Source organism: Lepisosteus oculatus, chromosome 1, assembly GCF_040954835.1.
Source record: "Lepisosteus oculatus isolate fLepOcu1 chromosome 1, fLepOcu1.hap2, whole genome shotgun sequence".
NCBI lineage: Eukaryota > Metazoa > Chordata > Actinopteri > Semionotiformes > Lepisosteidae > Lepisosteus > Lepisosteus oculatus.
The window spans coordinates 1,459,161-1,747,518 of NC_090696.1; the positions used below are offsets into that span (position 1 = coordinate 1,459,161).

At 39.8% G+C, this 288,358-nt stretch overlaps 1 protein-coding gene across 1 annotated transcript; it reads right to left on the reverse strand.

Moving 5' to 3' along the window:
• Nucleotides 1-7,112: 7,112 nt before the first annotated feature.
• gfra4a (GDNF family receptor alpha 4a) lies at nucleotides 7,113-139,663 on the reverse strand. Its single transcript, XM_015343811.2, has 8 exons — nucleotides 138,968-139,663; nucleotides 27,957-28,235; nucleotides 26,321-26,401; nucleotides 24,928-25,273; nucleotides 17,135-17,244; nucleotides 16,085-16,219; nucleotides 10,731-10,891; nucleotides 7,113-8,380 (listed from the first exon to the last, which is right to left on the reverse strand). The coding sequence occupies exons 1-8, from the start codon at nucleotides 139,008-139,010 to the stop codon at nucleotides 8,246-8,248; spliced, it is 1,290 nt and encodes a 429-aa protein (XP_015199297.1). The 5' UTR covers nucleotides 139,011-139,663; the 3' UTR covers nucleotides 7,113-8,245.
• Between the last annotated feature and the right edge of the window lie 148,695 nt (nucleotides 139,664-288,358).

Sequence of the window (288,358 nt, forward strand, 5' to 3'; positions counted from 1 at the left end):
CAACTGAACGGGTCATTAGAAATAAGTACATTCAAAAGTCAGGACCTGGGTCTTCTGAAGGACAGCCCCTCGTGCATCACAGTCTCCCCAGTCACCACACGGGGGCATTATATCAGAGATTCTGATCCAGTATTTAGTTGGCCACACTCCCTAACAAAAGCCAGAACACCTTATGTGTTTTCTAGTTCAGGGGACACGATGTCAAAATCAGCTTGCAGAAGGCTGACAGCAATATTACAAAGGCTACACTGCAAGGTGCAACCTCTCATACACACCAAGAACAGGAAAACCACCTTGAAATTGGTCTGGAAGTGGCAAATATGAGCCAGGTGAGTTTTGGAATTAAATTTTATGGACAGATGAGACTAAGATAAACCTTTACCGACATACAGGAAAGGTTAAAGTGTGGTGACGAAGAGGAACTCTGGGAAAGGTGAGGTCATGGCCGTCTCTGCAACGGGCTTACATTAATTCTCTTTATTGGTGATGTGACAGAGTGGAGTGGGAGGTGCTGCAGCGATCACTGGTAAAATGTCAACGCCTCGGGCGAGGGGACAGAAGCACCAGTGTGAGGTTAGCAGGGACCAGAAATAATACAAGAAGAGTGAAAAGCTAACAAAGAGGAAAAAAGAAAGAGTACCCCCATGCTGCGTTACCTCCAGGCTGGGCTTAACCTACCTCCAGGGTTCACCTAAGATCGGACCCTTGCCACTGCCGCCTCAGGTCAGCCCCCACGGCTGGGGACTCGAACCCGGGCCTCCGGCGTCACTCAACAGAGACCGAGCCTCTTGAGCCAAGGGGAAATCTCCCGTCAGCCCAGCGGCCGTGGTCCCTGCTCTCCACAGGGAAGGGCGGTGACGTCACCTCACTGGTAAGCCGGCTCGCACAACCTGTAATGTCGACCATGTGCGTTACAATATTTAACAGGCACCATCGTGGGGAAAAAAAGCCGCTACCACAGCGGTGACCAGACTGGACTGACCCTGTTCAATAGCGTCCAGTCTGGAATAACACAACAAGAACTGAATGCGTGTGTGTGCCTGCCCCAGTGAAAGTGTGTGATGGGACAGGCGAAAAGAAAAATGAACAGAAAAAGAAAACCTTACAATTGCAATCCCCTCCGGGACTGTCGCTATCAAACTCCCCCCCTTCCAGGGGGGCCCTACTCGTCCCATCGGGGCGTGTGCAGTGTGCCCTTATAGGACCCGCCCAGCTGGGGCTCATCAGCTGGAAGCCCAAACAGCTGGATGACAAAGGCGAGGCTCCACCCTTCTACCAGGGTTCCGCCTCCACGTGATGTGACAATGATTAATAGTGGCTGCTGCGGGATGAAAACTGAGGTTTCAGGGTTTTTAGTCTTGGGGAATGAAAAGCCCAGATAATACTGCTAATCAGTCACACTTGTCTGTGGCCTGAAGGATGGGAAGAAAACTGCTTAAACTGAAATATACTGTAGAATATTTAAAAGAAGAGTGCCGACAGTTGCCTGAAGCACTCCTAATTATTTGCCGTTTTGAGACAGCACCCTTAACTTTGTACCCATGGACTGGCTGTGAAGTTTGCCCTGTGTTTATTGTCATTTTCTCTCTACTGTCTGAACAACTGATGGGGGAAAAAAATCAGAATGGTAATAAACTGGTCCAATACCGTTACGGCGAATTGCCGAATGGACCCTATGCGGCGATCTCAGAGCGTTAGACAAGCAATCCAAATCGCTAGACAAAGACGTAGTCGGTAAACAGCAAAACAGGCAAACATCCAAAAGACCAAGGGGGTTAAGAATAGGAAGTCAGCCAGAACAACAGGGTAAACAGACACTCCAAGAGAGAAACCATTACAGAGCGCTGCCTGATACTGAATGAGGGTTTAAAAGGAGTGGGGCGAGTTTAGTGAAGGACAGCTGAGACTGACCAACACGTGCGGCGGTGCTTTGTGGATTTAGCCGGCACTGGGGACGGGTAAGAGCGTTTTCTGGTAACAGGTTTCTGATTGCTGGTCGTAGCAAATACATGTGCTCTGGACAGCTATGCACCTTCTGAGATTACACTCAGCGTCTGTTGTATGTCTGCAGAACTTCAGGCAGGGGAGCTGAGCTACGATTGCACAGTTCATTTGAAAACGGATGGAAGGTACAAAAAGTACTTTTCTGTTATTTAAAAAAATCAGCTTCACAGCCCTTAAGATTGCAGGCATTCTACAGAAAATACAGATTTTCACCATCTTTTTCTAAGTGCTTATCTCCAAGAATAGGTTGAGTGCTTCTTTCATTTCTCTTCTGAGAGTGTCAAATTGCTGCATGTTGCATTTACAGTGCCATTACAGTGCACCATGTGTTCACCTGTCTTTATTTCCCTAATGCTTTGCACCTCTCGGATCACAAGAATCTACATCAGCAGCCTATCTTCACCCAATATTACAATTACCCTCCTCTTGGAGGGTCTCAGTTTGCTACAGAGTCAACTAATGCCATGTTTAGATTTCAGCTGATTTCATTGTGATATTAACAGAGTCATGTTCCTTTTGCTTCTCAAGATTTCCATTAAAGTGGCTGTTATACCTTTAAATAGCCCACAGTTGCCCTGTTTGCTCTTAAAAAAGGGGCTGCAAGGAGAAATTCATTTCTTCAGTGCCTTCTGCAGTAAGGATTTCCATTTTTTCTCCTGAACACTTAAAGATTTAGATTTTGGAAAATTGAAAGCAGCTAATTTAAAGCAGAATTGTGAGACAAATATACAATATTTTGGAAGATTAATATTATTTTGAAAACCTGTAAAGGAGATTTGTCTGATTGTTAATAAAGTTTGATTTATGTCAGTTATCATTTTCTATCAGTTATCATATCTCTGTCACATTTACCTGGGTGATGTACTGGAATTGTATGATCTAATTCTGATACATAATGATAACAACTAATTTGCCTAAGAGAACTGCACCTTGGGGACAGATCATTGGGTGTACAGCACTCCACACTGGAAGTCTTGACCCTCCTATTTCATCCAATTTAAAGACAGTAACTTTAGTTGATTATTCTGTAATCTGCCAACTTTGGTTACAGTACTCAATTTGGTAAACCAGCTGGACATTGGCATTAGTGCTTTTGTGATCTGCATGAGAAGATTTAATCTTCTTGTGAATTCTGACATTTTAAAGTTTCTGCTTTGCTGTGGTTTGTACCTTCAAGCAAAATGTCTTTAGAAGTTCCATATTCAGTTCAATTGAAAAGAATAAATACAGTTTCATTCACTAATGGTTTATGAGTTCACTCATGTCACACTCCTCAGCAGCTCATCTATGTTTCTGTATCCTGTACTGTTTAACATAAAGAACACTGGAAGAGCAATCAGCCTTAGCAGCTTTCGCTCTGTACTGCTCATTAATAATTCAGTAAACAATCCATCCTGAAAAATAAATGGAAGCAATTATTGCATGAACTAATTTGTGGTTATGGAGTTGATATTACAGAGCTTTTCAAGACCTTTGTGTGTCTGCACACTGAAACTAATTCAAATTCATACACTACACTCAACTTCCAGATGTTGTGGTAATTGGAGACTCTATCCTCCAGACCACTGTAACTGAACTTTTCATCAGGTATCAGACAACAACACCTTCCTGTCTTCCTGTAGATGAAGAGGTTGATATTTTCCGCAGAATATTCAGGCTATCAGCTAAGGCAGGTGAAAACAGTTGTTGTCCATACAGGCACAAACAACATTGGTCTAAACAGCACACTTTCCATCTATTACAAATTCAAACACGTTTTAAATGAACTAAAGAACTGCACCAAAGCAGTGGTCTTCTCAGCAATCCTACCAGCACCAGGCAAAGGAAAACAATGTCTCGAGTTAAACAGTCAATACAGCACACAGCTGAAGACAAGATGTGCAGAAGAAGACTTCAGCTTTCTGGGCTGCTGGGCCTTATCATGGCAAAGAACAGCTGTCCAATCTGTATGGATTACATCCGAATGAGGTGGACAACAGGGTCCATAAAAATATTCAGAAACATTTAAGTATAAAGGACGGGGAGCGAAAACTGAAGACATCCAAATGGAATATGCATGAGGAGCAAAGTCAGGAGAAGAAGCAAAGAGGAACCAGGTTAGAGGTCACAGCTGAATGATAGAAGTACTGGATCACCAGCTCCAGGAAGTGCAGGCTGGCCCACACTGAGGCAATTTTCTGACCCTGCTTTGTGATTCTGACAGATCTATAATTTGTTTCAAGTTAACCACTGACCTCATGTAGCTGGATATAGCACTAGTGGAGTCAGTAAATGTGTCTTATTATAAGCAATCAACAGCCATGTTCTGACATGTGGGTGGCCTGTCCTCAACCAAGGTATTATAGCAGTGTCTGCAGCAGGAACTCAAACCCACAGATCACCAGTTAGGGAAATTCACATGTGCAGTAGACAGCTGGCCTAGTACTGGTATTGGAAGAAGGTACTGGCCATAGGTTGCCATGGTATTTATGCAGACTGGAATGCACACAGGATGAGCCAGTTTAATTGAATGTTCCTACCCACCTTGAAATAGCATAAAGATGGTACAAATATTTGTTGGAAAACATTTAATTTAAAAACCTCAGAAGTATGTTCTTCTTTTTTTCTGTTTGTAACGCTTTGCAGAGCAAGCTTCACCTACACTCTTATGTGCAGTTTGTTTATAAAAATGGGAAGCAAGGTTTTGTTACTCAGGCTGCACCTGGAAGTCTCAGCCTGCAGGCTGTCATAAACATTTTGTCCCTTTCCCCAGATCTACAGAAATACTCAAGCACTTTTACAAATAAGCATTCAGGAAATTAGTCTTAATCTGCGTAGGCAGCAGTCATTCATGCTGTCAGCTCTGAGAAAGCATTACTGTCAGAAAGCAGTATATGCATGAATAAGCCTTGTACACTTTGATGTCTTTCAGAGATGAGGTTTTGGAGCAGGATTATGCATTTGAGGTAAACTCCTTGGTTTTTTGTGCCTGCATTTAAGTGCAACGCTCGAACACTGTGGAAATTCAGCTTCTTAGAGTGGCCCAGAAGTATGAAGAACAACACTCATATCTTAGAACATCTTTAGAGGGCATGTTTTTACCTTACTGATTCTTACTGAATTTCCATCTATTTCTCGTTCTCCAGCGATGCACTCCATTACCTTTCCTCAATCCTCAGAGCAGTCCAGAGCCCACACTGAAGACCATTCCTCTCATCCTCTTCCAGGACTCCAGGAGAGTCCATACATCCTCATGAATGTGCTGAGGCTGTCAAACATGAATCGGGTACAGTAACTCATTTTCAAGTGTACAGTACATCTCTACACCTTACTGTGACTTTGGAGACACTTCCCTGGTTTAGAAGTTTCAGCCCTGCTGTGAGTCTCAGCTCCAGCTGTCCAGGACTCCTGGAGAGCACCATGCTCTTTAATAACAGCAGTCCCTCTCAAACTGTGATGGTTATTTTTTATTTTTTAAAGATGCTTGTTAACAAAATAAAATGTTTAAGGAAAAAAGTAGGTCAGTTTAATAAGGCCATGGTTACTCACCACAAGCAATAAAACGAGAAAAAAAACATTTGAAAAGAATTTGATCTTATTTATGGTCACAAGTCATAAAAGAGGACATGGGGAGTGTATTTTTTCCTTCAAAAAGCAATGTCAATTTTAATGGATTCAAAAAAGTGTTTTAAATAAAGGAGGTGATCTGCTTTATTTGCCACGAAAGTGCAGCTCCACCTGTAATGACAGCAGCAATGACAAATAGTAACCCCACAGCAGATTTGTAAGAAATTGTTTCACCACTGGAGAGTGAGCTTTAGCGTGGCCAGAGTTTACATACCTAGAGTGAATATAGGTACAGGACCTTGGGTTAATGTCTCATTGAAAGGACAGAAAGAAGGAGACAAAGGCTGATTTCACATGAAGTCATGAATTTTCTTTTCTGTGCTTGGTTTTTTAATTGTCCTAACCTTACATACTTTTTTATCACATTTTTCATAATCTTTAGAAATATCACAAACATGATTCCCACACAGCAGATGCTGGTGGCAGAAGAAGACTGTGCAGTGAAGCTGTTTACTGTATACACACTGCTGTCACTTTATTTGACCTTTTCTGTATGTCCTGATTAGCACTGAATGGCATTCTGCTTTGAACATGCTGCGACCCATAAACATTATTGAGAAAACCACACCGCAGCACAGTTAAAATTGGAGGGCAATCATGCATTTGACTGACTTTTTGTTGCTTTGGCAATTCTAGATGAGTTGCTCCTGATTACAATACTTGACTACACACAACCACACTACTACATCATTAATGGCAACATTACAAACTCTTCAACATTAACATATCAGTTTAGAGTATACTATACCAAGGTGCAATTGTACTGGAATTATCAAGTCCTGGTTAAGAATTAATGAGTTATATGGTTATATATTTTGTATAGGGATTTTAACATATTATTATCTTGGTGAAATTCTCACATCAGTGTAGATGCCCATCAGGCTGGAGAATGTCTCAGTTTCTGCAGTGATAGCTGACAGAGAGTATGTGACTACCCCACCTCTTGGGAGACTAATCCTTTGCGAGCTTGTGATCACAATGAAAATCTATTACAATGAAAGTCTATTACAATGAAAATTTTGTATTTAAAAAAGCTGTGCATTTTGTCTGAGATGAAAGAGCCCAGGGATGGCTATGTGCGCCCAGTAGTGATGTTAACTGGAACTGAACTGCAAATGAAGACCAAGGTGAATAATGACCCAGAGAATTAGGAAAATTAAGAAAAAATAGTATAAGAACCTATCTGGATGTGATAGGTTTTCCATCTTTTTCACGTCAGTGAGAATCACACAATCTAAGCAGTGGCAGTCATACAGACAGACCTGAATGTTTTATACATATTGTAAGACTTCTACAGGGAAAACTAGTCACACCATCACTTGCTATGACCTGAGGCATCTGGAGTTCCTAAGGACCAGAGCTCACCATCCTGGCTGGATGGGATAGCCAATATAAAGCACGTAAGAGGTGTGAAAGATGGATGGCCCTGCAGATTGTTTCCTTAATAATTCATTGGTTTCATTTGACATGCAAAGCAAAAATGAAGAACACCACAAATTGAATCATCTGGTAGCTTTTATTTGCAGCAATGACATGTATCTTGATAAAACGAAACCCACAAGCATGTGTTTCTTGTGACTGAGCTCTCCTGTTGAAGCAAAGACAGCACCCCCGCCAGGCTGCTGCTCCTCATGGGGCAGCGTGGGCAGTCACACGCTGCCTGCTCTCTGCCAAGGCGCTGGTCCAGACACTATGCTATCCTTTGCTTTGCTCAAAACAGAAGTGGGAAAAAGTCTTTCCTGGCTGCTCCGGGAGCAGGTGAGCCCAGCTGTCCCAGAACAGGGAAAAGTCTTAAGGAGGCCAGAAACTCATGACTGCTAAGACTGAGTAGGTGACAGAAAGGAAAAAAGGGTACAGGCATCAGACTCAGAGCCCTGCCTTGCCACACTAGTGAAGGCTGTGTACTGTACATACTGTCCATAGCATCTATGATGGTCAAGCATGGAGCCTCTGTAAGTCCCCTCTGATGCACATGGCCATAAATTCTGCAGTAAACAGCTCACCCACTGCACAGTCCTTGTTTCTTCATTGGCATCTCACAACTTCATTTCCGTTGAGACACAATAAATATAATAAACATGTAAGGTATCGATTTTATTTTGTAATTTAAAAAAGTATCCAGGCAGTTAATTACTGTTGAGGTTTCATGACTCAATAAAATATCTTTCCCAGAATGACTAAAAATAGGATTATCATTGTAAATCCATGTTTGATACGGTCTTTTTTCAGTGTCTCTTTCAAAAGTAGTTGCTTGCTTTACTGAAGGAGTGATCTTGGTACAAAGTCAGTCCTCCCAGGAGTAACAAACAAGATGTCAGAGCACCGCAGCTCCGGCTGCCTTCCTACAGCCCCCCTCCCCCCGTTTACACACTGCACAACAGCAAAGAAGACATCTGGAGACAGGCAGCTTGGTGTCCTCGGTGCACCAACAGCAGGCGCCTTCGGGTACACATGGATCAGCTATAAACAGCCTACTCTTTCCCTGCCAAGGACTCCCAGGGGCAATTTACCCTCTGAGACAAAAGATAACAAAAAGAGTTAACTGTAATCTGGGAGCAATAAGAATAGTTGCCCCCCCCACCCCAATCCCAGCCCCCCAGTTCCATAGTAGAGTCCCACGCAGCCAGATTGTGCTCTAATGGTGCCAATACAGGAGGAGTGCAAGCAGTGGGCCCATCCAGACACTGTGGCAAGCAGAAACTGGGGCCTGGCTGGAGAGGCCTGGGGAGGGGCCTGTCGACTCGCTCCACAGCTTCCCCTTCTCTGTGGCCTGGGAGAAAGACACCATGGATTAACAACTGCCCGCCTGCAGCCTCACAACGTCCTCTCCTGCACTGTCCACACAACCTACCCCACCAGCACAAAGTCAGAAGGGTGGACGTAGCCCAATTAAATAAATAACCGCAGCAAAAAAGCAAGAGGCGGCTGCAATCTTCCAGGAATGCATTTTGATACTCCCTTTGTAATGCAGCCAGGGCCAGCAGCTCTCTGTCAATTTGTTCTCCTCGCTGTGGGCTGCAGGACTGAGGACTTGCTCCGCTCAGCAGGCAGATGTTTCTCCTGCCGTTCCCCAATTCAGTGAGCCTAGCAAGCTTTATTCCAAACTTGTGTTTCAGCAGCACTTCACTGAGGAACGATATTTCATAAGTTGCCATATTTCCTGCAAGGCCTGATATTTGCTGTCATAACTCTTTATTACAACATCAACAATCCACCTGGATTATTTTGTCGGAGCACTAAGTTCCTTACATACTATCAAGGCATTTTTACATCATCCGCTTGTCCCCTCAGGACATAGAGAAGTTTTCTACAAGTTTTACAGAATTATAATGTCATCTGGAGGAAGACAAAACAGAAACGTGTGATAGACACATAGCATGAGCTGTACAAACAATCCTATGCTATAGTACTTGTCAGGAGCCTTGAAAAATTAATTTGTCTGGCACTTTCCTTCATTATTTCAGTCTGTGACACGCTGGGGGTAAACATGACAACAATGTTGTGGCACTTTGTGATTTCACACTCCTACATGCAGTTTGAAACCTTTTCATTTTCAACATTGTCACATTTTTTTCTAATTGATGGTTTTGAATTCCTGTTGAGTTAGAATGCATCACACTTCCCTAATTATATCATCATTTTTATAAATATAATAAAGTAATTACTATAGCTGTTAAATGTTAGTTTATAGAGATGTACTCTTACGGTATGTTTGCCTACACATCTGGGGTTTTTGTGTCACAATTTTGTGCAGTCTTGTGCACTGCAAATGCATTGCTTTCGATCAATAATGATCATTTTTCAATGGAAACTTTGGGGAATGCATCTAGTTCTGTTTGGCCCTAGATGCATGTTTAGACTGAAGTGTGTTTAGATATGAACCTAAGACAGCACACATGCTATACTGTATTTGTGAAGAGATGTGAGTTTCCATGCAGAGCTCATCTAAATCAACTAAGATCTTATAGTCTGCAGACTTACAGTACAAATGAAACAACGTTAAAGCAAATCAGTACTATTGGTGCAGATTCTTTAAAGTAACAGCATCCTTTGACTTAAATCATACAACAAAGTTCTTTGCCCGGGGTAGTAAATGATTTGTAAACACTACCTTCAGCTGCACAGGACCCTTTGGAAGGTTCTGTATTAGAAGTTTCTTTCTGACTGCTCAATAAGAATCGAGGCTCTCAGGACAAAATCTTTTCTCCTGTCTTGCCCTAATACCATAATAATACACAGACTATGACTATGACAATGAGCTCCACTCACTGCTATAGCACCTGCCCCAGTGCACTTTCCTCTGAAATTTGAACATGAATGATTCATTCACTGCGAGCTCACAGACATCTGACAGAACCAGGGGTTGGAAACCTCGATCAACTAAATTCCACTTATCTTTAATAGCCTGCAATGCACATCCATTTGACAAGAGCCCAGGTTCAAGATGCTGTGCTACTATGTTCCTTGCCAACTATGATGCTATTTTCTTCACCAGCTGTGATGCTATGGTCCTAGCCGACTGTGATGCTATGGTCCTAGCCGACTGTGATGCTATGTTTTTCCTTGACAGTGATGCTATGGTCCGAGCTGCCTTTAACACTGCTTTCCTTGCTGGCAGTAATGCTATGTTTTTCACCTACTGTGTTGCTATGTTCCTAGTCGACTGCGATACCATCGTCCTCCACAACTGTGATGCTATGGTTCTAGCTAATTGTGATGCTCCTGTATGTTCTTTGTGGACAGTGATGCTACTTTCCTCGCCAACTATGAAGCTATGTTCCAAGGCAACCTGTGCTAAATCTGTGCAAAAATGTTCTGTGCAACATTAACTTCATTGTCTGAGACATTTAGATACCTGTATTTCAGTAACAGAATGATTTATGATCATGCATACTACAGATCACTAAAATCCATATATTCCAGTAAACAGTGTCTTAGACAAAACATGCTATAACCCGAATCTGCCTAAATATGCTTTATTATAATTATATTATTTTTAATTATCCAATTTCTAAACTCTGACCTGCTGGATGGCTAAGGAAACGCCTGAACGGTTCAATACACTAAGTGGCAGGACCCTGTGCAGAGAGCTTTCCCCTCATTATATCACTACCACTTACCTGGGTAGGAATCAGCTGGTTCAGGAGGTTCTCTTCTGTTTCTGTGGGAACGGAGGGCGTGATGGCAGCACCTCCCTTGTCTCCTGCAGGGCTGGGCTGTGCTGATTGATTAGGTGATGCATTCAGGTCCGTCCCATTGACGAAAGCTAAAATGGCATTTCCTGTTCCAATAAAGACACAAAAGTGTTTTTTTCACTGTCTTTGTATTTTGGACATTGAAAGCAGATTATTTGTTGGTTTATTGTTGGTCCAATAAAAATGTATCTAAATTTTTCTCTTTCATTTCTGAATGCTCATGTTGATAAGCAGAAATTTCAGGTTTCGGGGCTCATGTTTGAGATCCTCATTGCTGCCTACAGAGATATAATTTTAACATTGTCACACTATTTCTGCTTCTTAAGCAAATCAACGGTACCTGCTAACTTGAAGTTTACACCTTCTTAATTAATAGCTCAAACAAAGCTTTACTGTCAGTGTAAAATGGGCTTTTCTATCTGAGATTTAACACTCTTGTTACATGTCATTTAAATATAAAGATCAAGGCAATTAACAACGGAGAAACTGATAATTGTGACCTGCCATAAAAGGGCACAATTTAAAGACAAACAGGTGATACAAAGAAATAGTCTTAGAAGTCTGTAAATCATGTATACTGTATGTAAAGGCACCCAGTTAATTCCCTAAGAAAACAAACTGGCATTTAAGATATCGAATGGAATCCAAGTAATGAGTCAAAATCAGGAAAGTTCTGTATCAGCAAAGTCATAGAAAACAATTTTGTGGTACATCCAGCTCCTATTGTTTCTGCTTATATGGTAGCTCCCCAGTCTGCCCCTGGGCCCATGGCCCTTGAGAGATGGGTTTTAGAGGGACCCCGCTGTCCGGAGGAGCCTTTGGCCTGTATACTTGTGTGCAGTGGCAGTGGCACAACAAAGAATGTCCTCTTTAAAGCAGGAACCTGCAGAATAGCTGGTGAGGATTAGTGGAATACTTCCTCTCAAGGGTTGAACCTCTAGCATTTCCTAAAGTTCCCATTTAACTCATCTGATGAGTCAAGTTTTCACTTCTCTACCTGCTCTGCCGTGCAGAATGGCTGCTGTGTGACACCCTTGTGGGGCTGCACTTCAGTAGTGAGTGAAGTGGGTCCACTGCTACATGTGAAGTGATTGGAGATCATTTGGGATGAATTTCTCTTTTTAATAATGCAACACGTTGGGCTGTGACATTGTGACTGTTAGTGGGCACCAGCTACTGGCATGGCGGATCTACTTTGATAGGTTAGGCTTCCCATATTAAACTAGCCTAACCAAGTGGAAATTTGGTTTACATATGGAAACCTCCAACAGAAGATTGAGAAGGTAATGAATAATTTTAGAAAGAGTTGTTTTTTTGTTTTATAATCACACATTCCAACAATCAGAGTGACGTGCTTCAACCCCTATTTTAAGGGGTCGACAGGAGTTAGTCCACAAGGAACAATGAGATCTCCAGCGTTCAGCTTATTTCAAGAAATTACATGCCGCATCTGAGCATTAGAGCTGACTTCCACTGATGTTGTCTAATGATCTGTTAAAAGCCAGAAGTGTTTTTCTTTAATGTTGGGTCAAGGCCAAGATGAATATGAAAAGATAGTGCAGAAGTTAATAATAACAGCTGCTATTTTAGATTTCCAAGCACTGTATACATTACTACAGTACACCCAGTAATTTATTTGATTGATGTTTCTATGTAAGGCACTTTATGTCTGGAACAATTTATACAGATTGGAATTTTACTGGAGCAATTTGGTTAAAGTACCTTATTAAATGGCACAATAGCAGTACAATATAACCTGGGATTTGTAACCGCAATTTTCCAGTTACACATCCAGAACCCTAACCAATACTCCAGTGTGCTGTTCTTCTGTAATGCATGGAACAGTAAGTATGATTAATTTCAGCAACGTATACAAATTCACCCCACTCTCGGTTCTGTTTTGCCTGCTTACTTGTCAAAGAAGCTTCACAGATGTTTATATAATGAGTATGCAAATTAGCAGAAAAAAGGTGCTTTTTGTCCATCAAACTGCAACCTTTGGGGGGTTATTTTGATCTGGAGTGAGACCCATTTTAATCAAATGGATGATGTCAAAGCAGAGATGAGCTACAGTGGTGTCTATTTAACTACACTAGAGACGCATGTTTGTTATACTGTGAATGTCCTGACAAACACAGATCAGAAGCCTGTTCCTATTCCCTGGGAACCTGGGATAGCGACAAAAGCCTGAGGAGAGCACAGCATTGCTTTGTTTCAGCCCTTACCATCACTGTGAAGTGCCTTCAACAGCCTCTCTGAGGAATGCTCACTGACAGGTATGAGTGAATGTCTGAGCAATTCACTTTGTCAAATATACTATACAGTATATGCTATTTTCCTGCAGCTTCCCCCATTCGAAACAGGGGATGAAATGAATAAAACTGTTATTTCAGTCCAAGACAGTGCCAGACACATTTATTTTAAGCAGGAATCACAAGGGTGATTGGAAGGCATATTCCTGTGTAGTAGCGCAAAGATCAATCAGTCTGTGATGCGTGACATGGAGGAAAATTGTATGTATGTCGAGATTTGTGCGGGGAGCTGCGTCAGCATGCAAGCTGCAGAGAAACAAGCAGAAGCTATTATCAGGGTGAAAAGTGAAAAGAAAGAAGAATAAACAGTGTTTTGGCTGTGGAGCCTCTTCAGGCATTGGGGGAGATGAAGGAAAGAAGAAATACAATTAGAGAATGAGGAGGGGTGGTGAGAATTTGTCCCCTCTGGTTGAAATGTGTTTTTTATTCTTTTATTTTTTTAATTTAATTTATTTACAGGTAGGGTACTTATTTTCAAGTAAAAAAAAACAAAACACCTTACTTCTGCTTTTTAAGCAGCCTCTTTGTCTTGATTAGAAGAAAAGGATGCAACCCCACCTTGATACTTTTGCAAATCAATAAACACTTAAATGACTGCAATTTTATGTTTCAGGAAGCATGATCATACAGAGATATTTAGTGTATAACTAGAAAAACAGCCAAGACAACAGAGAGATAAACTATTCATGCAAATTATTGGCTAAGAATTAGACCTTTGAGTGTATTCAAAAATGAGAAGCTGTATTATCTGTTTTTTTACAGTATGCAATGGCTTTACACTGTGTCAAGTCAGAATATGTCTAATCTCTTTCTTATTTTGAATATTACAGTATATTGATGATGTTTGTGTTGTCACTGTTTGAACCTCAGCTGCAATTTTTTTGTCTGAATTTCATTCCCTTTACTCCGCTAAGGTTTGTCTTTTCCCACTGCAATGTCTCAGCTCCGTTAACTGATATGGAAAATTAAATTATCCTCAATTATAAAGCCATTGAAGAACATTTGAATTCCCGTATCAGCAAATGGGGCAGAGATATATGCTGTCACTGAGAAAGGCTTAGCTTAGTGATATGAACAGGAGGCAGTTTAAATCTTAGCTGAATCCCAGCAATGCCAATGAATGCCAGGGTGATGAGGCATGAATGTATTTTTTTTTCATTTCTACATTCTTATCTTAATTCACAGAAAACACGGAGTTATCAGGAGTTTAGGGCCATATATTTCTCTTTATTTGCTTCCTCATTTGCTGAATGTGTGTTTATTGGAGTTTCCTGCAAAAGACCAGGAAGGCAAAATAATGTGAGATAGAAGCCCATTAGTACCATGAAAGGTCAAGACAATCTGATTGTGTTGCTTTTCTTAAGGGAATTTACACACCAGCCAAAATGTGTGTGGTATATCAGATTTTATGGTACATTATTCACTCACTCTGAGCTCGTAAAGAGAGTTTTGTCGGAGAACACAACCATTGTCACATGTATAATCCTAATGCTGTTCTCTGTTTATTTATTGTAGCAAAACCATTCTCATTACCTTTGATTTCCCACAATGATGCCATAATTCATGCAACCAGTAAGTACTTCTTAAACTGTTTTTTACATTTTCAACACATTACCAAACCCTATATTTTCTGTTTGCAGGTCTGTTAGTTGGGCTACTGTGCAGCCATTGGAATTTTTTTCTGGAAAAATATTTTTCTCCTTGGAGGAAAGTCAGGAGACTTTAAAGGCCATTCCTGACAGACCTGGAAGAAGAAGGTTTACAGAGTATTGTACATTGCCTTGCCACCGTTTTTCTCTTATACCTTGGTGTTACGTCCCAGTGTGTGTTCTGTGTGTGTTTTTTCTATGTTCCACACTGCTGACCCTTGATTGTTCTCTCTTCCCCATTGGCCCACCATCACTCCACTGTTTCAGTATGATGTCATCATTAATTAGCTCTCAGCCAATCAGAACACATCTTATTCACTATTTAACATGGAGGCTTTCAGGAAGAGGAGGCCTTTCGTTTGACTTCGGTCCTGTTTGGTTTTGGTTATCGCTTCACTTCTGGTTATTGCTTCGGCTTAGTTTGTTGGTTTGTTTTGCTTTGTGTGTGTGTATTTTCGTATAGCTTCGGCTTTGTTGTTTTGTTGGTTTTCTGTTAGTTTCTTTGTACTTTCGTTTGTTTGTGTGTTTATCCTTGTTTTGTAATTACCTTGCCCCAGTGTTACATGTTCAACTTTTGTGTTCTTTTGTACACTGCTCCTGTTGATTACTCTTGTTTTCCCTTATTTGTTTTCCTGGTTCATTTGTGTTTTTGTGTGAACTTTTGTATATAAGGTTAGTTTAGGTTGTTGGGTACACTTTACACACTTACAGTAGTTGACTTTGTATTAGTACACTAGTTTAGTACGGGTGAGTGCCATTTGTCTTGTATGGTTTTGGGTAGTCAGTGCAGGTTAGCTAGGGTGTTGAAGACGCTGAAGATCGTGTGTTTCGGGTTTTCATTTGTAGTCAGATTAGCTTTCCCTCACTGTCCTAGCCAGCTCCATTTTGTTTGTTATTTTCTTTCCTTTGGCACCACTCTAGTTCCTTACCCTTTTTATCACGCTTCCTAGTCCCCCACCAAACCCCCCCTGCTTCCAAAAGAATTATCCTAAATGTTACACCCCTTTACCCCTAGACACTTGGGGTCGTAACACTTGGTCTTCCACATTCCCGTCTACATCAGGTTATCTTGCTCCCTTCCTGTTGTGTTTTGAATGGCTTTGGCCTTACTTGCCCACTGTTCTAGCACTAGCGGGTGAAAATATGTGTCGCTGTTCAGCTCAGTGTCCCACTTATTTTCCCACTTTTAATTTTTTTCAGACACTGGGCAGACACAGAGTGCCTAAACTTTTGCCAAGCAGAAATTGCAACAGAAGCTTGAGCAGAGAGGAGGGGATGATGAGACAGCCCAGCCACAGTGAGGGCTTAGCTCACTCACGGAGGCAGCTGTTGTCAGTGAAGGAGCTGAGGAACTCGTTGCACTGCTCTCGCTGGTTGCCGCTGGTGGAGCAGGTGCAGAAGGGAGCCACATTGGAAGTGAAGTTGTCCACGTAGTTGGGAGTAATGGTGCTGCCTGGAAGACAGAAACATGTTACGATATCATGCACACAGAACTGTAGTATTATTGCCAACTGGTGTACCATCAAGTACACCAGTATTAATGATAAACCAGGGGTTAAGGATAGAATGAAGACATTCCTGGAAGCAGTATTAGGGAACGTTGTGACTTTACTCTAGTAAAGACTCCTTTCGTTGCCGGCTCCCAATTTAAATATCATTGTAAACCCCCTAGAAACTCCTCAGGTACTAACTTGTTTTTCTATGGTAAGTGTGGGCTGGGATATCTGATCGAGATCACACCTTCTGCAGGTAAGATCAAGTAGATGTACAAGCTTAGATATTAGCTCACACCCGAATAAGGCTTCACAGCTGGAACGTTATGTTTTTTTCTTCTCCTTTCAGCATGGAATAAACCCTTTACTTGTTCCTTTGCAAACTAAGATTTACCATTAGTACAAAACCCATAACCTGATATTTTTTAGTCATTGGAAAATCAGTATATCAGTCAGTTCAGTGTTTGCAGGTCTACATATAATAGGTATGGACTTATGCATGCAGAATCTGGTAATAATATTGTAATTACAAATATTTTGGGGGTCTGTTAAAATGTTGTTTAAATCTTCCTAGAAGTAAAGGAACTTTAATCTGCTGCACTGCTGTGCGAACATGGCTGAGGTCAAACCACTTTTTGTTAAAGAAAGTACACCAAATACATATTTCACACAAGCCTAGGCGATGGCATTTTGTGAAGAGAAATTGGGATCCCACACTCCACTGACTTTGTGATATTTGGTGTTGCGGTCACAATTGTGCCCTTTCCTCCCATTGATTTTCCAGAATCTAAAGTTTAAAACAATGCAATGCCAAAATAACAAAGGTTTTGAAAGTGCACTTAAAGGTGAAGTTTGTGCTGTGGGCTGAGTCTTACCTATAAGGCCTGTGTAAGACAGAAGACAGGCCCCGTAGCTCTCCTGCTTGCAGCCCTTGGTAGATTGTGGGGACGGCTGGCAGTCGTACTGGAACTGTGCCCACCTGGACCTGTGGGAGCAGTAACACATTATCTGTCATTAACAACACTTGGCCACAGGCCTCACCATCACAGTCAATGGTCATGAATGAACCTGCACAGTGACTCCCATTCAGGCAGGTTCTGCCATGTGCAGCCCACTCATGGCTGCAGCTCTGTGAGGAAGCTGTCACTTCCAAACAAATGCGTGATTGAAGGAACACACAGGGAGCAGCCCTGGTCTGTTGAAAATATCATCACCCCACTGTAATAACAAGTCATAATAACTTGCAGCTTGTGAACATTGGTCTATTTATTTTATTTTTGGTGTTGTGTTGTTCACAAAACACCCCCCGGACCATCAACCCGAGCAGGAACTCCCGCCGTAACAACCGGATTCCTTTGGTGCTTCCTTACCACCCTAACACACTTCCTATTCCCAGGAACATTAACCACAACTTTTCCATCCTACAGGATGATCCCTCCATTGGGGCCCTCTTTTCTGATTGCCCTACCATCTCATATCGCCGACCACCTAATCTGCGTAACCTCCTTGTTCACAGCTCCCTTGACCGCCGTCAACAACCATCCACACCAGGCACTTTCCCTTGCAACAGAGCTCGCTTGATCACCTGCAAGTACACAGCCACCACCACACTCATTCAAGGCCCCTCAGGACAATTCCGGATCACCCAGACAGCATCTTGTACCTCCAGCAACCTTATTTACTGTATCTCTTGCAGTAAATGCCCAGCCATCTACATTGGAGAAACAGAAAGGAGACTCGGAGACCGCTTCAGAGAACACGTCAGGGCTGTGAAGATTAAAGATCTCTCCAAGCCCATTGTTTCCCATTTCACCTCTGACGGCCACGACCACTCTAATCTCTCCGTCTGTGTTCTCAAAGATGGTTTTCCGAACTCATACATCAGAAAGACCACCGAAACTAAAATTATTCTGCAGCTAGGATCACACATTCTCCCTTCCCTTAACAACAGACTACTGTTCTTTTAAATTTTATCCATTCATTGGAAGTTTCATTTCACACCTCTCTGCACCCATTCTGACTTCACACCTCTTGATTGGCCTCTCTTTCCCCTGCTCCAGCCTCTCACTCCTCCTCCCTCCCAACCTTTGTTCTCCCGTTACTTTACCTTTGCCTACTGCCATGTCTCTCTCACACCTGAAGAAGGCTCCACAGCCGAAACGTTGTGTTCTCTTTCTTCTTTTTTTCAGCATGGAATAAACCTATAACTTGTTCCTATTTATTTTATGTCAGTGTCTTCTCTGCCTTTTCATTGGATGCCCAAAACGATAAAAGTATAGTAAATGTACATCTTATGTTGTTTTCATCTTTTCTAGTGGAGCAGTGTGGATGATTGTCTTTTAGATTAGATCACTTTATTGGCGATATACAATTTCTTGTATTAGGAATTTGTCTTTTCACATACCCCAACTTGCTCTCTCTGAGACACACAGACAGGGCGAGAAGCTTGTGGTCAGAGCACAGGGTCAGCCATTGTACAGCACCTCTGGAGCAGCTGGGGTTAAGGGCCTTGCTCAGGGGCTCAACAGAGTAGGATTCCTCTGCTGGCTGTGGGATTTGAACCAGCAACCTTCCAGCCACATTAGCTTCCTGCAGATCATTAGCCACAGAGCCACCGCTCAGCCTCTTTTTTAAAATAAAGCCATGGTGTGCAGGTCCGTAGTATTGTTAACACCAAGATGAAGACTTTTGGATCAATAGCTGTGACAAACAGAGGTGGTCATCCTTCTAACATTTTTGAGAATCTGATTCAAGTGCTGGTGCACGGGCCTGTGAGTACAGAAGTACAGGAGCATAATGCTCAGACCAGGGCAGGAGACTTCAGAAATAAGAATAACCCTCGTTATTTCTTTAGTTTTAAAAATGTTTTAATTCGTTTTGAAACACACACCACAGGGCGCAAGTGGAAACCATGTGAAAGTGCATTTAAAAACTGAGAAGCGGAGACAGTTCTTCACCCTAAGTGCTGTGGGAGTCTGGGACAAGCAACCCAGCCTTGTTGTTGAAACCCATTTTCAAGAAACAGCTGAATAAGGTCCCTAGATCAATTAGCTGCTAACTCCCAAAAGGTATAGTTGGGCTGAAAGGCTTGCTCTCATTTGTGACCTTTGTGAGCAGAACATGGACCTTGAGGCAGCAGGAAGTTTCTTGGTCTTGCGCTTGTTTTTCATATGGACATGGTCAATCCCAGGGCACAAGGTCAGAGGTTCCTGCAGACCTTTAACAATGGCAGTGCTGGTCAAGTTGGTCTCTTTCTAAGAAGCCAGGAAAACAGGACTGACCCACTAACAGGTACAGGCATGTTCACTACAGATCCAGTAATCCATGGAGGGCCTGTAGCATTCATTCTATCCTGCATTTCCACATGTCTAAGCAAATATCCCTTTAGCCTCTGTACATTACCATCATCACTGCTATTATTATTAATTATTATTGTGAGGTCAGCAGCTTGTGAGAGTCATTAAATCATTGTGACCTAATGCTGATTCAGTCCTGTAGCATAGCATGGGAGTGATGGTGAAGCAGCTTGTTTCTCTGGTGTACTGGAGTAAATTACAGTGCATAGAACTCTAGACAAGTCACTGTTCTGCACTTGCGGCACCATGATTTTCATGGTGTTGTCATAACTTCTTCATGGCAGCTGCACAACACATCCAAACCTTCTGTAACCTTCTCTCCTGCACCTGCTGGCCTGAGCCCTGATGTGTCTTTTAGTTTGTTCAGTAAAGGAATGAGAATGTAACTCAACATATTGTCTGCAAATCAATGCACTATATAAGACTAAACGAGGAGTGTTGACAAGGTCCAGTTCCAAAAGCAATCGAATTTAACACATCCTAATTCTGTATGCCTGTTAAAACCAATCCTCTGTGTTATGGGTTATTGTACAGACATCACACAAATTAATTTAATTTGTCTACTCTAACTAACTTGTAAAGGGATAGGGGAATGAAGGTAATCATATGCAGTCTAAAGTGCCTCTGTAGTTCGAAATTAGTTTTATAATTAAAGGACCTACAGTACATTCATTTAAAAAGACTAATCCTCACCCATCAGTCTTTCAAGAGATCATGCTGGAGTTTTGAGGAAAATGTGAAACATTTTCAATCTCTGTTTCTGGTAGATTTGGAACCCTTTTAGAAAGGTGACTCCATTAATTTTTGGACATTGACATTGACATCTTTTTGTTTTACATTTTTGAAGAAAATGTTTTAATTCTGAAGGCTGACCAGTCAGTAACTTAACAGGTATACAAAGTTTCATCAGCTGATAAGGTGATTGTGAATGTACAAAAGCACATACTAGGTTCAGCCAGGATGCAGGGGGTTACCTAGCAACAAAGTCATCTGTTGCGGCCCAAATGTAGAAACACTAAGACAGAAGTTTAATACTACAAAGAAAGTGAAAAAAGAAGTTAAAGAAAAACAGGTTCCACAGGGAATTGGAAGTGTGTCACATTGTTTCTAAAATAACCCTCCTCACAGACTTCCTCGGGGCTGTCAGAGGAAAAACATGCATGAAAGTTCAGAAACATTTGTTGTGTTTTCAATAGAAATTTCTTTGCCTCCCCTATTCACAATGACTGGCAACAGCACATTACTGCAGAGAATAATAGGTGTCTCCGCAGGGAAAAGGCGCTGCCTGCCAGCCTCTGTGATTAACCTTACTTCTTACACCTGCACTGACACTCAGGTCTGAACATGGATCCACCTCTCCACTTGCATTCCTTTCTCACAGCCTCCCCCACCAGTTTCCCCAGTGAGCTGAGATAGACAGGTACCTAGAGACTTAGATCATCACAAGTTCTGTCCCAGTGCTTGTATCATAGAGTTTTGCGACAACAATTTTACAGTTGCTAACATTTGCAATAGCAGAGTTTTTAAAATCATGTTTAATTATATCAATTTCCATCTTCAGAAGTGTTTTATTCTTCAATATGCAAGCTTCACAAGAAACATTTAGCTTTGTTCTACTTACATATCTTATCTGCCTTCAAAATGTTCCCTGCTTTGCACTCTTTTTTTGAGGGCTGTGGGGTATTTCATGTCAGTGGGCTAGGACTTGCTTTGCTTTGTCATTGCTTTTAATGAACACAATTTACATATGAATCCTATACTTATTGCATATTATGCAGGATTCCATAACTCTGGAGATACTTCTTTTGCATTGTGGGAGATTCTGTTCTACTGTATGTGTCAATGGGTTCGATCAACTGGAAGTTTTACTCCCTCAGGAAGTGATGAAGCTCCAGGAAAGTACCAAAACTCATTTCAGAATACCGATGAGCAGCCTGACAGCCTAGTTCCTCAAATGTTTCTGCTTTTAAATTGCTTAGTCTTAAACATCCGAGAGACATGTGCTCCTTTTTCACAGTTCCTCAGGCTATGTCAACTCTGCAGTGACGACATGGATTTCCAGAACCAAGCACTCAAAATGTACTCTTTATTCATCAACAGAGGAAACCCCACCCATGTTATTGATAGGGCCCACACCCGGGCCAAAAACAGCCCTCAGATCATCAACTCGATCAGGAACTCCCGGTCTCACAACTGCATTCCCTTGGTGCTTCCCTACCACCCTAACACACAGTTTCTACCCCCAGGACCACTATTAACAACTACTCCATTTTACATCTGTACCCTTTTTTCCCACCACCCAATAACATCTTACCGCCTACCACCCAATCAACGTAAACTTCTGGTTCACAGCTACCTTGACCGCACTCGACAATCTTCCCCACCAGGCACCTTCCCCTGCAACAGAACTCACTGCATCACCTGCAAATACATATCTAACAACACGCTCATTCAGGTCCCCTAAGTCAATTCTGGATCACCCAGACAACATCCTGTACCTCCAGCAACCTCATTTACTATATCTCCAGCAAAAAATGCCCAGCCATCTACGTTGGGGAAACCGGAAGGAGACTAGGAGACCGCTTCAGCGAACACGTTAGGGCTGTGAAGATTAAAGATTTCTCCAAGCCCATAGTTTCTCATTTCACCTCAGACGGCCATGATCACACTAATCTCTCTGAGCAGGGTTTCTCAACCCTTATAGCAGAAGCCTACAGAAACGAAACTCATCCTGAAACTGGGTTCATACCTCCCCCCTTCTCTCAATGACAGATTTATTTTCATGTAATCTTCTCTATTCTCATGCAGGCTTTGACTTCACACCTTTCTCCACCCCTCTCCACTTTGCACTTCCTGAGAGGCTTCTCTGCCTCTCCCCTCTCCCTCCTCTTCCACTTTTCCTGCTTTTGTTCTTCTGTGTTATTTGCTGTCTGCCCTGTCTTTCTCACACCTGTAGAAGGCTGCACAGCCCCATTTTTTCCTTTCTTTTCTTTTCAGCATTGAATAAACCTGTTACCTGTTCCTGTGCTCAAGAATGAAGTGCATTAATACAATTTAAAAAAGTTTTATTTTCGTAAGTTCTCACCTTCAATTGATTGTAGATCTCCATGCTTCAGACTGCTCAGTTGTATGTAACCTGGTTGTACCAGAGCTTTCCAGAAGGCAACCAGCTACTGAATGGATGGATGTTTGTAAGTAGCTATAATGCCAGCTCTCAAACATGGTTTTACTAGCTGAACAAAACATAAACCTGTTTTTATCCATGCTATCATACACTGATATTTAGCTAGAAATTAATTGAAAGCCGTTGCTGCATTCAACAATGTGTGTTTGCATAAATTACTACCTGTGTCACACCTTTCAAGTCAGTCTGCTTGCTCCTTTTCACGCCCCTGCTTGGTAAAGTGTACCTGAGCACGTGCCGGAATTAATCCAGGAACTTTGAGAACAAAGAGCACCACATTGCACCAAAGGTAACTCAAATGTGTCAAAGCCAGAGCTAGAAACATTGTCCTCTGCTTTCTACAATATGTCTGGGCAGATAACAACAGTGAACAGGAACAGTCTCTGGCCCTAGGAAACCAATACAGTCAGTAAAAAATTTCCAGATCTATAAAACAGCCTTCTCACCTCGTGACCTCCAGTTCAACACCCACATATTGGCATAGAAAACTAAGGTTAATGGTTGTGTTTATGTTCTCTATGTGTCTCTGACATCTGTCACCTGCATCACAGCACATTTATTTTCTGCTGCACTCTAGGCCCGAGGCTCCCTGGTCCTGTGTTTTTGTGTTCAAGGATAATCTTGGCTTCAGCCGAGTGACATATCCTCTGGTGGTGAGTTTTATATACCTGTCTATTTGTTTGTCTGCTTGGCAAAGTGGAGCCACGGCCTTTTTAAGTGGTCCAGTGGGTGTATCTGTCATGAGATCTGACAATTCAAGCTTAACTTATCACCTCCTCTGCCTGCTTCTACTTTAATGTTTAGGTACGATTCCAGCAGCTTCTCTCTGTGTGTTTAAAAACCCTGAACTATCTGAATATAATGAAGCCTATCTGTTACTGTTTGCATGAACAAGCAAAAGTTGGGATAGTTAAGGTTGGTATCTGCATCAGCATGCGCAGGCTGCGTCTGCGTCATCTAATCTGCGTAACCTCCTTGTTCACAGCTCCCTTGACCGCCCTCAGCAACCATCCACACCAGACACTTTCCCTTGCAACAGAGCTTGCTGTATCGCCTGCAAGTACACATCTAACACCACACTCATTCAAGGCCCCTCAGGACAATTCCGAATCACCCAGAGGGCATCTTGTACCTCCAGCAACCATATTTACTGTATCTCTTGCAGTAAATGCCCAGCCATCTACATTGGAGAAACAGGAAGGGGACTCGGAGACCGCTTCAGAGAACGTTAGGGCTGTGAAGATTAAAGATCTCTCCAAGCCCATTGTCTCTCATTTCACCTCTGAAGGCCACGACCACTCTAATCTCTCCATCTGTGTTCTCAAAGACGGTTTTCTGAACCCATACATTATAGAAAAACTACAGAAACCAAAATTATTCTGCAGCTAGGATCACACCTTCCCCCTTCTCTTAACGACAGACTACTCTTCTTCTAAATTTTCTCCATTCATTGGAAGTTTCATTTTACACCTCTCGACACCTATTCTGACTTCACACCTCTTCATTGGCCTCTCTTTCTGTCCCCTGCTCCCGCCTCTCGCTCCTCCTCTCTCCCAGCCTTTGTTCTCCCGCTACATTTACCTTTGCAAGCAGAAGTTGGTGTTGGTACCTATCTAATGCCATAAAAATGCCAAGAATATTATGGAATGTGTGCCTCAGCTCTTACATTACTAATTTGCACTATTCTCATCTAGGAGATGCCTCTCTGCCCTCAGGTGTAAAGGTAACAGACCCAGAAGATCTTTCATCCCCTCTGCAATTGCACTCTCAAAGAATGTAAAATACCCTCTTAATCCTCTTATCTCCTGCAACACTGTTATGCTGTAATCTCTGTTGGTGATGTTTGTCTGTTTTTGTTGTATTGTTGTGTTGGACCCTGCTGTAAAACAAATTTCCAGTAGGAGGTGATAAAGTTTGAATTAAATGCGTCATTTAGTACTCGTAGGTGGGAGATGGAAGCTGCCTACTGTCCTCCCTCTGTTGCTCTGTCAGTACTGAGAGGGAGAAAGCTGTCTGCTCTGGCAGAGAAGCTCTAGTTTAGAGGTTGCAGGGGCGCCACTGAGGGGCCCCGAGGTGAAGGAGGAATTAGTTGGAATTCCTAACGGAGAAAGATGGCAGGAATACTGACCTGCATACATAATCTGCCTTGCAGCTGCGCAGCTGGGTGAGACAGTTGGGCTTCTCTTTCCCCTCGTAGGAGCAGTCTGGCACGATGGTTTGGCGTCGGCGCTGGGCGCAGGCAGTGTCCGTGCAGGGGCAGAAGAGCAGCTCGTGTGTGTACTCTGGTGGCACGCGGTCAAAGAACTTCCTCAGGGCCTTGTTGCACTTGGGTCTGTTGCACGGCCCGGACTTGGCAGACGGCTTGATGCAGGCCGACACATACTCAGTGCGCAGCTTCTGGCATGTCTCGTCCACGTTGCACGCCTTGGCCGCATCCAGGCAACGGTTCACAGTTGTCATGCCAACTTCAGAACCTACCAGGTGGGTGAGAGAAAGGGGCTTGTGGGTATTTTAACCCATAAGGTGAGGAAAAACTTACTGCAGAAGTCATTGTCCCACTTTCAAAGTTCTTTTCCTTAAACATAATTAGTCATACAGTGCTTAAAAGAGGGAGGTACCTGTTCTTCAAGACTTGTTCAGAATAAAATGGCACATTCTATCACCTGCTTCACTTTCAATTCATGTGCTGCTACTGGGACCAGTCTTTTATAATTGGAAAAGCAATTTCTGACTATTTGATTCATAAGCATATTAAAAGAAACACTGACAATGCTTTCCTCAGGTACATGTGACGAGTAACTGCACTCATTTGGTGCCACTGTATGACCTGAATGTCCGTCGTTGTGCTACAATATATAAGAAATGTGTCATTCCGCAGTCGCATGTGTGATAAATTGCCTCTAGTAGACAATCTGCAAAGAAACTAACCTATAAAAATGTGCTATGATGCAGGTGACAGTTTACGTGCACTATTTGAAGACTTCTGATTAGCTTTGAAACAATGCTCAGAGTTAAAATGAAGGTGATAAGAGAATTGCAGCTTTTGATGAACGTGTTTTTAATGGATTTCTTATTGTTTTAACTGTCTTCAAGTATTTGAAGGTGAAAATAATGTTCTTTTAAAACAAAACTGTTGGAAGTAGAATTTCAGAATAACAATGAGTGTATAGAGAGTTTTGGTATTGTAACCCCATTGATATTTTGATGCTGTAATGAAAAAATGGTGACACAGAAATCCTACGCCCTCTGCACCTTAGTACAGGGTGGGATCTGGGAAGAGGATGTGGGATTGCTCCACTGGAGTCTCACTGATATCTCTTGATACATGGGCTATGGTAAACGTATATTACAGCATGTGTTTCTCATGCTTTACCATGGCATTCTGTATTCTGCTAGGCTCTTAGCATGGTATGTTATAGCAAATCTTTAACAGGGAATTCAAGTACATGACTCCAACTTACGAGTTGCAGTTTTGAAACGTGTCTCTGTGCCAAAGAAATTCCAAGATGCCTGGTACTCACCAGCAGCGATGGAGGCAAGGCGGACGTAGTCAAAGGCCTTCTCCACTGTCTCATAGGGAAAGCTTTCCACCAGGTTGAGTCCTGAAATAAATCAGAGAGGGTAAAACAAATCAAGGCATCTCCTGTTACAGATTGTCCTTCAGTCAGTCCCTAAATCCTCCTCTGCATTCTAAGGTTTCACTAAAACTGCTGAGGTTTTTTTAGCACAAGCTTTAATTTGCAGCTTCTGCACATATGTTGAGCAGGACCGTCCATATTGCAGAACCCTAAAGTGAGAAAAAACATATTCACAAATGTTTTTGAGCTAACGTGCAACTGTCTTAAGTTCCTAGACGGTGTGTCATTCAGACATTGGGAGTCCAATCATACATACAGGGTTTAAAACTAGGGGCTTTTTATAATACATAATTTTTTCCTGGCAAGCTTTAAGGTGACTAGGGAGTAGTGAGATGTGATGTAACAGGCTCATCATTATAGAACAGCCGCTGGAATGCGACCTCTCAGAAGACTTACTTACAACAAGACTTTTAAATGTGCCCTTTTAAAAAACACCTGCCAAGTGCGATTTGACTGTTAGTCTAATATGATAGATAATTATTTCATTCAGTAATATATATACAGTATGTACAGTATATGTGCTTTATATGTTTGTTTGCATGGGATGTTCAACAAAAATCTGAAAATACATTTGAAAAACAAATTAATTTTTAAATATTCTTATCTTTAAATCTACCAAGAAAACTTCCTTGAATGATAGCTGTGCTTTCTGACAGCAGCTTCTCCTCTGATTTCCTTTGCAGAAGACACAGCATGTAAGAAGCTATGATTCTTCTTTGCATCAAAGCTGTGTTGAAGACTTGCTGCATCTCTTTATTGTCTCGTTTAGTGCTTACTGGTCTACAGAGAGAGACTGCTGTCACAGTATGTTCCATTATTAAGCTCACTGGGATCAATTTGTGAGATCTAGTTACATAAAAGCTCATTGTATTACATTGTGTCAATCCTCTGCTCTCCACTGCTACAGGAAAGCAACCCCTACATGTGTGTTCTGGTAACTAATCAAGGCTTTCAGTTTTATCTACAGAGGGTGGCCTTAAAGCCTTAAGGTGGGCTTCCTTAAAGTTAACATTGTATTATAATATTGTGGCTAGTTTATAATGTCCACTTTATGTGCAAAGCCTGAGTTCAGCTTTCTACCCATCTCCAGAATTTCCAGTATAAACCTACCTGTTTGAACAGGCTTGAAGGCAGGCAAATTTCATCACATCTTTTTAGTGGAGGTTTCTGATCCACCGAAAGCAGCTTACAGGCTGTTTTACGGTAAGGTACGTCCTTTCTACTCTCTGCCTGCTGCTTGTGTTTCCCCAACCTCCCCTGTCCTCTCTCGCTAACTCCGGTTCGCAGTGGCTCTGGGCACACAGAGCGAGGCAGAGGTTCACCTGGCTGAATGGGATTTGCCGAGACACAGATGAGCCATTAATTGTCCACACCCAGAGGGCCTTTCCCCTGCACTCATGCGAAATGCAATCAATAGGCTCAGTCTGTATGTGAGAGGCGAGCACAGCCGGGCTCTCAGGGAGCATGTGGAGAGAGCTCGGTGCAGTGCACGTGGTGCAGTCTGTCTGGCGCGTCTCACCGTGCAGGAAGGACTGGTGCAGGCTCCAGTAGATGCTCAGGCAGTTCTTCTCCCTCTTCATGCCCCTCTTGCACTTGCAGCCGTGCAGGGGGCTGGAGAGCAGCGCCGTCACCGCGCTCTCACACTGGTTGCGGGCGCCGGGGCCCAGCTTCAGGCTGCCGTTGCCGGCGACGCACTGGCGCAAGGTGCGGAGACGGGGGCTGCAGGAGTCGTCGCTGGAGCAGGTGTCCCCCGCCCGCAGGCAGTCCTTCCCTGAGAGCAGGACCACGCGCACGCCCCCTGCGGAGGACAGCGGAAGAGCTTCAGTACAGCTGAAGGCACACAGGTCTGTCTGGGAGGAACGCATGTCAGCTCCGCCTCAGGGGGCAGAGCTCAGTCTCATTCGCACATCGCGCTAACTGGTGGGAGGGAAAGGAAGAGCCTAGTAGCAGAAGTACATTAGGTCCAGGTCATAGCTTTTCTTGTGCAATTGAATCAGTGACTTCTGTGTCACTATAAATAATAATTATTCAGACTTAGCTACTATAGTGCATCTTCCTTAATTGTCCCAAAGCAACTAACACATAGGAGGAGACCCCTAGAATATTCCAGTGAAGAGCAAACTGTAGGAATAATGTGAGCTTTCAGAACAATGATCTTCCGAAACTGCCTGCCAGCCCTTCACAGAGGGTCCACATCTGGGCCAACAGTGGGACTAGAAGAAATTGGATAGTAGGCTTCCTTCAAGAAGGGGCACTTAGGAGCTCCTGTTCTGAACGAACAGAAAGCTATCTAATATTTATTTGCACAAGTATGGCACAGCCACATAATGAGCACGTCCTCTTCAGGAGCTTTCACAAATCAGACTAAACTCTACAATTTTTGGGGGGTTGTGTCGCAATAGTTCAGAATCGGTTAGGGTTTAGGGTTTAGGGTTTTGAAACTACAGGTTAAGTTTACGTTGAGATAGCATGCTTCATTTCTGTTCCTCCATGCCCGACTCAGATATTTACCTCCTCACGCACACACATATATCAGCTTAAAGTGCCACACTAAGGATACAGGTTCTGGATGAAAGGACAAACTTTTTATGACCTTTAAAAAAGGCAGGATTAAAAGATCAGAACGCAGGCACAGATCACCAGTCAGTGAAAAATACTCTTGCTTGCCATATTCATGATGAAAAACTTCTGTACATGCTGAAGAGCAAACAAAAAAGATAGTTTAGGTTAAGGCTGTTGTCATGATTAAGGATAAGTGAACCTTTCTGCCTTCCTTGAATAAATTAATCATATTTACAAAATCAGTCAATCAAACAAGTACAGCACTGGCCCAGAACTTAACATATGTTAACATATGATCTTAGAGTTGTTAGTTTTTCAAGACAGAGGTCTTTTTCTAGAGGAAAAGAACTGTGAGAAATCAGAGCAATTTTCTGTTGCTGAGCTTGAAATCAGCTGGCGTGAGCAGGTGAAATTAGATACTGTTGCCATTATGAAAAGCATCAGTCCAGATAACACTGAGCTTTAATCTTTAATCAGTGCTTTCTAGTAGAATCTGAATGAACAGATCCTATTAGACTTTATACTGTCAGTCATTAATGCTTTTGGAAATCAAATTCAAAGCTGATTTAACCAGGTATTTCAATGTTAGGTGGTCAACATTGTTTCATACTTCAACATTTTAGCAACTTAACACCTGACAATTAGCACCTGAAGGAGGGTCAACAGCCAAAACCCAATTTAAATAAAAAGAACCAAAATTTTGGCATGTCACAGTCCTTGACGTTTTTAAAGAATCTACATGAAAAAATTAATTAAACATTTAAATTAACGGTCACCTCTAGTTAACTTAAGTTAGCCAGCTGTAAAGTCAAGGAGTTTGTTGCCATATGTACATCTACATTGACAACACAGTGCACTGGACAACACAGTACAGCGGACAACATGCAATTTAGACAGCACATCACAAAACGGTGCATAATAAATAGTGATAGTATGTAGAACAGTACGTGATAGTGAACAAAAACACATGGTAGTTCAAGTCAGAAGTGCTTAGGGCAGAGGTGCATTGAGTTCTGAGGCATTGCACATTTAGCCATTTATAACTGTAGTTTGTAACTGATCAATGCAGGAAGTGCTGTAACACGTCTCCTCATTTTCATCTGCTTTGCTTTTACAGAAAGTATAATGTTAATATATTCAGTTATCCTCAGTTTGCCTGAGGCAAACCCATTTACTGTAAATGAATGTGAAATAAGCATTACTTAACAATAAAGGGCGTAAAAATGGGAAAACTGTAATAATACTTTCATCATATTACGTAATATCACAGTGACAATCCCAGCATCCCAAATGAAGAGGTAGCCTTGGACAGGAGCAACTAGTGACCCGACCCAATCCTGAAGCTGCGACGTCTAGATCATGCAGCCCTCCTGCTCTCAGAACCGGCGCCTGTCCTGGGTGGCCCAATCATGAGCCCACGAGTCTGGATTGAGTTAATAAGAACCACCAGCCATAGAAGCCCGTCTCAGGGTTTTCACTGAAGTCCCAAAAATCAAGAATTATAACTTTTTTGGAATTCATTTAAAGTAACAATGAAAGTGATCACACATCAATGATTGCAATATGAATCAGAGTATTAGTATTGTTTAGAATTTAGAATTATTTTAAATGAAATAGTAATTTTAGTTCTAATATACTTCCTGGGTAGACTCTGGGCTGCCACAAGCCTCACCAGGCTTTTCAGAAAACAAGAATCTGCCCCATCCCACTGTGAAGACTGGTGTAGGAGAGGGGTAGTGTCAACTCATGTGCATTCACTCAGTTAAAACTGTGCTCTTCAGTGTCATCGTCTCCTTTCTCTAACATTTTCCCAGTGCAACTCCAGCTTTGAAGCACAAAGAGCTGACTCTACACACAATTGTCTTCATCATAATTGGTAAGGCAAAATGAGACTGACAAAAACTATACTGTGGTCAAATATAAAGGTGGACTATAGGTGTGGGCTACAGGCTGAGAAACGCAGAAAGTTGGATCAGCTCTGGGGCGAGAAATCAGGTAAAAGAAAAACAAGCTAAATACCTACCCATCTGTAACAGCAATCCTCTGTCTCTGCCTCCCGAGCCTCTGTGCCTCATTAGAGACTGCAAGGTGGTGTCCTGTGACAGTAGCTTGTGAGTACCGACTGCGGCATTAAAATTCTTCTGCACACTATCATAAAAGAACAGCTGAAGAAACACGGGGTGATAACAAGCAAAGGAAAATCTTCAGAAGTGTAGGACTTCTTTAACAAGGCTCTATCCCTGGGAGGCTTACAGGAGTGAGGCAATAAATAGTGACAATCACCTGTGAGGCTCCTGTGACTATAATCTAGACAGCATTGTCAGAGCTTTTATCACAGTTCAAACACAGTGCACTTTCCTTGGATGTCTCTACAAACCTCAGAGCTCAGATGGCCTCAGATCCTTAACAGCTACAGCACTACCTCTGACAGGCCCTGGAGTCAGCCCTGATGTGGGCACAGACACCACTTGAGGTGGCGAGCGACGTGTCTCACTGAGTCTTTTACCATGTCTCACCATGTCTCACACCATGTCTTTCATCATGTCTCACCATGTCTCCCACCATGTCTCTCACCATGTCTCACACCATGTCTTCCACCATGTCTCACCATGTCTCCCACCATGTCACCACCTCATGCAGAGGTCAGTCCCTTTTGCTGACATTTAGCCGACTTACACAAACCATTAAGTAAGGAGACGTATGAATTGATTAGCAATGGCAGAAAGAAAATAAGTGAACAAGCACTGGTGAAAGCTTTCTTTTCTCTTAAAAATAAAGAAAACAGGAGCAACAGGCCATGAAATTAAAAAATAAACCTGCAAGATACGTCACATGCACATACATTCCTCTAATAATCGCTGGCAGCAAAAATGTTGGAAGACAGTTCTAATTATTTATTTAGGAAGCATTTATTCAAGAACATCTTTTTCACAAAGGAAGACTGTTTTGGCCTTAGGCATTAATATATAAACGAAAGCACATATTTCTTTTTTAATTTAACTAATGTACAACCAAAGCCACCAGGATTGCATACCAAATTGAAAATTCAATGTACATAACTCTGAAGCTTCAGAGCCTACTTTTATAACTCACATTCCATTTCAACATCCAATAGGAGCAATGCAGGGTTTGATCAAGCAAATGTGTCATGTTCTTTTTTGCTGTCTCCCTTGCTTCCTTGATTACTTTCATCCCAGTAATTGGGAATAATTAATCCCATTTACAAATTTGTTTGCTTCTCCTCATCATTTCACTTTATTACAGTGATTACATAAATCTTTTTGCCCCGGTGTCTTCTGAATTGATGTTCCCTTATGAACTAAAAACTGCCAGACATGAACCTATAAAACAAAATGTAGCAAGAGAGCTGCAATTCCATTCTGGGGCCTTGATCCCGTTTCTTCACACAGCCAGAACTTATCTTTTCATTCATTGTTTTGATGGTTTTGTTGACCACATACTGTGTCTGCAGATGGACCTTTCTTTTTTAAACCAAGAAACATGTATTTTATTATGCTGTTGCTGAAAATGATAATAAATGTTACCTTTATTATCAGAAGCATATGACATCTAGATAAATTCCTCTTAAAGTTGTTTGATGGGCATATGTCCCTGTGATCAGACAATAGTCATTACGATAGAGGCTACTACAGTTAAGGCACCAATTGGCAGAAGTGGGACATGTGCAGCTCTCCCTGCCTCTATACCACTCGTCACGCATTCGTGGCTCCAGTCCCTGTACACTGAGAACTCTGCCAAGCCCTGGGGCCTCTGTTGGGGGCTAACTTCCACACTCTATCATTTTAGAAATATGTACACTTAATGAGTGTCCACTTGGTTTGTATAATGCTGTATCTCTCCCTTGTGACATCTGATCTAGTTGGGAAATTAATGCAAATGTTCTCAGCTTTTTCATTTGGCTAAGTGATGGAAGAATGGATTGATTAAAACAATTGGGAAGGTAAGTAAATTAAACCCATGTCTGCACTCAGCTCTTCCCCACGCTGATCCAAGTGAGCCATTGACCACCTGCAAATTAGCGTGACAAAGATGAAGGAGTTGATGATAGACTTCAGGAGGAATAAGGTCCAACCTACTCCTGTCTGCATCCATGGGAGTGGCGTGGAGATAGTTGACTCATACAAGTACCTGGGTGTTCACATTGATGATAGACTGGAATGGACTCAGAACACCGAGGCCATCTACAAGAAGGGCCAGAGCTGACTTTACTTCTTGAGGGGGCTCAGGTCCGTCAATGTGTGTACTAAGATGCTCCATATATTCTATCAGTTGGTTGTAGCGAGTGCCATTTTCTACGTGGTGGTGTGCTGGGGTTCTAGGATTAGAGCAGGGGATGCTAACAGGTTGAACAAGCTCATCAAAGGAGAAAGTTCTGTCATTGGGTCTGATCTGATAGAGGAATCCTAGAGGAAGTGGCTGAGAGGAGAATGGTGTCCAAATTAATGGCCATCATGGATAACGTCTCCCATCCCCTCTATGACATGGTTGTGAGAATGAAGAGCTTGCTCAGCAATAGGCTGATCAAACCATGGTGCGACATTGAGTGCTACAGAAGGTCAGTCTTGCCCTCTGCCGTAGGACTTAACAACTCCTCCACTGTGTGTCTGGGCAGGGGCAACATTGACCTGTTTTTGGACTAAACATGAATTCTCTGTTTACAGCTGTTTTTTTCTGCGTACAACTGATGTGCAATATATGCTGGGGATCTGTGCAATATATTTATAATGTGCAATATCTTCTGTACTGTGTGCAATTCTGTATACTCAATTTTTTTACTTTTTTACTGCACTTCCTACTGACTGTACTTACTGTATTGAATTGTTGTACTATTGTATCAGTTCTTAAGATGTGCTGTGTTGACTGTGCCAGGTTGTTGTTGCACTGCAATTTCCCCTCATGGAATTAATAAAGTATCTATCTATCCATACATCCATCCATACATCCATCTGTCTGTCTGAGGTACATCGTCATCTCTCACCATTTTCTTTTCCAAAATGTCTGCTTTTGCTTGTAGGAAAACACATTATACTACAGCAGAGAAGTCATGCTTGGAGAACCCGGATTAAGGAAAATCTGAAATTGTTCTTAACTAAACCATATTATAGTACTCTAATCCTACAAAAAAAAAAGATGATGATCCTGCACTGTTCTGTTTATCTAAATTGTTGCAAAGGAGCTTAAATGCCATAATCAAGTGTAATTGTTATTTTTTAAATACAAGTGCACAACCCTGACTGAACACGTTGTTGTCTCTCAATAGAGAGGTTTTATTTTCACCAGAGTTATTAATATGTATAGCAAATGCAAACACCTCTCCTGAATCAAAGCCCAATTTGCATGTACCAGTATATTGAGCAAATTAGCAGTACAATATATCAATTCCAGTACCTCTTCTACTCCTTAATTAACACCTCAATTAACCAACCATATAAATCACTCATGGATTTCCTGATCAGCTATCCAGGTACACCGTCATAATTGCCCCATCTAGTTTAGGAGAAAGAGTTAAACCAAGGTTGTCTGCCAGCCTTCTGGGGACAGAAACATGAAGTGGGCTCTGGGGTGGAATGCCATGACAGGTCCTATCATGTCTTCCGCAGCTGTGAAACACAAAATCAGCCATCTGGAAAATGGCAGGAAGCATACTAATATCTAATTTGAATAATTTGCTTTTTGATATCTCCCATTAGGGTTTGTGTGTTTACCAGACTAAATTAAAACTTTGACCATCCAGAAATTGCTGATTTCCTCACCCAGTGGAAATGGTGGCTTTTTGTTGGCAGGTACAAGACTCCTCTGGAAAGCAGAGGACTTGGAGAGGGCAGGTGCACTGAAGACTTTAGGGTAGCACCATGGCTAGCATTGTTGCCTCACAACCTGGGGCCCTTGGTTCAATTCCCAGGGTGCTATCTGTAAATTTGTATGAGACGTTTCTGTTCTCCATTTGTTCACGTGGGTTTTGTCTGGGTGCTCCGGTTTCCTTCCACATTCCAAAACATACTGGTGGGTTAATTGGCTTCTAAAAAAACTGGCCCTGGTGTGAGTGTGTGCTTGTGTCTGTGTGCGCCCTGCTATGGACTGGTGCCCTGTCCAGGGTGTATCCTGCTTTGTGCTTGTTGATTGCCAGGATAGGCTCCAGCTCCTTCGAAATTGTCATTGACCTTTGTTGCTCTACTTATTAAAGATTATTTGCAGTTAACAGAGTATCTTGGCATGTCTGAGAGTTGCTTGCTCTTTGGAAAAGTCAAGGTCTGAAACAGAAGACTGGCCCCTAATGGGATATCAACGGTATACAACAGTATACAACCACTTGATGCTTCTTTCTGAGCTATGACATATTAAAACTTGAGTTGTCTCAGGCCTGGATTAAGTAAAGGCTTTGATCAACCAGCAACTAACTCTATCTAGTTAGCTGCCCTGTATAGTGTTGATTTGTGACTGGTGAGTGAAGAGAAGTTCTGATATAATCCAAGTCACAGCTTCTTATCTCACTGGTTGAGGTAAAGGGACTAAGCAAATTCCACAGATACATAAAAACACGCACAGGATTGTTTCCCATTGTCAGAAATCACTTGCAAAGTTCACACATTTTCTTTATTCACTTGTTTTAGTAACTGATTGTGCATTTGTAGTCTTTCAAAGATAATTTTGCCAGCTGTCATAGAGACAAATGATCAAGGCCTTGACACCACAGCCTCTGGATTCCAGACACAGAGCAAAATCAAAATGGGATCTTGTGAGTAGCTATTCCTTGGGTAAAAGCATGACAACATAACACAGCTTTCCTTTTAAATGTGAGAGGCCATTTAAACTAATTTGGTTATTTGGGTCATAGGGTTATTGATCTTGTTTTAATAAATTAACTATAACAATTTGTCTGAGTTGTTTTTCCAGACAGCCGTGACATTTCAGAGTACTCTGACACACAACCGGTAGATTAGTTTAGAATATTCTGGAAAGTCTCTTCCTATGCATTTTAGAAGATTGATGTGCAATAGGATCACAGTTTTGAGTGGCCAGTAGCACCACTGTTTTGACTGACCAAGCAGTGCAGTTAACTTTTTTTTAATCTACACTTTAATTCTTATTTCTCTCTTTCCAATGGGTCATTTTTAAACTGTTTTCTTCATTTCTCATAAACGTGTGTATCAGATGACTACTAAACTGAGGAAATTGAAATCTTCCTAGCTTGAGATCTGCTTTTTCAGAGACATAATAAAAGCAACCATACACAATTACAGTACATCAAAAAATAATTTGAATTACAAAACTGATATGAAATAAAAGGTTCTGCAAAAATCATGCATTTCCATTTTCTGCTTTGTTAAAACAATCAACGATTCCTTATTCCTCTAAAGATTTAGCGCACAGTTCCACAGTTCTATTGGCTCACAGATGCCAGGATCCTTATTTACAGACATACACATAACAGTGTTTTATTAGTCAGGAAACGAGATTTCTCACTTCTCAGACTCATAATTATCACTTTCAATAATGCTTCCTTTCCTAGCAGATTTAATTAACAGAATACGTGTTGTCTATCTTGCCATTCTAACTGCTCTGAATAATTCCAAATTCATAAGCAGCTTTTGAAATATGGAATTGACAGAGATGTTAACCTACCCCTCATACTCTCCAGCTCGCAATAGTCATTTTTTCCTCAACTCAAACACACCTTTGCACTTCTGCAAGAAGAGATAGAGAGATGTATCTCCTCTGCACATTGCACGCTGATAAGACAGTGTACTCTGGGTTCCTGAAATCACATTCAGTCCAGCACTGTACTTTCAGCTTTTCTTTTCTCTGTTCCCACAGTTTTCCTCTACATTTACAGTGCTCCAATGATTATTTTTCCTCTCTCCAATGACTTTTCTATGATTATATTTCTGGTGATAATTTTTAATAAGGAGTGAATTAATAAGTGGCGGTGATTGGTGGAGTACTACAGGGATCTGTATTGGGACCACTGCTCTTCCTAATTTATATCAATGATATAGCTTCTGGTTAATACAGCTGTCAAGTTCACAGATGATAGCAGAAATTTGCAGATGGTAGCAAAATAGGAGGATAACTAGAAGCAGAAGAGCAATACAGAAGCAGCAAATGAAATTCAAAAACATTTAGATAAAATTCAAGACTGAGTAAAACACCGGGCAGATGATATGTAATTCAAACAAGTAGAGCACATGTAGACAGCTATAACTAGTGTTAAGGAGCTGGTGCTAAACATCAATGTTTAACTATGTTTGCAGTTCACATCTTGATTGTACTACTTAAGGCCTTACTTGGAAAGTCTAAAACAAAGGGTATTGTTTGAAGTTTTAATCTAACTGCAGGTGTAAACACAGATAATCAAAGAGGGTTTATGTTGTGTTTCCCTGGTTACTTAATTTCATAGTAAATCGTTTAAACCATAATAAAAGACAAACATTTAGCAGCCATAGAGTACAGCACATAGAAGAGAAGACAGAAGAGAGAGAAACACAGGAGAAGGCACAGACAGAAGAAGGAACTTCACCCTATTTTTCCTTAAAGCCTGTGCCATGAGACGGGACAGTCTGATTTTGTCTTGAAGGACAGTCTTGGAGACCAGATTCTGGCTAAGTACAGTACTCTGAACATTTAGTATAGATACTTTCCTGTACTTGTGGAATCTTCAGATTTAAAGCATTCTCTCCTAATCTGGTAACATATATTTGTAACGGGGAGTCTTTGGATATCCTATGTTGTAGGAGGGGAGTAGTATCCATTTATTAGATTATTAGATTAGGGGCATTTATATTTGTGGCCAGTTTTGATGTTACATAAAGCAAAAGAAAACACACAAACACAGGGATAGAATTATGGTTTGTTCATAATCTTGTACACACTATTGTTTTGTGTTGTGTAGCTGTGTTAATTATTGTGAATTAATATTTCTCTTGTCACATCTAAGACTAGTTATTTACTCAGTTTCCAGAGCTGTGCCAGAGAATTAAAATAACTCATGTGATTATTTTGCCTAATGTAATGTAATGTAACAGCATAATGGGAAACAATGAGATAGAAGTGACTACTTATGAAAAAGACATAGGTCTTATATTTATACATTTACATCTTCCAGGCAATGTGGGGGACCAATAAAAATGCAAACAAAATGTTAGGATATATAGTTAAAAGCACTGAATTCAAATTAAGGGATGTTATGATAAAATTGTATTAAGCATGATTTAGGAGTCATTCAGAATGTCGTGTACAGTGTTTGGCACCAAATTATTGAAAATATATTGCTGCTCTGGAATCTGTCCAGAGAAAAGCTACCAACTACATTCTGGCATTTAAGGGAAAGAACTGAACAGACAGACGGAAGGAACTGAACCATTTTAGTCTTGAACAGAGAAGATTATGGGGCAACAAAGTCAATATGAAGTGTTGGGGGAGCATGATACAAGCTGTCCAGCTATATCACTGAATCCGATACCTTGCCTTCTTCCAAGAAATGGCTGGATGAGATCCTGGGACTAATTAGCTACTAACTACCTAATGTGCCACATGGATTCGGAAGGGATAATGACAGACAAAGCCAATTTCACCCAGCTGTTTTAATCACAAGCTTTCCCCATTTCACTACGTATATCATTTGCACACACCTCTTCTTGCAATTTGCTACATGCATTAATTCATCAATGCTTGGACCAGCTCCAAATAACTACAACAACAACAAAAAAGCCAGACAGAAAAGGAAATATACAGTAATCTAGTTGTCTTACTTTTCACCTCACGTGTTATTCGGCTATACAGTACATGGACAATGGTCCAAGCTACAAAAACAAAGAAATACACATATATTACAAGTCTTCCATATTTTCTCATGTATAATTCAACATATGGAGCTTACAAATGAATAAAACAAAATGCTTAAAATAAACAACCAAAAGAAAGAAGTAGAAGGAAACTTTAAAACCTGTCTCTACAAAACTTTTCCAAAAAACTCAACAACCAAAGACAGAAGGAAACAAACTCAGTTGTGTCCTTTTTAAAAATATTCCTCTTCTATGGATCTCCACATCTGCTTGAAAAACTTTTGGACTCAAGCAAGTATCGCCGGCTTCTCATAATCAGTCTGCCGCTGTGTTTTCCTCTGGTCTTGTATTGTTCCCCCTGCATTTTTAACAGCCGCAATCTCTGACATCAAAGACTAGACTCTAGTTAGGTTACAAAGGGCTCTCTACCATCACAACATTCCCTTTAAAAAGGAATGCACCAAATGTTTTTACCTCTTTCGCTACATCATTAACTACTCTATATCACTCTACTACTCTAGGTCTATAACAAGCGAGTTCTGTCATCCAGCATACTTCCTCCTCCTTAGATGATGCCACCCAGCATTCAGCTAGACACCAACGATCAAAAGGACCCCTCTCCTCCTACTCCCACCCTCCGGACCATCCATTCAGCCTTGTCTTCCTGTTTCTATTTCCTTAACATTTCTTCTTCACAGTCTGTCTCGTTTTTCCTATCTGTCTACTATCCCAGCTTTTCCTGCTCCACTTTGTTTTCCTCATCCTGCTAATAAGTGATTTTGGTTTTCTAGTTGGAATTCCACAAGGTAAGGCATAGAATTGCATTAGTGCATCCATGATATCCCATAGGTGAGAACTGCAAACTGAAACTCCATTTCTTTAGAGTTGGTGCTGCAGATTCTGTGCCTAATTGATGCTGCCTTTCCACACGTAGTGCTGACAAGTCTCATCTACATAATACATGAGCATGTTGCTTCCTCATTGAGGACAATTTCGGTGATACCAAGGGGAGGAGAGGGGTACATCTCTCCCAGGAAAGTGAAAAAAACATTATGCCCACCCACTCACACACACACAAAAATCACACAAGCTGACATAAACTTGTAAAACACTACATCCATTGTTCACCCTCTCCTCACTGGTGGAGGTCTCATGACACACAGCCCTGGAAAGAAAGAGGTTCTTTACACTCGACAGGGCTCTGGATATTGACAGTGTGCTTGGCTTTTTTGCTGCAGCACAGCTCTAATAATGGGCTGAGAGATGGAAGGGGCAGTTGGAAAGCCTGTGTGTGACCCAGGGGCAATAGTGAGGCCGGAATGTCAAAATGGGGACAAACACAGCTGACAGTCTTCTACTTTGAGATTCTCTGCTGTTGAAGTGATGAAACAAGGCTCTCTAGTGCCGTTTAATAACTGCATTTTCAAATAATTATTTCAAGAAGAATGACATCATCCACTGTTGTAGCATGCAGCTTCAAAAGCTGCTAAAGCGCTTTTACTTTTGTTGTTATAGACCACTTTACACTGTATAATCATCGTTTACGCTAGAGCTCAGCAAACTCATCACACTTAACAGCTATGATTTTCACAAATCTGAGCATACCTTCAGTGTGCTTCAGCATCAGAAACAAGAATAATTTGATGCAAATGCATTCCCATAATTAAACATTGAAACATACACCCTTCAGAAGGAGGACCTTGCAATCAGAAACATTTAAGCATGAATGCATATGTTCAGTTTCTAGTTCAGCAAAGGTTTCAATATTACTTTTGAGGGGAGTTTAAATATTTTCAACTTCATCAGCATTGCAAAACATGCACTGATGTGTACTTATATTTCTAGGACACCAAACAAATTCTGTTGAGGTTTTAGCCAAAGGGACAGAACGGATTAGGCTTTGAGCCCTGAACTGAGCATTCATCTGAAATGATACAGCAAGACTTCATTCCTCAGAACCAATTCTTTCTCTCTCTTGTCTTCAACAAAGCCAAACATTATTATATTGTATTTTGTATGAAAAGCCATTCTTCCTGTCAAGGCTGCAGGATATTTGTAGTCCAAGAAAACAAATGTGACAAATGGTATTAGAGCAAAATTGATTTTTGTTGGGAGAGAAACCACTGAGAATCTCTTCAGCACAAAGGAAGTGCAGCAAGGATTACCACGAGGGCAAATTACCTGTAGCAAATAAAACAATTCCACATTTCCCTACTGACAAGCAGTGAAATAACTGTGTAGTTATTTGAAATCAAATCCATATTACACATGGAACTGAACACATGGTGCTGCATGTGTTAACTGATATGTATAGCTGACATGAACAGGCAGGCAGAAAGTATAAAATGTCCTGAGATTCCTGTGTGGAGTGTCTGGACAGGGCACAGTGCTCTTTTCTGGACTGGTATAAATGTTTGATAGACATCTGTAAAATTATTATTTACCTCATTTGGCTGTGATATTCTTATTAATTAATATTAATATCAGGCATGTCCAAACATTAAGGAATTGCAACATGCAAGTCAGATTCAAGTAGAACACATGATAATTATTAGTTTACACTGATGAATGGTATCACAATGAAATGAATACGTTTATCAGCTGTTTAGAGATATCACACAATTTTAACTGCAACTGAAAGGGTTTACACTCCTTGGCCTTAGGCTTTAGATGAATTGAATGGGTAGGAAAATCCAGTTTAACTAATCAACAGAATTACCTGTAACAGGACTCAGTGTTACAGCTGAAGCTACAGAAGATGTAATCATCATTTTGAAATCTAGAAATGTAGAGGGCTACATGCGCATGGTACAAACCCATATTGGCAAGCTGCCCGGTTTAGCAAAGATACACAGACAGATGGCACAAATTTATAGTCATCCATTTGAGTTTGGAACTTTATTCTTCCCCACACAGTACACAGTAGGGCTGTGTTTGATTGGATCAATATTAAGTTGATAAATTGTATTGTTTAGCTTTCCTAAGGTTGCTCCTTAATCCAGTTGGTGTAGCAGTTTCTCCTTCTTCACCCTGATCAGCTGTGCTGTGGGGCTGCAAGTGCAGAATGGCTGCTGTGCAGTACCTGTGGGTGGGCTTGCATGGTGGATGGTGGATGAACTGCCTCCTCATATGTGAACCAGCCTGGGATACCATAGTGAGCAGTGCTACATAAACACAAGGAATTACATGACAGTAACAATTAATGGAAGTTCTTAACCAAAGCTCAGGAGGAATAATGACAGACAGACCACTCTCATTGCACATTGCGGTTATAACTATCTATATATAACTCGTTCATACAGCTCTTCTCACATTTTTTCTCATTAATTCTGTGGACTGTGGTTCCTGCGGCAGGTAGGATAGAGAAAACTGGACCGAATGACAGGAATAGGACAATGCACTTAATGTATCGCATGTTCCTTTTTCACATTCACTACAGGAACCTTTACACAATCGGCAGACAGTTCGAGAGAGAGAGAAAAACAAGACATGTTCACCTCGCTTCTTTTCACATTCCTTCTATCATGGCCCGTCAAACAATATGCCACTTGTTCATTTTTGCCAAACTTTTAACATTTTTTAATTTACTACATGGTCCGCTCTTCAGACGACAGGGAGGAGGGTCAAAATGAAAGGGAAGCAACTACTCGCTTCTTGTTTCACATTCACTTAGTTTTTTATTGCCTTAATTCTATTTATGGACTGTGCTCCGGACATGCTAGACGGCTGAGCCAAAAAAAAAATCCCGTTTCCCTCGTTTTTCACACTCAGCATATGGCCTGCACATTGCTCCTTGCTTATGTTCCCCAGTCCCAGAACCCAAATCAGCCCCTGCTTTCGCCATTTTTGGCCCCTGCTGCTCCTGACGACATCTCCTCGGCCCCAGGTCTGCCTGTTGTCCTACCTCCATCTCAGACAGTAGGGGTCCTTTGGTTTGCGCTGTCCCTGGAATCAAGTTAGGCCTTGTGTCCTCTTCTCTTGATCCCGGCCACAGACACAAATGTGGCATTTCATGTTTGCATTCTCCTTTAACGTTATGTCCATGTTTCCACGTTCCTCCTCTCTGTTTCCGCGCTGGTGGTTTGTCATTCTCTTGTTTCCTTTAGGATTCAAGCATTCCTTCCTCTTCTCCTGCTGCTCCTGCTGTCATCTCCTTGGCGCCATGTCTGTCCGGCGTCCTATCTGTGGCTCAATCAGTAGGTGCCTAACAGCTTTGATGTCTGCCTTCTCTTTACAATAATGTCACATTTCCATACTGTGCTTATAAGTTCCTTTCATTCTTTTGTCTGCATTTGGGGTTTATATGTTTCTTCTGAGGATGAGCCTCCTCATCCTGTGGCCAGGAAGCTACCACTTAACTAAATGGATTCAGCTAAAACATATTCTAGCAGCTATATAACCCTGCAAATCACAACTAGCAGCCCACTAAGGCTCAGCAAGTATGAGCCTGGCTGGTACCCAGATGGGAGACCTCCTGGGAAAGCTAAGGTTGCTGCTGGAAGAGGTCTTAGAGGGCCCAGTAGGGGGTGCTCACCCTGCTGTCTGTCCTAATGCCCGAATATAGTGACATGGACACTATACTGTAAAAAAAGGCTTGTCCTTTAGATGAAACATGAAACTGAGGTTGCAAAGTATCTGATTCTTGGATGGTGTTATTCTCATGAACTACTTATAAGGAAGTAAAGATATGGAAATAAATAAAGGAAAACCATTATAGAGTAAAATATTTCACAATTAACAGGGCAAGCCATATACTGCTTCCCAGAATCTTCCATTGCTGTCATGGCCTCCACTAATCAAACACAAGCCCCTGCTTCTTCCTACAGATGCACATTCTGACACATTCTAATTATCCAACCACATCCCTAGTCCTGCACCACACCTTCGGACCACCCACTACTTAAGGGCTCCTCACCTGCACCTCCTCGCTCAGTATTAAGTTCGTACTTATAGAGCTCCCCTTCATTATAAACTCCTCCGCTTCTAGACCTACGCCTCCTCCTGACCACAACTTTTGGGAACATGACTCGGCTAAGTACACCTGGCATGATACCAGATACCATGATACCAGAAACATCACCAGAGAAGATTAGTCTGGTATGATTAATCTTTGGATTAATCTGTTCTATTATGCTTTTCCATTATTGATGGCCAGGAACACTGAAGTTAAAGTGGTTTATTCTGTCAGGCCAATCAGAACTCCACTGCATTTATCTGAGAAACTAATCTAAAATCAAACCTCTCTTCTTTTCAAATAATACGTTCGGTTACTATAGGATAGGTTTGAATTATTTTAGTTTCTTTTGTGACTATGTCATGAATATCCCGTGTATTTTCTAAGGACAAAATTATAGGGAAACTTAAACTTAAACTTTTATAAATGCTGGAAAATCACTAGAGGCTTGTTTTAGTCATACACTCTTTCTAAAGAAATATGCAATTGTATTTTATTCTACCTGAAAAACTTCACATCAGCTGAATAAAATGGCAATGAAAGCATATATATTTTATATATGTGTGTGTGTTAATATATAGGTCATTAAGGTTTGTTTCAAATATATGCACATGTGGCAGCAGTGTGGAGTAACATTTAGGACTCTGGACTCACATGTCATGGGTTCTGACGGCAAATTGGGCACTGTTATTATCCTTATTATTATTTAATCATATAATGAAATTTAATTTATAACAGTTAGCGAGTTATATCAGTCAAATTGTTCCAATAAATGCAGAAAATATAGAAAATAAACTTTCTATATCATCGGTGCAAATGAGTATTTGCTCTTCATCATCTCATCCATTTAAAAAAGCATTAATCTCATAGAAAACAAGAATCAAGCAGAATAAGCATCTTAAAGCCAGTAGCCATATCACCCTGCAACTCACAACTGGCAACCCACTGAAGCTCAGCAGGTGTGAGCCTGGTCAGTCCCTGGATGGGAGACCTCCTAGGAAAAACTAAGGTGCTCACCCTGCGGTCCATGTGGGTCCTAATGCCCCAGAATAGTGACGGGGACACTATACTGTAAACAGGTGCTGTCCTTCGGATGAGATGTAAAACTGAGGTCCTGACTCTCTGTGGTCATTAAAAATCCCAGGGTTCTTCTTGAAAAGAGTAGGGGTGTAACCCTGGCATTCTGGCCAAATTTCCCATTGGCCCTTACCAATCATGGCAACCTAATAATCCCTCTCTATGAATTAGCTACATTACTCTGCTCTCCTCCCCACTGATAGCTGATATGTGGGGAGCGTTCTGGTGCACTATGGCTGCCGTTGCATCATCCAGGTGGATGCTGCACATTGGTGGTGGTGGAGGGGAGTCCCCATTACCTATAAAGCGCTTTCAGTGGAGTGTCCAGAAAAGTGCTATATAAGTGTAAGCAATTATTATTATGTTTTATCACATAGTAAATTTTATATTTTGATTTAACAACTTTTAACTGATATGCCCTGATTAATTTACATACTGACTGGTTCATCACCAAATTAAACTGCCTAAAAAGTGCAGCATCTACTGTAAATGCTGGGCTGCTGCTACTGATAATAATACTCATAATTAAATGCATTCATGCATTATTTCTTTTCAATCAATGTAAACTCCAGGAGGTTGAAAAAATCATCAAGTACAGCTATTGCAAAATAAATTTTGAGTTATAAAAAGTAGCTGTGCATTTGAGTAACAATGGAGATTCTGCTTTGTTAAAGAACTCAGCAAGGTAACAATTATAACCAAGTAGAGAATATCAGATGTGCAATTGTATTCAACTCCTTCCCCAGCTCATTCTGAGAGCGGCACATACTGTGAGTCCGCAGGTACTATATTCAGTTGAGGTTATGTCTATCAAGGAGCTGTGACCATCATTGTAAACCAAACTGACTGTGTTGTAAAGCATGGTCCTGCTGCATTAACTTCATGCAGTAAAAGTCTGGAAGACAGTAAAGAAGATTCAGAGATACAGAGCCATATTTAACTCTAACTGAAATGTAAATAATTACAATAAAAAGTAAAGTTTTACTTTAATTGGGACTCTAGAGGATGGGTGAAGCATTGGGAATAGAAATAGAAGCAAAATGAAACCAGACCTGGGGTGAGTTTCCCGAAAACGATGAATCTTAGAGATTAACAAGCAATTTTACAGTGTATGTACTGTACATAACGTATGTGCTACTTCTTCATGCATTTCCCAAAACCCCTCTTAATCGGTCATTTTTACGAGTGAGTATAAAGTACTTCTTTGTCAACCCTGCCCCTGAAGTCGCTTAGCAAAAAGCATCACAAGTCGATTGAAAAACATTTTATTACCAGCAACTACTGCTGTACGCTGTGTTATTGTGCATTTGATAAATAAACTTTGATTTTGAAAAACAATCGACTGACAATACTTTCATTATATGGTGTCAGTTTTGGTCCTTCAGTGGGATGAAATTAAGTTGAAATCAGACACCTATTATTTCTAAGAGAAAATAAAATAAATTACTCACATGCCGTAAAACAAAACCAAGATTGACTGCGTGGACAGTAGTCCAATATTAAGATAAGATAAAATCACTTTATTGGCCATATACAATTTCTTCCATTAGCAATTTATCTTTTTGCATACCCCAGCTTGCTCTCCATGAGACACAGGCACACAGAGAGGGAGAGAGAAGCTTGAGGTCAGAACGCAGGGCCAGCCATTTATACGGCACCCCTGGAGTAGGTGGGGTTAAGGGCCTTGCTCAGGGGTCCAATGGAGTAAAATTCCTCTGCCCACCACAGGATGTGAACCAGCAACCTTCCAACCACAGGTGTGGATCCTTAGCCACAGTGCCACCACTCTGCCCCAATTAGGTTAAATCATTGGACCATTAGGTAACTTAAATAATGCATTACTGCATTTCATCATGAAAATCATATAATCTTTATGATCACCCAGACAGCATCTTGTACCTCCAGCAACCTTATTTACTGTATCTCTTGCAGTAAATGCCCAGCCATCTACATTGGAGAAACAGGAAGGAGACTCGGAGACCGCTTCAGAGAACACGTCAGATTAAAGATCTCTCCAAGCCCATTGTTTCTCATTTCACCTCTGATGGCCACGACCACTCTAACCTCCCCCTCTGTGTTCTCAAAGACGGTTTTCCGAACTCATACATCAGAAAGACCACCGAAACCAAAATTATTCTGCAGCTAGGATCATACATTCTCCCTTCTCTTAACGACAGACTACTGTTCTTTTAAATTTTCTCCATTCATTGGAAGTTTCATTTCACACCTCATTTCTGCACCCATTCTGACTTCACACCTCTTGATTGGCCTCTCTTTCTGTCCCCTGCTCCTGCCTCTCACTCCTCCTCCCTCTCAACCTTTGTTCTCCAGCTACTTTACCTTTGCCTACTGCCCTGTCTCTCTCACACCTGAAGAAGGCTCCACGGCCGAAACGTTGTGTTCTCTTTCTTCTTTTTTTTCAGCATGGAATAAACCTATTACTTGTTCCTTTGCAGCCTACGCATGCTGACACAACTACCCACCTGATCATATAATCTAGTCAAGTATAAATTTTAGCATTATAATTTTTTTAAATTAAATGTATTGTAAAGGATGGGGGTTCTCAGGGCATGTACCCTCGCTTCTCCGACCCCAGTTTGTCCTGCTTCAGCATAGGATTGAACCCCAGTCTCTAGTGTCACGCAACAGGGAACTTGCCAGCTGAGTTAGGGAGCTTGGCCACCTGGGCCAATCTAGATCTCCTTTGTTATGCGCAGGGGCATATTCTTTACACTGTAACAAATTAACAAATAGGGAGAAAATGCAGATAAAAGAAGTTAAACATAAACAGAACAAAAAAAAACTGCCAACGGTAATGAGGTAAATATTTATGTAACCAAGTTATATTTTTACATATATCAAATGTTTTCCTTGCTTTAGCATTTTTCACATTCTTTATAGAATTTAAATACAATTTCAACTCAAAAGTACTAAAAGAGGGAGTATTATTGGACCATTTGACTTATGAATATGAAATTTTCCCAGGATGACTAATTAATTCATTATTGTATAAATAAATGTTCTTTTTCCAAATTTCTCTTACATAGTACAACAAAATATCAAAATCCTTAATATAAAATTTTAGTAATCTAAATCTCCAGAGAATTGTCATGACGTGAATTGAATGTGCTCTGTCTGGCGATCTCTGTCGCTAAGGTTGGCCAAGAGGTAGCCAGTTTAAGAAGCACTTAGTGATTAACGAGTGGGCCAGGGAGCACATAGATTACAAAGAATTTAATGTGCAACTTTGGTTATGATGAGTTTTGGGAAACACTCGTAAATTAATGGTAGGTCTTAAGAATGAGTTCACGATGTTCTTAGCGCTACGATGCTTTCGGGAAACTCGCTCCTGGTTAGTTTTAAACTGAAGTGTTCAAGTAGATGTTCAACAAGCGGTCAGACCCTAATCTTACCCACTTTCTCCACTTGAGTATTAACATCACACATCTCTGCCGCACCCCCTGCAGCAGATCCCCGGATCATCCTTGACTAAAGGTAGTGGTTGACAGCCCCCTCCTTACAGACGAGTGTTGCTCTCCTTGGCCAGGTGAGATACCCCAGTAAAGCTCACCTCTTCAGACTCTTCTCTGTCTTAATTACAGTTTGATCAAACTACTGAAATGTCATGTGTGAATATACTACAGGAAAAATATAACTTGGAACAAAGAAGGCTTTAGGCAAAATTGATCAAGGAAAGATGAACAAAATCACCTCAGACTCAGTCCAATCTTCAAACCGTTTTGCTGGTTTGGTACTTGTTTATATAGTATCTTTCATTTAACTTTATCCTTTCCTATTGTCTCCTTTCAATAACTGGAGCCTCTAGTCTTTAAACTCTGCTCAGTGCTGGATTATGGTCTTAAAATCAGACACACTACTGTACTTTCTAAATGAACTAATATGTTTATATTCATATTGACACACTATTGCATCTGAAATTTTAGTAGATTTTGGAAATGTTTGGCTTCTCCTAGCTATTCAGTGCTCCAGACACTCATACTGTATACTGTACTAGATTTAATTCTTAGCACGTTGTCTACTTTTCTGTTTTATGCCCTGCAGTATAGTGCTGTATATCTCTCTGATCACACAGATGTTCAGTTCAATCTACTTTCCCGCCCTTTTATGCATTCTCTCAAACTATTAACTTCCTTTCTTTATAGGTAAAATGACTATGCAGGGTTGATTGAATAACAGCATCTCTCTCTGCTGCCCCTTATGGCTGCTGAAGGTGTCTCCTTTCAGATCTATATAATGAGTTTTTTTACTGGTAAATCCAATGAAATCAGATATCAATTTCAAGTTTACTTGTTCCCCTTTGGTCAATTTTTCTCACTTCGTAGTTTAATGAAAAGGTTTAAAAATTAATCTCTCTATTTTTTAAGACACATTTTGACTTTCCTGCTTTGTTCCTGTTTTGCGACTCTCTGATCAGTGGGGACAAAATAATCAATGAGTCACTGAGTGCTGGAGTTATTCCCTCTGAATTTAAAACTGCTGCAGTCACACCAGTACAAGTAAAAAGAAATCAAGCTGCTGATAATTAAGGCAATTAATGGCCTATTTCAAGCCTCTTGTGGTTGTGTTCTCTATATGTTTGGAACACTGAAATAATCTCCTCTAAATAAGCTTGTATTTATGTACCGCAACGTAACACTTTGATCTGGCTATAGACTGTTAAACAGCCTGTGTCGAAGCCATTAACGATCTTCTAGAGCTCTTTCTGTCCCAGTTCTACTGTACCTCAGCGTTGCTTTCAAGTCAGCGGACAGCAACAGTCCGCTGGAGCTGGAGTGTGTCCTTGGCTGTTTCAGTACTGTGGGTTTATTTCTCATCTCTCTGAGGGAAAATAGTTTGTCTCTAAAGGTGGATTCAGGTCCCCTACTGAGTTGGGATCTTTTGACATCCCGCGGATTTCCATACTGGGACCTTTTCTGACCAGTAGACACTGTTTGTGCTTCCACGTGGTCAACAAGCAAATTTTTACCTACACTCCAACTGAGCCTGATATTGGAGTCGCTGTTTTTTTTCTATACTTACAAATCACAAAAGGCAGATGTTACAATTTTTTATGAAAGAATTGTTGATAAGACTAAGACCATGTTGCTGAGATTCTGTGTATCAGCTGTGAAAAACAGATGCTGGTGTTCCACAGTTTGTTCGCGCTAAATTGAAGATAATGGGACCACTTTGGACCCTGTTAGATGATTAGGTCTAAGATGCCTTTCTTAGATGCCATCTTAGGAACATGGTTCAGGTTTGTTCTGTTTTGATGTTTCTTGCTGTGATATCCAATAACATTCAGCACGTTCAGATCTGAGCTGTTAACAGGTATTTTCTAGTGAACAGTGTTTTGAAATCCTAGCTGTCATGTTGTCTTTGCAATACTGGTTTGATTAAAATAACTTTACTAAATAAAATGTTCAGGTTCATGACACCTGAAGAAGGCTCCACGGCCTAAACGTTGTGTTCACTTTCTTCTTTTTTTCAGCATGGAATAAACCTATTACTTGTTCCTAAATAAAATGTTTACTAAGTAAATGTTGTAGAGGACAAACCCAGCATGGCTTAATAGTACAGCCTGTAGAATTACCTTTAAAACTGCCACGGAACACCCCGAGATAAAAAGAAACAAGAAAACATGCAAGAAGAAAACACTCCTCACCATCAGTCTGACCATGAGTCTCGTGGGTTCCTTCTCTTTAACCTACCCTCATCAGACTGAGCCACCTCTCCACCACCTCTGCCACTCTTTTCAGTTTTGTAGGATTAAATCCTCAAATCCCACTATATAATGTGATAATAATAATAATAAAAATAATAATGTTGTTTTATTAGCCCTATACAATTTCTTGCATTAGGAATTTGTCTTTTCACATACCCCAGCTTGCTCTCCATGAGACACACAGACAGGGAGAGAAGTTTGTGGTCAGAGCAAAGGGTCAGCCATTGTACAGCACCTCTGGAGCAGTTGGGGTGAAGGGCCTTGCTCAGGGGCCCAAGGGAGTAGGATTCCTCTGCCAGCTGTGGGATTTGAACTGGCAACTTTTCGGTGACAGGCAAAGAACCTTAGCTACACAGCCACCGCTCTTCCCCGTATATGCCTTCTAAAAACAGATGAATTACCCTGTAGCCTTACACAGCCTGCACAGTGACATCTTCACACTCAAGCCTTCACAGCTCCTACAGCAGGTGACAGTGATGGTGGAAATACTAATAGACACTTCATTTCAAATTGATATTGTACCCAATTTAAACCCCATTAGACTTCTTTAGAAAGACTGAAATGTGAAGGCCCTTCTTGTTCAGAATCACTTTGCAGCCATGGTATCAGAGCAAATGTGTGATATTGAGCCTGAATTTAAATGACCCCATCATGCTGGTAATTAACTTTAATATTCCAGGCAATTTTCTTTTTCGTGTCCTAAATAGCTTGTTTTTTATGTTACCTCAATAAAGGACTGAAAATGGAACATAATGAGACATATTTGCTTTTTCCAGTTCCTTTAATCCATTATACCAGTGCCTAAAATATTAACATCATTTCACAGCCCACCTGCACAGTCTTCTCAAACCTGCAATGCATTAAGACAGGTGCAAATACACAGCTGCACATAAACTCATTTTGCCGATTTCTTCTTGTGCACAATAACCCTCTGGCACCAAGCACCCCTGCTGTGGATTGATTGGCTTTTAGACAGTGAAGGGTGTCACATGTTTTAGGTGGGAAGAGTAAAACATTTATCATGCCATAGAAAAAGCACCACAGGCCTTTTCTTTCCTGGAACATGTGCAAAGGCAAGATTTTCTTTAGAAATAAACCGATTGTAATGGTGTACAAAAACAGCTTAGAAGCAATTCACTTGATGGTTTAGGAGTTTATTACCAGTGAGGTGGATTTATTCCACCAGAAAACTTGCAGTTTAATATATGTATATATGTGTGTGGAATTAATCTATGTAAAGAAATTAAAAAAAAAAACTTTTCACAAAAAACAAGACTTGCAAATAGATTCTACACATTTGTCTGTATTTTGAGTTCCAGAGTTTGAATCTACAAAAAGCCTGATAAGGAGAATGACACTGAAAACAATCGGTATTGTTTTCTGAGAAGACAGGTGTCATATGTTGCTCCTGACCTGACAGGGGCTGTTGCTTTCTGTAGTCAACGCAGAGCTGAAGCACTGTTACGTGTCTGCCAATACATCACAGTGAGGGAGGTAGGATGTTGTACCAAGGGAGCAGAGTGCAATAGATATGTCCTTTGTATGACAGCTGTCTAAGGCATCCCGCTCCTTGACCCCAGACCCCTGCTGTTCAGACCCCTCCTCCATCCAGATCACGTCACCTGTCTTTTCATCCTCTTGTCTTCACAATACTGCCTGATCCTCCCTTGATTGCTCTACCATTAAAATACTAATAATGAATTTCATAGAAAATGCCCTGGTGTCAGCTCACATTTCTGGCTCAGAAAATGAAGTATTGCCTGTTGCTGATGGAGCCCAGAACTCTGCCTGCCTGAGTGCTGAAAGAACAAGCTGCTGTCGAATTGACAAAAAGGAAATAAAATCGCCCCCAGGTTCACTTCCTGCCATCAGGTCACTCCTTCCTGACTCACCATCTATTTTTTTGCTTTCAGACACAGTTTTCATTCTGTAGTTTCGTCTTAGACTAGTGCTAAGAAAGTGAATTGTTGTGTTATTTTTTTTGAATGTAAGGTAGAATTTCTCCTTCTTCGATTTCAGCATTTATTGATTATTATCAGAACAATAATTAATCACTGCATAATTCAAAAGAACTATGAATTCTGGTTATTGTAGTTGCAAAGGTTTGATGAATCTAGCCAAACGTCTCTAGAATTAAAGCTTCAAAGTGTTTAATTAAATGAGAGCTGAAGTTTGTGAGATGACCACTGATTCTGAGAAGTTCATTTTACCATAGAAATCTGTTCAAGAATGGAGACTGCTGCAAGGGAGAAGATGGAGAGGAGGGAGGAGTGCTAAAAAGAAGCCCAGAGGGCTTCTTGCAGAAGATATATTTATACAGTAGAAAGTGGTTGAGGTTATGAATTTGACCTCTTCCCGAAATTCTGTTGAAAAACAGCAGGTCATGTCTGGAACCCATCTGCATGCATAGGACTTTGAGGTTGAAGACCTGCTTGTTTCGAGGAGAGGGGAGAAAGTGAATTGCATCTTGGCTTGGAGGAGTGAAACATGATAAATAAAGTATTTTCACATATACTGTAGTAGGAGCACGGAAGTGAGGGATTATAATTTTACCTAACTTCTTCCAAGCAGTGCCATTTGTGGGGTTACCTGTAGCTTTAAAAATGCAAGCTGGTGTACATTGCCCTTGGTTTATCCCTAAGCTGTCAACTTCAATTATGCAATGAAATCTAGCGTAGTGATCGATAAAGAACTGATTGCTGAAGTCCCAAAATAATCTATTACAGCTATCACATGAATGTTTAAAAATGAGAAACATCCGTCTGACTCATTTGGCTTTTAGTCAGCCAATTGGGTGTGTAATCCAAGGGTGTGAACTTCAACAATGGCTGGATTGCTTGTTCCTGATTCCAACAAAAATGTACCCACTCCTCTTGGGTTTAAATGTCTTTAAGTGTCTTTTGGTTTGTGGTTTATTGTTTATTCTGAAGAGGTCCACTAGATTGAACCAGATCCCATTTAAACCTATTCTGTTGAAGAGAATAGGAAGAAATTCTGTCATATTATCTAGTCAGGGTAGCGCCTTCCTCTGATCCTGGGAGCAGTTTTTCTCTAGAGTGATTCAAGAGCAGCAATATGTTTTCTATATTCTGGTGACTACAATTGTACACAATATTCTAAATGATGTTTTATCAGAGTATTTCACTATATAACACAACCTCAATTGCTTTACATTCCTGGTTCCTGCTGGCAAGGTGTTGGTAAATATTTTTAATTCAATTTGCTGCTCATGTGCTACAGTATCTACTATATGGATATTGATTTAATTTGGAAAATTCTTATTGTAAGATAAGGACTGGACCAGACTCATCTAACAGTTTAATCTATTGAAGCCTCAACAAATCTTATATTAAACATTCCCTGTGGTATATACCTGTTTAGACTGTCCATCTTGGACTGTGGTGATGATGTTTACAAAATGGCCTCAACAGATATTATTCTACAACTTCATGTCCTGTAGCATTACAGAATGTCATAAGGTTAAATATTGGTGCCTCCTAATGTGACCCTTAATCCTTGATTGGTTGTCCCTCTCTGGATACTAGATGAATACTTCACTGGTTTGTTCATTTACAGACATTTAATTGAGATTTGAACTTTCTGTCTTTATCATCTGAAGTTCTGTGTGACATTCTACAATTTAAGACGTAGTTTTTTTTAAAAATGTCACAAGAGCAACTACCAGCTCTCATTTCAGATGTGACTGGAACTAGAGGTACCGGGAGCTGGAACTGTCCGTCTGTGTATCTGATTCTTGTGCTTATTAACACAGCCCTGTCCTGGTATGTTCTGCTCAGCTCTGTTATTAAAATTGTGTTCATTCTTCTTTTCTTTCTTTTGCTTCTTCTGCGCTGAAATAGTGTAAAACATCTCGGCCAGGTCATTTGTAAGTGTAATATTGTTCTGAACAGTTCAAATACCCTGACAGAAAGCTGTTTTAAGCGGGTGAAGAGAAATTAATTTTTGATTCATTGTCATGGCAAATTGAGGACGATCCTAGGCAGTTGGATTACTGATACAACAAAAAAAAGTGAAAAACTGTTCACAGACTCCCGAGTAAAAGCTTCAGTTCTGAGTATAATGATCATAGTGCGTTTTGTATATTTTTGTAATACAGTGTCCCGCAATTAAAATTGTGGAGCGGCTTTACACAATAAGACAATAAGAAAGTTTACAGATGAGAGGAGACCATTTGACCCATATATCGTGTTCAGTAAGAAGTGAATTGATCAAAGGATCTCAACCAGCTGTTTCATGAAGGAAGCCAAGGTACTGTATAGGCTTTAACATCAGGGCTGGTTGGCTTGTTCCATATTCCCACCCCCCTTTGTTATTGACATTTTTACTGGGTGTGCCACCTGTTCTCAGCTTTAAATGCAGTTCCATATGTTTTTCGCTTGAGTCCTGGTTTATGTGTCAGTGCTCCATACATTTCTCTCAGACGTGTTTCTCCCAACGTGTTTGAGAATTCTTGCCGTTAATGCACTACAGTGAATACAAGCATTTTTAATTTAGATTGAGGGAAACAGCAATTCACTTCAATAATAAAACTCCTTTTTATAATACAGCAAAAGTACCTCACACTCAAACAGCCTTAAACTCCTTACTTCTGAAACTATGCTTTGTGTAGATTGCAAAAGAAAAAACAATGCCAAGTCATGAATAAGAAAATATATTTTATTGATTTTCCCCAGTACACGCACACTAGCAAGAAAATAAACCAAAAGATAGCTTTTCTGACACAGGTTTTAAAAAAGCCTTGCAGCATATTTTGGATTTTGTATTGTATACAAAATATTGTCAGAATGAAATAGTCATTCTGACAATATGTTGCTTTTTAAAATTTAAAATGGTTGCTTTTTAAAATTAAGAAGCAAGTGTCTTAGAAGTGCTAGTTACAATATAATTCTTCATTATATCCCCAAATTAGAAGCAAGCAGCTGCTACTTCGATATGGCCTGAGAGAGAATGAATCTGCTTTAATTTCAAGAAAACAGTGCTGGAACAAAGACAGAAAGCCCTGTTGATGGCTCTCAGGAAGCCCTGGTTTTATTTCTGTCCCCAAAGTCATTTGGGGACAGAAATAAAACCATGAAAAGCACACATGCTTGGCCTGAACACGAAAAGCCAGCTTTCTAACAGCTTTTTTTTTTAACATCTTACTTTCTCGTCTCGAGACTGTGTTTGGAGTCTCTGACACTGCCCTCAAATGGTTTAAATCTTACCTCACTGATCGCTGTCACTTTGTCTCTCTCAATGGGTACAGGTCTGAAATTGGTGTTGTCAAGTCTGGTGTCCCCCAGGGCTCAATGCTGGGCCCCTTGCTCTTCAGCATTTACATGTTCCCACTTGGTCAGCTTTTAAGATCACATGGCCTCAGCTTTCATTTTTACGCTGACGATACTCAAATATACATCCATACCAAACCTGACACTGATGTGGCTGTCTCTATTCTATCTAATTGCATCTCTGACATAAAAATTTGGATGACTCAAAACTTCCTTCATCTTAACTGTGACAAGACTGAAGTCATGCTTATTGGTACCCCCCATCAACTTCGTAAAGCCAGTCCTGTAACCCTATCTGTAGATGGCTCTGTACTTGAGCTTCAATCAAAATTGAAAATCCTTGGGGTTATGTTCAATTCTGCCTTAATATTCGACCCACATGTACAGCATACTGTCAAAACATATTTTTTTCACCTTAGAAATATCGCAAGACTACGCCCTATGCTATCATTAACTGTGGCTGAAAAGCTGATCAACATATTTGTATTCTCTCGAATTGACTACTGCAATGCCCTACTCGCTGGGGTATCTAAATCTACTCTGAACAAACTGCAGTATGTCCAAAATTCAGCAGCCAGAATCCTGACCAGGTCTAGTGCAAGTGTTCACATTACTCCTATCCTGGAGTCCTTGCACTGGCTTCCGGTCAAATTCCGCGTAGATTTCAAAATCCTCATGCTCACCTATAAGACTTTACATGGCTTGGCACCTCAATACCTGTCTGAACTATTATCGCCCTACTCCCCACCTCGCAACCTCCGCTCTTCAAATTCTGCCCTACTTACTGTTCCCCAAGCCCGTCTACATTGTATGGGCGACAGGGCCCTCTCCTACTATGCCCCCAAGCTCTGGAACTCTTGGCTCAAGGATATCAGAGAGTCACCTTCTCTAAACTCTTCAAATCCAGACTCAAAACCTTCTTCTTCTTCTATTGTTATTGTTGTATTGTTGTAATTGTAATTGTGTCTTATCTTGTGAAATCTTCTTATTTATTGTTGTAGTCTTCTTATTTATTGTTATTGTCATCCTGTAAAGCGCTTTGAGAAGCCACCTTTAAAGGCGCTATATAAAATAAAGTTTTTATTATTATTATTATTATTATTATTATTATTATTCTGCAATTTAAAGCACGAGAGCAGGGAGGGTCAACATCACCGTTTTGACCTAGGCTCTCTCAGTGGGGCCTCAAGTGAGGACTAAGATTTAACTGGACTCATTGCCTTTAACCAACTGAAATGTCATCTTCAACAAAAACACAAAAGGCAAAAAGGTCACACTGTTTTTTCTTCAGAAGTGCAAAAACCCCAGGCATGATATATTTCACAACTATAAATAACAGGCAGGTAAAATGAGCAAAAACTAGCAAGGACAAAAACCAAAACATCAGATCATGTTCTCAACAGTTGGAGCCCCTGTTTACCTTACCTGTCTCAGTCCTACTCTGCCCAGTACCACACAGGCCCATTCTCCCAACACAAAACACTCTCATACAGACAAATACACACTTGAAAATGCACCACTCATTAAAATTATTAATGAAAAAAGCTCTTTGGCATGCCCTAGTAAGACACAGGAAATTACTCTCAAACCCCTGTCAGCGGCAGAGCATTTGGTAGTGGTTCTCCCTCACAGTGACCATTGAATCCTCAAAATGTTCAAAATATTCAGGAATAATACAGAAATCCCGGAGTATTCCTTTGCTAACAGCTTGGATCCAGCAATGTGCTAAAATGGTCTTGCAGACTAAAGGGTGAATAACTGTGTGGGGCAGCGCCTGTCTCTGTGCCACAGACTCCCAGTGATAAGGTGCATTCTTAGGTGTAGACTGTCCAATTGGAGCTCCTAACCTCTGGGTTTTGATACTTGCCTATTGAGAAAATAAGATGTCTTTAAAATCTTTTTTCCGATTTGTTATATTAAGACAGAATTTGAAAGCCATGTAACATAAACACATACAAAACAAACAAAGAAATAAATAATAAATGTCTGCTGCTGACAAATGTGGAGTTTTAAACACTGTGAATTCATAACATGGTACCTGACACAACTTAATCTGTCATTAACCAGCCAAACTGGAATACTGCCCTCATTCCAGGCCACTGTCCCTTTGTCAGCCCTGTCACGGTTTCACACATGATTGATTAAAGACAGGCTACAGGGTTTCTTTAATTTCACCCCAGATGTCCCGCCAATTGATTGCTTCTGAGCTGGCTGATATTTTTAAACATGTTTAGAACAAACTATTTAGAACTGTTCAATTGGAATCAAAGCCTACATGCAGTGTTGTCATCCCTTTGAAGGATAATAACAGTACAATAGAAAAGATAGGGATGCTTAGGGAAACCAAAGAACTGCCTTCTGATTTCAGTCAAGTAATCACTTAAAGTATACTGTATGTAAGAGAAAATAATGAGAAAAATCATAAAAACTTTCTTTTTCTCCTTGTGTTATCCAAGTTCTGCTAAATATACAGTCTGTTTAGTTCTTTAATCTGCATATCTCAATCTGATATACTTCTGTCCCTCTCAGAGGCATTGTCTGAAGGTGACAACCTCACTTTATTCATTGGTTTAAAAATGTGAAACATGTTGTGTGGTTTTTTTTAACTAAGCTAATAAAATGCAATAACACCTCTCATTAGAAACAGCTGTGACAACCGTTACAGCAACATCTAATTATGAAAACAAGCATCATTTGACAACTGTGTTATTTAATACAAAAGCCTTTTAATTGTGCAGTAAAGTTTGATTTAATTTGCTTAGAATGGAGCAGTAAAATCCAGCAGAGACCCTCTGTTTGAAGTGTGAATGTCTGCACATTGAACCAGATTGAACAACCCTGAATGGCAGTTTCAATTGCCTGCTCCCAGAAATAGACACAACAAACAAAAGAAAGTCATGCACGGCAGGGTACGTTTTGCCATGGACCATAAATTTTTATCTTCGTGATCTGCAGTTTCCTGTTTCCTTCCAAGGTCCGGAGACCTGGGGTATAGAGACACAGAGAGAAATTAAACCCTTCCCTGAGTGTCTGTCTGTCAATCACAGAGACTTCATCTCTGGTTTTTAAAGATGTAGTATTTCAGCATGCTTGCATGTTACCTCATGTCTTTTAACCATTCAGACAGCATTCGTCGTGTGACCTTATAACCTAGGCTTGAGCCTAACAGACAACATCCCACATAAAGCACATGACACCAAACCACCTGGATGGGAGACCTTCTGGGAAAAACTAAGGTTGCTGCTGGAAGAGGTGTTAGTGGGGCCAGCAGGGGGCGCTCACCCTGTGGCTCATGTGGGTCCTAATGCCCCAGTGTAGTGACGGGGACACTATACTGTAAACAGGCGCCGTCTTCAGATGAGACGTCAAACCGAGGTCCTGACTCTCTGTGGTCATTAAAAATCCCAGGGTGTTTCTCGAAAAGAGTAGGGGTGTAACCCCGGCGTCCTGGCCGAATTTCCCATCGGCCTTTACCAATCATGGCCTCCTAATAATCCCCATCTCTGAACTGGCTTCATTACTCTGCTCTCCTCCCCACCGATAGCTGATGTGTGGTGAGCGTTCTGGCGCACTATGGCTGCCGTCGCATCATCCAGGTGGATGCTGCACATTGGTGGTGGCGAAGGGGAGTCCCCATTACCTGTAAAGCGCTTTGAGTGGAGTGTCCAGAAAAGCGCTATATAAGTGTAAGCAATTATTATTATTATTATTATTATTATTATTACGTCCACTCAGCACCGCACTGCACTGCCCCACAGCAGTAAGCCTGACCCCTGCCAGTTAGAGGCTGTAATTAACTTCTCTCTCACTTTTCTCTCTGTGCCTCAAGAACGTGCTGAATATGCAGAATGCACTTCAAGGTTTGATTCCCACTCCCTGAGGTGAAAGAAGCTAAATATCATCCCTGTGGTTCCTTACACAACTATAACACAGTGTGTAAAACCGGGTGAAATAGGAAGATAGATATACAGTATTTTCCCAAAACTGTTAAAGAGTTTTTAAGTTGCATTAATCCTAGGAATAATTTCACAATTTTAGTTCCTTCCATTTTTCAAAATGCAAATCAGATGCACAGTATCAGAGACTTTAATACATGTGTGCATTAGAAAAATCAGCTTGTGCTGCAATCAATACAGTGTTTTACATATCACTTAGTATTTAAGTTCAGCACAGAAGATCAATTGCAAGATTAAAGAAGGTTAGAAAAGACATTCCTTCTTTCCTCTCATTAATAGAGAACTAATTAATGAACTCCAAGAGCTCTCTGAAATGAAGTCTACAACCCCAACTTTCCAAAAGTGCTGAGTAAATTTTGAGTAATAAGAGTCTTGTCAGAAGGTCAAAAACGAACCACAAAGCAATTCTGAAATGACACCTGAAAAGGACAGTTGAGCCTTTGCTGCACTGAAGAATTTAAAAACATGTCACTCACACACACCATCGTAGCCCCTTGGGCCTGCAAAAATAGAGTAAAAAACTTCCTGTATGTTTTCTACAGAGAGGCAGATTTCTCAGGGGTTTATCAGACCACCTGGACACAGCAAAATCAAACTCAAGTCTGTAATAGCTAATGCATAACAACTAATGGTTACTGAAATAGTTTATAAATAATCTGAACTTTTTTTTCTTGTGATTTAAAATCTACCGTTTTCAGCCAGCTTGGTTTGCTGCCTCTACCTTTCATTCCAAAATAGAAAGGGACAAGGACTTCGTGAGCCTTCTTCCAAAATCTGTGACATGACAAACTATCATGTTCTCCCACTGAGAGCCCCAGAGCAGCACAGTTAGTGTTGACTGGGGCCTCACTGGAGCTCTCACTGACAACACTGGCCAACACAGGCCCCAACGGACCCCAGAACCCAGCGAACTCTGAGTCATACAGCACTCTGGCCACATTTGTATCTAGTTATATAGAGTACTGTGCTGGTTTATTTTCCCAGCAACATTCTTAGTGTGGTGAACACTTTAGCATTGTATCTAATGATTCACTCTTCTCCCATACAGTTTTCTGCCTTTCATTGCAACTGAGCTCTTAACCACCAGAGTAATGACACCAATGGGACCAGTTTCAGATTTTAGTCAAGCCCCCAGCGTGCAAATCAATTAAAGAGAAGTTAAATTAATAAAGCCTTCTGGAGAGAGACACTCCTGGACAAATGGTGGGCTCTAATTTCAGTTCATCACAATTACCAATGTTGATCTGACAGCGTGATTTTTAAAGGATGCTCTTCAGTGTCAAATTTACTCCCTACTTACTAAGGGCAACTTCATATATCCTACTGCAAATATAGAAATGCATAATACAGTAAAGAAAACAAAGAATATTAACTAGAAGTGGCAATAAATATTTAATTCAACATAATTAAAAAAAACTGGCACATAGTGTGTACGAAAGAGAAAAAGAAAGTTGAGCATGCTTGAATATGACAGGCTTTGAGGTAACAGAATGATTAATGTATTTAACCCTTTTAGGTTTGTGTTGAAAGAATTATGATGTAGCATATGCACATTCCTTCATTTCTCTGAAGTGTCAGCACCTGCAGTCTGTAGCTGTTTGCTTCCATATGTGTCTCCATCCATGAGTGACATTGGAAAGAATTAATCCACTAATAGATTATGAATAGAATTCACACATATTAACTGAATACAAAGGACCTTGATTATTTATAATTTGTAGCTAAAGTATCCTGTAGTGTTATTAGCATATTTTAATCAAGCACCTGCAATTCAACATCAAAAGTGTTGCACAAAAAAGTCTCAGTTTTGGTTTTTGGCTTTTTAATACCACCATTAGAATATTTTTGTGTATGATTTTAGTTTATTCTATTTAAATCAAGGTAGTAGTAGTAGTAGTAGTAGTAGTAGTAGTAGTAGTAGTAGTACTACTACTACTACTACTACTACTACTACTACTACTACTACTACTACTACTACTAGTAATAACCAGAAACAAAAAATTAATTTGAAGAACAAAAATTGCAGTAAAAAGCAGACACCTTGCTCTTGAACTTTCTTCCAATCGTCTGTTTTCTAACTGCCTTATCCAGGACCGAGTCATGGGGGAGCTGAAGCCTATCCCAGTCAGCAGTGGGCGCAGGGCAGGGATACACCCTGGATGAAAGCCAGTCCTTCGCAGGGCAGACAGACACACTCACTTCAGGGCAAATTTTCCCAGAAACCAGTTAACCTTGTATGTCTGGACTGTGGGAGGAAACTGGAGCCCCTGGAGGAAACCCCTGTGTACAGGGAGAGCATACAAACTCCACACAGACAGCACTCCAGGAACTGAACCTACGGCCCCAGGTGTACAAGACAGCACTGCACCACCATGTCACACTGATAGAGCACATATGTCAGTGTGACAAATACTGTATATACAATATATATTTTAAAAAGTTGAGTACTGATTTTACTCAAAACAGAACAACATAAGCTTTTTAGGTGGTGCCTTGACAACAATCTGGCCCTGAATGTCAACAGGACAGAAGAACTCATTCTGGACTTCAGGAGACCCAGAGGGAGTCACGCCCCAATCAGCATCGAGGGCATAGCAGTGGAAACTGTCAGCTGTTTCAGGTTCCTCGGCCTGCAGATCTCCACCAGCTGGGCTTGGTCTCACAGCAAGGAAGCAGTTAGAGGAAGCAGCTCCTCATGAACTTTTACCGCAGCAACATAGACAGTGTCCTCACTGTTGGCTTCACTGTGTGGTACAGCAATACCGCCGTACATGACAAAGACGCAGCACAACAGCACAGAGGATTATAGGATGTGATTTACCATCAGTCGGTGAGATTCACACCATCCGCTGTCACATTAAAGCCCCATTCCATCATTCAGGATCCCAACCATCCCAGCCACAAACTGTTCTCCCCCCTGCGCTCTGGCAAGCAGTTCCACACTGTTAAAACACAGAGCACTAGACTCAGGAACAGCTTCTATCCCACTGTAGCACACATCCTCAACAGCTAACTGCATGGCCTCAAGACTTAATGCACATCTACACTGCAGTTTTTGCAAGGTCTACCATATTTTTTTCCACTATTACAGATTTGTTTTTCTCAACAAATATTGTTCTGTTGTTAATATTTATTTATTATGTTTGGAATGCACTGTCTACATTGTGTGGTATTGTCTGTTGTACTGTATATGTCCCCGAGAGATATAGTATGGATAGTATGCATGGCAATAAACTTGCTTCTTAGTCGCGAATGGTTCTAAGGATTTCAGGATCCCAATTTCAAGAACATGCATAGGTTGTTTGTTTCAAAGTCCTACCATTTTTTGTGTAAAGCCATTCTTCCTTCTCTTGGTTTTAAATGTACTTCCCTGAGTTAAATGTACTTCTGTCCTCAGGATAGTACTTCAAAGTTAATTCTGCAGAAGTCAGCTGCGTTGACTTTGTTGACGTCTATTCTTCAGGTCTTTCAGCCTGTCAGTGTAAGACATTCTTCTAAGGCCAGTAATGTATTTAGAATATACTCAAGAAAGCAAGCCTTTGGTTTTGTTTTGACAATACATATGCCTACAGTCATTACATTCAGATGGATGGAAAAAGGCCTAATTCTCCCCCATCGCAGACAGATTCCTGTGGATGAAATAGTCTGATTTTTATAACTCATTTAACTGACAGTAACAAATAGAGACAACTATTGCACAGGAAATCTCATTATATTTGTCACCCAATGCCATTTGGAAAGGATGGCTGTGAATATGTTTCAGGTAATTTATTTTTAGTAGCATGCACTTCATTTTCTATCTTGGATGATTTCAAAGTTTCTTTTTTTTTAATTGGTATTTTTTACTTACTTGAACAATCTCTCTCTATTATTCTGTGATTGAGACTGACCATGGAAAAAACAGGTCCCTCTGTACCTGAAGATCAATTCAGATCCTGAGGTGAATCTCAGACATTAATCTTGTGTCACTGGTATACACACACAGCTGTGCACGCCCGTCACTGCTGGTCTGTCAGCTGTGTCCTCTGTTATGGCATCTCTGAGGACAATGAATCAAGAATTGCTTTAGAATTTGATAAGTAAATTGACTTTAGGATTTATTTTTCTCTTCTCTAAGGATAAAGAAAGCACAAACTTGCTTGAATTAATGCAACCTGTTTTACAAATCCCACAAGAATATAAATCCTTGGTCAATAACCTTGTCAGGCTTGTCTTGAATTGTATCATATTTCATGAATATGTATCATCTTCTGAACCTATTGGAATTCACACTTCTGGGCAAGCAGTGCTGCTAAACATTAACAGTGGTTCACAAAGAAAGCTACAGCAGTTACTGACCTGATTCAAAAACAGGGTTAGTGTTCATTTCAGAAACCTTAGATACCTGACCACAGTCAGTTATGCTGCTGTGTGTATTTTAACATGTACATGGAAAACTGTTCCGTAAAGGTCTCTGTAAGTAAAATCTATTATTTTTAATTAAAGTCAGACTAGAAACATAGGCATTCCTTTTAAGCAATACGTAGTACACTTCCTCTGCTTTCAAATATCTGCTGCAGAACTAGGTCTCAGTCATGTTAATTAAACTAATACACACTTTTGGGTTAGTAAACAGGAAGAAAAGTGAATTATGAGAGCCCTTGAAAAAGGCCCCAAAAAACATCCTGTCTCTGCATTTTTGTTTCATTTGTTTTACCTGTTTTTGAAATTCAGAATATTTTTCTCTAGATGAATCCTTTGTAATCAATTTTTAAAATTGCATTCTTTCACCTTGTACTTTTAATTGATTTTTTTTCAAATCCATTCTGTGCTAGAAGCAGAATCTCTTTAAATTGTTCCCATTCATTCTCCACAGTTTTCATATTTATCTACTATCCTATTTCCATTCTCTAAAGCTTCCATATGCTTCTCCTCTTCCATCTTTCCTGTCTCTCCAGGACAGTACCCACTGATCTTGTATTTGTTATCATCATTCTTTGTTTCAGAGATCTCATTTACATCATAATCATATACTAATGCAGAGATTCCTAGTTTTTAGATGCTGTTCATAATATTCCAGGTTTTGAGGTATAAATAGGTAATAAATAAGCACTTAATTACCTGTCCTTTTTATTTTTTATTTTTCCCTGTCTTCCTCTTTTTATCTCTGCTTCCTTGAAAATTTCATTTGGAGTCTCCCTTCCTTCCATTACAGTTTGAATGAGTTTGAATTTCTCTATGGATTATTGTCCCTAAAACAACTGCTGCCAGTCTGCTTCACATGTAATTCCTGGTATAAAACAGCCTTAGCCAATGAAAGGTTTCCAATGTACAGCAACCAATGAAACACAAAAGCAAATCACCACAAAACAACAATTAGGAGATTAAACATAAAGAATGACTTTTTTCTTCTGAAGAATGCGGGTCATTTGCAATTAATACATATGCCATAAACCTCCCTTTTATTAATGGCAGGCTGCATCAAGGAGCAGCACTAAAGCCCTGGAAATATTCTGACAACTAAAGAAGAAGAATGAGCAGCTTTGACCTGAAGACAAAATGGAACAAGCTGTAAACCAAGGAAATTCTTTTTGTGTATACTATCCTGCTTTTCCCTTACTAATGTTTTAATCTCAGTGCCTTAATAATTCAAGGACTCACACTTAATAAAAATAATACTATACTCCAGTCGGAAGCTTCACAACAGGTAAGGAAACACTTATTGAAGTGAAACGTGAAGAGGGCTATTGAGATTTTAAAAACAAATCAGAAAAAAAACTAATAAAATAAAATAAACTTTATGAAAAAAGATTTTCTGTGAAAAAATATAAAAATAAGACACTTGCTTTATGTTTAATAGGGGTCCTTCAATGAGCCATTCATACAGTACATTCATTCTCAGGTTCTAACTACTATCCATTTCAGGGCTGCTTGGGAGCCGGAGTCTATCCCAGCAAGCAATGGGTGCATGGCAGGATATACCCTGGATGAGAAGACAGTCCACCACAGACTTTGTAACATGTTTAAATACTGCACATTTTTTAACTTACAATATTCTGTTGCTGTTATTCACTTGTTAAATGATATAAAAGGTGCAGGGCAACTCAGCCTGCTACCCTTCCTATGTACTGTATCATAGAATTTGGCTTCAAGCAGCCTATTAATTATTTAATTGGTAATCAGCAGGATAATAATTAAGGAAGTGGTTGAATCAGAGTACTGAAGTGGAGTGGATTGAAGATGAATTATTTGTGTGAGTGCTTGAAATTGGAGATCCATTTCAGAATTCTCTTCAAGCCAAGGAACTTGTCTGTCTACCACTCAGCCTGCTTTTCTGAGCCATATCCCAGAATACTTTCTGAAGGAATAGCAAAATACAATTTATATTTTATAAAAGTATTGTGGCAACAGAAAAAGCAACAATGTGCAAAAGGACATTAAATCTTTAACCATAGCATCTGCATAAGTAATCGTTTGGTAAATCATACAGTATATTTGCCCGAGAGCTGTTTTCTTTCTATTTATTTCTGTTGCAAGAAAATTAGAAAATGTACTTGTCTGACTTTGCAAGAGATATAATCTCTTACTTGCCTTGCATCACTGTGTGCACTGCTTAGTTTTGTCATTGGTGACATGTAGTGCTGTAGAAAGGCCTACACTGTTTTCTGGACTTTAGTCATTAGCTCAAGAGTCTCAGAGCTCATATGTCTCAAATTCAGGTTACAGGTACTTTATCTCATCGGGACACTTCATGAGGATTATCAACTTTTTCTGCAAAGTTTTTTTATCAGCTCTTAAATGAGGCCTTTTCATATTACTACTCCTATTATTAAATTATTTGGCTCACACTAGGATTCGAGCCCTCAACCTTGTACTGTAGACATGAGGCCAGAACCTTCACTGTTACTTCACAGTGCTGCACTGCAACCAAACTGACTGCTGAAGATTAACTTGAGCCTAATATTGACACCACTATCATCTACCTGTTATTAAAATTTGAGCAGAATGGATTTTAATACTTTATGTTTCACCAGGCACTACTTCATGCAGGGGGCTGTGGGAGTGTGGAACCCTGGTTTCTCTCAAGAAGCAGACAGAGGAGATCCTAATTACCAAATGGGCAAGATGGGCTGAATGGCCTCTTCCTGTTTGTAACCTTTCTTACAATACAGTATGTTCATCTCCATTTTCTGAAAGCAACTGTGAAATTCTGAAAGATTAAGTTGAGCAATAGACAATGAAATAGGGGCACAAGAAAAAGATTTATTTTAAAAAAAGTGGAACCAGCTTTTGCACAAGACCATAAATCTTTGCAAGTTGTTCTGTTCAGTGCATTGATCAGATAATGCACACTGCATTTATAATATATACTGATGAACAAAAGAAACAAAACATAAGAATATAAGAATGATTACACACAAGAGAAAGACATTTGAGTCATAGTTCATTTTTTCAGTAGATTATTGATCCATTTCAGTTTCCTGAAATCAGCCATGGTGCCAGTTTCAATAAACATGGGTAGCTTATTTCATACTCTCACAGCTCTTTATACAAAGCAATGTCTCCTGTTGTAAATGCATTTCCCCATTGTTTACACTTCTGCCCCTGGTTCGTGTTCTGAAGAGGTCAGGTGTCTTGCTTTTGTCAGTAACTTTTTTTGAATACGGAAGATTTTGAATACATGGATAATGTCCCATCATAGTTTCTCTGGTCATTACTTGAAAGCAAAATTTGATTTTGTCAGTAGGACATTCCTTTATGCCCAGGAACATATCTGGTTGCTCTTCTTTGGACTGATTTCAGACAACAAATATATACAAATCTCTGAATGAGATTTAATTATTAGTGCATCACACAATTTTAACATTATCTTGATTTAAATTCTATATTTTTTTATCACAAGTTCTAAGTTTCTGTTTATTTCTTCCCTGGGAGATGTCTTGAATTTATTGCCTTGCAAATGAAAATGATGTGTCTATATAAACACTTAAATCTTTTTCATAAGTAGCCTCTTCAAGGTCCCTACTTTGTATTCATATGCTATCGACATACAAACACCTGCATTTGTCTATGTTAAACATCATCTTACAGGTGTTTGCCAAGTCATGTAGAGTGTAATTTTTAATTTCGTTTCCATCTTCTACAATGTTTGATAATCATTTCAGTTCAGTATAATCTGTGGCCTGTTTGACTAGATTATGGAAATAATTTGGGAAGAGCAGTGGTTCTAATACACCTCCCTGATTTGAGCATTCACCTCTTTTCTGTACTGTGTCCTTCCCATTAACCAATATACTTATTCCAAATGCATACACGGCAATCATGATAAGATTTCAGTCTGATATTTCACAGCTGCATGTGAAAGGAATATTGCGATGAAGAGATATAAAACAAACTTCAGATAAAATTATTTTTCAGTATACAACAGCTGAAGCACAGGAAGGTATGAAGTAAATCGTATAAGGTACAACAGTGGAGAACACTAAGATGATGACAGTGAAATGTCCAATGTAATGATATTTTACTACAATCCTGGCCACCTGACTGTCCTCACTGGCCTCAGGTCAGACTGCTGTGTCCTGCCCAGGTGTGTTTTTTTCATTGCCCATCAGGAAAATAACAGACCATGACAAGATCTCAACTTTTCAGCATTTTTCCATTGTAATCTCAGTAGTGTGTGATCTGACACTATCTTGCTGGAAAACTGACATTTCTGGGTAGATTTGTACTGTAGGAATGTATCTAAATTTCTCTCCACTAGTTGGCTGATTGTAGAAGCAACTCATTCTAACATCTCTCAAGGAATGAACATCTCTACCAGGTAAGTAGGTGACTTTTTTTACTCGTGAGGGTGTGTGGATCTTTGGGTATTCTTGTGTTACTTAAAATCTACAGTAATGACAGGTAATGTACTAAAATATTATAGTTTCAACTCCCTATATACAATGCATTATTGTAGATTGTATTGTACACCCTCTGTTGAAGTGGCCACTGTCATTAGTGCACGAAGATGGTGATGTTTCAACATTTTTATCGTGGGAAAGTCTGCCTCCCTTGGGGCACAGGGGCATCACTGTGAGCAACAGTCCTTCAACATCACCTCTCTGCTACAGGATACAGGGTACAACCGAATTTTCTGAGATTCGGTTGTATTGGGTCTGCTGGCTCTGTGCATCGGCTATATCATATTTCCTTGTTTTTCCTCTCATTCAAATGACAGCTTTGTGCTGGCTTCCTGTCAAGATCCATATTGATTTAAAGATTTGTTTTTTGTGGTCTGTTAAATCTTTGAATGGTCTGTAATAGGGACACTAATGTCAATCTTTTAGATGGGATCTCACAGTCCGCTCTGTTTACCTTAGTATCCAATCAATGTGTTGTAAGAGGTGAATTAGCAAGGACAGACCTGATGTCAGTTTACATAGTGCCTCAATATGTTTTGTTAATGTGAATGCATAAAACAGCAAGAGCACAGCTCACTTGAGAAATGTGATACAAAAATTAAAAGGAATAAGAGAAACAAAGCAATCCTTTTGTCAACACAAATGTCTTGCTTTGTTCCATTTTCTTTGCTCTAGCCATATGGTGATATTCATGTCGGTGGACTTTCTCCAAGCACTATGGAAACACACGTGTCACTCATTGTCTGCTGCTCCAACTGCTGATGAGTAGAAATTGGAAAAGCAGCTAATGCAGTCACATGGTAACAATGAGTTATTCAAAAAGAATAATTCCGTTGTAGTAATAATTAGAACAATTAAATTGCATATACTGATGCACAATGAAAATGCAATGGTCTGGGTTTTAGATGGGTACAGTAGGTCCTCATTGGAATTAATGGTTTTACTAATAATATAGTGGGGAAACAGATTTGTTCATTATTTAAGAATTCATTAGCTTTGTCACTTTGTGACTGAAATACTAGGTGAGATACTGTATGCTTGACTCAGGGCAGGCTCCAAGCTCGAACCCCATTCAGGCTAAGTGAACCCAGGTGCAGCTGCAAGGTGGAGACAGGGCAGAGGAGGGAGGCTGGAGACGAATGCAAAGGGAGGTGTTTGAGTTTGGTATATAGAGCTGATTTCATAATGATGGGGATTAGGTACAGCTGTGAGATATGTCGTTGTTATGTTAATAACTTCTGTGTTGACTGAAGAAAATGCTGATCTCAAGTCATGTGTTTGAATAAAGATGTTAGGTGTTCAGGACTTGGTATTTGAGTGGATTTAAAATTTTGAGCTTGAACTGAGTTACATTTTCCAGTGTGAACTGATTTAGAATTTGTATAAACAGCCATTCACAATTACTTTTTAATTTTAATAAGATGACAGTAGATGTCTCTCTTCTTCAGGGAACAAAACAAATGTGCACTCTAGCCAGGGGTTGAACAACCAGGAAAAAATATTAAACCAAATGCTAAAGGTAAAAAATCGTTTGTTTCCTTTTATGCCCCTATGATATTAGAATGAGATTTTGAACCGACCTAGCCTAGTGAATATTATCATGAATCATAACAAAACAAAACAAAACGTTTGGGAGGAATGCCAACAACCAAGCTCAATCAGACTGCTGTCAGTAATTAGCAATCGCTCCTGACAATCCAGTTCTCTCCCAAACGCTATACATATCTACGAGATCCCTCTCTCTCTCTCTGTTGCGTGTCTGTTGCTGTCTCACGTGCGTCCTTGCATAGACAGTACTACTGTACGACCCTGCTTACACCATTCAATCAATTTTCCCGTTTGCTGCTCTGATGCACAGTTGATGTAAGCCAGGAACCGCATACTTCCTCGTTCTCCGCGTACCAGCTGGCCATTGACCTGACTCTTCGTCGCTTTTCAACATCTGCCAGCTTCATCTGCAGGTCATGCCTTTAGACCGAGACCCTCCGTCGTCCACCCGTCCTGTCCAAACCCCTAGCGCTCCACTATGCACTTACTTCTCCTGTTTTTTTAATGGGCTGCTCTCGCCAAACTCACATTCGCAAGTCTCCCATTCGAAACCTTTCCTCCCGTTATCAGCTGGACAGTAGCACAACGTCAATAAACAACGTTTAAACAGCTTTCGTTCAGGGCGTACATTTAGGAATATTACTCATTTTCCTATCAAAGATATACTTAACGTATCCTGCGTTCCCAGTAAACTTCCGCATCTCCCGACGACGTCATCAGCAACGCTAAACTCCAGTCCGGCGCAAACCCCCGAGCTGCCATTGCAGACCTGTGCTCTGGTTTAAAAAAAAAATGCTGCTTTTTCCATTCCCCACCCGCACCGCTAACATTAGTCGCATTCATTCTCTATGCGTGGACCACGCTGCCAGCCACGAACAGGGAAGAGAAAAGTGCAACAAACATGCATTTCCCATAGCTTCCCACAAACCTGTTTAACCGTAGAGCTTTGAACTTCGGAGACAGTTATAAATAACCATGGGTCTTCAGCACGCTTCTGCCCAGCTCATAGCAGGACGGAACCTCTGAGCCCCCCTCACTGCAATCCTACAACCAGCCATTCTGCAATCTCCCTGCGTTTCTTCATTCAGTGGTCTGTATTTGTTTTTCTTATCACATCAAAACTCTCCCTTCTGAATCTCAAGCCCTCCCATTTCTCCAGCGCATTTAACTGCATCTTGTGTCAGTATCGCCGGCGTTGAGTGGTCAACAGCGCTTTCAGTTCTGTTCCAGAATCCAAGTTAACTCTGCTTTGGATACCAAGAGGTTACAGGTTAACAGGATTACACGCCTCAGCATTACACACGCTGTCTGCCCAGGAGACTCTTATCAAATTCAATGGTTTTTGAAGGCCAAGACGTTGCTGTTTACCTCTGTCCCTCATTCTATTCACAGTATGAATACAGCGAACGAGTCTCCAATTTCCATTGCTGCTTTTGGTGGAAAATCGGGCCCATGTCCATTCAGATAAAGCCGCCATTTTTAGTCAATTTAATAATACCAGTGAATTCATTTCCCGAAAAGTTCTTGCAAATCCCAAACTATTGCGGATGTTTCTTCCAACTCAAGGCTGCCTCCTTGCTGCTCATGTGTATTTCTCCACTGGGGTGGAGCGGTGGCTCTGTGGCTAATGATTTGCACCTGTGGCTGGAAGGTTGCCAGTTCGTATCCCACGGTCGGCAAAAGAATCTTACTCTGTTGGGCCCCTGAGCAAGGCCCTTAACCCCAACTGCTCCAGGGGCACTGTACAATGGCTGATCCTGTGCCCTGACCCCAGGCTTCTCTCCCTGTCTGTGTGTCTCATGGACAGCAAACTGGGGTATGTGAAAAGACAAATTCCTAATGCAAGAAATTGTATATGGCCAATAAAGTGATCTTATTTCAATAAACAGCTCGCCCAGATCTTCGGAAGCCTTCCTTCCTTACATACAGTAACCCTAAACAAACACTCCTCCAGCTCCTATCCAACCTCTGTGATGACAAACAGTTCACACCGTGAATTCCTCTTCTCACCTCCTCCATGCTTCATAATTCTGCATTACTGGTTTGGGGTTCTGCTTGGTTCTTTTAGGGATCCTGGTCTCCTTATGCTATAACCGGGAGGCCAGCCCTCAGCTGGTGGGTTAAGCCACAGTTTTGCTCCATGAAACTTTAATCTTGGGTGTTGTCATTCCACGTGAAAGATCAAAGTTGAAATGTAACAGACCAGTGAAAGAAAGTCATGTCTATTGTGTGGTATCTACAGCACTGACAAAGTGTACTCCCGATCTGGGTGTGATAGATGTATTGTGTACTTTATTCAGCTAGGCATAAACAGTACTGCAGAATGGACTAGATTATTGCCTCCTAAATTCTTTTTGTGTTACATAATGCTGAGTTACTGCCCATATCGCTATCTGTACAGCATGCCAAAGTACCATAAGCAGACTTTTATAAAAACTCACTGTCACACTAGAAGTTTTGTACCACGGTATTATAGAAAGAAACACTTCAGAACTGTAGTTTCCAGCATCTTGGAACTGTGACCCCAAGAACCTTGTCACAGATAATTCTATTGTATTTGCCTTGGAACTGAATAAATCTTGAATCTCATATTAGCAAAATTATCATATTTAATTCTAAGATGTCTCTTCTAGAAAGTGCTCATATAGATTTATTAAAATCCTCCTTCTTATTAAATAACCAAATCTGCTGTTAGACATCATATTGAATTTCTTATACATAATCTCGATTATGCAGAATTTTGACTTGAATGGCATTAACTGATTAGCTTTCTAGCTCTACAGTAATGAACCCAACCTGCCATTACATTGGCAGTATCAGATACACTCAGATTCCACGTACACCGGACTTTAACTTGATCAGATATAGTGCACAGAGTTTCTCTTATCCCTTCACTGGCCTAGTCTGTCTCCTGCAGCTGCAAAGTCAAGGGGAGCAGTTAGATTTATGACAAAGCATAAATCACCTAGCATATCTCCCCAACGTTATCATGTTTTATCAGACTTTTTCACAACAATTAATTCTCCTTCTACTTAAGAAAATAAGAAAGGTTACAAAGAAAATCCCATCTAGCCTCTTTGAAAGTTAGAAATTAATTGATCCAAGGATCTCATTCAGCCTTTCCTGACAGAAACTAGCTTATCAGCTTCAACCTCATGCATAAAGACCTTGTTCCATACTCTAACAACACTTTATGTAAATATGTACCTCCTGTTTTCATTTTAAATTCACTTCCATGTACTGTAGTTTCCACTGGTGTCCTTTGGTATATGTTTTACTGTTCATTCTGAAGAATTCCTCTCTGATGACTTTATCAATGTCTTTGAGTATTTTGCATATTTACTGAACTGATATCAGTTTATGAAGCAATTCTCAATCCAAAAACACATTTCTCTGAATGGCGACAGCCTGTAATTTGAAAATGAATCTCTTCATTCAGGATTCTCAAAAATCCTTCTCGAAATCTAATTACAATATATCACACACCCTGAATGTGCAACAGCTGATTTTCTTCCCAGCATCCACTGCTTTGCCATCCTTCTCTTCCCTGGTCTTCATCGCCACAGTTCCCTTAGTGTGCTTTATCTGGGAAGAGGTTCTGACCCATGCTCTTGGACAGACTTTTGCTCCGCAAGTCAAAAAAACTGAATCCAAAGATGCCAATGAACTTGTACACTTACCAATAAATCTATAAAATACTGTACATTATGAAGTATTATTTGAATCCTACAAACTGCAATCATGGGGTGGCACAGTGAGCAGTGTGTAAGGTGTGAGTGTGTCTATGCGTGCACTGCGATGGACTAGCCATGGACTGGCACCCCATTCAGGGTGGGTTCTGCCTTGTGGCCGTTGCTCCCTGGGATGGACTCCAAGCCACCATGACCCTGACCTGGATAAAGTGGTTATTGAAGGTAATATAATGACCTACAACTATTTGCCCAATTTGGTACTTTGCAGTCAGCTGTTTGATTTGTTGCTGGTTGACTGTGACACATTGTTACCAGTAAAGTAATCAGTGCTGCAGTTGATAACGTAAGATCACAGTTATTGGGTTGACGCAATCTCACCACACAACAGAAGGTACTGTATACTGACAGCCTTAGCCATGTGGTTGTAGATGAAGAGTTCATGCTGCCACAACATTATGAACGGAAGTGGGCTGTGGTTTCAAGATTCATACAGCAAACAAATCCCTGAAGCTGAGCGAACAGTGACTGTTTATCCAAAGCTTCAGACTCCAGGCTAAAGCAAATATTGAACAAAATGGCCAGGTTAGCAGATGTTAATAATGCGTCATTCTCCCAGACTTGAGAAAAAAAGGTTAATCAACCTGTTATGTGTGATAAACTGTATCAGATGATATCCAGGACTTAAAAGATCTTATCCCCGCATGAGAAGAGCAGGCAGGTTGCTGTTCATTGACTTAGATAAAGTGCAGTTTAGTTCCTGTCTGACCCCAGCTCAAACAAGGGAGTTTTGTTTACTGGATAATACAGCTCCTCAAAGAGAGAGAGAGGGCAGGGGTATATAAATAAATAGAGAGAGAAACTGATAGAATTGTAGCAATAAATTTCCTGTTCCTGATGCATGTATGCTTATACTGTATGCTTGTATGATTACATGGTACTATATTACAGTATATATTATATAATATAGTTATACATTATACTATATCTATATAAACATATTGAGAGTGAATATACACAAAACACAGAGGCTACAGTGTATTTTTACTGTGCTATATTGAAATCAATTTTTTATAGATAAGAAGACACATGAAGAGCCTGTCTTTATAAAGCTGGGCATATACTGTAGTTACCTCACCAGTCCACATCTGTCTGTCTTTTAGCCCCTGAGCAGTCACGGGTGTTGACCTCTAACCTGGCTGAGTCTAAAGGGAATGAACATTTCACGCACAGACATGAGCAATATTTTATATGCAGGTAGGTGGAGGATCACAATTTTCTATTTTTACTTTATTGATTTAGCCACTGCCTGTTATTATTCTCAGGAGACAGGGCTCCTGTAATCGATGCTGCTTCATTCCAAGGTTTATAGAGCACAGAGCAGAAAACTATTACACCAGCAGCTCTGTGGGTCTTCCCATGCTGGCAGCAAGATGCAGGGCCAGAGGAGATTGTCTGCACAGAAACTGAAACATGGTTTGTCCACCCAGAAAAGCAAGGATTTCTGAACACCATGTAAATTACACTGAAATCAGGAGAGAGATACATCAGTGTCCTCTGAAGACTCTGATACAGCACCTCTGAAGACGCAGAACCATCCTCATAATTACAATTAGGTGTGTTTAGTGTGAACAGTGTGTTTCCAAGGAAGAGTCAGGGATTGATGTAATTTCGAACTTTGCTTTATGTTTTTCTGAATCCACTTCAGGAAATATCTTGTTTCAGATTGGAATTTTTCAGTTTTGTAGTGCATAATCGAATATGAGATAAAATAGATACAAAGTAAATAATGGTGTGTAACTGGTTGTCTGCTGATTACTATCTTTGTGAAATGAAGATTAAGCATCATGCTATAGCAGTACTATCTTGAAGCACTCCATGGTCTGGAAAACCTCACTGCAAAGACAGTAACAGCTTTCCTCATAAAAGATAGACACATCATTAAATGTTAGCAATTGAAAAACGTGTACTGGCAGAGCAGTGTTCTGACACTAAATCTGAGCTAGAGGCTGTGAGTGTGCTGCAAAAAAGAGGAGCTTCTAATGAGTGTTACACATGAGCCTGCTTTGCATGAGCAGCCTTTCTCCTATGTCTGCACTCTAACTGGTTCGTTAGAGGGCACTGCTACTGGGAAATGGCTCCTCTCTGTGGGGAAGAGCAGGTGCTGTTTCAGGAGTGCATTTTTTTCTTCTTCCTACATATTTTGTGAAGCTTTTAAAATGTGTGAGTTGGAGTTCAGTGCTTCATTCCTCATGACTGCAGGTGCCCTTCTGCAATGGTATTGAGACAAGAGGTGTGAATGCTGCCCTGTGCTCAGTGCTCAGTGCATCTGTTCATACTGTAGTTGACTTGAGAGGAGATATAAGGATAAATTGCAAAAAAACTTTCTATTTCGATCTAGAGACCTGAGCCCATACAGTATTTAATCTGTAAAGCATTTTTTACATAAAAGCTATGGCAGTCAACTTTTCAGAACATTGTCTATCAAGGTTTTCAGAATTGTGCTTCTCAGAAACCATAATGTTTTGGTTCTTGTTCCATCTGAGCTCTCATTTAATCGAGATGTTAAATGAATAACAATTAGCTTAAACAGACCCAATAATTGTTTTCAGCTCTGGTTCAGAGTTGTAGGGATGTATGAAGACTTCTAAGAAATGTAGAGTTTCAGAGTCAAAAGCAAGTATGAAAGTCAATAACTGATTATTTGTTTAATTAAGTGTGAATTTAAAGGAATCAAAGATCAAGATGGAGTAAAAAACAAAAACTGGAGCCTCTGAGACCATGATAAGAAAGGCTGCTGTAAGTCAGTAGTTTGTTTTACCATATAATGTGTAGTAAAATGTAAAAATGGTCTTTGATTTGTATCAAGTCCTATTTAATAACTCAATATATTGCATTACTACACTATATTGAGACTCATATTATATTTATGACGTTCTGTGTATAGGCTGTTCATCCCTGAGTTTCAACTTAAATAAGTGAAAAGGGGAACGAATCCCAGGACTCTGTAAAATCATAATGGTTATTTTTACTCTCAGAAAGAATACATTTGCTGACATCCAAAACTTCACCTTGTGAAGTAAATGTTTTAAAACTAATTTTAAGTAACTTTCAAACTACTTTGTTGTAATATTTGAAGTGTGCTTTCCATCCTATAATTCTAAAATGGCCTTTATTGTCTCATATAGATCCTACAAGACCTACAGTATATAGGTCAACACTGCCAGGTCACTACAGATAAATTTCTGTTAACGTGCATTGTATTGCAATATGGTGTCATATCCAACCTGGATAATTAAACAACTTTGACAAAGCTACTGAATCAAATATTTTCCGTAAAAGATGGGTTGTTTTGTTTCCCTGTGAAATTTGTGAAGGTTTTAAATAAAAAGAGCAAAGGTACCCATTTGACAGCAAAGAGAAACCTGTGTTGATTTGGTGCTATCTGTCTGTGAAAGGCTGGTGTGGCATTCGATAGACAAAATCCTTGATAATGTGGCGGAAGCTAGTGAAGACTTGAAGTTGAAATGATTGCCAGGTTATCCTTGAAAACACTACACTTATCCTACTGCGCACTTGAGCTAGCTAGCCTTTTCAACTGGGTGGCTAAATTGTGCTTGGAGATTGACTGAAAAAACAGACTTTATCCTGCTCTCCACGGTCTGCACAGCTCTTCTGTACTGTGAGAAAGTGCTCTTTGGATGAATTGTGGTGTCAGTGTGAAAGCTGTAATTATAATACCACACAGAAACCTTTCCATTATACACTAGAGAGACATAGACCTGCCTGAGCTTTTCAGTTTGTCAGTCAGCCAGTGTCAGGTGTCAAATCCTATCTGCTGCTATGATTATTGCTGAGGAAAATGCAATTTGGGAGTGTGATGATCCCCCTGATGTGCAAAGCCTGCTTAAAACATTTAAACCAAACCGATTGGTACTGCAACTAATCTGCGGTACGCTGCATTTTGAGCAATTACTTTTTACATTAGAAAAAGAGTGAGAAAATAGGTTAACATCTGCACTATGTGTGACTATGTGTCACTATTAAACTAAACTATTAAAAGTCGAGCTCCAAAATGTTGTCACTGGGCTAAAAAGCTCTATCAGACTGAGAACAGATATTGTCAGAAATGACAAAGTGGAAGCTGAATTCTTACCGTCAATGTGGATTTTGTCAGTGACTCAGAAATATTAAATTTCCTTCTCTACCTTACACTGTTCCATGTTGCACCTAATGGCCTTTCTGCACAGAAAGGCAGCTCAGCTTGCTAATGTTGGTGGGGGCTAACATGGGCAGAGAGTGTCAGACCCTGCAGGCCTGTAATTGTCACTTCATGCTCTATTCATGTTCTCAGTCAATTTATTGGTTTCCTTTTGGGTTTCAAAACACATGTTCCAAACTACAGAAAGCTGGCAAAAAAAGGCAGACCATAGCAAGGTGCCCAATGATGAGATAAGGTAATAAAATGAAATGAAAACAGGGCATTCACCTCATTATACATATATAGAGCAAATACAGTATACTTCATACATCTAGCATATACAGTAGCTAGATATGTAGCTAATGTGCTTGATAGGGGTCTAGTTGATCTTGTCCAGCCAGAATGCCAGAAGCCAGGGAATCAGCCAGTACTGTGCAGCTTATACCAGATTCCCACAGTCTTTTTGTAATGCTTCCTGTTTTTTATGTTGAAGTGTACTTACAGTTAGTATACAGAAGGTGAAATTGAAGTAAACGTCACCAAAAAACAAAATATAAAACAAGGAAAATCTTAACTTAAAAAAAAACACTTAATCATATATCCATTAAAATAAATACTTCCCATTATATTTGTTGTGTTTGGGGTAGGAATCTATATAATTTTAAATATTAAAATAACTTGAACTTATGCATCATACGTTTTGGAATATAAATGACCTGGAATCTCTTTTGAAAATCTTAATTTTTTCCAGTTACTGTATCCAAAAACAACAGCAAACAGTTCTAAAAAAATAAATAGAACTTCCTGGCAAGTGTTTAGAGGTCTATGAGACATGTGGCAACTTTGTGGATCCCAGAGGATTTTAATTTAGTTTGCTTTGTTTTTTATTTCAGATTTCGATTTATTTTTACAGTTTTGAAGTGGGTGATAATTATTGTTCTGATGCACTGCAGCGATTTTTCGAATACATTTTTTGGCTGTCTTGAAATCACAAAATAATTATATCTTGTCAGGTATTACCAACTTGAAGCAAGGGTTGCAGCAATCACAGATGTTTAGTCATTAGCACTCTCATTAATGAAACAATGGAAGTTTAAAATATTACAAGCTTACAAATATTTATTTCAGCTCCTTTCGTTATTTTTTTGAATTACTGGCTGCAACTTAGTGCATTGATTCTGATTCCATTGATCTCTAATGTAATGTCTTCTGTAGGTTTTTCTGTGAATTAAGCACTGAAGATGCAGTACGTTCACTGTGGTGTACCATGACAGCAAAGCAGTAAAGTGTAATAAAGCACAGTGAAACCATGGCAAAGGATGGAGACATAAACAACACCATACACCATGGGCAGGGTACTGTATACATTTTGGTACAGTAATTTGGGCAAATGCTAATTAATAAAGAACAAATAGTATTAAAAATGTATTTGGTGTGAGTCACGTGGCTGAATGGCTGCCTGCTTGTGAGAATGAGGCTGACAGGATCCGCAAAAGGTTATTAATTTAGCCCAATAACACTAAGGCCAATAACATTTCTTCAATGATGGAACTTGAAGTTCGATGCATGCAAGGATTTGAAAGAACACTGATCTGGGGTTTTATTAAAGGGCTGCCCTGACCTGGAAAAAGTAAATTCATTGAGGGTGACTTGCTAACTTTATGCAAAAGTGGTGTAGAAAGAGAATGGAGTAGTAAGAATCAAAGAATAATACAGCAATTGGGCCTAAAATACTGAATTATGTACCTTAGCCTGTCTGGTTTACAACTGAATGAATGAGAATTGACTCCAGCCAGAACTCCAATAAAATGGGAGCCGAAGAGATGGTTCGTGAGGGCAAGAAATGGTTCAGGAAGCTTGAGAGAGTCTCTACTGCAGTGTTGGGGCTGATACTGTACTGATGGGACACCAGCAGGACAGGGGGTGGGGTAGGTGACCACTCACCCATCATTTACCTGCTCCAAGTCAGGACAGCATCCCTAACAGGCAGCTCTTTGACATCAACTGCTTCAGTGAAAAAACTGACTCCCTATTTATAGCCATTATGCCTGATCTTTCTTCCAGTTCCCCTAATGTCAGAACTCTGGAACAACCACGGCTGCTTCCTCTTTTCCTTTTTTCTCTCCTGTAGCCTCTGCTGTCTCGTATCCCAAAATTCTGTTTCCATAATCTCTGCTTGGTCCATACCCCTCTTCTGTCCTTTTTTGGTTGAGTGTCCAGGCCACTGTTCCAACAGCCCCAACCTATGTATGTTGCTTTGTTTTTTCTTTATCTCCTTAGGATCTTCCCCTTGTCACTGGCACTTGTTCCACTCCCCTATCCCCATTCCCACAGCTGGTGTCCAAGCTTTACAGTGTCAGCCCTTGACTAATTTGCTTCCAACACTCCCAGAAGATGAATCTGCCTGTACATCTAACTCCAGTTTGAACTCCTCATATCAGAAAATAAGCTCACACATGTCTTCACCCCATATGCCACCTCTTCTAGAGTCACAACCCACTGTGAACATGCCTCATTCCCCTCTGTCTCTTCTTGCTTCAGGATTATCCCTCAATAGTCCATAGTCAATGTTCCTCCTCCCAATCAGTCATTGTTCTCTCTATACCCACTTCAAACAGCAAGGTGAAATGCTTAGTTCATGACAATAGTCATTGCTACATCACATCTGCCCTTAAATCTTATTGTCTCCAGACATCAGGCCATCTTGATTTTCCATCAGAAGTTTCATCGGCCATCGTTTTCAAGTGCTGAACCAACCTAAAGCTTTTCAATACAAGCGGAACCTCTTTGCTTTATCTTACATTACTGACAAAGTGGTTCTGTATAGGGTATCTCAATCTCTGCATTCATAAATTCAAGACCTGAATTGGGCATCTAGACCTCTTGGTTCTCTTTGGTGACCAAGTTGCTCTCCATCCAGAACAGGGGAACCATTTTGTCAATTGTGGGGCACTCGATTCTGAGCTCTACTGCAGCCTGTTTGTGCTCTATCTCAAACGTCACCCGGGGCTCTCCTGAATCTCCAGCTCTGAATTATACCAGTGGTTGAGGGTTTCAACTTTGTTGCTTCATTTGCCGCTTCCATCACATCAGCAGCTTTTGCAGGGATGGTTGTGCTTGCTCTGTCTGCCTCCAGCGACCTTCTTTCACTTTAGCCCATTCACATCACTCAAAGTCATTGCAACGTTTCCTCTCTCCACACACAAAGCATTCCCACACTGGATTTAGAGCTTCCTTCACACCCTAATCCCCCCTTCATTGATTTTCTCTGGGAATCACCTTCTTCCCCTCTTCTTCAACCTACAATCAGCACTGTGATTGGAGAGTCCCATGGCTGTGGAAGAAGTTTCACAATCTGTCCATTCTCTGTTCTCTCTTTGCCCAAAACTGAATCAGCCCTTTTAGAATTGCTCTCCGAAAATATTTTAAAAGGCTAATTCTTCACTCCTTGCCTCAACAGTGTTTCAAATTTCTCCTTGTACTTCGCAAACATAGATCATGCTGTCCATTTGATCAAAGCAACTGAAAGAAACACTGGCCCACAAAAGCCAATATTTCTAATGCTGAAAGTTGTTCATCGATCTGAATTTCTGGCACCTCTTTGTAATGTGTTGGAGATACTGTATAAAAATTTGAGTAAATTAAACTTTAACTCTGTCCATCTCACTTTCAGGCTCTGCAGCAACCCAAAAACCATTTGCTATTCTGTCAGAGGCTCTTTGCTGGATTCTTTTAGAAATCTATAAACTGTCCACAGTTATTCATCATTTGGATAATTTTCTTCTTACTGATTTTCCCTCTACTTTGCTGCTGGGCCTCTACCACTTTATTTATTTGTAATTGATAAAAAGTGTTAGCACCCTGTATGTCGGTGGAGTTTTAGGATACCTATTTCTCTATTCAAATTGTTTCTAAACTTTCTTCAGGTGTGAAGACATTCATTTCAACAACCAGAAAGTTGTATTTCTCCTTTCTACTTTTCAGTGTGGCATTAACCTAAACCGATTCCAAATCCATTGAACTCTTTCAGACAAACCACAGAAAAACTAGCTAGTAAATTTCTTAGACACTGCAGTTAGAATTTCTACAAAATAGAGGTGGCAGAGAAGTAAATTGGTTTTGAAATGATTGCTGTTCCTGCAGTCACTGAAACGCAGAGAGTACAAACTGTTTTTTCAAGACTATGCTGGTTAACATACTGTAAAAGGAGCTTTGTAGGAGGTATTATCTACAAGGTAGTTATTTATGTACTGTAGCAAAACACAATACATGAAGCCAATTTTTAAAATCTATCAGTTCAGTTCACTGCTTTTGTGGTGTAGTATTTATCTAGTATACTTCACAATGAATTGTCACAGAATGCTTTCACATTTGTTAATCAGTACCTACAATACAGTACTGTATACAGTATGCTTTTATATTTAATAAAGACCTGTTGTCTGACCACTGCACGTAGACTTTAACAAGTATATCTACAAAAACTATTTTTTTCTGTGCTCTGGAAAGCAACTTTGCTAGTTAACAGATAAGCACGAATTGCTCACTTTTAGAAAAGTTATTTTAATAATAAAAACAAAAAGTGTTATTTAACAGACATTAATTGTAATTCTTAGTCTTGTATTTCTGCTCTCCAGTGTGTAAATACTCCCTTGTTGCCCACATCTCTGTGCCCAACTTTCCTACACCCCTCCCTACACCCTAACTTTACCCTTGGAGCGGCTCCCTGGTTTGTTCCTTGTAAGTGAGAGGGGTTTTGTCTTGTTAATATTCTTTTGTTATTTCCTCAGCTACTGTAGGTGAGTTAACACCCATGTATTAAGATACTATTCCTTTAATTTCATTGGCTTATTTTGACTTTGTTATAATTTGACTGAACTACTTAAAGGGTTATTGCTATACACTCATCAATAATTACCATCCACACTTAAAAACCAGGCTGTGTTCCAAGGGACCAAAAAGATAAGTTATACAGTATTAAGACTGAAGTTATATCATAAATATTAAGCTTTTCTATAGTTGGAAAGATCGGCTTGACTGTTCTAACTCATGTAGTCTGAAACCTTTATGCAGTGCAAAATGTTATTTTTTTCATGAAATCCAACATCAGGTAGTCATGTAAGGTTAAATTCTTGCACTGCAAAAACATTCAGCTTCTTTCATTGTAAAATACTGCCTTTTCACAAGGCATGACAACACCCAGGAATCAGATGTGTTTTTAAGGGTGTTTATTGAACATGTAGGTATTAACATTTGGCTTGACCCACTTGGTAAGTGCAGCCCTCTAGCTGTAGGATGAGGACGCTGGGACCCCTGCAGAGTGAGGAGTGAGCAGGGGGCAGCTGCACAGGTGGGTATAAGGAGGAGGAGGGATGTGTGAGACTAAATCTACAGTAAATACTAAATCTATAGTAGCTTTGAGAAATTGCCTCAAGTCTGGGATGGTACAGGAGCACACAATTGTTAGCATGGCTACCTTACAGCTCTGTGGTGGGTGGTGCAGTGGTTCTGTGGCTAAGGATCTGCACTTCTGGCTGGAAGACTGCTGGTTCCTCTGCAGCCGGCAGAGGAATCTTACTTCACTGGGCCCCTGAGGCCCTTAACCCCAACTGCTCCAGAGGCGCTGTATAAATGACTGACCCAGCATTCTGACCCCAATCTTCTCTCCCTGTTTGTGTGTCTCATAGAGAGCAAGTTGGGGTATGTGAAAAGACACATTCCTAATACAAGAAATTGTATATGGTCAATAAAGTGATCTTATCTTACATTGCTGGAGTTCTGGGTTCAGTTCCTGGGGTGCTATCTGCATGGAGTTTGCATGTTCTCCCCATGTTTGTGTGGGTTTCTTCCAGGTGTTATGGTTTCTTCCCACAGCCCAGAGACCTACTGGTAGGTTAATTGGCTTTGGTAAAACAATTGGCCCTGACGTGAGTGTGTGTGCCCTGTGATGGACTGGCTTTTTCTAAAGAGTGTATTCTGCCTTCTTCCAGGTCCCCCGCAACCCTGTATTGAATAAAGTGGTCAGATAATTGATGATTCTGATTTTGATCATAATCTGAGATGAAAGTGGCTTGGTTGGTTCATTTAGACAGCAGCCATATCACCCTGTAGCTCACAACTGGCAACCCACTGAAGCTCAGCAGGTGTGAGCCTGGTCAGTACCTGGATGGGAGACCTCCTGAGAAAAACTAAGATTGCTGCTGGAAGAAGGGTTAGTGGGGCCAGCAGGGGGTGCTCACCCTGTGGTCTATGTTGGTCCTAATGCCCCAGTGTAGTGATGGGGACCCTGTAATGTAAACAGGCGCTGTCCTTCGGATGAGACGTAAAACCGAGGTCCTGACTCTCTCTGGTCATAAAAAATCCCAGGGCGTTTCTCGAAAAGAGTAGGGGTGTAACCCCGGTGTCCTGGCCAAATTCCCCATTGACCCTTACCAATCATGGCCTCCTAATAATCCCCATCTATGAATTGGCTTCATTACTCTGCTCTCCTCAGCTATCACTCAGTTATCATGATAGCTGATGTGTGGGGAGCATTCTGGTGCACTCGGGCTGCCGTTGCATCATCCAGGTGGATGCTGCACATTGGTGGTGGTGGAGGGGAGTCCCCATTACCTGTAAAGCACTTTGAGTGGAGTGTCCAGAAAAGTGCCGTATAAGTGTAAGAAATTATTAATTATTATTTAAGAACCTCTATCTAAAGGGAAGACAATACTGGGAAGTTTGTAATCTGTCCTTTTTGCTCTCAGCCTTTTTTTAACAGCCCTGTGGATGAGGATTTTCTAAATATATCTTTTTATTTTGCCAGACAGGATTTTTTTTATGCCAACGTGTTATGCAAACAGCTCCTTATGAATGTGATCCAGAGAGTGGGAACATACTGCCCTCAGCCATTCTGTGAAGGGCAAAGAAGACTAAGAGAAGCAATGTAAAAAAAGATTTGGAGTCCCTACAGTACAGTAATACAATAACAATAAATTTCACAAAGACATTTTGTGTCTGTGAGCATTACATCCTGCAGCAAATGTTTCAGGAAAATGGCATGAAGGACCAGTGCAGCAGATTGCTTGCTCCATCAACCCAGACTCACATCTTAACGTTGACAGCCCTGCTGCTCAAATTAATCTTTAACCCTCTATGCCAAAAGACTAGGCCCTCTGGAGAGAGATGAGTGAGATGTATACTTAAGTGTACAGCCAGCTTAAGTACACTTACAAAAGTTAACTAGGAAATACATACTGTGTAAATGATAAAGTTAAAAGTTAAACAAGCCTTTCCTCCAAACGGAGGAGATGTATACATTAAAGAGATCTCAATCACAGTGTTGCACTAGAAGTAGGCCCACCTTCTACACAATACCCCAATGAAGTGTTTCATGTTCTGTCACAGCTGAATCCTTGAGTAAGGAGAATTACCCCTCAGCTGGGAGAAATGGAACACCATTTCACACATAAGACGTCTTGTACTGTTAGTCTGCTGAATAAAACACAAGTTCTGACCCAAATTAGACATGAATTAGCCTTTTGTCAATAAATAAAAATCAGTTGTCAATTCCAAATACATGCAATTTAAGTTATTCATCATGAATTAATCATTAATTACTGTTAATGGATAGGTATTTACTGTACAAAACCTTTGTACGGTTACTAGCATATATGTCATTGAGTGGTGGCTCTGTGGCTCAGGATCTACGCCTGTGACTGGAAGGTTGCCGGTTCAAATCCTGCAGCCGGCAGCCTACTCTGTTGGGCCCCTGAGCAAGGCCCTTAACCCCAACTGCTCCAGGGGTGCTGTATAAATGGCTGACCCTGCACTCTGACCCCAAACCTCTGTCTGTGTGTCTGTGTCTCATGGAGAGCAAGCTGGGATATGTGAAAAGACAAATTCCTAATGCAAGAAATTGTATAGGGCTAATAAAGCAACATTATCATTAATAACTATCAGACATATTTAAGCACCATGGGGCACCCTTGTTGTGAAAGGTATAATATAAAAATAAACTACATTGAATTGAATATTTCAAGAGAAATAAATACTTCTTTTTGCTAATTTAAGATTAAAGTCAAAATGGGAATCACACTATTTTAGGTAAAAGGTAAAACAATTGCTCAAATAATTGAATAGCACATGTGATATAAAGGGTTAATTTGTGTCCATACTGACATCTAGTGAGTTCAGGTATGTAGTGCAGTTTAAATTAATACTGAAGATACTCTTGTACTCATGTTTATAAAGTTAGTGAATCTTTAAACACATACTGTATGTGTTTTCCACACAGCTAGCAAGTGCAGCTCACTGGGGAACAAATGCAAAGCATTTTTTCTGGAACACAGAATAATTTTGCAGATACACACTAATCAGGTCTCACAAACAGGTCAAGCCGTTATTCTGGGTTGTCGAAGAGAATATCACCACTCATTACACTTAGAGCAAAAGTCAAATCCAGTGGTCACTGACAGTGCTGCACACCTAAATCCCACCTGATCCACAGATCCTCAGGTTTCATGAGCATTTTTGAAGTGTTTAAATATTTCAGACAAATTTTACTTTTGAGAAACTATTGCAGAGTGAAATGAATGGGTGTGGAGGCACCACGTGTCAAGAGTTGTACTGTATGTGATGTTAAGTTCCATTGATGGGCCAATTTCGCCTTAGTTTTGTTATGCGTGTGTTATTCTCTGAACTTCCCACCCAGATCAAAGGCCCTCTTATCCTCATTCAGAAGAGACATGTGGGGTTACAAAACAGATTGGACTGTGCCTGTGATCAAGGACGATGCAATAAACAATATAAGAACAATACATTGTTACACATGGCTTTCTGTGTACAGGCAGTTAGCCCTGCACACACCCAAAACACGAGCCATGAGCCCTTGTTAAGAAGGCATCAAAAAGCCATAGTCAGCAGAGAGCTCTGGTCTGTGGAGAAGGAAGGATTGGGAGAGAGATTGCAGCAGTTGGACCCATGAGAGGACTCGACTCGGAGACCAAAGAGTGGGAGAAGCACAGGAAAATCCCAGCATGGCCCTCCCCCCACCTTTATCCAAACACGCCTCTGAGACAAACCGGGTAGAGGTGGGACTCATGGTTCAGTACACCAGAGACTGAGGAGAATGCCTGGATGTGGTCTAAGGAGAAATGCCGGGCTGCCGACCGGAGCCAGAGCTGGCTTTGGAAACGGCGATTCCGGACATTGTGTGCTGCTAGCTGGGGTCCTGGGACTGCTCTGGAGACTGGATGTGTTCTGTTCACTGGGCAAGTGCTCAGCAATACTGTATTACAGGGATACATTTAGTGAATGGAAGAGTGATTACTGTGAATAGATTAGATATTATATAGTCTCGTGTCTGGTCTGTGAATGCACTGATAGCTCTAAGAGATTAAAAGACCAAGTGGTAGCAGAAAATGGGCCCTAGCCCCCTCCACAATTGCTAAGTGGCATAGCCATACACAAAGTAAAGTAAAGTAGTTCCTGCACTTAAGGGTCACCCCTAACAGTGGCACAATGTTTAAACAAGTGAGAGCTCAGGAGTAATTCTGAACATGAACTATCAACCAAAGTGGGTATATTTTCTGGCTTCTGGCACATTATGATAGACACATTTAAAATAACTGAATTATCCAATGTTTCCCACATTACTGTACCTCTCATTAACTCATTAACTCTGGAGGAAGTACAGGTCTCCATAATGAGTATTTCCTTCAGACCCTGCTGCTATAGAAAAAGAGTTGCATCAAAAGTGCAATCTCACTGATCTCTGAGCCTGCTCCTTTTATTTTGATAGGCCTGTGAACATTCTGGAATCTTCTTTCTTCTGGATGCATAAAGGTTTTTTTTCTTATATACACAGAATTGTGGATCGCATTTTAAAATCTTTGCTGATTCAGTATATATACATAGAAAATCAATATCACCTCCAATATCAGAAACCTAAAACTGACATAATATCTGCATTTAGAAAAACATAGTTTTATTCTTGAAGGTATTTTTTTCCAGTTAAAATAATAGTGTTAAATTATAAAAGGTATTGACTTTCAATAAGTAAATTTTTGATACATTGTATCAGATCGGAGATTAGCAGGCTTGACTCGGTCATGTGTCCTTTGACACTATAGTGAGAAACCCCAAATTTACTGCTGTGACTTTTTTCAGGTTTTTTTTATTCTGAACTATAGTAAGACAATGTGAATGTCTGATCCACTAGTGAAGAAATACTTGCCTCTAATTGTTGGAATTAGTTCAGTTATCCTCTCTGTACCTGCTCTATAAGCACATTGCTGGATTAAAACTGAACTTTAAATTTTAAACAAAGACACTGCGTGTTTTCTTAAACTAGTTGTTTGACTATGAAGAACGGTTAAGTTAATCTGTAACTGAGTCTGAAGAACACTTAATGGTAGGTATAAAAAGTACAGCCCAGTCAGAAAAATAAACGTTTATGATCCATAGCTATTTTATTAAAAATAAAACGAGGAAAAAATGAGGAAAAAATAAAATGAGGAACCGTCCTATACAACAAAATGCATAGTGTGAAGAATAGCAGATGCAAAAAAAACTATATACCATACATATACTGTATGTGCCTTCGACAACAAGTCTTAAAAACACACACACACATGTAGTACAGCTTCTGTGGTATAAAGCCCTTCTAGAGACAAATGAGATCAACAAAAAGGGTCAGCTGCCAAGAAGTTGCCTATAACATGAAGCTCAGTATGGCAAAGGCTTAGACTACAATCTGCCCATAGTGTAGAAACCAAGAGATTCGAGCCTGAAGTGTCTGTCCGTCAAGCCAAGCTGTATTGTATGCATACAAGCAACAACACATTTCAGGCTGTTGTATTGCTGCTTCTATGCATACAATCAAGGTGGGGAGCTGCGTCAGCATGCATAGGCTGCAAAGGAACAAGTTATAGGTTTATTCCATGCAGAAAAAAAGAAGAAAGAAATTGTATGTGGAGAATACAATAAAGCCTGGCTTGACGAACGGACACTTCAGTCTCGAATCTCTTGGTTTCTACAATAGCACTGCCTGATCTTCAACAAAACTCTTCTGGCTGACATGTACTAAGTTAAGTAATTAATCATTAAGTAAAATGATTTTGTACAATTTAATTCAACATACTACAAGCAGAGACATATACAGTACATAATAAACTTCAAATGAACAAGATTACAATACAATCTACTACAGTATGTACAGAAACATAACTAAAACTTTCAATTTCCTATTTACAAACTCAAGCATGGTACAAGGCACCCCTGCAACAAACTGATTTACAGCTAGAAGCCCCAAATCAAATTTGTTCATGCAAAATTAACCTTTTTTATTATGTACTATGTACATAATTGTATTATTTGCACCACTCGATTTCATTAGACCCATTCCTCCTTATTCAGAACATGTGGGTAAACGGTAAACTCGCACACAGTTTTTTTTCTTTTATTATTTTCCTGTATACAGGACATTAAACAACAGCAGTTTTGCGATATTAAGGATTTTGTGTACGTGAGGTTCGGTGATTTTTAAATATGTAACTGTGGTGATGTGGAAAGTGAAACCCACATCGTCACAGTCCAATTAACATTACTGTGAATTTCAGCACACGGTAAATGAAAAACTTTTGTGGCAAATAACAGAGGAACTGGCTCATACAGAGAATATCAGTATGCACTGGACAGGGCTGTCCTACTGTCTTTGCCTTGCTACCTTTACAGGTGTGAGATACAGTGCTAGACTGACAATTGTATTCAGCTTTGTTGTCTTAATTAAGAACAAGGCATGGCCCCTGTTTCTCCCCATTAACAGTTATCTACTCTTTAGGAGTGCTTGACCCTTCTGGATTGCGTTTAGAAAGTAATTTCTTTTACCGATTTCACACTAATTGGCCCCACTGTGTTTGAATGCCACAGGGACCTGGGAGCTGAATCAATCCTGTGTTTATGAAGGTGAAATTGGAAAAGGTATTGCCTTGCTGGCCTTAAGAGACTGCTTTATCCAAAGGGGGTAATCCATTAAAGCAATGCCTGTTAGGAACAATCTTTTTATTTTTGTAGTCTTGAAATATAAGTGTGAAGCTCACCAATTTTTTAATCATAGAATTCCAGAGCACTGGGGAACAGACAGAGAAGTCCTGTCACCCATTGAGTGTAAATGAGCTTGGGTGACAAACAGGAGACCAGAGTCAGACAAATGAAGGTTTTGAAGTGAGGAGCAGAAATGTAGTAAATTAGATAGGTACTTATGTGCAAAACCATGTAGAGCCTTGTAGGTTAGCATGAGGATTTTGAAGTCAACATGAAACCTGATAGGAAGCCAGTGCAAGGACTCCAGGATAGGAGTGATGTGGTCACTTGCACATGACCTGTGCAAGATTTCAGCTACAGGTTGAGACAACATAGGACGTAATCTGGAAATATTTCTGAGATGGAAGAATGATGTTTTTACAATATTTTGCACTAGTGGGTCAAACAAAAAGCTTAGATCAAATATCACCCCTAAGGTGAGTCAGTGGGAGGTGGTGAGAAGACTTCAGTCTTGTCGCAGTTCAAATGAAGGACATTTTTATGTCAGAGATGCAATTAGAAAGTGCAGAGACAGGCAATTCAGTGTCAGGTTTCAGATGGATGTAGCTTTGAGTATCATCAGCATAGAAATGATAATTCAGACTTTATAGCTGGGCAAGTGGGAACATGTAAATGCTGAATAGCAGGGGGCCCAGTATGGAGCCCTGAGGAACACCAGACTTAACAAACCCAGCTTCAGAACTGAAAGTAGGAAGAAGTTGTTTGAGTTGTCCATAGCCATGTTTTTGTTTTTCATGCATTTCTTTTTCAGCCTGTCTCATATGGAGACATATGAGAACATAAAAATGTAGAACAGTTACAACAGAGAGGAGGCCATTAGGCCCATCTAGCCCATCTAGTAATTAGCAGCTAATTGATCCCAGAATCTCATCCAGCTGTTCCTTCAAAGAAGCCAAGGTATTGGCTTCAACATCTGGCTGAGTAGCTTGGTCTATACTCCACTATACCACATCTGTTTGCTATGTAATGCTGTTACACTCAACAAATGTTTCATGTTGTAGAATAAAAAGAGAATAAGGAAGTACCAAATTTAAAAACTAAGCATTTTCAAAAGGTTCCTAATCTAAAACACATTTAGAAACATAAATGACAACTATGTATTGATATTCCACTTAAACTATTAATTGATTGAATGGTTTACTTATTTATAATGGTTTTCATCCCAAAAAATCCCAACTGACGACACACAGCAACCATTCTGCACCAGCAGCCCTACCTGGGAGACATACAGGAGCCCCATGGCACAGCAGGACTGGAGCAGTGATCTCAGGTGCAAAACTACTTCACTAATTGTACAAGTCCAGTGTGGAACTTCACCAGGTCAGCAAACTAACAGCCATACTCTTGAACACTATTATAGGAAGATTCTGAGACTGCCAACCACAGAACCATACTGAGTTGGATGGAAAATCATCTAGAGATCACTGGTACTTTTGTTGGTTTGTGTTCTTTGGCTATTAAGATTTTTTTTAAACTGATGCTGTCTCACATTCACAAAGTGTTCTACAGGCTTATGTGGGTGAAAATTAGCTATTTAACATTTACATTTTGTATCTTGGTCATATTATTCACCATCATAAATTTGGTGTTTTACTGCAATACTGATGGCACTCTGATTTAGCCTGCAGAACGAACCCAATATAATCTATGCATTCTGCCTTAGATAATACAGAATTATTTGGTAACACACTGCTGTATATTTAAGGGCTGTACAGATAGGTCACATCGTGTAAGTGCATAACAAACACAGTTGTTAACAGTAAATTTGGCATTGCTAAAATAGCAATAATGGACAAAACATATACAGGAACAGGTAATGAGTTTATTCCATACTGAAAAGAGAAGAAAGAAAACACAACTATTTTGGTTGTGGAGCCTTCTTTGGGTACCCACCTGAACTAAAACATATAGAGTACTGTGTCATTATCCACACCTGACACCCGTACAGAGTAATGTGATCTCCAGGTACATCTGCTTACCACCTCGTGGCAGAAGAGTGCCTTTCACTTGTATAGGAGTTTACTGGAACTGTTCAGCATCCCTTAAACATGGTTAGACTGCAAAATACTGTACCTATAGTCAAACACTAAGGACTCTGTTCTTGGGTTAACAAGCTTAGTGTTTAAAATTAACACAAACACTCCAGGCTTCTTCTCATGTGAATATGCTGCTAAGAATTCTTGTCAGTTTCCAAAACGATGATTAGGATGTATTTCTTCATGTCAAGTAAGTATGCTGACAGCTGAAGTTACCTTATAGTAAATGGTTAAACCTTGTATTTGATTTTCTGAACAGGTCATTATGATTATATTGTTTTAGAAAATTAGTTAATAATAATTAAGAACACTGTCTAAGGTTTGGCCACTATATTATAAAAAAAAGATATTGCTGGTTTGGAAGCAGTCCAGGGAAGAGCAACCAGATCCATTATTCAGCTAAAGGGAATGTCCTCCTCTGACAGGCTAAGAGAGTTGAAACATTTTAATCTTGAGCAAAGAGGATCACAAGAGAAGCTGACACAAGCATTCAAACTTCTGAAAGACACTGACAATGTCAGCTCACTGGACATCTTCAGTATCAACATGTACAAGAGTTAAAGTACATTGAAAAATGAGAACAGGAGACATGTCTTTATCCACAACTAAAAAGGGTAGGAGCTCACGTCACAGACTGTCACCCCAGCCTTGCAGGGTCAGGGCCTTCAGACAAGGATCTAGAGTGATGCTCAGCTGTTCTCAGACGAAGGGAAGGAGAGCTTGGTGCAGGCGCATTAACAGCAAAGGAATTTCCAAGTTCATGTTACAACAGTAGATTGGCAGTGGTATTTCTTCCTTGTCAAATATGAAAATAAAAATCCATATTTCTATCTTAATTCTTCCACTGACATACTGTATGCTGGTTGTTACCCAGAGGGATTTCTTTGTATTGTCTTAGAAGAGAAAGGATCCATATACGAAGAAGAAAAGAGTATCTTCACAGCTCTGTGCGGTTCTGCACTCCCCAATTTCAATTTCAAAGGCTCTGAAAGGCCAAGGCAATGCTCAGACTGAAATAAATATCAAAGCAAGTTCAGTTACATCAGATGCCAGAGTCTAGAAGTTTCCTTTTTTCGTGTTTGTTTTAGTTTGTGGTGAGTCCCTTGCCTTTGAGTTGTTTGAAATGGCTTTAATTCTTAAAAATAGAAAGTGTGCAGATGAATAATGAAAGGAGAAAATATGAATGATATTTAGAGCAAATTAAATAATTTTAGACAAATATTCTGACACATTGAAAGCATCATTAAAGAAAATTAAAATCAAACAGAACATCACCAAATTAAACGTATAGACAATGCATGTACAGTACAGTATCTTCTATATCTTCATTGGTATTTTGAGATAATCAGACAGTAGATAGATAATACTTTATTAATCCCGTAGGGAAATCGATGTCATAATTATGTGTAAATATTTAATGCATTTCTCAATTTCTAACTGCTGACTCCTGGTGAGGGTTGCGGTGGTAACAGGCTGCACAAGGCCGACCAGACTCTTCCTTTCACAGCAACAGTCTGCGGTTCCTCGTGGGGGACTCCCAGGTGCTGCCAGGCCAGCGGAGACAGTCCGGACCTCAGTTTAACACCTCATCCATAGGATGGAACCTTTACAGCATAGTGACAGTGTCCTTGGTTTGGAAATGAAGGTCCAGAATCAAGAGACCTACCTACTGTTCCACCAGCATCACTTAACAAATATACAGTACAAGATGCAAAACTTAACAGGCATAGGCTGGATGGATCTAGACAGATGGATCTAATTCATTTCTCATTGTCTGCAGATAGTGTCCAAGTCTGCTTAGAAGTGAGTTTTCATCATTCTGCATATACTGTATTCCAGATGTTTGCAGACATACATTTGCACTCATTTCTCACTCAAGTTTTCACTAATTTAATTCATGGAATGAATAAAGTTTGATAAAGCAGGGACTTCTCTTTACTTATTAAAGAGCCAGTCATCCTAACAATACACTCAAAGCGCTTTACAGGTAATGGGATCTCTCCTCCAACACCACCAATGTGCAGCATCCACCTGGATGATGCAACGGCAGCCATAGTGTGCCAGAACGCTCACCACACATCAGCTATTAGTGGGGAGGAGAGCAGAGAGTAATGAAGCCAATTCATAGATGGGGATTATTAGGAGGCCATGATTGGAAAGGGCCAATGGGAAATTTGGCCAGGACGCCAGGGTTACACCCCTACTCTTTTCGAGAAACGCCCTGGGATTTTTTATGACCACAGAGAGTCAGGCCCTTGGTTTTACATCTCATCCGAAGGACGGCACCTGTTTACAGTATAGTGTCCCCGTCACTATACTGGGGCATTAGGACCCACATAGACCACAGGGTGCACGCCCCCTGCTGGCCCCACTAACCCTTCTTCCAGCAGCAGCCTTAGTTTTTCCCAAGAGGTCTCCCTTGCAGGTACTGACCAGGCTCACACCTGCTTAGCTTCAGTGGGTTGCCAGTTGTGAGTTGCAGGGTGATATGGCTGCTGATGTTTAAGGTATTTTTTATATACTTATACTTGTATCTGCATTTTCATAATGTATGTCTCTGTACATGTTGTTTACAGGAATATGATTTAATTTAAGTGCCACTTACATTAGTTATATTCATCAAATATGATAGAAACATGAAAATGTTTCTAATCGGAGAAGCAAATAATATTGACTGAGTATGATGTAGTTGTTAAATGGTGCTGCAAGGGCAGCTTGACCTCAGTCATGTAATTTTTTTTATATTAACCTTGTCTTCAGACTTTTCCCCTTCACATAGTGTAGGTCCTGTCAGTGTTGCTATGATAGATTCTTAACCAGCTATTAATGAGCAACACTCACACGAGAAAAACAACGATCAATTCTGAAGGCATTTTCTCCTGCTTTTACATTCCCTGGTCATAAGGTACACCTTTCCATTCATGATAATTCTAAAAACAAAGCTACCATTGTAGTTTTTCTTCTGTCTCTATAAAACCTATAGATACACAAACAAGAGAACATACATCTTTAAGACCGTGCACATTTAACTAGGAATTCTGGTCAAGCAAAAAGTCAGCCCTAGAAAGAAGCTGTTCAAATACCAGTTAGTTCTGGTGTTAACAGACCAGTAGTGTCTTTCTGAAGTGTTTTTATGCAACAGGTGGTAAACTGGGTAGGAGGTGTATGAGCAATCTTCCCTTCCCTTTATTGCTCTGGAATTGTATAAATTGTCAAAGTAGGGCAGATGACAGCCAGCGACCCTTTCCTCAGGGCGAGCAGCACACTCTTTTGGACACATTGTGGAACCAAACAGCTATAGAGGCAGTCAGAATGCTCTCAGTAATGGTTCTGTGAAACTGTACCAGAAATGCTTGATAAACAAAAAAGTTTTTCAGTTGGCACAAAAAATATATTCTCTACTGTGTTGTCTTTGTCATACTGGTGATATTCATGTCTCATATAAGGTATTAGAGGTAATAATTCCCAAAAACCTAAAGGACTCTACCACACTAACAGCCACATCACTGATTACCACTGATTACCAGGGAGAGGTTTTGGAGAAAGTTTCGGGAAATCATCCACCATTTCTATTGTTTTCAGGGCATTAAGCTCCACGTGGTTATTAGCTCACTTTGGTGACAAAGCTCAGGGGATTAGGTCTGTGCAACTCTGTCTGCAACTGGCTGCTGGACTTTCTTATTGAGAGACCACAGGTGGTGCGGATAGGCAATAAAACATCAACACCACTCACCCTGAGCACTGGAACCCCACAAGGCTGCTGTCTGAGTCCAAGGTTGTACTCCCTATTTACTCACGACTGCACAGCAAGACACAGCAACAACCGCATCATTAAGTTTGCCGATGACACCACTATAATAGGACTGATCAGTGATGATGACGAGTCCACTTACAGGGATGAAGTTGTACAGCTGCTTAGGTGGTGTCATAGCAATAACCTGGACATGAACATAAAGAAAACGAAAGAGCTAATAGTGGACTTTCGGAGACACAGGCCACACACTCACAGCCCACTCAGTATTGATGGAACGGAAGTGGAAACAGTCACCAGCTTTAGGTTTTTGTGAATTCACATCTCTAAAGATCTAACCTAGACTGTGAACACTGACTCTATCATGAAGAAGGCTCAGCAGCGCCTTTATTTCTTGAGGTGCCTCAAGAGATGGGGGATGCCAATACATGTGTTGGTGAACTTCTACCGCTGCACCATCGAGAGCATCCTCACCAACGGGATCACCGTGTGGTATGGCAACACCTCTTCGCGAGAAAGAAAGGCACTGGAGAGAATGGTCAATATGGCCCAGAAGATCATCGGTTGCGGTCTCACCAAGATTAAACAGCTCTATGAGGACCACTGCCGTGGTAGAATTCTGGCCATCACAGAGGACAGTCACCACCCCAGGCATGAGCTCTTCACCCCACTGCCCTCAGGCAAGAGATATAAGAGCATACGGTCACTTACCACTAGATTCTTCAATAGCTTCTATCCACAAGCAGTGAGACTGGCGAACGCATCTAGCCATCCCCCTCGGACCACACCTACACCATCACCATCTACCTCATTGTAATTTATTTATTGTACGTCTCCAGTCATTGTTTACACGTCTGTATTGTTTACATTCAAACTGTCTGCATGTTTACTTGCACATTGTCTATTGTTTGTTTGTACATTGTCTTGATGCACTGTTTGCACTTTGTTTTGTTTTTTACACTTGTTTTACAAACGAGAGACTTTCTGTAAGTAAGAATTCCATTGTACCAGTACTGGTTACATATGGCAATAAAGTTCAAGTTCAAGTTCAAGTTCAAGTTCACATAATGAAGTACCTTGTGAACAGCTGAAAAAACTGTGGCCACCAAACCAACCAGAACTAAAACACAAAGAACACAGTCTTCCTTGAAAGTCTAAAGGAACAGACAAGCTAATTCTACACTGAGAAGGAAAAGGGAAGACAGAAAGAACAAGCTTCTGATATGGAGACTTCCTCAGATGGGTTGCCTCCCCTCACTTGTACCATTGCAATGTTGCTTAATTCCAGAGCTGTTCAAATATGTCGCTTGTCAGTCACACATTTAAAGACTTCGGGAATTCCCATGGAGAGGTTAACTGGGATAAACGTGCTGGGTTTCTCCTGATTTCAGGCGGATTTTTCTATTTCAGTACCACACACTGCCTTCTCATGATTTCCTGCAGATTCTGTGTTTTACCCAACTGTTTTAAAATAATTTCACTACAGTTTATCACACTGAGCTCTTACGATACACATTAGTAAATTTTTGTAAGGGTCCTACTATAGAAATGCTTGTTTTTAAATAAAAAAAATAATTAGTAATAGTGTTCTCCTGTTGGGATCAGTTTTAATTGCACATTAAAGTGGAACTATTACTGAGTTTCTCACCCCCCCTCTCTGTATCCTCTCTCTCTCCTTATCCTCCCACAACAAGCAGAAACATGCGTAAGGACATAAAATGGGACTAATGAGGAGCGATTCGTCTCTGGAGGCAATGCAAACACAATCGGAGACCATTCTTAACGGCTCCTCACAACGGCTTGTCAAATGCTTAGTGACATTCTCCCTATGCGCGGCTCCATCAGTTTAATATAGGGCTGACAAGCTGTCACAGGCAGTGCTGGGGAAAGGTGCTGAGGCAGACACAACACATTTAGTGGGCAAACAGTAGACAATTGCAGCAACAAGTTTAACAAGTAAGGAACAGATTTTGTTCAGTTTATATACCAATACCATATTTTAAATCTTTATTCTGCTCCAAACTAATAAAATGGACAGTGAACTTTTAATTTATTTTCACTGATTGCATTTATATAGTCCTTTCATCCCAATGAATACCTAAGTGCTTTATGTGATTAAGACAGGATCCAGTTAATCCACCACTGAAGAGTAGCTTATCTGCACCCAACTACCCAGTAGATCAGAGGGAGAAGTACGAAATAATTTCACCAGTGGAATTAAGGTGTACTTTGGGGAGGCCAGAGTGAATTCTATCCAAGGTCGAGAACCCTGCTCTTGTGATCTTTAATGACCAAATAGTCTGGACGCCAGTTTAACACCTCAGCCAAGAATGGAGCACAGTGACAATGCCCTCTATCGCCAGACTGGGATATTGGTTTGGAAAAAAGATACAGAAACAGGAGCCCCACCTAATGGTCCACCAACATCACCTAACAAACACACAGTTACACAAGGCAAAACATAAGGTAGCAGTGGTCCACATAAACCTCTCTCACTGGAAAGCCATGGATATAAAGACTAGATGTTGACTATGAACATTTACTAAAAATAGCATTTCCATGTACACTTAAAGGACATGTACTGTATAAATACATCAATATTTTTTTTTACAGCAGAAATCAGATGAACTGATTTGGTGGGACAATCTCAGCTCATGGGTGTTCAGTTTCCTATCCCAACTATAAATAATCAAATGACAGCTATAAATAACAGCATTTGAGTGAGGAAGGATGTTTAAGTACAGTTTCACCTTTCCTTATCACAGCTGAAGAAAGCTTGTTAAGCATTGATGTCACTTGAACTCTTACAAGCGTGTGGTACATAACTACCTAGTGGTGTCTTCGATTGCAACCTGAAGACTGTTTGAAGGTTGGTAAACTTTGCTGTTTTGCTATTGCTAAGCAGGCTGACTCTGCTCTTTTTGAGAGCTAGAGCGATGTTTTTGCACTAAGAGTTGTGAATGTGTGGAACAAACTACTCAGCCATGTTTTTGACGTTTATATAATGGATTATTTCAGGAACTGGCTGCATGAGATCCTGTGCTGAAGTAACCATGGCCTGAAAGGTCCCTGCTTATGTTCGAATGCTCCCATATAGGAAGTGTAAAGCACTCTAAATTCTAATCCCATCTCCACAGAAACTCTCTCCCCACCACACTGCTGGCCTGCTGGTCTGATGTCTTCTCCGTGTTCCTATATACAGTAGGTACTCTTCACATTCTTAAAAACTGTAAAATCTCTGCATGCTTTTGTTTACACTGCTGCTGAGAATCATCTGTTGTACTACCTAAGCAGTGCAATGAAACCAGGAACAGACAACGTCCAGAAAGACATAACATTTGTGAAGGCAATAAGAATCAATAAACACAGCCAACGACCCGGAAATTCCTTCTGTGAACTGTCACTCTGGAGATCATACAGTTTTTGTATAGAGAGCAAAATCAGTGACAATCTTCTTAATGAAGAAGATGAATCATCTCCTTCTTTTTATCCTTCTTGTTATGATATTGCTATTAGTAATATTAACAATATGGCACTTTTTAAATTTCCTTCCCTTTCACCATATCAAGTTACTAGTTGCTTTGTTTTAAACTGAGTTCTTAATGAGTTTATGATGATAATACTTTCAAGAAAAACATTATATCAGTAAAAATGTCTCTGTAGTATATTTGAGGACACTTTCTAGAAAAAAACACTACTCAGTTCTTCAGGGTAACTGGGGGCTTTGTAAGTCTGCTAAAAACATGTCTTTAAAACAAGTGAATGAAACTGCAATTTAATGATGTCTTCTCATTCTCAGTTTCTTCCAGAATTACCATCCCCCCTCTCTATTACTGAGTGTTAAATAAAATGCTCTTGAGAAATTGCTTCAACAAACATGTCTATCTGCAGTGTGAGCTACAGAATTTACTGAGCCACAGCAAGGTCATGCCTCCAGGGTTACAGTACTCCAGGGACAGAAAGAATATTATTCTGTGTGCAAAAACTTCACTCACTGACCTCAGTGAAAGTCTGACAAGCTCACCTTTAACCCAATACAGTATTTTGTTTCTCAATATTTGAGGTTCATTTTTAAAAGGTCAATGAAAACAACATTTGAGGAAAGTTTTGTATTTGGAGTGAGTTGATTGTACCTAATTACAGCACAATTTCAGAACAATGCAATTAAAACTACAATTTGATAACAGCAATTCATGTCCAAAGAGGATGCAACAGCAGAGGTTTGAATTCAAAGGTATGTTTTTAATAGAAAGATGCAAGTTTTAGTCCATGTTCCATGTCTTTAGTTATTCAAAGAAGATTTACACCCTAAATGCATAAAGCCTGATCGGAGATGCTTCATATTTTGTATATTTAATATTTTTCATTTAATGTTTTTATTTCTTATAAAAAATAGAGCATTATAATTGTTAACATTGCTTTTATAGATTGCTTGTGATGTAGATTATTCTTCTCTCTGTCTCTCCCTCTTAATCTTTGTTTCCTCCTTTGTGTTTGTATCTCAAAGCTGCCCCTTGGCGGAACTGGACATGGTTGCACTGATACTGTACCTGAGCAAGAACCTGAGTTTATTGTCTCGGAGAGCTCCTTGATTTCCCAACCACAACTTGATTGTACAGTATCTCAGACACCATGGGCCCTTTACAAACCAGATATCTGCTCAGATAAAAAGACAACTTGGCCCGCTGTTTTTGGTAGTAGGCATTGTGCAATAATTGCAGTTAAACCTTAACTCCTAATGGAGTTTTAAATAGATATTCAGGAGAGGGTCAAGCTCTAATCTTGCCCTCTTCTGCCCACCTATGAAGAGACATGTTTCTTTGCTGACTCACTTATTTTGTTCTTGCAACCCTCCATCAATCCCCTTCATCCTTCATAGTTGTACCAGCTTCCTACCTTATATCTTATTAAAGATGGAGTTCTAATAACCTCAGACAGCTGAGTTACCCCTATAAAGCCCATTAATTTGAATTTCCCTCTTTTCTCTTCTTGAAAGAACTACTGATTTAAAGTTGATGTACTTCATTTTTTGTTACACATTATTTATAACAGCCTACTTTTCCTTTCTCAATGCAATAAATGATGCTGCTAAAACATATATATATAAAATTTATATATAAATTATATATAAATATAATTTATTAAAATGAGATCAATGTAAATTATGACTTAAGTGAAAATATATTTATAGAAACTTTTGTAGGGGCTCAACAGATGGTTTCTGTACTTTGAAAATCAAGGAAATACAACATTAATTAAATTCAAGACACTGTAAAAAATTTTCAGAGCAATGTGTGGATTGGTAACCCTTTGCTTATTGGTACAAAAGGACAGGCTGTTGCTCTCTTGAGGTGTGAGCTCACGTATTACCTATTAGAGATATTAGAGGTGGACTTTCATCCACAGATGTGATGTGTGCCTATATTCTGCACTCACCTCAGTGGCAGAAAATTGGTGTATCTTGGCAATTTTAGGACTGCAGAGTCGCTGTTGAAACATAAATAATTTCAAAGGCACAGGGTAACTGAGAGCTCAATGCCATAATAATAATAATAATAATTGCTTACACTTATATAGTGCTTTTCTGGACACTCCACTCACAGCGCTTTACAGGTAATGGGGACTCCCCTCCACCACCACCAACGTGCAGCCCCACCTGGACGATGCGACGGCAGCCATAGTGCGCCAGAACGCCACACACCAGCTCTCAGTGGGGAGGAGAGCAGAGTAATGTAGCCAATTCATAGAGGGGGATTATTAGGAGGCCATGATTGATAAAGGCCGATGGGAAATTTGGCCAGGACGCCAGGGTTACACCCCTACTCTTTTCGAGAAACGCCCTGGGATTTTTAATGCCCACAGAGAGTCAGGACCTCGATTTTAAGTCTCATCCGAAGGACGGCGCCTGTTTACAGTATAGTGTCCCCATCACTATACTGGGGCATTAGGACCCACATGAGCTGCAGGGTGAGCGCCCCCTGCTGGCCCCACAAACACCTCTTCCAGCAGCAACCTTAGTTTTTCCCGGGAGGTCTCCCATCCAGGTACTGACCAGGCTCACACCTGCTGAGCTTCAGTGGGTTGCCAGGTGTGAGTTGCAGGGTGATATGGCTGCTGGCAATACATAGCCAGGTCAGGTTTGAGCCCACAATCTCAAGAAATCTGTAATCTGGGTGATATGTTTAAGTTGAGTTTACAACAAAAGTTCAGGAGGGATGACAGCAGAAAGCTCATTTCTCCTAGACTGCCCTAAATCGTAACCCTGTGCAGCAGTCTCTTGGTCACTCCTGACTCTGTGGGTGGGTCCCAGCCTCCTTGTTCTGTGACCAGGGGGCTGCCTCAGCCAGGTGAGTTTGCTATGACTGAATACTCAATACATTATTCAACACTTTTCATTCATGAGTGTTGTTATTCCTTGTGAAATACATGACACCCTGTGATCATGCCACAGTCACTCTCTTAAAGAGATCAGTATACTGTCATCCAGGGCTCTGAAGCATTCACCTGACAAAGCACATGCTGCTGGAGTGACAGATTCATTCAGGCTGAGCTGGAGCTGTCTCATCCCCCCTTGCCTCTGGGAAGTCAGGCCGTGCTGCATTGTCTTTAGGCCCCCGCCAAGGTCATCGAAGTGTTTTAACTTTTAACGCATCCCCATGTCTGTCATGAGAGCCTCATTTGATTAATAATGACTTTTCAGCAGCAGAATAGAAAGGAAGAAAGAGCATAGGAAGGGAAGCATTTGAAGTTGCTTAGGAGCATTGGAAGGTTTTTAGATTGTGGCTGATGCACTCATTCCTGCAGACTCACTGCTTTGAATTCTTGATGTGTAATGCAAAAACGGCACAAAGCAAGACTATACTCCGGACTGCGGTCCAGAAGACACACACTAACACAAGAACAATTTACAGACATCAATTACACCGCTTGTACTGTGGGAGGAACATGGAACATCTAGAGGAAACCCGCACAGGACACACAGGACACTAGGAGGACATGTAATCTCCATGCAGGAAGTGCCCTGGTCCAGAAATGAGTCTAGGACCCAAGAGCTGTGATGCACCAGTGCCAACAACCATCCAATTCTGCTTGATCACAGAGTTAATACAAAACAAAGGAGAGGAATTTTGTCCCAAGTGGAAATTAAATTTAGCATTTTTATCTTAGAGTATGATGTAATTTAAAACTCCTGAGCATGATCACTCATTCTGTCTGACTTGTGCAATTGATTGTTTAAGATATTGAATTAAATTAACAGTTATGAGCATGAACTGGGGGAAAATCAGACCTGTATGGTGGAATGTACTGTATAAATCTTGTTCAGGGGAAATACCTCATCTGTTCTAACTGTCAGAAAGTAATGCTATAACCTCAATAAAACCAGACAGCTGCGTCCATCACTGCTTTGCTCAAGGCAGCCTCTTAGTTAATGATCTGGCATTTATTTCTCCATAATGTGGCTTTAGTTTTCAGGCAGTGTTTTAGATTGAACAATTGTCTCTCCTCCTCTTGTAGGAGAACATCTCAGCCAATTTAATGTGATATTAAGCATCCGACCTTAAAGGGCATAGGATTAGTTTCTTTACTAGGCCTTACTTAGGAGCAGAGACAAACCACAGCTCAGCAAGGGTCTGGGTCACTAGTGCGGCTCAGGAATGCAATCAAAGCTCTGTGTTCTTTGTTGGAGAATCACGATGTCAACGGTTTAAGTTATCAGCTCCAATAACATCTGCTAGTCTTATGGTGATGAAGACTACACGCGAAGAGAAAAGAGGCAGTGCTCTCATACAGTAGCTCTTTGAAGAAACCACCACGGTCAGCATTTTCTAGGCTAGAGTTATTGGAATTGTCTTTTACCTTCACAGTTACGTACTGTAGGCCTGAGATGAATGTATGATAATGCAACAGAGCTGGTGCAGGGCTTTTTACAATTAAAGGTAAAAAGTTTTTGAATTGGTACAAACAATCTGTAAGGTAGAGGAATTGAGAAAGAAAAGTGCCAACATGTGGAGCTCTAGGATAAGCAGCCTCCATATTTCTGTAGTCCAGCAGAATTTAATGGGCAATTTAATGTACAAAATGCAAGGAAGGCATTGTCTTGGAGAGCAATGGGGCTTGTAATTCCATCTGCAAAGTTTATGTCACCTGCAATAATGCTCAACAAGAACTTGTGTTATATGTGAAATATTTAGGAGGCTGATCAGTGGAAACACAGGTCTGAACACTGTTGCCACAGTGACTTTACAGGGGTCCTTTAAATAACCAGAACAGATAAAGACTTGGGAAAAGGGTTAAACTGGTCCCATTGATGAAGTAATTGGGATCGTTAAGAGGTGGTCAGGAGAGGTCTTCTCTGTGCTGGACACTGGGGTAAAGTTGGCCAGGGAAGCACTGGGATTTTCTGAATGTGCACGGATATTTTTCAATTATATGGTTTTGTTCTTTGATCTCAGTAAGGTTAATAGTTTTGTAGTTTTGTTCTAAGTGTGAAATTTTGATTCTATTTCCCCATATTGCAAAGAGACATGTGAGGTGCAACTTTTGCATGAGGAAATTAAGAAATTAGCTGCAAATAATTATAAAAGCTATATGGAAGAGCAGGGGGTTCGATTAGATCCTCACGATTTGGTTGGAGAGTGAGTCACGTAGGTCTCTGGGTGAGACTTTGCAGATATCGTAAAAGTAAGAAAACAGGTTAAAAATAATTAACAGCTTGAGTGTTTAGTAAAAGCCTTGGATGTAGCCATGTCAACCGCTGGTAAAATAATAATAATAATAATAATAATAATAATAATAATAATAATAATAATAATAATAAACGTTATTTTATATAGCACCTTTAAAGGTGGCTTCTCAAAGAGCTATACAGGATGACAATAACAATAAATAAGAAGAGTATAACAATAAATAAGGAGAATACACAAGATAAGACACAATTACAATATATAGAGGAGTCAGTGGATGGTGGTACTAAGAAGAGCAGAGGGGTGAAGAATGGAACCAGTTAAGTAAAGGCTTTGCTGAAGAAGGTTTTGAGTCTGGATTTGAAGGAGTTTAGAGGAGGTGACTCTCGGATATCCTTGGGCAAAGTGTTTCAGAGCTTGGGGGCATAGCAGGAGAAGGCCCTGTCGTCCATACAATGTAGACGGGCTTGGGGGACTGTAAGGAGGGCAGAATTAGAAGAGGGGAGGTTGCAAGGTGGGGAGTAGGGCGATAATAGTTCAGACAGGTACTGAGGTGCCAAGCCATGCAGAGCCTCATACTGTAGGTGAGCATGAGGATTTTAAAGTCTACACGTAATGACCAGAAGCCAGTGCAAGGACTCCAGGACAGGAGTAATGTGAACACTTGCACTAGACCTGGTCAGGATTCTGGCTGCTGAATTTTGGACATACTGCAGTTTGAGTAGATTTTGATACCCCTGCGAGTAGAGCATTACAGTAGTCAATTCGAGAGAATACAAATGTGTTGATCAGCTTTTCAGCCACAGTTAATGATAGCATAGGGTGTAGTCTTGCGATATTTCTAAGGTGAAAAAAGATGTTTTGACAGTATGCTGCACATGTGGGTCGAATGTTAAGCCAGAATCAAATATAAGCCCAAGGTTTTTCAATTTTGATTGAAGCTCAAGTACAGAGCCATCTACAGAAAGGGTTACAGGACTGGCTTTACGAAGTTGATGGGGGTTACCAATAAGCATGACTTTAGTCTTGTCGCAGTTGAGATGAAGGAAGTTTTGAGTCATCCAAATTTTTATGTCAGAGATGCAATTAGATAGAATAGAGACAGCCACGTCAGTGTCAGGTTTGTTATGGATGTATATTTGAGTATCGTCAGTGTCACGATTATAGTCCCCCCTCCTTAAGGGTGCTCCAGCCCTTTCACTTGAGACTTTATTCTGTGCACATGCTCCCTATTCCCAGCCCACCTTAAAAGCCAGGCGCTGACGCTCATCCGGCCTCTGCATCTGATTTCCGTATCGTGCGAGTCCGGGACCTGGAAGCACCTGGTCCTGTTAAGGTTTTAACCTCTGTTCCCGTTCCTGTTCCCTGTCCGCCGGTTCTGACCCGGCCTTCGTGGTTTTAACTTCGTGTTTTGATGGATCTCCTGGTTTTGGACTTTCTCGTGTGTTTTTGGATACTCTAAGGATTACTCTTTGGGATTGTTCGCCTCGGCCACACCTCCCCCGTGCACCAGCGCACCTTGGACACGCCCCCCTGTCTTCAGCCCCGTATTCCTGCATGACGTTTCCCCAGTGTTTCCCCACTTCGTCAGATTGTGTCGTCTGCATAGGGTCTGGAAAGAACTGTTCGTTACAGTCAGTGTAAAAATGAAAGCTGAGGCCATGTGATCTTAAAAGCTGACCAAGAGGGAACATGTAAATGCTGAAGAGCAAGGGGCCCAGTATTGAGCCCTGAGGGACACCAGACTTAACAAGACCAATTTCAGACCTGTACCCATTAAGAGAGTCAAAGTGACAGCGATCAGTGAGGTAAGATTTGAACCATTTGAGGGCAGTGTTAGAAACTCCAAACACAGTCTCAAGACGGGAGAGTAAGATGTTATGGTCAACAGTGTCAAAAGCAGCACTGAGATCAAAAAGGATGAGTGTAGAAAGAGAACCAGAATCAGAAGCTATTAGAAGATCGTTTGTGACTTTGACAAGGACCGTTTCTGTGCTGTGAAGTCGATGGAAGCCAGACAGGTTGTTTGTCATGAGGTGGTTATGTAACTGAAGTGTGACAGTACGTTCCAGAATTTTAGAAAGAAAGGGTAAGTTGGAGATAGGGCGAAAATTGTTAAGATTGCCGAGAGCCATGTTAGGCTTTTTTGGCACGGGGGTAATGGCAGCAGTTTTGAGGACTGTTGGTACAACGCCAGTGCTCATGGATTCATGTAAAATATTGAGGACTATAGGACAGAGAGAAGAGAAACAGGACTAGAATTAAGTGGTGGGAATGGGATCTAAGATAGATGTGGTGGGTTTCATGCATGTAACTAGTTTGTTGAGGGATGCTGAGTCAAGAAGAGAGAAGCTGGAGAGAAGGGAACCAGAGGATTTGGATGAGGAGGGAGGAGGTATGGAAATGATATACGCAGTGGAGAGAATGTGATGCCGGATGTTGTCAATCTTAGAACTATGTGTTGCAAAGTTGTGATGAGGCAGGTAATTTGGTAGGGCAGTTTGGCTTGAGCAGTCTGTTGATGGTGGAGAAAAGATGCCTGGGGTTGTTTTGGTGATTTTCAATGATGTGAGAGAAGTAGAAGTAGAAGAAGATCTAAAAGAAGGCGGTTCTTGACGGTCTGGCCAAACGGGTTTGACAGGCTGTGGATTCTCCACCTGGGCGGGCCACATATATAACATAATATAACAATCTGCATATACACAATGCAACTCTGATTATGTCCTAATTCAGTAGTGTGGTTAAATCCTAATGAGTGCGATACATGAAATAGGCAGAGAATATCTGACGTGATTCTCCTGGCTGGGGGAATGGCAGTCCTGCTGTGAGGATGAGGCTGTCCAAACCCCCCTCAGCCATGCAAGGATTGAGTCAGGGAGCTGCAGCAAGGGTGTAGATGGGGAGGTGGGAGGGGACAGAGATGCATGATGGGAAGTCCTGGGTATGAGTCTTCTATAGGTAAGTGAGAGCACATGTGCAAGATTAGGATCTAACCTTTCTCCCAGACATCTGTTACAAACTCCATTAACTTGCAAATATCCCAATCAGGTGCAGCACAGTTGGCTGTAAATGGAGCTGGGAACAAGCGCAGAGGAGAGTGATGTCTGAGAGTGCTGCTGTTGGCAGTGGGGCCATGCTGTGTCTCTCCGAATCCCCTCTGCCTGTCCCCTGCGTCCCCACATGCATTTAAAACAGTGTTTATGTTTAATTAGAACTAGTTCAATCCTGGCCCTGTGTCTGCTCTTGCAATTTGTCACTCATCCCGTTAAGGTCAGTGAATTTGATGGCTCTAACCTGTCAGCCTCTTATTATTTGACAGTCCATGTAAGAAAAAGAAATAGTTGAAGTGCATTTTAATATCGAAAGATGAGATTGAATTGAAATTGAACATATTCTACTGTGATAGAAACATAATAAATGTTGAACGTATGTACTCATTATAAACATTCTTTACGCATTTGATTATTTTTTTGATGATCTTTCTGCCCTTGATGTTTGGTATACACTGTATATAATACTAATCACATTAATCTAACTGTCCATTTACAGTTTGTCTATCACAGTTAGGGTTGCAAAAAATAATATATGTAAAACATATGCAATTGCCTATTCATATGCTAATAATACATAAAGGGAGATATTAGACATTAGATATTATGGTTCCTCTTAAAGAGAACAGCTTGAAATAGTCATTAAAATCTGCAAATGAATAAAGAAAAACATACTGTACGTCTGATTTTATAATTCTGAACCAAGAGGCAATGAAATGGCTAATTAAGTTATGATTTTAAAACTGATCTGTCCTTACATATGTAATGGTTTATATGGTAAGTTAAGGTAAGAACTATGTTAGTGTCACTGACTGGACAACTAACAGGAGTTTGCTGTTATATAGAGTACCATGTCAAGGAATTTACTAGCTGCTATCTTTTCCTATAGTCACTCTTCTGTTTCTATAGTCACTCTTCTGTTCCCTATAGTCACTCTTCTGTTTCTATTGTCACTCTTCTGTTCCCTATAGTCACTCTTCTGTTTCCTACAGTCACTCTTCTGTTTCCTATAGTCACTCTTCTGTTTCCTATAATCACTCTTCTGTTCCCTATAGTCACTCTTCTGTTTCCTACAGTCACTCTTCTGTTTCCTATATCACTCTTCTGTTTCCCATAGTGACTCTTCTGTTTCCCATAGTCACTCTTCTGTTTCCTACAGTCACTCTTCTGTTTCCTACTGTCACTCTTCTGTTCCCTACAGTCACTCTTCTGTTTCCTATAGTCACTCTTCTGTTCCCTATAGTCACTCTTCCGTTTCCTATAGTCACTCTTCTGTTTCCTATAGTCATTCTTCTGTTCCCTATAGTCACTCTTCTGTTCCCTATAGTCACTCTTCTGTTCCCTACTGTCACTCTTCTGTTCCCTATAGTCACTCTTCTGTTTCCTACAGTCACTCTTCTGTTTCCTATAGTCATTCTTCTGTTCCCTATAGTCACTCTTCTGTTTCCTATAGTCACTCTTCTGTCTCCTATAGTCACTCTTCTGTCTCCTATAGTCACTCTTCTGTTTCCTATAGTCACTCTTCTGTTTCTTATAGTCACTCTTCTGTTTTCAGCCCTGGACCATAAGGGCCCAAATTAACTTCCATCTGTCCATTTTCAAACTGCTTTATCTAGTATATCAGGGTCATGGAAGAGCTTGAGCCTATCTTGGCGAGCAGTGGGTGCATAGCAGGAAACATCCTGGATAGGACCATACTATTGCAGCCAGATTAATATGTGTTATTTATTCAAAGCAATCTCTAAGAGCAGTACTGTCACCTAGTGCACTTATAGCAGGCTTTCTGTATACAGAATTAGACATGTAAGACACTGATCCTCTATCCTGATCAGAAAACCACTGATCTCTACCACTTCCTGGAGAAAAGAAGAACAGAACGTTTTGATGTCTCTGTCCTTCATATGGTGACAGAGTGCATGAACCCATACCAAAAGCATGAGAGGAATCATACAGTATCTGGACTTTCCTGTACCTCGATCAGGAATGTCTGTGCTTCACTTTATTTCAAGAATGATCTGAGGCTTCACAAAGCAAGACCCGAGGGACAAGAGAACAACAAGGCATATTTTTATGGTATTTTATGGTAGTATTTAGTAGTACAAATCAAAAGAAAACAGCAAAATTATTATAGCAAGTAAAAGATTTTATGGCTCTGGACTTTATCCTGTCTTCCCGAAGCAAAGCTCAATATAATGACACCCCAAAGGCATGGTCTTTAAAACAGTAGTCATAACTCAGTACTGTTAGGAAAACGTCTAAGCTCTTAAATGTCTTGAAAATGAAACAGCTGTGGTGCAAGCAGTGTGCCCTCCTCCAGACTGGCCTTCTCTGTGGGTCCTCCTGCTGAGCACACTGCGGTTGTAAACAGATAATATGTAGCCATTAGGTGCAGCAGTGATCTGACGTGACTTAATTTGCACAGTGTCAGCTGCAGATTCACAGCATGGCAACTGAGAAACAGCAGTTGTGCCTTCATCTATGCTTGAAGCAGAAACATGTGAAGAAGCTGCCATTCTCAGAAGAGAGTGGACTGATTGTGATTGTTAGATACTTTTGGGCCTCAAGTTAATATTAGCTGTGGGAAATGTCGTTTGATTTGAAAGAAAGGTCAGAGATCTTTTTTTTTTTTCCAGAGAGAAAAACAGCTCTTATTTTGCCCTGCCATCGGTGCTTTGTTCCTGTTAACAAAACCACATCTGAGAAACCTGGTTGTGTCTGAGGTATATTTTCATTATTTTAGGATTGCATATTTTCTTAATTTTGCAGTTGTACTTATTTTTTATCAACCCCACATCACTTTTGGATGCCAAATGCCAATCATTCTCACCTACTGACTCTCATTCCCAGCACAAGAGGGAAAATAACTGCACACATCTTACTCACATCTTACTCACCTGTGAGAAGGAGAGCTGAACCAAGAATTCAAACACAGAGTGAAACATGAGCCAGAGGAAACTTGAGCCAAGTGTTTTTAAAACTCAGAAGATGAAGCAGTTCTTTACTCAAAGAGTTGTGGGCATCTCAAACAGTCTACCCAGCCATGGTGCTGAGGCTTCTTTCCGGAAAAAGCAGGATGAGATCCTCAGATCTCCACTAATTCCCTAATAAGCAGCCTGTTTATCTCACATTTAGCACATCTGATATACTGTATATGTGTATGTGGGTATATGCCCCATACCCAGAAGGCAATGAAGGATGCTAGTTTCCTTTTTGCTGAGATAAATACGACAAAACTCACTGGTGACGTTACTGGAGTTTCTCAAGCACCTGGTAATGCACAGGTGGTGCTGTCACGCAGAAAACTGAGGACATCCTGCCTAACCAAAGCCCAGTCAAGGCAGAGGGAGCCTGGCTACTTGCACAAGTGCACAGCTGCTTGATGAGTGTCAACACAGGCCCAAACCAGTGAGCTCTGGTCTCCAGATCTCAACCTGTGAGCTTCAGCTGAGCAGCCTTATGGCTGAACCATTCTGCACTACCTGGGCTATTTGCAGTGATGTGATATCGATCTGTGAAAAGGTGATATAGACAACACTAGGAAACTGAAAAGGATATTTTTTAGTTCTGCTGGGTTCTATTTAAGACTGAACAAATATTTAGGAAATATTTTCAGTTTTATTTTGTTTTTTATATTTTGGTTTCAAGGTGCTTTCACAGGACAAATAACAGAAGTAAAATTTAAAGTGCAGTAAATAACTAAAAAAAACAAGACTAAAACTAAGTTATTATTAATTACTTAATAAAGAACAGTACTCAGTAAAAAGGTTTTTTGAGCTAGTTTTAAACTTGTCCACAGTCAAAGAGTCTCTAATGGATTTGGACAGTGAGCTGTACAGAGGTAGTGCAGCGTACAAGAAAACTCTGTCACCCCCTGTGTGCTGCCTGCTCTTTGGCAGAATAAGATGGTCAGAATCAGCAGATCTCAGCAGAGCTGGGCTACTCATGCAATAAGCCCCTAGGATAACCTGGAGCCAGACCATTCATTGCCTCATACATGTGTAAAACAAATTAAATTCCACTTTAAATTCATATTTGAAGGATAGGAAATAATGATAGGACACAGATTAACATAGTACACAAGCTGCAGAATTCAGCATGTACTGAAGCCTATTTAATACCTCAGAAGATCCCCTAGCAAGTGAGGTATAACAGTGGTCTAATTTCGATCAAACAAAGGCACATATCACATATTTCAGAATCAGATAGACAGAGTAAAAGTCTTAAATAGGTTACACAGGTGGAAGAAAGATACCTTGGTAATATTCCTAAAATTAAATTCTAATGACAACACGTGCTCAAACCCAGAGGGAGTCACCTTGTTGAGCTGCGCAAAATCATCCGGCTCGTGCAAAGTGTCAGTTCAACAAGAAAAACTCACGTACTGTATGATAAACAATAAAGCCGGTGAGAATCAGAGACTTGTTATTTAATGACTGAGCACTAAAGAAAGTAAATCTTGTAGAGTTCCTCAGCAAAGAGGGCTTAGGATGAGCGGAGAACATGCTGGCGTTTTGGAGAGCGCAGAAAGCCATAATCAATACCAGGTCTCTAGGTCAAGAGTGATGACAACATGATCAAATTACACCAATGTTGCTATTAGTTATTTATTATAGACCCACTCATGGACAGAAGCCTCTTCTACATGACAGCGATCATGTAACTTACACTGTTTAGAAACAAAGGAGCAAGGAGTGGAAAGCTCAATAACCTTGAGACAGAGCAGGACATCATGATAATTTATCCAGAACAAATTGAAGCTACTCAGCCTTACACTGGATCTGGCACAGCCACCCTGAATCAGCATTGACCACTGACCGCCGCCACGGTCAGACTGACAAGAGGTAGCCACCACCTTCCACAACAGCAACTACAAAGCACTATAAATATATGAAAGTTAAAAGAAAAGTACAAAATTTAAAGAAAATACCAAAGCTACAACAAGATAATAAAAGCTTAGTTATGTGAAAAATGGCAGCATCCTCTTACTGGAACTGGAAATTGTCCAGTTTCAGCCAATGTTCCCAATAAAATATTATCAATATCCTCAACAAGGGCTGTATATGTTATAAGTAAAATTGTATTTCTACTCTGTGAACTATGGACTTACCCTGCTTGTATGACTGAGCCGGAGCCCAGAGTGGTGCCATGACCTGGGTAAAGCAGTAAAACAGAGCGAGGCCTGGCCCACAATTCACTGAGGCAGATGTAGAGCGTAGAGGGGAAGGATGGAGTGGAGCTCATCATGTAGGATGAATGTTACCAACCCTGTCCATGCCAGGCCTATGATGCTTGTATAAGCTGTGGAGCACAGCCAGAATTTACCTATGATAGCCCTTTATACCCAGCGTCCAACCATTTCTTCACTCTTTATCTGTGTCAGACCATAACCAGTTTATGGATGTTCTGTCATGCATTGAGCATAAGAAGAGTTTCAAAAGAGGGGAGACCATTTGGCCAATCTAACCCATTCGGCAGTTAGTAGCTTATTGAGCCCAGGATCCCATCCAGCTGTTCTTGAGAGACTCAGGGTATCAGATTCAACAACATGGCTGGGCGGCCTGTTCATTCCTGTGCACAGCTACTGCCCTGTAAAGGAACATTAGCACTCCAACTGCCTGCCTTCGGAGACTTGACTGAGGAACAGATTTATGCAGAATTTAGCAGACTCTTTTTTACTTCTGCCTTCTCAGTAGCTCAGTTAGATCCTATTGAATCTGATAGAGAGCCTATATTGTATGTAGAGAGCATGTGGTGTAATTTACTTTGGTGGGAGAGATTCCTCACGGCTAGATCACCCAAACCTATCCTCCAATGGGCAAGTGTGCCCAGCACCCAGTGTGGTAAATAAGAGTAGGGGTGGGTGAACAACAGTAAGCGGAAATGATGCGGCCGGTAACATGTGTTTTACAGCAATGTGGTTTCGGAGGTGATGTTGCTCTCCTTTACTGCCCTAAAGCTGCCCTTGACATGTGAAAGAAAGAAAGCAAATGAGAGGAGGCTATTCAGCCCAGCTGGTAATTAGTAGCTTATTGATTCACAGATCTCATTCAGCTACTCCCTGAAAGAAGCCAGGGCATCTCCTTTAACAGGGAAACGTGGCTGGATAGCTTGTTCCATACTCACAGAACTCTCATCTATAAAATGTATTTCTTTAAATCACTTAAATGGAAAAATAAAGCAAGAGTTACATCCTGCCAAGATGAAAAACAACATATGATACTGCTGGCAAAAATATCTTAGCTAAATTTAACTACATTTCTGATTTTTTCACTGAAGAACAGCACTACTACTATAGAATAACAAATCAATTGCTTTTCTTACACTTCCACTTCTTTTTTAATACTGTAATTTTTAAAATTATGAATAAAAATAAGTGTGTCTGTGTCTGTGTCAGTGGGTGCCCTGTGATGAACTGGGTCCTGTCCAGGGTGAACCCGCCTTGTGCCCTTTGCAGACCAGATTAGTCTCAAGCTCCCCTGCACTGTCCTGTACTGTACTGGATGAAGCAGACAGAACACATGGATGCATGAAATAAAGAGAGATTATGACAAACACCAAGCAAGAGTAATCAAGTATTGAAGTGAGATGAATGTCTTCCTGATCAAGTTCAATAAAAAAGCAAAGCAAATAACAGGATGTTTCTCCAGCAGAAGTGGCAAATATTTCACAAAGAAATGACTCATTAAAGTCAAAACACCAGATAAGTGTGCCAGAATGTACTAAATTGTACCAAATAAAGAATAAACCACATTTGTACTAAATTTACCAAATAAAAAAGAATAAAGAATATATCTATACAATATGCAAATTGTGTTTTTAATTATACGTTTCTTAAATTGATTACATTTTTCCAGATTCTTAGCATTGTTCTAGCCGAGACAAACTACTACAAAACTACTACTGAGTCACAATATAGATGATTTTAATGCACACCAATGAAAAAAGCTAATTTTAAACCGAAAGGTTAATACCTGCCTATTCAGCTATGTATTTCTGTCACTTCACAGGTATAATCGTTCATTTTCCAATTGATGAGGTCCACAGATTTAGTGGCACCAGGGATCACTTCACCCTTTAGAAAATGGCACATTAATATTCAATGCAATCACCTTGCATTTACTGTGTGATTCACTCCTTTACGTTTTAAATGAGTTGGCCAGGATAACACACTGGGCCCAGCCAAGGTCATGTTCCTGGTTCAGACCTGGGGGCAAAGGAATGAAAAATGTGTGATTTAGCTTCCTTCAGCTGTAAAGCCTGACCATGGGAAATCTTACATAACTCTGTCACAAAGATAAGATAAATCGTTAACTTAAAATGTATTTTCTGGCTCAGTTGTTTTTTATGAGGAGATGAAAAGGCACACTAGTAATTCAAAATCAGTTCTGTCTTGGCCAATGATTCAATATCTGGCTATTCTTCTCGCAAGCTACAGGAACCTGAGCCACTGATTGGAGATAACCATGCTCTTCAGCACTGACACTCAATCAAGCCGTGTTTTGTACGATACATGAAGCATTTTCAACACAGAGAAAGAAAGAGATTTCAAGACAGGATAAAAGGATTCACTATATTGCATTCACTGTGATCTAACTCACAATCTATTTAAATGTAGAGTTAACACATTAACACAAGCAAATCAGCTAGCACACAGTTTGTCAAGATATTTCTACTTACAAACAGCTTAAATTAAACCATCCTTAAGGGGCACACAATGAAAATACACGTTCACACTGACCCCATACTACATTGTAATTGAGATAACTTTGTTTTCTTTGATTCCCTATATAAAATCCATGCTCTCACTCTGTGAAATATGTGTTAAATAAGACCAGATCTTTAATTTTTTTAAGCCTTTTACCACTGGGATTTCAGTCCGGCTCAATTTTACTAGGCATTTGTATAGCAACAATAATGCCTGCTCATTTATTTCCCAGTTCAGTTCCTGGTGCACAGGAGTGCTGGGGAATTTAGGTCCAGACAGATTTGTATTTGCATAGCTTGGAGATGAAACTCTGGCTCATGTCTCATGCATTAACAGCCCAGTCCCAAACAAATAAGACTCATTAAAAAGTGATAGAGCTCCAAAGTGCTCGGGTAGAGTGAGACATTCCAATCCACACCTGTAGAGACTCATGCTAGGCACAGATGGGGGAATCGTTTTATCCAAATCAAGTGGAGCAATTGTTCTGACCCATTTTAATTACACACATCTGAAATGCAGCATGTGTTTTCTCTGGTACTGCACTACCAGTATTGAGTTATCTTCATGCGTATCTTCAAGTCATTCATCCTGGTTTCAGATGCAAGCAAGGCACGACTTGGTAGAATTTTCTCTGCATTCTGTATATAGAATAGTTTTGCTGGAAAATGAATATTTATGCATACATAATTTAAATACTAGACACCATCTTTCATATCAGCAAAGCCAGACTGACACAACAAGAGGAAGAAAAGAAAAAAAGAAATAGCAACTGTGGTACAAATGCCTAACTCAAATTAATTTTTAACACATTTAACATTTCTAACACAAATAGAAATAAATGTTAAAATGGAGTATTTGATAAGTGAGTTGTTCTTCATTAACTTACAGCTTATTTAGACATTTAAGTCTTTCAGTACAAATGATCGTAACAGAATTTGCAGAAAACGCTTTGAGAAAGAGGTTATGTTGCATGCCAGGCTGTCCTTGAGGGTAGATCTGGCACTTTGCAGCTATTAGATTGTTGGATCCCTTTAATTACAAGTGATTACAAAGCTTCACCTCTGCCCTCAGCAATGGATTGTGTTATTAATTTTATTTATTTACTGTATGTTACTGACTCCTTTATACAAAGTGACTTGCATGTGTGTCCATTTATCGAGCTGGGTATTTTACTGGAGCTCAAGGGTACAACAAGGTGCCCTATCTTGGATTTGAACCCACAGCCATCGAATTACGAGTTACTAGTTACAGCTATTCCACAAATTATTAAAGGTGGTTTGTATACTAAATTAATTGAATAAGAATGTAAGCTGAAAGAAATACTAGCAGACAGAACATGGTTGTTGTTTAATTTTACATTACACATTTTCACATCTTATTGCCACAGGAAAGATTTCAAGATTTTGTTTCTCATTTCTCTCTTCAAGTTAGTGCACCAGGGCATTAACTCCTTGTCACGCCCCACACTCTATCACGGAAATGCCGTTCTGTCCCTGTCACACTCCTCACTCTCCCTCGCAAATGACTTTACATTCCTGGAACCTTTGCTTCACAGTCTCATCCCTGATTGAACCCAGCACATTCTCACATGCATCAGATTCCTCAATTTCTCACTCCCTAACCAATCATCCAATCACACCCCTTTCCTTTCAGTATTTCAACTCCCCTCACATACCTTCCCATGCTCACTGTTGAGAAGCCACTTGTAATATTCTCCAGTGTATTTCCAAGCCTTTTGACTGATCTCCTGTTATGAAGCTTCAGCTTCTTGACCTTGCCTTCTGGATATCTTTCATTGCTGGACCCTTAGCCTCCCTTATCGATCTTGCCTCCTGGATTTTGACTTTTGGATTGTTTTTGGATATCTCTTGTTACCGGACCCTCTGCCTCCCTTATCGACCCAGCCTTTGAATTTTGTCTTTTGGATAGTCCCTTTGCTACTCTGCGTTCTGTGGGGTTCCAGTCACGCATAAGAATCCTCCTATTCTACCTATAGGTTCCCTCTCACTCCTCTTCTAAACCTCAAATTTACTTTTCATCATTGTTTGGATATGTTTTAGGAAATCTCCTGAAGAATTTGAAATGGCTCTATCAGTTTAACTTCAAGCCCTTCCCTTAAAAGTAATGGGAGAATGGAAGCTCTTTTCTCCTGAATTCTTCAGCCAGTCCGTCCTGCTATCCAGACCTCCTCAAGGCCACATAAGACCCTCTGAACATATGGGGATCTAAACTACACCTCACTGCATTCAAGTCCAAAATGCAACTTCTTTCTGTTCTAAAAATATTTAAGTATGGAATGCCTTGATACTGCCTTCTATCAAGGCATGTTCTATGGTAAATGCTCTTTAGAAACACTTCACAAGGAATAGTGACGTAGTGACAAGATGCATTTGAGGGTGTTTATTGAACATGTAGGTATTAACATTTGGCTTGACCCGCTTGGTAAGTGCAGCCCTCCGGCTGTAGGATGAGGACGCTGGGACCCCTGCAGAGTGAGGAGTGAGCAGGGGGCAGCTGCACAGGTGGGTATGAGGAGGAGGGATGTGTGAGACTAATTGAGAAAAGTGGATGTGATTTAACTACAGTAGCTTAGAGAAATTGCCTTGAAAATGATTATGATTTAGAGAACCTGGAACACGGCGGCTTGGTTGATAACATCCCTCTCAAAGTTCAGATAAGAACTTCTATTTATCATGGCCTATCAGTGATCCAGTGTAGCAAAGCAGTGATGGCTTTTTGAAACCATAGGAAACTACAGAACATCCATGGTTAAACCACAGTTAAACGATGGAAAAATACTGAAAATCTGTGATACATTTAAGTACAATTTTGTAAAGACAATGCTTATCAATTAGCAAGACATTACCAGATAACTCTGACATTGTCCTGTTAAAAATAAATATTTCCTGTTATTCAAGTTTAGTCTCTTGCCATTAAATCTCTCACTCTGGGAATGAAAGGGAAAGATTCAGTTCATCTTTGTGCTATGTTTTCAGCTAAGAAAGTTAACTTCAATTCTCTTGAGAAATCTAAAACATGGGAGGTGGATTTAAAAAAAAAACAACTAATTTTGCTTGTGCTTGTGCAAAATGCTCAATCTTTGTCTTTAAAATTGCAACCATAACTCATCTTCTAACATTTTCAATTTATTCCTTACTTTAGCACATCACAGAATTTTTAGTAAACAGGAGCTTGATGTTGCAGTACAACTGGTTCAGAAAAACGTGTTTGTGTGTCTGTGTTGTAGGGCTTCAAGGAGCCTTGCTGACACTGAGGGACACTACAGTGGTGCATTAGTGAATGTTAATGAGTTCAAGAAAACAAAATGAAGACTGCACCTTAACAGAGAATTAATTTAACATTTGGATTGCTTGGCTATCATGGGAAAAAATGAGTGAGAATTTACTTCATGCACAATGCTGTCATCAGAATACTTTATTCTAATTTAGTTCTGAGTTCAAAAGATTTTAACAAGGCAAAAAGAGGAGTTGTTTTCTTTTCTTGAAGTGTCTAATGATAATTCCACTTTTTCCTAAAGCAAAAGAGATCCAAAAATCCAGAAAGCCTCAATGTCCTTCCACAGTAAGTCACACCATTACAAATCAAAAGCCTTTAATTAATTTAAATATTTCTCAAACACAAAGTTGGACAACTGAATTAATAACAAAAAAGTAGCTTTGCTTCTACATTAGACCAGCATCGGTATTTTTTTATTTTTCCTCAATTATTTTGACTTTGAATTATTCAAAAGTCCCTAAGAAGAAACTGCATGCTTTCCAGAAGGCCATGCTATTTCAGTGGTTTTGTCAATATTCCGCTGTGTGAAACAGCATGGTCAGACAAAATGAGCATAAACAGCATCAGAGATAAAGAGAATCAATGAATGTATCCTTCCTCTCAATTGTGTGAACTGGTCTTGTTGAAAGGTTTTATTTGGTCTTAACAGATTGGGGTCTTTACCGTGAAAGAACCTATTATTCCACTGGTCTTGAGCAGCCGGTTTGCAGCAGTTCTGATACAGAAGAACGCAGCCTGTTAAGATCTGTGCTTCCCTGTAAGGGTGCTCAGACTTTCAGCATTTTTTTCAAATGTCATCAGTATGCTACACTGTCATGGAGAACACCCTTGGGACGAAATGCAAAAATAATGATTAAGGCTGGCTAAGACCTGTTCTGAATGCATGATTTAAGTTTATATGAAGTGATTTTTCTTGATCACAGCATTATCAACTCAAAGAGGGTCACACTGTTAACTGACTGGCATACACTCAGGCAACTGTTGGACATTGTGTGACTTTTTAAATTCAAAGTTAAATTATTTTAATCTGCTCACCGATGACCAGGTGAGGGTTCTACAGATCCCGTTGCCTAATAAAAAGCTTTGAAAAAGCTTTGAAAACCCAAATTAAATTACTGTACATTACATCTACATTACTGTACATCTACATTACTAAAGATATCTGAAAATCCATATTTTGGTAATGACAATAATATGCTATTAACAATGTAACAGAAAGCAAAATTAGTCCAGTGCTGGCGGTATTTGTGAGGCAGATGTAAAGGATTATCAATTCTCAAGTCACTGTCACATCAACATCACTAATCTCTTCCCCCAGAGAATAACAGGGTCAGCGTTAACAAGTGTCATTGACTTCTTGACTAATGGGCGTCAATAGCCTTCAAAGCCTACCCATGTTAATGTCGCTCTTTAGGCTGCAAGAGCTCAGATCAATATTGACTTCGCCTGATCACTTAATAACTGTCAATTGTACACCAAAACACAGCAATCGTACCACACAGTTCGGATATCAGCAGAGCAGAAGTGCAGCTCTCATTCAGCATTCTTTGCTATTCATGTGTGTTTACCATGATTGACTCAGGCACTCCAACAGGTCAATACCATTTGAATGAGGATATTGATTAAAAAATGTATATTTACTTGCTTAAGCCTCTTCTTTGTCCTGCAGCAAAGGAGGCTTTATGGTGAATCAGTAGAAAAAACACTGAAGAATTTAAAATGTGTGTATAATTATGTTGTAGTGATATTATATTAAATCTAGATTACTAATTTATTTTAAGAGATTTAGTAGAAACACAACATTTGTGATAATGTATCTTTTAGATTTTAGTTAAAAATTTCTGGAAAAAAAACCATCTCACATTCACAAAAACTTTAAGCACTGTTTGAAGACTTAATCAAACTAGATCATAAAAGAAGATCATGCACTTTCCGTCCAATAATGTTTGAAACTATTGAAATCTATGGCAGGATTGAGACAGATCCTTGCTGTCTCCAGTCTCTGTGTTGATGGAGAGAAGTTGAAACAAGCCAACTCTACAAAAAAGAAAAACTAGGTTCCTTTTTCAACTGAAGATTTGTTACATGAGTTAACCTGAAGCAGACCTTCTTCCATGCTCAAACTTTATTAGTAGAGACCCCTGCCATCTTATAATGAGATAAGCCTGTTCAATTCTGTCTCATTAGCAAGGCTTTGAGGTATTGATGTGCAATGGGACTGTTGTATGCTGCAGGGTACAAATGTCAAATGTATTGTTCTCTTGGGGGCTTTCAAAGAAATGAACCCCCTGCCCTCCCCCAGTCAGAGTCAACCTGCTCTGTTTAAAAACATCTCCAGCCGTAAGAGAATCTTGCATGGATTCTAATTCTAATGTGGATCTGAGCTGTAGAAATTGTAATATTATTTAAGTGAGCAGAAAGAGACTGAAAACATTATTGTGTGAACTGTTAGATGTCTTAGCAAGTAAGAGACTGTTAACCTAGAATATTTAAGCATTGTGACCCATCACTGTGGAAAACTTTACCTAGGACAATAATGACATTTCTTCTGTTCTACACAACAACAAGTCTGATGAGACTGTCCATTTCTTTCTTATCTCAGTGCTGTTGCACCTCTGTGCACTACATAATAAGATGAGAAAAATCAGTTTGTGACATGAATGATTATCTTAATAGAACCTGTCTAACCCTCAGTGAAGGGATGATGTGTCTGCACTGCAGAAAAATGTGAAGACTGGTACAGCAAAGAGAAACAGCCCACTCTGAAGAATCTAAATCATTAACCCAAAAACACTCATTTGTATAATGTGTTTAATCACCTTCATTTGTACAACGCATTCAGTGAAAAAGGTCTTTAAAAACAAATCCTATAATTTTACTCCCCTCCAAAAAAATAAAATAAAATCTGTACAAGGGATGAATTGAACAAATTTTTGTGAGCATGCACTAAAAGAAAAACAAATGCATTGTGACATCACGTGGGGGCGTGTCCAGTGTGGAGGCGGAGCCCTGTCGCCTTTGTAGTCCAGCTGTTTGGGCTTCCAGCTGATGAGCCCCAGCTGGGCGGGTCCTATAAAGGCACACTGCAAATGCCCCAAAGTGACGAGCAGGGCCAACCCAAGAAGGGATTGTACCTGTGCAAGCTCGCAAGCTCGCAAGCTCGCAAGCTGTTCTTCCCTGACCCGCTGTGCAGTACCACTGGGGCAGGCTGTTCCCTTTTCACAAGTTTTATTTTTGTTTTTGCCTGATCCGCCCTGCTCTACCAGACTGGACCCCGTTAAATAGGGCAAGCCCAGCCTGGAGGTCACGAGACACAGTGGTATACTTTCGTTTTGCCTTCTTATTTTTTCACCTCTTTCTGTGTTGTTTTTGGTCTCTGCAAACCTCACACCAGTGCCCCCATCCCCTCGCCCGGGGCGTTGACTTTTTACTGTGTCTCCCACTACAGCATATACAGTACATGTAAAGTGTCAGTGAAGACGGACTTTTACCTGTGTTAAAATACTTTTGTATTGGACTATGGTAAGATGTGGCATTTTCTGATTTGAAAAATTTTAATCAGAACTGTTTGCTTTGGGTTTGCTGACATGTGTTCAACTAATCAAAACCAACACAATTGATTTCCCTTAAGCTTAAGCTTCCCTTAAATTGATTTATTTTAACTTCAAAGAACATTATACAGTAAATCTAAAACTCTATAGACTGCAATAAAACTGACCTTAAAGAGAAGGCCTGTTCAAAGGGGTGCCCTGATATCCCAGCTTTGAGCACCACAACTAAATTGTATAACAACAGAGATATTTCCCTGGAAATATAAGATACAAAATAATACCTTATTAATTATTCCCATCAGAAGTGATCAGTTTAAAGTAAACTTTTTTCTTTTCTAATAAAACTTTAGAAGCCTTACAGAAACCACCCTCTCTCAATGGATCTTAAGGAAACACTTCATTGATTAGTTCAGACGGGTGTTTGCGGTTCTGCTGCACTAATTATATTTTTCACACTCCAGTAACCCAAAACCTGGTTTTCCTTTGTCAATGGAGATTGCATTTCAAAGTAAAGTTTGCCATTTTACTCACAATTACACTTTCATTTCAGCTTAAGGGGCCACAAACGCCAAGCTAAGACAAGTACCATCAGTACTGACACACAATCTGGATTTTCGCTAGGTTCCACTAATACAAAAGTTTCTAAGTTCTTGCATTCTGCACAACAGGTTTGTGTGTATAAGCTCCCCCAAAGAGCTATAGATACCAGTGAAAATTTACTGTTGTTAAAGGTAACTAATTTTTCAAAGTAACAGGATCCCTGTGGTGCACCAGCAGTTTCAATATGGAAAAACGTCAGTGTTCTGAAAATGGACATTAGGTCCCCCAGACTATCACGCCCTCTGCAGCCAGAGGGTGCTCCTTTTCTGTCCTGTCCCTAGTTTCCTGTTCTTTGTTGTCCTTCTGGTCTCTCTCTCCCTGGGGCTATATATTTCCAGGTCACTTATTCTGCTTCGCTCAGCATTGACGTTCGGATGTCCTGAGACCCACCTAGCACCAGGTCGCCGCTCCGTCTGTGGCCTGAGGCTATAAGTTTCTATACGGCACTCCAGTACTCTTTGCACTGCTAAGCCCGGGCTAACTCCCCGTTCCGCCGCTTTGCATAAGGTATTTTTCGCTCTCCTGCCTCTCCACAGTTTGTCCCTTCCGACATCCATGACACAGATGTGGTCTGAGGCCGTGATGGTGGTGAGATAGTGGCAGGAGCAAGAAGGCAGTCTGGTAATAATAGAGCTCAGAGGAAAGATGCCCGTGATGCTGAAACAAGTGAATTCCTCCTGCTTGGAGATTTAGGGAGCTAGTTATAAAATGATATGGTGGAAAAGACAATGGAATACTGCAGTGTAAGCAAACAGTGTGCATCAGGATTGGAATTTCAATCAGGTTCTTTGTAGTTCCTAATATTCTGTGCTCCTTCTTACACAAATACTCATGCTGGGCTCATCAGTTCTTTAGCTGGCAAACCTCATTTCCCTGAGTGTGGTCTTCTGCATTCCTGCTGTAAAATGAAAGTTGTGTCTTTGGAGGCTTATTCCCTTCAGACAAATTACTGGTTATATGAGCATCAGCTATATTCACATATTGAGCAAAATGTAATCCTTTTAGAGATGCACTGGTAATTGTCTCAGCTGTATAATCCCACATTAACAAAAGATGCAAAAATGATAAGTTGTTAACATAATAAGGAGTCTTGTCACTTCCTAAATTTGAAATCTGTTCAGCACATTTCTGGGAGTTTTCTTCAAACATTTATCTGCAACATACGGCATAATCTTTTTCAATCCATTTTAATTAACTCCATCTGCTCTTTCTTCTTGTGTGATTGATAGCACTTGATGATAACAGTTTGTAGTTTTTCTCATTTTGGGAAAGTTGTCATTCTGACTATAAATGCACGCTTGATATGCTTTACATTTTTCAGGTCTCACCCCTCTGCAAATTATTTTTCTCACCTGCTTGAAAAATTAGCAATCAGATTAATTCTGGATGATGTCCTAGTAGGTAAGAGCATTTGTATATATTCGGGTTTATGTATGTTTTAAACTAAAGATGCCATTAACACATTAAGAAGGTAAGACAGAAAGCCTTTTTCTCAGGATTCAACCTTCAATATGCAATAACACTTTTTTTCAATACAATTCTAATTCATTACATGCATTTACCTTTGATTATGATTCATATGTCTTATCTCCAACCAAATTTCTCACAATACATTTGATTAGAAACTATTCAAGCAATAGTTCACCTGTGGTTCAATCAATAAAGGCGCAGGTCTGAGCCCTATAGTCCCGACTCGAGACTGTGCGGTGCCATCAGATGACTGGTCAGCTGTGTGTGCTGTGGACTCCCACTGGGAAGTGGTGACTGGTTTAAGAACATCTTGTAGGTAAGGTTAGACATACTGTATGGGTATTGGCCTCAACAGCATAGCTTGTTCCAGACTCCCACCACCCTCCGGGTAAAGAAATGTCTCCTGAAAAAGCATTTCAGAATAGTTTCCACTTGTGACCATTTTTTTGGTATTTCACTGTTTGTTTGTTTTTCTTTCAGCCGTATGTTGTTTGTAATTGGTGTGAACTTTCGGCTAATTAATGAGTTTCAGGATAGCCCTCATTCAGGTGTGAGAGCTGAAACCTAACCAACTGGAACTGAGCTGTAGGCAAAACACTTAGTGACTCTCTGTTGGAGGTGTCTGATACCATGTCATTCCCACCTGTGTCTGTTCATCATCAATTGATCACCTGTGTACAGCTTTTAAGTCAGAATTAAGAAAGCAAATTCTTAATTACTAAGTTGCGCAGAGACCACAGTCCTGTCCTCAAGAGGGGTCTTTCATCTGACCACCTGTCACTAGAGGCCATTTAGGCATCTGTTATTTGTAAATAGGCTCACTTGGGGGTGATTAGTTAATTAACTAGGCACTTAGCTAAGTGTCAAAAAGTTGCATTCTCACATGGGGATTCCTAGGAAATGTTTAGTATTTAAGGCGATTACCTTGGGGCTGGGTTAGTTAGTAGCAAGATGAATGCTTTTGTGTTGATATTTTAATGATTAATGACTATTCAGTTATTCATTGAGAGTTTTTAATGGACTCAGACCCCTAGGTGAGGGGTGTTATCTCAGGAAATAATGAGTGAGGGTAGAAAAAATAAACAAGCTGATCAATTTGCAGTACTTTATTGATCTCTGGGGGGTAATTAAAAAAAAAAATGCAGGATGGTAGAGAAGAAGGGCCCAGCTGAATTGAAAACCAGCAGACAGCATGACCCTCAGGGGTGGAGCTGAGAACCCAGGCCTATAGAATACTCCTGACACTCGAGCTTTGAAATGTTTAACAAGTCTGACCTGTCTAGAGACCATCTCGAGAGACCCTTGCTCCTCTAGGTTTAACTCGTGATAAATTGCTCTCCGCCTCTTTGGTCTTCCCTGTCTCTCCAGAACAGAATGTATCCTAATGTAGCAATCAGCTCAATTGATTAAATTTTAAAAAATAGATAATTTTTTGCTTTAGGTTAGAGCGAGTACTCTGACATATCTTCAGTTTGGTGTCAACAAACTGGGCTTTGTGGGTGAAACTATGGGTTCAGAGCCCCAAGGTAATTTGCTCAATTGTAATATTGAATGTCTGGTATGATATAATAATAATTGCTTACACTTATATAGGGCTTTTCTGGACACTCCTCTCCAAGTGCTTTACAGGTAATGGGGACTCCCCTCTACCACCACCAATGTGCAGCATCCACCTGGATGATGCAACGGCAGCCATAGTGCGCCAGAACGCTCGCCACACATCAGCTATCAGTGGGGAGGAGAGCAGAGTAATGTAGCCAATTCATAGAGGGGGATTATTAGGAGGCCATGATTGGTAAGGGCCAATTGGAAATTTGGCCAGTACACCGGGGTTACACCCCTACTCTTTTCGATATGATCCCCTTTCCTTTAGGAAGCTGCAGCATAGCCAGAGGAATCCTGGGATTCTTGCCTTTCCATATCTACAGCACAAGGTGTGCTCGAAAGTAACAAAGGCAAATGGGAATGTGCTGTATGGTGACCCATTTGGTTTGATCTCTAACCTCCTACCATGGACAGCGAGATGAAGTTGTTGCCATCTGTCCAGGTCTGACTCCAGTTTGGACACCATACAGGCGGAACCCTCTTTCCTAATCTTTGACAATGTTTTTTGAGTTTAAGTCCAACTATCTAAAGATAGAAGTTACAGAGCTGGGTCTATGTAAAACTCTAAAACACTAGAATGTCTGTCGGATACATCAGATAAGTTCAGCAAAACTTTGCCAACATATACATTAAAAATAAATGGAGTTTCCAGGCCAATAAGTACAATTGTGGTTCTCTACTGAAATACTTCTACTTAAGGTTCCAAAGAGATGGCAAAGGTCAGGGTGCTAAGAGAGCAGCCTTGTTTAGCACCCTGAATTAAACCTGTTAACAAACAAGCAGTGTGTGTAATACATACTGATCATATAGATAAACAGAACAAAAAATAATAAATTTGTCAAAGGTCTTTTCAGCATTTATTAACACCCTTAAAATTGAGGGTAATCAGTCAGCCAAATCTATAACATGAAATAAGCCATCCATATTGTCTGAAGCAAGTATTTCCATAATAACGATGTTGGATCATTGTGAATTAAGAAATAAACACACATGACAAGCCATCGGACTAGACACTTTGCATAGATTTTACATCTGTATTTAGAAGAGACACTGACAGGTAGAGTGAAAATAATGGGTGTAGCATTTTAATAAATCATCCACTTTTTTCAAAAAAAGAGATTGATATATGATATTGGAGGAATGAACAGATAAACAGTGACTATCCTCTGAAGGCACAAACCTATTGTTCTTTTGATAAGAGGGAAATATTGTTACTTTTCAGTTTTCCACTCTGGATTTATGCCATGCCTGATATCTCTCCTCAGATGATGTTTAGACACCAGTCAAAATCACTTTAGTATACTCGGTCTGTCATGAATAATCAGTTAATCAAAATGATGACAAAAACATTTACTATTCAAAATTTATGTATTTAATTATTGCAAAGACACACATGCCTGAACTAAGTGATACATTTTTATGATGCTCAGTATAGTAATTGATACTACGTAGAAAAATAAAGTTAGACTTCCTGACTAGATCTCATCCTGCCTTTAACAACATGGCTGGGTAGCTTGTTCCAGACTGCCAAATCGCCCTACATAAAAACTCCATGTCTCCGGTGCTCAGGTTTATATGTGCTTCCCCAGAGCTTTCACTTGTATCTGTCACATCCTCTACAGCTAGAGGGCGCTCCCACTCTGTCCTGTTCCTAGTTTTCCTGCGCTTTGCTTGTGCTTCCAGTTTGTCTTTGTTTGGGGCTATATATTTCCAGGTCACCCTTTCCTCCTTGCTCAGCCTTGAGGGTTCGGATGTCTTGAGACCCACCTAGCACCAGGTCATCTCTTCCGTGGCCTGAGGGCTTGGATTTCTACCTGGCATCATCCTATAATAATAATTATAATAATAATAATAATTGCTTACACTTATATAGCGCTTTTCTGGACACTGCACTCAAAGCGCTTTACAGGTAATGGGGACTCCCCTCCACCACCACCGATGTGCAGCATCCACCTGGATGATGCGACGGCAGCCATAGTGTGCCAGAACGCTCACCACACATCAGCTATCAGTGAGGAGGAGAGCAGAGTAATGTAGCCAACTCATAGATGGGGATTATTAGGAGGCCATGATTGGTAAGGGCCAATGGGAAAATATGGCCAGGACGCTGGGGTTACACCCCTACTCTTTTAGAGAAAAGCCCTGGGATTTTTAATGACCACAGAGAGTCAGGACCTCGGTTTTACGTCTCATCCGAAGGACGGTGCCTGTTTACAGTATAGTGTTCCAATCACTATACTGGGGCATTAGGACCCACACGGACCGCAAGGTGAGCACCCCCTGTTGGCCCCACTAACACCTCTTTCAGCAGCAACCTTAGTTTTTCCCAGGAGGTCTACTATCCAGGTACTAACCAGGCTCACACCCGCTTAGCTTCAGTGGGCTGCCAGTTGTGAGTTGCAGGGTGATATGGCTGCTGGATCCTACCTGCTGAGCCCGGGCTAATCCCTGTTTTGTAGCTACGCATAGGGTCTTTTTTGCTCTCTTGCCATTCCATGGCATGTCCCTTCCGACATCTGTGACAGTGTCCTCTGACTTGTTTCACTTGACCAAGGTCTACTGCTAGTCTTCTTGAAGGTACTGTACATCTAAGGAAAATATTGATGCCACACTACGAAATGGCATTGTTGGACTAGTAGGCACCAAAACCTTTTCTATGTTTTCAGAATATAGAATATCTTCATCTAGGATGGCTAATTTAAAGCTTAATAGATATGCGTAGTAAAGGGGAAAGTAGAATACCAGTCATAATGGCTGCCTCACAGCTCTTGTGTCCCAGGTTCAGTACTGGACCAGTTACTTCTGTATGGAGTTTCCTGCATACTCTACTTTCTGAACACATGGTGACTAGATCAACTGATGACCTGTAATTCCACCTTGTGGCCTTCCAGAGTGTTGTGACCATCACTGGGAATAAGTGGGTTTCTACTGATGGACTAATAGACATCCATGTTTCTTCCCTGTGGATCTTCCCTAGAATCATCCAGTTTGTGAAGAGCACAACTGTCATGGTGTGGTGAAGCTACTCATTTTGGCAGATGAGCTTTGTCCTCATTAAAGTTTGAACAAAAGAGAAATACAGATTCAAACACATTTGATCCTGTCAGTAGAGACTGGTAAACTACACTGTTAGTAGTTTTATCATGAGAATATTTGGGCAATGAAGGCAAACTGCAAAAGTAATACAGTTTAAATTAACTATGTATTTTTCCCAGATGTTCCTATTAAAATTATTATTGTCCAGTTAGTCCTGTGATTTTTTTTATATCAGAGCTGTCATTATTAGGAATGTTTTCAGTAAAAATGCAAGCCCTCTAGAGACATACTGCACCTGATACCCAATATGAATGTCTGTCTGCTCTCACTGATAAAACCTGGCATCTCAGAGGTGTGCAATAGCAATGCGCTTCCTCTGCCTTCATCTAATTAATCTCTGAAAGACCCTTTCAGAAGCTCTTGTTTGCTGCACTACAATGACCTACACCACCTCACTCATTAGGTTCAAAGTAATCTTTCATCTCTTCCTCTATCCCCTTTCTGCCTCTCTGTTCAATTAGTCAGACATTCCCCTCAGGTAATCCCCCTCCTCCTTTCTTGCCCCCCTGTGGGGGAACCAAAAAGAAACAGCCCAAATGACACACAAGCTACACCCATAAACACACAGGGAATCTTATCAGGTGGTCATATACAACTCCTCTTGATATATCTCAGTGGTACTGAAACAAACACATTTAAAGGACTGTGGTTATCTTTTTCATCCCTGGTTTACATTTTGGTGTATTTCCTTCCTACCTTTCTTTTTTTATTCCTTTAGCAGAAAACAATGACAAGAAAAGGAAGCCTCTCACATCAGAATTAAATACCTCAGACAGCTGGGTGTTTTCACTGCCAATAAGATGTAATTGTTCATTTTAACTGAGGTCACTCAGCAACTCACTTCAATTGTCCAGTCATCGCTAAGACCAGCAAAGCAAACAAAAGATTAACATTTCAGAAGAGTCCAGTTAGTCTGCTTTCAAACAAAACTTGGGGCTGTTAATGATCAACATCCACTGTTAGAAGAAGAAAATCCAAAGAAGTGATCCCAGTTGTATTTAGTCACACTATATCTGAATCTGTTCCCAATACAATTCACTAACAAATAGACAAACAGCAATTTAATAAAATATAATACACTAAAATGTATTACAAAATATTTTTAGCGAGAGCAGGTAAAATTAAGGTTTACAGTTCAAATTTAAATTTGTTTGCATTCATGGAATATTTATTGGGGGAAAAGCCTTGCTGCCGCTTCTGAAAACTGAACTTGTGTGTAAAATCAATGCATCCAAGAAAAAGAAGGCCTAGCAGGTCATTTTTCAATGATTATATCTTACATTAGAAGAAAAATGAAAAGATTTGACCTCTGTCTCCTCTTAGCTTGTTACATCTCGCGACTCAGGGAAGTGTTTTTGCTGTGGGCCCTTTCAAGAAGTCCTTAAACAATTGCTTTCCTCTGTGCGGTGACCTACAGCTCAGGCTCCTGCGCATTCCTCCTCTCCTCGTTGGTTACAGCTGCTATTATCTCAATAAGGCAGCTGGTAATGTGCAGATTGTGCGCTGCTGACCTTCCCTTGACATGAACATAAGACAAGACAAAGCACAGGGATGGCAATGGATCACTTTTAACACCTACTGGCCTCCTTCTGGAGGAAGAGAGCTGGGAGGCACAAGGCTATACTGCCAGCTAAAATACCAGTGGCCACTGGCTCTGCTGGCAACATAAGCACATCAGAACAGTTACAAATGAGAGGAGATAATTTGGTCCATCTAGTTCCTTTGATAATATTTAATTGTTCCAGGGATCTCATCCAGATGTTTCTTGAAAAAGCCAAGTCTTGGCTTTAAGAATAGGACTGGTTACTTTCCTGCAGACTCCCACTGCTCTTTGGGTAAAGAAGTGTGACAGTAGCTATAGTGCACCAGTACGCTCACCACACACCAGCTAACAGTGGAGAGGAGAGCAGAGTGATGGAGCCAGTTCACAGAATGAGATTATTAGGAGGCCATGATTGGTAAAGGCCAGGGGAAAATTAGGCCAGGACACTGGGATAACCCCCCTACACTTTTCAAGAAAGGCTTTTCAATTACCACTTAGAATCAGGACCTTGGTTTTACATCTCATCTGAAGGACAGCACCTTTTAATAGTATAGTTAAAACTGTACTGGAGCATTAGAAACCCACACAGACTGCATGGTGAGCACCCCCTACTGGCCATACTAACTCCTCTTCCTGCAGCAGCCTTAGTTTTCCCAGGAGGTCTCCCATCCAGGTACTGACCAGGCTCTTACCTACTTACTGTAGCTTCACTAGGTTAGCAGTTGTGAATTGCAGAATGATATAGCATTATCAGTGCCTTTGAGGTTTTTCAATACTTCTCTGTTCATGACCGAGAAGGTTCAGCTCCTTTAATATTCTCTTAATTCTCAGAATGAACTGATTACATTGCAGAAAAATCTGTTCTATAGCATGGTGACCAAAATTATACACAATATTATATGAGGCCTTACGAGTGTGTAAAATCCATTGATTTAAAATATATGCTTTTAATTACACTTCCTAGCATTTTGGCTGTCTTTCTCATTGCCTCCCACTTTCGTGTAGAAGATGTTAAATGTGTCGGCCTGAGCATGGCAGCTATGAATCTGCTGACCACTCACGACTCACACTCAATCGTCCATTGTAATGGGCAGCACTTCCTCAGCATAAAGCCACTTCCACCTTCTCCATGAGTCTGAGTAATGCAACAACACTGCAAAATCACTCCCCATGTGAGCTGCTTTATAACCACCGCGACACAACCAATCACAATGCCTTCTTGTTTGACCAGGCTGCACCACCGCTCGTGACTGGAGGTGGAAACTCCTTCATGCCTTTGAACTGAAACGTTGAAACATCTTTACCAGTCATCCTCCTCCTGCTGCCAGGAGACTGATGGTCTGAGATTTTGATTGATATGCCTTATTATTCTGTCATGGCCAAACATACACTTCGTACCAGTTTGCTTCCCATACAGTACTTCTTGAAAATAGCTAAATCATCTCTCGGTAGGGTTAATTATACAGCTTTACAGCAGTAGCTGATGCTTATATTCTCATATGTGTTTCATCTTACATAACTCCCCACACCTACGCATCAAAGTTCAAATTCTTGCTCCTCAGAACAGTATTCCCTCAGGATTGCCCCTATGCAGTAAACATTATTCTACTACAATTACTGGGAGTGGTAATGCTGATAATGCCTTCTAATGAGTGTCAGTAATTCAGATGAAATTCTAAATCAAATAAATCATGATTTTCCAAAACTGTGACCCTCACCAAGGACAAGAGGACAGAAAATAGATGAATGGTTGGTTTCTCACAACATTTTCTACATGCATTCAAATATGTTTAACCTTATATAAATTGAGATTTCTTTTAAGAACAACATACAAATAGGAACGTTATAATAATAAAGTTGCCAATGTGGCGCAGTGTTTAGAATTACTGCCTTGCAGCACTGGAGTCCTGGACTCAGTTCTGGTCCTGAGGTGCTTTCTCTGTGTGGAGTTTTTATGTTCTCCATGTGTTCGCCTGTGTCCCCTGTGGGTGTTTTGGGTCCTTCCACTGTCCAAAGACATATTGGTAGGTTAATTGGCTTCTGGGACAATTGGCCTTGATGTGAGTGTGCTTTTGGGTCTATGCATTTGTTTGTGTGTGATCTGTGATGAACTAACGTCACATCCAGGACATATACCCCGCCTTGTGCCTGTTCCTGGTGAAAGTAGGCTCCAGCTCTGCCATAGTAACCCTGAACTCCTCCGAAAGACACTCACATTTGCAAAGATGAAATTTTGTTTTTCAAAACATTTACTGTACAGAGGCAAAACAATGAAGTAGGTACAGTATTATGAAGGGAATTAGTTTTAAAGAAGTACTGTACCTTGCAGAAGTCCTTGGAACATTAGAAAATGAGCTGTGTGAGTAACACAGAATCTGCTCCCTGCTATCCACCATCCAAGATTGTTTAACTAATTAATTGCTTAATTGCTTACACTTATATAGCGCTTTTCTGGTCACTCCACTCAAAGCGCTTTACAGGTAATGGGGTCTCCCCTCTACCACCACACCAATGTGCCTCATCCACCTGGATGATGCGACGGCAGCCATAGTGTGCCAGAAGGCTCACCACACATCAGCTATCAGTGGGGAGGAGAGCAGAGTAATGAAGCCAATTCATGGGGATTATTAGGAGGCCATGATTGGTAAGGGCCAATGGGAAATTTGGCCAGGACACCAGGGTTATTTTATGCTTAGTGAGAAACTGTGCTCTACAGAAGTTCACAGTGGTGTGGTGCGAGGCTGAGTTCACGTGCGTAGTCTACACAATGACAGAGGAGCCCAGATTCCCCACCGGGAGAATTTCAAAACCTTATTTCACAAGAGTCATTCACACCATTCTGCCACTGAAACAAAAATTGCAAGAATGAAATTACAAGAGACATAAAAAATTTTGATTTAAAAATTTGAGAAGCTACAGTAGAAGCAAAACTGTCTATTATCTGTTTCTAGTGGAAATTAAGGAAAAAGAAAAACAAAATGAAATGGAATACCATCCAACAGTCAGTTTGTTTATTACATATTATGATAATATAGAGTGGAAGCTTATCACTGGAAGCCTTCAGCTCTGGTCTAGTCTGTTCATTTGTTATGTTACTGCAAACTGTGCATCTACTGTAAGCAACAACCAACAGCAGGTTTCTTTGATTCTTATTGTTGCTGCTGCTTCATTGACTTCTGAAGGAGCTGCAACTGGTTTTATTTCAGTTAATGTACAAGTTACAGTAAACATTCTTCTTTTAAGTATTGTTAAGCACAAAATTAAACTTTTGAGAAAAACATGCTTCCTTATTTTTAACATTTTTGATGGAGCAGCAGGAAGCTCATGCCTAAAGACCAATGAATCCATTACACATTCCTGTACTTCTCTCTTTACACTGAACTGCATACAGTATGTATTGCATATGTGAAATTAAATTTGTAATGTTTGTATGAATGACACTTGTATTTCAGATCAAAATAATATGTGGCAAAAGTACAGTCTTTCAGCTTTTGTTTCTGGGTTTTATTTTGCAAAAGTGTTTAGCTCTTTGAACAATAAATTGCTGTTTGAACAATAAATTGCATTTTTCTGTCTCCCCATTTCAGATGAACACTAGTTTTGGGACAATTTACTAACAATTTTTGATGTGCTTCTTCAGATAGAAGTTATAAACCAAGATGGAAATGAACACAGGGAATCAATCAATGATTGAATTCTGAAACTTTCTATTGGATCCATTGCAATGAAATTCAACAATATGGAATGTCATGAAAAAGAAAGAAACTACTAGAGAAGTAAAATATCAGCAAAGACCAAGTCATCCAAGAAATATGAGAACGGTAAATGACAGAAAAAAACAACAAATAAGAGCTAAAGAGATTACAGGTGATCTCCAGAGTGCAGGAGTGTAACTCAATTCACTTGGAGTAGAAAACTTCAACAGGAGAATTTCAAGGGATACTCTGCAAGATGCAAACTTCTTATTAGCCCTAAAGCCAGAAATGGCAGATGAGAAATTGCACAGAAGTGCAAAGATGATCCACAATAGTTTTGTGGACAGATACAGTATAAAGGTATGGAAAAGTGATGGAAAGAGGGGAACTGCACATACTGTAATCCTAAGCAGACCCCTCATCTGCGGAGCACAGTGGAGGCACTCTCATTAGCACAAGGGCTTGCATGGCTGCTGCTGGAGCTGCCTCACTGCTCTTTATTGATGAGGCAAGTGATGATGGCAGAATCATCCAAACCACCCTCTGCCACCCTCTCCAAACTGATCATAGATGCAATGATAAATGGAGCAGAATGGTCAATTCTAAACACTGGACTTTAATTTGTTGACTTACCATATACTGTAAAGGACATTGATGATTCCATATATTGGGCTTAGGGAAACACGGGAGATCGTCTGTCACAGACAGAGAGCAGACTGACTAGCAGGTGAGGACTGAAAGGAAAATGAACCAGCCTTTGGCAGCGTCTCTGTGACCAAACAGATTCTTATTTACATACAATGAACAACAATGGGACAATTCATGAAGTGCTCGATCAGTTAGAGGAAGAAAGGGCTGCAAATGTTTCAACTAGTAAGAGACAGGATCAATCCATCCCAGAAACTAGGACAACGAGGCAAAAGACATCATCTAAAGGTTTGTGGGAGTCTGGAACCCTACTACTGTATGTTGGTGAACCCCAGAAGTGGCTGGATGAAGTCTTTGCCCACAGCTGCTGCTAACTACCAAATGAACTGGGTGGACCTGAGGGCTTCCTGTTGTTTGTAATTTTTCTTATGATGTTGTTCTTAAAGATAGAGAAGGAAGGCACCAGAGAATTGAACATGCCACGCAACAGCTCTGCTCACCAATGTAAATCCCCACAGGAAAAGGAAGGGAACATGAAACACATCCTTTTGCAAAGCTGGGAGTACAGCACATGAGTAGAAACCCTTTTTTCTCAATAGAATATTTTATTGATTCTTCAACACTCTCACTTGAATGTATCCATCTTCACAAAGCAGACCTGAGGGCTGAGATCAGCTCCGATGGCAGGGAGAGTGCTCGTGTCCAAAGCTGTTGTTCAACGCAGCCTGGCAGTGCCCATTTCTTTGACTGACAGCAGGTCACCTGAGTGTTGCATGCGGGGACTGCAGCTGATGGGGCTGCCAGAGCTCTCAACCTGTAAAGATGCTTGTTGGAGAGCAGATTTAACCCTGTTGTCACTGGATTTCCCCATTCCAGCCCAGGCTACATGTCCTGATGCGAGCAGCACTCTCTAAGTGGCAGACAACCAACGTGACTGCAGCAGTGAGCACTGGGGACTTGAAGGAGATGAGATGTGGATGGCTCTCACATTAAAAGCAAACCAAGCGTGGCACTCGTGCCTCTATGCAATGGCCAAAGAGGCAAAGATGATTTAATCAGTGATCAATCATTACAAATTAAGTAGGTGTAAAATGAAAAAATCACCCTAAGTGATTAATTAATTACATATTTCTGATGTAATTAACTATGTCTTAATACAGAATGTCCTTTGAAACTAATGAAATGTATTTTAAGTCACAGTGTGCTCATGACCTATTCCCTTCCCGTTCCTCATGAAGTGCTCATGAACAGTCAACTACTGTATTGTAAACTGTTGTTACAGATGTCATTGCAGGTTCCTCTGCACCAGCAGCTGGCAAGCAGTGGCCACTGTATTCACCAGTGCGGGTATTCAGAATTCTCACAGGCAAAGTCAACTCCGCAGAATGAACAGCGGAACATGAACTGGGGACCACAAGTGGAAACTGCAGGGAAGTACATTTAAAACTGAGAACAAGAGACATTTCTTTACCCAAAGAGTTGTAGGAGGGTGGAACAGGCTGTCCAGCCATGTTGTTGAGGCTGGTACCCTGGTTTGATACCCTGAATAAGGTCACTGGATCAATTAACTACCATCAAATGGGCTAGACGAGCTGAATGGCCCCCTCTCTGATGTTCTTATTTTCACAGTTTACAGCCCAGCAAATACTGTAGATGAGGGAGAACGCAAGATGGTTCATAGATCCGACTCGGAAGAGGTGGAACAGAATCTCTCACAGGCAGAGCAAACCTTCACACAGTAGGCAGCGGATAACTCAGAGGCTTCCTTTCCTGGACCAAAGGAAGGGTTTGTCTGTTGCAAGCTGAGTGTCAAGAGCAAGCATCTACTGTATAATACAGAACATCTTCCATCGCACTGGCCTATTTAAACAAATAATGTGACTACAGTTTTTTGCTTGTATATCCCTGGTGGAAATTCAAGCAACAGCACAAATTGAGTATTAGCTCATTCTTAGTATGCAGATATTAAGAGCTGCAAAATTATCTTTATTCTGGAGGCCCGGAGCTGACTGACTTTCCTCATCTCCAGCCCTAGGCTTCTAGGTAACATTGTGTTGTACAATCGTCCCGCCTGACTTGGAACAGCATCTCCTGTGTCTCCTGTCCTCCGCCATCTAACATGCTTTACTGGAAGTGAAATCCGAGCCTGCGTGGCGAAAAGTCAGCTTTTCAAAGCGAAATCAGACATCAGCAGTTTAAAGCACGAATTACTTTCAAACGTATTTTCGGAGGGGATCTAATGTCGCTCTCATGGTCCCACCGCCACCGTGCGCACCTGGACTCCGCGAGCCCTGTGAAAGAACTTTAAATTTTAAATTTACAGGCACTCGGTGGCATCCCGTCACCACATCGCTAACAAAATAAATTAATAAATGACTAATAACAAGTAAATTCGTGATGTGCGACTTTTTGCTGTCGAAATCCCAGCATTTTGTCCCAGAAACAGGTGTATAGGAGCTTAATGGGACCGAGACGATTTTTGTCTCGGGCAGTGCAATTATCTATACTATAGTTATTCTAATACACATTGATTTTCACAGACAGGCTCGCCTGACCGGCCGCTGAGCCTCGGAGACACCTGCACGTCTTGCGATGAGTGTACAGAAGGCTCTTCGATCTGCAGCCCCAGATCACAAATTAAGGCACAGAAGCAGCGCATCTCAATCGCACGTGCGCGGGACAGAACACGCGTGCCTTTATACACGCCGCTCACGAGCGTATAAATGCCTTCTGGTCGACACAATATACACTCGAGTACCCCCGAGACAAAAGTGAGGGGAATCACATTGCAAAACGTGTGCAATTATTATTATTATTATTATTATTATTATTATTATTATTATTATTATTATTATTATAGCGCCTCTTCATGGAATATCAATAGCGTTACCAAGCAAATTGATTTTAAAACGTAGCTGTTAAAATTATAGCGTAACAAATCGATTACTGCAAAGACTTCCACTTCGTGGGAACCTGATACGTTCTCCGTCCTGGGAGAGATGCAGTAGATTTGATAAATGATGAACATATCTTGACTCCAGGCAATGCATACTGTACACGCACACCGAGAACTAGGAAAAGACAAATGTTTGTTTTACTGACTTATGATTTATTCTTTATTATTTTTGCGTTTTCCTAATAGTATTCAAATTTAGAACGTTAAACAGCTTTAGCCCATAGCTGTGATTTATTTGAAATCAAACTTAATTTATAGGTTTATTATTTAAGCTGTCATACAAACGTGGTATTTTACATTTGTTTTAGATTCATTTAGCTCGATATCAATACTTCATTAATCACCGAAAACCAGCTCCAGCCCTAGAGATCCACTGACGCGCAGGTTCTAACACGTACAGTATCTTCTCACTAACAACAGGAAAGGAAAAGAAACGTTTATTTTGACTGCCTGAGCCGATGATTACTATAGTTCACTAATTGAACTTGTCATGAAACCCAGGAATTCCCTGTCCTCACTGAATGAGTTGTATCAACACCTAAATTAAAATAAATAACCAATCTTGCTTCTATTTCAACGAGTTATTATTGTTTGGGAGCCGGTCAGATTGCCCCCTTCACAGCTCTGTTTTGCGCGCTTCAGACTACCGGCTGTCAGGAACTGCTCGGTGTCCGGTTTGCGGAGCGGACAGGTGCGCAGTGTTCTGGTGACAAGAAACAGAAAACCGAAGAGTATAAAGCATCACCAAAATTAAATTTATCATTTGAACCCCATTTAAATGTATGCTTTATCGGCTTTATCACGGTAGTTTAACCGTGAGAAAAAAAGTACAGTATTTCGAATGCGCGGTACGACATCGGGAGGACAGCAATCAACTCAAGCTTCGTTTCACATTTTCACAACTCATCATACGGATTCGCTAAACAAAATCCAGGAGATAAAAAAAATCAACTGAGTCCGGGCTTCTTATTTCACCCAAAGTGCTGAAAGGATAAAGTAAGATCAACCCCGTCTTTAATTCACGCCAACACGGACAGGACAGGACATAAAAATCAAGTTTTCAACAAGACTACTCACCGATGAAAGCCAGCAGAAAAAGATAAATTCCCACAACGTCCATCCTGGCTTGCGAAAAATTCCTTTTAAAAATCCCAGGCGACTTTATGAATAGGTATATGTATTGATTTTTGGATTGTATTTTAAGACTGCGAAATACAGATCTTAATGTACTGCATGAGATCAGAATTGTGTTCCCTGAAATACACCGACCCAACTCCCGAAGATCTGGATAGAGCAAGAATGTCTGAAGAACATAACCTCCCGTAACCAGTGAAGTCTTAGGATACTTTTTAAAAAGATAATCCTCCGCAGAAAATCAGTTTTCCTCTGAACAGCAACAGAGAAATTGCAGATACGCAAATATCAGAAAAAAGGGAAAAAGAAAAAGACGACAAAAACGCTGTAGGAAATCAAAATGCAATAACAGTTTTGATTAAAAAACTTATTTTATATTATGGAATCCAAAGATGCCGTCCGCAGCTTTGGGATTGTCGCAGTTTAACATCCATCTAATGAATGAGAATAGATCCCCTGTTTGTCCTCAGTCTGCCGGAGTTCTTGGACTTGTATAGCTCTCCTATATCTGGTGATGTCGGAAGCAAAGAAGAAGACGAGGCATCTTCACTTGTGTCCAGGCTGCTCTGAACATATAGAGAACCGACTCGGCTTTCTTAATCCCGACTACACTGATAGGAGACGCTGTTTAGAGCGCGCAAGAGAGAGAGAGCGAACTGGTGCCGGCAGGAGGAGATAGAGAGAGAGGGGGGAGGGAGGACGGGACGGGGTGATCGGGGAATGCTCAGGACTCAATTAAACATGAGTACGGACACACCCTAACCTTAAAAAGACGCCCTTGTTCGCTGAAATCCTGAAAACAAAAACATTCCTTCTGTATAAATGTTCTAGAAGACAGCGAGGAGATAGCACTGCAGGGTGAACCGGCTGGGAGATCTATGAGGACGAAATTAAAGCGACCAACTGCCCCGAGAATACCCAGCACTTTTCAGAAAATATGTCTAATATTGGGATGGGTAGAAGTGTCAGGGCTTCTGTCATTGCCCGTCGGTGTTTCCTTTCTTCTTACTGCAGTGAATTCTCTCCCCTTAAAATACAACCAGAACCTCTGTACATGGTTATGGTAATGCAGCCGTTCTCCGAAAATGTACAGGTACAGTATTCTTGAACACTGGAAATTGTCACTTGACTGTTTTCAGAAATTCCTGGAGCACTGTCACTCTGAAACACAATAATCACCAGCTTTCATCTCAGCAAAAGTGTACTGCTGAATTTACAGATCAATGTCTATCAATTTAAAGGCTGTTTGCACAAAATCCTGTACAGTTTTATAGTGTCTCAGTGAACCCAGTCACATGGTCACCCTTGTAACAATGGCAGCATGTTGTAGTGGTTTGATGGGTTTACTGTGACAATTATTAATTGTAGCAGTAATCAAGAGGTTGTTCGTTAGGGATTTTAGAAAATCAATCGTCAGAACAACTAACAACACACACACACGGGTTCAATACACGGGATACATTTATTAATATAACTGTGCACCAAACATATACTAGTCTGCCTGGATACGAGCGGCAGACCTTACTGTGAGGGTTATCAATATACAAGGTATATAATCTCGAAGAGATGCAAACACAAAGAGATACACAACAGAGAATATATGTCAATATATATCATTCGGTTACCAAATCGCTAATCAGTGTTATTACCCACTGTTACTCTAAACTCGAAAGTAAATACATTACTCATGAATTAAATTGATAACAACTTGTGTTGAGGTACAATTGAATTCTCGAGACGCAATGTAGAACATGGGGTTTACTTATCCACTGTGTTTGGATTTGGAATTTCCCGGCACGAACACCAAACCAGCTGACAGGCTCTGTTGCAGCCTCTGTTCCAGCGGTTGTCCAATGGGCGTTGTGTCGGCGTCCTCTGGCTACCGGCCAACCAGTCGAGGTGCAGCTCGGAGTAGGACGGGCGGAGGAATCCAACTGCGGCGCGCAGGCAGTCGTTGCTCCGAGGGGATCTACCAGCAGTCCGGCTGGCTAGTAGAAAGTCTCTATGCACAGAGTGTGACCGCGAGTCCTCACAAGTCACTCTTTTGCCTGGGAAGAAACTGGTTCGTTCCCGGTCCAGCGCTGCTTCTGAATAAGCTATTCAGGTTGTCGACGAGGGTCCAACTGTAGGCTGCCATTGATCAAGCGGAGCATTCACGTTGGTAGAATTCTGAGTACGTACGGGATCCTCGGCCTCGCTCTTAGAACAAAGTCCAAGTCCTTTTGCAGACAACAGCAGTTGTCACGTGATTGTCTCTGAGGATGCGCGAAAATGGCCAAGGAGAGCCCAGAACTGAGCTTGTGCTCCCTTTTTGATCAAGACCCAGATGTGTGCTGATTGGTTGAGAGTTTGGCGGGCATTGGAGACCCACGTGGTATTACCACGCCCTGCCAGTCCCTGATTGGTTGGTCAAGGTGAGATATAAGTCACTTACTCTTGACACTTAGGAATGCAGTCCCAGATGTCCATTCGGCACTCCCTAGACTGATAGGCGCCAATGGATGACCATTGATCATGATAGCCAGGCTTAGCTAATTGCATCCTCGTCTTGGAGCTTGGTTCTTATCATAAGAAAACACTCTTAAATCAGCTTGCATGAATTATTTCTCTGTGGCTGCACCACAGAGATGGAGGGTGAGATGGGGCCTCTTTTAGGAGCATACCAACACTTAATTCTGTCTTATTAACAAGCATTGCCGCTACAATGTAAAGTAGGGAGGAGAAGACTTCTTTTCCCTCACTCGCTGTAACAGATTCCAGCTCCTTCTATCCAGTATACCATATGCTGTATACTGGATATGTCCTGGATAAAGGTTATGAATAAGGCCATTCAGCCCATCCAGTCTGTTTGGAATATTGATGAAAATTGTCTTGTGAAAAAATGTGCCAAGTTTCATTTGCAAAGGAACAAACAACTTCTTGGGACAACTGTTCTCATCAACAGAAAAGAGTCTGTAAGCTCTATGTTATTAATGAATTTTTTAGACACTTGAATCTAAAGCAACTTACTGTACAATTGCACCCACTTACGCAGCTGGGTCTTTTAATGGTGCAATTCAGCTGGAGTACTACACTCAACAATGTAATGAATCTAACAGCAGTGTCTCACCTGGGAAAAGCAACTTGCTACTTGTCCCTGTGATATTATAATTGAGGTCACTACTGGTAAAGACGGGATGTACATTAGATCAACCTGTAACCTAAGAGCTTCGTTGCAGAGCTCAGCACCCAGCTGACCACACTGTCAACACTGCGCCAGTCCACCGGCTGACCACACTGCCAACACTGCGCCAGTCCGCAGGCTGACCACACTGCCAACACTGCGCCAGTCCACCGGCTGACCACACTGTCAACACTGCGCCAGTCCACCGGCTGACCACACTGCCAACACTGCGCCAGTCTGCAGGCTGACCACACTGCCAGCACTGCGCCAGTCCGCAGACTGACCACACTGCCAACACTGCGCCAGTCCACCGGCTGACCACACTGTCAACACTGCGCCAGTCCACCGGCTGACCACACTGCCAACACTGCGCCAGTCCGCAGGCTGACCACACTGCCAGCACTGCGCCAGTCCGCAGACTGACCACACTGCCAGCACTGGTCCAGTCCACCGGCTGACCACACTGCCAGCACTGCGCCAGTCCACCGGCTGACCACACTGTCAACACTGCGCCAGTCCGCAGGCTGACCACACTGTCAACACTGCGCCAGTCCACCGGCTGACCACACTGCCAACACTGCGCCAGTCCACTGGCTGACCACACTGCCAGCACTGGTCCAGTCCACCGGCTGACCACACTGTCAACACTGCGCCAGTCCGCAGGCTGACCACACTGTCAACACTGGTCCAGTCCACCGGCTGACCACACTGCCAACACTGCGCCAGTCCACTGGCTGACCACACTACCAGCACTGGTCCAGTCCACCGGCTGACCACACTGTCAACACTGCGCCAGTCCACCGGCTGACCACACTGCCAACACTGCGCCAGTCCGCAGGCTGACCACACTGTCAACACTGCGCCAGTCCGCAGGCTAACCACACTGCCAGCACTGCGCCAGTCCACCGGCTGACCACACTGCCAGCACTGCGCCAGTCCACCGGCTGACCACACTGCCAGCACTGGTCCAGTCCACCGGCTGACCACACTGCCAGCACTGCGCCAGTCCGCAGGCTGACCACACTGCCAACACTGCGGCAGTCCACCGGCTGACCACACTGCCAACACTGCGCCAGTCCGCAGGCTGACCACACTGTCAACACTGCGCCAGTCCACAGGCTGACCACACTGCCAACACTGCGCCAGTCCACTGGCTGACCACACTGCCAGCACTGGTCCAGTCCACCGGCTGACCACACTGCCAGCACTGCGCCAGTCCACCGGCTGACCACACTGTCAACACTGCGCCAGTCCGCAGGCTGACCACACTGTCAACACTGCGCCAGTCCACCGGCTGACCACACTGCCAACACTGCGCCAGTCCACTGGCTGACCACACTGCCAGCACTGGTCCAGTCCACCGGCTGACCACACTGTCAACACTGCGCCAGTCCGCAGGCTGACCACACTGCCAACACTGCGCCAGACCGCAGGCTGACCACACTGCCAACACTGCGGCAGTCCACCGGCTGACCACACTGCCAACACTGCGCCAGTCCGCAGGCTGACCACACTGTCAACACTGCGCCAGTCCGCAGGCTGACCACACTGTCAACACTGCGCCAGTCCACCGGCTGACCACACTGCCAGCACTGGTCCAGTCCAACGGCTGACCACACTGTCAACACTGCGCCAGTCCGCAGGCTGACCACACTGTCAACACTGCGCCAGTCCGCAGGCTGACCACACTGTCAACACTGCGCCAGTCCACCGGCTGACCACACTGTCAACACTGCGCCAGTCCGCAGGCTGACCACACTGCCAGCACTGGTCCAGTCCACCGGCTGACCACACTGCCAACACTGTGCCAGTCCACTGGCTGACCACACTACCAGCACTGGTCCAGTCCACCGGCTGACCACACTGTCAACACTGCGCCAGTCCACCGGCTGACCACACTGCCAACACTGCGCCAGTCCGCAGGCTAACCACACTGCCAGCACTGCGCCAGTCCACCGGCTGACCACACTGCCAGCACTGGTCCAGTCCACCGGCTGACCACACTGCCAGCACTGGTCCAGTCCACCGGCTGACCACACTGCCAGCACTGCGCCAGTCCGCAGGCTGACCACACTGCCAACACTGCGGCAGTCCACCGGCTGACCACACTGCCAACACTGCGCCAGTCCGCAGGCTGACCACACTGTCAACACTGCGCCAGTCCGCAGGCTGACCACACTGTCAACACTGCGCCAGTCCACCGGCTGACCACACTGCCAGCACTGGTCCAGTCCAACGGCTGACCACACTGTCAACACTGCGCCAGTCCGCAGGCTGACCACACTGTCAACACTGGTCCAGTCCACTGGCTGACCACACTGTCAACACTGCGCCAGTCCACCGGCTGACCACACTGTCAACACTGCGCCAGTCCGCAGGCTGACCACACTGCCAACACTGCGCCAGTCCACTGGCTGACCACACTGTCAACACTGGTCCAGTCCACCGGCTGACCACACTGTCAACACTGCGCCAGTCCGCAGGCTGACCACACTGTCAACACTGCGCCAGTCCACTGGCTGACCACACTGTCAACACTGCGCCAGTCCACCAGCTGACCACACTGCCATCACTGGTCCAGTCCACCGGCTGACCACACTGTCAACACTGCGCCCGTCCGCAGGCTGACCACACTGTCAACACTGCGCCAGTCCGCAGGCTGACCACACTGTCAACACTGCGCCAGTCCGCAGGCTGACCACACTGTCAACACTGCGCCAGTCCGCAGGCTGACCACACTGTCAACACTGCGCCCGTCCGCAGGCTGACCACACTGTCAACACTGCGCCAGTCCGCAGGCTGACCACACTGTCAACACTGCGCCAGTCCGCAGGCTGACCACACTGTCAACACTGCGCCAGTCCGCAGGCTGACCACACTGTCAACACTGCGCCCGTCCGCAGGCTGACCACACTGTCAACACTGCGCCAGTCCGCAGGCTGACCACACTGTCAACACTGCGCCAGTCCGCAGGCTGACCACACTGTCAACACTGCGCCAGTCCGCAGGCTGACCACACTGTCAACACTGGTCCAGTCCACCGGCTGACCACACTGTCAACACTGCGCCAGTCCGCAGGCTGACCACGCTGCCAGCACTGCGCCAGTCCGCAGGCTGACCACACTGCCAGCACTGCGCCAGTCCACTGGCTGACCACACTGCCAGCACTGCGCCAGTCCACCGGCTGACCACACTGTCAACACTGCGCCAGTCCGCAGGCTGACCACGCTGCCAGCACTGCGCCAGTCCGCAGGCTGACCACACTGCCAGCACTGCGCCAGTCCACTGGCTGACCACACTGCCAGCACTGCGCCAGTCCACCGGCTGACCACGCTGCCAGCACTGCGCCAGTCCGCAGGCTGACCACGCTGCTCCATTTGCCATCACTCTCAAGACCCTGAGGTCCCTGATCTCAAACACATTGTCCATTTGGAAGGAATTTTGTAACATTATATTCTGTTTTATAGCTTTTTTTCTGTTTTATTTTGCTTTTTATTCTTTGAACATACTGCTTTAACATCTGAATAAAAAAACATCAACAAATCAGACTCTACTGTATTGAAATTCTATAATGTCCTCAAGGCATCAGGGCACATCAATAGAAGTACCATTGGATTGATTGATGAGATTCTCTGAACAATAACCACAAAAGATCAATTATTGAGGCATCTGTTATAAAAAACTAGTTTTGAGACTCAGAAATCGTCAATATGGACTGTCCACCAGGAAAAGGCATACTGGGAAACTTTAATATAGTCATCATATTACAGAGATGTGACGTTTTAGTCCGCATCTTGTACTGGCAATTGTGCTATGCAGCAGAGTGCTTGTTAGTGGAGAAACGCGTTCAGAGGTAAAGTTGTGAATGAGAAACTAGCTTGTATTCTCTTGACAATAATATTCTACATCATAAAATTCTCTTCTGTGAAATTATTCATCTCATTCATTTCTTTTAGTCTCGAGGAAGGACAAACAATTCAATAAAATGGTGCCCCTGTCTAAGCAAACTCTGTAGTGGAATTGGAAGACAGTCCCTGTTTCCCAGACTGTTCCTGGGGCCAAGGCTAAATCAGATCTGGTCAGCACTGGCGGCAGCTCCATGTCAGTCCAGCAGCAGCACTGAAGAACTGATGAAGGTCTCTGATAGACAGTGGGCTTCCACCACAAGGAAAGCTGAATGCAAGAAAGCCTTGTTCAGACCTTAATACTTCTCAACTATATGTTTCCTCTTGTATAAACAGCATTTGTGCATCTGAGGGAAAGGTGAATAATAACATTCTTCACAGAAACACTGTGTACAATACAATGTCACTCTTGTAACAGTGGCTGCAAATTTCTGTTTTTTTTAGAAGTTACAGAAACTGTCAAATTAATAAACTTTGACTGACTGCTTCCATATGGTGTTTCATTTTTATACCAAATGCATGTTAAATGCTGTGAATGTTGTAGAAATCTGACTCTGGGTGGGGTTCACTACTCCTGACCTGACTTGAGTGCACTTCAAAGTGACACCTGCTGGATGTGAACATCTCAGAAATACCTAATAGTCTGAGATCACATCATCAGGAATAGCCACTGTGCCACAAGTGGAAGTATGTACTATGATTCTAATAGGGCCCTTTCCCGAGTCATATTGACAGGGCCCTTGCCCGAGCCAAAAACACCCCCCGGACCATCAACCCGATCAGGAAGATTAAAGATCTCTCCAAGCCCATTGTTTCTCATTTCACCTCTGACGGCCACGACCACTCTAATCTCTCTGTCTGTGTTCTCAAAGACGGTTTTCCGAACTCATACATCAGAAAGACCACCGAAACTAAAATTATTCTGCAGCTAGGATCACACATTCTCCCTTCCCTTAACGACAGACAACTGTTCTTTTAAATTTTCTCCATTCATTGGAAGTTTCATTTCACACCTCTCTGCACCCATTCTGACTTCACACCTCTTGATTGGCCTCTCTTTCTGTCCCCTGCTCCCGCCTCTCACTCCTCCTCCCTCTCAACCTTTGTTCTCCCGCTACTTTACCTTTGCCTACTGCCCTGTCTCTCTCACACCTGAAGAAGGCTCCACGGCCGAAACGTTGTGTTCTCTTTCTTCTTTTTTTCAGCATTGTATAAACCTATTACTTGTTCCTTTGCAGCCTACGCATGCTGACGCAGCTACCCACCTGAACTACATGATTCTAATAGGATTGGTAATGGTCACTCATAAACACCCATTCATGGTAATAACATAGGGGACTCAGACTGTGAAATGCTCTTAACATTGTTGAAATTGAGGACACCGTGGGGAATGCACCGTGTGTGTGTCTTCTCCCAGTGCTCTCTGGAAATTGTTTTGAGACAATTTTTTGTCACAGATTAAATCTCAAACCTTCACTGAACCGCGATGTGGCTCCTTGCACCCCTGCCATTCAAAGTCCATCGATAATAATGACTCCTTGTATTTATATGTTTTTTATACCAAAATATTTTATCCGTAGCAGGCAGTCCCACTTGGGTGACACTGCCATTCTAACCTGCAGCTCCATAACCCAGCAGACCAGGTGGAGGAGTGCGAAACTGCTTTACCAGTTGAGTAATGTTAATCCCTTAATTCCAGAAATTTAGAGCTCAGATAGAATGGAAACCTGCAGAAAGTTTCCCCAGGCACACAGTCCAGAACCACTGTATATACAGCGGGTGCCAATCACTGATACTTGGCCAAAAAGGCATATCTGGGATTTTTAAGAGTAACCAAAAAGAAAAATTCCATGATGCACATCTCTTAAACAACAACAAAAACAGCTCCCAGTGATTAAAACAGAATGTAGTCTCAAAAATGTAGTGCCAAGTGCCAAAAATTGAGCTTTTTATCTTGATGACCACTTTTTGTTATCTGTCTGACTAAAAAAAATTCTTGAGAAGAATTAAGATAGTGTTTTCATAGATAAGTTCAAGAGGAAGTTGAATATTAACCACGTATGTCTTCTCTCTTCCACATAAATTCTCACTTGCACACCCTCTTTGACCACATCTTTTCTACACACCCCCTCCACCCCTTCTTCACCCTTACAGCAGCCTCCCTGGCTCATTCCTCAAAAGTGAGTGGGGTAGTCAGCTCCTCCTCCAGGCTATTCAATGCCAAATAGTAAACACATAATCTTTACATATAGGAACAAGTAATAGGTTTATTCCATGCTGAAAAGAGAAGAAAGAAAACACAACATTTCGGCCATGGAGCCTTCTTCAGCTGTGAGGGATATATATATCTTTACATATATATCATTTTTAATTATGAGAATACATGAACATGTATTGGAATTCAGTTCTGTCTTCTTTCTTCATTGGATGTTTTAATCACTGGGTCATAACTCGAATAGGGAAAAGAGGTGAAATATAATTACACAAAATTGAGAGTCCTCAGTCATACAGTAGTAGCAACCCATGAGGATGCTTTGTGACTTTCAAAAATATACTGTAGTGATGCAAGAGGTATTTTATGGCCTATTTTGCTCTATTTTTAAACTGAAGAATGAAGAATGCTCTGCCTGCCATTGACTTGCAATCTTATTTAGGGTTCAATTATACAATTAGACCAGTTTGTGCAAGTGGTCTTGTGATACTTTCCTGGACTTAAGATACAAAACTTAAAACCTGCAAATCGGATTGCACCCAGAAATATCGAAATATTTTAATTATCATACCTACTGACCTCTTATTTTTCAAACACATATTATATTAATGGTATTAAACAAGCTGATCTGAGCCCAGCCTCAGTGTGCCTTGTCATATCTGAAAATAATATTTTTACTGTGCAGAGATTGTAGGGCTCCAGGGGCTAAAATGTAAAGTACTGTATGTAGAGGAAGTAATTCATATACTGAGCAGGTGACAGATGAAAAAAGGGAAGAAAGGTTGGAGAGCTGTAATAAACAATAACAATAACAATCATTCATATTAGTGCAAATATAGTGCACAGTTGCTCCAGAACAGCCCCTTCTTAATGGATTTCAAACATTTTTAAACTGCTGCAATGAGAGGGAGAAGCAATAGATTAATCCTTATTAAAACCCAAAGTATGGTTGTGGCTGGGTTGTATATCGCAGGCAGAAACACCTTCATCATCTGTGATGCTTATTTGTGTCCTGCTGTGTAGTCACAGGACTCACAGGAGCAGAGCATCTGCCCAGCTCAAGGTAGATACTTCAGGTGCAATGTACTTTCAGTAACTGTGCAGTCTCTCCACTCCTTATACAGATCAGGCTGGGTGGCAGCATGGCTGCAATAACACTTGATACAGCCCTATAAAGTAATGAGCGTAACTGCAATTCAAGTTTCCAATACCTTCAGCACACAGGTACTGTGTTTACACTCACTTACCCTTATTTATGACTAAACAGCCCTTAATTCACAATGTACTAGTGAGCATGGTTGTGGGGTATCAGGAATTCCCACCATGTGTGGATTTTCCTCCTGCTGCAGAGCCCTGTTGACATACGGGGTATGTCCGGTATTTATACCGGTATTTCCGGTACCATGCCTGAACAAGGTTAGTTCTGAACCTCAGAAACTGGAACAGGACCAGTAGCAGTTCTGTCCCATTTCACTATGGAAAGACCAAGAGCAAAATCCCCAAACTGAAACTTGGAATGAATTATCCTGTGATTAAGATCTTGATTAGTCTTTTTTATATTTTTTTCTGCTATATTAAAGCATTGTGTAAATGTAAATTGTAACTTCCAATTAATCTGTAAACAGTATAGATACAGTATGGGGAATCCAGTGTGTGAACAGGGAGGCACATTGTATTAGTAGAGGTGTGGAGGGAAATCATGAATAGTGTGGAATAAGGAATAATGGCTGTGATATCAATGTGCTAACTGCAGCTGAATATTGAACATATGTTGGTTCTTCATGGTTTTATTGAACTCTTGCAGAAGAGACTTCTATGAAAATTGAGGAATTCTTTTACTGGGTGAGTCACCAAAACACAGAAGAACACCCCTCCTTTGAGAAATCTCCTGCTTTGATGGGAGGTCTCAAAATGAGGACGCGGGGTTAACATTCAGTCAAATATTCTTCTGTGTAAAAAGAAAGCATCTGAGTTTTTTCCATTGAATAACACTCTGCTGTACTATGGATACTGGAGCCATCAGCATGGCCAAGAGTTGGGAGAGCAATTGACTACAGATGTCAGCAGAGACAGGGAAAGATAGAAGATTAAGCAGCTTCCTTCTTCCCATTCATGGGTACAATGTCCTGACAGGCTCAGGGTAATGTTATGTTTTCTCAGTCCATCCTCAATGTGACTTAGCTAAAAGCATAATGATTAGCCCTGAATATTATCGCATTTCACTTTGAATTGGTCAGGTTTTTGTAATGATATGACCAACATCTGTGGCCTGTAGAGTAACAGGATGGAACAGACAAGTTAAACATGATGTTTTGACTTTATTCTGCAGTGACAGTTTCAATTTGAGACATTTCACTAGTTTTAAAGGTTGGTACAGTATATAGTTGTGGAGTTACCAATGCTAGAGACAGACCTTTATTTTCCTTGAAAAGGGTATCTTTAAAAACCACTTTAGAGTGAAATCAGAATCACATTGGTTTTATTCTTGTCAACACTTCACAAATGAGGTGGAGCACTAGTCAGAATTGCACTGGAACCCTGGGTTCAAATTCTGGGGTGCAGTCTGAGTGGACTTTGCATGTTGTTTCTGAGTTGAAGTTCCTCTGGGTAGTCCTGTTTCCCCACATAGTCCAAAGACATGCTGGCAGGTTCATTGGCTCCTGGGAAATGTGTGCCCTGCAGTGGACTGGTGTCTCATCCAGGGTGTACCCTGCCCTGACCTGTTGTTTGTAGGGATAGGCTCCAGCTCCCCCGCAGCCCTGTACTGGATAAAGAAGTTAGAAAATAGGTGGACTTCACAACAGAATACACTGAGCATGCTTGCTGTCAATTAAAAGAACAAATCAAACCAACAGCATCAATGGGTTTGAAAGAAAAGCTTTCAGTTTTGCGACCTGGCTATATTTTACTGCAATGTTTTAGGTACTAACATTTCTAGAAGCAATGTAATTATAAAATATTCATTGTCAATATCTAGTTACATAAAACATGATGAGGAAGCAATATTTCAGAGTTTTTCTGAACATAAATATATTTCTATTTTTTATTTTTTAAATTTTGATTTTTTCAAACCTTTTCGTCTCAGGGTACACTATACACTTTTCTTATTTTTCAAAAAGTAAGTACTGACTGTTTAATAATAAATACAAATAGAAATGCAAAACAGATTTTGAATAAAACATTTCCAAGACACACAGAAATTATTTTCCTATTTCTCAGAGCACACACTGTTGGTAGGTTTCAGTTGCCCCCACATACTTGAGGAACAAATTAAACAAAGACATGGTGAACAGTAATACACTTCTAGCAGCATTAGGTCAAATTGCTCTTGATAGGAGAAGAGTGTTGTGCATTTTAAAAATAGAATCTAGTCTCCTAGGCCTTGACATGAGCAAAACTTCAGCTCTAGCAACCCAAACTTCTTTGTAGGAGCCCTTTCATCTCGGAAGAAGACTCCTGAAGGCACACCCTCTGAGGAAGGTGCCACAGACGATATGATTTTTCTTTCTTTCTGTTTTGCAGTGTGCAATTAACCCCTGCGTGGCCCTTGGCAGCTGCTGCACGCTGACCCAGCTCCTCACTTGAAACTATTAGAATGCATGTCCTATAGCCATGACACATGCATGGAAGTCTGAAACATCCTTGGGCTGCAGGAATTCAGGGACATAATGTGCCAGGATCCAAATGGCACTTGGAGAGCAAACTAATTAGATCTGGATATGCTTTATGTCCTTTCCCTTCTCATGTCCTTTTGTATGGGTATGAATGCATTTTACATAAGGTTCTTATGCAACATACATTGGTGCAATACATAAAAAATAAAATCCATTTCCTGATAACCAATTAAGACAGTATTTTACTTTTTGCTCTGCTCTTAATTTGTCACCCGAGTGTCCTCTGCTGACAATGAGTTATTTTATTTATTTTTAACAAAATTCACATTCTTAAATTCTGCATGTCATGCATAAAAAAGCTCCTCTCCTGGACTGAATAGTTGTTTGTCTGCTTTGGTGATAAACATGTTCACATGTTTACCTGCAGATTAATGATCATTTTAACAATGGTTGAGAATTGATTTCTGAGACAGATTGGCTTTCAGAAAACTCCTGCAGCTGTTTTTTTTTTCCAGTGCAAGCCCTCTTCCCTGTGGATTTTAAGGGTGAGGAATTCCTTTTTGCATGTTCAAAGTGTAATTCCCATGGAATTCCCAGGGTAACAGTATCCTGAAAAGCATTTCACTTTCTTCTTAAAACAATAAAAAAAACTGATGACTGAAAATCAGAGATCCCTGACTACTTCTTGGTCTGAAGGCCAAAAGTGACAAAACAGTTGTAGTGAAATCTAGAATTCAGCATCTTGTAAAAGCATTCTATCCCTTTCGAATTCTGATCCATTTTTAAATTATAAATGATGTATTCCTATTTTCAAATATTCATAAGTGAATTTTTTTTATCAAACATTGCACAAATTGAACTCTTTAGTGGGTGAAAGAAGCAAAATGTCAGTAAAACCCGTAAAGTAAAATCATATACTACAGTATTTGTTCCTGAAAAGAGCTTCACAGAATAAAGACTGGAATCCTATTGAGTATTTCAAGAATTATATACAGGCATAATATTTATACTGTATATATCCACATGACATAAGAATTGGACTGGCATTGTTAGAAAAAAATGTGATCGAACTCCTGTGTTTGTAATTGAAATAAATCTTGAACTCTCACTAAACCACCTGGCAGTAAGTCCGTAGAAATCAAATCAAAAGAATAGAGCAAAAAGTGTCTATTTACCAAAAGTGGTCTTGTGAAAGGAAAATATATTTCTAAAAGAAAAAAAAAACATTCAACAAAATAGCAAAAATAAAAAACTATTTTTTTCCAAATAATTTTCCTACTATCTATTTTAACAATAGGTATAAAATTACTCAAGATGTATAACAAACCTCCCCCCAAAAAAATTGAACACCACAAAAATCAAGACAAGACTAACTTGCTACACTGTAAATACCAGATGACATAGCATAAGCATGGCTCCTGGCTCCTCTTGATGGGCAGGAGAGGCTCTATTTAAATCAAAGGTGCGTCAGGGTCTGTAACCTCACACTAAGCTGAGCAAACAGACAAAGACAACATTGTGGATCAATTACCACAATATAAATATAAAGGTAATATACTGTATAAACAGTGGAGTGAATGATAACAGATAATTAAGTAAACGAGAGACCTCAATAACGGTCATATGATGGGGAGGCAACAGCCCTTCCTCACATGAACAAGATGGTGTTTGTAAACAGAAATTTGTGAGGAAATGAAACTTTAATCTTTGATCTTTGATCTTTTCAATCTCTTATGGATAACCAACTGGCTCCAGGTGCCCTTGCACACATCTTTTCTCTGATTTGGCATTGACCTTGTCAGAGGCAGATGCCTCCTGCACTTGGTGTTGCTAGACCTAGCCTTTTCATCGTTCCTCGCTCTGCTCTCATCACCTCATTGCCAGCCTTCCTAACATGCCAGGACTCGGTGATCAACACACCGGACACCTCCCCCAAGGTTTTCTTGTGCCACTTTGAACACGCAGCTCTTTGACCTCTTCCACCTCACAGGAAAGAAACAGCCCCGGACTATATTCATTGTTTCATCTCTTCCCTTCTTCTCACGCCCTTTCCACTGCTCCTGTTAGAGCCACTCCCTTTGTCCCAGGAGTGTACCAGCCTGCTCTGGGGGTGTGCTCCTCATTCCCAAATCTCTGAACCCCCACTCCTGCATTTTGTCCCTGACTCCGACCACAACAGGTCCCCAGTCTTTCTACACCCCTTCAGTCCTCATTCACTCACAACCACCCAAGGGCGTTCACATCCAGTTCATCAAGATCGATGATGTTATTACCTTCACAAGCCACTTTTTCCTTCATACTCTACACATCTTTCTCAGTCAGCCATTGTGCTCGTTCACCAACGAACTCAATCCTGGTTCCAATTCCTTCAGTGCCATGACCTCCAGCTACCCTCTCCGGGTCGGTGCAGTGTCGTTTCCGGCCTGCTCCCTCTTCTTTTGAGTGTCTTGTTTTAAATGTTTCTATCCCCCAATGTACTATTATTGCCACAGTTTATAGACCACCCAAACCCAGTAGAGCCAGAATTTGCTGATTTTCTCTCATTCTCATGCCTTAAGTTTGAAAGGATCATTATTCTAGGGGACTTTAATATACACATCGATTCAACCTCTTCCAGTCAGAAAGACTTTCTTTCTCTATTGGGATGCTTTGATCTTACACAGTTTGTTTGTACCCTAAACATAACAAAGAATACACCTTAGATTTAACTATTGCAAATCACTTTTTTGTCTCCCACTGCTCTCCCCTTTATTTATGCCTCTCTGACCACTTAGCCATTCTTTTCAATCTGAAATTACCTGTTTCTAACACCTCCTCCCCATGCTCTGTAAATTTACGCAACTGGCGATCAATTGATCACCCAAGGTTTGCAAATTCTGTTCTGCCCTCCTTATCTTGTTTCTCTTCCTCTGACCCTCTAGAGGACAAAATACAGTTACTTTACAGTGCTCTTGTATCTACCCAGGTGGATGCTGCACATTGGTGGTGGTGGAGGGGAGTCCCCAGTACCTGTAAAGCGCTTTGAGTGGAGTGTCCAGAAAAGCGCTATATAAGTGTAAGCAATTATTATTATTACCCTCAACACCTTTGCTCCTTTAAAAACTCAAACCATCTTCTTCTCTCGCCCTGCCCCCTGGTACAATGACCATCTGCGATCCATGAAGGCAGCCTCTCGCAAACTTGAGCGTAGGTGGCATCTTTCTGGCCTAAATGTACATTATCAGGCCTGGAGAGATTACTTATCTGATTATAAGGTTACTATAGAGTCTGCTAGAACCACCTACTTCTCTCACATCATTGAAAATCACCAAAACAACCCCAGACATCTTTTCTCCACCATCAACAGAGTGCTCAAGCCAAACTGTCCCACCACATTACCTGCCTCATCACAAATCTTCCACAAATTCTTAGATTTCTTTAGTTCTAAGATTGACAACATCCGGCATCACATTCTCTCCACTACGCATATCATTTCCATACTTCCTCCCTCCTCATCCAACTTCACTGGTTCCCTTCTCTCCAGTTTCTCTCTTCTTGACTCAGCATCCCTCAATAAACTACAGTAGTTACACACATGAAACCCACCACATCTATTTTAGATCCCATCCCCACTACTTTATTTCAGTTCTGTTTCTCTTCTCTCTGTCCTATTATCCTCAATATTATACATGAATCCATGAGCACTGGCATTGTACAAACTGTCCTAAAAACTGCTGTCATTACCCCCGTGCCAAAAAAGCCTTACATGGCTCTTGACAATCTTAACAATTTTCACCCCATCTCCAACTTAACCTTTCTTGCTAAAATTCTTGAACGTGATGTCACACTTCAGTTACATAACCACCTCATGACAAATAACCTTTTCGAACCCCTCCAATCTGGCTTCCGTCAACTTCACAGCACAGAAACTGCCCTGGTCAAAGTCACCAACGATCTTCTTATAGCTTCTGATTCTGGGTCTCTTTCTATACTCTTCCTTCTTGATCTCAGTGCTGCTTTTGACACTGTTGACCATAACATCTTACTTTCTCGTCTTGAGGCTGTGTTTGGAGTTTTTGACACTGCCCTTAAATGGTTCAAATCTTACCTCACTGATCGCTATCACTTTGTCTCTCTTAATGGGTACAGGTCTGAAATTGGTCTTGTTAAGTCTGGTGTCCCCCAGGGCTCAATAATGGGCCCCTTGCTCTTCAACATTTACATGTTCCCACTTGGTCAGCTTTTAGGATCACATGGCCTCAGCTTTCATTTTTACGCTGACGATACTCAAATATACATCCATACCAAACCTGACACTGATGTGGCTTTCTCTATTCTATCTAATTGCATCTCTGACATAAAAATTTGGATGACTCAAAACTTCCTTCATCTTAACTGCGACAAGACTGGAGTCATGCTTATTGGTACCCCCATCAACTTCGTAAAGCCAGTCCTGTAACCCTATCTGTAGATGGCTCTGTACCTGAGCTTCAATCAAAATTGAAAAAACCTTGGGGTTATATTCGATTCTGGCTTAACATTCGACCCACATGTGCAGCATACTGTCAAAACATCTTTTTTCCACCTTAGAAATATTACTAGACTATGCCCTATGCTATCATTAACTGTGGCTGAAAAGCTGATCAACACATTTGTATTCTCTCGAATTGACATGCTCTACTCGCAGGGGTATCTAAATCCACTCTGAACAAACTCCAGTATGTCCAAAATTCAGCAGCCAGAATCCTGACCAGGTCTAGTGCAAGTGTTCACATTACTCCCATCCTGGAGTCCTTGCACTGGCTTCCTTTCAAATTCCGTGTAGACTTTAAAATCCTCATGCTCACCTACAAGGCTCTGCATGGCTTGGCACCTCAGTACCTGTCTGAACTATTATCGCCCTACCCCCCACCTTGCAACCTTCGCTCTTCTAATTCTGCTCTCTTTACTGGCCCCCAAGCCCATCTACATTGTATGGGTGACAGGGCCTTCTCCTGTTATGCCCCCAAGCTCTGGAACTCTCTGCCCAAGGATATCAGAGAGTCACCTTCTCTATACTCCTTCAAATCCAGACTCAAAACCCTCTTCTTCAGAAAAGTCTTAACTGGTTCCATTCTTCACCCCTCTGCTCTTCTTAGTACCACCATCCACAGTCTCCTCTATATATTGTTATTGTGTTTTATCTTGTGTATTCTTCTTATTTATTGTTGTATTTTTTTATTTGTTGTTGTTGTCATCCTATAAAGCGCTTTAAGAAGCCATCTTTAAAGGCGCTATATAAAATAAAGTTTATAATTATTATTACAGCATTCCAGTCTCTGCTGAGTTACCGTTTGTTGGCTCCACTGCCACCTGTTCGCTGACTTGCTTTCCCTTGCCTGCATTATGCACAGTTTCCATTCACACTGCCATCAGTCTCCCATCAGTGTTCATCATGTGCAACTAGTCCTGTCATTGAAGAAATCTACACTGCTGTTATTTTACATTAATGCTTTTCAGGGGTTTTGTTAGCCTTGACCATACAGTCAAGGTTGTCATTTCCAAGGTAATTAGAATTTCATGAAATTACTTTCATGTAATTTCATGACATTTTAAACAAAGGTTCAGGAGGATGTCAAATTTTTATCTCCCATTTTTGCTCTCCTATGTATAAATCCTCGCCTGCTGAGCCTGCTTTCCTACACCCCTCCATCCACTGCTTCACGTTTAAGTCGTCTCCATGGCTCATTCCTCACAGGTGAGGGGATTTCGTCAGACTTGACCTTGTGACCCAGGCTGTCATTCCTTCAGCCAGGAAAGGTAACGCCAATAACTGGAGTATCACGTGCACTGTCCCTTCCATTGTCTTGTTGTGTTTCTTATAATTTGACCAAAGTACCGAAATATCTAATAAAATACTTTTTGTATCATGGTTAGACAAGTGAGTACAGTAAAATAAAATAAAAACACCATTAGATTTTGCAGAAGGTCCCGTCATAACTTATGGGTTATAGCCTGATGACTAAGGATGAATATTTATTGTAGCAGGGTAAGGATGTTAGAAACACATCTCTACAGTACTCATTTACGGTAATGAGTGCTGTAAGAACAGGAGAATGAAAGCGGCTTCTTACACACTACTGGAGATGAGGCCACTCTGCCTATCTTGCTCAATTGATTTCTCAGTTTTTCTTTTTTGAAATGCTGAGTTAAATTCTCAAAACTTCTTTTTAAAGTTTTCTGCTTTGTTACAACCATATGGCATAGTACATCAGCATTCTTAACATGGAAGTGAAGATAACAATTTTAACTATTTTCTTTTTTTTTCTGTTCTTATGCTAATTGCACAGTCAACGCAGCTGAAAGACCCAAGGCTGCCTACTGTATGTGACAGACACAGTGATACACAGGGTGACAGACATATTGTACATGAAGATTTGAGACTGCGGGGAGATTATTAGGCAAAGGAAGTCAGACAACAATGATCTATGATGCACCTGGGATACCAACAGCGCCTTAGGACTCTCTGCAGAGGTACAAACTGTATTGGAAATGTCAATATATGTATTTAGTGCATGAATTGGGCTAATTGTGCTGTGCATGACAAATGTGGGAAGAGTAGAAGCCATATAGCTCCAAGGTCTTTACTGAGCTGAATTTAGTCAGCAGAACGTGCAGAACATTAAATGTTTATCACGCATTCCAGCTTCAGTTGCATTTCTGCCCTTCAGCCACACCCTTTCAGGTACCCCCGCCCACAAAGTAGCTGGCCAGTGCTTCACCTGGCAGGGGGCAGGTAGAGGGGGTATTCCTACACTGAACATGCCTCAAACACCACAATCCTGGCTGCTGCTGCACGTTAGTTCCCAAAAGGATGCCAGACTCCCCACAGTGGGAGCATCAGGGGGAAGGTCGTCATGCTGAGGGTTTGCTGGCAGTTCTCAAGCGCAGTGTGTGATGGGATTAGAAGAGGCTCTGGCTTGGACCTTCCCAGTCCCTTATCTGCAGCACAAGAGATGTAGCATTTCTACCTCGGCTTGGCTGACGTCACCGTGATCGCAGTGATGAGGAAAACCAGCACATGCAACAGGTACAAGTACAGCACCTGCATACAAAAGACTGGAAATATTGCTTGTTAAATTCAATAGCAAAAGTGGCAGATAAATGCCTATTTCACAATTAGGAGATTTTTTTACCTGTGAAGCATTGGACATATACAGTACTATTAAATACATGTTTCAATGTGTGGTTCTGACAACACCATACCTACAGTATCAGATGTTATATGTTTTGGTAGTACAGTATCTTACTGTAGATGGCTACACCTGCTGTATCCAGCGTGTGCTGCTTCACAGTAGCTAATTCAGGTGTCTGGTCACAATTTTAACAGGCTGATGTTAATATTGTGTTAAACATGACAAATACTGTATATGAGGTGTATAAAGTGGGAGCAAAAGAATTTTTTTTTTGGAATTTATGGAGTATATAGTGTGCAATTGTATTTTCTATACATTCCTAATAAATACGCCTGTAATGTTTCTAATCAGTTTTTATATACTGGAAGAAGATGGGGAATGGTGTCTCCATTTGACAGCTGTATCACATTTCAGTTGGACAGGGGTATGTTTAAATACCCGTTACACATGACTTTCCCTCTATTTCATTTAAACAATGCTTTTGAAATGTACCTGCATATATTGCAAGACTCTCCGGGATACGATTTTCTCCTGTGAAGTTATAGTGATGAAAACTGCAGTTGGGCACAGAAGGCTCCTGCCTTGACCCCCCCCCAAAGAAATAACGCATCTCAATTGCTTTTTTCTGCTAGACAGACTCCCTAATCTTCCCTATTCAGAGGCTGAAATCGCTCCTGAAATTAATATTATCATCTAACTGCTGTCAGAAAAAAAGACTTTATGATTTATGAGTAAGATCATTGCTGCATTCCCACAGGGTGCATTCAGTGAAAAGTGGCTCTTTTCATTTGTGTACATCTTTACATTTGCCAATAATTCATTGCTTATTATTGTTTAGTTCTTTTTTGACTGGACCTCAGAGAAGGGACCCTCATTTATCAGAGGTTCTCATATCTGGATTGAGGCAAAACACTCTAGAGGATTTGAGAACAAAGAAAGTCATCTACTGTACCTACAGGAGGAAGACTGGAATGCGAACCACTGTATGAGACACAGAATCACGCGTCCCTGTACAGACACTACATGACTTCCAGTGCTTTCCTGCTGCTGTGTAAAGCTTCCTGGAACCTAAACTCTGACCCCCAGGCTATCAGGGGTAACAACAGGCTGTCCTGTGTTCCAGATGTCTTACAGATGGACCTACTGTAGATGCAAGGAAAGAGTGGGAGACCTCTAAGGGATACCAGTTTTAAACCTGTTGCAATTCATAATGGTGTTGGTGGTTGAATAGGAGACGATCTTTCCTCAATAAGAGAATTTACACTCCACTGCCCTAGTTTGGTGGCTGTAGACACTGTGGTGTGGAAGAGTTTTCCTTTGAATAAGTCAAAAGGAGGTCAGGACTACTCAGTCATTAAAGATTCCATGGTGAATAAATTATTTAATACCTTAATTGTTTTTAAAAATCTAAGCTTTGATCAAAATAATAAAGAATACATATTTACAGCTAGAAGATTGCATGTTTTAATTTTTAAATGTGCCGTAACTCACACATCTACATATATAAAACCTGAAAAGATGACCTCTGTAGGTTTTGAATAATCTAAACTTATTCCAAACTCACAAAGGTGTATCTAAATATGTAGATATTAGCAGCTGCTGGTGTGTAACAAATCTGAATGTATATTTTATAAGGACAGGGAATTATCAGAATATTTAGTTCTTTATTAGGATAATCACTTTAATCTCTTAAAGTCTAATAGTAAACTTTTTCTGAAGCAGATATGATCTAGTTGAAGCAAAAATAAATCTTGAGTGAAAATAATACAAAAGCCTTTGGGAAGCTTTCATAAAGCACATATTTGTAATTTAAATGAGTGCTAATTGTTGTAGGGAACAAGAGAGCACAAAACTATGTAAAAAGACAAGATAATGAGGTTCTGATCGTTATTTATACATGAACTGAGCACTTTCCTTAAATCCCTGTGTCAGTGGCATAGAGACAGACAACAGATTTTTGATGTTGATGTGCACAGAGATCTTCAGTGACCTTGTGCATTGATGTAAGGATATCACCTTCAAACAAGGGCATCACACAGGTAACAGTTTTAGAAATAATAAGCTGATAATTGCTTTTTCTGGGCAGGAGACTATAAAGAATGGAATGCAATCTCTTGAGATCATTCTGCTTTGAAAAAAAATCATTAGAGTCAATCATCTATTCAAAACAGCCTTTATTTTCTTGGGACAGACAAGGGGAGATGCAACACTACATTTGTGGCTCTTACTTGTGTGTTGGCCAGGTGGGACAAAGCCTGAAAATTGGATCTGTTTCCTGCTCCGGAACAGACACTCAGGGCTTTCCCCTCATGATAATTGCAGCTATTTTGTTTAGTGAAGCTGCATCAAAAATTCAAATTAAGGGAGCCCAACTCGTTTTCGTTAGTGCCTTGGGATTGCTGCTGAAGAGAGATTCCTTTGAATGACTTACATCCCATATTTTACATTTCTGCAAAAATAATAGGCTGTTCTCTTTTCCTGCAATAAATAACCTTGTGCAAAAGTTTCATAAACAACTTAATATGTAAGAACACATAAGCAGTGTTCCAAATGAGAGGAGATTATTCAACTCTCCATCTTGCTCATTCAGTCATAGAATCCAACCTAGTTTTATCTAGAAGGAAGGCCAGTTTGAAGAGCAAGATACTGACATCTTCTAAGCATCCAGCCCTCCATTTTCAAAGCACTTTATCCAGTCCAGGTCGTGGGGGAACCAGAGCTCAATAAAGCAAACAACAGGTGCAAGGCAAGTTACATCCTGGATGGGACACCAGTCCATCGCAGGGCACACACCGACTCAAACACGCACACACTCACACCAGGGACAATTTTCTCAGAGGCTAATTAAACAACATGTACTGTATATCTTTGGACTCTGTGAACATGGGGAAACTGACACACTTCATGCAGGTAGCACCCCAGATCTGGAATTGAACCCAAGGTCCTGAATTGAACTGCTCCATCTTGCTCCCCAGCTTTTAAATGTTTCTTTAACTCAATTCAATTAAATGCATTTTTCTATTTTCACAACAAGATTGCCCCAAGGCGCTTAAAAATGCAAGTAACCATACATTTTGTGAATACAGAACAGAAGACCAGAAGACAACAGAGGAGAGGAACCAAAAACTCCTTAGTAAGATAAAAAATCCTCTAGGTGTCTGAGGTCAACTGCTCAACCCCTTTGGGCATTCCAACATTATATAATTAAAAAAAAGGAAACAAATTAATGAGGGTATTAAGCATCCATCCATTATGTCTTCTGTATGTCAGTACTCCTAGCCCAGGCACCATCCAGACATGTGGGGAGGAGAATAGGATAGTTTGGTCCAAACAGATGTATCTACCTGGTGGGCCAACACAGAGACACACAATGGCATGTACAGCAGCACCAGCAGCCATGGTTGCAGCAGGCTATAATGTAAGGTATGAGTAGGCTAGGCTGACATAATAGGTAATATTACCTATAATAGGTATAAGGTCTTCAGTTTAGATTTGAATACTTAGATTGACTCAGCATCCCGAATATGGGGTGGGAGACTGTTCCATTAGCTAGGGGCCCTGTAACTAAAGGCTTTACCGCCAACTGTTTTTTTTATAATTGCGTTTTTCTTCACAAACAGATAACTACCTCCAATATCAGTCCAAAACCCATTTCCTCTTTCCTTCTCCTGCTTTTGCCATGTGTCTTCATGTTGGTTCAAGTGGTCCTCTTAAATTATTTGTCGTGCTTTTTGGGATTTTGAATGTTTGAATCAATGCCAGACCATCGTCTGTTATTCAAGACCAAAGAGATTCAGCTCCCATAAACTCCCTGTGAACTAAAACAGAAATTGTACCAAAGTACAGTAGGCCATTCTTGTCACTGTAAGAGCTCTGTCAGCACGCTGCAGTATCTCTTAATCAGTTTAAAGTTTGTTCCATATAATGTTAGGGATAGAAAAGGAGACACAGATTTATTTTGAAACCACAGTATTCTTGTGACATGTCCAAAGCTGCAAACACTATGCCACAGTGCAAAGTTAGGAGCTGTGACTTTGCAACATGTATTTAACTGAAACAAATATTTTTTTTTCCAGGAACCATCACTTTCCTGAGCATTGGCTGGGTAGTTTTATGAATATAGCAGGCACTTCACAGCTACTACTATAATAGAAATAACTGAAAATGTTTGAATCATTCTTCCTGTTCAGATATATTTATTAGAGATGGCTTCACAGACATTCCTTCCTATTGTACATGACAGTTCAATTTAATCATGAATGTTTGAATGGCAGTAGCGTAGCGCGCATACATAGATACTCAGACAACCTTGAACGGCTCACTACTGCCTGCTTACAGTTCTCATTTGCCAATGGTCATGCCAGGCTGGCTTCTTGTCTCCATTGATCCTGGCAGTAAATCAAAGGGTGTGTAGCCCAGCGAGCCATATCGGTGACTCAGACAGGGAATTCTTCTGCATTACATGACGCGAGTCAAACAATGACCCAGTGTGCCGGTAGGGAATGTAACCATGTCCTTTAAGATTGCAGGTTAAAACTTATACTTCCGACTGGTCCTTGTGCATGAGAGGCAAGCAATTTTAGCAGTGTCAAAGGCAGTAGAAAAAAAAAGAATTCTTATAACACTAGAAGCTGCAAATAATGTAAACCCCAGCTAATTTTCTATATGTATGCTTAAATGAGGGACAACATTTTTCCTCCATACCTATGTTTTCTCTTGATGTGCATCTTAAATAAAAACTGTCATAGAATAGGTAGTACATTTTTCCTTTCAGTGAAAAGCTCTTGAAAATCACCCTTTAAAATCAGGTTGCAGGTTGCAGATCAGAAGTAGCTCCTGTCTTGGTCTCTGATCTTGTTCACTTAAACTGAAAGTGCAAAGGGGTTTTACCTTTGAATGCAGGTTTTCAGACAGGTGAAAGAACGAGGTTCTGGGAACTGATCTGCAGCCCCGTGACTCTCCAGCCTGGGACACACAGCTCCCCGATGAATCTGCCAGGCCAGGCTAATTATAAAATCACTCCTCTTGTAAAACAGCAGGATGCACAACTAGAGCTGAAAGTAGGGCTTCCCTACTGCCTCATGATTCGTATTTTTTGTGACCTGATTTTTAAATTTTCTTAAAGTAGCAGCAAATGTATGACTGCCCCCTCCCCAACTTTATAATTTTCTTCCATTGTTCTATAGGGTTCGCTCAAGACGGTGATTTTTTTGTAACTTAATACACTTTGGTGTATTGAAGTATTATTTGTGATTAGATAAAGTACTTGTAACGCCTTGCAGGAAAAGCTTGACATGCTATTGTATTAATGTATGTAGGGTTATGAAAAGCTCATATTTTCTCACCATGAAGCCACCCTGCCTTATTCAAATTATTTCCTTTAATAGGAATAATGACCAAAAGATACTCCATGACAATCAGAAGTTTGGGAGGATGTTGGACAGTTAGCTCTCTTGGTGAGCATCCTTTTATGCTTCTTTCTCATACTCTGTCAGGGACAGACTTCGCCTTTCAGTCTCCATCATTTCTATGCATCCACCACGCTCATTGCTCGCTGCCCATCCATCTTCCCCTCACACTCGCCAGCTTCCAGGTTGACCAGGCTCCTTGGTCTGACAACTGTTCACCTCCTCATGCAGTGCCTGGCTCCTGCCTGAACATGTAGCTCTCCTAGTACAGCTTCTCCACACTCCTCGGAAAACAGCCAGGTCTTTGCAGTCCCCCAGATGCCCGATCTTCTCTTTCTGAGATAGCTCTAGAACAATCTTGCCCCAAGGGTTGCTTCCTCTCCCCCTCTTTGTGCACCATGGGTGTAATTGAACAGCATCAGTCTGCTCTGGGCCTGGGCTCCTCATTCAAAACCCTCACCGCCCTTGGTGCCCATACCCCGATGGTGACCTTGTGCTTTCCAGATGGTTTCCCTCTCCCTCTGCTGGCGTCCAGTCAGTGTGGTGTCAGCTTTTGACTCACCTCAAACTTCCACCCTTGTTCCTGTTAGAAACTCTCTCAAACCAATGAGATACCAACTCAATGAATTTTGCTTAAGCCACTTATTTTTGTAGGGATTCCTTCTGGAGTCCATATTCATTCATTCAGTCAGAGAAAATGGCCAGAGTACATACAGTACATTCAATATTTGTAGCCTGCTTCTGTTATTAGTGCTATGAGTCTTTTAGTTTTATTATTACTCCCTTCACTGTCTTAGACTAACTTTCTGTTCATTGACAAGTGTCAGTAAGTAGTCTTACTCTCTATACACTACTTCTGCATCACATTACCATGCCGACCTCAGTGTTCATACTCCTTCTAGGTTGGCACAGTAGCTCAATCCCACTCTATTCCATCAAATCCAACTCCATTCCTCCCTAGCCTTGCATAAATCTGAACCTCAAGATTCGCACCCCAAGCTCCGTCATTGAAGAACTCGGCATCAGTGTTATAGCCTTCCTTCAATCTCTTGGCAGTCCTGTTTTTTCTTGTTCTTATGAGCAGACAGTGGTTCTGTCAGACAGGTGAATCATGCCAGCTGATTTACTGATATATTTTATCTTTTCGTTGCATTAATTAGGGTATGACTGAACTACTGAAAAGTTGTTTTTAAACAGAAGCTCAGGAGGAGGTCAAATTCCCAGTCTTACACAAGTCTGCAGTCTTGTGTAGAAATATCTCCCCTGCTGAGCACATCTTTGCACGTCTTTCTTCCAAACCTCCCTCTACCTCATCTTCTTCATTGCATTCAACTGTCTCCTTGGCTCTTGCCTTGTGAACAAGCAGGTTGCTATTCCCTCACCCAGATGAGCAATTCTGCACCAGCATTCCCACTGCACAGAAAATCAGGTGGAGGATTGAGAAAGTGTTTCACCAATTGAATTAATAGGCAACTTTAGGAAGGCCAGGTGCCACAAGCATCTACATTAGCACAGTGTCTCTCAACAACTTCAGTATTTAGGACATTGCCCTGACAGTTAATGTGTGTGATGTCCATACTGTGTAGATGAAAGACTTTTGGGTGTTGTAGGAGGCATAAATAGAGCCTTCATGTCTCACACTCATAGAAAGCACAATGAATACAGGAAGAAGCTTATCAGAGTGCTTAAGCAATTTCCCTCTTAAATACTCTTTAAGAGGGATAATACCCTCTTATCTTCAACTTCAGATGAACTTCACCCAAAGAGTTGTTCAAGGTTTTCAAGCACCATACCTTTTAAAACCAGATGAGAGTTTTTTTTGTCAGTTTTGACAATGGGATCATGGTCCTGGTGGTGAGACACTATACTGACACATAAACTTAATCTCTTTCAAGTTTATTGCACCACCAAACTGCTTTGAGGACTGGACAAAGCAATCCACGGTGGACTGACTGCTTCAAGTATGAGGAGGCTATATCACTCCCCAGGATGTTGCCACTTTCAGTGGTATACTTGTACTCCAGATAGACTACTCTAAAAAGTTGCCGAGTACAGATTCAACAAGAGTAGACATTCTTGAAAGCTGGACTCACCATAGCCTTACAGGAGGCTGGGCTACATTACACAGAATACACAACAAATGGAATCAGTCCAGAGAAGAGTTAAAGAATTAAACCTGTTTTAAAATTTTGAACAGAGGACTTAATACCTGACACAAGTTTTTAAAATCCTCAAAAGCACTGAAAAAGTCAACTTCTTCTGCATCAACAATAAAACACAAAACAGAGGATATTGTGTGGAAGTACATTTTAAAAAGAACAGGACACTTTCTTTACCCAAAGGGACATCAGAGTCTAAACCTAGTGTTAGGTGAGACATGAGCCAGAGCAATCAAGTAGGAAATACAAGCGCATTTAAAGCTATGAATAGCAAATACTTATTTACATGTTGTTGAAACAAGCCTTCTTTCAAGAAACGGCTGATAGAGATTCTTGGATCAATTTGCTACTGAAAATTAGCTAGACAGGCTGAATGGCCTCCGCTCATTTCATAACATTTTTTTATTTCTCACCTCTCCTGGCTTTCTGTATAAATGGGCTCAGAATGAATGTGCAAAATGAGTGTATTACACTGAAATAATTCACATGGGCATTTCAGAATTTTCCATCCCTCAGGCTAAGAGAAATTTATTTGATTTGATGATTATTTCAGCTGTGCAGCTTGAATGAATGGAGGTGTGTCCTGGGTAGTACCACTGATCCGTCGCAATTAGAGGTTGAGGGACTAAAAGCACAACAATCCTGTCTTTACAAGATGGAACGTTACCAAATTTAATTAAAGTGATATTACTTACAGTATCTACCTAAGCATGAACTAATCTGTAAGATAGGATCAGCCCCTCCCCTCGAGATGTAAAATTACAGGTGTGCCTTGTGGTGGGAAGTAACATCTATTTTTTTTTCTGTTCTGCTAAAAGCTTGTCTGCGTTGTCCCTGAAATTAGATTGAATTTGTAAAACACTGTCTCTTCCATTTCCTGTAGTGTCCAATCTGTCTGCTGTAAGAGAGGTTTGGTTCAGCCTTTGGACTGATTGAGGACAAACATTTTGCAACTGCAAATCCACCTTTTTGCAAGTCTGTGGTAGAAAACAGCTTTGATCACCCAGGTGAAAACATTGTAGATAACGAAAGGGACTCTAACTAGCCTTCGTTAGACATGACACCACCCCTGTTTGCCTGCCTTGTTAGCTGAATCCCTGGCTTATTAAATCTTTTCCTACTGAGCCAGTAAATAACAGCTGGTCTTCACCACACTAGGCCACTGTCACCACTGTTTCCCCACCCCCTGATTTTTAATAGATTGTCACTCGGTACTTCCTTGTGTTGAAAAATAGCCGAGCATGTTCCCTTTTTTGCCTCAGCTCATAAAGGTACTGATGCTTACTGCAGTTAGAGATAAGTGTAACTTTTAAAGCATGACTCACAGGTAATTTTCCCTGTCGGTGAAGTCAATGAGATAGAAAAACAGAGCATTTCGTTTCAAATACAGACTGTGTACACAGGGCTTCCAGCTTAACTCTTCTGGTGCTGAATGCTTTATGCTTATACCGTGTGCTTTCTTTTGTTTGCCAGGATCTAGGTGCATACAAGTCTTTACAATTTTCACTCCATGTGCAGTTTTGGAATGGAGGCTTTGTACAAGAGGTAAGCACCATACAAGGGGAAGCCAGCCTGTCTTTCAGAAATAGATCATGAGCCATTACTCTGGCAACATGAATGGCAAAGAAAATCTTGTTCCAGACAAGGAGTCCTTTTCATTATGAAGGTTAACCACCCAACACGCGTCAGTGATGACTGATGTTTCAGACCAACGCTGCCAAGAAGATATGCCAGCAAGGAGTATGCCAGTCTGCAAATGTGCCCTTATGATGGCAAATGTTAATTTTTTCCTCTTTTTCCTCATTTTTTCAAATGGATATACTATAAGTGCTGAACTGTCCAGTTGGGATATACAGTGCCCTCCAGAATTATTGGCACCCTTGGTAAAGATGATCAAAAAAAGCTACGAAAAAATGTATTTTTGTTCATCAGCTTGATCTTACACTGAAAATATGAGATAAATATAACTTTTCAGTGAGGTAAAATTATTCAAAGAAAAAATCCTTATAAAAAAATTAACATTTTTCTCAAAAACACGTCACAATTATTGGCACCCCTGCATTTAGTACTTTGTACACCCTCCCTTTGCCAAAATAACAGCACTGAGTCTTCTCTTATAATGCTGGATGTGGTGGGAGAACACATATAAAGGGACCTGAGACCATTCCTCCATACAGAATCTCTCCAGATCCTTCAGAGTCCTTGGTCCTCACTTGTGGACTCTCCTCTTCAGCTCATCCCACAGGTATTCAATGGGGTTTAGGTCAGGGGACAGGGATGGCCACTGCAAAAGCTTGATTCTGTGGTCAGTGAACCATTTTCATCAATTTCCCTACGGGATTAATAAAGTATTATCTATCTATTTGTGTAGATTTGGAGGTATGCTTTGGATCATTGTCCTGCTGGAAGATCTAACCATGACCCAGTCTCAGCCTCCTGGCAGAGGCAGCCAGATTTTGATCTAAAAGTCCATGTATCCTAACAAGATACATGGCCAGCAGCCATATCACCCTGCAACTCACAACTGGCAACCCACTGAAGCTAAGCAGGTGTGAGCCTGGTCAGTACCTGGATGGGAGACCTCCAGGGGCGCTCACCCTGCAGATCATGTGGGTCCTAATGCCCCAGTGTAGTGACGGGGACACTATACTGTAAACAGGCACCGTCCTTCGGATGAGACGTAAAAACCGAGGTCTTGACTCTCTGTGGTCATTAAAAAAATCCCAGGGTGTTTCTCGAAAAGAGTAGGGGTTTGGCCGGCATCCTGGCCAAATTTCCCCATCGGCCTTTATCAATCATGGCCTCCTATAAATTGGCTTCATTACTCTGCTCTCCTCCCCACTGATTGCTGATGTGTGGTGAGCGTTCTGGCACACTATGGCTGCTGTCGCATCATCCAGGTGGATGCACTTTGAGTGGAGTGTCCAGAAAAGCGCTATATAAGTGTAAGCAATTATTATTAATTATTTGAAGGCCTTTGAAGGAAAAACAGCCCAACAACATCACAGATCCACAGTGGGGATGTGGTTCTTTTATGCATGACCTTAACTTATTTTACACCAGACCCACCTCTGGTGTTTGTTGCCAAAAAGCTCTATTTTTGTTGCATCTGACCATAGAACCGGTTCCAAAGTTCCAGTGATGTTTAGCGAACTCCAGGTGCTTACTTTTGTGGTTTGATGACAGTAGAGGCTTTCATCTGGCAAACCTTCCAAATAGTTTGTTGGTATGGAGGTGGCATCTAATTGTAGGTTTGGAGACTTGGTGACCCCAGGATGCAACCAACTCCTGCAATTGTGCAACTGTGATCCTTGAAGAACGTTTTGCCTCTAAAACCATTTTCCTCACTGTGCGTGGGGGCAAAATACACTTGGGTCCTCTTCCAGGCAGTTTCATCACAGCTCCAGTTGTTTGAAACTTCTTAATTATTGCTCTTACAGTGGAGATGGGTATTTTCAGGTGTGAAGCTATTTTTTATAGCCATGTTCTGATTTATGGAGGTCAACAACCTTTTGTGTAATTCCATTTTTTATTCTCTGATCTTCCCCATGTTGATGGATGACTAAGGTTTTTGGCCTGCATGTCACCTCATATTTATACCTCAGTGAAACAGGAAGTTATGGATGACCACTTAAGAGTTCCTAAAGACTCAGATGTGCTTAAAAAAGGTAAAATATGAATGGGAATATACATTAGTTAGATTTTGTTCATAGGCATTTCTAGGGGTGCCAATAATTGTTTTATAAGGATTTATTTTTTCTTTGAATAATTTTACCTCACTGAAAGGTTAGATTTCTATCACATTTTCAGTGTAAGATCACGCTGATGAAAAACAAATAGATTTTTTCATAGCCTTTTTTGCTCATCTTTACCAAGGGTACCAATAATTCTGGAGGGCACTGTACATGTATCCACCAGGACGCCATATTTACTTTTTTTAGAACCTTTTTGTGTCACTAACTTCTCAGCAACTTCTATTGCTACTAGTGAGATCCAATCTAACTGAGTTATTAATTAAGTTTTTGAATAAGATGCCATTGTCCTCCTTTGTGCAGGCTCAACATAGTGCTTTGTGCGCTCACCCAATCTCCTTTCAACGCACTGTAGATGAAAGTCCTTTGTTTCTCTATCTGTAAATACCACCATGAGGTTGCGACAAGTGGCTTAGGAAGAAAGCCACCTGTTCTTTACTTTTACTGGTGTAGGTGGAATGAATTGTGCCTTTTTACTATTTGTAGCTATATACAGTAATAACTGCTACACTTATTAGACAATTTCATATACTGCAGCAGTGCACCTGAAGCTGTGTTGGGGGTTGGTAAAGAAGGGGACTGTAGGCTCACAGGGGTTTACAACCTTGAATAAGTCTGCTAGCGTCCCATGGGGCAGAGAGAGGAGAGAGAGGCGAATTTCCCCCTTCAATACAAGGGAGAGGGAAGTACAGTGAGCATCAAGGGGAAAGCAGAAAAGGTCAAAGAACAACTATGTCAGTGCATCACTGTAGGGGTGGAAGCCTACAGTGTCTATTGACCAACCTCAGATATCAATTTGCCGCTTTTCAATAGAGCAATATGTCAACCTTTCATAAAACAACAGATCGTGACACAGCCAGGTATATCTAGCAGCAGGTATCCTGTAAATAGGCAGGTCACTGGTCCCTACACACCCAGTCATGAGGTGCAAAAACAATGCTTTTTATCTATGCTGTCCACAGAACAGAACTAAAAACAGCTTTTTTTCACAAGGTCTAAACTTCTCTTCCTAAATGTTCTTTCTGGAAATAAATGAGGTAAGCTACCCAACCCCAACCCAGAAGCCCACAGCCTGTCATCCACTTTGCTCTGGTTCTTCTCCAAAACATCAGAGTCAGACTGAAAACTGGGACCCATGTCTAGTGACAGAGGATGATCAGTTGTTCCCTAGAGTTTCCTGATCTTGAATCTGCTTCCCCCTTTCACTAGCAAAAAATTATATATCAGAAGAGAAGCACTTTGTGCTTCTCCCCCCATCAACATGGATATACAAGATTAATTTTTATATATCGATTACATATATCAGGTTCCATTAAATCCTCTGTTTTCTGATATATATGTAAGACTATTCAGCCCTATAATTAATTGGTTATAGTGGAACTGGCAATTGGTAATTAACCTGAGGATCTCAGTCAGCAAAGACCTTGTCATCAGTGGATAGATTCAAACTAAAAACCTTTCACTTACTATCTGGTCACACTGCCAATTGAGCCAGAGAGACTTTGCACGAACTACACAATATTTGCTGAACAGATGGTTGCACATTATATTATAAGCAATGTCCCATTTCAGAAAATAATTTGGACACAATTTTTTTGTCTGTAAAACCCTGGGAAATGAGGATAAAATATGCAGATAAAGGCTGACTACCGATTTGTATGTTTCTAATAGATCATTTTCAAAATCTAATACTTTCAACTGTTAAGTTCTGAACACCATTTCATGCATGCATGGCATACACAGCAGTAAATACAAGAGGAAAATCAAATCATTTTATAGCTTTTCAAATACTTTCTTGAGGTTCTTCATGGCCTGTACAGTATTACAGAATGTACAAGATTCCAGTTATACAGAAAAATATCTGGAGTACAGAGAAAAGACTACAATGACAATTGAAAAGCCATTGCTTATTCACACATGTACTGCATCATTAAAGAATGTTCATAAATACAGTATATTGCATATTTGATGGCTATGAAGTTAATTAATTATAATTAAATTTCATTGTCAACTCCTTTGGAGGCAGTGCAAACTTTTTGAAAAGACAGACAACATTTTTTCTTTACAGCATGCAGCAGATGAATAAATAAACTTCAGTGCAATGACTTTAGTTGACAGGAAAGATTTCTCAGACACTTAATTAAAGCTCTACTGCCCTGGAGGCACTTAAGCTTCAGTTAATACTTCTTGTGCTTAATGGTGCTGTAGTGAACCTGCAGGGCCGAGCTGTGAAGTGGAATTACAATGCGGGCTCTGGACAGAGGATGAGGTAGCTGTATTGGTGTTGTTGAGAGGTGGGCAGAGACAGGCAGTCATGCACTCACTGCAGACCTGAGTCAGAGAATGAGTCCTTCTCAGCTCCTCAGTCCAGGAATGATCAAAACCTTGTCTCAAGACACGCTCTGTCTGATACAGCTGATATCTCCTTTTGTGACAATCCTGTTGCCTCTCCTTAGGAGCCATTCAGCCTGAAATTAAATTATTTCTCACCCTGAAACTGCAGTTACAACTAAAGGGGTATTTCATTGCGGTAACAGTTACCACAATGGGGAAAACGCTCTAGTTAACACAGGAGCAACACCACAACAGCTGCTCAATCACTAACTGCTTTGATGAAACAGTACCAGCCCAGTCTAGTACTGTACATCTTATAAATAACCAGCTCAGCCTCATCCCTCATCACCTCTTTCATGTGGCTCCACTGGCTAAACACACTGTCACCTGTAGGAGCTTTGGTTAGCAATGGCTTCCACTCTTGCTATACCCCCTTGTAAGCAGCCTCAGTCCCCACATTGCAGGAGCTGAAACTGCATTAGCTGTTCTAGCTGCCAGTAGTGCAGCACTTCAAGTCCGTGAATCTCTGATTTAATAAGAAGTGGGAACAGTGTTCTGAATCAATTTTACACATGCCAAAAAATAGATTAATCTAGCAAGATGCACAGGTATTCTGAGCCTGTTGGGGTTGGTAGTTTCTTGAATAAAGGATTGTAAAACAGCATAGGGTTGCATTGTATTGCATTAGTATTAGTTTTAATTGAAAATACGTTACTGTAGGTCCATTACAAGTGACTTTGCTCTGACAGAGTCTCAGTCTAAGAGATACAATAGCACCAAGGCCCCATGCTCAATTAAATTCTCTTCCAGTGCCCTTGTAATATATATGCAAAAGCCTACATTTCCAAGGAGAGAGCGGTCATAGTTGACTGGCATATCCCTAGGCCATTCTGAGCTCAAAGTTCCATTACCAAGTGGCAGAAATTAACCTCATTGAAGCTCTGATAACGTATATAGAAGGTGTCCTCAAAGCACAACCTTTTTAATTAAAAAAGACAGTGATAACATACTGCTCTGCCTGAGCAGACATTATAAACAGATTTTTTTTTGTTCTTGTAAAAGATTTATTTTAAATGGCAGTGCTTTATTTTCAAACTGCTTATCAAGGCTGAACATACTGTGCTGTACTGCGTCTGCTCCCAAGATTGAATTAAATGCTGCCAAGATGTGTTTACATTTGGCAGTTTGCATAGACATACTCTCGGCTCGGCATCGTCAAATTTCCCCTTAGGTATTTACATAGGTTTTACAATCATTCATTATGCCTCCTTTTCTATACTGTGCTTTCATGAAGTTCTGATGTGTGGTGAAATACTTATCCCATCGTGAAGAGGGGTATTGTGTTAACTGATAAAAATGCATAGGTTATGATTGAGATTCATCAATCTACACACAAAAGTCTAGCACAACCCCAAAATACTCCAAATAATGGGCAACACTTGTTTGGATTATCATGTAATTTATCACTCAGTGAAACAATGTTTTCCTACTGTATAAAGATATCTTTTTCTGACAACAACCACCTCAATACATTTCAGAATGTCAGTAACATGGTTAAAAAAAGAGGTATAAATAATAGAATAAAGACAGTTACAAATCTAAAAAGTAAAAGTAAAATCCTGACTTTTACCAGCCTTGCAAGCAGAGTGTAAAGACTAAGTCACATCATTCATTAATTAATAATCTTAATTTACATTATTAATTCATTCTTAATAAGTAAATTAATTGACCATACAGCACGTGTGTTCTGTGTTCCCTGCCGCAGGGAGGCAGCAGAGTAATAAACCACGCAGCCACTTGAATGACAAATATTTCCAATTTTTTAAAAAACACAAACATACCATGATTATGGAGGATACCATCTTGTCTGTGGATGCACTCGTTGTTGTGGGAGATAAAAAGAACCCAAGGTATTGCTGGAGAAAAAGGGACCTTGCACCCTTAAAATTGTTAGGTGGCATAGTAGGCTACAAAACTAAAAATTATTTGGCATTTAGGGGTCACCTTCCATGACTTGTACTCCTATTACTCGCAGTCATTTACTGAAATCGTTGTCTTTGATGGAACCCATCCTAGAATGGAGGCACAAATACTGAGGAGGAATATTGAAGAGGAAATCTGTTCTTTATAAAATAAACTACACAGGGCTATATAAAGTTGTCATTATCCTGTCTTTCAATTATCCTTATTACCTGACTTTCATGTCTATGTTGGACTGTTTATACAGTATACAGGCCTAGTTTTCCCCATTAAGACTGACTTAATGACCCCCATTAAGAAAGGATTGAATCAACAAGATAGGTTTAGGGACAGCTGTAGTGTTTCATTTTGCCTGACCAAATATTCCAAAGAATGACCATTATCTTACATAAATGATAAGAGATCCTGAAGTGTACTGTAGTTAAGCATTTAATAAAGTCTCCTCAGGGGAATTTTTATCATGATTGGGGAGTGTCAAAACGGAATCACTGAAGTGCTGGTTTAGGTTGTGTTTTCAGACTAATTTCCATCCTGGAATTGAAAATACGTTAATACGAAAATACGTTTCCATCCTGGGAAAATAGGGTTAATGTAAAGGAAGAGCATGCCATTTCCACACCAGAGGTACAGCAGCTCAGAATCAAATACAGAACCTTAGAGCTCTGAGGCATCAGTGCTAACTGCCAAGACAACATTAAATCAAACCATAACTACCCACCAATAGCAACAGTCTTTCCTTCACACTTTAGATACAATAACATTGATAAACATTAATGAATGTTTAGTTGAAAATATATTTTAGGACAACTAAAACATAACAAATATATGAATGTGTGTAATTGCTTTTATCCTGGTGTTTGGACCTCAGGTTGGGAATGGTTCTGGAACACATCCGCTATATTTACATGTATTCTTAGGAAAAATGTACACATTTGTCTATATCTAATAAAAGATTGATTCTGAAAAATCACAGGCGGCAGGTGTGACAGGTCCAGGTCTCCCTCCTGGGAGTCCATCCCAGTACCTGGTGGGTTCTGACCATGCACAGCACCACTGCTTAGACACAGGATAACTCCACCACACCAAGAGACTGGTCCTCTGGCACAGGAGTGTCCCCCATGACACCAGTGATGAGTGTGGCTGTACTGCACTTTGCCAGGACTCAATCACAGCATTGAACAGAGTCTCATGGCACCACTCTCTAGCCAGCAGGAAATTGCTTTGGAACCACATGATCATTGGATTGAAGAAGGAGGGTGACGTCCCATCTGCAGCTGGCTCAGAGCATGAGCACTGTTACACACTCATTCAGGGAAATGCATGTGTTTGGACTGAGGACTGGTAGAAAGTGCAGAAAAGATTGGAGTGATGTCATTAGTGGAGTGCTGCAGGGGTGTGCATTAGGGCCACTGTTCTTTCTAATTTATATCTTTCTTCTGTTGTGATGTAGACACAAGCACATCAAACACGATGGTATACTGTAAGTGCTGTATGGAGTGTGAGGTTTGGGGATAAGCCATCGGGGTAAACAGGGGGCCTGTGGTGAACACAGGAAAAGTCCTGCAGGATGGGCGAGAGACCGAATAACACACTTAGGCAATTATTGTCTTTCTGCAACATAGCAGTGTGGGAACTGTGCAACATGAAGTGGCGCAGCACAGTGTCCTGCCAGTGAGCTTTTACGTGCAGGGAAATGGAATTGTGACATTAGAACTTTTGTTCAATAACACCATTTATGATGTTGATGATGATGATGATGAAGCTATCAATAGAACCTGACTGTTGTAAAGACATTATATCTTTGTACAGTGTTTGGGAGTTAAGTTAATTCCAAACACACTGCATGCAGCTATTTTGAATGGAAAAGAAGATTTATGGGCAATTTTATGTAGGTGGATTTGCACATGTTTTCCAAGAACCTCCTACAGACTTTTGAGATAAAGGAGGAAATGAAAACTAATGTTTTTTTTTCTGAGGTAACCCCCCCATCCCCTCCAGAACTCTTCTATCCCAGTTAACATCAAGTGTAACTGTGAGTCCTACTTTCAGGTCCACATTCCCAAAATCATCATGTAAACCATACAATCATATCTACAACAACAAAAGACAGGAAAAAGGTAAACCATGGATATTGTAAAGCAGATTTACATTTATTGCGAGCGTCCATACAAAATCTCATTGTCACATCAGTATGAGAAAGGGGATTTTACATTCTTCTGTAAATATTTCACAGCACAGAGAGAGCAAAGGACTGAAGTGGTATTACTCCTAGGCATATTATAGCAAACCATCTCTTGCGTTTTAATTCTTTTTAAAGCAGCAGTGGTATGATTATTATTAGTAATAGCAGTAGCAGTAATATGCTCTTTCTGCTCAGCAATACCCTTTGTTGTCGAAGAAGGCCTGGAAAATTCCTAAACCTCTGTTCACATTTTTCATTTTGCTGCCTGGTTTTTCATATAATAACAGTTGCACACAATGTGGTTAGCATTGCCACCTTGCAGCGCTAGGACCCTGAATTAAATTCCTAGGGTGCTGCCTGTGTGGAGGTGGTATGTTCTCCCCATGTTTCAGTGAGTTTCATCCAGGTGCTCTGGTTTTCCTCCGCAGTCCCGACACACTGGGGGATTAATGGCATGAGGTAAAATGGGCCACAGTGTGAGTGTGTCCCATTCAGGCTGTAGCTTGCTGGGAGGAGCTCTGCCTCTGCCATTGGATGAAGTGGTTAGAAAATGGATGGGCGGATAGAACTGGCTGCTGAACTATGTGGCTCTAATTTTCAAAGCTGGGCTTGATGTATGAACTCTGTTTGTTTCTTGCTGCAAGATTATGTTTATGAGACCTGATCTACTGTAACTTGTAATAGGGGCTCTATTAATCCAGGTAGTGTGTCAAGGTAATAAAAGGACATATAGGATACATATCAAAATAGAGCAGCTGTTGGTAATAGATGGTATGCTGCAATTGTACAAAACTGTTGATAGAACATGTCTGGAACAAATCTGGAAAATGAACATGTCTGGTAGGATCTGTGATGAAACATTTAAATATTGCATTTGAAGGAAATCTTGAATCTAAATATTTTATAAGAAACACATTGACTTCACCTCTTATTTCTGGTTAACCCAGTGGTTCTGATTACAGTTTAAAAGTGACAGAGGTGCAATGGTAACTGATTTATTTTGGCCTTAAATTAATCAGACAGACCTTGAGAATGTCTGATAATAAGCATAGAGCTAACAGGAGTATCACAGGGTCTTAAAACTGGTGTCCTGGCCAAATTTCCAATTGGCCCTTACCAATCATGGCCTCCTAATAATCCCCCTCTATGAATTGGCTACATTACTCTGCTCTCCTCCCCACTGATAGCTGATGTGTGGTGAGTGTTCTGGCGCACTATGGCTGCCGTTGCATCAGCATCCAGGTGGGGCTGCACATTGGTGGTAGTGGTGGAGGGGAGTTCCCATTACCTGTAAAGCGCTTTGAGTGGAGTGTCCAGAAAAGCGCTATATAAGTGTAAGCAATTATTATTATTATTAAAACTGTTGTAGTGTTGTGCTCTTCATTGGTTGCTACAGTATAATCTGCAACACAGAGCTAAAGGCAGTGCAGTTAAAGGTCTCCTGCGGAGCTTTCTTTGTTGCGATACGTCTGTGTCAAGTCTGAAGTGGCAGAGAGATCAGTTAAAATACCTGTAATTGTAAGAGCACGGTGATGCACAAAATCATGCTCTTCAATTACACTCATCGATGTTTATCAATGGTCTTCATTGACCAGAAACAACTGAAAAAGGCCAGAAGTACTGTATGAAAAAGCACTCTCTTCACAATTATCAAATGGAACTTGGAATTCCAGCAGTGCCTCATGACCACAAAGTGGACACACTGCGTTTCTTCCTTCCACTGCCTTCTAACGATTCCAGGCAAGCCTGGAATCAATAGAAGGCCGGACCCTTCCCCTGCATTGGTCTTCACTTTCAGCAGGGTTGAGGTCCCCAGAGAGCACTTTTTATTCTTTTCTGCCACAGTTCCAGCCTGTGCCGGCCCCCCTGAGCTTCAGTGCAATTACAGCTGCTGTAAATTTCAATACCAGTTTCACTTTTCATTCCAGAGGCGGTGTTGAATGATGACTACAAATGGAGTACTAGAGAGCAGGCATCCAAGACTCATTCCAGCTCTCAATCCATCTCCTCACACCTCCCAAACGTGCCCCCTCTCCTCAAATTAAGCGACATGACTATGTGTTGCGAGAAAGTCCACTTGGTTCAGGTTTATGGAAAAAGGGTGGATTCTTTGCAGATTGCCTGCACTGCAGATGAAAAGGTGAGGAGTGAAGTACTGAATATGCTGCAGATGTCATTAATCTGGCCTACATATACTTTACTATTGAGACAATATAACTATAGTTTGTTTTTCTTTTGAGTCCTTTTGGCTTTTTGTCAAAAAAGAGTAAAAATTGCTAAGTTGTGCAGACTATGAAGAATTCTGTTTTTTAAATGAGTTGGGTCTTGTTCATTCTTATTAATTTGATGAAGCATGTAGACAGCTGGCTTGATGGTAAGCACTGCTGTCTCAGTTCCTGAGTCCTGGGTTTGATTCTTTCCAGTGGCACCTTCTATGCAGAGTCTGCAGGCTCTCCCATGTCTGTGTGGGTTTTTTCCCTGTGAGTTTTCCTTACAGTTCTGCTGGCCAGGTTAATCAACTTTATATACTGTATAAACTTTGTGTGTGTCCTGCAATGGACTGGCATGCAGTCCGATGTACAGTCCTGTCTTAATCTCCAACATGTGGTTTGTGAAAATGGTCTGGTGTGCAAATCTGTCTACATACAAGCACATTTTTTGCATTTCAGTTATCACACAGTAATATAAACAGACTTGAAATGAAAACAATTAAAGACTTAAAATAAGCAAAAACGTAATGATGTAAATTTGAGTGATTGTATAAATTGTATTAAGCCAATGAGTATGCTATTAAGACATTTTAAATACTAATGACATATTCCTGTTTTGTTCGAGTTTAACAACTGTTAGAACCAAACCATACAAGAATGTTTATTTAGGAAAAATACAGCACATCTATACTTTTTGCTTCCCTTCATTTCAGAACATATAGTTTCACATACTGTATCTTGTAATAAATCTTCAAAGTTTGAAAGGCTTGTAAAGTTTTTGCACAAAGTTTAGTGTGATGTCCTTGAATTGCCATTGGAACAGATTTTGAAGTCCTGGCTCCATTAAGGTGTCTTGTCCCTCTATACTTTTTTGAACAGCTAATGGTGCTAACCTAGAAACCAGGAGACTATACGTTAATGTGCTTTTGATGAGTTTCAACATGCTGTTAGCCCTGTCAGTTTCACATGTCTTAATACGTCCATCATATCTGTGAAACGAGCAGGTCTGGTCAGGTCCCAGAAGCCCGGGCTGCAATTAGAGACATTGAGCGCCTTGAATGTCACTGTTTCATCTCACCCTTAGAACAACCCTGTTACAGAATCATGAACACTTAATGGAAACAAACTTCCTAATGTAGAATCAAGTTTGTTTTCAGCAGCTACAATAAAGTAAAAAGTGGTTTATGAATGCAAAAAGTATTTATTCAGCTAACATTGTGTTGTTGTCTTCTTTCATTCTCTTTTTCAAAATTTGATTAACCTATTGAATACTTGTTCCTTTTCAACTCTCAGACTGACACAGCTCTCTATTCTTACCTCCATGCAAATAAAACACTTGCAAATACTTTGAATACACATATTAAAAAGTAACCCCCAATCAGTAAAAAATGCATTAAAATAATAATTAGGCTGTTCTATCAGATACCATCAATTTTACTGACACAATAACAAAGATCATCACACATCTGGTCAACATGTAATCAATATGGTTGTGCTGCGTTTTGATTATCAGATGTTTTCCAACAGTTTTGCAAATGTTTGATAAGTGAGGATAAAGCCACCATCAAGCACAGACACTACAGTGTTATGGAAAAAAACAATGCAGGTTATAATCATGGGCTGATTAAGGAGGGGTGTTGAAAATTCAGTCAATGAAATAATAGCCTTCATTCCAAATCATGTGAAAGCAATGAACCTAGACTGCAGTTGTAAGAAAAAAAAATATTAACCCCTACTGCTCACTTCTTGTCCTTGACAGAGTTGGCAAACTGACGTTGTGGCAAACTGGTTTTCCTTGTGTTCATGTTTCTAAGGAGTTTGCCCCATTTATGTACTGTATGAGTAGCTCAGGTGTAGCTCCTCTTTTGGTATTTTAAAAATGATCTAAATCTATGAAATTGAATGATTCATATTTTTTTTCTTGCAATGTTGATGCAGATTCATATTTTCTAATTTTGCAGGAAAGCATATACTGTATTTGTACTTTATGTAATCACTGTGTAAGTCTAATTTAGAAGTTATTATAATATAATATTCACTCAACCTGTAATGCTGGACATCTCTCTTAAACTCTGCTATGAGACTTTAGATCTAATGGAAATGGATATGATCACCATAAAAATCCAGGTCTTCAAACAAGGATTAACAAAATGGACGATCACGCTGCTTCACACCTGTAGCAAAAAAACTAAAATTTCACTGGATGATTTGACAAGTTCAGACCCACATGACTGCCAAAGAATTCTTTGCAATTAAGCTGAATGAGATTTGAAATAATTCTATTTACCTTTTCCCTTCACCGGGAATATGCTGCTTTTGGATAATAAATGGATGGATGGAGTTCACTGTTTCCTGTTCTTCTTGCACAGCAATTAAACAGGATTCACTAAGAACTGAAGTGATTAATGAGCATCAGACATTCACTTAGACAGATGAAATCACAAGACATATTCAAAAATACAAGTCTAAAAAGCATTAGTCTTCATTCACTCTTTTGCTGATTATTGAGTTTTACTTCTACAAAATAAAACACGTTTCCCATTAGATTTTACTGTAAAACTAATTCCCTTTGATAAAATGGCCTTAAATAAGTAAATGGAAAAACAAAAAGGAAGAAAACTTTTTTTTTTTACTTAATATCACTGAACTAACCACCTATGCATTGGAATTCTTATAATCTAAATAATTTAGTTGAATTTTAAATGAAATCAGTGGAAAATTTCCACTGATAAAGGTCACAATTTACCGTATGGGGTAACAAATAAAGTAGCAGTAGCTAAATAAATTATACTTCTTACAGTGCCTATATAAAGTCTGCGCACTCTTTCCAAAGCAACACATTTTGTGACCTAAAAGCTTGAAATCAAGACACAGTATTTATTTAGCCTTTATTTAGACATTGTCATGCACAAAGTCCAAGTCAAAATCAAAAGCTCAAAAATTCTTAAAAAGTTATTACAAATTAAAACCTAGAAAACAGGTTGGATACTTGTACACACCTCAGTAACAACAATTGTAAATTAGCTCTGGTGTCATCAGTTGCCTTCCAAATCACAGACCAAGCTAATTAGCCTCCACCTGTGTTCAACTGTAGAGATTCTGATGATTTCGGAATACAATCAGCTGTTCCTGGTCTCCTCTGCCGGGCAGTGCACCCGGCTATTAGCAACAAGCTATCAAAAGATAATAATAAAGAGATTAAGTTATGGAAATGCACAGACTAGAAGTTGGATATAAAAAATATTTCAAACGCCTTAAATATCCCTTGGAACACAGTGAAGACCATCATTAAGAAGTGGAAGGCATGTGGCACCACCAAGACAATGTCTAGTTCAGGCTATTCCTCCAAAATTGATGATTGAGTAAGGAGAAGTCTGACAACAGAGACCAGCAATAATCCAGTGGCATCTTTATAGGACTTAAGACTGTTCAGTGTGTGTACATGTCACAACAACATGTACTCCACAAGTCTGGCCTGTATGGGAGGATGTCAAGAAGAAAGCCACTAATCAAAAAAGTCCACACTGAGTCTAATTCGAGGTAAAAAACACTGTGGAAATTCTGAATCTATGTAGAAAAAAATCTGTGGTCTGGTGAAACGTTTTGGGCAAAACGCACACTATTAGGTTTGGCAAAAACCCAATACAGCACATCACCCACAGGTTTTATTTTATTACATAGTCAAAAATATATTTTCTTAAACATATTAGTTTCTTACACTGTCCAGAGATTGTGCTATGGATAACAATCAGTTCACATGCTTCATTACTGTTATGATTTATGTAATGGAATAGTATTTCTATAAGATTAGGGAACAAAACACTTTTGCGTGTGTTTATATGGGCATGCAGGTACTGTATGTATTGTGAGTCAACTATGTTAGAAGTAATATAATATAATACAGTATTAGTGTCAATACTTTCACTAAAATATGCAGTAAAGAATCAGATCCTAAATTTGTAAATAAATTTAATTAGAGCCAGGTCAGTTTCAAAAGGTTTGCTTATGTTGATTTATTTTACTGTGCCCATACATGAAACCTTACATTTTCAAAGATAAATAACTAAATTGCCCATAAGCAATGTAATTTGTTATAAGTGTCCATTTGCACCTTTAAATAGCCTGCACTTGTATATGTCAGGTCAGTAGTTTTGCAGCTATTTTATTTTTACCCATAGATATCATAAAACACAAATGGAGTGTCTGTGAATTGCCTCCATGTTGTTGGCTTCACATACTCCCTGTGCTAATTAAGCTTGGCCAAAATTGTAGGTAATTAACATAGTGTAGTGTATGTAAGATGTCAGCCAGTGGGTTGTTGCTTAATCCTTTCTTAAATGGAGCAGCAGTGAGAATGTAGGATGATTACTGCAGTTAAAACATTGCAGTTTTAAGAGTTTCTTTTAACAGAGTTTCCCCTCCTTTTTCCTGGGTTTTACACAGCTGGTTCAGTCCAGTTGGTTTTAGTTCCTTGTCTGATTGAGTCCCTTTTGAGTCCCTTTGCTTTTCTGATAAACTGTAAAGGTTCAGTTTCTCCTACACTGACAGGCTGAAGGAACAGAATCATTTTAGTCTTGAAGATTAATGATAATGATTAATGATTCAAAATCCTCAGAGGCCCTGACAAGTCAGCCCAGTGGATCTTTTCAGAATCAGCTGTGGATCATGAACCAGATGGCACATGTAGAGAGCACAGTAAATTAAAACCAAGTACAAGAAGCACTTATTTACCCAAAGAGATTTGGGAGCCTCGAAAAAGCTACCCAGCCACGTTGAAGCTGATACCCTGGTTTCTTTCAAGACAGCTGGATGAGATCCACAGATCAATTAATTAACTACCTCCTCTAATTTGTAACCTTTCACATTTTCTTATGAACCCCTGACAAGATCCCTACAACAGACAGATGGAGGAGCTGGTCAGGACCGATCATTCACACCGATCAGAATGGGCTTTAGCCTGGGCCACAGGCTGGAGCTGGAGCATCCATTCAGCTTTCATCAATTCACCTGACCTACTCTCACAGATCTATTTATCAATTGAAAAGTCTAAAATGTCAGCATTTACAGTACATTATTCAGTTCAATGAGCAGATAAAATACAAACCAAACATCTATCAATCCATGTTCTAACTGCTTCATCCAATTCAGGTAAACTAGATAAATGAAATAAAATAAAATATAAAATGTAGATGTAAATGTAAAATAAATTACAGAGAAACTATCAAGATAAACAGTGAAGTTTCACTGTTTTTTTATAAATGCATACAGTACATTCTCACTGAGACCTGGGTGAAATTGGCTTAACATTTTGCACCACAACAGTCTTATTAGGTTTTGAGAGTCAGCACAATGTCTGCAATCCTACTTGTGTGGTTTGTTTATCTCAATAATGTTCCAAGGTGGCCACAGAAATTGTAAATCCTGTTTCTGCATCTTTACTTGCCCATGGACTCTGAGAAAGTTTTTCCCCTGCTTATTCTTTGTTAGCTAAATAACTTTTTACTAAAATGGGAATGTCTTTGGATCATTGTCTTGCTGAAAAGTGGCAAGAGGTTGAGCCCTGACCTCTGATTCTCTATGCAGTTTCTGAAACACAGTTTTTAAGAGACTGCCAACGTTTTACTGTATCTGGCTGAGGGTATCTTACATTTTGACTGAATTTTTAAGATAAACAGAAATAATACACCCCCAAACATTTTCAGACTCCTCTACACTATTCTGTCTCTCTCTTTTAGCTTCTGAGATGTGTTGTCTTCTGTGATAGCTAAAAATATTTATATACTGTAGTACTAAAAGGAAACAATATTCCTTATTTATAACATTTATTAAGGACAACAAAAAAAGCAACAATTCACCCCAGGAGTCTTCTTCATGTGTGGACCACACAGCTTTTTCATCTTTCTTTCTAATTTTCCTTCTGGAATGAACCATTGTTTTTTGGCCGCTTGCTGTTATTAACACTTACTGTACACCGATCTCAGAACTCTGTATTCTGGAAGTTTTAAATAACATAGACCTATAAAAATTATATTACATTGAATAACTATAATTGTATTAATTATAATTATTAAAGTCTATTTCTTAATTTCAGTTGGTGTTACTAAAGTTTTGATCAGCACTTTGGTACGTGTACTGTATATAAGGAATTACAGGTTTTCAAAGCTCTTCAGAAGACTCTGATACTTAAAGTAGACTCCACAGACGAAATGTTGTGTCTCTTTGTGTCTTTTCAGCATACTGTATGGAATTAAACGTTACTGTTTCTTTAAAGGATTCTCTGTCTATTTTCAGTTAAATCCTGGTAAAGTAACATAAAAAGTACAAACAAAAATCTAGTCTAATTATATAAGGAGAACACCTTAAAATATTTTTGGGGAAAATGTGGCAGATTTGTGCCAGTTATGGTCCTTTATTAAATTATTAATCTGCAGTGGAAAGAAGAGGCAGACTGGCATTTTTGTTAAATGCTTCATATAGTCTTTGCAGGATTTATATTTTTATTAACTTCAAAATCGTATAGCTTTCCAAACTGTTTGAATTCATCACGGTATGTGCAGCAGTATTTTACTGACCACTAAATCCAAGCCAGAACCCACCCACAGAGAGAATAACTGCACACCCCCAGGAGGAACTCATAAATTAGTAATATATACTGCCCAGCTCATTGCTTCTAGTCCAGCTAATTGATTAGTCAGGAGGTCAGAGGCTTTGTGAGAGCCTGTGAAGCAGAGATTGTGTCTCACTATTCGTAATTGAAAAGCTTCTGCTGGAGTGGACAATGCATCAGTCCAAGGCTATGCCTCAGATCAAGCTGCACACTTCCTGTCACAGCCCTTTAGAGACACGCCAACAAAGCACTCTTACAATTCCCTGTCTGTACCCTGCTGCAGAGTGTGCTGGCCACAACACTTGTATCTGCTTTGTAGAAGTGGACACACAAAGTGGTCTCACAGCTGGCCACTGGGATCAATACAGAAAAGCCAAAGTTCAATACCCAGAGCAGAACAAGACAAGGGCTGAAGTGTGAGGAAATACAGTCCAGAGGTCTGGCAGGTGAGGGCCGGACACTGGGGATTGTAGCACAGGTCTGATTTTCAGATTCAGTGTTTATTGTCAGAAGACTGTCGGTCTGAACTCTACCAGCTGTCTCAGCTAGTATAGAGCTAGTAAAATCTAGGATTATTTTAAAGAAAATTGTGCTTTTAAAAGTATGCCATTAAGTGACATATCTTGTGGGTTCTTTCATTGTTTGGTTTGAGACCCAGATGATTTAAATAAACAGCTACACACTTATACCCTAGGTGATCACAGTACAGATGCAATCGTATAGTGGTTGGCATTTTGTCTGTGTTCTGTGTTATGCAATCACATTGTGTTGTCGACTGCATTATTGTTTGTCTGCCATTTTGGGAAGGCGCAGATATTACAGACTATACAAGGTTTAACATTCAGTCTTGCCCTGGCCATTAAGAGGAGCCCGAGGCAGGGTTTAGGTTAACATTCTGGTCTTTGGTTTCACGGAGGGCAGTCTGTATTTAGACGCATGCCTGCATAGTTGCCAAACATGGCAACTATGCAACAATGTCATATGTTCCCTTATGCCATTGTGCTGTTCTCTTTCTCACATCTGAAGAAGGCTCCACAGCTGAAACGTTATGTTTTGTTTCTTCTCTTTTCAGCATGGAATAAGCCTATTACTATGTTCTCTTAGATGGGCAACAGAGGGCTTGTTAACTTAGCAGAGGTGGTTTGGAGAATTTCCATTGCATTAATGAATCTTATAACCTTCATGATGCTCCCTGTTGCTACCACAGACAAGTTCATCACAGGCAATTAGAGATGGCAACAGGTTTTTCTGTGATTGGAGGGGGGAGGGTGATATATATTTTGGGAACACAATAGACACTAGCAGTGACAGAGCTGGCTTGGATTGAAATTCTGCACAGGGCAGCAGGAGATGTTGGGTGATATGAGGAGCAACTTGAATGGAAGCAGAAAGGGGGCTATTGTTTGGCAGGTGGCAGTACTAGCTAGTTTGAAATTGGAACTCTGTGATAGGCTGAGGTAGACACTTTCATTCATATCACAGCCCCATCCCTCTACAGTTCTACATTTTTGTGGTCTGAAGCTAATGATGTATGGGACATGACAATCACTCTACTCTCACTACTGATTATAAACAGAGCATAATTAGATAATGGAAATAAAGAAATATATAAAGAAAAGAAACAAAATGCAATCTGTGAACATGGGTATCAAATACTTTCTTTCATAAACAGAAAAATTTTGCTGCCTTCCTGATTTAGCAGTTTCTTCTGAACAATATGGGAAATGACATTGATAAATGTTTTGGGAATTCTAGAATGCAGTGAGAGCTAAATATTATTAATTATACTCTGTGTTTCTCAATGTTTATTTTAAATACTTGACCCTCTAATAGCCCCCTTGTGCCTCTTTAGTCATCTGCCCTAAATATAAAAAGGCTCATACTAATCAAACTTATTCACATTTGTTTCTGTCATCAGAGTGTAGTGATGCCCCAAGGTGCCATTTTAAAGCGTCAGTGTCATGAACTCAATGATTGCAACAATACCTAAGATATTTATTGAAACATCACAAGAGGCACAGCATTGTGGTTGAGGCTCTAGCCTCCTAAGTGGAAGGTGATAGGTTCAAGTCCCTTCTGTAGAAACTGTTGTTTCCTTTCTGAGGAAAGTACTTTATTACAGAACCAGCAGCCAATCCAGCTACAAAAACAGGCTCCTGCCTTGCTGGGAAGTAAGCCTGTGGTGAACTATATCCTGTCCACAGGTGAGCCACTGGGACACAAATAAAACACACACAGTGCTAACCACATGAGATTACTACTACTAATATAATTCCTTACATGTCTTTCTGCACATTCCACTAAGTTGTTCAGGCGTGGATAAAAGAAGAAGCAAAACTGTATGTTTTTGTCTGCATAAACACAATGGCATCTTATAAATCAGACTTCATTATAGATAGGTAAGGAAGAAACCTTCCATATCTAGTTACATTTGGCATCATCAGGCCAGAGTTTTCCTGGTATCTGTGCTGTAAGTGAAGTAGAGTCCACATGATTACCCCCATCCCAGATGAGACATCAGTCCATCACAGGGATGACCCCCAGCAATGCTGGTCCCCACCTATACAGGTGGACTGGAGCAACTGGGGTAAAGCACCTCTCTCAAGGTACAACCGCAGTGTCTGCAGCAGGGGCTTGAACCCACAACCCACTAGCATGAGTCCAGAGACATACCCAGTATGCTAATCTGTCCCCTTTTAAATTTAAACAATATAAAATACTATCAAAGAGACAGAAGCTTAAATATCAAATTCTAGGAAATATTATTGATTGTCCTTTGATTGCCAGGATGTAAATTTACAGGTGGGTCATGTCCTCATGTGCCGTGCTTCTTATGTCTTCTGGGCACCACAACTTACAACAGCTTCACCGACATCCAGACAACAATTGCTCTGTGCATATGCAGGCTGCGAACCTGAGACTCTTTCTAGAATTGTTTTTAATGACCAAATCCAAGATTCCAAGATTCCCTGCTCTTATGACTGACAGGATGGATACTGGTGTGCAATGAGAAGAATGACTTAGCTATCATTTCCTCTGCAGTACATGCAGCTGTGACAACGCTCAAAGTAAAATGCCAGAGAAAAAAAATCAAACCAATTCTCAATAAAAGATGTTGACAAGGCATATTTTCAGGCTCTTGTGGCTTTTATTAAGTGTGGTGCACCTGATGCAAAGCAGTACACATGAAATGGGAGATTTTTTGTAGATAGGTTTGAGAATGTTTTTGAAAACAGTGAAATGCTCAATTAAAAACATAAGAATATGTGAGAGGAAGCTGAATGGTAATGCAGTACAGTACAGTATAAACTAGCCTGATAGATAGTAGTTAATTGATCTCAGGATAATATCCAGCTGTTGCTTGATGGATGCTTGGACATCAGCTTCAAAAACATAGCTAAGGAATTTGTTCTATACTTCCCTTTGAGGAAAGAAGAAACTCCTGTTCCCAGTTTTAAATGCTCTTCCACATAATTTCAACTTCTGTCCCCTGGCCTGTTTATCACCATTCATTCTGATGAAAACTTTGACTTTGTCATTGCCTTTGAGGATTTGAATACTTGTATCAGGTCCCCTTGTAATCTTTGTTCAATACTGAACAGTCATTGTTTTTTCCCCAAAGCCTTAGAATGGATCTGGTTACTTTTCTCTGGACTGATTCTAGAGTAGCTGTATCATTTCTATAAATTGGTGACCAAAATTGTGCACATCATTCTTCCCAGTCCCAGTAGTCTTCCCAGTGCGTTATACAATTTTAACAGGGCATCTCTTGATTTAAATTTTACAAATCTGTATCCTAACATTTTGTTTTCCTTTGATTAACTTCCCTTTGAAACACCTCTGACCACCCCCCTGAGGGGAGCCAAGTTTGGATCCTACAGTGCTGACATAGCCAGGCTGGACCATGTCATTGTCTGAGACGGTGCACCTTACTGAGGTCTGCTGGGTCCCTGAGTGGATCTGAGTCAGTATGCTGCTATAGACTGCTTGATGTTCAGCCACCCAACAAGAGCATGTGCTAAAAACTCCTTTTCTCACAAAAGTGACCTGATTTCCCCATCTTACCATCAAGTATTTCACAGTCTTTGGGACATTAGTGTTCCCATAGCGGGACTGTTTACACTACACACTGTACAGACAGGAAGGTTATGAAAAAGGTTTCTATAGATGATGAGGTAGTCAGCAACCTGTGTTTCTTCACTTTTGCTTCTGAACAAGCATGTAGCAAAAATAACCTTTAGACAGAGTAAAAAACGACATATCAGGGGTTTGTTCTGGTCCTAATGAGTGAGACAGGGGGAGGAAAAATTAGAGTATTTGTACATACTTGCCTAGCTGAGGGAATGGCTGCCTAGTCAAGAGGATATGCTGCTTGGGATGCAGGGAGCTGCGCCAGGGGTGTAGATCAAGCGGCAGGGAGGGGTGCAGGAGAGATGTGCAAAGGGAAGTTCTTGTGCGAGATATGTATATATATATAGTGAGGCGAAATAGACAGTTAACCCTCTGAAGATTCTCTGGATTTACATATTACGACATATCTGACTTTCACCTAGTCTAACCTCATGTGACAAATCACACAAACATTTTACTTTGTCATTATTTATCAAACAAAAGAATCAGCCAAAATTCAGAAGCCTTGTGTGAAAAGGTAAGTGCGCCCTTACTGCTTCCATATCAGGTAAGAGGGTCATTAGAATCAGATACTGATAAACAAGTGTCTGTGATCAGTGGATAATCAGGAAGTCTTCCACCTCTCTACAAAATCAAAAACTTTGTCAGTTTGTTCTGGAGCGTTCGGGCTTGTGGGAATCATGCCTAGGTCAAAAGAAACTGTATATGTGAAAGTTTTGGAGAAAGAATCGTTGCTGATCATCAGTCTGGGAAAGGTTATAAAGCAATTTCTAAACAATAAGAAGTCCTTCATTTCACACTGAGAAAGATTTTACAAATGGAGAAAATGTAAAGATGGTTGCCAATCTACCCAGCAGGGGGCATCCCAACAAATTCACCTCAAGATCAGACTGTATGATACTCTTTGACCGCAAAGAACCCCAAAGCTACATCCAGGGATCTACAGGTCCAATGATCCAAAACACACCAGTAAATCTATGATTGAAAAGAATCAGGGTTTTAGAATGGCAGGTAAAAGTCCCAGCCTCAACCCCATTGAGATGCTGTGGCAGGACCTAAAGAGAGCTGTGCATAAATGAATGTCTCAAACATCACTGAGATAAAACAGTGGTTGAGAATTCCTCGCAGGCAATGTGAGAGACTGTTAAACTATTACAGGAAAAGTTTACTTCAGCTTATTGCTGCTAAAGGAGATTCTACATGTTACTGAATTAAGGGGTGCACTTACTTTTTGACATATGGCTAGTAAATGTTGGCTGATTTTTAAAATAAATAATAACAAATTAAAATGTGTGTATGCTATCTGTCATATTAGTCACAGGTTATATTTTTCTACTGTTAGGACTTGGTGAGGACTTGATGAAGATCAGATATTTTTTTAGATGTAAAAACAGAATCAAAGGAAGTGGGCAAGCTTGGGATCTGACACTCCTCAAGGACTCCTGTTATAAATTCTTAAAACTAAGATCTTCTGCAACACCAGAGGTGGTTCTGCATTGTTGTACTCTAACATTACTGTGGATGAGAACCTTAGATCAAGAGTTTAACAAGCTACAGGGGTTGAGTGGCTCTGGAAAAAAGGATGTTTGCATTTGCAATCTTTCTTATTATGCTGCTCTTTGTCTTTGTCTTAATTATTTACATACTTGGCATACAAAATATTAAATATGTGATATTATGTATTCAATTTTGTTTAAACTAATGATTTTAAAGTAATTTATCTATTCTATTCACAGCATTTACTGTATATTATTTCTACTTGTGGTTACTAAAGCATTTTCAGAAACGTTTGATGAATTATTTCATTTTGAAATGTTATTACTGTGGCCCTGCGATGGACTGGCGCCCCGTCCAGGGTGCACCCTGCCTTGTGCTTGTTGCTTGCTGGGTAGGCTCCAGCTTCCCGCGACACTGTGTGGTGTAAAGTGGTTTAGCAAATGACATGACATGACAATACTGTGCTTATCATTTTTTTTTTGTATATACTGTAGATGAATCTAAGTCAGAACATTACAACAGTATTTTATTATTGATCTATATAGTATGTATAGTGAAGGGTACTGTACCTCAAGGGGTACTTACATCCCCAAAATATCCTAATCTGTATGGAGGTCTTTCCCCAGCTCAAATAGTGACCAGAACCACAGATAATCACTGGAGTCGGGAGCAGCTGTGCACCCTACTCCAGTCTAGAGAAGAAGGTCGCCTAATTAGCAAGCGGAGCTGGAACTGCAGGCAAGCAGAACCAACAGGCAGGTTGGCAAGGCAAAGGAGCTCAATATTAGCCTTAGGGCTAAAGAATTAAGCTTTTGGCTATAAAATAAATGGCAGTGCTACTGCCCACACCACTGCACTACCTCACAAATTGGTGCAGTACAATGCCTGCCTTGGGGCTGAAGTTATGAGCTTCAAGTAAGCCTTCGAGCTGAAATGGAGCCACCATGTTCCCACACCGAGCCAGATGCTGTGATGTTTGTGCTCCTTCTGGGCAAGCTGATGCCGACCAGGAGGAACGATGTGAGATGGAGTCTGGGAGGTGTTGGATGCTGGCTGATGTGGCCAAACTTTAAAGCGAAAACTCACCAGAGCGTAACCACTATTATTATTATTGAGAAATACTCCCGTAAATTTTATTGTTTGTGCCAGGTGTTATTTAGCTGCCTGGCACCAGCAGTCAGGCAGTAGTAGAAGTAAGTAAAGAGCTTAAAGAGCTCTTTTATTCGTTTACTGTACGGTGGATGTTTACTAACATATGTAAAAAATAGTGTATTTGTTATCTTTAGACTTGTTTATGGGTGCGTCTGTGGTCAGGGACCCACCTAGAATCTTAGTTGCCCCACATGGAATCACAATATATAAGCATGCAAGTATAGGTACTGTATGTATATTACAAAGTCTTTTGCACTTACTGCATTGTTGTTTAAAATGTATCCATCACTCTTCAGGAAATGTGTATATTGGTATTTGTGGAGTATAACATTATTTATTAAATAATTAATGTAGATGGATATTTTCTAATGACTGAAACAACCAGAAACAATTCACAATTTCTACTGAAAAATTAAAAAAAAAATGATCTCTACCTACAATTTCCCCTCTTCCTTTTTTTAGTGTGTCTCTCTCAGTTTAACCTCTTATATGGTATCAAAATCTCATACAAGTCCTCAGGGGGGAAAAGTGTGACTGAGATTCTGTCAAAATGATGTGGGAAAACACGTCAATCTCCTCTAGCAGACAATATGCAGAGAGCAATGCTCTCAACACCATCATGTACTGTACATGAATAATTACAGTACAAGAAATAACTATTTTCTTAATAATACTGGAAGCAATTAAGAGATGAAGGGCATATAATAAACTAGAGGTTTAAAACATTGGAGTGCAGTGAATGATTGAAAGAACCACGCTTTAGAAACACAAAGGAGTGCATAATTTCCTTCTCATTTTCTTGCTTTGCCTTCAGATGACTAGAACTCTAGCAAAAACATAAGGATATTTTTATTTAATTTTATGTTAAAGGGGTAGAGGTTCATCTGGAATATCATGAACTCTGCTCTTGAAGCTGCTGTCCTTAAAGAAAGTGAATTGGAAGTTAATTGTCCACATAAAGATGTAATCTAAACCTTAGAATAAGACCTTAATTTGTGGAATATTTCTCTTCACATTTTTGTACAGTAAATGCACAAACGTGCCCAACCAAAGGCCTCAGTTACGAATGAACAGAATGTGTTTCAAGCATGGTGAGCACAAAAATTTTAAAAGCTTTAGTGCAAAGCGTGATAAGGATCTGGGGTTGACTTATATTTTCAAGTCTTCATTTGGATACATTTAATCTGGTCATTATTAATCATAATAAGTTGGACAGTGTGTCAGTCTCTGGACTCATGGTTCAAGTCCCCACTGCAGACACTCCTCGTGTACCTTGAGAATTTCTCTGTGAAGGCAGGTGTTCCATCCAGAGAGGGGACCCTTATTCTATACTATGGAAAACACAATTATTTCTAAACAAGACTACATGGGCTGTAGTGGCTGAAACACAAATACCTAGTACCTATGGCCTTAATTATATACTTAATGTAATGTATTAAGTTGGACTTTTAGACCATAGAAAGATTAATTAAGCAAGATGAATTAAAGTGTCAGCATGTTTTGTCCTTTCACTGAAAATAATACAACATTCTGAAAAGCTGTATTGAAAAACAAATGTCTCGTCTGGTATGAACCTTTAAAGCAGCACAAAGTGAACCCTTTTTTGTCACTGCAGCTTAATGTACATGAATCAGGACAGACCTGCTGAAGAAAGAACATTGAGACACAAATAATAGGGAGGAAATTTCAACATTCACCTTTCTCAAACAACACTGTTAAGACAAAGGTAAACTGCTTCAACTGTAAGTGAAAAAAAAAACTTTTTTCTTAAACCTGTAAAATCCACTTCTCAAACAATAAATAATACCCACTCTTAACAGACTTGAAGACACTTGCAAGTAATTAGTTGTACTATAACATAACAAGAAGCTTTACAATTGTTCTGAATATTTAGCACTGTGTCAGTGGTACAAATCTCATGGTACTTAGAATCATTACTATCAGTACATTAAGCAAAACAAAGATAATTAAAAAAAAACACTACTAAATGTTTTATTATATAGATACATACTCTGTTGTTGGCCTGAGCAGTTTGTTTATTCATGCAATTAAATTAATAGATATGTTTTTAATAAATGATAATTCTAGGCAGAAGGATGTCACAGTGCTTGGCATTGCCTCCTTGCAGAGCTGGGCCTAGGTCTTGGAGAGCCATCTGTGTGGTTTCCTCTGGATGCTGGGGCTGCCTCCCACAGTCCAAAGACATGCTGCACTGGTGGGTTAACTGACTTCTCAGAAAATTGGCCCTCATATGAGCGTGTGTGTCTTTGTCTCTGTGTGTACCCTGCAAAGAACTGGCATCCCATTCAGCTTGTATCCCGAGCCACGCCCATTGCTTGCTGCGCTTGGCGATCCTAGACGGATGTACTGTATGGATGGATTCCTTGCATTTGTGTCATACTTCATCCTTGAATATTACAAATCCAAATATCAAAATAGGATATACAGGATGGAACCCAATTCACCTGGCACTGAAGAGCAGCTGCAGCAGTGAAGGAGTGAGAAACTGCTGCAGCAAATTAACTGGGACTTATAGGAGGGTCAAACTGAGTGCCCTTCAGCCAGGACACGAGGGATAACAGTCCTAGCATACAACCAGTGCCCTTGGATCTGTAGTGATCAAGTAACTCTGTTAATATTTCATCCAAAGGACTAGATAAGATACATCAGCAAGTAGAATACTGATGAATCATGACAAAATGTGGAAACTTTTATTTAAAAAGCAACAATTAGCTCCTTGGGATAAATTTCCACAGAGCTCTGCATTATTAATTTCATATTTCACACTTTTATCTAAAGCATATGCACCCATTTATAATAATTAATAATAATTGCTTACACTTATATAGCGCTTTTCTGGACACTCCGCTCAAAGCGCTTTACAGGTAATGGGGACTCCCTCCCACACCACCAATGTGCAGCATCCACCTGGATGATGCGACGGCAGTCATAGTGCGCCAGAACACTCATCACAAATCAGCTATCAGTGGGGAGGAGAGCAGAGTAATGAAGCCAGTTCATAGGTGGGGATTATTAGGAGGCCATGATTGGTATGGGCTAATGGGAAATTTGGCCAGGACACTTCTTTTTGAGAAACACCCTGGGATTTTTAATGACCACAGAGAATCAGGACCTCGGTTTTACGTCTCATCTGAAGGACACCTGTTTACAGTATAGTGTCCCCGTCACTACACTGGGGCATTAGGACCTATATGGACCACAGGGTGAGTGCCCCCTGCTTGGCCCACTAACACCTCTTCCAGCAGCAACCTTAGTTTTTCCCAGGAGGTCTCCATCCACGTACTGACCAGGCTCACACCTGCTTAGCTTCAGTGGGTTGCCAGTTGTGAGTTGCAGGGTATGACTGCTGTATTTACTATACACACTGGGTAATTTACTGGAACAGTTGTGGGTAAAGAAATATCCTGAAAGTACAAGAGCTGCATCTCAGCTGGGATTTGAACCCACAACCTCCCAGAGCCCTAACCACTCTGACCTTCTCCACACTGCTGCCCTGTATCTCAGTCACACTGAGGAAACTTGACTACAAGAAGCAGGATATATGTGGAGGAGGAAGCTGATGTTCTATACTCTTGTACTCAACTGCAAACCATTCTGCTGAGAAAATGGAGCTTGTCTGACTTATGTTTTAAGAACAGGAAAGCACTGAAAAAAGACCTTTTCATCTGTCATTCATATGAAATGAAACTAGAGTAAAAATCTCCAGTACCATTTACTATTGAGCTGAATTTAGAAGCATTTACACTGATTCTAGGGGTCTATACTTGTTCCATTCCTTTGTTCAGATCCTGGACCTAGTGTGGAAGAAGAAATTAAATTAATTATTTTCTTTCAAAGTCCATAACGGCTCTTTAGCTCCTTTATGTCATGACAAAATGTCAATTAATAGTAATATTAATTAATTACTACAGAGAAAGTTTCTAAACTTTCTGTAGTAAATATTATTTATGAAAAAATACAGGAACTGAATGTTTTCTAGTAGCACAGCTCTTTCAGGCACATTTAATCTCCTCAAGTTTATCTGGTTTTACTTAAGTAATATTTTCAAACAAAGAAATAAAGCTAAATACCTGGGTCAACAAGCTTCTGATACTTAACATGTCGGCTTTAAATTATACCTCATGTAAAGTGCTCATGCTGATTCGGTTTTGGAAATAATTTGCAGAATAACCACTTATGTTTAACAACAAATCTAATCTGCATTTGGAGTATCTCTAATCTATTGGTTGATAGATGAAAAAAAATTATCTTCATGAACAAAAACAAACAAAATATACAGTTACAAATAGGGGGTTATGAAAAAAGTGAATTACCACAAATACTGTATTGGATAATTAATAATTAAAATAAATCAACATAACTACAAATTGTAAAAGATATGCCACGGATATACTCGAGTGGCTTGTATAATTAAAGGCAAGTCCATTGTTCTCTGACACAGCTTTGGTGAAACATGAATAAATCAGGCATACTGAGTTAAACAAATATTTATTAACATTGACAAGAACACACATCTTAACAATGCACAACTCAAAATATAACATAAAAGTTACCCTACTTACAAACGAGGTGTCTCAGATGCCTACATCCTGACCAACCAGAAAAACCCCAGACTACTACCAAGTATTTCTAGATTCAATATAAGGTATAGTAGTAGGCCAAAAAGAGAGTTAAACCTGCCTTCTAAACTAAACAGTATATATAAATGCGAAAGTCACAAAGTGAGTTCCAAAAATGTCTCCACTATCCGGGAGAGGCTGTTTTTGACCTAGGGATTCTTTACACAGGAAATCAGAGTTTACAAAACCAACAGAATTGCAAGCACTCTTAACAAACTTCAAATACTAAACTAGAACCTGGTGTTAACAGCTGATCAGAATGAAGACCTGAATGTCATTTCTCTCTCCTTTAGTCTTTTTATCCATCCTCTCTCCTCACTCCTCTCTTTCTCTCCTGTCTTTTACCCTGTGCTCACAGACTGTTGATTACTCTTAATGATTTATCAAGAGCTTAATTAACCAGATAAACCAGATGATTCCATTGATCAATGGGACTCAGACCCAATACAACCCATTAAACACCCATGTTCCTTTCTTGCTTTGAATCTCCCTGAGCTTCAAAGTTTGACTCAACCTGGGTGTTGACCGACACCCATTTTGTGTCAAGTAAGCTCTTCAACGCTAGTCCATGAAATCATTTTGTGTAAAGTACTTAAAACCCCTGAAATTAATAAAAGACAAGAACTTTTAACACTATACCTTAAGTAGATGTGTTGGGGTTATAGATGTGGGGTCATGTGACATGATGCAAGAGGAACTGAAAGGTATTGGGGGAGTCATTGATATTAGATGATCTGACGTGAAAACATGTTGATGGCTGTGGTTTCTGCAGTACCGTATATCTTCTGTTTCTTGGCTTGAACAGACTGGAAGAAAACAGCAATTTTTGCTCCTTGGCAAACATTCTCTTTTTTCATGCAATGACTCTATATAGGACACATGACAACTCGTTTCGCTCCCAAAATCACAGTCAAGGGATCCTGAGAATATAAAACCAGATGCCCTGCTTCTTCCCTTAATATGTAGGATCTGGAAGGGATCAGTTTCCGATGGAGTCCAGTTCCAATGAAGACAGTTGCTCAAGGGGTGGAGCGGTGGCTAAGGATCTGTGCCTGTAGCTAGAAGGTTGCTGGTTCAAATCCCATAGCTGCCAGAGAAATCCTACTCCATTGGGCCCCTGAGGCCCTTAACCCTAACTACTCCAGGGATGCTGTATGATGGCTGACCCTGCTCTCTGACCCCAGACTCTCTCTCTATCTGTGTGTCTCATGGAGAGCAAGCTGGGGTATGTGAAAAGATAATTTCTAATGCAAGAAATTGTAAAGGGTTAATAAAGTGATGATGTTAATCCTCCTCCTCAATTATTTGTATCACAGTAGCAGGGAATTTCTTTGCCGCTTCTTCATCTGCGCTTGCAGTTTCACTGCTTGCTTTCACATTATGCAGCGTATGGTGGTTTTTAAAGACTGCAAACCAGTCACTGCTGGCACTAAATGGAAGCTCATTAGCAGGATTTTTAGATTTTTTGTCAAGTCTTAATAGATTGCCAAACCCTTTTCTTTTATTTTCAGAAAAATTGTACCTGCTCGTTTCTTTGCTTGGTCTTTAATCCACACACTTAAGAGGTGCTCCATCTCTTCTAACACCTCAGGCCTTGACCTTACATTTTTACTAGCATTTCAATCTGTTCCATAATTTTGTATAAGTTAATATTTCTCCAACTGAGTTTAATGGACATTTGACAATAACAGACACCCCTTCCCCCCTATTAGTCTGCTTAAACTGAAGGAGTGCTGTAACATATTTTTCTCTTTTTGCCGTGTCTTGTTTTTGCTTTTTCTCTTTCCTCGTCCCCGCCCTGACCATTACTACTCCCGTCCTGCCCCTCGCCGCGCACCCCAGCCGGGCGCTCTTCAGCCGCAGCACAAGGCAAATGCGTTACAATATTGTTTATGAACTGAAAGCTATGGTTTATTAGTATAATAACAAACTGAAACAAAAAATTACCAATTTTACTATTGCTGGATAAACATTTTTTTTCTTGGAATTGTCACCTTTGCTGTCTTCAGGAGATCTGAGTAATTGATTTTGCTTGGCAATCAGCATTTCATTTGCATAGCAGGCAGTAACCAGATTCTTGTCACTTAATTATTGTGTAAATAAGGGCATTTTCTCAGGGGAAACACTGAAACTTATACATGACAAAAAGTAATGATAAATTGCTTTGCGCGTATGGTTTGAAGTTAAGGGGACTTATAAAGTCTCTGAATAATTTTTGCTTTACGGTAGAACTTTGCTTTGTATAAAATGGCTCACACAGCTGAATTTCAACATACAGCTGTGTATTGTTGCTAATTATGCTAAATCACATAACAATCCAAATGAACTAATGAGTGAAGATAATTATGGTAGCACAGATCTTGTTTTTAATTTCCAATGTACCAAAATCAGATCCATATTTAATTGATATTACATGTACTTTATTAAATAGGATGAGATATAGATTAATCTTTTTAACTCTTAAGACTAATACTCAACACAATCTCAATGGTGCTAGGATATTATCCAGGAATAATAATGTATAAAAGGAACTTCATTTCATGCTCATGCAGATACCTACTTTCAAATTATTTATCATAAATTATTTATCAAAGAGCTGCTTTGGGAGGTCCAATACTATTGGTTTCTACACAACAAAAGACCCTTTTCTCACTTAAACTATTGCTACATAGTGAGAAGTATTTATGTTCTCTAAATAGTGTGCAGAGTCACACAGTGTAATTCCAGAGATACAGTTTTCGCCTGGAGGATAGTAAAAGGACATAAATCATTTCTTAAATATAAATAAATCTCTGATCTCTTCTGAGCTCTGAAATACCTGAAAATCCACAAATAGAAGGATGAAATGCTGCTGCTCTTAATTTGTGAGCAGCTGATCTCACTCACAGTGTCTTACTTCTTCGAATATGAAGGATGAGAGAAAAATGAACAGACCTAGTATTTGAGGCTGACCCTTATCCTGAGATAACCAACTAGTCTTCTTGGGCCAGCCATTCACTTCTTAGCTTACTATTTCATTGCCCTGTTTGGGGATCTTAAAACAGTATCTCTATTCATTTCCAGGTTTCTGCCTTCCACACTTCCCCTGAATATTGTCTCCTAGATCTCCATTGTGTGATAAAATGGTCTTTCCACATGTATTTTACATAATTTAATTACACCTTGGAATCAAAAATTTTATTCTAAAGGCTCAAAAATTGATTGGAGTGTACATCCCAAGTCTAGGAAGATATGATTTAATGGAGACATTAGGAGATGGACCAATCTTCAAAAATACAAATACAAATACTGAACTACACATGCAGCTGAAAAAAATGTATACTGGAATTGTCAGGAGTGAGATAGAAAAGAAATATTGCAAGACAGGCAAAAAATAATGCAAAGCATTAAACAATAAAGGAGTTTAAAAACCTGAAGTAAATTGTTTGCAAGATGCTTGGGGATTAATAATAAAAGATGACAAAGAAATAATAAACATTCCAAAAGAATATTTAATGCAGGATTTTACATCAGAGGATGTGAATAATGTGCCTCATGTTATAAAAAAAATCTCCAGCAGTATTGAGCACTATTGATTTCAGCATCACTGTTACAGGGACTGGGGTGTCTTAAAACTTAAAACTAAGAATCCTCTGGGGAAAATAAGTGTCATTCACAGACCCCCAGCTGGGATATTTTAATTGCCATGAAGAATTATATGCAGACTGGAGTAATACATAGGTATCTCTAAAACCTAATCGTCAAAAATTGAAACAAAATTGAATAAACTATAAACTAATCAGTCTTACTTTTCTTATGAGAAAAGTGATTGAAAGGCTGGTTCTGAGAGCTGAATCCACAAGGATGGTTCCTGGTCTCCGAGTCTTGTCATATACAGACCACATACAGACAGGAAAAGGAGCAAAATCTCTTCAGTAGAACACAGGAGACAGAGGGTGTAGACAGGGAAGTGATTTAAGATGAGAATAGGAAACAGTCAGTATCTGGGACAGGCTTTCCAGCCAGGTGGTTAAGACCTCTGAATGCTTTCCAGAAACAACAGGAAAAAAAATATAGCTCCATAGTGGTACTGAATGAGAAAGATCAACCAGATACAGTACCACACTCTTATTGACAGCGGTTCTTCTGTTCTTGGTTTCCAGGTTATGATGAGGTGCATGTGCCACAGCAATGATCTCGGCAGTCACGGGTGTTCTGGCATCAACTCTTTCACCTAACCTTTAGCTTCCTCCACCAAGTGGATTAGTTCTTCAAAAACTTGTCTAATTAATGAATCATACATCTACTGTATATATGGGGTGCTTTATAATTATAAATGTACTAGGTCATTTAATTACAATTTTTTTAAAAACACAAGGTGTTGAGCCATCATCTCTCAGTTTATACTAAGTCCACTTTGTCCCTTTAAATTTGTTCTGTCTGTACTGTATGTGTAGTGCAATTAATTATTATAAAGTTAATAATTGTGCATGCCTGAAATTGTCAAGTTCAATGAACCCAATTTCAGATTTCACGGTAACAGATTCTATGTATTTTCTTATCGAGAGAGGACCTACTCTAATGTGGGTTTGAAGGAACTCAGCCTTTTTAGTCTTGTACAAGGAAAGTCACAGGGGGACCTGAAACAAGTTCTACAGTCTATCAAAATCCTCGAAGGCACTGACAAAGTCAACCCAGCAGATTCCTTCCAAGTGAACAATGAAACTCAAACCATGGGCACAAGCGTGCACTCTAAAAAGGGCTGGATTAGATCCATGGATCATTAAACCAAAAACTACCAAACTACCAGATTGGCCGAATTGCCATCTCTCATTTGTAACAGAACCGTTCTTATTTTATGTTCTTATGTTACTTCCTGTGGCCTGCTTTTGGAATTATGAGACAGTTTTCATGTTGGGACAATTACAAATTACAATATTCTTGGACACATTTCATGAACACAAATCATTAAGTAAAAAAAATGTACTGTACTGTGAATGACTAGAAATGAACCAGCACATTCCTTATTTCTGGATTGTGTTAGAAAGACCATCAATGTTTATGCAAACAAGACCAGTGCTGTGCTAAGCCAAATGCATATACTGTAGTCCATGTGCTTCCACTGCCACATGTTTCCAGGAGGTGTAGTTTAGATACACCTATCCACAAGGTCAGGATACCAGGATGCAAATGTTAAGACATCTGAAATCTAGGCCTTTAAACAGATTCTGAAGCATTAGGTCTGTGGTGCTTGTGGCCATAGTCCAGCAGGTATTGATCACAGCTTTAGCCAGAGGCCTTGGGGAAGTGTAAGACTGATGTAATCGAGCAAACATGATTTCTATCATGTTAGTTAAAGCACAGGAGTGAGTGGCAGTGGAAGGCCCTGTGATAGGAGTGTTCAAACTCAATCTTCCGTCTCTTAATTTTTTACTAATTACTTAATAGATCTAATAATTGGTCATAATGAACAAGGAAACATTTACAACCCATGGGATTCCAGACCTCAGATGCTACAGCTGGACAGCCTATTGTGAGCAAAAATGAAAAAATTAAGCATTGTTTTTAGCTTTTAATTAGGTAATAATTAAATGAAGCTAAGAAAATTCTTGCCAATTTGCAGTAGCCAATGAGTGTTCCAATACCTCAGTAAATTATTTGAAAAAATATTATTATACTTTATTTGTGGGCGTAGACCACTAAGATATCCATCCATTATATTCCATAATATCCATGAAATATATGGCGCTGAAATATGTGTGACGCAGTGGTGGCCTGACACGGTGAGGTGCCCTGGCGCCATATATTTCATGGATATTATGGAATATAATGGATGGATATCTTATTTATCTTTCTAGTTCACAGGTTTGCATGCATAATTTAATTTTGAAAGCCACTGAGACATCAGGTACTACTGTTGTATTTATGAAAAAGAAACAAAACAAAAAACATACTAACAACTGTGCCATCCTACTCCTTAGTTAATACATTTTATTATTCATAAACAGTTAACATTGTTAGCAAAATATTTTGAATTATATTTAACCCTATTTTTTCTTTAGTTTTGTATTTAACTTATTATATGATAGTCAGACTTAATGTATATTTGAACAATGAAAATATATTTTTACAAGATTTTACATTAAGCACTTAAAATTAATATTGTTAATAATAGTAAACTGTAACATGCTGTAACAAAATCGGTTAAACTGCGAAGAAAATGCTTTCAGAGAAAATGTTTCAGGTGTGAAGAGCATAGATCTCCAATGCAATTTCAACCAAACCTGTTCCCACACACCCTGCCCCCACTACCATTAAAATATACACAAACATTTTAGCGTTTCATTCTGAGCAGAAGACCCTCACACCTGAAGAGTGCTGGCTGTGACTAATTAAACCGGTTTTACAGGTTTCAATCACAGACCATGTGACATGGGACTCAGTAAACTACAGTAACACCGTATTTGATAACGCTATAAAAACGCTATAAAATAATGTGACTTGGCACAGAACAAGTTTACAGCACAGTACAAAAATAAATGCTGACCATGACTTTAGAAGCATAAATTGCCTTACACTCAATTTAAACACAAGCTGTCTTTCATACAGAAATGTAGAGATCCAGGCTTAGAACACACAGCTTCATTAGCGAATACATATGCAGGACAACTAGAGAAGACGTTTTACAGAGGATGGATTTTTAGAAACATCCCATCAGACATCCCATCATATTCACAACGTGAAATCTAGAAAATAATATTACGTAACCAAAATCCGCAATATGGAAACAGAACCTGTGTAATTCTTGATAGATGATGTACTCGTAACATTTTTTCAAGACGAACTACAACATTTAAAAAATGACTTGTATGTACTTGATATCTCTAATCAATCCACGGGTCCCAGCACAAAATGAAAGTAAAACGCATACCGTTTCGCGCTTCTAATTAGTTGCTCAAAAGTAATTTGACCGTATGAAATGCATAATATAAACCTAGAAACATATACGTGAGCAGTACTTAAGCACTGTAGTATCGGTGTTAAGACATACCTCTCAAATACTGTAAATCAAGTTAAAAATATCTCCGATTCTGGTCGTAATGAAACCATGCAAGGGAGTTTTTATGTCCGTTGCAGTTCTTTTGCAACATGAATATAATTATATCGTTATTAATTTCTTGAGATACGCGATTCCATATTATATTCCCTTTTAATCAAATTCTAAAAGTATGCTTGTTGACTCCGGTATCACGTTAGTTAAAGACTTCGAAGCTTACAATGTTTAGGGAGAAATGGAATACTGGTGTGTATTTTTTTCTTTAAAGTACCGAGACCAGCCATATACTGTATGTTTATGTTAAGATTTCCCTTCAGTGGTAAAATTAGATATGAATATTCAATACTTAAACGGGCACAGTTAAGACATTAAATATACATATACATATTGTATACAGTACAGTTTGCATACGGTTATATGTTTATGTTACGCGATTAAAAAATAAATAAATAAAACTGGAAGGTCCAGCACCAGCTGGATTCAAACACACAACCTGCCAGTTGGTAGTCACGCACCTAGACCAGTAGGCTACAAGACAGCTCGCATGAACAGGCAGGCGAAACAGCCCTACACAGCCCTGCCGCAGTACACGGATATAATCATACCGTTATTAAATTCTTGAGATACGCGATTCCATATTATATTCCCTTTTAATCAAATTCTAAAAGTATGCTTGTTGACTCCAGTATCACGTTAGTTAAAGACTTCGAAGCTTACAATGTTTAGGGAGAAATGGAATACTGGTGTGTATTTTTTTCTTTTCATGATAGGTGTCGCATTTTAAATCATTTTCGTAGTTAGAAATTATGAAACACCCTGTTAAAAGCAAGGAAGTTTTTATGCCCGTTGAAGTAAAACAAAATGCCTGACAAAGTATGGCTTGGACAGATTCCAAGTGCTTGTACAAATGTGCTAAAGAAATTATACTTTGAGTATACAGCTTGTCCAAAGTCATCCATTATTAATACTATTAGTAATATCTTCAGTAAAGGCTTTGATTCATAAATGTTTCTGATAAAGGTAGGTTGTGTACTTTTGTCCAACTGAGCAATCTTACTTTCATAAAATATACCAACATTTTAATGACTGATGATTAACATGCTGTAATACACAGTTCAAAATTAAAGGCTCAAATGCTGTACATGAGAGGTTAAGCTCCTCCTGGCGGTTTTACAAGGCGACGCCGGATAGTTAGTCACGTGACACACGTGAACCGCGTGATACCCCGGTGGGCGTGTCACGGTATGCCGCGAAATACCTCACCCATTTTGAACGGCTGCATCTGTATACTGTAGTTACGTTTGTAATTATCATATCAGTTAAAGATTGTTTCATCTTGTCTCAAACCTAGAGCTTTACATTCCAAGGTAGTCTTAATGCTCTTTTGTTCACCTCTGTCAGGATATTGTTAAATCAACACAGTTCTGTTTAACTTTTTCATTCCTGCATCTCCTACTATAATTTTCTGTTGTTCTCAAAAATAATCACAACAAAATCATATGAATGAATATAAGCTGATAAAAAGTCACATTCTGTCTATCATAACAAGAGCTTCAGAATGAAAATTGCAATGCATCCTAAGATATACTGTATATGATACTATACATTAACATCTTATTGTCTGATTTCTCAGAAATGTTTACATCTAAGCAGCTATGCTTTACACATTGAGAGACTTACAAAATAAATAAAAATACAAAGAAGCATCACATTAAAATAAATATATGTAATTATACTGCATGTAAATTATCTGAAGCCATTACACAGTTTATGAATGTGATCTATTTTAAAATCATTTCTTATTGTTATAGAATAATTTAAAAAAATCTAAATTAAAAGAAAATCTCGTGGCAACTACCATGACAGGGTCTGACAATTTATGTCAGAACCCATGAAAATATTTGTGTCCTGATGTGCACGTTTGGAAAATACAGCAGGGTTTAAGTTATCCTTTAAAAAGTGCTAATGATATTGTTATACTCTATAAGAAAATTCACAGTGCCTGAAGATCAGACAGCAGCCAATCAAAGCTATGATTCAGGAAAGAAATTCACTTAAACCACTATAGTACATGCACAACACAAGAAAACTATTATAAAGCACATTATAAGAGTGATTAATTGCTGTTTATTGAACTCTTTCAGTGCATGATTTTTTTTATTGTTAAATTGTTTTATTGTTGTTGTGATGGAAGGGATGTTTAAAGTCTAAAGGATGCTGTATGAATTCACTTACATTTTTTATTATAAAATTAACACCAAATCTCAAGTGCAGGATTAAGTTTATCCATTTTATTAGACTATAAACTAAAACTCAAATAAATATTATGCGAATATCTGACTGACAACTGAGCTAACGAGGCTTACAGTGGCCATCCGTAATTCCACTGCACTAGTCAGAAATGCAGTTTTCTAAAAGCATACTTTTATATGTATTCCCAGCATACTGTGCATGTAACGGGAGGCTGTCCAGGATCCCACGAAGCGTAGTTCAGGACCCTATGCAGACGGTATAATGTGGAAGTAAGCGGAGAAGGAGACGAAGAGTATCAGGACGGGTTGGGGTTGACAGACAGGGGGGCGTGACTACGGTGATCCGGTTCTGGGGGGGGCGTGGCGATGACAAACAAGTCCAGACAGTCCAAAAGGGGGAATCTGGGTCATGGTCCAAAGTCCAAAACCGGGGGATCCATCCAAGATGAAACAAACACCATTTGATTCCAAGCCCCGGACTCAGACAGGATCCCTTGATGAAGCCTATGCTGTCGGGTATCTCCTGGACCCGCTGACAGGTGGGTTTCCGGGCGTCCATGTCCCAATACAGAGCCAGGAATAATGAGAGTTCCAGACTTACAGTAAATAATGGGACACAAAACAGGTGGCAGGTGCACATAATTGACTAAAATACAAAAGAGTTAGAGCGCCCTGAAGAGGAGGGATCCCGATCGTGATAGTGCAACCAGCAGTCCAATATTAATTAACAACTGTAGCAAGGTACTGGATGTGCTGGAAATGTTCCTGTACCTGTTGAGGTATTACAGCTTTTGTCTTTTCTTTAATGTGGCTTTTATTCACAGCTTGTTACAGCATGACCAGTGCCTTGCCTGTTTCTCCATAGTCTAGGCTTAGACAGACTCTTACTACTGTAAATCCCATGGTGGAAGGACAATGGGCTAATATATGAGTCATGTTTAACTGAATGCAGGCAGGTAGGAATCAGTTAAAGACCATCGAGCTGAACACCATGAATCAGGCTTATGAGAGTCAAAAAAATTCTTAATGCAAATTAAAATAAGTTATTTTTTAAATAGGTGTTTTAGTAAGAAATTAATGTCATAATGTACTTCACCTAACAAACAGCTGGGATTTTTGTTAACTCTAGTTAATATCAACATACTGATATTTTGTTATATCAGTATATCATTATATCAGGGAAAGCTTATTTATCCCTTTGACCAGAGTAAAGTTAATCGATACAAAGAGGATGACCCAGACACTACCTCGATTGCACTGCCCTTCCAAAATGAACATCTGTGCAAGTAGAAAGCTGGTTAGCAGTATTACTGTGAAGCCAACAGGCACTTTAAAAGATTTTATGTCTGAGATGGGAGTCGCTGTTTATACATCAGTCATTTCTTAATCTCTCCACAAAGCTGCCCTGATGAGTGAGTTGCAGGAACATAAGCATTTACTGAAAAAAGACATTTAAAACCTCATAGGAGAATGCAGATACTGTATATTTCAGAAGCTTTTATAGTTAAACAACACAGACATTCTACATGTATAAATCCAAAGCATTGTGTCTCACATGGTGCAATATTGTTTCAAGGGGCTGTGTGCAGTACTTTGTAATCACTAAATTTCACTTTGTGCATCTTCTTGGTAAGTGTTGATGACATGTATCCTCCCTGTGTTCAGTGTGATCACTACAGTTTTGAATACAAAATGTTAAATCGAAAGCAATTCTATACATTATTTGTAATTCATGAAAATGTGGTATTATTGGAAAGGGGTGAATACTTCTGCAAGGCTACAGTATGTTTGTGTACTCAGCCACTGATCCAAGTCAGCTTTCTGCAATGTGTACTTTGAAGAATGCTTCTATAAAGAACACATTTTTTATATTTCTTTGTAAAACTGCATTATGATAATGTAATTTTATGGCACAGGATAAAATTGTAAGTTGAATATTTTCAATGAATAATAAGATTACATTTACACTTCAGTACATGAAAAAATCTAAACTCTGTAGCAAAACAAGTACAAGTACCTGGAAAGTTATAAAACTATTTTTTGTCTGCCATTTGAAATGAAATCAGCAAAACATTATTTTCTTCCAGAATATAAAAATTTTAGGAGGTTTGATTGAAGATTTTCAAACCATAGAGAGGATCAGGAAACTGTGAGTACTTTAGCCACTACGTGATGAATAGATAATTAAAGTATATTGATTATTATAATACTCAGGTCAAGATAAAAGATAAGTTTCTGATCACTGATAGTAAGTTAGAAATAATAATAATATTTCCATACATGTTTGTACAGCACATACTGTATGAACATAAGAAAGTCTAAAAACAGCAGGAGGTTGTTTAGTCCAGGTACAGTAGCTCCTTTTTACTGCTGGTAGCTAATTGATCCAAGCATCTCATTTAGTCATTTAGAAGTGATAATATCAGCTTCAATAACATAGTTGAGAAGCTTTTTCCAGACTCCCACAAACCTTGGTACAAAGAAATACTACTCTGGGGGGAGGGGGCACAGTCTATACTGACAAACAATGGGAATAAGGCAGGCTACACACCGGATAGGACACCAGTCTATAGCAAGGCAGGCACACAGACACACATACTCTTACACCTTGTGCCAATTTTCCCACAAGCTAATAGGCAAGCCTAGCATTATGTCTTTGGACAGTGAAAGGAAATGAAAGTACCTGGAGGAAACACACAAGAACACGAGGAGAACAAATAGACTCCACAGATATCACCCCAGGGCAGAAACTGAACTGGGGGTCCCACTGCTGTAAGGCAGCAATGCTGACTGCTGCACCACCATGCCACCCTCCAGTGTCATAAATATAAAAGACAATTAATAAAAGGCACATCAAATATTATTACCTACAGTTAATTACATCTTTCGAAAAAAAAGAAGAAATATGTGGGTTAAAGCATTGTGATTAAGATTGATCATCTCCTAATTGAAAGGAATTTACACAGTATTTGCCAGGAACAGGAAAAGGAATTAAATGGCTTCATGCTGCAAACAGTACAAAACTTTTAGATGCGTTTGATAATTTATAGAGGAAAACAGCATGAGAAAATTTCGGCAACCCGCGGAAATGTGACTTTTTATACTTTCACAGAAACTGTCTTGACAGCTTATTTCAAGTTTGTTGTCTGCTTCAGAATATTGCAGCCCATGTAAAGTGGCAGCAGCACACACACATATATCTTATTGTGCCTTGTTTGAAATGGACATACACTGACAAATCCCTTGTTGTCTCAATCAGCATAACAAGCCTCTTCACCTCCTGCTCCATTAATAGATGAAACCTTTGATTTGGGACGCACCATATGGAGCAGCAAGACCTTGTTAGTGCAAAAGCTAAAAAAGACTATTTCATGTGATTCCCAAAGCACTCGCTCAGATTTCAATCAATTGAAGCTAAATAATGACCTCTGTGATAAATTCAAGCACTTGGTTTTACTGAAGAGCATTTTGCTGAATCCCAGCAGCTGCAGGTTTAACATGAACCTCAGCAAGGGGGGTGTCAGGCAGTTTTCTAAGACCATAAGAACATAAAAAAGTTACAAATGAGAGAAGGCCATTCAGCCCACTTAATTCCATGTGGTAACTTCTTAATCTGAGGATGTCATTCATCCGCTTCTTGAAAGAAACCTGGGTATCAGCATCAACAACATTGTTAGGTACCTTATTGAAGCAAGAAAGCTCTGAATATTTTCCAATTGCTTCAGAATGTTTTTCCCAGAGACAGCAGCACTGTTGGGAATGTCAGACCCCAGGAACACATTCCTCCCAGCATTACACTGCTTCTCTTATCTGTGCTTCCTGTGAGCGACTCGTGCCTCTCATAGAGCTTGCTGTTGATTCTCAGCTTCACCATTGTTCGCTGGAGCGAGCTGTGTTAACCCTCATGATGCTGTAACTATGGGTGATCAACAATCAGCAAAATTCTAACAAAAATTAATTAAATGTATTTAACTCCTTTATTTTACTCTTAAAATCTATGTCATATTGGTGAATAAAAGGTACAATGATACTTTAATGTTTAGAAGCCGTGTTAAATGTTTGCTGTGGAATATCATTATAAAGCTGGAATGAATACAGAAATCACATTAATTCATACTTATTTATAATAAAGTGCAATACAGACCTTGACATGTTATATTGCATATGATGGTTCCCAACCCAGATGGCATGATGGAACAGTGCTTAGCATTGTTTCATTGTAGTGCTGAGGCACTTAGTTCAGTTCTGTATGGCTTGTACTCTGGGTGCTCCAGTTTTCTTCCATGTCTATATGGATGTATTGTTAGAAAAAAAGGAACAATTGTTTTTCTGGCTCAGAAAGCCTTACAAGGTTCATTACATTCTGTGCATGAACTCCTTTCCCCCCCACTGTTGCAAGCAAAGTAGGAGAAGTGATATCTTATTGAATAAAATGTTTCTGAAAATGGCCAATAGCCTATATGATTATACTAATAGCCAGGTCTTGAGAAATAAGTCTACCAGACCAGTGGTTTAGTGTTGTAGTGTTTTTCTATAAATCTACAGTCTTCCAAAATGAGAAAGTGGTGATTGAATTGAAAGGGAGTGATCCACATTTTACCAACGAGTCTCTCTGAATGCAAATGACAGAATTATAGTCATGGAGGGTTGTGTGATTAAAATGAAACAGTAGCATACCATTGATTTAAACTGCTGAGCCCCAGACATGAGGAAGATCAGTACTTGAGAGTCTTTTCCTTTTAATTGAAAATTGACAAATTCTTCTCCTTTATACAGAAATTACTCTTTCTTTAGTCCATGAAACAAAATGAGACTTTTTTAGGGATCTGCAGCCTTTTTTGAGCTTTGAGTCATGACCTTTTAGACATTTTCATCCCACCATGTTGAAGTTGTGAGTCATGACTTCTCTCTCTGTCACCATGTTGAAGATCTGAAACAGAACCTCTCTCCTGTCTCCTGCCACGATGTTGCAGATGTGAGTAACAAGTTTCAGAGTGCAAGATTACTCTGAAAAGACAGGAACACTGTCTTAAAAATCCAATCTGTATGAGCAATAATGAAACAATTCTGGCCTCATGGATAAAAAACAACTTGCAAAACTACCATGAAAATGTAAAGGAATGGCAAGAGTTTTGGATGGGCATTTTGGACTTCAAAATATATTGTCATTCTATTATCAGAGTAGAAAAGAGCAACCAGATGCATTCTGGAAAAGTGTTGTTGTTCCCCAGGAAAGACAGTCTTTAAAGCTGAGGTATTAGCTAAAATTTCTGAGAATTTTGATCTAATATCAGGTCTTTGGGGATAAAAAAAAACAATCAGAGAACATCAGTGAGAAAGCATCGGTCCCCAAGGATTCTTGTACCGAGCTGAGTGAAATGTCAGGCAAATGAGGAATGATGGCAATATCAACTCCAAAGGACAGCGTCTTCACTTGCGAAACTTCCTCCAGTCATAAATCTCCTCAAGGTTCCTCAATGTTCCCTTGAAGTGCAATGGAGGGAATTTATAGCCTTACAAATAAAGGATTGGGCTGTTTAATGTTCGCTTTTATCCTGTGCCAATATTTATGATGCCTAGCGCCTTTGTGTACCTAACGTCTCCAGGAGTAGGAATGACATTAATGTTATTATAAGCCCAGAGACCTTTTTTAATATGGCTTCTGTGCTCATACATCAAAACTGATGGCATGACAGAGGACTGTGCAGGGAAAATCATTTAGGATTTAAAATCTGAAAGAAAAAACACTTTATTCTTTTTTTACTAACCTGACCTTTCATATAAATATACAGGAATAAAAACATACTTTTTTGTGACATTTTTGAGGGTCCTCAGGTTAGTAGGTTGGTCAGTATGTGTCACGATCGCTACTCCTCCTCTTAAGGGCGCTACAGCCCTTCCTTGTTCTGCCCCATTACCTGCAACTGTTCTCCATTTCCGTTCTCCCTTAAAAGCCAGACGCAGACGTCACTCGAGGTTCCTCATTGAATTCCGCTTCTTGAGAGCCCGGGGTCCTGCTGCATCTGGCTTCGTTATGATTTTAACCCTCTGTTCCTGATTCCCCGCCCCGCCGGTCCCGACCCGGTTCATGGTTTTATTCCCTGGATGGATCCCCTGGCCTTGGACTCTACCTTCAGTCTTGGATTACCCGTTCGGATTTTCTCATGGATTGTTCGCCCCGGATTCACTCTCCCTGGACACCTGCACCCCTTGGACACGCCCCCTGTCTCCATACCCTCTCCTGCATGACTTTTTCCTAGCGTTTCCTCACTCCCTTCTGGATCGTGTCGTCTGCATAGGGCCCGGACAGAACTGTTCGTGACAGTGTGTGCCAGGGTGGGATCTACTCTCTGACTGTCAATGCATGTTTTCACACAGTGCAGAACAGTGTAGCTTCTAGGTCCAACACAGGTGATTGCTGGAACAACTCTGAAGCAAATAAGAAGATAAAAAGTAGCATATTCTCCCTTTGAGGTTAAATATTGTATGTATGTAAAAAATGGAGGCACAGTAGAAAACTGGGCTTCTCGTTCTAAATAATCCGATGATACTGTTGCTATCATTGCTCATCTGTCGATTTTTGTCTTATTGCTTTCCTCAGCTGCCTATACTGTAGCTTTTCGTCACTGTCCTTTCTTTCCCCTTGTGTTATTACACATATCTCTGGTGTGTGGATGGACATCACATTGAAATGAATCTGTTTGTAACAATGTACATTTTAAAGCAAATCTATGTAGTATGTTATACTTTAAGAAATGTTTAAAGAATGTTAAAACTTTAAGAATGTTGCCCTTTTTAGGAATTGCTTCTCCTGAAGGTGAGTAAACCTGTGTAATGGAGAGGTCTTGGAAGAGCAGGTGCTGGACAAAGCTCCTGGACTCTATGGCAGAAGCTGCTGTTTTCTGTTTAAAACATATCCCAACTTTCTATATTTTCATAACAATGAAAACAATCAAAAAGCCTGTAATTGCTACAACAATAGGAACTGAGTTGATGAATGTCTCACCTGAGGAAATTGGTAGTCTGAAAAAGCAATACTCTTATTATTTATGTTTTTATTGTTTATCACATTTTGTTTCTTTTGTTGCTTTTATTCTTTCAAGCTTTTGATGTTTAGATTTAACAGGAAAACATGAGGCCTGCAACTATCTTGTGATAAGCGTCATCACTTTCTGAGTAACACAAGCAGGTTTGATTATTAAAGGCTTTTTATTGGAACACACTGTAATGATCTTCTGATACAGCCTCTCCAGTTGTTCTTTGCTTTTATTAGTATGTTGTAGTTTAATGTGACGTGCTACATATAGAAAGAACAAGATCAGTTTGTCCTGTTGCAGATGGATTTGGTTAATATAAATGAATAATTGACCTAATTGATCTAACAGCACCTGCTGAAATCGAATGTAATTCTTAGGTAAATTAATTAGACTGATTTCAAAATTAATATTTGTTTATGATTTCAGTCAAGCAGTTCACTAATGCAGTGAATTATTCCTTAACAAAACTGGTGTTGCTCTCTTTCTCTGAAAGGAAATCACTCTTCTAAATGAGACCATTTGTACACGAAGGGATTAATTTACCCTGAATCACACACCTGTTTATCATAAATAATCTCTAGAATGTATTCATATAAAAATCTAGATAATGCATATTTATTCAGAGGTCATGTACAGGTAATACAAATTACATTATATATAACATTTATACTCACATGACTTTTGTTTGAAGATGATTCTTCTTTTCTATTTCCAAGATGTAAAAGCCAGGATGGGTTTTTGCACATGATTTGGACTTCTCTGGAACTCTTGGTGGCCAGCAGTAGGAATAATTTTCAGGGAGGTCTTACAGAAATGGACATTTAAGTTCATTATCCCCTATCGTGTGAGATATTACAGCTTTCAATCTTTCTGCTTATAGAACTAAAAATGTTTTGAATTTAGCTTTTATTGTTGCCAAAAGATGTTGAATATTTTTTAGATTTCAGAAAGATCCACATACTGTATCTCAATGGATACTTGAATGAAATGCTTGAGTACCTCTTGTGAAAACTACTTACAGTATAAACCATCAGGCAATCTGCATCTGTTTGCTATAATTCCAGAGCCACCAATACAATTCTTTTACTCTCACAATGATGGTGGTGCTGACTTATATTTTTGTGTACAGTATTTATTTTTTGTGTTGTTCTTTCCACCTGTGTTATTCTTTTGAGGAGAACAGACAGTGTCAATAAGAATGTTTTGTTGCTTTGTTGTTTTCTAAGATGTTTTTGTTGGAAAAACTTAAGAATTGAAAAAATAACTACAGACAAAATGACTCCCTGAAGTAAGAATTTACATTTACAAGTATCACAAAAATTGTATGATGAATGAAATTATACTCATATTCTACAAAAACACCATGAAATTTAGAAAAATATGTACTGTATCTTTCTTGATATAATATTCTCAAAGAAAAGCAGAGGATGAATTAATTTAATTAAAGCCTCCAGCATAATCAATTTATATAAATTCTGTCAACAACTCCACTATTTGAACTAATACATGGGGGTTTCATGTACTGTAACATTCTGTTTAAAAAAACTCCATGCAGTTAAAAAATCCAGATTTACCTGCTGTTTTCACGACAATTTACAATGTTCAAGATGTTTGCACAGAAATGTGGTACAGTATGTCAAACGATATGACTCCCTTCCACATGGGTAAAAGGCATACAGTCTGAATGTGAATGGCCCACACAGTAGAATCATGAGACTTCACCAGGCACTGTCATACTGTCTTACCAGGCAAGATGTCTGTAACTCTCATGTTGTTGAGTGCCCCTCACTGTTTATCATAGACCATCGTTTTCCATTCCACTATTTTAACCAAGCGCATGTGAAATATACTGTACATTGAAATGTGCAAAAGAAAACGCACAGGATTTGTAAATGTAGTGATATACAGTGTGGTCACTTTGTAGATCCTAAATACCAGTTATGGGCTCTGCTACTGAAGGATGTTTACAATGAAAGGAGCAAAGGTCACTTTTGCAATGTGTTGGGAAATATTGAATCCACATTTAGTAGTGAAAGATCACAGACAGACATGAAGCTGTGCCCATATTCATGTGAATTGACATATTCAATGTGAATGGACTAATAACAGGTGCCTGCGAAAGACTCCGGCCGTGAAGGTGAAAGATGGACAATCAAGTTGACTCATTAGTCAACAATATAGCTCACTCCTACCATGAGCCTTAAGACTGCCAGCCTATATCCATGTAAACATATAGAATCTTCTTGCATGGATGATTTCTTATCCTTGCCCTTTTAGCCACATGAAGTCTACAGGATGGACCTTGAAATGAATACACTGTATCCTAAGGAGTATGGGATTCACTGGGTGAAATCATCAATGCACTAACACATTTCTCTGTGTCAGTAAAGGTTTTTTGATATTGTAAATCAACAAACCATTCAATTTACATTACAGCTATAGCAGCCTAAACAACGGTTTGCCACAGAACCACTTACAGGATTATACAGCGGTTGACAGTACAGACAGCAGGAAAACAGAAACTCCTATGGACATCAGGACATGCAGGCTCACTGTTGGATCCCTGTGGCAGGATCCAGTGGAATACTGGGGGCAGTGGGAACATAATAAAGAGTGAACATTTTTTTAATTTAATCCATTCTTATTCTATTCATTGGTATTGCCCTAAAATATTGTTTCCATTTGACATTCCTTTTTTTTAATTTCAACTTCTGTTTTCTTTATTTGATTCAATCTTGTATTATGCGCACAGTATGGAAATATTAAGATCTAAATATTATAATATATTAAATTATAATAGAATTGAGGCAGTATTGTTTTAAGATTAAGCTGCTGTACACCTTCAGGAGAAAGCTCCATATAAATCCAGTGTCTAATGAAGAACCACTGAAATGGTGATATGTAGTTACTTGGAGCATGTTTGCATTTTACATCCCATATTATATTACTGACAACATACTGTACATTATGACAGCAAACTGCTCTCCATGAGAAAATATGGAAATTTTATAAACTCACAGGAGCAACAAACACCCAAATGACAACTAACTGAAAATAATGTTTAATTGTTTGTTGTTTCAAGAAAATGTAACCTTGATTTTCAGCTTTAAAGGTAATGTTTAGATCAAAAGCAATGGTCTAACAGGGCCATGCTTATGCATTTGAAGAAAATTCTTTGTGATTTGAGATGACAGATTTCTGGGCACTTGTCAATCAAACAGCCAATCTGTCAAATTAAATAAAGACATGTCTCATTGAAATTGGAGAACTGAATCAAAATTGAAGCGAATTGAGCTCAAACCAAGCAGAAAGTTGAATTCCATCCAAGAACTGTCGACAGAGTAATCTGAACTCGTTGGCAAGGCCAGTGGGACTGGCCATGGGAACACCCAGCACCAGAGTGGTAAAATCAGCAGGACCCTGGTGGCTTTGCAGTGAAAACAGTAGAGAAATGGAGACAGAGACATACAACCAGTTTCAGTCCACCATGCAACAGTTTGCTCCATTTTTACAAAAATACAAATGGACAGAATAGGTGGGAGGTGGGTAGCTGCGTCAGCATGCGTAGGCTGCAAAGGAACAAGTAATAGGTTTATTCCATGCTGAAAAAAAGAAAAAAAGAGAACGTTTCGGCCATGGAGCCTTCTTCACCTGAAGAAGGCTCCACGGCCGAAACGTTGTGTTCTCTTTTTTTCTTTTTTCAGCGTGGAATAAACCTATTACTTGTTCCAATGTATAGAATATAATTGCTACATATGCTGATTCCATTTTTACCTGGTCTAATACTAAATATTTTACGCTGAGCTGGGACAGCCTGTTCTGAACTTAAATTTTCCTTGTCCAGAACTGATTAGATGAAAGAGGGGCTATGGTGATCAGTGAAAACTGTTTAACCATCAGCTTTGTGAGCCCTCATTGAGACAATAAATGACACTGGCAAAGTCATTTTTTATTATGAACCCTGAACTATTGATTCATATTTTTCCTTAATGGCAAAGTTTTGATTTACAAGTTTAACAGCCTCATGACTCACTGCTGTCTTCCCACAGAGAAGCAAAACCAAAATGATATATTTCACTAGGAATAACAACACCCAAGAATTAAGAGTACTGAAAGAATTATGGAGTGTTATAGTCAAAATATGGCTTAACCAAATCTTGGTGTGGGGCTAACCTCCTGGCTATAGGTTTCGGAGTTTAGGACCCCCCAAAAAGAATAAGCAGCACCCCAATGCAGAAATATGGAAAGCATAGAGAAAGTGAGGGTAGTATTTTGCGATGCATGGCTTGAACTGTGGTTCATTGCTTGGATAGAAAGCTGGAGGATGACTTGGTCGAGTGGCATAATGAGATAGCTAGGAATGCACTAATGAGCTGCTGAGTGAGCAGGTTCAATCCAGAAGGAATGGCCAGGATTTGTCAGAAGCAAATCCAGACTTTGCATTCTCTGTAATCCAAAAGTTACATGTTACTAACTGTTACAGTACAGGACTTTTCATTAGCAAAAAGAGGATCAGTTGGAGATAAATGTTGAGACATGCAAAGCTCAAAATGGTTCAGGAGGAACTGAGGGTGTGAGGTGCAACTTTAGATAGAGCATTTTATTTTAAGTCACATGGAAGTAGAGATGGAAAGGGTGATTCTTGGGAAAAGACAATCTGAATAAGGAGATACTGGACAGGGATTATGTTAGCATCCAGGGCTAAGATCCAGAACTTTGGAAATGAGAAAGAGAAACAAGCAATATTTTTAAACTAACCTGGGATGTGAGCTGCAACAATTAAAAAGGATTCTTAAGAGAAGTTTAACACTTCGGCTGTGAAGCCTTCTTCAGGTGTGAGAAAGGCAGGGCAGGCAGCAAAGATTAAATAGCACAGAAGAACAAAAGCTGGGAGAGGGGAGGAGGCAGGAGGGGCAGAGAGGCCACTCAGAAAGTGCAAAGTGCAGAAGGGTGAAGAAAGGTGTGAAGTCAAAAACAGCATGAGAATAGAGATGATTACATGAAAATAAGTCGGTCCTTGAAAGAAGGGGGAAGGTGTGAACCCAGTTTCAGGATGAGTTTTGTTTCTGTTGTCTTGAGAAATTAGAAACTATGGGCTTGGTGTCACGGTTGTAGTCCCTCCACATTAAGGGCGCTCCGGCTCTTTCACTTCTGACTTGATTTTGTGCATCTACCTCCTATCTAGCCCAGCTTAAAAGCCAGACGCTCACTCTGTTCCGGGCTCTGCATTGGTTCCCGTACCAAGCGAGTCTGGGATCTATAGCGCCTGGTTCCGTTCCCCCCCTTTTCCCCCTGACCCTCCACCGGATCCCGCTCCGGTTTTTAATCCTGTTTGTCTTCGTCTCGGATGGACCGCCCGGCTTTGGACTTTTGCCTCCGTTATACTTGGGGGGGCTTGGAGGTTCTCATTTCACCTCAGATGGCCATGATCGCCCAGGTGGGGCTGCATGTCAGTGGAGGAAAAGTTGGGGCGCTTCGTACATACAGTATAACGCTTTCTGCTATATAAAGGAAGGGGAGTTGAGGAGGTGTGCGAGGAGTGATTTTGTAGGAGGAGTGGGGGGTAGTGGCTGTGGTCAATCAGAAGCTCCATGGAGAGGTGGTGTCAGGAGAGCTGGAAGAAAGATCAGATAGCACAACAGGTGCAGGGAGCTGCTTGTTCCTGCAGAGAGGCTGAGGGCTGAAGATCTGCTTGATCCAGCTGGTGAGGAAACTGGCTTGCTGTGATAGGAAAGTGGGGAGCACACAGAGAATGGAACTGGAGCTGGGTGAGCAGCAGCAGAGATGCACAGGAGCAAGTAAGGTTGGCTTCAACAACTCCAAACGCGAGAGGGCCATCTGACTCTGACTGCTGCACTCTCCAAAATGCAACAGAGAGGGGTGAGACTTACAGTATTTGCATAGAAGAGTGGAAGTGCACAAGATTATGATCTAACCTTTCTTGTAAATTTCTAACTTATGTTATGATTCTATTATGTTTCAGTATGACAAAAAAAATGCAAGTGCAATAAATTAATAAAATGGTAAAAACCTGGAAAAAGCAGGGGGTACAATGCAAGAGCCACACAGAAGAAGTAAGAATTAAACCAGTATAAGAGCGTCAAACTAGTATAAGAGCCAGTGTGGATGTACTTATGTCTTACAAGAACATTAGAAAGGTGACACATGAGAGGAATCCATTTGGCAAGTGTAATAATTTAGGATTGGGTTGCTTGTAGCATCTTATCCAGCCATCACGGGACAATCAGGTGTGAGCAGTGCCAGAAATTCCAGGGTGCTGACAGGAGGATGGGGTAATCCGGTGTGGAAGGCAAGAGGGAGATCAGGAAAGTGATGAGTGATGGTTGGGAGGCAGTGTGAGCTGGGGGAAGAGAACTGGGAGAAAGGAGGAGGGCAGTTCTATCTGAGTGTGCCCAGCGAAAGCTGGATTGCACAGAGTCTGCAAGGAGCTCTGCAAGAGGGAGACCTGGCAAAGCAGTGTCTGCTCTGCAGCTTCGGAGAAAAAGGGAAGTAGGGACAAAGGATGAGGAGAACATTCACGGCTAGGATGAGAGACCAAGGACGTTTTATTTTCAAGAGCGGTGCAATGCAAAACTGTGTAAAAGCATAAGTAAGGTGAGGTGAGACAGAGGGGAGGTTGTTGTTAAAATGGGAAACGGTGGAGGAGGGAGACAGAAGAGTGAGTTAATTAGCAGCTATCTGACCTAGTACATCAAGAGATATCTGTATATCCCTGCCTCCATCTCCATCTGTTGTGATTTGACAATCACTGCTGCGTTTATATGAAAATTCCAGTTTTATACTTTTATATATAATTAGTTTAGCAAACAGGGCACGAGACAGAGGCTATAAACACATGGAGTAATCTCTATTTATGAGTGATACAATAATTATCACTGTTTTGTAATCCATATATACACATCCTAACAGAAGGTCCAAAAGACATTTAAGTAAATCTACCCTAAGCTGCCAACAAGGCCATGGATACTCTAAATTACCATCGCTTCGTGACATGTTTTAATGTTTCAGTCTTTATTGCAGGGAATTTCATCATTATGAAACAAAGATTTGATTTGACTTAGTATGAGTTTCTAATCATTTGTAATGCAAGTTAATATTTTACCTGAAAGCGTGTTGATTGCATATGGATGAGTGACACTTGTGAGTGACAAAATGTCAGAGGGTTTTGAACAAGACATCTTTGTGTGTTCTGGGTGTGCTAAATGCCAGGCTGTGATGTCAATGTACGGTATTAACTTCTGTTTTGTAGGTTCCTGAAGGTAATTATATATATCTGTCAAAACTATAAGAAACCACTGCAGTACATAGTGCTTTTTGCTATATTTTCATTTGTTTCAAAATCTGCCGTCTCATGTGCTCAAGTACCCAACAGCGAAGAGAGTCTTAATAAAAATCAGCGTTCTGTCTCACTCTTTTACATTTGTAATGTCATTCATGTTTTATTGAAGAACAAACTGAAGCAGCTCCTGATTCAATAGCTGATTCCATAACAGTTGCAAAATATTTTCAAAATACATACTGAACAGTATGTGTACATCATTTTCCCTAGTGTCGAAAGAGGGGGTTAAATATGGATGCCGTGTCTTTTACTATTGTGTGGGTTTCAATAAAAAGTCACGTGGGTTTAACTTTCTAATCGGAAATTCATTGTTTTCTGCCAAACATTAGCATGAGTAAATGCTGTTTTTAGCAATGCATTCTTGCCAACATTAGAGCATTACAATAACATCGAGGGGATCAATAGAAAAATCACTTGTGCATTATATTGAATGGTGAATAGCCAATTTGACTTCTAAACAAGACAGATTGAATGATTAAAGAGCCCGAGTACAGTAATGTGACTCCACCCTGAATACTGTATTAATATTTACATTGAAAGAATGATGGCATAACCCCGAGGAGAGGCCAGTGGACTAGTTACTAGATCAAGCATATGAATCACAGAATGAAGGGGTCTGCCACATCCAAATGGCAAAATAGCTTTTCTTTCTATCAATTCAATTAAAAAGTCAAAGAGAATCAAATACCTCACCTTCCATGTCTCTGCTTTAAATTGCTGAAACACAGGGCCACATAGACAGAAATGTCTGACAGGACACAGATGTCCTCCTGTTTGTAACCTTTCCTAAGTTCCTGAACTGATACTAAACAGGACTTTTTTTTTGTATCTAGTGGAAACCATAGAAAGATACTTAATAGATATCAGTGCTTTCTCCCTGATTTCTTCACACAGCTGAAGAGGCCCCACTGATGAAAGCCTGCATTTTTCCACTTTAGAAAAGTGTTCCTGTAATTTTATGAGTTTGGGATGTCTCTGTTTTTAATTTGGAAGAGACTAAATTTGCTAAATTAACTATGAAACTGCCATAGACTTTAAAGCGAAGGGGGGTGTTAGAGTTAAGAAAGGTAGAGAAAAAAGGTGAAAATAGATAGATAAGACTTTATTGATCCCAAAGGGAAATCGGTGTTACAGCAGTCCAGCCTAAGACGAGCAATAAAAAAAACAGACATCAGAATAAACAAAACATTAAAATACGTACAGCAATATAAAATAAATATAAAATTAAATAAAAATAAATACATAGGTGTGTTTTTAAAATATGCTCATAGTCACTGTAAAAACAATAAAATATGTGCAAAATGTGCATAGGTATATACGGTATATACTTACAGATTGAGTGTCCAAAAATAAGTACAATGAAGGACCATGCTGTCCATAGACGAGCAAATGAAGGGCTTACAGTCCTAGCCTAGGGCAGCGTCATACACCCTGACAGCCGCCGGGAGGACAGACCTGCGGAAACGTTCCCTTGAACACCGTAGCTGGAGCAGTCTGTTGCTAAAAGTGCTCCACTGCCCAGTAACAGTCCAATGAAGCGGATGAAAGGTGTTGTTCATGATGGCTGTGAGCTTGGTCAGCATTCTCTTCTCACCCACCACCTCCAGGGGGTCAAGGCTCAGCCCCATCATAGAGCAAGCCTTCTTGATAAGTTTATTGAGCCTATTTGCATCTCTTGTCATGATGCTGCTGCCCCAGCACACAACAGCATAGAAGATGGCCGCTGTCACCACTTATTCATAAAAAATGCGTAGCAGTGTTCCACAAGGACCAAAGGACCAAAATAAAATAAGATTTGGGTTAATAGGCAGTCCTGACACTTGCTTGTACACTGCTCAGGGAAAACGACTCTTCTTTAATCATCTTTGATCACTTTATTGGTCCAAAATAAAATGGCAATAACTAAAAGGTTTTTTAAATTAAAACAGCACACATCTATGTAACACAAAAGTATTACATAATAGAACAACTGTTATATTAAAAATTACTATTTAAAAAATAATTTCTACAGCAGACAGAGACCACTTGGTGGATTTATGAAAGGAAACATATAAACTTGCTAGAAGTACAGCTCCTTTTACTCTGTTTCGTAGAAACCCCATCTGCGCTCACAGAGCTGTTAGGTTTTGGTTCTTCAATAAGAAATCTAGTGATGAAGTTAGATGGACTGCAACTTGGCTGTAGCTCTTGTCTCCTGTTTTCTTTTTTTTCTCTGAATCCTGCTGCTCACACCCCTGCTCTGTGATATGATGACATAATGGCACGGGGTCAGCATTGCAGTGCTGGGACCCTGGGTTCAGTTCCAGACCTGGGGTGCTATCTGCGTGGAACCTTTATGGTTTCCCTTTGCATGGGTTTTTATCTGGGTGCTGTGGTTTCTTGCTACAGCTAAAAAACCTACTGGTAGGTTCATTGGCTTTTGGGAAAATTGGTTCTGGTGTAAATGTGTACCCATGTACATCTGTGTTTGTGTCTGACTGCCCTGCAATGGACTGGTGTCTTGTCCATGGTTTTTGCAGAAAATGACTGCAGCTGGTAAACCTCTAGACACTCTGACACACTGAAGTCATGTGTTAGGAGTCCCAGTCTAAAGCAAGAGGAACCAATTATAGGTCTTTTAAACACCTCCACCATTAGAACAACCTATTTAGCTTCAAATTCACTTGGCTTGAGTTCTTGGCCTGGTCAAATACAAGAGGAAGGAGCATGAAGAATTAACAGCGGTGACCTGTTCACAGACAGTGGATTTAGCAGTAATGTGTGGTTAAGAGGTCAACTGGACACTACAAAGATGAATGGAATTGACTTGCTGGATGACTAATTGAGATTGAATTAAGGCAATGTGCTGTATACTGTAGGGCCCCCTTGCATTTGCAACCGTAGACGGCAGGAGGAAGAAGGATCTTTCTAAAAAAAATCAAAGACTGATCTCATCCATGTGTGTATGGGCCAATATGAGACCCCTGAAGGTATGGTAGTGGGCTGGCTGACAGCTGCTGGGAGAAATGAGAACGTGTCTTGCAACTCCCGCTGGAGGTACAATGGCATCTAGCAAGACGGAAACAGAGATGGATTGGGAATGCAGGAGGTCTAGAAGCTCATGACAAGTAAACTAATTGGAAGGCCATGCTGGCCGATTACAGCTGTTTGATTTATTATTTACGTGACCAACAGGGATGTTTGCCGAATGACTGTAGCTGAGGAGGGATTTCCTCTCTAGTGCCTGTGGGAGAATTCATGCAGAAGCTGCATGATATTACAGCGCCTGTTGCTTTCCAATGACTCTTGCTTAGTGCTGATTGAAGTGTAGCAGAAATGTATGCCTTGTGTGGTTTCACAGCTTAATTTCCTCTCACATTCTTCCACAGAACCTGCAGCATGAACTACAAGCCGTGCTGGCATTTGTGGCCTTCTGAGGTGGTGTAGTATCCCCAAAACTGTGGTCATAACAGCCAAAAACACATAGTCAGTTAAAGGGGCAGAAAGCACTGATCCGTGAAACTAACGAAAATCCTAAAGAGAGAAAAAAGGCAAAAACAGAGAAAATGCACTTTTGTTCTTGCACACTACTCACATGCACTGCCAACACGAATGGCATTCGTCAATAGACACACTGTATGTAAGAGAATGAAGGAAGAAAGTAAAGCTGTTATCAGCCTGCTGATGGGTGATTTTACCATTTGCTTCCAACTCGCAACTTAAGGCACAACAACAGCAGCATCATAATGATCCTTCAGATTAAATTAGAAACTAAAATTATGTACAGCAAAGACAAATAGGAATAAAGCAAGCAAAGCGATTATACTTAAATTGAATTTAGTGGAGCTCTGAAATGAACACAGCCGATTTAAACTATTATTCAGTTAATGCTATACTTCGTCATTCTGGCCTGGTCTCTCAGTACACAGAGAAATCTACTGCTACTGCAGAAACAAATTACTGTACAAGTGCATCCTAAAAAGACTCAGTTGACTCACAGAAAGGTGGAAGAGGTCAGGTCTAACATCTGAAAGAAAAAGGAAATCTTTCTTGTAATTTTGAGTTTTAAAATTGCAGATAGAATTATATAATATTTCTTTATGCTTTAATAAAAATTCAAGCCACTGGGGCAGATACAGTAGGAAAGGTACACTACTTCATTTAATCAATATTCACTCAAATATTTAAATATTTTGATCAGCAAATTCTGATCAGAGTAGTACTATACTGTGCGGATTTATTATGCTCTCAAAATTTGCTGATGTTTTTAAAAAACATTCAACAGTTACTTACTTGAACATAGGACATTGTTTATCCACTATTGTATTAATTCATTGGTTATTGCTTTTATTTTTTTAATTTATTTTAGTTTTGCATTTCTGGGTAAAATAATGACAATGAACCCATAAAAACCTTGATATTCACATTTCAAGGTATTTATATAATTTTAGTAGAAGATTCAAGCTGTTAATTAATTTTATAAGTCTGCAGACAGTAATAATAGAGCAGTTTATTTAAACAGGACTTCAACACTGTAAACTAATACATGATAGTTGATGGTCAGGGATCTCCAGCAAATAGCCACCCACCAGTCATAAGACCTGAGAAACTGACCCCAATGTTACAGGTCTCATATGAGTTGTTCTCTTGAAAACAATTCCAGCAGAACCCTTTCCTAGAACAATACAGCTTTAAAACAGAGTAGCCTGAGTTTTAATTATCTTTTTTCAAGTTCTTTCTCAGTAAATAGGATTACCATTTAATTTGCTACAGAAGACCATAGCCAACAGCAAGGGACCACAAAGCAAGGCTGCAGCATTCAGTGATGCTTAAAGAGCTGGCTATCTTCTTGCTTGGCCACAGGCATTTCTGTCCCTGAAATAATCATATTATATACTGATAGGACAAATAGAAAGAAATGGAAAAATGTACTGTTTGCATACTTTCAAAGCGTCTCAGAATAATTATCTGAAAATTCAGGTAGAACGTGAAAGCTGCAAGAAATGTTTGCACAGTAAAACCCAGCACACACTTCCAGAAGCTAAGGGCAAAAATCTATTCTTTGCATGCTGTCAAAATGTACTCAAAGTAATGAAAATAACACTTTTTTATTAATATATTCTTCAAAATTTAGAAAAATAAATTGGTTGGCTAGATGACTGGCATATTCACGTTCTCTAAAAAAGTTGTTTTTTGTGTAGTTAGAAGGTCATTTGATTGAGTGAGAATTACCCATCTGCTACAAGTCAGCACCTCAAACACTGCACAAACTGTTCAGCCTCATCAGTCACGTTTGCTAAAATTGACTTTTAAATGGAAGTTCGGCAGGAGGTCAAACCCTATTCCTCACACTTTCATTCTCCTACTAAAGACCCTCACAACTCGAGTGTCCCCCTTGTGCATCACCATGCTTACCCCTCTTTCCAGCCCATCTTCCGCCTTACAGTCGCTCACTGGCCCATTCCTCTTGAAAGAAGAGGGAGGGGTTCTGTTAGCCTTAGCCTTGCAGTCAGGTTGCAGTTCCCACAACCAGGTGAGTAATGTCACTAGATTAGATTCTGCTAATATGAATTGCACCTATACATTACATGTATTAGAATGTTTACATTAATTTCATTAATTAGGTCCCAAAACACCTTCTTCCTGCAACATAAACACATTTAAATAAACTGTAGTGGAATGTATGCCTAGTTAATAGCAATATTTAATTTACAATTTTGAAAAACATGGTACTGAAGCAAATTGCAGGCTCCCTGCTGGAGCACAGTGGAACAAGTTGATATTACTGCCGTAGGTGCCCACAGCTCTTCTCACAGCTGGTTGCCATGGTTACACAATCCCAGGAACCCTGTTTCTCCAGTGGGCAATTACAACCTCCCCTGTCTCAGGTGGAACGGGCTACTTAAGGTCTGATCTGACAATGCTCTGGGCTCTGTGATAATGTTTACTCGGAGCCTCTCAAGTTCTACAGTTCTCTTAATCTCTAGTTCCCTATTTTATGTTTCACTTAATTTCTCAACCCTGCTTTGTTTTAACCTCGTCTTTCAGATATTCCTTTTTACTTCTGAACCGCGATTGGCTACAAACTCTGCTTGCCCTCAATCCTGTCTATTGGGTATACCTTTTGTGCTTTTGCTCTGTCACCCACTTGTGAACCCTGCATGCTACAACCATGAAACTGAACTGTGTTTTGCCTGGTTCCCTTGCTGGTGCTTTCCCGTTTGCCTGCTCTTGGGTTCATCTCACGGCCCTCACACTGCTGCTTCACTCCAGCATATGCAGTGGCGATTACACAATGAAAACGCCATTGTATCCCATGTTCTGTGCTGTTTTAAAGAAACTAGTAAGCTTAAACAAGAAGCTTTTTAAAAGACCTTTCCTATTTATGTTGCGCTAACAATAGTGCAGTTTTCAGATGCAGGCCTTGTTTTCTCTGTTAAATAAATCTTAGTGTCCTTCATGCCGAATGGGATATGTTGGTAGCTATTTCTCCATGTGTCATGTAATATGAACAATATGTTAAACTCTACATAGCAAGAGCTGATTTCATCATGTTAATGACCCTGCCAGATAGCCACAAGTATTGGCAAAACAAATTGCACAAAAAAAATCTAATCTATTTTCCATATGAATTCACATTTTGTCCAGTCTCCACTGAGATTCATTGGATTGTACAGAGTCCTAAAAATTGAAACTCCTAATGAATAAAAGGCTGATGATCAGGGTTTCTTTTCACTGACTTCTAAATGTACTGGCACCATAGTTGGAATAACTATTTACACATCTTATGTTAAAACGTATTAGCACTCTTCAACGTGCAATTCTGCCGTCTAAAGGTTTTTTTTTTATTTAAAATGTCAGCTGAATCATTAATTTGTTGAAGCCTCACAAATTAATATTTTATATTCTCATTATTATCGATTCTCATTTGGCGACTTTAATCAAATGAAGCCAACATTTGTTTCAGCATCACATTATGTCTGTAATTGTACAGTTAATCATGCTGGCTGAGGTGTAGTGTATTGAATATGGCAGCTTTGTTTCACATTAATCTGTGATTCGAGAAAACAGGGGTGGCAGTTCTATTTCCTTCTAACATGGGTTGCCTTTGAAGGAGCAAACTTTTTCAGTTTTAATGACAGATCTGAGCTTACAAACTGACTTGCTGTTACAATCTTCAATTGCTTTTGAAGAATCGTGACTACAGTGCTCATTCTATAGATGCTGCATCAAATCACAGTGAACTGTATCCCAGAAAGTTAACATTTTGTCTTTTTTGTTTCCTCAAAGACAGAAGCAGCAAATTGCATTGAGATAATAATGCGATACAGTATTGCTTCATACAGACAGAGCTTATTTTCCAGTGAATACATTTATGACAGGCCTTCTGTTCAGTTCAAGGCTGGGGTTTATCAAATGTAGACTAGCAGCCTCTATTGTAGCATGGCTCTTAAAAGAGTAAAACAATTATCTGTGAATAGCACTTACAGATAGTTTTATAGATCTGGAACAATTTATAGCAACTTGTAAAGTATTTTCTCAGCACACATTATATTTGTTCATCATAATTGCTTTCAGATATATCATTTTCTACTGTGCCTTGAAAGATTTCAATAGGGAGTTATAGATTTATTCTGCTGTAAAATGCTATGGAAAAAAAGAAAATCCCATTTTCCCTGTAGATAAACCTACCACAAATCCTTCTAAAGTTCTCTGGTAAGGACTGCTGGAACATGACCAACCCATGATAGACAAAGGCAGATGGAAAATAAACAACGGCTCAATTTTTCAACAGTCCCTGAAGGACTATCGCTTAGATGGAATGGACTATAGAGAAAACAGTCAGAGAAGAGGTTGATTAATATAGCAAAGCAATCTATTTGTTGAACCTGGAACTGACCCTAGAGACATGCATTGGAGTTCCAGTGAGATCCTTGCAGTCTATTACACACAATCTACACTTAACAGTGGATAAACAACTCAAGCAGTAAAAATCTCATTTGTAATCCAGCAGTCCAGTGCCAAAATCTCAGACCTTTAATATATTAGTTACAATTAAGAATGTTGTTACTTAAATACTTGCACTTTACATTAAATCCCAGAATTTAGCCAATAATGAAAGAAACCCCACAGACCCAGCCTCATGACAAATGTAAAAATTCCATCTGGAATAAGCACCCCTTAAATCACCTTTAACCAGAGGTCACACTTTAAGGTCAGACTTCCTTATTAAAAACTGGTAAATTGGGTAAAACTCTTTCTTTACTTATTTTCAATGGGATCACAAAAGTGTAGATCAATAGGAAACATCTGTTATTGTTAGTTTCCTCTGCAGTGTATTTTGTTGTGGATTAAAAAGGTTGTATCTCAAGGGCACAATACTTCCCCTGCATCGTCCCTGCTGAACCAGCCACCCTAGAGGCTAAACAGGGTATCACATGGCAGAAGACACCATATCACAGTATGCAATGAACTAATAAATAATAAAGTAAAAAACAGCAGCATTACAGTATTTCTGTATATTCATCTAATAGACAATGTCCAGTCTTCGCCCTTGTGTGTGAACATTTAAAAGTCTTTTTTGGCCACTGTAATTGAAGCTACAGTACTGGAATATATTGTAGCAGGGATGGCTGGTAATAGAGTTACCCCCCATCTCTGCTGTATACTGCACCTAGTCTGATACTACCTGTATATACTAAGCATCAAATCATACTGTATACATAGACACCAACATGCACACACTCAGACCAGGGACAATTTCCCCAGAAGGAAACGGCATTGAGCCCAGGGCCCCAGTGCTGCAAGGCAGCAATGCTAACACTGTGCCACTGTGCCACCTCCTGCAAACATGATGCAGGTATTATTATTATGCCTTTGTTATCAGCAAGAGTTGCACTGGAAAAAACACAAACTGATTGTGTGTGCTCACTACTTGAAGCCATGTGATGCTTCAGATTGGATTCTGTCCCATTCCTTTTGTGCACTCTGAGCGAGTTTGTGTCTGATTGAGCCCTAGATGTCACATATCATCCCAATTCATCTTATAAATGTTCAATAGGGTTCAGATTGGATGAATCAGGTGTCATCCATAGTTACATGGTAGCAGTGTGGAGGAGAAGTTAGAGCTCTGGACCCAAAACTGGCTAGTTGTTCAAATCCTAGTAACAGATCCATGTGATTTGATAAGATAAGATCACTTTATTGGTCATATATAATTTCATGTATTAGGAATTTGTCTTTTCACATACCCCAACTTGCTCTCCATGAGACACAGGCAGAAGCTTAGGGTCTGCTATTTATACAGCACCCCTGGAGCAGTTGGGGTTAAGGGCCTTGCTCAGGGGCCCAGTGGAGTAGGATTCCTCCACCAGCCATGGGATACAAACCAGCCACAGGTGCAGATCCTTAGCCACAGAGCCACCGCGCCACCCTGGCAGCCTGAGTGCTGCTTGCAGGCTATGAAAGCTCATGGTGCCATTCCCTAGACAGTGACTGCACTGATTTCATCCAGCCTGCAAAATGCACCAGTTCTCTAATTAAGTAGGTCATACTGGTGTCTTTTTTTAATCACCAGGCTTGGCATTCAACAGGTCAAATCACCTCATTATTTGTGCCAATCAACTCACCTATTGAATGAATTCATAATTTGTATAACACACTTTGGGATAAAATGTGCTATGTAAATGCAAGGTTTATCATGTTATTGTATACTGTATATGTGGCCACATACAGTATACTGTACTGTATCCATATCAGTATTTCTTTTTTCTTGAGGGATGCACATTAGAATTTTATGTACGTCCTATGTACCTGTACAATATACAGTATGCTTACATAGGATGCTAAAAAAACATCTATCAAGAATATATACTGTATATACCGTACGTATGTAAGAGCTTCAGATATGGATGAAATTAGAAGCCTTATTTTATCCACTTGTCATTATGCAGCACCGTTTTTCCATTTATCAAATGGACAGATAGAAAAATGGTTTGAATGAGTTTTGTTTTACAGTTTTACATTAAGGCAGTTGCCACCTTGAAACAATCCAGTTTTTCATAATCTCAGGAACTCTAATAGCATAGACATACCTTATTTGATGGACAGTTATATAATACGTCATTTCTGAAGGAAAATGATGAGATAGAGATATGCAGTGGCTCTCATAACATGTTTGTTTAAAATCTGTGCTTTGTTGAGCAAGCAAAATAAAATAACTGTGGACAGGATATCCAAAAAGCCAGCAATATTCAGGAGTTTGATTCACAGGGAGTCTCCCATACAGTTCTCTGCCTGTGTTTTAATCAATTAAAATTGTGTTACTCAAACAGCTATGGGGGGAATGCTTAGGGATGTAATATAAATAAGTCTCATAAATAATTACTATAACTAACCCGAATTAATAAGAGACAGACCTTTGAGACCTACAGTACTACACTCAATGGAGTAATTATCATTTTTAGTTGCTTTAACCTTTTATATAACCTCCATTCTTGCTTTCTTGTTAATGAAAACAACACATACTGTACCATCTCAACTCATCGTTTTTAAATAACAAAATATATCATGTTTAATATTATAATATGTAAATACACAAGATAATATATAAATATACTGTACAGCATCAAGCAACCAGGCTAAAGCCTCATGGTTATTGAGATTGAAAACATGCTTACACAAAATCCACCGCCCGCTAACAGATTCTGTTGGAGTGAAAGATCCAATAAATAATCTCGATTGTAATGCAATCAGTGTGGTTATTAAGGCAATATAGCAATTATAAAATAACATTGAAGTTTTCGCTGCTAAGACTATGCAGAACAATGGTGGACAGTGAGAGAAATACTAATCATTCCTGCGGTTCGTCCAGGTACAACTCAATTCTAGACACCCACAATGGGGCAGATGAATCAAACATTTGGGGCTAAAAACCAGGGTCTTGTATCCGTCAAGATGGTGTTCTGACTCATCTATTGTGCAGACTGGATTTAGTTTCGTGTTGAGGAACTTTAAATATCAAGAAATATGGGCCACCTGATTTTTTTATTGTATGGCCACTATCAACGTGGTTAATATTATTTATGATTTAATTTTATGATTCATCTTTAAAATACAGTATAATATCACATAGGGTATTGTCCACAAACTGTATTGTGCACAAAAGATAGAACAGATCCAAGATTCAAATGTATGGAAGCCCGTTTCCGCCAGGAGTTAAAAAAAACGCGCTATGGTATCTCAGAATTGCGACTTAGCAACTCAGAATTGCGACTTTATATCTTGCATTTGTGACTTCGAATTAGCCGTATTTCATTGTCTGTCCTTTTGTTATTGTAACGGATTCGGGTTCTAGGGCTTATGCCCTCGCCGCTCCCACCCTAGTTCGTGCCTAGAGCGTGATTCCTCTCTGAAAATGCTTTTCCTTTATATTTAGGCTCAGATCGTATTATTATAAACTTTCTTGGAAAAATGTATTTTATGTAAACCATGTTTGCTATTAATTCATTTAGGGCTAAAATACGTTCATTGTCTTCCAATCGAGTCGAGTTGACATTGGAAGCTTGCCACTCTCGACTGTTACACCAACGCATTAGCATGTTGAAGCGATTTCATTGAGGAGCCCAGCTACCAGTTAACACTGTACTTCCTACTTTGAAAATACCTGTGAAACCGTTTTAATTCAGCACAGCCAGCACTCCGGCAGAGAGGGGGTTGTACTCGTAAAGTAGAAGCAGGCGAGATTTCCAGCGAAAGACACCTCCCCCCCCCTTAAAAACCCAGTAAGCAGTAATGCTTTATGTTGAAAATTGAGGTGGATTTTGTTTATGATAAAGAGGATAAACTGGGATGAGAGGAGGGTTTGGTTTTGCATAAGGGGCGGGGTTATGATAATTGGAGGAATTTGCGAGAGTATAATGGTTTGATATATTTGATTTTGTATTGTGGTCGTTATCTATGTTTTTGGTTGTTATTATGTTTATATGATTGTTTTTGTTGGTTGGTTGTTATTATGGTTATTAATAATATGATCTATAGTTGAAATCTAGCCTAAATAAAAATAAAAAGCAAGTGATTAGGTTTATGAGCAACCTAATTACTTATTTGTTTAAAACGCTATATAAAATAAAGTTTATTATTAATTTGCTGGACAGAGCGGTGAACATTATTATGCATAAGACAAAGATAACGATCCTGATCTGTTTAGAAATCTGTGTACGCTGTAAGGTTTTTACTTCTTAAACTTTTAAAATACACATTTCGAATAGAAAGAAATCCTATTCCTAGTACAGTCGCATGAAGAGGGAGGCGAAACAGCCCTACACAGCCCTGTCGCAGTACACGAATATAATCATATCGTTATTAAATTCTTTAGATACGCGATTCCATATTATATTCCCTATTAATCAAATTCTAAAAGTATGCTTGTTGACTCCGGTATCTCTTTAGTTAAAGACTTCGATGCTTAAAATGTTTAGGGAGAAATGGAATACTGGTGTGTATTTTTTACTTTAAAGTACCAAGACCAGCCATATACTGTATGTTTAAGTTCCAAAATTAATATCGTTTATGGCCTTCACACGCGTTGCAGTATGCTCCTATTCTTTTTATGCTCAGGCACTAAGATTTCCCTTCAGTGGTAAAATTCCATATAAATATTAAATACTACAACGGGCACAGTAAAGACGTTTACTGTAAATCTTTCTACGACAGACCAACGGACCACGAGTGCCCCTGTCGGTCAACCAATCACATACCGCGGTACCCCGCGTCATCTTGCGTCACGATGCGCGACGCCGTAGCCAATTACCTGCGGTACGTGTCTGTACCACGCACTTTGAATGGCTGCATCTGTAAGTACTCACGTTTTTATCATTTGAAAATATTGAATGTACATCAAGTGTCCATATAACACACTAATTATAAACATACAACTGTTTTTTTTTAGACAATAGTCATTGGTTAATGTTAACATTTGGCGTATGTTTGAATACTGCAGGACCAATCAACTTAATCTCTCAGTTCCTGACTGTATAAGAAACCTACATCTTGAAATAAAATAAAACCAGTATTATTTTATATTGTATAACAACTTGTCAGGGGATTTGATTTGGCTTGTCCAATATACAGGTAGAGTCTTAAGTGCACATCCTACCAACACAGTTACCTGCCACGCTAGTGTAATCCCCCTTCATAGTCTCACTATCTAGTCAATATTCCGTTTCAAGTTGCTTTACCGTATATCTATATAAGATATTTTAGTTTCTGCATTCTTATTAGGAATTGTGTGTGCAAAAAGTTTTACTATGTATCCTCAGGCTGACCCAGAGGCAACCCGAGCACGTGTGATGGACTCCAGCCCTCATTACTTGGATGGACTCATTACTTATAGTCCAGTCAATCACAGGGTATTTGCATATGGCCAATGCAGATTAGGGGTAGGAGTTTGGAAGCCTTTAAAGAGACCCAGACAGAGAAATCTCTGGGAATTCTGCGAGTAACCACTTGATTATTAAACTGGTTTGCGTCCACTGGCTGCGGGATGCAGGCGTAGTCTGGTGGAATCATTAGGAGTAACAAAGAGTTGCAGTCTGCTAGAGTGTCGAGCAGCTGTACTGCAGAGTGTGCTCGCGGTGTCTAGAAGGAAAATCTGGAGCTAGCGATGTCTGTAGAGGATTGCAGGGAGAGAAGCTAGCAGGTAGAACATTCTTTCTAGCCTGAGAAAAGGCACACGGGAGTTGGGTGCAAGCAGCTTTCGATCTGAAAGCTGTCATGACATCCTCGAGCCCATCTTGAAAAACCCCTGGATTGCTTAATTTTGATTTAATCTAAATGAACTGATTTGAAAGAATGTTTTTTTTTTTCCTGAAGGAACTAACTGATACTGTGAGAACTCAATGATTGCTGAAAAACATACTGTTAAATATGTAAAAAAGTTCCATTTTTAAATGTATGTTCTGTTGAAGAGATGTGTCACATTAATTGTGAAACACTAAAGCATCTTATAATTATAGTGTTCACATTACAGATGACATCACTTGGTCCCTCAACACCACCTCCTAGCCAAGAAAGCACAGCAGCTTTTCTATTTACTGCGGCAACTGAGGAGGGCAAACCTTCCCCCGCCCATTCTTAACACTTTCTACAGAGGTATCATTGAGAGCACCTTGACCAGCAGTGTCACTGTCTGGTTTGGGAATTGCAACACTTCAGACCACAAGACCCTGCAATTAATTGTGGAAACGGCTAAAAAGATCATTTGAGCCTCCCTCCCTGCCATTTCTGTCACCTTTCACAAACGCTGCTTACACAGGGCCTCCAGTATAGTAGATGACCCCTCCCACCCCTCCCATAAACTCTTTGCCCTCCTACTCTCTGGTAGTGTACGGGCCTCTCACAGTGTACAGGCCAGCTCCACCAGACTCTGTTACAGCTTCTTCCCACAGGCTGTCAGGCTCCTCAGCACCCTGGAATCTACTGGCACCCACCCCACTTCCAGAAACAGGGTTTAAATCCCCCCAGTGTGTTGTGTAGATTGAATTATATATTTACCTTGCAATTTGCACTATGTGTATCCTGTCTACAATATCTATGTCAGTGTCCTGTCTGTATTTGCACTGTAGACCAGGAGGAAAGATATTTTGTTCCACTGTATACTTGTATATGGCTGGAATGACAAATAAACGTGAACTTGATTATAGCCACTACATTTCCCATATTTGTATATTATAACTCAGCTTCACTATTCTTGCAATTACAAATGATATAAGGTATGGGGAGTCTGCCCACCTTATACTAGCACTGTGACAGAGGAGTCTGTCACAGGGTACAGATAGCACAGAAAATACAACATTCATACACCTTCCATTGAGTGGTTGCTGGATACGTTCCTGAGGGTGCACACTCAGGGCTTGACTAGGAACTGCTATTACTTCATTTCATATACATTCAGGTACATAAACATACCTTTCACATACATTCAAATACTTAAACACAAGTATGAGTGAGTATTGTGGTGTGAATGGAGAGCGCTCTCAAAATGGATGTTACTCACTGTTTGTTTGGTGTCAGTACTTCTGGGGTGAGTCAGCCTATGGTGGCTTCAAAAGGCCAAACCTAACCCCAGTTTTTAAGGGTTATTTATAGAAAGGGGAAAAACCACTTTGAAGTAGAGAAATGGTTTGCTCCAAAGGGGGAGGGGCTTACAAGCTATTTAAGCTGGCTCGTCAACTCAAGAGTTTGGTTGGTGGTTGGTGGTTGGTGGTTGGTGGTTGGTGGTTGGTGGTTGGTGGTTGGTGGTTGGTGGTTGGTGGTTGGTGGTTGGTGGTTGGTGGTTGGTGGTTGGTGGTTGGTGGTTGGTGGTTGGTGGTTGGTTGAGTAGAGAAATAGAGAAATAGAGAACTTACCTTTATTTGAATAATTAGCTTTGTTTTCTGGTTTGGGGGACTGGGAGCACTGTACATAGACTGCACTTGTTTGCTTGGGTGCTTTTGCTGCGGAGCCAGTTTGGAAAAACGGACCTACTTTGGCCTTGCTCAGGCCATTGTGTGACAAGCACCAAAAAGAACACATCTTTGCTTCTAATGAAAATAGGAAGTGGGGAGAATTGAGTCACACTCTGTCTGACAGCCTTCTCAATCTAGGTACGATGTACCTTGATATCATTCTGTCAACACTATGGTTCTATTACTAATCAAACAAATAATGTATAGTCTAGTCTGTTTGCATAATAAGTGAATGAGCATTGTTCAATCAGAAGTGTTAAAAGTTTGACTTAAGAAATTACAGCAATTGGTCTGTTCAGAAAGTGTGGCTACGGGTTGCATGAGCTGAGAAGTTTTCAGAAAGGTGGGTCCACATCTTGCATTCACCCTCCAATAAAACACAGCACTGAAGTGAATTAATGCTGTCCAAAAAATACTTTACTATTTTAAATAAACTTTAACAGTTTATCAACCATGTCAGCTATCCCTGATATGACTGATAATCTGATAAACTTGACTATGATGCTGATTTACTAGAGTTTTCAAAACCCTCCAGACTGGACTGCTTGAAATAAAGCTTGTTGAGATCATCAACAGTCATAAATTGGTTATGATTTTCAGCTCACAAGCTGTGGCAAAAACCCACAGCATGTCATCGATTGTGTTGTGAATTGCACTCTGTGATGCAAACTGCTCCTGTTCAAAAAGAGTAGATACCTTTCCAGTGTCAATGCATTTATGTATGGTTAAATGTTGTTTCTTCATGTCTTTTTAAACCTCAATGGCCACCTGACCCCCACTTACTTGACACAATACAAAGTACTGCTGTTTTGGGAACCACAAAAAGACCAACTTGACATAAGACAGGTTTAAACATACACCATACCTGTTTCAGGACCTCACCTCACAGGTCACAATAATATTTTATTAACATATTCCTGACCTCTGGGTACAGAAAGTTTCTTTCTTCACTGTAAACTGTAGTGTTTTGAATAGGGTTGTTGTGATTATTACACATAATATTTCACATGCAGATATTTCCAGCCTACTAAAGGGAAGTTTGTTGTTGCATCTCATTCACAAACTGGTAAAAAATATGTGCTCAACCTGCATAACATGCTGCAGAACTGTAATGAGTTACTTTACTGTATTACTGATCAGGTACTGTAGTTGTTAAACATCAGCCAGTGCAGTGTTATTTTCATCATCTATCAAATCTTTCCCAAAAATAAGCTCTGTATCAAGACATTCCTTCTTTAAACAATTGTATCTTACCTTTATACTTATATCATGATAATTTTAAATTGATTATCTACATAAGGTTATTGCATGCTCAGTAAATTGAAACCTGATAATGTTAATTGCTTTTCCTCAAAAAATGTTGGGCAATTAACTACAATCTTGATTAGTATAAATCATACAGAAAATGAAATGACAGTACAAGAAACAAATATATATATCCAGTATAACCTGATCAGCATTTTTTTTCTTCTTGTCAATATGGGTCTTGCACCACAGTCTAATACAATTAAGCCCACAGAAGGGCTGCCATTCTGTTTGTAAGAAGTGCTGTGCCGGATGCAGAAAAGCTGCTTGATACAGGTACACTCTGGACCACTAACTGCTCATTTTCAAAAACTATTTGGACTCTGATAACCAAACTTGGTAGAGATGATTGGAGTGGCAACACATATACAATATGGCAAAAACATCTGATTGCCTTTTCTTCTCCTGTTTTTGTTTTCAGAAATTCAAGATGCTGTCTTGTAAACTTATGCATTGACTGAATTGACTGTGCTGCTTCAGGTTTGCACCTTGAAAGTCAGACAGGTCCTGCCTGGTAAGATGCGAAACCTATCCCAGTCTGGTCCTAAACAAGAAGTGCACGGCAAACTGACTCCATGTTTTCGGAAAGTTTGGAAGCATTCAAAAGCATCTTGCAGTTTTCTTCTTATAGAGAACAGCTGCATTGCAGTTTTGTTCTCTGCATTTAATACTCTGCGCTTGTCCACTTAAATAGCCCCTGTTTACCATTTGCTCAATCTTGAATTCTAAACATTTTTTAAATTGTATTTCCTGCTACTGCAGTGTTCACTTATCCTTGAATTTCGATATCATCTGAAAGTTTGACTCATTTACTATATATATACCTTAATCTATATCATTAATATACAGTAAATAAAGAAGAACAGTAGTCTAATTCAGGGTTCTGTACTTCAGTAGGTACATCCCACCAACTTCAGTATTTATCTTCAGTACATTACAGTTTCTATTAACCAGTTCTCAATCCAAAATCATTACCTTGAAGGCCTACTTTCTGCAATTTAAGAACAAATTTCTCAATAGGGGTGTTATCATACAGTATACCTTTCAGCCCCCAAGCCACAGCGTGTCACTGTTGGCTTTCAGAACCCCTCTGGGCTGCTGTGATGTACCACTTGTCCTCTCGTCCCAAGAGGGCTTCATAACCAATCTGTTTCTAGAAGGTTCCTTTTGCACAGTCACTCCGGTTCCTCTTCCTTTCCTACTGTTCCAATCTTCAGTCTTTGGAAAAGTACTTAGAGGGGTGGAATGGGAGTATTCTCATTTAAAGCTCCAGAAAGGACTCTCCCTTACAAAAATAAAGTTTTCAGTGCCCTGCCCTGGAACAGCCTGATGCACAGTCAGGGCTTCCCTTTTCTGGAAGATTCATGTTCCTTGTCTCCTCAGATTTTGCCTGGTGCGTATTACTTGGCTCAATCCAGGTTCCAACAAAACAACACTAATCAACTTACTCTTAGAGACTCGGGACCTACAAAATTAATGTAAAAAATCTGCTGCTAGCAAATCAGCTATACTCCTTTCTGTATCCTTCTGTCACTAATAAAACTGATCCAAAAAGAAAGAGAATCCTTACAAGTCTTCCTTTAACCTCAGTGTTGTAAACCATCATTAACACTGGGACTGGCAGCCAGTCTGCAGATAGAACAGCATAGGAGTCATGTTATTACAGTGTGATCTAAACTCACTAAACTCTCCCCCTATACTCCCTCTCTGAATTGCAAAGGCTTAAACAAAGACTCCTAGCCGAACTACACCTGGCCACTAATATTCCCTAAATTAATCCCATGGAATGTGCAATCACCAGCTGGACCAATAACATCAATTCTTTTTCCTCCAGTGGGACTCAAGTCACCCAGGACACCAATTCAGCCAGGTGTGTTCAGTGTTCACTCCCCTTGGAGGGACTGGCCAAAGCCTATGCTTACACTATCACATTCTCATCATGCCACATTATATGCATGCTTTGTACTGTGTATTACATTACTACTTTACTTGTTCAAATAAGTATAAGAAGTTTGCAAGTCCTACTTGCAAAATCTTTTAAATTACCATACAGCTGGTGCTCTAGTTTAGGTATCTGTGGAGTATCATCTCCACAACCCTTACATGTAATAAAGGACTTGGGGATCTGTTACATCTTGATTCAGTTTTGTTGCCCTTTTGAATGGGTGGGTGCAAAAGTTGTATATTTCTTGACAGTGGGTGTTACATTGTAACACCCAGGGACTGCAAGTCCCTGGACCCCTTGCAGTTCGCCTACCAGAACAACAGATCAGTGGATGATGCTGTCTCCCTGGCTCTGCATACAGCCTTAGAACACCTGGACACTAAGAATTCGTATGTGAGAATGCTGTTTGTGGACTATAGTTCAGCATTCAATTCCATCATACCCAGTCAACAGGTGACAAAGCTCAGGGGATTAGGTCTGTGCAACTCTGTCTGCAACTGGCTGCTGGACTTTCTTATCGAGAGACCACAGGTGGTGCGGAAAGGCACAGGTGGTGCGGAAAGACATCAACACCACCCTGAGCACTGGAACTCCACAAGGCTGCTGTCTGAGTCCAAGGTTGTACTCCCTGTTCACTCACGACTGCACAGCAAGACACAGCAACAACTGCATCATTAAGTTTGCAGATGACACCACTATAATAGGAATGATCAGTGATGATGACGAGTCCACTTACAGGGATGAAGTCGTACAGCTGCTTAGGTGGTGTCATAGCAATAACCTGGACTTTAACGTAAAGAAAGCGAAAGAGCTAATAACGGACTTTCGGAGACACAGGCCACACACTCACAGCCCACTCAGTATTGATGGAACGGAAGTGGAAACAGTCACCAGCTTTAGGTTTTTGTGAATTCACATCTCTAAAGATCTAACCTAGACTGTGAACACTGACTCTATCATGAAGAAGGCTCAGCAGCGCCTTTATTTCTTGAGCTGCCTTAAGCGATGGGGGATGCCAATACATGTGTTGGTGAACTTCTACCGCTGCACCATCGAGAGCATCCTCACCAACGGGATCACCGTGTGGTATGGCAACACCTCTTCGCAAGAAAGAAAGGCACTGGAGAGAATGGTCAATATGGCCCAGAAGATCATCGGCTGCGGTCTCACCAAGATTAAACAGCTCTATGAGGACCGCTGCCATGGTAGAATTCTGGCCATCACAGAGGACAGTCACCACCCCAGGCATGAGCTCTTCACCCCACTGCCCTCAGGCAAGAGATATAAGAGCATACGGACACTTTCCACTAGATTCTTCAATAGCTTCTATCCACAAGCAGTGAGATTGGCGAACACATTTAGCCATCCTCCTCGGACCACACCTACACCATCACCATCTACCTCATTATGATTTCTTATTTATTGCACATCTCCAGTCATTGTTTACACGTCTGTATTGTTTACATTTAAACTGTCTACATGTTTACTTGTACATTGTCTACTGTTTATTTGTATATTGTCTTGATGCACTGTTTGCACTTTGTTTTGTTTTTTGCACTTGTTTTATATCGAGAGACTTTGTGTAAGTAAGAATTCCATTGTACCAGTACCGGTTACATATGGCAATAAAGTTCAAGTTCAAGTACATTAGGTTTGAGCTACTGCTGGTTTTAACTGTCTACAAGTCATGCTGTATCTCTTGCTTCCTTAAATACGATTGATAGAATATCACAAGCCCTGGAGATTTGTCTATCTAAAATGATTCAAGTACACTTTAGCCTGTCCATGCTCAGAATATTTAATACAGAACTTTGTCTTTGCTTGGCTTGAGGCATGTTGTAAATACAGTATCTTTCTTAGTAAATACCTGAGCAAAATCTTATTTTAAGAAATTTAACCCTTTTAAATTTTTTTACTATCATTATTATTTAGCCTCCATTACAATATTATCTTCTATCTCTCTCTCTCGGCTTTTCTACCATTATTTTTTGCTTCCTTTTAATTTCTTTCAATATCATTTACTCATCACTCTAAAGAATGAAAGACAGGTACAATGCTAACATCCTATAGTCCTTTTTTTCAATTCCAGTTTAAGGGACAATACAAATCTTAATTCAAATAACCTTTGAATTTGGCATTCATAAGAACCATTAAATATTTAAATACAATTCATTTTAGTTGCAATTTTAAATGTTTCTCTCATGAAGCTTTTAAATTATGGAATTAACCTAAATGTCACGTGAATTAAGATCATGTACAGTATGTTTTTAATAAAATCTTTTAAATCTAAAAATGGTTTTTAGGTGAAGCAGGGCATGAGTACAGAAATTAGCTCCATATTGACAAGCCTCCCTCCACTCCAATGTGTTCTGCAATGCTGGGAAGGAGAAACTTAGAGAAAATTCACAATATGAGTTACAAGTTCAAATACCAATCTAATTTTCGTAAACAAAAACAGCATGTCTAGTCCTAGAAATGTATTTAAGAAATAGAGATGTATTCTGTACCTACAGTATTTTCTAGGTTAATACTGTATAGTAGTGTACAGTAGCTCCTTGACTCAGGTGTTGAGCGATTCTTAAATTTTCAGCACAGGAGTCTTGGAGAATAATGGCAGGTCTATAAAGTCTTCCTTTACATTACTTCCATTTTTACATTAAGGTTCGCCTTTACATTTTAAATGCCACCACAATTCTGAGATGAGTTCAAAGACATATTTACTCCGAAAAGAAAAGTTACTGTAACTCATTTCTAATAATTTTTTATCTTAGTATTTAAGCCTTAGAAAATTTAGAAAAACAGTATTATTTAATATTGTGTTGGCTGTGGGATCTGTTTTTTTCAGACATGTATGATGTAAGTGCTCAATATCCTTGTGGTGAAGAGTTATATTTGACACAAAATCATTGTAAGTCAAAAGGCTTTACAGTGTTGGCCTTTATATCTATTAGGATTTAAGTAAACCAAAGGCCAATTCTTCTACAATCATGTTAGTTGAATAGCTTTCATCTTGTGATTTCAGGCAAGACTGACTTTATCTCTGCCATCAAGGGACTTTCAAATATAATCTATGACATTTGTGGAGGTGATACAAAGTACAGTTTTTCAACAGTTGTGTTAAAAGGGAAGCATGCTACTTCATATTCTGAGTTTATACTGTTTATATCTCAATTCTTTTTTTCAGAATTTAAGCTCTTCAGTTCAGTTTAATCTTTGTCAAATGCAGAACAGCGGCTCATGGAGTCCAATCCAGGTGGTTGTACCCGAGAGGTGTACAGCAATGTACAGTATTTCACTCAGATTGCTGCAGCTAATCATACTGCATGAATCTATAGAGACTTTTCTCAGATGGTTTACCTGGTAAAATAAAAGAATAATGAAACAATTAAACACAATTAAATTACCTGGAGAAAATGCATTTAGAATTGAGACACAAAGGAAGCCCGATAGAAAAAGATCAGAATTCTGGCCATCACAGAGGACAGTCACCACCCCAGGCATGAGCTCTTCACCCCACTGCCCTCAGGGAAGAGATATAAGAGCATACGGACACTTTCCACTAGATTCTTCAATAGCTTCTATCCACAAGCAGTGAGATTGGCGAACACATTTAGCCATCCCCCTCGGACCACACCTACACCATCACCATCTACCTCATTATGATTTCTTATTTATTGCACATCTCCAGTCATTGTTTACACGTCTGTATTGTTTACATTTAAACTGTCTACATGTTTACTTGTACATTGTCTACTGTTTATTTGTATATTGTCTTGATGCACTGTTTGCACTTTGTTTTGTTTTTTACACTTGTTTTATATCGAGAGACTTTGTGTAAGTAAGAATTCCATTGTACCAGTACCGGTTGCATATGGCAATAAAGTTCAAGTTCAAGTACATTAGGTTTGAGCTACTGCTGGTTTTAACTGTCTACAAGTCATGCTGTATCTCTTGCTTCCTTAAATACGATTGATTGCAGTGAGACGGTGCAGTGATGAATGAGATTTGCCCAGAGATGCTGAAAACACTGGGCAAAGCTTATGTGTTGAGGTTGAAAACTTTTTTTCAAAATGTGTGGATGCCAACCTGGAAGGTGGTTCCCATGTTTTTGAAGGTGACCAGTGATTGGTCTAAACACACTACAGTGGATCAAGCTTCAGAGCCAAAGCCCATGGCAGAGGGTTGGAGAGGGGAACGTCAGGCTCGGAGGAAAAATATGGGATCAGTCCTGGCTGTGGAACAATGGCTGTTTGCTCTCTCACAGATGTTCAAGGGGTTGTAGAATTTGTCAATCTGGTCTACTTCTGTTTTTTAGATTTTCACTGACAGAATATCATGACACAGCCAAGGTGTGGAGAGCATCCTGTCTGAGGGGTTAGAGGTAGCATATTGTCCTTCTTTCCTCATCTGTGAACTGTGACACACATACACTTTATTGCTGGCTGTTTTTATGGCCGGGCAGTGTGGTCAGCCTGCGTACTGGCGCAGTGCTGGTAGTGTGGTAAGCCTGCGGACTGGTCCAGTGCTGGCAAATGTAAATGGAAAAAAATAATTTTGTATGTCAGGGATGCGAAAAATCCTGCAGTTCCTGTATGTATATGATTTCTAAATTGCACATTTTGTTCTTTTTACAGGTATCTTTCGAAATCCTACAATTGGTTTGTCTTTGGAAGAAGTTGACTAATGTTTATGTTCTGGGCAGAACAAGCTAGATAACTCACATTGCAATATTAGCCTAAAATGTTCTTTAAATGTAATTCCACAGAAGATAAAGCAGACATGCTAAAGCTGTAAGGCTGCGGTGCCAGTTGTCTTTAAACAAACTCCCACATGGTGCTTGAACCTCCGCAGCTCTCCCCCTCCTCCCACCCTCACAGGCATTGATGCATCCAAGAGGCAGAAACTCCTTCAAATCCCTGTGTGAATGGAGAGAACTGGCACAGCTGTGCACGTAGCTGGGTCTCTTCTCAGCCTCTTCTCGTTGCAGAGGAGGTTTGCATGGGCAGGTTTAATCCATGTCCCCAGCCACACCGTTGCTAACAGGCAATGCTAAAAGCAATCAGCTTGCGAATGAATGGGCTGCAGCTTTTTTCTGTTCACAGCAAACCTCGTCTTGTTGCTTCCACCTTCATGTGGGATATCACTTCATCATCCTCTCCCAGAGTTCAAAACACTCTGAAATTTATCAAAAAGCTCAGTTTGTGACAATATGAATTTGTAGCATCTGAGTATCTGCTGTTAAAATGATTTCTGAAGCTGAATGAGAAATAGCCAATTTCTTTCTACTTTCTGCAGTGTAGTAGTTCGAAGGTTTGGTCTGCTCTGTGTCAAAGAGACCCTCACAATTAAAGCAGTGCTCATGTTTTTGCTGCTCAAGCCCACCGTAGAGAATTCCCTGATATGAGACAGGCTTTGGAAAAACTAAAAACTCTTGTGCACCACGCCATTGGAAGTTGGACCAGTCTGGTAAATCCCTGGATTCCTGACTAGAATGTTCTACAGTCATTAATAATAATACAGTCATAATACAGTCGAATGCAATAATACAGTCATTGCTGTATTATTAATGTACTTTTTCCCAGCTGCTTCAGTCCACTCAGCTATGGAAGTGGGGATTGCTGGAGGGTTATCCCTGTGATGGACTGATGTCCCATCTGGTGGGGGGGCTAGGTGCTCTCCAGTCCACGTACACTAGAGAAACCAGGCATCTGAGGCTCAGTTATGGAAATGACCTAAGCACTATGTAAATTTCTAATTAAAAAAATAAACATATTACAATTTTAATGAAACAAATTACATTACTACATAAAATAATATCTGTCACAAAATCATTCATCTAGACATCACAAGTTTTATTTAAAACGATTAAAGAAAATGTAGATTCAAAAGAAAGGTACTGGAAGTTCAAAAGAAAAAGAAATACATAATTTGACCATTGTAAACTATCAAGACCTCTAAATAAAATAGACCAACTATCTTTAATTAAACACAAAGTATGCAGCAAAACAGACCACAAAACACACTTAAATGTACAGTATATACTGTATATACATTGAAAAAATTCAAAGAAAAACAATCCAAAAGGTTATACAGTATTTGTAAAAACGTTTAAAATATACTGAAACATCATACTTTTGAAAATGTGCATCTTAAGAGTTCTGTAATTCACTTTAAATAGTTACTCATATGCAATATAGAGCTATCAGATGGTTTTCCATCTACAGGTGCAGTACTAGGCATTTGCAGAACAGGTGCAACATTGAAATATATGTAGTAAGAAAGAGAGATGTGTAGTTTACAATGAACTTTAAAATCTGTACCACTTTGATAGCATCCAGAGTGTTTTTCTCTGTTTATACTGTTTTTGCTTATTTATTGTTGTTATTTCATTTGAGTTAGTGCAGAAGAGCACCTCCAATCAGCTTCCCTGATGAAGTCAGGACACACATTATGATTCAGTAACAAATAATGAAAGGAAGGAAAGGAAGACCATCTCCAGCCCTTTAAACACAGAACACGTTTGAAGGAAAAATACTTAATAATCTCTACGAGACCATATAAATGCACAACAGCACTCAGTTTCTTTATTTAGTCGCCATGTCCCACTCATCGGTTTTAATCAAACAATAAATTAATAAATTTGTCAATGAATGAATTCAGTAATGGTTTTTCTGTCTTTTAAAGTCAGAAAAAGGTCACTTTTTAAAGTGAACTCCCGGGAATCAGCAATCTAAACAAGATGAGGCGGTTTTCCTACACCGTGCTACCATTACAGTATATTAATTTCTGTCAGGTTTATATTTTGCTTTCATAGACAAAGTACCATATTTTAAAGTCATGGTCGTGCATCTTTGGTTTTCTATTTGACAATATCAACACTGTCCTACACGTGTCCATTAAAGGCCACTCTTGTGCAAAAGGAGGTACAGGTGAGAACTAGAACAAGACACAGTAGGATGTCAGAAAGAAGAAATAAAAACACCAAAAAGAGAGCTGAAAATAAGATGCTATTCCGCCGCTCTTTCTTGGTTATTTGCTTAAAGCTAAAGGTTTAAATAATTGCATAAATTAATTCCTCAGAGAATTCCACACCATCGGCTTCAGTAGTATGGTTACAATGTTCTGTTCCAGGTAAAGAAGAGAGCAGATGGAGAAAAAGGCCTGTTCTTGTCAACTTATGTTGTTGTGATTTCTCAGGACAGTGTCAGCCTAATTCAGAGGATGTTTTCAGATACTGTAGATGATTCTGCTATTAATGAGAGCTGTAGGCTTATCTTTGCAAAAAATGGTTGTGAAGGTCTGGATCAGTCTACCCTTCCATGCTGCTGAAGTCAATACTGCAACTTCTTTCAAGAAATGTCTCAATTAAAATTGCAGATCAACTGCTAGCAATCAGACAACTTTACAAACAACCGTTTTTCTTATGCGTGTATTTTCTTAGGAGAATTTACATTGCAATACGTTCAAGTGCTGAAATTTGTTACTACCTGTTATTACCAAAGCAGTGAGCTGGTAGGATGGGCATCAGGTTGGCATGGTGGTTAGTATTGGTGCCTTGCAGCGCTGGTAGTTTGAGTTCAGTTCCAGACTGGGATATAATATGCATGCTTTTAATGTTCTCCCTGTGTTTTTGCGTGGGTTTCCTCCAGGTGCTCAAGTTTTCTCCCACAGTCCAAAGACATACTGGATGGCTAAGAGGATTCTGCGAAAATTGCCCCTACCGTGTGTGTGTCTGTATTTACCTTGCAATGGTCACAATTGATGGATTGATGGAGTTGTTGGGGTTGAAATGGTAAGGGTTTAAGTTTAATACAACACTGTGCTACTGTTTTTAAAAATATTTTACAAGACCACTTCAACTGAAACTGTATTGTAACTGTGCTAATAATAAGACGAAAAAGTACATTTACAGTACATTCAGAAAGTATTCACCCCCCATGGAATATTTCTCGTTCTGCTGTGTTGCAAAGACAAATTAAAGCATGAGATTTTTTTTCCACTCCTGTAGAGGTAATTCTACTGTATATAATGTTAAAATGAAATAAAGTATATAGCTGTCTTCAGAATTATTTAAAAAATGAAAATCTGAAAATTACTTAATTAATAAGTATTCACCCCCATTTAACAACCTAAATTAGGTAAGGTATTCAATTATCTTGAGAGATCACACTAAATATGTTAACAAGGTAGACCTGTGTTCATTTCGAATCCACCTGTGTTCAATTGCTTGACAGCAGATCAGATCAGTCCTGCTGTCATGTAGACCAAGGAGCTGCCCGTGAAACTTTGAGAAGAAGTTATTAGGAGGAAAAAAGCTGGAGAAGGTTATAAAAAGATTGGTAAAGCTTTGAAGCTTCCCAGGAGCACTGTGAAGTCCATTGTAACAAAATGGATAAAACATGGCACAACCCAGACACTACTAAGATCAGGGTGTCCTACCAAATCAAGCAACCGGACAAGAAGGGCAATTGTCAGAGAGGTGACCAAGAGGCCAGCTACAACATTGACAGAGTCGTAGAGCTCTTTGGCTTAAACGGGAGGAACTGTCCAGACATCAATAATCTCTTCAGTACTTCATGGATTCGGCCTCTTTGGGAGAGTGGCTAGATGAAAGCCAGTTCTGAGAAAGGCCAACATTAAGTCATGCCTGGAGTTTGCTAGAAGCAATGTGACAAAACCTGAAACCTTTTGGAAGACAAGTTTGTGGTCTGATGAGACTAAAGTTGGCTTTGGCGTGAAAGCAAAGCGCTATGTTAATTAATTTAAATAAATAAATAAAACTTTTTCTCTCTCAGAATTTCTGTTTTCCTCTCCTTCATGCCCAACGTCTACTCAGCCTGAACACGAAACATCTTCTGCACATATTTCTGCAATGAACTCTATGCAAACTTGTTGCAAAGGGTTCAATAACAAATAAAGACGAATTGGTTGGTTTTGTTATTTACTGATTTCCGGTGCCACAGCTCATCATCATTTAAAAAACATGCGGCTGTCACAAATGTTTTAATGGGCTTCTTTGTTCCTAAAAGATGGCCACCTATGCCCTGTGCAGTTCCAGATTTGAAATGCATGAAGCTATAGATAGGTAGATAGGCTTCATGCTGTGGTTAGAGTTATTTCCATTCCTTATAGGTATAGTTGTATCTTGAAGGATGTACAGTAGGCTTAAGTTCCAGGCTTCAGCAAAGTACTCAAGATTGCTTTAGTGAAGTGCCCAGATGCATCGATACCCAATAAGTCAATAATTAGCTTTGGAAAATAGTGTCACCCAAATAAATTAATACTATTTCAGCTGAAATTATCCATGAATAAATTAAATTGGGTCCAAATAAATTAAAAGGCCAAAAATTAATCTTTGCATTTTTGGCATCATGAAGATTTGTAACAAAAACCTCTCATATTTGCTTTTTGGTTTTCTGAATATATTTACATGCAATGAATACATTTCTAGGTGCAAAGAAAAAAGCATATACTCGGTATTTCTCAGTGTAATTTCAATGGCTGCATTATTAGAGAAGACTTACAGTAATCCTTTCCCTTTTTCTCCTCTATGCAAATGCCCACTGACAGTGTCTAAGCATGTTAGCAGTGCAATGAATGCTTAAGAATCAGAACTCCACATTTTCACCTGCATGTATCTATTTCATCTACGCATATAAAAAGTGAGCTTTGATGAACACTAAGAAAGCAAGAATGATGTGCACTGGATATTTCAATATTCATCTTTGTTCTTAATTGTCATTATCAAAACAGGACATTTTTGTGTGCTAACCGGCCCTGCTTTGTTTAAAGTTTCTATCACTAAGTTCACAGCTACTGCATACAGTATGTCACTCTATAAACACAGAATACTTTTAATATTCACAGCTTAAAACATCCCCAAAAAATACAGACTAATTTTATTTTAAATAACATCATAAAAGAGGAGCAATCGCAAAAGTCTCGTTTCAGTTCACTTTTATTTTGTTGCTCATTGTCAAGTCTGCACTTCCATATAATCATTGCATTTGCTATGATTCAATTATTAAAATAAAAACACTGCAGATCAGGAGAAAGTAAAAAATTCCAGGTGGACAGAACTGTGTGCTTCAGTGTAATGGTAACATAAAAGTCAGTTTCAGGCCCTCCATTTCACAGATTAAAGGCGAACTGAAATGCTATTCATATATTTCAGGGTTAGAAAGAATCAGCATTCGTGAGTGCATTTCAAACTACAATGAAAGTAAAATTCACATAGTAACGTGTAAAACCTCCAATTTACATCACAAAATAGACTCAATTTCCAGGTATGTCCTGCGATTCAGGACGAGGCAACAAAACCTCCGGTGATGGTGGCCTTCTTACATTGTAAACAAGCAAGCTTGTGAATATACAGTACCTCTTTTAATCCAATAGAAATATAGCTCTTGACTTTGAGACAGTTTTGCCAATAAATGAAACTTACTTGTTAACTCTGAGTGCATGGAAACTTTCTGCAGTGAAATATCTACTGCAGAGCCTGTACTTAATACGTGAGTGGTGAGCAGGAAGGGCCACATCACGTCACAGTTCATGGGAACTCTCATTCTCACCTGTGGCGAGACCAGGGGTTTGCAACAACATGGTGACTTACGGTATTTTCACAAAGTTCACGATTTTGTGCTTAATTGAAAATGTGTTATTTTTTTCTATGCTATCAATGAATTTCCTTTGTTACCGAGATTTGATAACCGGTCTGAAAAACTGGGACTGCTGTTCCCCTTTAAACAAAGGTTATCCAAAACAGGAGGCCACTAACTATTATGCTATTATTAATAACTGTTATTAATAGTAACTGTACAATATTGAGCATTACCTTTAAGTTATAGTAAAAAAAAACCTTCTTGTGAACTTTTGATAAGGCTTTTTTATCTGAATATTGTACCCTTTTTGTAGCCACAAGACACTGTTTTATCACAAGGTTTTCTGCTCATGTTCAAGTATAATGTCACTGAAGACACGTTTTTCTGAGGTCCAAACCTGCAATCAATTCATTTGATAACATCAGACTTGGCATTTAATTACAATGGATTGAACAATGAAGCACCTAGTTAATCTCTTAGCCACCAGCTGTTATTTAATTTCAGATCCAGCTGCAGCAGTGACCTAGAATATGCCATGTGACGCTGGCTTGAATCTGTGTTCCCTCACTTTTATAAAATGTATAGTATGCATCATTATCTTCAGTGACTTCAGCTATCACATATGCCTGCTAGTGTTTGTTATCAAGATCCACAGTGAACACCAGCACAAGCAGTCAATAATTATCCTTTCTGCCAATTTTTTTTAATTCTTCTCATTTTACAGAATTGTGGCATGTCTTCTATAGTTTACACTTTAAGAATTTCTCTAGGCATGCCCTTGCAGAAAATAAATTATTTTCATTTGTGTTTTGACTGGCATGACTTAAATTTCAGAACACAAAGAAAGTCATTTTTAGAATTCTAGAAAATCTGTTTTATTTTCTCAGAATTATTTAATTATTTCTGAAGAATATCTTTTTATCTTATTGTATGCACTAAAAAGGCATTAAGAAATGGTTTATATATGTCAACCTACATCTTTTTGTGTGCTGAGTCCTTGGTGTATCGTTTTAACATTTTACAAAATATCTGCATTTTAAGAAAGAAAGTTCTTTAACATGGTTTAAACTCCCAAAGGGTGGTGAACAGTTCACAGCGATGAGATTGAGTACACATGCAGCAGAGCTTTCATTTCCTTTTAGACCACCTCCATGGTAACGACTGAGCTCAGAGAATTACCATTGCAAGCAGTGTCTGATGCCATTTTTTCAAGAACTTGCCAGTTATTAATTATTATAATTATTAAATTCTGTATTTTTGCTGCATTTTTCTTTTGTTGCACTGTATTATGTTACTTATAATTGTGTGTTTAGAAAACACTGGTTTTAATAATATGTGAAAATAATAAAATATCAGTATAGTAATAAATATTATACAATATTTTTTTTTTATGTTTATGGTCACAACTCCCACTGCAAAATAGGCCTTATTTCATAAGGTGAACAGAAGTAAAAAAAATGCTATAAAACAAATGCAATAAAACAAAAAACAAAACTTAACAATAAATTTAAATCTATGCAAAAAGACCTTGAAGTGATGCAGTACATAAAATGTCGACAGCCGCAGTCTGTCTAATGGGTTTGGGCTCTGAGCTCCACAGAGGTGCTGCTCCACACAAGAACGTCTGCCTCCTGCTGTGTGGAGCCTGAATCAGCACAACTCACATTAACATCTGTACTACACTCTTCTAAAGAGTTCTTTAAAATAGACCATTCTGTGCTTTATACGTGAGTAGGAGAAACTTAAGGTCCACTCTAAATTTCACTCTGAGCCCATGCAAATTAAAGAAGGTGGGAGTTAGGTCCTTAGAAAAAGCAATTTTAATCAGCACATGGTCTCCTGAATTCTGTTCATACTGAAGCCTATTTAGAAGAAGCCCACTAAATCAAGCATTTACATTACTACTCTTGATAGCCTAAAGGGACCTATCAACGTTTTAGAATCAGATAGATAAAGCAAGGGTCTTAAATGAGCAGTGTTATCAACTGTAAGTGCTAGAAAGATGCCCTTGTGTCAATCCTGATATGAGCTTCAAGTGACAACACAGAATAAAAAGATTCTAACTTCCAACAACAGTGTAATCTCGCCAGCAACAAAAACACTAAGTTCCCAGCTTTGCAAAGCTGATATTGAGAGACTGTGAGTAGTCTTAAGAAAGTGGCTTCTATATCTTAATGTCAATAGGTACAGTATGTGGAAAGTGCAGAAAACAAAGCAGTGGTATCTGATTTTCTCCAGAGCTAAATTTAAGTGTCCTCAGTACTTCAATGACACCCCATCTGACCAAAAGGCAAAACATTAATCCTAAAACATTTATGCCCCTGTGCAGAATTTTTGAAACACCCTGACTAAGTGAAAAAATAGATTTGGGACACAAAAACAGAGCGGATTAAAACCATGAGAATATAAGGAAGGCTTCAAGCGAGAGGAGTCACCTGTTTGGTAGTTAGTAGATAATATATTCAAGACCTGGAAGATCTTATCCAGCCATTTAGAGAAAGAATCTAGAGTATCGGCTTCAACAACATAGTTTGGTGTTCTTTGCACAATTGTTCTCAATTCTTAGTGTAAAAAGGAGTCATACTTTGAATGTTCAATTTGGTGGTCCCATGTACTGTAATGTAATGTGTTTGCATACCACAATTAATTTTATTATTCCCAAAACAACTAACAGCATTGTATTTTTAGGACCATTTTTCTATTGCTTTTAATGTGTTATTATATGTACAGTAGGTGCTATTTATGCATAATTGAGTAAGAGAAAAGTGCAGGTTGATCTGGGGCAGCATTAGATTAAGGCAGGCATTAATTTATTGTGATATGATATAATAAATATAAAATAGTGCCACTCTATTCTTGAATGAGAAATATAAAATTTGCTCATATTAATTAGACTCTTTTGATAGGACTCACTGCATTTCTATTCGTCCCATGTGTGTTTACTTTGATTACCTCACCCACTTTCTCTGGTTGTCTTTTTGACTCACATTTGTGGAAGTCAAATTCAGTTCATCCAAATATGCAAAAGCACCGCAGAGAGTGCAGTGCAAACACCCCCTCCCCGCTCTGCTTTCCCCTTGTTCCCCGTAAATTGTTGGCAAGGCCATGTTGATGGCTATGCAGAATGTATTATAATGAATAGTAATGGAGCATTCCTGTAACCTAGTGAATAGAAAAGCTCAGTCCCAAAGACACTGATTTCGTGTAGAGCAGCAAGCTAGGACTCTCCTAAGCAGTGAGAATGTGTACAATGCAAAACTCTCCAAAATACAGATTCTTAAAGCTGAATTCATTTTGAGTCGACAAAGATTAAATCAAAGGTGAAGAGGACAAAATTTGTTAAATTGCATTCGGGGGCTTAAGGGACTGTCCTAGACTGACAGGCTGAAGGAACTGAATATTTTCAGTCTTGAACAGAAATCTTGAGGGTTTTCAGAATTCCACTGAATTAAAGGGCGCTGAATAAGCAAACCAGAGCACTTCTTTAGATTCAGCATTTAAAAAAAACCAAACAAACAAACCAGCGGACACAAGTGAAAATAATGCAAAAGTGCAACTAAAATCGAGAACAGGAGGCACTTCCTTAATCAATGTGTTGTGCTGTGTGGAACAAACTACCTGCATTGTTGTTGAAGTTGTTTAATTGCATTTTCTTGCATGAAAATGCAGTTTTGTACCTGATGGGTTAGACAGGTCTAATGGCCAAATGGCCTTGGCTCATTTGTAACCTTTCCTATGTTCTTATAAAAAGGCTATGAAGCACTGGTGGGAACAATGATAACAGCATATTGATCTGGAATCACAAATTAATCTTTGCTGCATTATCCTCTGTTTAAAATACTGATGTTTGATAAGTACTGAAATACCGGAGTTACTCGTGGAAGGGTGAGCCCTCAGCCCCCGGTCTCCTTGAGCTCAACCCCTCCCGGTGCTACAGGCTGCCCCTGCCTCATGGTTCCTGTTTACCGTTACTAGCAGAGCACTACAGCCCCGCAGCACCGCTGCTCGGGGCTATTGAGCTGCTGTAAGCCACGCTCTGTCCTGACCTGCGAGCTCTGTGTTTCAGTTGCGTCTTGCTTCCTTGTGGTCTACCTGCCTACAGCTCTCCAGGCGCTGGAGTCTTCTGTCAGCCCTCGCCTCTGAGGCTTCAGGTGTTTCCTCCAGGGATCATCCTTTCAGCTACAGTTCATCAACCCTTTGCTCCTTGTATTATTGCCTCTCCCCAGTAAACCAGCCCATATCACTCATATGGATCCCACCATCACTCACAACACCGCAGGCGTAACATCATCATACTTTGAAATACATACTGCATGTGTAAAGTATGTCCAAGATTAAAAACTGGGTTAATTTCTCCTTCAGGTGTAGGAAACACTTGTAGAAAAGGCTGCAGCTCCACAACATGCTGTGAGCTTTCATGATTTTTTCATATTTCACTACCACACTGCACAGTTTGAACAACGCATAGGATCAGAGACTTGTGTAATGTAATAATCTTGGCAGATGAGTGCAAAAAAAAAACAAGAAACAATGAACAGAGACATAAGAAATAATTTAGTCTGAATCATGTTGGCAGCATATCTTCATGCTGTGGGGGGAGCTTGATTTCTACTGCATTGCCAGGGACTCCAGTTAGTTTGGTATTTCAGTACAGGTTTTTGAGAAAATACAAAAAATAAAAGCAAATACATTGCATGTACCTCCAGAACAAAAGGAGCTGATTGCCTTTCTGACAAACTTTTTCTTACCATCTGAACTCTTGCAGTGATGTTGCAAACTGAATTCATTTATATTTTGAATTAAAAATTATAAAAATGCATGAAAATCACTTTATTCTGAGACACTCAAATATTACTTCTTAAAAGTCAAATAAGACTAATTATGAAGCAAGATCTGTCAGTAGAAATGAAGAAAAACAGGATGAAAGCAGCTAAGATTGTGAATGTTACTGTCTTAGAGACTTTATGATCAGCGGACTGAACAAATAATTTAAGGAAGAGCTTTCAAAGGAAGCTATCATTTTTATGGAAGCTACCCTTCTTGGAAATGACTTTTACTCCATTTAAAATTCTAAAAACTCTTCTCTCTGGAGCAAATATTTAGAAAATTGTGCCCATTGTCTTTGTGAAACAGATATGTATTGTTTATGAGGTTGAAGTCCTGCTGAGCAAAGGGTCAAAACAGAAGTGAAATACAAGAGATCATGCTGACTTGAATACATTATCCTTTATTATACTGGTATCCAGTGCATTCCAGTATAATTACCTTTAATTAATCTGACCTTTTATTCAGTTCCCAGTTTCCAAAATTAGACCTACTATTATCAAAAGAATTTTTGAAAACCAAGCATAAAATCTTTATTAAACTCAATTTCTTACAGTATACAGTATGCTGTTATAAACAGTTCAAGGTAATACTGAAAACAACAGATTTACAATAGCAAGAGCATGAACATCCAGAAGGGATTTCCATTTGCTTCTTGCTTATAGAACTATTGAGTACTGTATAATATATCCTTACATTTTCTATCAAACCTGAGAATTCAAAACCTTTATTACACCTCCACAGTGACAAAACATGTGGATGTGTTTCTGGGGCCATCACACAAACATTAGGTAAGCTATCCAGATGAAAAATCTTGTCTTGACCCCAAGAACTTTCCTTCTTTTTCGAATTTATTGTGTCCCAATTAGATGCTAGAAATTGATAGACCCTCTGTAATGTACTGTAATGTACTTTCTGGCATTTCTGATTGTATTCTCGAGATACTTCAGTATATTCAATATTCAACTGGTAAAATTTTAACCAGATCCAGTGTTGTATAGGATTGACTTCAAAATTATTTTCCTGGCCTACAGATTACAAGAAAATTAGGCTCCTTCCCATCTCAAAGAGTTACTGAGCTATTATGTACCACCTAAACAGCTTCAGTCTTTTAGTTCTGGTCTTGCTGTGTATTTGCATGAGAAGATACCACATACTGTGCAACAGGACTTTCTACAGAAATGTACCTAAAGGGACCCTAAATCAGGGTACATGATACAGTATATGGCCATACCTCTAGTGCATGGAACTCCAGTCAAGTGACTAACATCTCAGGATTTACAGTACACATAATTATAATTTTTTAAGAAAATAACACTTGTAAAATTCAGGTGGGTAGCTGCGTCAGCATGCATAGGCTGCAAAAGAACAAGTAATAGGTTTATTCGGCATTTTTCAGAAGTCAGAAATTGAAGTTTCTCATATGCTTTCCTAGATGTATTCGATTTTAACAATTAATTCACTGAATGTCCTACAAAGAGATATTCCTCTTGTGAATCTTATTTTATCTATATTTTAAAAGGTAAAGAAACATTCTAAACAATTAGAAAACATTGAATGCAGATTTCTTTATAACAGAAAACAGGCATTAAAAATAAAAGATGCTGGACAATGAGATCCAACACTGTATAATATACAGGTATATGTGTGAAAAAGGAGAAAGGAAGAAATAGAAGTAATAAAAAAATAGAGAATAGTTACATCAAAAGTACTGTAGTTAGAACAAAAGGATTTTAGGGGTTTGCACGAAATGTTTGTTATATTTCATAGCAAACCTTTCTAATGTTGGATTTGTTTTAATTAAGCAACTGTGGAGTTCTCTCTACAATAGAGAGAATACCGCCACTTAGGGTTTGTATCTAACATTTTTTTCACGTAGAATCATGAAATCTCCAATAACAACAAAGTAGAATTTGGGTATCAGGCTTTATCTGAACAATTGTCTTAGTATAAAACCCAGGGAATGTCCTCCTTCTCACTTGTTCCTCTTGCGAATGAAATTGAACTGAGCTTTAGAATGCAAGAAAGGAAATCCCAGGCCGTTAATACTAAAAAGAAAAAGGACTGGTTATTTAATTATTATAAGAGTGTTTAGTAGCCCTTTAAAACTGAGTTTAAAGTGTACTTTTGGGAGGAAGTCAAGCCCTACTCTTGCCCATTTTCACCTCCATAATACTGTATCAGTAGTCGCAATTCAGAAACACATTGTTACTGTTTTCCATTTGGCATTTAGTTTTGCCAGAGAAAGACCTTACCAAGCAGCTCTTTGTGGCTCCCTCCTCCTTCCACCTGCTTGAACGAGATCAAGTGATCAGTCAGGCTGCCAAGGTTCACCCCTTCCTCTTCCCAGCAATGAATCTGTAGTCTATCTTGCATCTGTTCTCTGAATTAATCTTTTTCCAAAGACAATTTTCTTCACCAGTCGCCACAATGTCCTCCTTCCCTCAGCCTGTCCCAAAGATGTTACCCCTCCATGGTGCTCCACCACACCCTCAGGACTGCTCTCTGTCCCATTCTTTACCTGCTGGGTCCGCTTCCCAGGCCGCCAGTGCCTTACTGCCACTCTCATCCTTCCTCAGTCACCTCAAACATACTTCCTCTCCTTCTTAATTAGGGTTTAATTAGAGTGACCAGATCGCTGTATTGGAATTTAAGACAAAAAGCCAGGAGGAGGTCAAATCCGATTCTCACCCACTTCGTGCCACCTACATATAAATATCACACTTCTTGCTGACTGACTTGCAAATTACATCCTCCCTCCATCTCATCTTTCTCCTTGCAGCAGCTCCTTAGCTTAACATTTATTGAAGTGTGAGTGGGGGGGGGGTTTCCTTACAGGCACATTTTCACATTCTCTTTAACCAGACAAGTTACACCAATAAAGCTAAATAATTCAAATCACACTTCTTCTCTTTCTTAATTAGGGGTTTGTACAACCTACTGTACAGAAAGTTTTGGGGTCCAAATCTCCTAGGCCATGAGGCCAGAAAATACAAAAAATCTGCAATGCTAAAATGTCTGTTATTCATGAGCTGATGGTGTCACTGAGTTTTCTGTGGTGGAACTGGAGGCTGATCAAGGTCTCCATATACTATTTAAAAACTGCACCAGCTATGTAGTGCACAATATTCCCTGAGGAAGTGTTTTTTCTTCTGTCTTACAATCTAGCATGACACAGATTACTGATTGACAGATGCTTTTGAACATTTATTCTATATTCTTTGCTTCAAAAACATGATTTGGAACGACTGACAGGATAATGGAAAGTCATTTTCTTTGAAAGACTGCTATCTGATGAAAACAAATCTTGAAACACTTATTTGTGTACATTTGTGTCAAAATATTGTAAAAGGCAATGGTATTTGTAAAAGATGTACATTAAAAGCTTGTGTGATTCAGTGTGATACATATTTACAGATCACTGTCATTCTGTAGGTTCACTCCACACTGGCTGAATGCTTATTGAATGTAAACATGTTTCATGAAAGAGTTCTTACGCAATGCAGATACTGTATACATGGTACACTGCACATACTGTATATGCAGTTCTCAGGCACACTGTTGCATGAATATAGACACACCTGGCTCTTGATTTAAAATAAGCAAAAGACACAGGTCCCTTATCTTGTAAATGCAGAAAAACATATAATACACTTTACTTCAATACATCTCATTAACTTTATTATATTGCAATATCTTGCCTAAATAAAAGCATATTCATGCAGCTTAAAACTCACATAGAGTGTCAGACATCTGAATCCAGTTGCAACCATTCAAGGTGATTTTATTATCTCTGAAAACTCAAAGGAAAGATGATGACAAATCTTTTCAATTAAAAGAATAAATTCTTGCACCAAATAAACACTTCCTCAGGGAATATTGTGCACTACATAGCTGGTAGTTATCCAAATAGTTATCCAAAACCAAAGAACCAGCTGGCCTGTTTTGCTTGAAACAGTTGCTGGACTCTTTTGTTAATTTGTCTTGTATGTTGATTAATTCTTTAACCTTTACAATAACAATGGTCTCAGTACAAAATAATATTCAAACGGTTCTAATAAGATTAAATCATTGGATTAATAATTAGATCAACAGGTGAGATTCTTGCTGCTACTCCACCTGAATTTAGTTTAAAATTTCCACTCCATGAGGAAAGAATCAGATGCTTTGGGAATATTTGAGTAGGATAGTTTTGGCTTAACTCACCTGGTTAAAGGGCAATACTCTGGCCAAAAGGAAACAAGCAGAAACCAAAACCACCAGTGCAGAAACAGAAATATGAGAGGAGCATGCAGATGCTAAAAGAATGGAGTGCCAGAGATTATATGGAAAGCTGCAAGAATGCTTGCTTCAGTGCATTGGGGTTGGTTCAAATGTATGTGTGGAAAACCAGCAATCGAGTTTCTTAATTAAATGATCAGGAATATCTTGACAAGCTGCTGAGGATGATGCACCAATATGTAATGAGTGAAAGGAAAATTGTTCTGTTGAGATTTAGATTTTTTTAAAACATTTTTTTCAAAATTTCACAACAGTGCCAAAGACACCAGCTAATAAGACCTTCTTGTTAAAGAAGAAAGAATCACTAGAAGAGGTGCCTTTGCAAATCGAGAGCTCAAAATAATTGAGGAGAAGTTCATAAAGACTAAGATATGATTGTGCTTTAAAATAGTAATTAGAGGTGCTTGAGTTAAACTGCCTTGTTAAAATTCTCTTTAGATTAAATATTAGTGTATGGATGGATGGAGTGTTAATGCCTGATAAGCAGGGATGCATAGATAAATTGAAAGACGCAGAAGCAGCTGTAAATTCAGTGCACCTTAGAAAACCAAAGTAGGCTTATGGAAACAGAGATTATAACGATTTGTCAGCAAATGGTGAAAGATAGCCCAGTTTAATTGTGTATATGGAAGCAGATGAAAAATGTGCTGTAATTGGTGTACAGTAGTTTTGGGCAGGCTTCTTAGAAAGGTACATGATGATAAAGGTAAGAAACAGATTATTCCTTTTTTGTACATGATTTAGATTATAAATATGTAGAAAGCCAACTGTTTTCATGATCATCGTAAGACAAGGAGACAAAAAAAACTGTCAGAATTAAAAATTCACAGAAATTCAATGAATGTAGAAGGCCCTGAAGTTAATCTCAATTATTAATAAGTAAAACAGGGTAGGACTGTAGTTAAGTGGCAAGTTCTGGAATATGAATGGGGATAGAGAGAAGGATCAGTAGTGATTTAGGGACACGTGAAACCGATTGGGATGGGAAAGGACTGAAAGAGCAGAAGAAGACATGTGGGCATTGCCACCGTAACTGCAAATATGTAGGAAATGACGGGAAAAATGGCAGCAAGGTGATGAAATGAAATTGTTATAATGAACACCAATGATAAAGACGGAGTCTAAAGAGGTCTGTAGAACACTATTTTTTAAAGAAGGCTTCATTGTTGTTTAAATTATACTTACAATATTCTGTTGTGGGGCTGCACTACTTTGTTAAACTGCCTGCAGTGAATGTTTAACGTGGTGTATAGAAAGCAATTGTGCTGTCAATAAAAAGGACCTGGTTTCAAATCCGGGTCATTGCTGAGCCCCTTGGGACAATCTTTATCAAGAATAGAATTTAAGTTGTATACTGTTTAGACTTTAATTATTTTTAAACTGTGCATTACAGTATGTTAAATATTTGGAACAAGTAAAGGTTTATTCCAAGCTGAAAAGAAAAGAGACACAACATTTCGGCTGTGGAACCTTCTTCAGATGTCAAATGTTAAATGTTAAATATTAAATTATTTTTTTAAAAAAAGTAGGGCCCTCGGTTGAATTTATAAAAACGGTTTATTATTATACTGTAGCTTGATGTGAATGCAATGTACTTCTTTCAGTTTTACATCTGCATTGAGATAATCATTATTTTCTCTTAATATACATTTCAGCTACATGGAATCAGGAAACAATTTATCTTTAAATTTTGACTATGAAAATATATTTCACACATGGTATCATACTGCATATGCAGTATATTCAAAGGGTATATGATCACACTGCAGTTCATTGGCGAGTATGCTACTGCTTTGGTATATCTGCCAGATATGACTTCATGCGATTTTTGGGTTTGGATTTGTGGGTTTTACATTAGGTATATATGGTATACTTCTGTTTTTATTTATTGTCCCTTTAGTTGCAAAATTCCATATCACTATCCCATATTAAGCAAACACATGCTCAGTAGAGAAACAGATTAAATGAAGGAATTGTTTAATTAACATCTAATGCACCACAAGTGCCACCTATCGATCATCTTTGGCCAGTGAATTACATAACGTTACATGCAGCATTACAAGTAATACGTTTGGAAGAAATACCATGCTTTCTGAGTGACTGCATCTGTAAATATACACACTCTATATAACTGGTATAGGTAGCTTACAATAAAAAAGGTACATAACAGTGTTCCACCTTCTTCAGAAATATTTTCTGCATTAAGGTCTTTAACTTTGTTACTGTGATTATTTTGGAAAAGTTTTGATGCGCTCATTCCAACTACATAAATTTACATACTTTATAAAACTCTAATGTTATAACTTTATATAACATTAATATTAATATGGAATCATGTAACTAAAGGGAAACTTTGGTAGCAAAAATAAAAATCAACATCTCTGAACTTCACAATATTAATTTAAGAATAATAAATAAATATGCATATATAGTGGCTAGTGATAGCTAAAAATTAAAGATAAGGTACACAATAATGTTCCACCTTCTGCATAAACATTTTCTGCATCAACATCTTTCATTTGCTGTGGTTATTTTGGGAAAGTGTTGATGTGCTCCTACATACAGAGTGACGCATTAATGGCTCAGTGGTAGGGTATCATGAGAAAAGGTATGGGTTTATTCCCAGCTTTAACGCAAGTTACATTTTTAGTAAATTGTCCCTTGGGCATATAAACATTTTCTTTAACAATAAAATAATTTGTAAACTACATTCATATTTATGAATGTTTAATATATCACGGTATGTCAAATATAGAAATAATATTAATATTAAAGCAATAACATGAAGGATCTTGGAGACCAACAATATCCAGATTGCTCGGAAAAAGCAAAGGAATTTAAAGGTGCACCTAAACAGCAATTCCAAATGAATTTTTTACATGTACACAGCATTAATTTTTAAATGCCACCATTTTTACGCCACCATGTGTATTTTTAAATTATTAAATTTAAAATCTTGTTTTTTATACATTTTTTGCTTCTAAGTAGTTGATATAATTATATAATTATTTCAGCAATACCTAAGCGAGCATCCTGAAAGGGGAACCGAGTGAGTAGAAGGGCCGTCCTCAGAAGAAGCCAGGGGTCCAGGTCAGCAAGCTTGAAGGCCAACCCGTTGAACAAAGGAAGAACCACCAGGAACCGCAGCTGTGTTGTTCCCCCAAGGGTTCCCTGACCAAAAGATGGCGAGGCAGGAAACCCCCCTCGGTGATCCAGTAGGAGCTCCCAGGAGCAAGTGATGCGAGGCACATGCCCTAATGTGGGGTCTCCTCTGAGTCCAGGCCAGGCGTGCACAGTCAGCTCAACCTCCTAGGAATCTCACTCCAATTAAAGCACTCAGGTGTGAACAGAGCCGAGACCCAGGCATCCTTTGGATCCACCAGGGGGAGACTTCTGCCAGGAATGGGTGAAAAAGGAACCCAAGTCTTAGGCCCCTCAGGGCTCGCAGGAGCCCTGGTTCAGCACAGCTGCAGAGAACAGTCCCTGTCAGAGCCCAGGAATAAGGAACCACATCTCTTGATTTGCTGCTGTTGTATTTCATCGACACTGAAGTGTTCTAGACTACAAAATCCTCAATAGGTATCATGGCTGTCACAGATCATTAAAGCTGGAGCTATAATACAATATTCATCTATGAAATGGCTTTTCATTAACTAACTTGTAGCAGGCTTAGCAGTCTGGAAAGTAAATATAGTGTGCCATTCTGTCCCTCTTCATTTCATTAACTTTTACAGAGCTGCTAATTTTATTGAGCTTTAGCAGGACTAAGATGCCTGTGAAGCTGTTTTTTTAAAAAAATAGAAGCATTGCTGAAAGACTGTTACAAAGTTCCATGCTCTTAATTAAAAATAAAATAAACAAAAGAAACAAAAGCAAACCTTGGTTTTTTTGTTTTTGTCTGTGGGTGCCAGGAAAATGTTATCTAATGCAGCACACAAAGGCACAGATTTTGAACTTAATAAAGTGTAATAACCGTCCTTCTAACAAGAAAAAATCTGCTTGTGGCGCTTCATAAACTATGCAAATTTATGACAGGCTGGTGAAACAGCTTAATGGAGAAACTCAAGAGGCAAGAAGCAATTTATTTATTTATTTAAAGGGTGCCTCGAGGCATCTTCATAAATACCAGCACTTGGGAATACTGAACTTCCTCTAATGCCACCCCTTGCATTTTCTGCTACAGACTCCAGGTTTTTAAAGACACACTGAAGCACAATGGCAAAATGAAATGGACTTTAAATACCATGCCTTCATATTTTAACTCTACCTTGATAACAGCTTTGCTACAACTGTATTATTATCGCTTACAATGGAAAAATGGCATTTATTCATTGCTTACTGATTCTTACATTTTATTATGTATTTTGTGTATTCTTTTGTAATAATTTTGTATTATTTTGTGTATTATTATAATATTATAATACATATTATAACAATATTATTATAATAGTTTTGTATTATTTTGTGCATTATGTGTTATGTATTTTGTATTTTTTTCAGCTGATGGCTCAGTCAAAAAGATCTACTGATAACATTTTTGAGGACATTTTTTGCATTGTAGAAGGGTTATTGCACCTGCATAATGATTGCTGCACATCTCCTTGGCATGACAGAACAGAGGCATTTCTGGTTGGGTTATTGGGTGAAGATGGACTATGTTGCAAGAATACATGAGTGTTGTAGACAGATTGTGCTGTGAGAACACATGAGTTACGCAGATGGACAGCTTCATAGGAACACTTGAATAAGCTTACAAAAGAGGTACAGTATATAGCTCTTACAGGCGTTGCCAATGATAGCACCAATGTTTCCATTGTCTGATGTCCATCCACTGATTCTGCCTCTCCTAGCCCTCTATCCTTTAGATTCTTGTGCTTTTTCTTTTCTGCAAGGTTTCTCTTAATTTTTTATGTCGCAGAGCAAAGTCAGAGGAATTCAATTTCTGTGTGTGGCTGCTCTGTGCTGTCCATTTCAGGTGCTATTCACCTTTCATTCCCAACTGGATACTTGAGTAAACTGTGCACTAAAATAAAAGGAATATTATTTGATTGCAAAAGAGTAAAATATATATCCAAATTGCAGCAGTTTCAAGAAATATCTGGTGTTATCTAATATGGTGAAAATGTTTTTAATCATCTATATATCTAGCTGCAACAGAGGTTTTGACTGTGTCTTCTATCTTTCACCTACCTCCACCCCAATCCCTGGGCACCATTGAGTAGAAAAATCCATATAAAAGAGAAGATGGGATCTGGTAATACCAAGGGAGGGAATGTGGAAGTTCTCAACATGGTGGCAACATTTTTAAATGTGTTGCAACCCGTTTGCCCATCTTTCTGTGACTGTGAGAGCTCAAGATCCAAGTTATCACTTAACAAAAGTACTCAGGGAATGCAAGAATATCCTTGCTTAGAATAGTGGACAAAGAAGAACAGAACCACATTGGATCCTCCTGACATGTGGAAAAAGGAAACACATTGACAAATCACAGAACAAAGACATATGTAAAAAAGGAAAGAAGAGCAAGGTTTCTCATAAAGAAATTAGAAGTCCCCGCACTTTTATTATTGACCATACAGTATATACATTTTTATTTGATCATGATCATTAAAAATATTTGCTAGAATGTGAATATCTTTAGTTCTCCAAAGCAGAAAGGAAAAAGGAGAGTAGGGGAGTGGGAATGATGCTTATGGGACTTTCTGAGTCTTTCCTTCAAATGTAAAGTCAAAATTGATTGCAAAATTAAGGAACTAAAATACAATACACAATGTGCAAGGGAAACACGTGTATAAATCAAACCTTGAAGCCTACTGTACATGGAGAAGGGAGATTTTCTTCAAGCAGAGACCAAGGTGCAGGAATGCCAGGATTGAACCAAATAGTCAATGATCACAGAACAATGGCAAAAAAAAAAATCCAAGAATGGAACAGCTAGGTACCCTCACCTCCACCTCCATCCAATACTTCACTTACACCCACTGGCTCTCCTCTCCCACCTTCTCCTCTTCAACTCTTTCACTCCCCTTTCTGACCAAGATAGGGGTGTTTAACTCATCTGCAAATGGGATTTATCTCAAACCAGCCATGTGTACAGTACCATCAATTAGCAAACTACTAGACACAGACATATTTAGCATTATTTACATACAATGCTTTTTGTTTTTTTATTTTAGAAACAAATACCTCCCTTTAAAATACAATTAGCTGTCATGGCATCTTCACATGATGTCAGTATAACAAAACATACCCATTATCCCGTATTCATTATTCAGTGATCAGCACCCCCTGTTAACTCTGTTTGAGGGGCTGATAAAATTAACAAATTACATGTGACAATTGAGACGCAGCTCAAAAAGTGGTTTGTTTAGCATTTTTAACTAGGGATCAGAATTAACAAAAGCCAAGTTTAAAAGAGGAAAAAATACATTCAAAACTGTTGAATATATTTTCTGAATATTAACAATAGAATAAAATAAAAATCTTCGATTTGGTAATAGATCCTAACAAATATGACCCACAGTAATTCAGAAGCTAAGGTTGCAGCAGAAAATGGAGGAGTTGTGTGTATACAGTAAGTCTTGGGATGTGAGTTTTTTCCCTAATGGTTTCATATAGTACAAAGACATGCCTCTGTCAAACTACACCAGAGACATCAGGGATCGGACAGAGGTAGAGAACCTCAAGAGTAACCACTGAGGGTGCCTGCTTTTTTGTCAGCTATTCAGGCTCACTCAAGATCCTGGCTCATGGTTTCTACTGCAACTGCCACACAGGCTGAGCCAAATAGGACCTGGACCAGGGGCTGTGAGTTTGATGTCTCTAGACTAAGACATATAGCATCACCTCTTTACTCACCTCTACTGTGACTTACTATTCATATGGAGTGCACATACGAAGGCAAAATGACTGCTATAATTACATTTTAATGGGAGGTATTTTGTTAAGATAAACACCAACAACGCAAAGCACTTCAAGAAATTACTATCAAATGGTTGTGCCTAGTATTTCCATGCCATTTTATGGTACAGTATGTGTAACCTGCATGAAGGCTTCTTCCATCAAATGTGCCCCCCCCAGCAGATGAGTCTGATACCCTGCTGAACTTATATAGCCTTGTGACTTTCCTTGCTCTATTTTACTGCTATACAGCATGTCAGTGCTTATAATATTTTGAATGTTAACATCCTTTCAGATTTTGAAAATACTGTGTCTCAAGATCAAAAGAATCTCCTATAAACCATTATAAAGACCAGTGTCTCTGATAACCTATCCCTCTGGTTTGGTATCCATTTATCAAGTCCTGTTGTTTTAGATTTCTGATGTCTCTCACTGAGTTTCTGAGGGTTCTGTTGCCTTAAAGCTTTCTAAGCATTTTCTTGCATGAGGTAACATTGCTATGCTGAATTCCAGGTGGAAAAAACAGGATTGAAGGACTAAATATTTATGAACATCATTTTTTTTCCAACTCTACCACATCCTCTGACACAGTTCTGTAACACTGCTCTGTAGAGGTGAAAAGGATCGGATGCAGATGCAGGAGTCGCAGGGAGGTAAGTAAGCGTACTGAGCAAATCCAGGAGCTGAGTCGTAGTCCGAAGGTGAAGGTAGGTCGAGATCCGGTAAAGGCACTGGTGGCGAACAATCCAAAACGTGAGACAGAATCGTGGTCGAAAAGAGGGCTACAGGGTCAAATCCAAAACAGGCAAAGATAGCAAACAATCCAAGGGGCGAGACGAGATCCGAAGTCCGAAGGCAAAAGGTGTAGGCAGAATTCCAGAAAGGCAAAAGGGGGTAAGAAACGCTAGGCAGAGCAACAAGAAGTGAACTCAATACCGAGCAAAAGGAAGTAGGTAAGAATAGTATAAATAACCCGGCGTGCCGCACGGTAGAGCAATTGCAGGTGTGTTAACTCATGCGGCGGCGCTTGTTAATAGTAATCCGCTGCTGGTACTGATTAGCTTGCTTACGTGTTGATCTCTGCTGGCTGGTGGTCGTGACAGTTCATGGAAAGAATATTTTTTTTATAATTTCGTGGACATCATTCAAAATTTATGGCAAAAAATTATTAGGAAACAGTTTGAAAAAAGATTGTTAAGAAATATTCTACTGTTATACAAGAATGTCAAAGCCTTGCAGAGCTGGGATGGGCAGAAATTATAATTTAGCTTGTTTATTGAATTGTGATTATTTTTGAGTGAATTAATTAATTATTTGATGCAAGCAGATTCTTGCTAGTCTATTTTTATTTTTCTCCGACCTCAAAAGTTAAAAAAAAGATCAAGTAAACCATTAGTTCATTCTACCAATACAGGGCAGGTTAATACCTGCAGTATATTTATGAAACACAACAAATGTTGAGAATATTCTAGAATAGAATATCTTCATTTTGATTTATGAGTCAGAATAATAAAAAATAATAATATAATAATAAACTGTATTATATATAGCGCCTTTAAAGGTGGCTTCTCAAAGCGCTTTACAGGATGACAATAACAATAAATAAGAAGACTACAACAATAAATAAGAAGATTTCACAAGATAAGACATAATTACAATTACAGCAATACAACAATAACAATAGAGGAGACCGTGGAAGGTGGTACTAAGAAGAGCAGAGGGGTGAAGAATGGAACCAGTTAAGTAAAGGCTTTTCTGAAGAAGAAGGTTTTGAGTCTGTATTTGAAGAGTTTAGAGAAGGTGACTCTCGGATATCCTTGGGCAAAGAGTTCCAGAGCTTGGGGGCATAGCAGGAGAAGGCCCTGTCGCCCATACAATGTAGACGGGCTTGGGGGACAGTAAGGAGGGCAGAATTTGAAGAGCGGAGGTTGCGAGGTGGGGAGTAGGGCGATAAAAGTTCAGCAGGTATTGATGTTCCAAGCCATGTAAAGCCTTATAGGTGAGCATGAGGATTTTAAAGTCTACACGGAATTTGACCGGAAGCCAGTGCAAGGACTCCAGGATAGGAGTAATGTGAACATTTGCACTAGACCTGGTCAGGATTCTGGCTGCTGAATTTTGGACATACTGCAGTTTGTTCAGAGTAGATTTAGATACCCCAGTGAGTAGGGCATTGCAGTAGTCAATTCGAGAGAATACAAATATGTTGATCAGCTTTTCAGCCACAGTTAATGATAGCATAGGGCGTAGTCTTGCGATATTTCTAAGGTGAAAAAAATATGTTTTGACAGTATGCTGTACATGTGGGTCGAATTTTAAGCCAGAATTAAATAAAACCCCAAGGTTTTTCAATTTTGATTGAAGCTCAAGTACAGAGCCATCTACAGATAGGGTTACAGGACTTGCTTTATGAAGTTGATGGGGGGTACCAATAAGCATGACTTCAGTCTTGTCACAGTTAAGATGAAGGAAGTTTTGAGTCATCCAAAGTTTTGAGTCAGAGATGCAATTAGATAGAATAGATATCAGTTGGTAATACAAGGCAATTAAATAGTATCTACAAAATTGAAATATTGTTATTTACTGTATGTTTGTGCTCTGTCTGTACAGTACATCTGTCTGTCAGTCTTTCTCTCATGCAGTCACATATGAAAGTTCTGAAGTTTCTGAGTTTTCAATTTATTCCTTGTCAAAGTTATTTTGAATATTACTTTACTTTCAGCAAACCCCCCAATGTGCTATAAATAATTAGCTAACATATCTTATTCATTTCACAGCTTTCCAAAGAGAGGCATCTGTCCACTGATATAAACCAAGTGAGCCACTTAAATTCTTACTGTCTTAGAACAGCTGTCCCAGAGTCACAACATTCGGTTTTATCTCTAACCAATGAGTAAAAAGCATCACAGTGTACCATTAGCAGAATGTGGTGTGTGAAATGTCCTTTCCTAAATAACAAAAATGGTGTGCAAGGTTTTGACTACCATTTTAGTTCTTTGTCAAAAATATCATATTACATGACAAATAATTTGTTATGTCTTCCAATTGAGTGCAAAATTAAACTGTGACTGAATCCACTGTCATGATAATCATTTAGCTGTTGTTTATGTCTAATTCCTTTAAAAATGAATTAAAACCATGATCCATAGAAAGGCATATTAAAAAATCCATTCCGTAAAATGCAATTCATTATAAATTCGTGTTAGCCAGCTTTAAGTAAAAAAATAAATAAATGTTTTTCATGCCATTGCTCTGTACCTCGGAAATCAAACTGACATAATGTGGCAGTTTACAGCGTCAAATGTTCCCTGTATTTTACATTTATCATTTCTAAATGTTCTCTAAATGAAGAACTGACTCATTCTGAAAGAGGCACTTTTCCAGCTGGATGAAACTTCTTAATAAGTGCCAGCCCAGGCTCAGTAAATATTGCCTCTTTAATCACCTCTTGCTGCAGATGAAAATAAAAGCATACGGCTTTCGGTCTTCTGCACAAAAGCTGTTCTGTTCCTCAGCTCCAAGCCAGCAAAAGCCAAATACCAGCATGTCCAGGTGTGGGGTTTGCTTTGGTTTGTACTTCAAACACAAACTGCTGAAGGAGACTGTTAGGGAACTTTTGGAGGTAAAACTGATATTTGTCAACTCTTTAAGGTGCTTCACCCTTTTTAAGATTAATTTCTCTCCTTTATATTTGGAAGAGACAACTGTGGCCCAAGCCAGAATGAGTAAAATGATCTTTTAATTGCTACAGACTACAGAAAATTAACACTACACCACTTAGTGTCGGGTTGCCTAGAGGAGAGAATATTATTTTTTCCCTGTAGAGCAGAAGAGCAGTTCAAGGAGCCCATCACGGACCACAGTCAATGCCTTCTGGCTGTAGTCTTGTCTTCCCCTTATTCCCTTGTCCTCTCTCTCTTGCCCCGGGAAGAAATGTGTTTATAAACCCCAGATCATGTGATCCAGTCCACCAATCAAACGCTGACAGTGTGCTTTCTTGAAGATGTGGTTTTCACAACATGAAGTGACATAGAGACATAAGGTGTTAGCCACTCCAATAATGTCTGGAACAGACGAGACATGAAAGGATATACAGAAATGTAGAAAAAACTATCAGTTACTCAAGGAAAATAAATATAAAATAAAAATACAAAGATCATGTAATAATAAGAACATAGGAAAATAAGAACAGAGTAGGGCAATACAGGTGGTCCCTGATATACAGTACTGTATGTGCAGGTTAGGGACCAGAAAACCACAACGTGTAGTGAAACAATGCAAAAAGGGGGATTTTTCCCCATAAGAACAATGTAATTATGGAGGAAATAAGAATATAAACTTTGCCTGTACATATTATTTTTTACCTTAAGAATGAATGCAATACAGTCTGGTTATGAACCATATGTTAGATGGAGTGTGTTTCACTTGTAGCTAAATAGATACAGCTCAGAAGGCCTTTTATAAGGTTCAGGTTTATAAGGTCCAAAATAATGCAATTTATAGTGAAATTTCTTGGAAAGGGGAATTAATATCCACAAAGAATAATGTAATTAGCTTGAGATTCATTCTCAGCGTGCAGTTCAGACATGGTTCTATGCATTTTAAGTAGTTCTAACCCATAAAAAATAATAGAAATAGTGCCACCAGCTCCTTGAGCTTTTGTCAATGACAACAATGAAAACAAACAGATTTGTTTATTGTTTGAAGATTTTTTTCACACCCTGTCAATGCATTTAAAGTTAGTGATCAAACTTCAATCCACTGGTTGGATCAGCAAAGAATTGATTGAAAATCCATGAACAACCTACATTGCTGGCTTTTGGTAACTTGAAAAACAATGTACTGTACAGTAAGTACTGGGAATTTGTATGTCAAATTAATCAATTATTCATCATTGTTAGTGCAAACTGACTTATAGCAACTTATAACAGACCACCTGTATACGATAGGTAAGAATGAAGAAAAGTAAAGTTATTATAAATGAAAAAAGTGACTCAATGCCAGTAAAGTTTGTCTTACAAAGTCCCTGTCTCCAAAGGAAAGAGAACCTAAAACCTGCAGTAAAGAACTCTATGAATTGGCTTCATTACTCTGCTCTCCTCCCCACTGATAGCTGATGTGTGGTGAGCGTTCTGACGCACAATGGCTGCCGTCGCATCATCCAGGTGGATGCTGCACATTGGAGGTGGTGGAGGGGAATCCCCATTACCTGTAAAGTGCTTTGAGTGGAGTGTCCAGTAAAGCGCTATATAAGTGTAAGCAATTATTATTATTATTATTATTATTATTAATAATGTAAATTAAAGTGCCATCAAACAGCACCTTTTAAAATGTAATCTTAAACTTTTACTTTTCAGTAACTACTGTACGCACAATGTAAAATACTGTTTGATTTAACATAATAGAAAGCTAAACATAATGATAGTAATGAGTGAAAATGAAACTGAAAATAAAGGTACTGAAGCAACTTTAAAAGCATAATACCACAATAAATTCATGACTCTGACAAGTGTGGTTTCCAATTATATGATTCTGAACCTTTAACTTCACTGATTGAGTATCAGGGTGTTGTGATATTGGCTAAAGCTTATCTAGTATATCTGAATTAATAGATTTCAAGACCTTGGTGCATTTATAAGGTATCTGAGGAAATAAGGCTAATCTGTCAGATACCTGAGATAAAGTTAATGTCCCCTTTATAATGATGTTTTTTATTTTTACAAATAAAATTTATAATTGTATATTCTTGGTAATTGAAAAAATATAAATTCTCATCTCATCTGTAGTGATACACCAAATCTAATTACTTTATACCACTTTAGTGTATCCAGTGGATTTTAGAATATATTTAGAATATTGTGGGTTATTTGTGAAATTTACAGTGAAATTTATCAGTCCCAAATTCATATACAGTAATTGATGGCTAGTAACAGAACGGTTACAGAGCATTATATGGTGCATAAAGCAGCAGTCCTTATGGTCTAAAGTATACCATGTTCTCTTCTTTTCCTACACAAGATGCCACTTGAACATCTGCACCAACATCACAAACAGAATGTAATGCTTCAAAAATATTCTTAGAATCATAAAGAGATATTATTAGTACAAAGCCCATAGATTCCATATTTATGTGGTCATCTTCAACGGGTAGTACTGTACCTTGGCTGCTCTAGTTAACTTTGACATACTGTAGAAATTGGCAATAGGTTAGCAAGTCTGTAAGTCATAAACTTCACATGTAAGTTTATTCCTTATCCATGATCCTAGAATTCATTGTATGCATCCCAAGAGTCTGAGGCATCAGTACAGAAAGCACAGATCATTTAAAACACAAATTAAACAGTAAAGACAGTAAGGCAAGGTACAGTAGTACAGTAGCTCTTGATGATCATTCTGTGCTCCCAGACATTCAACAAATACTGTATTTAATATACCTCTAGAACTCATTACCCTCCCTTTATCATCAGTGAACATGAGGTTAGCCATCTGCTTCACAAATAAATGGCTGGAAAGCTGGGGGCCCATATAATGTTTTAGGTGCAACTTTAAAATCATCTACAGATCAGCTGCATTTAACATGTCACTCCAACAGTCTAGGCTTCCTGCTTGTATTAACGTCAGTCCACTGTTATTATCCGATTGTCAAATAAATCAAATGTACAGTATCATGTTTAAATGATTACAGGCTGGTACAGTAGCTCTCACATCTACCATTACGAAAGTGTTCAAGTGTGAATATCACTCCAACATCCAGTTAGACATGCAGTAGACTACAGAGGCTCTTTCATAAGCTAATTGACATGGGTGTAAACCAATTAGTGTTTCTGGATTCTAGAGTTTTTATCAGGCAGGAGGCAGGTGGTCAAAGTACACTGGAAGCTTACAGCCACTGGTTTTAAAATCAGCTTCCCCCCAAGGCTGCTGTCTGTCACAGCTTCTATACTCCAGTATACTAATATCTGTGTATCTACTACTGAACCTAAGAAGTTAAGGTGACAGATAATGCTACTTTGGCAGAGCTAATAACAAAACAATGAATGTCTGGACAAGAAGGGGGTCACTGGTTCTGGTGAGCTGGTGCAGTCAAAACAATTTCCAGTTCAGTGTGAGTAAAAGCAAATAACTATTCCCTGATTTCTGATGTGACAAGAATGACCTTCAACCACTTTTGATCAATGCTCAGATAATGGAAAGAAAGATACTTTTAAGTTTCTGAGCACATCACTCTTCTCCACCTTGAAAATGGAAACCAATGTAGACCATATAGGCAGTTCCTAGGCAGTTCAGAAAGTTGATTTGTCTTAAGAAGCCATGGTCCATTCTTACATGGCCATACTTGAGAGCATGTTAACTTTTTTGTCACAGTCTGGTTTGGTAACTTAGCCACACAGGAGAGGAGACAGCTGGATAGAGTGATCCACACTTCTTCTAAATAATTGGCTATAAAGTACAATTGCTTCCATATATGCAACACGTTTACAGTAAATCAAAAAATTCAGTAACCACTCTAACCCAGCTGTTCCCCTGTTTGAGCTCCTTCCCTCAGGAATAAGACTAAGATGTATGAAATCCAGAAGGGAGCCGTTTCAGAAGAGCCATTTGATCTCTTGACTCAACAGTGTTGTAAAAGTATTTATTGATAAATTTGTGGATTTGATCATCTCTGTAATGTAGCATCATATTGTGTTTTATATACAGTATGATATATGTATGTTATTTATGATTTTTCTTTCTCTTCCTGTACAGTATCTGTCTTTATTTGGATTTGTTATTTCGATCATACCACAAAAAATATAAAGTGGAAATATAAATATATAAAGTGGAAATTATAGCTTCTCCCTTGTTCCCATCTCTAAAAACATTTGTTATGTCAATTTATATGTCAGTGTTATGTCATCTTTTATGTCATCTGTATGTCATACAGATACTGTATGTCATTTGTCAAGTGAGGAAAACACGCAAGTAAGCATTTCATTGTACCCAGATACATATGACATTAAATGTGAACCTGAACTTGAAGATGTCAACCAGTCATAAAATTGCATCTGCAAAAATGTCCTTATTTTGTAACCTGCTGATTAATTCAATCCCTGTTCTCTCTGATCTCCAGTCCGCACTGTGTTTCTGTAGGCCCTCTTTCTTCCCTTTACTCCTCTCCTGCTGGTTGCGCAACCAAAGGATCCAGAGATGGAATCCTCTACCAGCAAAATCTAGATTGCCATGACTATGAAAACATTGCAGCATCTCCTCATATTACGCCACAGGCAAGCTCTGCTTTTATATTGCAATTTCTGTTAGTTAATGAAGGTTGAAACTTACAGACAGGTGTCTTTCTTCAAGTGTTAGTTACTCTACCATGTGATATTATTTTATTATCCCTTTCACTATGGATGAAACAAATAGCACTCTCTGATGCAAGGAAGACATTCTTAGACATTATCTTCATCAGTGTTTGTGACTCTGTCTGAAGATGATGAGAAGCAGATCACTGAACCCAGGACTGTGCTGGTCAGACAGGCTAAACTCCAAAATGTGATTTTAAGGGTTACAGATGAACAAATTATAGTTCAAGAAATTCTTGAGATGTTTTAAATTACTTTAAAAAGTAACCCTTGACAGTTACAAGTTTTTTGTGTAAGGGCCTACATTTCAAAATTAAGAGGTTGGGGGGTGAGTCCTTTTAAGAGATGTTGTACTGCCTTAAAAAAACTACTGTACAGTATGTGCACTATACAGTATACTGTAGATGTTTGGCTTTTTAAAATTACCAAGTCCTCCACAATGTGTTAATTTAAAAAAGTAATTCTACAAGTAATGTGTATCTATAATGGAATGTTTTTTAAAAGTAGCTTTCCCAAACCTTGCTGTGCACTATGTATATTTTAAAGATAAGAAGTTGTAAGTTGACAGCCACATAAATTAATAACAATTATAGTAATCCTTAGTCAATAGAGGGATTCATATTAAGCTACTGTAATGTCATGTGTGTGGCATCTCTCCTGATATAACATATGTCATTCTGTATGGTTTGTGCAGTCAGAACTGCTCATCTTCATGATTTTGTTCTGTTCTTTTTACTTCTTATCTTATCTTCAGGAGTTTATTTATTGGACTGGAACCAACCTCAAGTGCAGTAGTGTGAAGATACATGTAAGATGTGGATAAATAATTGTCATTTCACCAATCACTTCAGATTGTTCTATAGATGGAAATTAATTATCTCAAAATTGGAATTCAGCCATCATTTATGGGATGTCTTTAGGTGACAAGTCTTCTGGACAGGAAAGCCAACAGGAAAACATTGCAACAACTGTAAAAATACAGTACAGTTATATTTACTGTAGTTCTTGAAAATCTTTTAAAATTCAAAATCCACAGATCAGACCCATTAATTGACAAAGCCTAACTGCACCATGCTTTGAGTTTAGAGTTTTTGCTGTTTCAATTTTCATTAGAGCTTTGCCCGTAATTCAATCCTCAGAAAAAACGTAATGGGAACTATAAAATACACCCCCCCCTGTTCTTTCAGACCATGCAATTCATCTCCCCTGGTGCAGTGCACAAGAGGAGGCTTCTGTGTTCAACTGCAGTTTCTAGTTCCTGATCAAGAAAGACTTTGGAACAAGTAGTTCAGCTGTAGCTACCAGAGCGGCTTTATTTCGCTTGCCTGTGGAGGGTTTGGGTGAGCAGGTGCAGTTGAAAACCAGGCAGTTTGGTTATTTAGGCAAGGAATTCATTTCCACCAAAGATAACCGAAAAGGACATTACATGGTGAACAAAGAACAAGAAAGTATCAAAGGAAAAAACAAAACAAAGCAGGAACATCAAAAACAAATTAAATGAGATAGTAGCTGGCATATTGGCAGGTAATTATGAAATTACTGGAATTACAAAATCCTGGCTAACTGAAAACAGTGGAGTTTAACATAACATTACCAACAGAAAAGATGTGGGGAATGTGTAGTGCTACAGTATATATCAAAAAGAGTATTGAGTTTTAGGAACTTAAAGTAAAAGAATCAAGAATCTCTGTGTTATACCTCTTGTGTATCAAAGATAAATGATAGTTGAATAATTAAAAAAAAACATTCCAAATGTATAGAGTTACAGTAGGATTATGTTATAGACCACCTAATGCCGATATTGATTATATTTCAACATGGTACAATAAATAAGAATATATAAGAATAAATAAGAATTTATGTGCAAAAGAAGTAGTTATATAGAAGATTCCAACTTTTCTTTATTACTTACACTTAAAGTATATAGCACTTTTCTGGACACTCTTTACAGGTAATGGGGACTCCCCTCCACCACCAATGTGCACCCCCACCTGGATGATGCGAAAGAAGCCCTACTGATCCAGAACACTCACCAAACACCAGCTCTCAATGGGGAAGAGAACAGAGTGATGAAGCCAGTTTATAGACAGGGATTATCAGGAGGCCATGATTGGTAAAGGACTGGGGAAACTTTGACCAGGATGCCATGCTTACACCCCTAGTCATTTCGAAAAACATCTTGGAGTTTCACCTTGCAGTTTCTGTGGAGAAACACCACAGAGATTTACTGTAGGCCACCATTTTATGTCTTATCCGAAGGACAGCACATTTTTGCAGTATACTGTCTCCTTCACCATACTGGGGCATTAGAACCCACACAGACCGCAGAGTGAGTGCCCCCTTCTGGCCCCACTAACACCACTTCCAGCAGCACCTTAGTTTTTCCCAGGAGGTCTCCCATCCAGGTTCTGGCAAGGCTCACACCTGCTTTACTTCAGTGGGTTGCCAGTTGTGAGTGGCAGGGTGATATGGCTGCTAGATATATTAGGAAAGACCTATAGAAATATCACACTATGAGCAACTTTCCACAGGGGTGCTCTTTCCTTGTTATTATTGTAATACTTCTCCTGGGTTTCCGTTATAATCAATATCCACCATATCCATACCCCCTGGTACTCAAACTGTGGTTTTCTGATGCTTATCTTGCTTATATCCTAACTGATCCAGCCAGAGTAAGCCACACAAACAGTGAATTCTGTTTTTTGGGGATCTTTTAGGGGTTTAATCAGTCTAACCTTTACAGTCCTTTCACAATAGAAATTAATTATATTAGAACAAAACTTCAAAAACATTTAAATTCTTTATCTGACTTATTTGGATCTAACCAAGGTACTGAACATAGCAATGGCACAAAGGAATTGCTTTCTTGATAAGTGAGGAATGTTGGTCTGTGTTTTGCCAGGCTAAATATTCACAACATTCTGTGAGCGATCATGTTTAAGGACTGAAAAAGAGAATGATGAGTGTGTCTGTTCTTCTAATTTTAAATACATATTATATCAATAGCATTATTTTTTCAAATCAAATGTTACCATGATATAGAATGATGTGTTTTTCTTAACATTGTTTGGAATACGTGTTATTACTAACAGACAACTGAAAGGATAAAAATAATGTTTAAGCAATATGAATTCTTCTATCAGAATGTAGCACTGCACAAAATAAATCAGTTTTCTGTGCATTCCATAATGCCTCAAATGTCAGCAGAAGCAAGGGAAAGAGCCATTGGCATGCTGCAGGCAGGCATGTCATGTGTCGGCGTTGCCAGACACTAGGGAGTAAGCCGCTTCACTGTGTCCTGACTACAGAGAAGGTTTCACCAGACCGGCAGGACAGATGACCGTCCAAGATCTGGTTGCTCTCGAGTGACCACATCAGAGCACGACTGACACATCAGACCGGTCCACCTGAGAGATAGTTTCAGATCTGCCACCCGTACTGCTGCTGAAACTGCCAGCAGACACAGTGCCCAGATCAGTGACAGGACAGTGAGGCTCCATGCTGCTGGCCTTAGAGTGAGGTGACCTGTCAGAGGCCCTCTGCTTATACCTCCTAGACATCACACTCCACTGGCTTGGGCCAGACAGAGGCTGCGACGTAGGTGTGGTGTTTCTTTTTTCCATCAGTATATATCGATCAGTGACATGATTATTTTGATGTAAATATTAATGTAAAAATTGCTTGGAATTCAGATGAGCTTGAGGAGAAATTTGAATAGAATAATGAGTAATTAGTGGAGTACAACAGGAATCTTTATGAGGTCCACTCTTTTTTTTAATGTTAATAAACTATTCAGATTCATGGATGACGCAACAATAAGAGGATTTGCAAATACTATAAAAGCCACAGAGAAAATGGAGAAAAAAAAGAATAAGGCTGTGGGCAAACACTCGGAAGATGGTGTTTGACATAGACATATGCAGAAGGCTGCATACAGTACAACTGTATATTGTAAATATAAAATGAGAATCACAGAAGGTTCGAGAAACTATTAATATAAAAGTTTTCATCTTTTAGACCCTGTGAGGAAACAAATGAGAGGAGGCTATTTGGCCCGTCTAGCTTGTTCGCCCCTTCGTATGTCATCGCTCTGATACTCGCATCAGCCCTTTCTTCAGTAGATCTCCTTATCCACTTCATCCATATGGTTTAGCTTTCTTCACTCCAACAGCCCCTTGGTGTAAAATAATTCCTTTCTTATCAATTTCAAGCACAATTCTTCTTAGTTTTCCCTTTTGGACTGATTTGATTCAATTTTTAAAAATATTTTAAATATTTAAATCAGGGATCCCTGTGGTCTTCCAAGATCAAAGATAAAATTATTTTAATATTTTCACCTGTCAAATTAGTACATTCCTTTTAGCCAGGAAATTTACCCAGATGTTCTTCTCTGACTATTCATGCGACCAAAACTGGACCCCATGTTCTAAATGTGGTGTTATAGCTGTATTGTGCAATTTTAACATAATAACATTTCAAATCTGCTAAATATACAGTATACAGTAACTACATAGCCTAACAATCTTTTTATTCCCTCCCCACAGTGTCTAGAAGATTAAAATAGTGTCAGCCTAAACACGTAAGTCTTTATAATAGCATTTTCAAGCTTAGTGTTTTTCCCATTTTATAGTTGTACATAAAATAAAAGAGGTCTTAAATTTTTCTTTTATTTCTTACACAGCTCCTGTCTGGAGTGCCTTCAGTTGCATGAATGGTAGGGGTTGATAACAGTTTCAACTGAAATTCACAGATAGTAAGACAGAGGTCTGTGGTTACAATTTGCTTTAAAGCTATGGACTGGTTTTACATAAGTGAGAAAGAAAAGCTGTAAGGGAAAAGCTCTGAGCTTCTCTTCGTGGCCAGCTCAGTGCTTAAACTTGGTCACTTGGTCACATGACATTTTTGTTAACACAATAGACAGTATCTACTTACATCTTCTTGATGTAACTAACAGTTCTTTCCGGACCCTATGCGAACGACACAATCCGAAGAAGTGGGGAAACACTGGGGAAACCTCATGCAGGAATACGGGGCTGAAAACGGGGGGGCGTGTCCAAAGTGCGCTGGTGCACGGGGAAGGTGTGGCCGAGGCAAACAATCCAAAAGAGTAATTCAAAGAGGGTATTCAAAAACACAATAGGAATTCCACAGCCAGGTGATCCATCCCAAACACTGAATTAAAAACACGAACCGGGTCAGAACCAGCGGACTAGGAACAGGAACAGAGTTTAAAACCTTAATGGGACCAGGCGCTTCCAGGTCCCGGACTCGCACGGTGCGGAAACCAGATGCAGAGCCAGGATGAGTGTCAGCGCCTGGCTTTTAAGGTGGGCTGGGTAAAAGGGATCAGGTGCACAGAATAAAGTCTAAAGTGAAAGGGCTGGAGCACCCTTAAGGAGGGGGGACTACTGTATAATCGTGACACTTGAGGAATTTTAAATAATAACGAGAAATTGGTGACATCGCTTACACTGAGTTAAAGAGCTATAAATGACTTGTCTATATTTGTCTGTATCTGTTCACACTTGGCAGTCTGCTTTACACCATTTAGTTCATTAATGTAACTCCAAAATGAAATTTTAATTCCAACACAAGAGCAAATGAACAAAATCTAGGGGTGAGATGTACCGCAGGGGCTGCCCTCAGAACACCATTCACACATGGTAGGACTGTCCTGGTGCTGCAGAGAAATGTATTTATTCACTGACTCTTAAAAAATCTTCCCTGATGAGAACATACTATTCACAATCTTTGCCAGGACAAGCCTAGCAAATCTCCTGCCAAGCTGCTGCCACAAAAAAAAACATTTTCTGTATATTGCTCTTAGAATTGTCCTCATCCTAACAGCTACAAATTATGAATGGAAACATACATTTCCAAAGATGGAAAGGATTACAGAATGAACTGAGGTCAGCAATGCATCAAAGGCATCTAAGTGCCTTATCTTCAATTGCAGTTGAGTCAGAAATTGTGCAAGAAATTGAGTTTGACGACTTTCTAGATGGTTTTTCTTCCTTCCAAAGTATTTCCTTCCTTCTTTCCAAAGTCAGATGTGCAGTACATTCTCATGACATTTCATGTTTCTATTTTTGGTTATATAATGTGACAGAATCAGTAAAACAGAAGTGTTGGGGGAAGTGCACTGAGATATATACGATTTGCTTTGTGAAAAATTAAATGGACTCAAGCATTAATACATTTGGATAAATTTGTATTTTAATTAGGTGTGAAAAGGTACGGGGAGCTCAAATGCACCCATTACATCAAAATGCCTCTCTAATGGCAGCTCTAACATCCAGACCCCTGTCACGATCGTTACTCCTCCTCTTAAGGGCGCTCCAGCCCTTCCTCGTTCTGTCCCATTCCCCACACCTGTTTCTTATTCCAGCCCATCTTTAGTTCTACCTTTAAAGCCAGACGCAGGCAATTGCTCGGGGCTTCTCATTGAATCCCGTTTCGTGAGAGCCCGGGGTCCTGCTGTGTCTGGCTCCGTTATGGTTTTAGTTTCCTGTTCCTGATTCCCTGTCCCACCGGTCCCGACCCGGTTCTGTTTTTTAGTTTCTTTGGATGGATAGCCTGGTCTTGGACTTCGCCTCCCGTTTTGGATTCCCCTTTTGGATTTTTGCTTGGATTGTTTGCCCCGGACTCACTTCCCCTGGACACCTGCTCACCTCGGACACGCCCCCCTGTCTCCTGACCCACTCCTGCATGATATTTTTCCCTATTGTTTCTTCACCTTTCGGATCGTGTCGTCCGCATAGGGACCGGAAAGAACTGTTTCCTGACAACCCCTCTGCTGTGGCAGATGGACATGTTCTCCACCTGCTTGTCCAGCACTGTCACCTCTGATGAAGATAAACCACCCTCCTGTTCCAAATGCAGGCCTGTGCTGAATTGCTCCATTGCTGTTCCTGTTGGTGACTGACAGCACTGAATCCTCTCCACTACAGAGGACATCCTTGGCAGTTCAGCTGCATGGACACAGGCTGCTCCCAATGGCTCTTTCATGCTGGGTTGCCCCTTCCACAAGGACTCTCAAGAAATAAGTTTTGCATTTTGGGTGCAATGTTCTGAACTTGTTGCTCTTCCTCTGGCGTTATTAATTTGCACTTGTATGTGCTCCCCCCTCACCTCAGAAATACTTTCTCTGGGCTGCAGAAATGGGTGCTGAATAGTCATGTTTCGCTGGTCAGTGCAGTCACACATGCATTTTCCCAAGCTGTGTTTCAGTAGTTTGCCCATCCTGAAACCAGTTAATTATTAACTTACAGAAGCACTGAATTATTTACTTCTATTTTTATTGCAGACTTTTTTTTTCTTGCTGTTCTATGAGCAAGAATCCCTGTCATTACGTTGTTTTTCCTGTTGTTAGCAAATAATTTATAAGCGTTTCTTCACAGCAACACAAACCTGTATTCATACAGTACATCATACATTAAGTGCTGAGCATTCTCCATTTTCTTCAGGCAGTAAAAGTATTACTATGCTGGTTTCCTCACAGGTTATAGCTTGTAAAACTTTTGGAAAGAAATCTTAATGAAGCTCCGATATTGAATTAAGTTCTTAAGAAATCAAGGTTCAAAATGTACATTACATACCGTTTGTATCTTACTGCTTGCTTTGAAGAAAAGGTTACTTCTAACAAACTCAAGGGCCTCAATTTTGTCTGTAGCACTCTGGAGATCAAGTGGTCCTTTGTCATTCACCCCACAGCCTTTAAAAGTAACAGACAAGCACCATATCAAAGTAATTACTTTGGGAAGGCTTTGAACAAATTGCTTCCATATGGTGGCAATGTCAAGGTGTGATAGTTATTGAGGGAATGGAAAACAAGAGTGACCTTAGTGGAGGGCTCCAGGGAGACGAGGAAGATCAACTTTCTCAATCAACTTCTTTATCAAGAAGCAGCAAATGCCAGTCACCACTTCACCTGACAGATGCCGCTGTAACTGCCCAAGGAATCTTGAGAGTAGTTACCAGGAAAAAAATAAACAGAAAACATTTAAAATAAAGAAAACATATATTGAGTGTTGAACTGGAAGTGTTAATGGGATTTAGAAACAGTAAAAGTTTAATTTAAAATAAAAATAGTTATTAAGTTATTAAAAGCTTTGCTAGTGATAAATAGGGAAAGAGTCAACATTTGGACCACAGATCATGATATACAGGAGTGCAATATGCTGCCAAAACTTCACAAGCAAGACAAGTCAACTTGCATTATAACTTATCTTTCCTCATTCCTATGTTACAAATTGTGCTTGTAGGTGTGACTTTAGAAAAAGCTCTATACCAACTAATCACTTTCTTTAAAGTCTGAAATTCAAACTGCTGGAACGTAATGTACTGTATAATGTATACTGTATGTAGCTGCTGGTACATTCTTGCTGTGTCTGTGAGCTCAGTTGAATTGTCTTATTTTGAACTGTGCTGGTAGTAAATTGGCAAACAGGATCACAAGAAGGAAAAAAACAGGTTGGCTGAAAAAAAATTATTAAAAGATTTTAAAAAGAGTTTTTCTTTTATTGTCAGTGTGGGGGAAACATTAAGAAACTCCTCACAAACAGACAACTTGAATGCAAACAGACATCCTCACAGCACACATGTACTTTTATTATCTGAATTAAAATATTATTTTAAACATAAAAATGTTCAAATATTTGTTTGGGTCCATTACATGGACACCGAACACCTCCAGTCTCAACAAGAAGGCACAACAGCAGCTGTACTTCCTGAGAAGGCTGAAGAAAATACACCTACTGTACATCCACAGATCCTCACCAACTTCTACAGATGTACGGTGGAGAGCATACTGACCAGCTGCATCACAGTCTGGTACGGCAACTGCACCGCATCCGATCGTAAGGCACTACAGCGGGTGGTCAAAACTGCCCAACACATCATCGGCAGTGCCTTACCATCCATTCAGGAAATATACAACACCAGGAGTCTGAAAAATACCACCAAAATTATGTCTGACCCCACTCACCCCAGTCATAACTTGTTTGTTCCCCTACTATCTGGCAGAAGGTTCCAGTCACTCCAGTCGCACACAACTAGACTCCAAAATAGCTTCTTCCCCAGAGCTGTCAAGTTGGTGACGCCCCCAATCCCTCCCACCATGATCTCTCCTAACGTCTTCCTGTACCCACAATGACTGTACTCCTACACCACTACACACACATGTAAGCCGAAATAGTACTGTCCCCTCGATAGCCCAGTAAAACTGTACCGGTCGTAATAATATTTAATATTAATTGACCATACTAATTTAAACCATACTATTTTTGCACTGTTCCAAGAATTACCTTGCACTGTTTTTGTCCTGTTATATTTTCTCTGTTGTGGAATTTTGCACAGTTTTGATTACTTGATTACATGTTATTTATGTTATGTTATTACATGTTACTGCTATTACTATTGTGTTACTGTCTATTGTCTTATCTTCTGTCCTATTTATAAACTGTACCTGAGTGACTAATGAGAAACACTTTTCATTATACCATGCACCTGTGTAAGTTTAATGACAATAAAGTTAAAGTTGAATTGAATTTTCACCCTGTGTAGTTTAATTTGAGTGGGGTTTGGAACGGTCACTAAAGATAGAATAAGAGTTGATGGCAAATTCCCATGTATATCTATAACATTTTGCATATAAACACCAGCGTGACACCGATGATGCAATTAACAGCACTGTGCATCTGGTTCTTAAACACCTAGAGGACCCCAATGCCTATGTATGGCTGCTGTTTGTTGACTTCAACTCTGCATTTAATATGATGCATCCACATCTATTGATAAGCGAGTTGAAGCAAATGTCTGTTAACCACAACATTATAAGATGATAACATTCATTTTTAACAAATCGTACACAGTATGTCAGGGTAAATAAACCTCTTTCTGAGTCATGATCCATTATGTGAACAGAACTGGAGAGCTCACACAGCCCTGAGGGGCACCTATGCTAGCTCTTCAGTTCTGTTCACATTTTATACGAATTATTGTACGAGTTGTAGTTGTTGTAACAGACAAATAAGTTCTGGATCCCAAAATGATTTAAACAGATGAGTTTTATTGCATGCAAGGAACAATAATACCGACGTCACAGTGTCCAGACAGTTCCCAGACCTTGACCACTCTTAATGGTCAGTTTTAGGTTTCCTTCCTTGGGGGGCGTGGGTTCTAGTTGGCATCTGGAATCCTTCTCAGTTATCCCCTTTTCCTGCCATAACTCTAAGCCTGGAATGTCATGTGTCACAAGAAGTCCAGTCCTTGTGCAGAAAGGAATAAGTTAACCCCTTCTTCACATCTTACAGTATATCTTTCTTCATAATCAAAGCTACTTCATTTTCAAATTCTCAGATGATACAGCTGTTCTTGGCTTAATGCACAGAGGAAGTAGTTCATCTGTATACATGTCAGAAATCCAAAGGTTTGTGCAATGGTGCAACAAAAATAACCTAATTTTGAATGGTCATAAAACAAAATAGTAGTAATCCACAATTAACATGCCACCCAGGTTGATTCATATAAGTTTTTAGGAGTACAGAAAGACAATAACCTGTGCAGGACTACTCACTGGGTGGAGCGGTTGCTCTGTGGCTAAGAATCTGTGCCTGTAACTAGAAAATTGCCTGTTCAAATCCCACAGCTGGTGGAGGAATCCTCCTCCGTTGGGCCCCTGAGCAAGGCCCTTACCCCCAACTGCTCTAGGGGTGCTGTACAATGGCAGACCCTGTGCTCTGACCCCAGGCTCTCTCCCTGTCTGTGTCTCATGGAGAGCAAGCTGGGGTATGCAAAAAGATGAATTCCTAATGCAAGAAATTGTATAGGGCTCATTAAGCATCATTATTACATGAGAGTGTTGCTTATATTTCTTGTGAAGGCTAAGAGTGTTTGGGGTTTGACAGGAAATAATATTACTTTTTTACCATATTGTAATCGAGAGCATTATCAGATATAGTATAACAGTGTGTTTTGGTAATTTATCAGTTCAATTAAGATCGCAAATTACCCGTCTCTTCCAAAAAGCTTTGAAGGTCATGGGAGTGTAACAGCACCCCTCCCTGCTGACAATCTTTGAAAAGGCCATAATCAAACAGGCAGGAAAAATCGTATCAGATACTTCCCACATCCTCAACTCTGAATACCAGTTATAAATGTTATATGTTATGTGTTATACATGTGCAATAGAGTGATGTGCAATATTTTTATTTGGTGTGTGTGTGCATTATATTTAAATGTACAGAAGTGCTGTGTGTCCACAAAAAGAAAATCCCTCAGAGGACAATAAATCATATCTTATATAGTAATATAAATGTGTGTATCTGTATATACCTGTACTGAGTTCTGTATATAGGATAATTCCTTTATTGCTTTATAGTCCTTTGCTTTACAGATTGACAGTATGAAGTTGAGCACTTTCAGTGATCCTAAGGACCCTGCTACATGTCTAGAACTATTATCACCATTTGTATTTATTAATAAATTCTAGCCTGTCAACTGGAATCAAAACTACTAGGCATCAGGAAAGCTGGGTAACCATTACTGACCTGATCCCCAGAGAGGTCAGTCCTGTGTGTTCTGAAGTACAACAGACCATCAGGTGATAGATTGAGTGCTAATGGTCTGGTTAGTGGTTTTCACAAGTCGACACTGGGGATCTGGCAGCACAGTGACTTCCCCAGTAGTAAAGATATGAGAGTGTATAGTCTGGTACACTTCGAGAGCTAATGAGTTAAATTAGAGAATCCATAAGGTCCAAGAGCACACTCCATAGTGTTTCCATTTAAAAAAATTGAATATTTTTTTTATTTTGTTTCTGTATGAGAGAAATAATTCAGATGGGTAGCTGTGTCAGCATGCGTAAGCTGCAAAATAACAAGTAATAGGTTTATTCCATGCTGAAAAAAAGAAGAAAGAGAACACAACATTTCGGCCGTGGAGAAGGCTCCACGGCCAAAACGTTGTGTTCTCTTTCTTCTTTTTTCAGCATGGAATAAACCTATTATTTGTTCCTTTGAGAGAAATAATGTCCTCCTTCAACACTCATGGTCTGGATCAAAACTCAATAATGAAACCTTTTTTTTGTCAGCGGTCTCCTGTGTATTGGCAGAGAGGTTACAGAGGTTACAGAAGCATGCATATATGAAGTTCAGTGAAGGAGGTTCATTGATCTGTAATCTGAGCACATTCCATACCCTAGTATTTAGCTCCGGCACTCATATACAGCATCACTTTTTGATTTTTATCTTTGTAAAATGAGAATTTAAACTGTTTTACTAAGGTCACACTGTTGGGAAATCAAATTTTCCCTGTTCAACAGAAAGGCACAACTTGGGCTCTAGAACACTCAAGTACTCAAACCAGGGGCAAGTGATTAAAAGCTCACACAGAGCCAACTCACTTGAGCACTCAAAGGGCAAAAGCTCACACTTGAGGTACTGTAGTATAACTGTTCTTTTTTATGTCACTGTTTCAGAACAAAGCAGCAGTTTTAGAATTGACAAAGCCAGCATTCACATTTCAGCCATTAATTCATTCACCAAGTATTTAACACACAGATAACTGCACTAGAGAATGGAAACCGGTCTTATCATAAATGATGGGGTAATATTCTCACAGTATAAAAGCCAGCTGGAAACACATTTTTAGGTGGTTCTTAATATCAGCTTCTCATTGAAAAACCAATGATGCAAATATTTAATGCAAAGCAATATTTTTAGCATTTCTTTTTTGGAATTTGGAGTTATTATGTTATATACACACACAGAGGGGCACAGACTGAAATGTTGCTGTTGGCTTGTGTTTATGATCCCAAGACAAATTGTTTTAACTACAAATGCAAAATGGCAAATGCTGAGTTGTAACAGGCTGCTTATATAAAAGGCTTAGCTGTTTATTTTGACATGTTATTTACATCTTCCAGAAAATGTGGGGAAGCAATTAAGAAAGCAAACAAAATTCTAGGATTTATAGTTAAAAATGTAAAAGTCAAATCAATTAAGAAAATTCTGTGTCAGAATTGCATTCTGGACTAGTAAGACCTCATTAAGAATATTGTGTAGACAACATTTTACTCATCGCATAACAGAAAAGGCTTTGCTGCTCTGGAACCAGTCTAGATAAGAACAACTAAATATATCCTTGAACTTAAGGGACTGTCCTACTGATAGGCTAATGGAACTGAACCTTTTCAGTTCAGTTCAGTCATGAACAGAGAAAACTGTGAGGAGACCTGATACAAGTATTTACAATCCTCAAAGTCAACCCAGCAGATCTCTTCAGAATCTGTAGTGAAACACCAACCAGATGGCACACGTGTAAAGTATATGGAAGTGCATTTAAAGCTAAGAAGAGGAGGTTATTCTTTCTGCAAAGGACTGTAGGAATAGAAAACAAACTACACGGCCATGTTGTTGAAGCTGATGCCATGGTGTCTTCTTGACTAGTGCTTTTTGCTCATGTCTGTATAAATGTTTTGAGGCTGAAAGACAGGCAGCCAGTTTCTAGTGTGTTTCCTTTATCTTTTTAGCATCTTATGAAGCTTGATTTAGTGTTATTCTTTTATGAGTGTGGGCATCCAGAATGATGGTGATTCAAACCAGAAAAAAACAGGAAAACATGACAGAGCTTTGATTGCAGCCCGTGAATCACCCAGTTTAAAAATACACAACCACTGGATTTCTCAACATGTATTTTACATCACAAATGAGATGCAAATTGTATCATTTCCTCTGCGCTTCCTGAGTCTAAGCCATTAAAGTGTCTAGTTTAATTTTCTTATAGTTCCAGTTTTAAAATATAACTTAGGGTCCCTTGCCTGTGGTTGTGATAGAATAAAGGTTCCTTACATTCCTATTTGGAATT

Coding starts and splice junctions, on each gene's coding strand:
- gfra4a (XM_015343811.2), bottom strand. CDS start 139,010: ATGGACGTTGTGGGAATTTATCTTTTTCTGCTGGCTTTCATCG. Junction 25,274..26,320: donor CCTTGCCTCCATCGCTGCTG/GTGAGTACCAGG, acceptor CCCACCTGGTAG/GTTCTGAAGTTGGCATGACA. Junction 17,245..24,927: donor AAGGCAGATTATGTATGCAG/GTCAGTATTCCT, acceptor CTGCTCCCACAG/GTCCAGGTGGGCACAGTTCC.